This window comes from Diadema antillarum, unplaced genomic scaffold (assembly GCF_040938485.1).
Source record: "Diadema antillarum isolate AM-2024a unplaced genomic scaffold, OU_Dant_1.0 seq00000947_RagTag, whole genome shotgun sequence".
Lineage (NCBI taxonomy): Eukaryota > Metazoa > Echinodermata > Echinoidea > Diadematoida > Diadematidae > Diadema > Diadema antillarum.
Window position 1 is genome coordinate 198,348 of NW_027271796.1, and position 243,793 is coordinate 442,140.

General features: G+C 38.3%; 2 protein-coding genes, 1 long non-coding RNA gene and 1 pseudogene across 3 annotated transcripts; 3 read left to right on the plus strand and 1 right to left on the minus strand.

Moving 5' to 3' along the window:
• The first annotated feature begins 44,537 nt into the window (after positions 1-44,537).
• Positions 44,538-46,821, plus strand: LOC139741725 (muscarinic acetylcholine receptor M1-like). Its single transcript, XM_071652311.1, has one exon. The coding sequence runs from the start codon at positions 44,538-44,540 to the stop codon at positions 46,299-46,301; it is 1,764 nt and encodes a 587-aa protein (XP_071508412.1). The 3' UTR covers positions 46,302-46,821.
• A 67,948-nt stretch (positions 46,822-114,769) lies between these two features.
• On the plus strand, positions 114,770-179,347 carry LOC139741726 (uncharacterized; annotated as a pseudogene).
• An 8,898-nt stretch (positions 179,348-188,245) lies between these two features.
• LOC139741730 (GTP-binding protein 2-like) lies at positions 188,246-243,100 on the plus strand. The gene is made up of 12 exons (XM_071652314.1): positions 188,246-188,411; positions 192,463-192,489; positions 228,383-228,567; positions 228,880-228,991; positions 230,533-230,730; positions 232,576-232,762; positions 233,255-233,471; positions 234,403-234,538; positions 237,200-237,258; positions 238,165-238,333; positions 239,482-239,643; positions 241,704-243,100. Exons 1-12 carry the CDS (start codon positions 188,322-188,324, stop codon positions 241,860-241,862), a joined length of 1,701 nt encoding a protein of 566 aa, XP_071508415.1. The 5' UTR covers positions 188,246-188,321; the 3' UTR covers positions 241,863-243,100.
• On the minus strand, positions 222,974-224,692 carry LOC139741729 (uncharacterized). The gene is made up of 3 exons (XR_011711639.1): positions 224,425-224,692; positions 223,838-223,991; positions 222,974-223,251 (listed from the first exon to the last, which is right to left on the minus strand). It is a non-coding gene; the product is annotated as an uncharacterized lncRNA (long non-coding RNA).
• Positions 243,101-243,793: the final 693 nt, after the last annotated feature.

Sequence of the window (243,793 nt, forward strand, 5' to 3'; positions counted from 1 at the left end):
CTACTAACTTGGCGCGTGCACACTTTTTTTGTCATGCCACTCGGTCGGCCATCAGTCGTGCCTTGGTTGAGAGAACAAAATTAAATCACCGTATATCAGAATTTCGGCCTGACTGATGATGCTAATTGCCACGGACATCGCTTATTGGAGTCCTCTTGTCTTCCTTCTTCACGCTTCACATGAAGCCAAAGTGTCCGTAGTTAAGAAGGTTGAGGCTTGTCGCGTTTCGTCGGGATTGCTGTAGGATCTGTTCGAGCCTAAGAGCAGCTTGCTCATGGCTCTTTCCCCGAACGTCGTTTTCGATAATTGCCCGCTCGTTTGACCCTTTATAGGCACACCACAATGCGTTTTTCGAACATTATGGCGAAGGTGGTGCGTAAGTTTCCAGTTCGACAACATGCCTCGGCATAAACAAGATTCACGATGGTTTTCTCCCCTCTCTGTCTCTGTCTGTCTGTCTGCCTGTCTGCCTGTCTCTCTTTCTTTCTCATTCAATCCGGGTAGCAATTCTGAGATATGGTCCATTAGACAAACGAAAGAATAAACTGCACGGAAACAGTGACGATATATAGGCCATATAATGTATATAAACGATAGACAATATAAACAATAGAATGATATAAATGCAGATAATGTTAATGTCCTGTTTAGAAGCGAAAGAGCCTGAACTCACTTTAAAACCAACTAATCTATAGTATTAATTTCAGTTTCAGTTCAATGGCCCGTATTTCGACCGTACAATATACATATTATACAAATGCGATTATTCTGAACCTCTATAAATATCTTATACGATCTTTTTCTTTTTAGTCGAGGATCAATAATTTCATCTGTATTGTTCAACGTCTTATATTTTATATAAGTACGTGGACATATCAAAAACATTGCCTTCTACCGATCTCAGACTTGGAAACCAGTCACCAGTACACAAGTATCCTTTCCATTCGTTCGAGATCGTCACCCACTGTTATCAACCAAGGCAACTGCTATAGCCAGAGATTCTGCTAAAACGACCATAATATTTTCCAAACATCCATATTGCCGTAACTATGGTCTAAGAGATGGGCTGTGAGCGACGGGTTAATGGCATGGAACAGAAAGTCGTTTGGTTTACCAGTGTGTCAGCCTCGGGGCTGGATACCATTTATCACCTGTGTTCTTGCCATAAAATGTGACTTCCCTAGCTGTATATCATAGCTTTCTTCAATAAAACATTGGTTATGAAAAGACAGTCGTGAACTGCAACTACAATTCCCACTATAATAATGTGGTACTGGTGTAATAAACAAGGGTAACAAATTACGGAATTTCCGACAAAGTTTGACCATCAACCCTAATGCATCGGAGGCCTAATTGTTTATGGTGCTAACCTATGAAGTGCGGCGTTTAGAACCTTTTTTTTTTCATCTTAATCTAAGGACTGCTTATGAGGAAACATACGACAAATATTGTAAGCGTTGCAGCACAAGCGCACGAAAACATCTTATATCGTTAAACTGGCCCTTGTTAAGAGGTATTCAGCAGTGATTTAAGGTGAAATGTTATGTTCAAATTTACTTTTGGAGAGTACAATCAAATACACGGAAATTTAGAATAAGCCAGTTCGTAATTAGCTAATGTACTAATGTACACATTGGTACAAATTACCTTTCTTTTTTCTCAGTTGGTTAGGCACTTCACTTGTTTATTTTTAAGCGGCATAATGCATAAGCTTGCCTTTCGCGTTCAAAAGAATGAAATTGCGTTGAGATCAGGTGATCAGAATACTCCACCAGTTGACAAGTTAGCAGGCATCCATTCCATTGTTTTGTGTTGAATGCGGTAACAGCTTATTTCCTTTTATATTGCGAAATACCATTCTTGCTGTCAGGTGGATGTGCTGGCAAGCACCATTTAGATAAGGATTACATGAATAATCATCGCATCACAGATGCTTATCTCAGTGAATTTACAAAACAAAATGCCTGTTGGTACAAATTACCTTTTTCTACTCACGCGCAAAGTGGAACTACAAACCAGGGATTGTGGTAACAGACACATTACTATGCGCATTATTGAGGCGTTAATATCATTATTGCATAAGCTTCCTACTTGATTTGTATCAAACAAGAACATTATAAAATCTGTGAAAAATTATATAAATAGATAAAATAGTAACTTTTATGAAGGTATCCATCTGTCGCAGTCAAAAGACTGAATTGCAGAAGGAATTACATTGAAGAAGAGACTATGAACGCATGAATAGATGCTTATCAATACAAACAATTGATTTTAAAAGATGAGTGATGCACACATACATTATATGAATAGAGCTATGTTTGATTAAGCCACTGTCAACAATAACTTGATGCACAGTCTGCATTTTTTTCCGTTTGGATTTCATCTATGAAGAAAATTTAGTAAAGGTTTGTTTGCATGTCATTTTGTTTATAGTGGGTCAAACCGATGTTCAGCTTAATGAAATCATTGGAAAATTGAGAATCCCAAGACACTGTTGCGTCATTTTGTCTGTTTGACATATATATATATATATATAGTAATATATGATATATATATATAATATTAGGAACGATCTCTCGCACTATATTATATATATATATATATATATAATATATATATATATATATATATACATATATATATATATATATATATATATATACCGATGTGTTGGCCTCATAATCGGGAGGTCGTGGGTTCAAACCCCGGCCGCGTCACACCAAAAGACGTTAAAAGATGGGAGTTGCTGCTACCTTGTTTGTATAATTATTATTATTATTATTATTATTATTATTATTATTATTATTATTATCATCATCATTATTATAATTATATATATGTAATATATATATACATATCTTATCATGTATTGGTCTGCTGATGTCAACTTCACCATGGAGTGAGAAGGAACATGATTGCACAAAGTGTACAATGTACTAGTAGCTTTGCCTATGTACATGATCTTATTATATTAATGTATATGATTACATAATATTAGATTCATTTTAACTAGCGTGTTGTTATCGACCTCTATTCAATCAAATCAGATCTGTATTAAGTACTGTTTAAACGGGGTCATCCAACGAGACCGATACCCACGAGTCATACAGCCCACGAGTTCGACGTAGAAAACAGAAGGTCCATTAGTAATCTATACAGCCAACGAGTCATAAAGCCCATGAGTTCGACACTCGGAAAATAAGGCCGAGTTCGACACACGGTAAAAACAGTCCACAGTTTCGACCACAATACGGAGCTTAATGTGTTGGTGTCGTGGGCCTTGTTTGCTAAGTGTCAACTCATCGGCTGCATGACTCATGGGCTGTATAACTCTTTGGGCTGTATGACTCGTCGTGGGTGTCGGTCTCGTGACGTGCACCCGTTTAAACAGAGCCTCTCAGACCAGAATTATACCACGACAACGTCTGGGATTTTTTTTTTTTTTTTTACCCTGCCTGTTAAAAACGGTTCAAGCAAAATGTTGCTTGGTCATTGTCGCGGAAACCGTTTGCCAAATTCTACCCTGGCCAGCTAGGGTAATTATCTCGACATTGCCCGACAACCCCTTTGTTAAAACGCTCTCGTGGTAACATTTCTTTGATACACTCAACAAGCATGCAGAATGACACACCGCTCGCCGATCACGTGCATTGGACGGATAGGTTGTTATGGAAACCTACCCTGAGAAGTTTCCGGTGTATGTCTGTTAAAACGGTACCCCTTTGTTCTCCGGACGTTGTCCCGACGTTGTCGGGGTAAGGTCTCTTAAGACATGGCTTTATACGGTTTTTACCATTTCAGTATGAAATTAACAAAATCGAAGTCAGGGTTTACAGCATGCGAAGTTATGTCCAACTTTTGTTAACTCTGTGAGATCGAATATCAATGCTATGATACAATCAAGCAAAATACGTTTTGGTGAGAAATTAAGATTTTAGGCCATTTAAGACAGGCTGCTTCGTTTCCTTGTCGTTCATTCATAACTACTTAAATGACAGACATTGTGCACAGCAGCGAGTTGTGGGTTTTTTTTCCCCGTGGTTCTGGAGACATGCAATATGAATGAACCGCAAGGCTGCGTTACATATTTCATTCACATGTTTGACCCAATTCAATTTGAAACGTACTAGCGTTCAAACGCTCTTTCCAGTGCCCGCTCGCATTCATTTTCATGCCGAAAGCATTTATCTCAATTGGAACCGCAGCTGTATCAATGGCAGGGTAATGTAATGAGCCAAATAGAAAGGTCTGCACATCGGGGGCTGGTGCTCCAAGGTGAAGATTAAGATGAAGAATTTCTACCTGGAATGTGCATTGCAAGTTTTCTCAGGGTCTACGAAAAGAATGTGTTTTTACATTCACAGACACTGCTGCCAAAATTTAATTTCGTCCATCTTCTTCCTCTTCCTCCTCTATTTCTTCTTTTTCTACATTACCCCCCCCCCCCCCTACCATGCCAACAGCACTGGGAAGAGTGGGACCCGGTGCATTCCAATCTAGATATTAGAAATTACGCATAGAGTTACACTGAGGCATCACATGAACGCAGTACAAACAAATTATATCTCGGGTGATGCACGCGACACTCAGCACGCTTTTGCCAGCTTGAGAATAAAAAAAAAAAGAGGAAACAAAATGGAGACAGAAAACGTCTAGATTTTTTCGTCAGCGCTCTGTCGTGGACTCGGGCTATAATTAAGTCGTCTTCCTTAAAGGAAATGTATGTAAATTACATGTTCTCTGCAAGTACCGAATGACAACGATGGCAACCTCTCAGTAGCCAAATAGAAATTCTAGAACGACAATGTCTGCCGGCCAAAATAGATCCAATTAGTGAGGGAAGGAAATTGCGCAGCACCTTATGTCGCATAAGTTGCGCAAAATTCTTGAAATTGCCCTGTCGAATTGTCCACTTGTTGAGAATAGAGTGAGGTTTCAGTACCGTGTAATATCAAGCAGCTTACAGTTACGTTAACATACCATGCGCAACATTTGAAGTGTGTCAGTTTATGTTAATTTGTTACAGTGAAGACCATCGTTTCAATAATATTATTTTTACTCAAAACATGAGAGTGGGAAGCTCTTCACGAGTAGAAATAATGAAAAGAAAAATATTCTCAATTCCACTAAGTGAATGCTTTTTGAATGCGTCAGTTGACAGGCAATATCGACATGCGTCGATCGCACGGATTGGATATTTTCGTGTGGATCTTTGTGTGAAGACAAAGAGATCTCTTTGGTAGAATTAAGTATAAATGTACGCAATGGCTTGGCTAGCCCGGCCAGCAGCTGTAGCCAAGAGCACACTCGCGCGATTGGCCGAGTGTGGGAGTTACATATTATTTTTATTTGCTCCAGCGACATTATTACTCCCATGAAATATCAGCAAGTCAGGCCAAAACATAAATTCTACCCACAAACATATTTCTAACCCTAATACATGTACTCACATCAAACTAGACCTTAAACCCTATCACAAGCCTAACCCTAAGTCCATGGAGAAAATAAGACCGGAGCAATTGTCGCAAGAGCACTGTCGTGTAACCGAGTCTGGGTGGAGGCTCGAGAAGCACTACGGGCTGCCTAGCGTTTTCTTACGCATGTACGAGTTGGTATAAGACTTCGAAACTTTATAACATGGCGCCGGCACAATCAGAGCTTGATGCACGACCAAATATCTACACTATGTCATTATGTTGCCCATATATGCCACGCATGCGATCAGTTCTATTATAATGCATATACCAGTATTGCATAGGCATACCGGTGTGTATGTCTACAAAGGTGCGAAATCTGACGGGATGTTGAAAACACCATGAGATGTGTTACACATGCCGTTATAATAATTCCTCGTAATCATTGGTACTTAGGACGTGATGTACGCGGGCGTACGATACGTAGCAAGCATGTCACGATTGCACAGCTTCGATAATTTTGTAACGTGTACGTAAAGGGCGTTTACGGAGTTCATTTGGGAATGAATTCCTTGAGCGCCGGGTATAAAATTAAGTTGAATTAATCAAAGAGGAAATTCACAACCAATAAGGAGTACATTTTGTTATACCTCTTAGGTGCTCTTCCGTGTAATTATTAAGTTAGTTTGTTGGGGTGTATTGACAAATCAGGGTCTTAATGCACTTGAAGTGTGTGCGTGTGTCTGTGTAGGCCCTATATGCAAACAAGTGCAGCTGCAGGAGTACATTGCAAGTGCAGGTGTTGTACGTCGTATTTAACCTCATTATCTGTTCCTGTCACGTCAGTACCCATGTTCGTGTGATGTCCGAATGATGAAGACCAACGTACTGTGAGTGTGTGTGAGAGTTTTAGTGTGCGCGCAGTGGTGTGTAGTATGTTATGTGTGTGATATTGTGCATGTTACATATCTTTGTTGTAGCCAAATAAAGTGGCAAGACATTTTGACCCATCATAATATTATCCGGCGGAATAAACTGCAGAATTATTATCTTGTCTCCCTTAAATCTGCTGAAATCGGACAAAGATTAGATGAATCAGTTTCAATTCATTAAATCTGAACAGAATCAGGAAGAATAATCGAGAATTTGCCAATTTCATTCATTTCGACATATTTCCATACCTCTCAATGAAGAATACACCAGATAAAACAAAACAGAAGATGCGTGATATCTAGCTTGGGGTGCGCAATAAAGTATTAATAGAATGAAACATGGCAGTAAATCTATGAACATTTGTATCTGAATAATTTTCTATTAGAGGAAATACCACATATAACCTACTTCAAAGCAAGCTTGCTAAGCGTACGTTCTAGTAGAAACCGAGTGTGAGGAACAAAATATGGAGCATGGATACAACTTAGGACCGAACTAATAGAAAAAAAGACAATGATACCCGGGGATATAGCAAATTCTTCTCAAATACTTTTCGATTGTAGGAAAATAAGATAACCACAGTCATGCTGCAGCTTAACAGTTGTTATGATATATTGACAGTACAGCAGTGTAATAATACCATTGAGACAGTCATAAAACTAAGCATTTGGGTCCTCAGAAGATACGGGGAAGTATTAGGAAAAGAAGAACATGTACCAACAATTCAAGAGTAATTGTTGTAATGAGGAGAACAAGACGATGCCAGCTGTTGCCGAAGTCTTTAGAGTAGGAAGAAGAACACTGGTTGTGGAATTGGAAAGCGCAAACAACTAGGCTCAAGTCTGATTTTCATGACAACAACAGATCAGCATGGTAGGGACAGCACAACATCCATGAACATGATAGAAAAGAAGTGTCAGTTAACTATCGCGGCGCAACTATTCAATTATTTTTTTTTTGAGAGGGCGAAAATAGATTGTTCAAGCGCGTGCTATAAAGCGTCACATTGGAGGGTTGGATAGTTATAGACAGAGAAGTAGTATAGTGACTTTTAAAACTTGGTAGAAAAACACCAGGAAGATCATTAGAGGAAAATTTATATATGAAAATGCCTATACTGCAATTAAGAAAAAAGAATAGATTTCAGGATTCTGTTTTATGGAAAAATTGACTATTCTGAAGCGCGTTTGAGAAAGTAGTATACCGGAATTTTATTTTCTACAATGTGTGGTCAATTAATAATTCAGTCATAGTATTAGCAAATAGAGGCTTTTGAGAATCTGCAATGGACACTAGACAGTATCATTTGCTGTAGGCCTATATGAACAAACAGAGGTTTAAAAAAATGAAAGGATTTTTTTTTTTACTCTACCTTAAAAAAAAATATATAGTAAAGGAAATACAGCACAAAGTGTCAAAACTGTTGTTTCTGAGGCTGCGAATCAATTCAAATCAAATTTGATTTCCAATACCACGTTTTGTTTTCGATACAATTTCATACAAAGCAAGCGAACAATATATTAAATGTATAACAATGTATATAAAAAAATAAACATGCATGTATAAAAAAAAATCAAAGTAATTGTATTTTTTAGAAAAGAGAGGCCCACGTAAAAGGCTTGTAGAGATGTGGGCCACTCAATGAATTGAACTTACGATAGAAAAAAAAGTAAAGGGACGGAAGCACGCACATGGCACTTTCCTCTGTCTTCCTGTGTCTTTCTGTCCCCTTCTGGCCTTTGACCTCCTGTTTATTCTTTCCACGCTCATGTAAGAGAGCAGCTTTTTTTTTCTGTCTGTGTGTGCGTTTTGTATGCGTACTCGTTTTATGTTCTGTTTCCCGAGGACTATGTCAAATTGTCTTGTTGCATTATTACTATAGTTTTCACGACTCACGAGGGGACTGCATTCTACAAGCTTGGCTTTTTAGCAGTCCCCTCCATTTCCGACCTTTTCTTTCTTATGATTCGCTCACATTTTTGCCCATGTATTTCTTCAACGAGTATGTTTATTGATTCATGTAAACAATTGACGTGTATCTAAATTTCATTTGGAAATGTAAAAGTTACATTGTACTTAATTTGTTTATACGAAATTGTCATATTATATGCTTTGGCCGGAAATGAAATAAAATGAAATGAAATGAAATGAAATGATGGGTTAGACCTGCTCCTTTAATATGAACTGCGGCCACTGTCACATCACAAGATTATCTTTAAAAGAAGAAACGATATACTAAACCATCTATTCATTTCCTTTTATTCGAAATTCAACTTTCATTGCCTTTTTTTCTAACTGCGTTTCCAATTACATGGTATCGCGATTTGTGGACTGCTGACTATTCATTGTATGCTAATGCCATTTTTTTTAATCATATTGTTTATTCCACTCATCCTTTGTCGACGGTCACTGAACACGCAGTTCCTTAGGTAGGTGTTGAATTTGTCGCATTAAACGGTTGGAACTTCGATTACAAGGAGATTTAAGAAAGGTTGTGTCTCCTCCAGAGTAAAATGGAGATGGAATGCAAAGTGCTTCACTTGTCTATTTGCCTACGCTTCACAGGACTCCTCCTCGCCTTTTCACGCTTCTTTTCACTCACGGATGTCTGAATAAAGGATTTGCAACCGATTCAGACGTGAAGCAGTTTCTTTTCATGTTGGTACCCTTTCCATTCCATAGCAAGTTACGTCTGGGTCATGTGACGAGTATAAAAAAGAAAATAAAAGAAAGCTGCCTCACGAGAGCCATGCTTGGATCACTGAGTATGCGCATCTGGTACAGGTTGCTTTGAATGAAAGTGAATTTTTCAGTGTGTACGGGCGACTGAACTTATGCGTAAATTTAACCGTTGTACACACACTGATGCACACGAGCCCCGTGTCATTACTTCATTCAAAATCATTTGTATTATGAAGAGTAGAATAGAGAAATTTCCTGAGCAGTACATAACACCAGTATACCTGCTAGGGAAGTGGATATGCCACGAGACATTCACATTGTTGTCATCTAAAATTTACGCACACTCAAAATCACTCTGAAGCAATAAAGTTCCATGCCTGCACATTCGTACCATTCAAGATTAACCGTCGTGGAAAATGCATGAAGATGAATATCTATGTTCCATGACCCAATACCTGAGATGCTTTTTCTTTTGTCTCATTTTTTTTTTCATTAGGCGTTTTCACATCAGCCCGATAAAAATCCAAGCTCGAGATATTTTCCTCTTTCCCCAAGTCAGAAAATAGCGCGCTATTTCGAAACATCGGGCTGATGTGAAAACGCCTAATTCACATCAGCCCGATGTTTCGAAATAGAGCGCTATTTTCTGACTTGGGAAATTAACCCGATCACGAAATAGCGCGCTATTTGATAATGTGAATACAAATTAGCGCGCTAATTTTATTGCTCTGATCGAGAAAATTTCTCGAGTCCAACTCGGGAAATTTCCGAATTAGCGGGATAATTTGCGAACTAGCGCGCTATTTGATAATGTGAAATCGCCTCAAGAAATTAGCGCGATGCATCCCATCATGCCTAGCGTGTGTGACCCGCTAAAGCGCACGCTCTACTGGTATACCCGACACTGTTTGCGCATGCTCAGCTGTCGAATTAGCTCTAAACATTTCCGGCTTCGTGCTGATGTGAATAGGAAATGAAATAGCGCGCTAATTTGCGATCGCGAAAAATATCTCGAGCTTGGATTTTTATCGGGCTGATATGAAAACGCCTTATTTAGACCCCAAAAAATGAAGTGAAGCTGTCGACCTATGTGGCTGTGAGTTGTCTGTCATACCTGAGAGGATCAGTCCATGTAGCTCCTATCTCCAAACCGGCAGTTAGTTGAAAAAGTCCATTTTTAAAAGTTCACCAAAAAAACACACGATTTGAACAAGGAAAGGCTATCTATTCTGCTTTTTCACTTTTTTCGCATTTCAGCACCAGGACCACTTTCAAAGGGGAAAGGGTTATTTGTATTCGGAGTTGCGACTGCATATCAAGTGTATTATTCCACGATTTACATCCTAGTTGTAGGGCCTACATAGATAAACCCACCTTGGAGGCGGGAAGGAATCTGTTTCCATAAACAACATCTCGGTAGAGCACTGTTTAAATGTCTGTTTGTCATCTATAGATGTGCAGAAAGATTAAAGAATCGTGAAACGTGTTTACACCAGCTTTGACGGGATTTCTAGTTACAAAGCACCGCACTTGTGGTGGGCAATTCGTTGGAATTCGGGCGGACTCTCGTCTAAGAGTTTCACAAGGAAATCTGAATGGACAACGGAGACAGACAGGTGTTACGTGGCGCTCGTTCGTAATAATGAAGAAAATAAGGAGATAGATAGTAATTTATATAAAGCAAAACATGTTAATGAAAAACGCCTGGACACCATGTGTAATGTGCTGTGACTATGCCCGGGAACTGTACACATTCATCGACGTACATTCCTCACTTGTGTAGGTTCTACCAAAATAATAATCTTTAGACGGATTGAATGTTATGCTCATGTAAGCACAAAGCTGCCCGCTTCAGTGAGGTCAAACATCTTAATTTTGAAACTATTTAAATCTATAATGCTTTGATAGACAAAGCAATCATCTGCAGTTTGAGATCACAATCATAACGAAGTTTTGTAAATGTCATCAGAACAGGTTTCTGCTCTGATTTCAATGTTCATATTCAGTTTTCAAATCGCAATTCAATTCTGTATGCAATTCCGCTCCATGATACGTTGAGTAAATTCCATCAAAGTAATGGAAGAAAAAACGCAATATAATTAAGATTTGAAATGCTAAAGTTTCATCTCTTTTCACAAATAATTGCGGCAATCATTTTTTATGACTCTTTACAACTCTATAATTTTTGGGGAAACAAAACATCCCCTATAGATGGTAATCTTAAAGGATATTTTCATCTAATACTGGTGTACATTTTAATGAATTCGTCATTTTGTGGTTTTCTTATCTTCCCTCTTAAGTCAACTCGAGATTCTAAATTGCATTGTGACACTATGAAGAATATACTCAAGAACGCCGATACTGGATCATTTCAGGTAAAACACGTGACAGTTGGTTCCAGGAGAGCACCTTCTTTACCTGAGGGAGGTGCACAATACCTCTAGACCACAGGAGGTCATCAATCCCTGACGAGCAGGTACCTTATTAAAGACAGTCAAATATTCCATCGGGAAGCGTCTTCTATCAGGTTGTAACTTTCTAAAAGTATAACCCCGAGTTCAATTCTGCTTAATTTCGAGATGCGATATGCAAAGCGTCACCTTAACTGACGTCCACTGGCCCGAGGCGCCTCAAGATTCTCTCGGCAATGAAAGGTTACAAAACCCTAAGACTATTACTCTGACACACTGGAATTTCTGTCCACGGAACCGCTTTCACACAAAAGGAAGCACAAAACACACACACACACACACACACACACACACACACACACACACATTTGGGTCGTCAGATGTCCTCTCTTTTGCCTTCGGCAAAAAGTTAATGTTTATGTAACACGTTAGTTACGATTTTCCTTCGATGATGATTATTTGAGATTTTTTCTGCGGTAATATACATATATATATATATGTTTTTTTTCTTTTTTTTTTAAATCAGAAGTATACCGATGTCCGTGGTTCTGCAAAATGTCAGGCGAGCTTGGAGAGCGCCATGTCTGACATATTCGTATTGATATTGAAAGTGATATTGAAAGTGATACGTACCCGACTGTGACAAAGGCTGTCGACTTGCTGAGTGTATTAGCAAGGTGCCTTTGACTTCTCCTACTGACTGTCGGTCTGTGTTTTGTTTGGTTCCTGTGCTTTCACGGGATCACCAGATTTTGTCTTCTTCTACTCCTACTACTTCTTTTTCGTCTTCTTTTTCTTTTTCTGTTTGTTCTACGAATCCGAATTGAAGCAGACCGTCTGTAAGCATGTAACGACATTGTGTCTGCGTGGTGGTTGATTGGTCGATGTAGGATGTGTTGGACTATACCAACTTCAAAGAGCCTTGGCAGTGAAGCCTTTGCACAGAGGTATTTAAACAAGAAAAACGAACAACTAGAAAAGCTAAAGTCACGCGATACTTGACCTATTTTAGTCTCAAGAAACAATTTTTCATGAGAGCCATGGTAAGTACCATCATTAAAATCAGGGTTACTCAAGCACAAAATCGTATAGCTGCATGTAAATACTGAAATCCCAACAGACTTAGTACACAGGCCACCAGGTTCCTGTATGGAACGGATTAAATTGTAATTACAGAGGCTTGACTTCGTGTATCGTGCAATGATACACACATAAGAAATACGAGTTCAAATTTGAACCCCAAAATTGTCGCTACACAACCACCCTATAGGGTGCAACTTTGCACCCCAATAAGCAATTTGCACCCTTAGAGGTGCAATACACTGAATTTTGAACCTGCAGGGGTGCGAATTTCCACCCTCAGTTTTGTGCTACTCAAGGGTGCAAACATGCACCATAAACATTAATAATACATTGTGAATTGAAAATTTGGACCACGAGTACCAAGGTTTTACTCGTAAGATCAAACTTACACTCTGATGGATATGTCTGCATCTTTGTTAGGTACGAATATAAACATTAAGAGATTTGATTTTCTCCTTCCATAGTAAAAGATGCAATTGTGCACACCAGGGTGCTGCTATCGGGACAAATAGGGTGCAAATTTGAACCTTTATTTTTTAGTGTGTAGTTATTGCTGTTGTCATTTTTCATGTTTTCCCAAACACGTCTGCTTAAATACTGTTACAATATTGCTGTCATTTCAAGCACTTAAATTTTGTCAATATTGTGTGAATAATCACTACAGGTAAAGCAATCCCACGTTGATATCATGCCTTATGATAAAGTGCGTCGATGACGACAATAATGAGGACACTTTCCCCGCAATTAAGGGGGTTGTCGTCTTTGCGGAAAGTCGTCAAACCTCTTTTCTCTAAGATTATAGAGACATCATTTATTGCACGCATAATGTATGCCAAAGACCCGGGTTCGATTCCCGGCGGAGACCAATTTTTTTAAATCGTGCTCTCTTTCCAAAATGGAGGAATAGTAAGAGGAATAATAATTCCAAGCTGCGCACCGTTTTTCCTTTCTTCATTTCTCATATTGTATGTATATGTATGAACAAAGAGAGAGAGAGAGAGAGAGAGAGAGGGATAGAATAGGAAGGGAAGCTTCAATGGACGTAACTAGTTCAACGTGCTAGATTGCCAAGCTTTCGGTCATTCATTTTTAGAGCTTCATTGGGACTGTAGACAAGCAATACATTTGATGGCTCACTGGTACACTAGAATGCACAAATGGCTTGCACTCGTTGAAGTTGTTATTCCAACATAGCGCGCGGGATTGGTACGTCTACTACACTAATGGATTCATAGGGGTTGTAGCAAAAATGGAAAACTGAATATCCTAGTGTTATTTGCCACATGACAGGAAATAATCTATTACATTGATTAATAGTGTATGTATATAGGACTAAACATTGTTGTATTACCAGAATAATATATATATATATATATATATATATATATATATATATATATACATACATATGTGTGTGTGTGTGTGTGTGTGTGTATGAACTATCTTTGCAGTCACCCTTGGCGACGCGACATGACGACCACTTGAGTTATACTTGAATGCGTATGTATGATTTTGGATTCTACGTTGTAAGGTTATATCCATATATCCACTCTGCAATCACAGAAGGAATTGCAGATATATTAAGTTCATTCTGAGAGAGGGGGAGACTGTATGTACAGCCATCTCTTGTTTCGTAGGAACTTCTGTACTACTCGGGGAAGCTTGACCTTTCTATTCACGTTTATGGGACTGTTGGAAATTAGATGTAACGAAATAAGGTCACGTCTCAAATTGTCACGGTTGACACAGCCGTCGCGGAGACTGCTAGGCCTGTTCGTTGTATACAACGCCTGAAATAGAGTAATGGCTCCAGCAAGTCGTAGTTGCATTTTTTTGTTATTCTTAATTGTAAAGTGTTGAATACCAATGTACTATCATCAAATACTTCAGCGGCTAATGCCATTAAGCAATCAGTGTCTTAAATACCACTCTCCTTCAGTAACGAGTATTTGCTAAATTTCTTTGTTCTGCTGACATTTTCTGTTGATATTCTTCACCACTTTGTAGGACTCGCACAACAGACCTTTCCTTCAAGGTTGAAATAAGGAAAATGTTAATTTCATTCAGACAATTAAGATACCATTGTCACCTATATTGGCATTGTCTCTATTTGTAATTTCGTCCATAAGCTCGACCAGGTGATTTAAATTTCCTGTCGGCAAAAAAAGGTCTTCATTTCTTCAAACAATATTTTGTAAAAAAATTGTAAATACCTTTTAAAGACATTATTCGTGGTTATGTGTATTTGTGTGAGCATGTGTGTACTTTCACATTATACACCATAACATACGGGGCGACGAATAGATGACCGTATAATATTTTGCTTCAGCCATTAGCCAGTCTCAATATTCGGGATCTGTTCAAGTGTTTCCGCCGCCCCCTTGCTTGCATTTCTTTTTTGGTTTGAAAATGCTTCAAAATATCAAAATTAATATTAACTGGCACTGAAAATATAATGCAAGATATCCCCTGTTTAGTACATCATAACTGATTTGTCATACAATCGTGATAATCGATCTTATACAGTTACGAATTCAAAGATATAGTTAGTAGAGATACGAGTAACTTCTCTGGGGTTTTTCACCCTTTCATATCACGTCAGCAGGTAAAACGAGATAGGGGCCTCTGAATACAACGTGTGAGTGCTGTCCACGGAGAAGGCGTTTGCTACCTTATCCAGCATGGCGTGCAGCCAAACGCACAATCGCGCAGCGGGGGGCTGCATACATTAAGAATCAACGTACAATTCATCACATACTCTCCTTATATTTTGTTGATTTCGCACGGCGTCGGTGCTTGTCGTTTGACTTGGGGGCGAATCTGAGTCTCGGTTATTTTTTTTTTTCATTAGCGGAGAAATTATTTAATAATCCCTTGTATGTTTAAAATGAGAAAAAGCTGGATGAGCTGGATCTGAAAATGGAGATTGTTGCACTCAGAAGTAAAGAAGCAAAGCTGATTCGAGTAATCAAACGACAGTACATTTTCGGTTATGTCCTACTATAATGAGCGTGTTGAAAGTACCATAGTAGATATAACACACGTTTTAAAATCTTTGTCAGAGATTGGCGCAAAAGACATCTATGATAACAGGGAATGAGAAATACAATCCGTATCTTTGTGGCATATTTCTTCTTTTTCACTCAAACTTAATTTGTGCGAAATAGGAGATCGGTTACTATATGCAATCTCATATCAGGCAAATGTACAGGCCGACAGAATAAGCACATAATTATTAATACATTAATGTACACATGTGTACTTTCAAACATACATATTATATTTAGATTCATTAGTTTTGATTCATGCCAGGTGTGAATTCTGTATACGATTTCTGTATAGGTATATGACACATTATTCGGCACACCATGTACATTAATACTGTATGTGTCTTGATTGTAAGGTGATCAAGACTGCCATTATGTTGCAAATTTTCTTGGTGAAAACATCTCCTTGGGTCCGGTGGGGTTCAGTTCTTTTGATCATTTCTGTTGCTACCTTCATGTTAAACTTGCACGAATTATATTGTATATTGCACGTACTCCACACGTGCAATATGTCACGCATTATGTGCCAATGAAATACAATAATGTGGTCATACATAACAACATACAGCTATACTTACGAATTTATGTATAATTATGTTACATATATGATCATAATATGCTAGTACTCAACACGCTTTAGGAACACGTCTTTGCACAATTTGATTCATTACTATATGACAACAGCAGTAATAATGCAGGTGATAATCACAGAAACGCTGAAATAGCTCTATATCAGTATCAGCAACTTGTGAAGACATGCGATACCATTGTTACTGCTGTCACATGAGACTTAGGACGTAGCTATACATATGTCCCCAAAAAAATTACAATCAAATTTTTGCATTGATAACACCCAATATGATTAAACTGTCTAAATGCTACTTCAGGGTCTTAAAATATAACATCTTAGCTCTATTTTGCAGAAAACCCCATTCAATTTGGTTAAGCGGTCACAGAGAAATGTGGAATGTTGTAAAGCATGTCATGAGTCTGATTCTTCCAAGTTTAGCACTTCGATGCTTTTGTGTGTGAATACAATAGACAGAACCTGGAGGGAAGAGATTCTTGACATCCTCTACAAAATTCCTCATTTCTCTTCGACCACTGAAGCAAATCGTATGGGATTTTCTGTAAGATGTGGGCAATGAGTTAGAGTTTCATACCCTGAATTTGTATTTGTATTATTTTACTATTCTTAAAGATATCATTGCGGAGGGTCCCGTTGTATATTTTTTTTTTTTGGGGGGGGGGGGACATACGGTACATGTACACACTTTCGCTGGGAATGTCTTCTTCTTTTCTTTTCTTTTTAGTTTGATGGTAGATCTGCAGATACGCAGATTTGATTTAATTTGATTTGATTTATTTTCTGTATGACATTTCTCTACAAGAGCATCAATTCTTAGCACTTTCATTATCATTGTACAAATTATAGCACTGCACATTAAAATGACCATTTTCAACAATTGATAATATGATAATATAATCACATGCGTAATATTTTAATTTCCATACAGAACGATTGTCAAGAATGAGCACAAAATTTGACTGCATGACAACCGATAGTGAAAGATAACAAGATAAAAAGATATGAAGGATAAAAAGATATAACAAAATAACTTTTCAATTGATGACGCAACATCAAAAGCAAAAATTTTCAGTCAGCATTTATCGCTAATATCAAACTATCTTGCTCAAAATATTCCACAGACCCGTAAGAAATGTTTTTGTCCGCTGGTATACATGTGTTTAATTGATCTCTGAGAGATGGTGTTGTCCCTGAGGGGTATGACAATTTCCAAGGTAATTCCAGTAAATCTAGTGTAAAGTACTTGAAAAAGTTGTTTACTTGAGACTGTTGAAGTTCCTATATATTTGTAAAATTTTTATTATCTATTTGTTATCGGCAAAAACAACAACAACAACAGCAACACATCTCAAGCAATCCTTACCTTCCTTGATAAGGTCTTAAAAGCTATTGATAGATTTTATCATACTATTCGTGTCTTCCTGGACTTCTCCAAGGTCTTTGACACCATCGACCACATAAACTTCTTCCTAAAATTTTCCGTTATGGTATCCGAGGAAGGGCCTTGGAGTGGTTCAGGAGTTACATCATATCTAGGCCTAATAGTATTCATTCTTTTTTATTATTTGCTGACGATTCTAATGTGCTTCTCTCTCATTCTGATAGTAATATATTGATTGATACTTTAAACTACTTCAGTGGATAAGAGCGAATAAGCTGTCAATATATCTTCAAAACCAAATGAATGTTTTTAGTAACTCCCAGGAAAAACTACCCAGGAATATTTCCTGGATGATACAGTCAAAGAAGTTCCTGTAAACAAATTCTTAGATGCATTCTTGATGATAAACCACGTGGCGTTTACAAATTGATTCTGTTTGTCGAACTATTTCCGGTAATATATAGGTATCATGAATAAAGTCAAATTTTGTCTTCCCACAAACGCTATTTCGATGTTATATTCAACTTTTGTATTACCTTACTTAAACTATGGCACACTCTCCTGCAATGGGGAAACACATATCCCTAGTATATAAAAATAACAATATTATTGCAGAGAACAAAAAAAAAACGCTCTTTGTATCATTAAATTGGAATGTTAAATGGAGATGCCATACTGATGTTTTACTTTATGAAAATGTTTGTTTATACCCAGATTTTGGAATAGCATAGATAATAATTTAAAAGAATCTGTTAAGTAAATCACATTTAAATATTTCCACATTCACCAGTTAATTGCATTTATGAAAAATCCTCCATATTTTTACTTGTCCTTGAGACTGTGTTGCGTGTCCACAGACCTTTTCCATTCCTTTCCTCTTCCTTTTTTTCCCTCCATTCTTCCCTGCTCCTCTTTCCTCGTTCTTCATTGTCCAGTAATTGTGTGTGTGCATTTTCCTTCATTTCGATTATTTCTGTGTTTTGTTGTTGTTGTTATTGTTGATATTGTTGTTGTTATTGTTTTGTGTGGCCGCGTGTATATCTCTCTTTTGGTCACATTTTCCTGGTATACACGGCCAAATAGTGTCTGTGCCAAATTTTGCTATGTTATGATATATCTTATACACATGTATTTATGCATTCTAAAATTATAGCAAATATTGTTTATAGTATGTTTGTATTATCAGGAGCATATGATTTTGGTATGTTGTTGCTGTCATTGTTTTCATTCCAGTGTTCCATGTATTACAAGCTCGGCTTTTCAGTAGAACACTCTTTTCCGTCGTTATGATTACTTTTTTGTTACCATGACAAAGTGTGCATTGTTTCTTTTCTTTTATATCATCCGTGCATATACTTTACATTGTATTCGACAAACTGTATTATCAGATGAATGAAAGTCAAATTGACAATTTGTACCGCTTTGAATCATGTTTTCTTATTCTTCTATGATGGAAATAAATTATCAGTTAAATTGAATTGAATTGAATTGAATTGAATTGAAAATAACATTCTAAAGATCAGTGATTTGTACCTTTGGTTTTTAGGAAAAATCATGTACAAGCTTACTAACCATTTTCTTCCTCTGTGTTCGATTCCATGTTCGTTAAAAACAAAATTGTTCATTCATATCCTACCCAGCAATCCAATGAATTCGACTTGCCATTAACAAGGACCATTTTTGCCAGATCTATATTCTCTTTTTTTCTGGTCCTAAATGTTGAAATTTTATACATAACAGAATGAATTTGAATCGTTTCGTCATCAAAATCGTTTATCGTGCATATGCAATTAAATTTGTGCACTTTACTATTCATGCGTTTACACTGAGTTTGAATGGATATAATTTGGAACTATTGCGGTTAATTCCAGTGCTGCTATCAGGCTAAAAAAAAATATGAGATGACTTGTTAAATTGTGTTGTATACGCAAAAATGGGAAAAAACGGTATTGCATGACACAAAACTCAAATGCCAAAGTCAGGTCTGTATCTGTGGAGGAAAGATACGATTATAGGGGGAGCGAGTCTTCAAAGATATCATTAAATCCACAGGGGACAGAAACAACCGCTGTTTAATCAAACAGAATAAAGCATTTCGGCAATGCATGCAACGCTCTGTCGACCACAGATAGGTGGAACTGGGAAGCCGTGATTAACGCAATATATAAGGGGTGGGGACCCTTGACGCTGCGTAACAGTGGTGCTCTCGTGACCACTGTTAGCTTGTAATTGGTGTGGCGTGAAGTCCCTATTGTCTACTTTTACCTGTTAACAAGTAAGTAAACACACTCGACACTAAAGTGCTCACCTGGTACTGCATTGATGTGATATTGTCCTCGTGGGGAAAATGTGTTCGCTGGAAGGACAAAGTGCCCAAGTAGATAGATAGGGGTGAAATCATTTGACTAAGAGCACAGTTTAACATACAGGTTGAAATAGTTCACTACAGTACACGTCCTAAGTTTGATGCGAATGACAACACTGCAAAAAGTCCGGTGTTAAATAGTGAACACCGAGCTGGTGTTAAATTTTCGGTGCTCATTTATGGTGTTAAATTAACACCTCCGGGTGTCATTTCCAAATATAAAACTGTTTTTTGAAGAGTTTCTTAGTAACTGCACTTCTTGTTGATTTTTAATTTGAACAAGACGATCAAAAATTTTACATTAAAATACTAGATTTTTGAAAAAATGTGAAAATAAATTTACACCACAGTAACACCAGCTGGTGTGGTCTCTTATTGAAGCTGGACGGGTGTTAAACCATTGATATTAACACCAACAAATATCAAATCAACGCCATGTGGTGTCATTTTTGAATTAACACCAGTACAGTGTCAAAATAACACCAGGTACAGTGTCAAATTAACACCACGAAGTGTCAGGTGAACACTTTTCAACACCATCACAGTGCATTTTCTACACCTGTGGGTGTGGTCCTCTATTGAAGTTTGATCGGTGTTAGATTTAACACCCATGGTGTTAAATCTAACACAGATGTTTTTACAGTGAATATTCTTGTTTGCTTGCATCTGCTCCTTCCAGATTTCAAATGGAATAGTATACAAATGTCTAATGTTTATGAGTTCTGAATATTACATGAAAGTAAAAGTTTAATCGTTCTATTCAATGACGAGAGTGGAGTTGAATAGAACGGTTAACTTGCACCGAATGTAATATTCGAACCGTCGTGACAGTTTGAATATTCACACACGATATAGGCCTGGACGACACCAAAAGTAGATTTAACGTTAAGCCTGTCTAGGAGGAGGACTAACAGTTAAGCCTAGATCTAAATCTGCTTCATGCGCGTAGGCATCAATGCTTTACGATACACAAGTTCAGTGTGTCATATAACAAATAATCATAAAGATACTCGCAATTATATCTTTTTTATTTCATTCTTTGATAGGAGCGCATATCTCAAGAGGTGCTGAGCTTAACACTACAAATGCTGTCATTCAATTCAGTTGAATTCAATTTGAATTGAAGTGAATGCTTCCATAAAATAAAAACCAAAAACAAAGTAAAAACGGTCTGGAATCGCCATTCAAAGACTCTAGATTCTGACTGGTTGACAGACCAAACGTTGTCTTGTTGCGTCAACCAGGTAGCGTTTTTATGACCACCGGTTCGAAAGATGAGGACCTGACTCTTTCCTGATGCTTGTCTAATCATGATAATGGGAAATCTCGAAGGATGGACTTGGACACGAGTCGCTACTCAGCCAGGTGTCTCAGTCATATAACACCATGGAGCTACCAGGATTTAGCTCCATGATAACACCATGTGCTGCTGCGACGTGAGTTCTCCTGGAACTCAAGAATGGCCAAACCATTCGGATAGGATCGTTTTCATTGCCTGTCGAGAGAATAATGTTTGCGAGAATACATGTATATTCAAGAACGGCATCAGAATAATGTAGCATCTGATATTTCATTCTGGACATAGTAAGACTAGTTTTAATCCCAGCTAGATGTGTGAGTAAATGATGGTTTCTTACTGAATCTACTAGAAACTATGAGAATCCCAATCCGATATTCATTTTGCGTGTATGGATCATTTTTCCCGTTTCTTTCATTTTGTTTCTTTCTTTGTTTGTTTTGCTTCTAAATTGAATAGCTACTACGGATTGTGATATGGACAGTAATGTGATAAATGGTAACGCTTTTACGAGAAGGTGACAAATTGTCAACCAATATATCAGTTTACTATACGTGGTATACCCAGCAGATATATTCTACGGATTATTCAACAGCTGATGAGGGAAGTCTTTTTTTTTGGGGGGGGGGGGGATTGAAATGACAGAAGCAGGTATTTGGATGGGTCACGTCTAGGTTGAAATAATCAAAAGTTTGTGCTTCGAAATTCATAATTAACTGCGATTCTTTGTTAAGTTTGTCGTTATAATCTTGTTAGATTAAGAAATTATCAATTTTCAACTTTTTTTTTCTTTACGAGATTATAATGGCCAATATTTATATAGCGTCATTTCAAAATAGATACAAAACGCTCACCCACAGTTAAAACAAAGTATAAGAAATCAGAAATATACTTATTGAACTAAAACAAAATCATAAACTTTATTTGATTATTTTAGCATTGATATCAATCACAACTAGAAGTTTTGTTTTGAACAAATGACTACTGTCAGCAGAGGTTGACGCCCATCCACAGCTGTGTAAGGATTAGATAAGGGAAATGTTTAGGAATTTAAAAAAAACGTGCCATAGAAACCCAGATTCCCCAGGTATTTCAGTAATTGAGAATAGGTTTATTAGGACTGATCGATAGAAAATAGTCGTCCTCGATGCTTGATGGTGTCTGTCTGTCTGCCATCTGTGCGTGTCAGTCTCACGTCGGGGAAATGATGCTAAATAACATGTCTTGTCCGTTAAGTGACATAATCATCAGCTGCCATCCAGTCTGGTTGCAGTACAATGAGATATCACGCTCGCGAAATCGATGTCCAAAATATGTTTAATCAGAGGCATATTTCGGAGTTCGCTCGGGACAGTAAAACCGCATATTATGAGATAGTAGTAAACGTATAAAAAGTTATAGGGTCTTCATGCTGACTATCTCACTGTCAATGGAATTATACATCTACAAAAAACAGCTTTCTGATGACATTTCTTCGCTTGGACCAAAGGTAGGGAATCGCATTTTTTCCATGCGAGCTCTGGGCATCCATCCTTTCGTATCATCGACGTTATCAATGTTGTTTTTCTTGTTTGTTTCCCTGCATTACGATGTAAGACGACAATGACCACGTTGATAGTGAATCAGATTACTGGTATATACATAGGCCTAGTAGCAATCGCTCGCATGCACTGTGGATGACAACGAGTTTAGGCAAGGGAACTTTAATTGTTATGTCAAAAAAAAAATGGTTGTCGGCAAGGTATAGTCAGCGTGAAACACCCGTTAACATCGGATGTATAGCAAGTATCTTTAATGCCTAAAGAATCTACACATTATGCGAATGTTTATCTGTGGGGGATTTATTGTCATTATGGCGCTGGTTGAAATGCAGAAGACTCATACCAGCATAAAACCACTTCCATTGCAACAACCGCATTGCTTTATACTCGCTGCATTGTCATCATTTCATCTACTCTTCGTTAAAAGGTTTTCAAGGAGAATTCCCGTCCTCCAACGCAAGTTGATCCGAAAAAAAAACTCGTTCGTTAGTGTTTCCGGAGTCGAGCACAGTGACCGCAATGGATACGACACTGTCACTAAGGTCATTGTGGTCGGACGGGAATCTAATGAGAGTTTCGGTGAATGCCATGTATACAGGCGGACTATAAGGAGCTGTACAGAAAACAATTGAGATGGTGTGCTTGTCCCACAGACAACGAATAATTTGGTGACGATTACTACCACTCTTCAGCATGCATGCAGGCACATGGGAACTGAGTGCCTCACGTATAGCTTTGCTTCGTTTCAGAATATTACACTTAAGATAGACATGAAGTTTACGATTTATTCTGTTCGCTTGTTTGTTCGTTCATTTATCTTCAGGTATGTTTAAACAATTTGATTTAATCCAAGCATACAGGTTACTAGCAATTGCAAGTTACTATAAGATAATAGTAGGGCCTAGTACTGATATGAAAAAGAACTAGTGTTCGTATATTCCTCCGCCATAATCACCCTGCCGATGATCGGGCCGAAAACAAGGCGTCTGTTTGGGACACAGAAGCAGACACAGAAGAAATACAGTGTAACCCTATTGCATATGAGAAACAGATCTGCCATGTATAGAATCGTTCTGAGGGAGCTGGTTAATTGACTTGATGATGTATTTGAAAGCCATATCATTAAACAGCAAATTTACTGTACACAATGCTGTAGGCTAATGCGGGCACGAAAAAAAAAATCACGTCGCAATACCGCATGCAGTACAATGCCATTGCAGTACATGCAGTTCAATGTCAATCTCGGTTATACTATACACATTTCTATTTCTATTTCATATTTCTTTATCCACACCCAATGTTGATTCCGAAATATAAAAAAATGGACCTAAATTTGGTGTCAATTCACTGCTTGTTTTTCCCCCATCATTCAATCGACGATGGCTCTTTTAGCGATGTTTAGCAGTGATAGCAGCGATCTGTAAAACTGAGTGACATATCGTCCGTTTTCATCTAAGATCTTTCCTTCTAGCACGAGAGCTATTCACCGGCCATAGGCATGCCATCGAATTTTACAATAACAACTCGTTTGACAATAACATCAAAACCTTTTACGCCTAGAAAATGTATTTCGCCACGTGCAGGACATAAAAAGGCCGATCCCTCAAAAGGATTATTTTGATTTGAACAGTGTATTGTTGTCCTTTGAATATAGTTCTTAGGTTATCACTGTCTGCCTGTGGGTAAGTCATTCACACTTGCCGTCCTTGAATATACGCTCAAAGTCTCTTTCCACCTCCCTGCGCTAAGTTATTCCCTGGTGATAACTTTGCTTTCTCTCTTCCTTGTTTTCTCCCTTCCTTTTCACTTTGTATGTTTTGAGGTGGAGGGACGTCAGACGTCATAAGCGCGGTTTACCTTATACTTGTTGCTTATGCAAAATTAGGTCGTATCCTTAAAGGACAAGTTCACCTTCATAAACATAAGGATTGAGAGAATGTAGCAATATTAGTAGAACACATCATTGAAAGTTTGAGGAAAATCGGACAATCCGTTCAAAAGTTATGAATTTTTGAAGTTTTTGTGCAGTAACCGCTGGATGAGAAGACTACTGCAGTGTGTGAATAACTTAGATGTCACATGCGTACAACAATATAAAGAAAATATAAAGAGAATTTCACAAAATTTCATCTTATGAAAAAAGTTCACATTCCCCCGACTCGTTACCGACAAATGTTATGGGTAATATTATTCCCCCTGCCTTTAGAAAGAGCAAAGTCAAGTGCTCTTTTGTTATGTGAAAAAAGTGAAAATATGTTGAATTTTCTTTATATTTTCTTTATACTGTTGTACGCATATGACTCACAAGCTGTAGTAGTCTCCTCATCCAGCGGTTCCAACACAAAAATTTTAAAAATTCATAACTTTTGCATCGATTGTCCAATTTTCCTCAAACTTTCACTGATGTGTTCTACTAACATTGTTGCATTCTCTCAATCCTTATGTGTATAGAGGTGAACTTGTCCTTTAAATGCATTGTTGTCTCAAGATTCCTGCCCGTAACGGGGGGGGGGGGGGGGGTTCGCCGGACAGGGGGGCTCGAATCCCCCCCCCCCCCCCTCCCGCTGACGAGCAGGGTCCGCTTGAACAAAATCGATAAAAGGAAACCAAAGCCCAAACATCAATGTGGGTTGAGTGAAAGCAGCAATATCAGTAGAACATTTAACTGAAAGTTTCAGGAAAATCGGACAATCGATTAAAAATGTTGATATTTTTTAGGTTTCGGCGCCGTCATTGCTGGATAAGAAGACAACAATAATCATAGTAATCCACAAAATTTCATTTTTTAAAATCAAAATTCATATTCCTTCACTTGCCACTGACATATGAGTTGAGGGTGATATCATTCGCCGTGGATAAGTGGACTACTGCAGTTCATGTCGTCATTTTGGACAATATGAAGAAAATATAGTTACAATCCCATAAAATCTTATTTTTCATGAAAAGCACACATTCCATGGACTTGTTACTGACATATGTTAATGTTGATATTATTCCCCCTGCTTTCTGAAAGAGGTAAGTCGAGTACCGTCTTCTTACATTATGCTAAAAAATTAGAAATATGTTGAATTGAAAGATGATTACGTCAGTTCAAAATGGTTTGCCAACACTCAGATTCTTTTATCTTTGTAGATGATTCGGCACCGATATAATCTGCAAAAAGGGATGTATATATATATATATATATATATATATATATATATATATATATATATATTTATATATATATTTATATATTCATACAAGATATCGCAATCTGTTGTCGACCAAAATTGTCTTGATCTTTATTTCGTCCGGCCTTTCTCTGGAAAATCAAATCCACTATTAGTAACACATTATTCTCTTCCTCAGGGGATTCAGAGGCAATAAGTCGAGAAACTTGAATTAGTATGCAGAGTAGGGAAACTTCAAGGAAATGGGGGGCATTAGAAACGAAGGGATGATGCCGGCATTTTAAGCCTGTGTCATGCATTTGACAATGGACGTTAAGGTGACCCAGTTTTTAAATTTAATTTTTCCACTTTCGCGGACGGTAATTCAACGTGCAATTTACCGCGTATCATTTTTCTTAGTCGAAGGAGAATGCATATTTACACTGAATTCTCCGTCGCTGGTCCCCCCCCCCCTCTCTCTCTCTCTCGCTCTCCTCTCTCTCGCTCTCTCCTCTCTGCATGGGCATCATGTCTTCACTCTCGTGATATCATGAAAACAAGTGTATTATGTGGTGCACATTATATGTCCGCGCATTCATTACTAATTTTGTAATGTATTTTGGGGAATCCATACACATTGTGTGTCTGCGAGTGCATGGAATAATCGTTAATGTAATATAACCTGTATGCAATGCGTGAGTACGTAGTACTAACGTCCAGTATAATCGCATATTCGTTGATCTTTTATACATTACTTCCACATTTTTTCTTCAAATACTATTCATTACACTCAGTCTATCTACCTTAATGTTAAAATCTACGTGATCCTCATTCCAATTCTGTTCACTTGAATTGTCTCTCCGCCCTTCAGTTTATTCCCCGTATTTATCGTTCCTTCTCCTTCTCCTATTTCTTCCTTTCTGTAACCAACGCCGCGCCTCTTAAGTCATTCCGTGCAGGGCATTTTCGCTTGCTTGCAGTACATCGGCTCTAGATAGTTTCGGCTCCTGTCGCATAGCCGTTTCGATGGCGTAATTTCCCATCCTTGCGTGTTCTTTGTGACACAAAGAAATGGTTAGCCTTTCAGTGACAACTGAAAAACCATTTCCAAGACGGTGTAATGCCAACAAATACGAAAGAATTATAACCAACCACCATGTAAGTTACATGGAAAGAAAGACGCGGCGATGCGGGCGTGGGGATGTACAGCTCTCCATTCCTAATATGCTTGTTTGCAGTCTTTAATAAAAGGTCTGTATTTGCATTTCAATGCGTGTTTCTTCAACGTGGAATGTAAGTATGGTTTGTTGTTTGCTATAAAATGATATGATGATGGACAACCGTTCTCTGTGCTCATGCAGACGTGCGAGTGAGCTTATGAGTGTGTTTGAGTGAGGACACATAACCATGGTTACTTGGCCACTCTATTTGATCAAAATAACATTCGGTCTGTGAGAGCGGTAAATCTGCTGAAGAATGAAAAATTCAAAACAAGGCGAGACGATGCAGAGGTACGATATTAATGGCAACACCCATTATGAATGATCCATCATTATATTGCCTTTTTGTCATATGCTTTTAGTGACATTTGCAGCAAAGTATGGGAATATAAAAGGTAACTTTGAAAATTGACCTATTCTCCTTGAAATCTTGTTTGGGTCTCAAATTGTGATATCAAATAAATGGACAACACTCTCCCCTTGATCAATAATTTGCTCTCATGTGCCTAAACATCATATTTATTTTGTATAAGAAATAAGAGAGTGTCAATAATGTATTCGTCAATATAAATGCTTCTGTGACGCTGTTTGCGTGTATTAACGTGCGCGTAGGTGGATAGTGGTGTGTTTCTGGTGTATGTGCGTGTGTGTGTGTGTGTGTGTGTGTGTGTGTGTGTGTATGAGGAAGAGTGAGAAAAGGTCTAAGGACCATAATAATTATGTGAGTGTATGGCCAAGGGGAGAGTGGAGTATCTTCTAGCAATATTACCATCAATGTAAAGGCATATTGTAATTTATACGACGTCGGTGTAAACCACGCTGCATAAATCACGATACTATTCCATTCCCACCTTGTGATAAATCACAGAAACCAATGTGTTGACAGAGAGGCTTACAAGAAAGCGGTTGATGGGAGCCTCCAGCGCAATGTTCGTGGGATGTTCTCCATGTTGCGCATTATAATTCTTGAAATAACTCCATGGCAGGCGCATTCTGGCATTCGCTGGACTCGCGGCTCGCCTCGACACCGCCATACATGGTTGGCCTGGTCTGGAAGGGAGAGTGGGAGACACGCGTTTTATACCCACCCATGTTTTCATCGATTGCTATTGATTCCCAAGAAGGGCCTGACTGACATGTGGTCAGATCAGGTAAACCTTTCCTCCCTCCACACCTGAATAATTTTATGTATAAAAGCTGCAGTCCCCGTGATGTTCCTTTCGTTTGAATATGGGTGAAGTCCGACAAGTTCAAAGGTTAAACGGTTAATGAATTTCATTTTAAAAGCTCTGCATATGTCGTATTGTACTGTACTCTCTACAATTTTCCTGTTTTGAGCTATGATCACTTAATTCATAACATGTTTATCACCGAAAGTTTAAACTTTTAAATTTTAAGTTTGCATAATAAGTTTACATAATAAAATGCCTGTGATAATGTTGAAGCTAAGATCTGTTTAAATTAATGATTATTGTATTACAGGTCAATATATATATATATATATATATATATATATATATATATATGATATATATATATATATATGTTGTATTCATTTTCAATTATAATTATAATAGAATTGCATTTGTAGAGTAAATGTACCAAGGCCCGTGGTTCTCTTTTATGAAGAATCATTGTTTTGTTTGTACATTAACATCAATGGCACGCATGCAATACAGCCTATATGGACTGTTATGTACCATTCTTGTTTTGACGAAATCAACCAATATCTATCTATCTCTCTATCTATCTACCACGACGCATGCATAGTGGACTGATGCTAAAACTGATCCATATCGTTCAATTCCTCATTATTCATATGGAGAAATCAACAGATCATTAATAAACTTAACCCCGTTAATAAGTTGTGGTAATTAACAAACAAGAAAAGAAATTTGATAAATCAGAATTCTCTCTGAGGCAAAAAAAAAATACAATGAACACGGTGAAAGATGTGTCTTGGTTTCATGATAATTTTTTTTTTTCACTTTACTCTCCAGCTGATTATAAGCATAATGAACACAACCTTTCTTTAATCGAATACATTAAGTTTCATTAATGACATTGTCCAATAAAATGCTAAAATACCTAGTTTGGATATCATCTAACATCTTGCAATGGAGAAATTTTTAAAGCATTAAGGTATAGAGTAAAGGAAGCTTAGCTTAACAATCGGTGAAATTGCGTTCCTTAAAGGTTACTTTGAAATTATCCTATTAGAAGGAAAGTATACTTTCCGGTCACATGCTGTTTTTTTGTTTTTTTTTGTTTTTTTTTTTTTTGTATTCCAAGTATTACTCTTGAATTTGCTTCAGCTCTTCCAAGCAGCTCGTCGGGATTCAAACTCGAGCATCGAGAGAGTAAACTCGAGCACTATATGCTCTGGGCAACCAATAACAATAGCAATAACTCCGAGAAGTATAGGCCCTATATACACGGGTGCTATACAATAAGTCATACGAGTAGAATTAAGTACTTCTGCTGTGATGAGCTGTGCTATAGTGAGGCAATAAGAAGTCTTAATTTTCCTCGTTGATACTAATTTCCAGTATAAGAATGTTTCGCTATTACAATCAGATTTAGGTTATGAATTGACATTTTTCATGAAATGCGAAGTTACTCCCAATAGACATCATGTTCAGAAAATATTTTTGTTGAGATGGCTGTAAGTTGCCTATAAGCATATACATGCAATGACATCCAGCGTTCCGAGATGACACAAGTGTTCGCATTCATAAAGGAAGTCTAAATCAAATTAATGGCTTAAATCTAGTCCGTGGATGAAAGCAAGCTCGTAATAAGCGCACCTCGCAAATGGGCATGTCAGCGAGCAAAATCCAATTTGCGTATGCAATCCAAATTTGCTTAATTCATGGTTTGGGTTTAAAATACCTTTGTGACTTCCGGTTTATAGGTTTATGTCTTTTTGAGCCGGTATGGAAATACACCGTAAAGATAGGGGTCTAACTAAAGTAGATTATATAACTTTACATTGAATATATAGTTTTACAGAATTCTAGTGAACCAAAAAAATCAATATAAAGATAAAATATGGTTAGTGCATGTAACAATGCAGGACAGACAGACAAGGATCTCTACTCTAGATATCATTCAAGCGAGGATATATATTTCACATGAACTGGAAATCTTGTACTTGACTGTATAGACATAAACTATAAGACTAATCAAGGGCATTGGTTGTAAAGGGCTTGAGGAAAAGCTATCAAATAGAGCGGAAGATAGCATTTATTGTACAAACAATAAAAATTGAGGTGAAAGAGACAAAAAGAAAGGCATTGTCATATTTCATAGATATTGTTACCCCTGATGTTATCATTGCCAACTATAACGTGATAAATACTGTCATGATAAATACTGTCATAATTAGTACCATTAGTGACAGCACTACATAAATTACTGTCACAATCTTTGTTTTCTTTGGTGATAATTATGATCTACAAACAAAATTTGTCAATTAGTCATGAATGTCTGATTTGAGATCTACTCTATACAACTTAACACTTTGTTGTTACTGTGCTCACGAAAATACACACACACACACACACACACATACACACACACAAACAAACCATGAATGAGAGTATTTGGCGGATTTTATAAGTCATCGCCTCTCAGAGAGGTCTATCGGTCGTTTTGCGTCAGACGTCAAGCTACCTCCCAATGTAATGTAATGTTGGCCCAAGCATTGGTGTACTGAAATACTTGATCTTCAGTCCGTAATATTGTCGAATTCCTATCTGTCAACGCTAATCTATGATGGGATACTGGACTGATCATTCGGCTCTTCTCGTCTGGAGAGAGTCCAAATTAACACAGAGGTATTTCCGGTCCCAATCATCTCCAAGTGTTTGGGCATGCGGTGAAGTACTGGCCTGGCGTGTGCAGAGTGGTTAGGGATTAAACACAATTACAAATGTAATTCGGCCGATCTTACCTTGCATCACCATTGGGGTTTCGAGGGAAATTCGAGACGTTGATCGAACGAGTGGTTTCCTGCTATGTGGCAACTACATTGTACGTGGCAGTGCTCTTGAGAAGAACTAGCTCTAGGCAACAATCAGTTTGTACTACTCATAGACAACACAACAACCATCGAGCAGCCTACAGGAGAACATTATAAGTACCATGATTCTATAGCATTTCGATTGGACGTTACTTGAAAGAAGGGTAAAATGGGCGCGCTAGAGATAGCAATATAAAGTTTCATATCGTACCTCGGTATGTGTCACCCGAGAAACCTGAACAGTCTGACAGTATGGTTTGCATAACTATCATTTCGATACTTGATAAGGACTGTAATACTTACACTTTCTCGGTTACAAAACTACAATTTCATATCATATTATGACTCTGAAAAGTTCACGAGTCTCTTGTGAATGTGATGTGAAGAAAGTTAATACCCCTGACCCAAGAGTATGTATACAAGACACCCAGCTTTTGAAATGAAACTCCTATGTAGAACTGTGGACGGAATAAAGAGGACAAAGTGAATTAGTTGGATGAAGGGAAATGTGGCCTTTCACAAGGGAATCAAAATGAAGACCCAATAAAAACAAATATGATAACAAGCACAACAAATAATGCCAAAGATTCAAGATGGTGCAGCATGTATTATGGCAACTAGCCCTATGCATTGTTCTATACAGAGTCTGTGCATTATTATATTTTGTGACACTGTAAACGAAAGAACAACTCAAAGATGTGCCAATCAACGTTTTCATTTTAATCTTTCACCGACATAAAGCAGGGACTGCGGAAGCGGGGGGGGGGGGGACTGTAGCCCCCTCCCGCACTTTTGGCTTTTACACCGCCCCCCCCCCCCCAAAAAAAAAAAAAAAAAAGAAAGAAAGAAAAAACTTCAAGAACATGCCTCGAAAAGAATAATGAAAAACGCTACAGACACCATGACTTTCCGAGGGACGGGGACGGGGATATCATTGACTTTTTTCCCCTGATATTTATTGATTTCATTCAGATCATTCATTAATCAACCCATTCTGGGTGTAACATGGACAAAAAAAAAACACGGTACAAATGCAATTCAAAACACAAACATATCCATTTGTCAATTTATACTGCAAATAATCTCTCTTCAACATAGATAACTCGGTTATAAATCAACCGTACTAACAATTTCTTCACGAGAAAGTTTTGACATGTACCAAACCTATATCCCTTGAATATATTGAATCATATAACTCCTTCTCACTTACTGGGGCATGACAAAAAACAAATACATTATACAATGTAGAAATCTAGAATGAAATCATTCATAAGAAAAAAAAACCCGACCAACCCTTCCCCTCCCAACCGAAACAAATCTACATCTATCCTAAATATTAAATCCTACCAATATCTATAATACCATTTATAACTACTAATATCCTTCTTCAAATCAAATCCCCATCCCATCAACCCCCGATTAACCAAAACTTAAACCACCCCACACCCACATTCACCAACCACACACATACACACACATACACACACACACACACACTCACACACACACACATTCTCAAAAAACGTTCAGCGGCCCCTGTGAAAGAAAACATCATGGCGCAACGTGTTTATTTTTTTTTTTCATCTCTCTGTCTAAACTGAAAAATGCAATGTAATCCTGAACACCTAATACAATGTACAGGAGCTACAGCAAATGTGTGTATACGTGTGTGTGCGCTCGTCTATGACAAATCAATATGCTGACATGTTTTTTTTTTCATGTCTTTAAAAACTGGAAAAAATGCAATGCAATCCTGAACAACTTATACATGTACAGGAGAACAGAAAATGTGTGTGTGTGTGTGATTTTTTTTTTTAAATCAAGCATACTGCTGATGTATATTGTGTTTACACATTTAAGATGAATTTTTTTGTGTCATGTGAAATTACAGAGATAAAATAAAGATTACTGAAAAAAAACACCCAAAATAATGTGTATAGCCCCTGTTCTACCGTATGCCGTTCTCGCCACGATTTTCTCAGATCGGGAAGGATCGGGTAAAACATCAGCCGATCTGGACACAGTACGATGTTAGAACGCTCTAAGGACGCTGTATTTACGACTAACACGTGCTTGCTACGCTCTTACTACGATGATCGGGAATGAGAATTTGCAATCTCTGTCGCTGCAAATACGCTTTAGAACGATGTGACTACGCTGTTCTAGCGATGTTGCCGATGCTATCCGATCTATGCACACTGTATTTATGCGCTCTGAACGATTTATACCATCTTATCACGCTGTTCTCCCGTCCGGAGAGCTGAAAAATGCCCTAAGTGCCCCGATATACCCCAATTCGACTGTCGATCCTCAGTCAGTCAACTTATTACCGTGAAAAATCATTATACTTTGGACCTTGGAGAGGCTTCTCAACTCACGGTTCTTCTGCAGCAATTCATTATTAATCAAAGACGTGCTGATCTTTTCCAAGGCTTTTTCTTGATGCCCTTGCTTTTATAGCCCGTCTTCTTCCTGTTGTAGATGATTTCATATTCTTCCAAATTCTACAATGTCCTCTTCTTCCTCCTCTGTTAGCATCACATGCAGTCTATCTTTCTCCGCCTTGTGGGTAGCTGGCTGCTTTCTTCTCTTCTTTGTCTTCATCTCTTCTTCTTCTTCTTCTTCTTCGAAGATTTGCGCTCCTTCTTCATATTCTGCCTCGACAGGTGCAGCGACAACGTCCTCCTCCTCCTCCTCCTCAACAGTTTTGCCTCTCGATCTCTTTGATCTTCTGGCAGACATTTTGGCTGCGAATTTTCCAGCGTATCGGCTGCGTCTCTTTTAGAGCGGCGAGAGCGAAAGACATGCGTAATTGAGTCTGGGAAAGCGTTGGAACAGCGTAGCTAAAGCGGAAACAGCGTAACCAAAGCGGGAATGAAAAGTACTGAGAGCGTTGTAGGAACGGACCTTGATTTTACACGAGAGTAGAGAACGTAGTGAGAGCGGCGTTAGAGCGGGAAGGTCGTGCTTAGGGAAGAGCGGCGCAGCAGCGGGACCACGTCGGCGTCTAGTTTACTTCCCGTTCTTGTGCCGATGTTACTACGATCATAAGACCTTGTTACGCTCATCCCGTGTGTTTACACTGTCACTACGCTCTCCCCACTTGCCTTACGATTCAAAATAGGTCAATTTTGATCGGGGAGATCGGGAAGAAATTTTGAACAGGTTCAAAATTTCTTCCCGATCTGAAAAAATGCCCGCCCAACCCCGTCCTCCGGACACTGCTGCGATGCTTCCGATCCCTGCACTTTCGCAGATCCCTCCCGATCTACTAGATCGGGATAGATCGGGGGTCCAGATCGTGATAGTGGAACGGGAGCTTAAGAATGTAAAGCCCCGTTCCACTATCACGATCTGGACCCCGATCTGTCGCGATCTAGCAGATCGGGAGAGAGCGGCAAACCCCGCGTTCACATTGGTCCCCGCGACGCGGGGAAAGTCCCGAGCTGTGGGACTTTCTCCTCCAAAACCATAATGTGAACGCTCACTGGGACTTGTCCCCCCGTCCCCGTCAAGCAAGTCGGGTACGGGGACAAGATATGGAGGGAAGAGTGACCTTGGGACGAAATTGATAGCGTCCAGCTGTGGTCATCAAATGTGCGCATGCGCTATGCCTGGCAGAGCTCGCCCCAGCCCCAATTGCCCCCACAGCTCGGGGACAGATGAGATACCAATGTGAACGGTCAGTCGTAAAAAAGATAAGATCTCTTGTGGCTGTCCCCGCGTCGCGGGGACCAATGTGAACTCAGGGAAAAGCGTACGGGGATCGGAAGCATCGTAGCAGCAGCATGTGGAGGTCGGGGTTGGAGCGGGCATTTTTTCAGATCGGGAAGAAATTTTGAACCTGTTCAAAATTTCTTCCCGATCTCCCCGATCAAAATTGACCTATTTTTTATCGTACGGCAAGCGGGGAGAGCGTAGTGACAGCGTAAACACAGCGGGATGAGCGTAACAAGGTCTTTCTGAGCGTAGTAACATCGGCACAAGAACGGGAAGAAAACTACACAAAAATGTCTGTCAGAAGAAGATCAAGGAGATCGAGAGGCAGAAGTGTTGAGGAGGAGGAGGGCATTGTTGCTGCACCTGTCAGGGCAGAACATGAAGAAGAAGGAGCTCAAATTTTCGAAGAAGGAGAAGAGATGAAGAAAAAGAAGAGAAGAAAGCAGCAAAGCAGCTACGCAAAAAGCGAAGAAAGAGAGACTGCACGTGATGCTTAAAGAGGAGGAAGAGGATATAGCAGAATTTTGAAGCACGTCTTTGTTTATAACAATGCATTGCTGCAAAAGAACCGTGAGTTGAAGAGCCTCTTCGAGGTCCACAGTATAATTCTTCGGTTCTGCGTGCTAATAAGTTGACTGACTGCAGATCGACAGTCGGAATCGGGGTACATCGGGACACATCGGGCACTTTTCAGCTCTCTGAACGGGGTGACAGCGTGATAAAATCGTATAGATCGTTCAGAGCGTAGATACAGCGTGCATCGATCGGATAACATCGACAACATCGCACTGACAGCGTAGCTACATCGTTCTAAAGCGTAGCTGCAGCGGCAGAGATCGTGATGCCTCATTCCCGATCATCGTAGTAAGAGCGTAGAAAGCACATGGTAGTCGCAACTGCGGCGAACTTAGAGCGTCCTAACATCGTACTGTGTCCAGATCGGCTCAGGTTTTACCCGATCCTTCCCGATCTGAGAAAATTGTCAAATCGTAGCGAGAACGGCATAGTGGAACAGGGGCTTAAATGTGCGTAAGTTTCTCACATTTTAATACTGCTGAGATCACCACGATCAATACTGAAACTCCTGAAACTAAACATTTAAAACAAAACGAACACTAATGTGACCATTGATGCCTTTCGTATTATTTCGTATTGTAGCGTTGGTTTCTTTTTTCCCCTCTCCTTAGGCCACGGACAAAATACCTTTTCTTAGTTATAATCATTTCAAACATTAATTTTACTTGAAATGTTGCATATTTAAATGATCTGGTTGCACTCGATTAAAAATATGATTGTCGGTATAAAATAGCGTTGCATCGTATAAGCGTGATATATGAGACCTTTTTTTTGAGCTGAAAGCTCTGTTAAGGCCGATACGTCGTGTATTGTCAAAGGCATGTTCCTGAATGGTTTTGACTGTTACAAAAGGGTATACTGCTGCCCTTTGGGGATGAATTGATTTGTTTGTTTCCACTGGGTTAATTATATTTGTCAGACATGGAAGCATTACTTAAACAGACTATAATATTTCAAGAACAGCTCGGAGTATCGTGATCAGCTCTGGTGAAAATCTTGTTTGATGCGTAAGAAAGTGAGACACTCCCTCCCTTAAACTTTTAACATGATATAAGTAGTTTAAATCTGAGAGTGCTTCTTCGTTTTGTTTTGATTTGTTTTGTTTTTCCACTAGAGGAATCCCTGCCAGGTTCGATATCTGCAAGTTCTTTGTAATCGTCTTGCTGTATGCAGTACTTTTTTCACACTTGATGAATTTGCTGCTTGCATCATGTCCTTGTCACCTTGACTATCCCATGCATGAATAATCTTATCGGATGATCACTTTCACTTATTCTTTCCCTGGAATGCGTCGAATTGAGCGAGTTGATGTGGCCTTGCATCAATGTAGCCTTGATATTATGGGTATGAGAGTTGTTTCCTACTTGCTGTGCCAAGCATTGCAACATAAAGTGCAGCGAGCTATCTCCGTTTTACTTCCAGCTACCTATGATAACATCGTATTTACATCTAGAAGCAAGTACGATTGTTACCAGCATGAGACCAATTTAGAGCAGAGCGCGGGCGAAAAGCCAGATGGGGTAGTCCATATTCCTGTTATGATCCTTGTCAATAAAAAAGAATGCATTCGACGGTTTCCATCAAATATGGGTCCCCCTTGCAGTATGTGTGCCTGACGTCATAGACTGATGCTATATTTTTCCCCCACTCGTGTGTCTACGTCACAGTAGTCATAGAACCCTTCTCTTTCGATGTCTCTCCGTCTCGGTTGGCATATGGGATTCAAAAATGTTCTGGCGGTTTAAAGGAGATAGAAATAGATTGGCTAGGGTAAAAGTCAGCATTTTTTGTCTGTCTTTTCAATCGAATACTTTCAATGCCATAAAATATGACGGCCAATATAATATTGAAAGAAGAGAAATTTTGGTACTCGTACTATTCTTTTGTAAAGTCCAACGGACTTTCATGCTGTGTAAACAGTGCCAACAACATTTTGTTTCCATTTATCTCTACTTTTTCTATTCCCCACCCAGTCTAAGTAGCTTTCTACGTCATCCGCAACTATATTTGCTTTATGACATGTCTACCTTCTAAATGTAATCAAATGCTAATGCTAATGTTTATGTGACAATTAATGAAGAAAATGAAATCAAGTTCCGCCACTTTGATAATAAACACCACGAGTTGTCACTCGTTGATGTATGTCGATGATTTTCGTATACGCCTACATGCAGTGTGCCATCTTGACCTCGGAATTATACGTTTAAAGATATGTTTATAATATTAAGTATCATTCAAGTCAATGTTTCGTCGTCAACCAGATCAACAATTTCGAAATAATTATCCAGTAACGTCTTCGATGATCTAAAGCATGTGTTTCACCAAATGTGGTATAGTGAATTACAAAATTATGACGAAATGATATGACAAGTTGCAATCATCGCAATCAGGCGCTTGTGTTGCAAGAATTCAATGAAACAAACTATTTCGTCCATATTGCTTGAATTCTTAATGAGCGATCAAAATATTTGTTGTACTCGTGCAATTGTTTATATAAAGAACATAACTGAAGTCTCATATACATACGATCATGCTACACAGGATTAAATGCTGCATTGTCACACCTAAACATTTCAAGCCTTGCGTATAAAACAGTCGAACATTCACTATCTGGGTTGCTTGTACTTTACGGAGCATAGCTCAACGTAAAAATGTAAATAAGATCAAGATACGGAAAGAAAAGGAATCAAGCAAAGTAAATAAAGGGGACTAGTATTCTATAGATATCACAATTTTTTTGTTGTTGAATAAAAAGAAGATGAACGTAAATTGTGTCATCATTGTGAAAAGAAACGTGTAGTCAGTAGCTTCGGTTTTTTAGGCGAAATAAGGTTCGTAATTTCTAAGGTTTGTTAGCATATACGCACCTTATTCTTATTCCTTTTTTACATTTTTTTTTTTGTCTATCGTATCAACGAACCTCCGGAATAATGAACCCGATTTCATTTTCGGATTAACGAATTTCGGAATAACGCACCTATTTCACGTTCGGACCAACGAATGACGCCAGTGTTAAGATTAACGAAGCCTATTTCATGAGCTGATTAACAAACTTCTGGTTATACGGACTTTGTGAGCTTTGGAATAACGAACCTTCGGAATAACGATCATCACCAAAATTTCCGTGTGTTATTATTCTACTCTTTAAAGGGCGTGTTGTGACACGGATTGTCGGCTCCTGCCCGGGGCGACAATCCGTGACGGGCGTTGGCGGCACGGATTGTCGCCCCCGTCACGGATTGTCGTCTGGCGACAATCCGTGACGAGGGCTGGCGGCACGGATTGTCGCCCGCCCTCGAAGCACATTTTGCTGGGTAATATCGTTCTGGACATAGTCATTGAAATACTAACACATAACTTACATGGCTACATCCATGCAAACATGCCATGTAAAAAGTCATGGTGAGGTTTCAAGGAAGTGTGTATGTGCGCGTGCACATGATAATTTAGTGTCCGTTTGTGTGTGTGTGTGTGTGTGTGTGTATGATGGAAGAATGTGTTTATTATGTCAGCTTTTTGCGTATGTGTTTTTTAGCTGCGCGTGGGGAGGGATACCTAGTAAGCTGTTGCTGGCATAAACGTTGATATTGATTTCATCAGCAGCTTTGACTTTGATGAGTTTGTTTGGCGGATTTGTATATGAATTCGGAGTGGAGCTTGCGTGCGGGCGGATGCTGCTTTTCTGCATACGGTCCATTATGTCTTATTTATCAACATTGGGAAGTCGTTTCATCAGGAAGGAATGTGGTATCGGTTCGGGTGTGCGTGTGTATGTGAGGAGGGGGTTACATTTCGTTATTGCAAAAGTTCGTTATTCTGAAGGCTCCTTAGTCCGAAGGTTCTTTATTCATTTTTGGATCAACGAACCTCTAGGTATAGGGAATTGTGTGTTTCGGATAAATGAAGCCTCGGAAAAAACGAAACTTCGGAATAACGAACCTTCGTGTGTGTGTGTGTGTGTGTGTGTGTGTGTGTGTGTGTGTGTGATGGAGCGCTGCGCGTGTTGTGGGAATTGTGTCACTTGAATGTTTCGTTCCTATTATCTCCTGCGTGCTAATGCAACAGTCACACAGTGCTTTACGATGGGTTACGTACGCCGCGGATAGATGCGGATGAGTGGACGCAGGGGGACGCAGCGTGGACGCAGGCATCCGCAGGGACGTATGTAGACGTAACTGTCCGTAACTCGTCTGTAAAGAAACGTAAAATGAAGGCGGCAAACCTGCGAAATTTTGAAATGTTCAAATTTCGCAGAGGGACTCCACGGACGCAGACTTACGTAAGGTAACCGTAACCAAACGTAACTACCCGTAACTGAACGTAACTCTCCATAGCTTGAACGCAGACCATCGGCAAAACATTTTACCTCCCGTCCGTTTGCGTTCGTTTACGTCCACCGTAAGTATTCGAAATCAACCGCAAGTTAACGTATCACAACACTTTCGTCCGCTTACGGATATTTGCGGAGAGTTACGGATGCTGTACACGATTACGTCCTTCGACGTTTTCTGTTTTCCACTCGCATGGGAGCACAGAGACGCGTGGGAAGCCACAAAACTCGTGTTGCCAAGCTGCAGCGCATTTACCTGAAGGAATGCTACAACACACTCGGAGCGGTGGAGAGGCAGAACCGCAAATCAAGTTACTAAATTTCTCCCACATATGGTCATTTTAGGTGGCACCCATATACGCATGACATCGCTTGACCATTGGTGCTGAACATTTTTTCCTTGTACTATTTGAATGTATATTTTTCGAAACTCGGAAAGCAATTTTTTGGTTGGGGATGAGGTGACAGCATTTTTTTTTCACTTTTCTGGCCGGGAAGGTGTGGGACAGCGATAAACGATATAAAATGAGAACGAATTTAGTATTTCCCTGTAGCCTTACCCACTTTACGCTCCATGGATATTACATTTTTTTATATGTGACCCTGCACCTCAAAACAAACTAAAAGTCGCCAGACATGAATTTTTAGTTAAGACCATATTCTGAAAGAGCAGACTTTAAGCTTTAAAATGATGTATAACTCAAATCGAATGGACTCTCCTAACCTATCTAAATATTGGAAAGAAAGCACAAACTCAGGAAAAGTGTGAACTGAGAAAAGAGGCTCTGAAGTACAGTGTCTATTCAAGCGCTTAATCTTTCCCAAACCGTGCTGGCTGTGCGATGAATGGGACAAAAAACAGGAAGTAAACCACCAGATTAACAGCAATGAAGGGATTATCAAATTAAACTGAAATTAAGCATGCCTCATTAACACATTCTGTCCAAAATTAATGCCAACTTTCAAAGCAGTAGCACTATCCTTTCAAAAGTTATTAGAGTTGAAAGTGAAGAGTGTGGACAAGGTTTTTCAGAAATGAAAAAGGGATTCTAAAGACACACCTAATCACACTATCCTACCAAAAATGTTGGAGATAAACTGCTAAAAAATCACACTTTCCTGCCTGTTTTATGATACCAAATTTTAGCATAATGTAAAAGAAGACCCGCTCTTTCAGAAAGTATGAAAAAGTCAAGTTCGGCTAGGTTGACCCATTTCACTTATTTTCAGTCCTCACGCAAAATCAGTGTGTGCAACTTTATGTTCGTTTTGAGGTGCACGGTCACATATTGTATTTGGGTTTGGGAGGGGTGTCCGAATGTCCTAATGTTTTGTTTTTTTCTGGAAATGTAATAGGCTTTGCTTTATTATAACAATCTCCTTAACATAATCCAGAAAGTCATGAATATCGCTGCACAATGACAGCGTAACCACAGTTTGTCTATTCCATGACTGTAAGTAATATTTTCTTACTCTGTTTAACTTATCGATCTAGATAGTATTCTATTTGTGGTATAATTATGTTATGTAGTCTTTACATTTATGATGTTTATCCATAATTGAGATGCACAAATAAAATTCAAACTTCAAGTTCAAAATTTCATATATCTTTCATTACTGTAAAGCAAATTGAAGAAATGCGAAAACTTTTCACAACTTGTACGTAAATTCAATTTCAGTTTTCCCCAGTGTTCAATGTAAGACAGTCCAATATGTGATAAATTTACTGTCATAATACATTGACTTGGCAGGGATCGTCATGTTGTACATAATTATTTATAACAATCTGTAACTATCCGAAAATATCCACAACTCTCCGTAAATAGTCGCAACTCTCCAATATTCATCTTATAAATCCCAGAACTTGTTTAGCTAAAAAATCAATTCGGCACACTGGCCCAGACGTATGGAATTCTTTACCATCTCAGTCCCGTGCAATTCGCACGATTGGTTCCTTTAAAAGATTTGTTAAACATATGCTTGTTGCTAAATATCAGTGACTTAATTAGCATTATCCAGAACATGCATTTCTTTTGTTACTTGAAGCATCTTCATTCTATGTTGTACTCTGCCTTCTGTTGTAGGCATGCCATGGAATGTTTCTCTATTTTTATATACAGATGTAAGTAACTGGTCCGTACGTTGCTACACCCAGCCGTTACCTGGCAACAGGGTGAATGCACCTGCAATAGTGTTGTATTTGCACAGTATGTTATTGTACAGTGAACGAGGAGTCTTTCTATTTCTCTCTCTCCTGTTCTTTCTCACCACCTTTCATTATCGCTGTCCCCTTCTCCTTGGTTTTTTTTTTTTTAGCATCACCTGCGTACATGTCCGTGTATGTTTTGTTGTGTAACTGTTTTTGTTGTGTAAAACTAGTTTGTCTTGTTGTAGTTAAGTAAACCGACAGTTGGTTGAAACTGTTTATGTATTTATCCGTGTACGAGGCCCCAATATCAAGCTCGGCTTACTGGGGATCCTTCTGTATGGTACCTTGACGTTTTGTTTGTTATCATTATGTCTTCGTTCTTTGTCACAATGATTTGATTACCTGTCATGTGCAAAATCAGCCATGAATTATTATGAATCCTGTGTTTATTTTTGAACGTGATCAGAGTTGATTATATTGTACCATACAGAAACAATAAAATGAACTGAAAAAATGAAAAGTGTTCCGAACTATTCGGAAGTTTATGCAAGTTGAAAGAACAAATTTACGTGCCAATTCGTAAGAATATCCGCAAGTGGACGCAAGTATTCGCATTTGGTCGCATCTCTCCGTATCGCCCGCATATTTTTTCCCGTATGTTTTGTAAAAATGCTCTGGTGACAGCAAGAGATCTCCGGGTGTCCGCAGAAAAAAAAGAGAGACTTATTTGGACGTAACGCCGGACGCAGAGCATTATGTGACTGGGGCCTTACGTAGACACACGAACGCTCACACACAACACACATACGTAGGGCCTACGTAGCCCACAAACACCAAACCCCTAAGATACTCATGCAGGCACAAAACTGCGCCCACAAACACGCACCATCACATACCCTTTAATATACACATACGCCACTATATACCACATACACACGTACGCATACAGGCACACGTATACACACAAACAAAACACTACCACTATTTAACCACCACACATGCACAGTTTCTACATATTGTATTATTATACTCCAAACACACACACACACACACACACACACACACAACAACAACAACAACAACAACAACAACAATAATACGGAAACTCATACACAAGTCACTTATTGTACGCACCTACAAATCATACACAGCACATATCATGCAGCTCACAACAAACACACATACACACTTGACACACACACACACACACACACACACATACGCATAACTTACCAATCATACCCATCCCACCAAAGCTTAACACCGGAGGAACCACCCCGAGCCCGGGGCGACAATCCTTGAAGGGGCGACAATCCGTGTCGCAACAAATTTTTTGCCATCATGGATTGTCGCCTTCGAGGTCAAAAACTGGGAACTGCACAAGCGTCACGGATTGTCGCCAGACGACAATCCGTGACGGGGGCGACAATCCGTGCCGCCAACTCCGTCACGGATTGTCGCCCAGAGCCGTGGGCGACAATCCGTGTAGGGGCGACAATTCGTGTCGCAACAGGGCGCTATAGCTCCATTAAACGCTAGCTGCATTTTGTTTCTGCAAGGATTTCACGAAACAAAACTGATGGAAACCCGGTACTCACTTTAAAACCAAGCCTGATATTGTAGGACTTGTTTGCACACAGCTTTCCGAAAATAGGGATTTCAATTTAAATGTTCGATGCTTATGTTACTTGCTGAGCAAGGTGTGACTGGGCACTCTCTTTTAGCTGGGTGCCCATAATGTCTTGGTCAGTACTCGGAGAGGTTCTAGACTTTCCTTCTAAATGGCCACTCAGTCAAAGAAAAAAAAAAGACAAACATGCGTTTTTATACATTTCCTTCACTTCTACATTATAAGTCTTCATTCTACTGGACTGACTCTCCATGTGTCCAATACCCGCCTAAAAGTGTACGGAGATAGAGCCTTCTGTTCTGTTGCGCCAAGTCTCTGGAACTCTCTACCAGTCCCTCTTCGGAATTGTAACAACCTCAATACCTTCAAATCTGAACTGAAGACTTATACCTTTTTCAGTAACTTTGTGAATGATACGGGACACATTGTGGGATCCGGGCACCTTTGAATGTTGCTACAGATAAATGGCGCTATATAAATGCTGTTTCATCAGCATTATCTCCTTCTTGTTCTTTTCACTTGAATATAGACTGGGTACATGCTCTCAGTTGATTATCAAACACAGTTATTTGACAAACATCAGATAGCAATGGGTTTTCACTCGTGAAAGCAGTCTTCCATGACTGTAGATTGAAGTACCATGTCAACAGCTTGCTTCTACGTTGACGACTGAATATTCATGTTTATCAATGTGTAGACTTTTCGACATCCTTAAATGCAGAATATTAGTCATCTGATGCATGGTTTCTTTTGACATCAAGTTTCACTAGGTGTCTCTTTTTTCCCCAAATGAAATCGTCTTCTATTACTTTGCAATTCAAGACCTTTACATATATCTTTATACATGGTAATAATGATACTAATTGATCTTTCCTTTTCTCTTTATTTTGTCTCCTCTCCTCTCCCTCAATTTTTATGCCTACCTCTTTCCCGTGCCACCCATGATATTTTCACTTCTGCCTGAATCCTCTTCTACACCTAAACACCATCCCCATGTACCACAGTGATCTCTGCGTAGCGGTGTTCGAGCCATCGTGTGCTATGCCCCTCTTATCAAGTAGTGTTCCAGCCATCATTACGGCTGCCTTTAGCCCCGACTATCCCGTCAACGACACAAGCAATGCTACGGAGACGGTTCTGGCACCTTTCGGTGATCACGAGTTGTGGGAAGCTCTCCTTATCATCATCGCCAGCGCCATCGTCGCCGTCTTCACCGTCAGCGCGAACGTCATGGTCTGGCTATCTTTCTACATGGACAAGCAACTCCAGGTTGTCAATAATTACTTCATTTTGAGTCTTGCGACGGCCGACATCATTATAGGCGCCATGTCCATACCCATCTTCACCTTGTACATTGTGCAAGATGGATGGCGACTAGGAAGCATATTCTGTGATATTTGGCTCTCCATCGATTATGTTGCTTCTAATGCATCCGTGATGAATTTATGCATTATCTGTTTTGATCGATATTTGTCGGTCACTCGCCCATTAACCTATCGAGCTAATCGAACTCCACAAAAAGCGAAAATAATGATTGCACTGGCATGGGTTGTTTCCATTATCGTATGGGTGCCTCTTATTGTGGGTTGGCAGTACTTTGTTCCACAGGGGAGGACGGTTAAAGAAAACGAGTGCCACATTCAATTTCTGGCCGAAATCATTTCAGTGAATATTATCACTATTATGATCGCGTTTTATATACCAGTCGCACTCATGGGTACTCTGTATTATAAGATCTGGAGAGAGACAGAAAAGAGATCGCTGGAGCTGGAAAAGCTGCAAGAGGGGGGTGGCCAATCAAACGCTCCTGCTCGCCGCCTGCTTTCCAACGAGGATACAGACGATGACGTCAGTGTGCGTATGAGAAGCCAGTCGCGATGCATGCGATGTCCGTGTTGTGTAATGGCTGATCTTGGTGATGAGGACGACGACAGTAGCGACCTCACAATCCATCACAACTCGCCATCGACGATGTCGTACTCTACCAGCCTCAAGTCCAGGAGGGGCTCTCGGGTGCAGGCCACGCTTCAACAGGATTCGCCGCGCCACAACCCCATTCGCGAATCACCGCGTAAGTCGTCCCATTTGAATGGGAGTATCGCAGAGGCAGACAACAGCACTTCTGACAACAAAAGTTTTGCTGCGTCGCTTTACACTATTCTCATCAAGTTGCCGGATGAAAGTCCAAGCGCAAGAAATGAAGACAAACTGCCACGAATAACAATGGTGGAAGATTCGCCACAGAGAGAACAGAGCCTGATACAGGACCAAGAGGGCGCACGATTAATGCCCCCTGACACACCCGGAAATGAAAAATCAAGGTCAAACTCGGTAGCAAGTAACAACAAGGCACCAGCAGCTAGTCAGTCTAATCTCAGCATAAGTACAATTTCAATGGTGAATAAAATGGCGAGTCGCGCAAAAACTAATGTGAACCGGAAAAGAAAGTCTCAGTTGATTCGTGAAAAAAAAGCTGCGCGGACTTTATGTGCAATACTTCTCGCGTTTATCATCACCTGGACTCCATACAGCATACTGGTGCTTATAAACTATGGGATGTCTAACGAAACAATTATCAAAAGCTTTGAAGTTGCGTATTATCTTTGTTATCTCAATAGCACGTTGAATCCCATCTGTTACGCTTTGTGCAATGCGACATTTCGAAGGGCCTTCAAGAGGATTCTTACATGCCAATGGACAGCGCGACACAGACGTCAACATAAACAACGCCTTCATGCAAAGAGACACGAACGATGAAGCGATTTCTACGAATCCCCTTATCGCAAGACAAATGCAGAGTAGACTAGGACGCAGTGAACACATGATGTTACTCTGTTTGTCCATGACCAAACTCCAAATGATCGGCAGCTCCAAGCTTCGTAATATGCAGTTCGGCTATTTTTTTCAAGAGGAAGTCAGTAAAAAGTGTAACGATGTGAGATATACAGTTGCAATTGTGTGGTCGGTCATAAAGAAAACATAACGTCGGTGAATTTACTCGCAGCCAATATGAGTCGGAAAATGACCGTTATAATTTTTCAACATGCTAATCTCATATACATGACTTTGAAAGACCTATGCAGTCTTCCTTGTATGTTCGATATTTTCATCTTCAGCATGCAATATGGCAAGTTGTCGTGTTTTTTAATACTGTTCACCGTCATCGAGACAACATAGTAGCGCATCGTTTGGTGTGTTTACACTGAGTGTTGAGTATCGTATTTAGTGTTCACCTGTACAATCACACGGACGGAGTTCATAGAACTGCAAGAAGTATTCGCCATGTAATTTCATTGTGATTGAATCAGTAAGAATAAGAGTTCTTAGCAGACATTCTTTTCTGCATAATCAGCTTATTACAATAATTACATCATTGCTCACTACGTTCCCGCTCTTCAGTTCAAAGGATGTTCTGATCTCTATTCACAGGTAATAATGTCCATTGGAATGGAGAGTGTGCAATGCAATAAAGACAAGCTACTTTTATCGTCTCATGTGCTTAAGAATTGTCAGATCTATTGCGACGTTGTTACATCCTTTCCTTGGTTGCAGCAATCTATGCGATAACAATGATGTGGTAATCCATATCGCGAGATATGGTAATGAAAAGCACATTTAAACTACATTACAGTAGGAATCAACATCACCTGAATTACAAGTGATTTAAATCACGAAAATTCGTGTGTTTGATATTTTGTACACTGACAGAATTGTAAATGTAACCCATTTCAAATACCATAATGTAAACCATGTGAACAGAAATGAGCACTTTACTGCCTGCGATTCTAAACTAACTAATCCAGAAACTTAGTACATATTGTTGTTAGTGAAGACAGTACTGTGTATCAGATGACAATGACTGCATAGAAACTACAATACAGTTTAGGAATCTACATCAGTTTTACCGCTATTGATTTTTAGTGTTTGATATTTTGTAGACTGGCAGAATAACTGAGATACCATATGGATACCATCATGCACGAAAATAAGCATAGTTGATGTAGGTCTCGAGATCAAAGACATCTCCTTTCGAAATAACAAGCAAGGTTTCAGTAATTTGATTGTCCACACATTTGTCTTGAAGTCGCTATTCTGCTGAAAACTTGTATTCGTATCATCTCGTGTTCTATGGTTTCGTTCTTTCATGGTAAAAGATAAGCAACATTTTCTCGTGGCTTTGCCAATATGTATATTCATATCAATAGCAGGAGAACAAAAGAAATCCTTCGAAAACTTATCATAATGTACACTAAGCAAGAAAAGAAAGTAAACACTTTTCGAGTTCATATTTTATAGAAGATTTTGATTAAAGTCATTGTGTCATAATTACCACATCAACAGGTTATTCAGTTAGCTGTCAACCTAGTAGGTTTATAAAAAGGGAAACTTTATGCATGAGTGAACACATTCGTTTACAATAGGAAACATTGCAGAAATTGACATTTTGTCAATCATTAGCAAATACCCTTCATGATTGTAATGATAACAAAAGACCAATCTACAAAGTGTGAAAATTAGGGGGAAAATAAGAATTTTCTATTAACTCAAACTTCAAATAACAGGGGGTAAGTCGCAATAGACAGAATTCTTTATTTCATTATTTTAATCTAGAAATTTAAGAATTCATGAGAGATATTCAAGAACCAAATACTACTTTCAATTTTTCTAATCTAAAAAAAAAAAAAAATCTCAATTTTTTTACGTTGCTTCTTCTCTAATGTCATTTTGATTCGGATTTGTCAGAGATTCTTCATGTTCCTTCATTTTTAAAGACTTTCTTTATCTTTGGGGGCTACAAAGACATAATATATACCATAAGTTTATTTTTGCAAATCAATTTGTGTTTCTTATTGTGTTGAATTTGTCTTTCGTTCTCATGGTCATATGGAAGAGCACTGACAACTTGTTCATTTCCGCAATTTTTACTTTTGTGCCTTTGAAGAGAAAAATGGATGTGTTCACTCATGCGTTAGGTTTCCTTTTCTATTGACCTACCAGGTTGATAGCCAATTGAATAACCTTTAATATGGTCTATAAAGCATTGATATGAAGCCAAATGTTTTATGAGAAATATGAACATCAAAATGTGTTTACTTTTTTTGTACACTAACATTTTATTGTCAACACAAACATTTACAGACTGTAATTAAATCGTTTGACAAAGGGCAAGATGCGCAGAAATTTGTGTGTTGAAAATAAACTGATCATGTAGAGCATGATAATCATGATAATTTTTCGGAGGATTTTTTCTGTTCCCCTGCTGCAGATATTGTTTGACAAACAGTAAACATACACACACACACACACGCACGCACACATACACACACACACACACATAGGCCTATATATGTGACTGTGCATCAAAAAACAAACAAAAAGTCGCACCCCATGATTGTACTTGAGGACTAAAAAAAAGGGTGAAATGGTTCAACCGAGTCAATCTTGAGTTTTTCATATTTTCTGAAAGAGCTATCCTTCTTCTACATTATTCTTTAGTTTGAGATCTTAACAGGAATGGGAAAGTGTGCTTTCAGCAGTTTTTCTACAACTCTCTTTGGGGGAGAGTAGAATGATCAGGTATGTCTTAGAGGCCGCTTTTCATTTCTTGAAATCCTGTGCACACTCTTCACTTTCAAGTCTAATAACTTATGAAAGAATAAAGCTACTGCTTTGAAAGTTACCACTAATCATGGACAAAATGTGTTAATAAAGCATGCTTAATTTCAGCTTAATCTGATAATCTCTTCATTGTTGTTGCTCCGGTCGTTTACATCCTGTGCTTTGTCCCTTTCATGGCACAGCTAGCACGGCTTGGTAAGCTCTTGAATAGACCCTGTACTTCAGAGCCTCTTTTCTCAGTTCACACTTTTCCAGAGTGTGTGCTTTCTTTCCAGTATTTAGGTAGGTTATAGGGAAGTTCATTTGAATTGAGTTATACATCATTTTAAAGCTCACAGTCTGCTATTTCACACTCTGCCCTTAAATAAAAATCCATGTCTGCCGACTTTTTGTTGGTTTTGTGATGCAGGGTCACATTATGATCTCGGACTTGAAACCATGTGAACAAGATTATGCATTCTACACTTGTTCCATTGCCTGCGATTCCAAACCTGCCAGTTTAGAAAGTTACTACATTGCTACAAAATCAAGACACTAATGTGTCAGAATGTGTAATCAGATAACAATTACTCCCCCCCCCCCCCCTCCCCGTCTGAATATAATCCCCTAAGAAAAGTGTTTGTTAATGAATCATAATGGTTTATACTGTCTTACTTCGGGAATGTGCATGTTGTTTCGCTACGGGTAAAATACAGCATGCACTGTTATAAAATGGGCTTTAGAATCTCTGCAATTTGATTGCTCAATCACTATGCATTTATATTTTTGTCTTGTCTTGTTTGTTTGTTTGTTTTGTTGTTGTTGTTGTTGTTTTTTTTTTGTTTTTTTGTTTTTTTTTTTTTTTACTGATCTACAGTGAGCCACGCGTCCGGTAAAATCCGAACGCATGGCTCAAGCCTTGTATAATATTGTAGACGTATCGGACGCATGATGGGGAAAAGGGTTGAATTTAATGAATTTACGGGCCCATTTTATTAAATCGAATGATGCACAGACCTATTTCATGGATCAGTCAAATTGAATGCTCTCGTTTAACTTTGGAAACAGTCTAAAACCCACTCTCTGCACTCGTGGGTTTAAACAGTTCCAAAGTTAAACTCTCGCATCCAGTTCTCACCGATCCACTCTGTCCTGTCCATCATTGTATACTGACATTCAGCTGTTATCATAGTCGTAATTCTGATGAAAACAGCAGGATTAACATAAATCCAATGACTTTGTACCTCTCTACCACTTTGACAGTCACATTTTACTTAGCACTATAAAAAAAAAAGCATTTTCTTCGTAATTTAATCCTTGGGTGGAGTGATCTCTCCATTTTGAATATTACAGGTATATTGCTCTTATCCGGACAACTACCCATCCCCTTTGACAACTACCCTCTTAGGACAACTGTTACCAGGACAATTATCCCCAGGACAACTACATCCTCTTCCCACATCTACGCTGAGGACCACTATCCCCTATGACAACTACTAGTACCCCAGGACAATTTACCCTAAGGACCACAACCCAGGGGATAATTACCGCCAAGGACGATTACCTCCTCCTCCCCCGAACAAGTACTCGTATACCCCAGAGGACAACTATCGCTACGACATTTCCCCCCAGAACGATCGCCCCTCTCGACATCTCTAGGTCACCGCTGGACAGTTATCCCCGAGAAAAACCCTCGGAAATTTTTAGCTCCTGGGATAATTACCCCTATAGGTTGTGTTCATGCACTTTCTTAGCTGGAGTCATGAATCACGATTCTATTATCTCTTTTAAAGCAGCGTTCCGGGGCAGATCCAGGAATTCCGCGAAGGGGGTGGGGGGGGGGCGCAAACTCTCCTCAGAGAGTATTTCTGGTGCCACTTCCGGGTTTATTCAGCTGACAAGCCGAAAAAAGGGGCTCCCGTGCAATTTTTGTGTTTCTCGTACCACTTCCGGATTTCAGCAAGCAAAAAGAAAAAAAAAAGCGCACTACAATCGTTCGCAATTTTACGTTTCCATCTACACTGCACAGTTTGACCCACAGAGGAAAAGTCAGCTTCTGCGTGTATTTCGTTAGTTTGCCCTGTTTTATCCTGTATTTTAATGTTATTCTTGGTTTTAAATCTTTTGTCATCTTCATTTTTCTATCATTCTCCTTCTGTAGTCATATTTCTGTTCTCCTTGAATATACTGTCCTTATATATTCTTTTATTTCCTCTTATCTTATCTTGCTTAGGAACCTACTTTCTTCACCATATTGTTTGTTTTTTCCTCTATCATAATTCCTTGTATATCATGCATATCTTTAACCTTTCATCTTTTCTTCTGTAGTAAACTTCACATTGCATTATTTTCCCCATCTTTCCTTACGTTATTCTCTGCTTTTATCCTTCTATCTTTTCTTTACATTTCTTCTTCATTATTTCTCTCATCTTTTCTGTTATAATTCTTATACCAGCGTGTCCCAGAAAAAAACGAAACCGAGTTTCATTGCATTTCTTTGCGATCAAAATCATATATTTGCTTTATGAGATGTACATGGATTGAAAGATACACTTCTCTTCTTTCATTTGATGTACAAGTTGTTCATAATCCATGCATGACTGAGTTAGAACAATAGACAGTGGTGCTACTAAAATTTCATTTGCACAAGCAAATGGTAACTTTGAATGAAGTTTTCAGACTTTTTCAGCAATCTTTTGCAAAAAAAAAATGAAATCATAGCTTTAATATCCATTCTTTTTCCTTTCATATGATATCCCATGCGTAAAAAATGATCAACGCCTGCTCGAGAAAACTTAATTTTAACATATCCTTACTGTTTACCCAGTAAAGGAGCAGTTAGCTTTCCCGACGCCTGCCCGACTTGGCAGATAACAATGGTCTTCAGCTTCATGCTTCAATGAATTTACACAAACATGAAGGGAGGGATAAAAAAGGAATGTCGGTTGTGAATAGGGTCGTAAATTAGCACGTGATCATGAGCTTGCCTGACCATGCAGCTAACTACAGAGCAAAGGATGTTCATCAGCGGAAATAGTCCAGGCGCAGGGACCCAGAAAAAATGACTTCGATCAACCCACCCGGCAGAAAAGGTTTGACTGCATAGGGTGGTCGGTTGGACTCTCTGGAACACCCCTAGGTAGTATGTGATTCGAAATTATGGTATCAATAAAATTTTACAGGCCATTTTAGTTGCGACAAGACCTTATTGTTCGAAAAAGAGTCTGCGCACGCCAAGACTACTACACGCACCACTAGCACTGCTACAGGCGCCAGTGCCAGTGGTGCGTGTAGTAGTCTTAGCGCACGCAGACTTTTTCCTCGGCAAACAAGGGTTTTTGCCAGCAAACTCACTAGCTGAGGTCAGTGTAGTTTAGTTTCTAGCCGTTTTTATTTCGTGTATATTTTTTCCGAGTTGCAGCAAGCCGAGTGAGGTTGCATACCCAGTGATTGTGACCCCAAACCGTTCGGGCGTCGCAATCACTTGGTATGCGCCTTCGCTCGGCTTAGCACAATAAAGTGGGCTTCTACACATGCGCAAGCTGCAACTCGGAGAGATGAAAACGAAATAAAAACGACTAGAAACTAGACTGGGGTCGGTTACGGCTGGCACTGAAAATTACAACATAATCACAGTTTTTTGCAGTTATTTCATGAATAATTCCTCAAAACACCGTAAAACCATATATATATATATATGTTGCTAGAGATGTCAGCAAAACAATAGGATACATTGTAAGTTCAAATATTGTGCATGGTTACCATGGTAACCAGATGTATACAGGTGATTGATAATCCAAAAAATGCCTCCAACTGCTGCAAACTTTGGTATTTTTTGTTCAGTTTTTTTTTGTAGATAGGTGAATTAAAAACAAACATTTCTATTGATTATTGTTCAAAAAAGTTTTTTTCCTGTTGCCATGGCAACCAGTAATATCCAATCAGGATTCAGCTGTCAATACTTAAGAACTAATGCCCATATTTTCAAAAAGCTCAATAAGCATGTCATTCTGTATAATTGTACCATTTACCGTACTTTTAACACATATTTGACTTCAAATTACAGGCAAATGTTGTTTCCAGCAATGTATGGACACAAAATTCCCTTCAAAATCTATGTTAATACAGAGAGCAAAGCCGACGATATTCTGATATTAGCTTTTTAGAGTATATATTTACAGAGAAATGGTTATTCGAAACAACCTTGGAAAAGAGCAGAAGAAAGCAATTGATTGTTCTTGTTCTTAAAGGAAATTTATTCAAGAATGCAGATAAATTCCTTTCTAAAGAAGGAATATACACGTACACTGCATTATCCATCAATGCAATTAAAAGCGTACTTTTCGTTGGTAAGCTATATATATTTGGACAACTTGTGGTGATATTTCATAATCAAGTTCGAATTACCAATTCTTTGTTAAATATGAATTCAATTTTTCATTTCTTGTTAAGCCTGTTACTAGAGCTCACAGTGTGATGGATTGACTTTCAGTACTTCGTTATATATATATATATATATATATATATATATATATATACAAGTATTTTAGCTTTATTTTCAACAAGTTTATTTGTGGATCGAGGTATTTGTGAATCAGGGTATTTTAAGGACGTCTCAGGGTCAGACAATTCAGACAATCAGACAACTTTCTGTCTCAAATATATCATCAGCATTTATGTTTGTACCACACCAGCGTGCGATAAAAGTGAAAAAAAAATATCTCGAGTGTAAATACTTTTTCGTGCTTTTCGTGGACTGTAAGTGCACGAAATTTGAATCATTCTGTTTGTTATAGGCTATATCTAAAGTGTAGATACATTTTTTGTGCTTTTCGTGGACTGTAAGTGCACGAAATTTGATTCATTCTGTCGATATAGGGTATCATTATTTGGACAACTTATGGTGATATTTCATAACCAAGTTCGAATCGTCAGTTCTTTGTTAGATATGAATTTCTTGTTATGTCTGTTACTAGAGCTCACAGTGTGACTGACTTTCAGTACTTTGTTATACATTACAGTACAAGTTTTGTAACTTTTTTGCTCAACAATTTTATTTGTGGATCAGGGTATTTTAAGGACATTTCGGGCTCAGATAACTTTTTATTTTCCACAGTCATTTATAAGTTTGCCACAACAAAGTAGGATAAAGTGAAAAAAAATATCTGGAATCCGGACACGTTTGTTTATTTTGCCTTACGTACTCATGATCACCCATTGTAGGTCGGGTCTTAACCCTATAAAGCCCAAGCTATTTTGACCCCTTCCAGGCCCAAGGGGGGGGGGGGGGGGGGGGGGGGGGGGCGCGGCACATTGTGCCCCCTACTTAACTGCTTTATTATATGATGTATGACCGTCATATTTGGCACATGGGTAGAGCAACTCATGCTCTACATGACCCAACATTTCTCAAGGTTACCCACTGAGGGCACTATTTCCCAAAATATAAAAAATACATAGAAAATATGCTAAAATCATGTTTTTTCTTTCTATTTCTTTATCCCCAGTAAATATGTTATTTTATATTAATCATTTTCATATTTTCTACAAAAGGAAGAGCAAGTCAACGTTCACTATTTGTTATGGTTGAAATTTCTCAAGGTCAACATGTGGGGGCGTAATTCATTACAATATAAAGAAATATATGAAACCTATTACGTATTGCTTGGAATGGGTGCATATATTTGTATCACATTTCATATTTCCAAAATACTGAAATTTTAAGTTTACAGATTGATATTATGATAAACAAATGATATTCCAGGCAAAGCTTGTGTGAAGATAACACAAAATAAAAAGGTAATCTTTGAAAAATGCTGTATTTTCGATTATTTCTATTATATCTATTGTTTGATGCCTATGTTATATAGAAAATAACGCAAATAATAAGAAGACCATTTCAGGGTAATTCTCAACCATAATTACTTCACATTTCTTTCCTTTAGCAAACTATAGCCAAGAAAACCCCAATTTCAGGAATATCGGACATACCTAAATTATATATCAAAATGTTTGTAATAAGATTTTAGGAAAAGCCACCAAATTTGGTTGAAATCGGGTAAAGGGTTTAGGAGCGGCAAATGAAGATATGGTATGGGGCACAATGTGCCCCCCCCCCCCCTTGGGCTTTATAGGGTTAAACTACCCACCTCAACACTACAAAGTTAACCTGGATAAAACGGATAGGACCCCTAAGATTTTCCCTCATTCTCTCCTTAATAGCATTAATTCATTACTGCACGTTTTAATACAAATTTACATGTCATGACTTTTCATTTTATTTTTTTATTTTTAACCCTAGCTTACCAACGAAAAAGTACGCTTTTAATTCCATTGATGGATAATGCAGTGTACGTGTATATTCCTTCTTTAGAAAGGAATTTATCTGCATTCTTGAATAAATTTCCTTTAAGAACAAGAACAATCAATTGCTTTCTTCTGCTCTTTTCCAAGGTTGTTTCGAATAACCATTTCTCTGTAAATATATACTCTAAAAAGCTAATATCAGAATATCGTCGGCTTTGCTCTCTGTATTAACATAGATTTTGAAGGGAATTTTGTGTCCATACATTGCTGGAAACAACATTTGCCTGTAATTTGAAGTCAAATATGTGTTAAAAGTACGGTAAATGGTACAATTATACAGAATGACATGCTTATTGAGCTTTTTGAAAATATGGGCATTAGTTCTTAAGTATTGACAGCTGAATCCTGATTGGATATTACTGGTTGCCATGGCAACAGGAAAAAAACTTTTTTGAACAATAATCAATAGAAATGTTTGTTTTTAATTCACCTATCTAAAAAAAAAAAAAAAACTGAACAAAAAATACCAAAGTTTGCAGCAGTTGGAGGCATTTTTTGGATTATCAATCACCGGTATACATCTGGTTACCATGGTAACCATGCACAATATTTGAACTTACAATGTATCCCATTGTTTTGCTGACATCTCTAGCAACATATATATATATATATATGGTTTTACGGTGTTTTGAGGAATTATTCATGAAATAACTGCAAAAAACTGTGATTATGTTGTAATTTTCAGTGCCAGCCGTAACCGACCCCAGTCTAGTTTCTAGTCGTTTTTATTTCGTTTTCATCTCTCCGAGTTGCAGCTTGCGCATGTGTAGAAGCCCACTTTATTGTGCTAAGCCGAGCGAAGGCGCATACCAAGTGATTGCGACGCCCGAACGGTTTGGGGTCACAATCACTGGGTATGCAACCTCACTCGGCTTGCTGCATCTCGGAAAAAATATACACGAAATAAAAACGGCTAGAAACTAAACTACACTGACCTCAGCTAGTGAGTTTGCTGGCAAAAACCCTTGTTTGCCGAGGAAAAAGTCTGCGTGCGCTAAGACTACTACACGCACCACTGGCACTGGCGCCTGTAGCAGTGCTAGTGGTGCGTGTAGTAGTCTTAGCGTGCGCAGACTCTTTTTCGAACAATAAGGTCTTGTCGCAACTAAAATGGCCTGTAAAATTTTATTGATACCACAATTTCGACTCACATACTACCTGGGGGGTGTTCCTGGAGTTCCCATCTACCACTCTGTGTGGTCAAACCTTTTCTGCGGGGTGGGTTGAACGAACTCCTTAATTAAGGCCCGTACAGGAATTAGCGCCTTGACTAAAAGTTTGGGAAGGTATAGGGTGGGAGTAACGGACCGAAAAAAGCCTTCCGAACCCCCCACCCCCGCACCAAAAAGACGACTTTCTGCCCTGCATTTGCACCTTTGTAATGTTAGAAGCGCAAGTTCAGTAATAAATAAAGTGCCTGGTACCCTCTCTTTCTGCTTCGCCTCCCCCTTCAAAAACGTCAAATCCCTGTCAGTGATGAAAGACTAACCACGCGTGAGGGAAATGTAGAGAGGAATGAAAACAGTGAAATCAGTTTGAGGTATGAAATCATAAAAATGTGTATCATTGTTATAATGTTGATTTCCCGTAGCCATCGAACTGTGTGTATCCTGAGAATACTCACGATATTAGTCTTCAATTATTGGTTATGTCTCATAGCGTATTCTCAATAAATGACAACAAAGGGCTGTCCGTCTCATACAGCATCCTCTGTAAATACCCCCCCCCCCCCCACACGCACACACACAATATTCACTGCAGCACTGCGGCTGTTTTGTGTGAATGAGCCCATTGTCTAATGCTAAGTCGGGAGAGCTAAATGCTTGCTTTCTTCGACTACTCGTAGAATTGGCAGAAATGAAGCACGCATTCATACAGATTTTTCTCAAGCATGCGTTATTCATATTTGACGCGTAAGGTCTCATATGAAAGAAGAAAATATGAATATTTGGGTTATGAACTTTGTTTTTCGAAAACGTAACGTTAAAACTCTTAAAAATTCACTTAAAGTCACCGTTTGCGCGTGCAAATGAAAATTTGGTAGCATCACTTTTCATTGTTCTAACTCAGTCATGCATGAAAAATGAACATTAAGTTGTACATCAAATGAAAGAAGAAAAATTTATCTTTCCTTTGATGTATATCTCACATAAAAAATGTATGATTTCGATAGTAAAAAGTTGCATGGAAACCCGGTTTCGTTTTTTCTGGGACACGCTGTATATCTCTGTGTTTTCTTTTTTTCTTTTTTCTCTCCTCCTCCTTCTCTCTTTGATTATATTTGCTTATGAGGGTAATTGTCCTTGGCGTAATTATCCTGGTGGGCAATAATTGTTCCATGGGATAGTTGTCCTGGTGGTAGTTATCTAGAGGGTAGTTGTTCAGGGGTAGTTGTCCTAGAATTTCATTCATCTTTGGGTATGCATTCTCTGGCTCACTTGTCCTCATTTGTTAATCTTTGTGGAGTTTTTGCAAGCAACTGGTGTTTCACGGCTGCAAGTAACGAACTTACGTGGTAAGTCGCTTGTAACATGTCGATGTATTCCGTCACTGATCGTTAAGTATTGAAAGTTCATAGAATTCATTAAATTCTGATGATTCCTGAACGTCTTGCCAATAGGGATTGGAAAATTCTATCTTGAATTTAACACAACCAAATTAAAGAAATCAAGCAGGCTGTGGAAATATAGAAAATCAATACGAATTGCATAGACCTATCCAGCAGGCCATCGTTAATACCCAACCAAGATGAGCTCATTAATGACATGAAATCAAGAATCCTCACACAAAACTTGAAAAACCCCTCATCTTGACGTTCGTGCATTAAATGAGGACAGATGATTGTAGATGTGTTACTTATTTGTGTTCCTTTTATAAAGAGTACCACTAAATCGAAATGTCATTTGTAAACTAAAAGAATAGATCTGTACGACTAGCAAGATCTCTGCATTCTATTCTTTAGTACATTTCAGGGACATCTCATTGTGTTCGTTTGTTACACAAAGTATAGATATGATGTAAATTGTGTTTAACGGTCTTGAATTAATTTGCTCTATTTGCTGTTGTTTGTTCAAGCAAGTATGTTTTTGCATAATTTTAGCTCCTTATTTTCCCGGGGAAACACCTCTTTTTGCGCAGTATTGTGATGTAGTTTTTGTAATCATATTTTCTCCTCAAATGGTAAGAATCTCTTTCAAAACTTAAATTTTCTACTAAGAATAAACAATAAATCGTTGTTATTTGATTCGTATCATGAAGACGTAGCTGTTACAAAGCACTCCAATGTTAAGCCCCGGTCGCACAGCACTCCACGTCTAAATCACGTACATGAAGTTATGAAAATCTGGTGGACGTGGTCGTAAGTGGTAATTTTTGGTCAATTTTGGTTTGGCCGTGCTTTGTACGGGGTATGGCCGTTGGCAGTTGTTCCACTACTGAAGCACTGCCTAAGCACGGCTAACCACGTCCAGCCACGTGTATGTACACGGAAAAATCCATTTGTCAGTGATAAGCCGCTAAACACACGCTATTTCCCGTGATACCAACGCGTAACACGCGTCAGATGACCGTGCTCTGCCCGTGACAGACCGCTAAAATTTCGCGTCTTACCGCGTCTCCCCAAGTTTTAATCACTGCCGGAACACGGATTATCACATGTGTTTCACGAGTGTTGCACGTCTTTGCCACGTGTGCCGCCCGTGGTTGTCCGCGGAATAAATTTTTGAGCAGTTCAAAACTTTTTACCGCGTCCGACGCCGTTCCGATTTTTCCAGGCGTCCTGCCACGTCTATAAATCGACCGTAGCTCGTCTTTAACTCGACATCAACGCGGACAACATTGTCTGCTTCACGGGAGACCACTAACAATTTGACTTGGTTTGGCCGTGATTAAGCCGTAAAGCGCTGTGTGACCGGGCTTTAAGTCACGAAATGATCCATTGTGTCGTGTATATAGAGGATGATGGCTTGGACCATTGTTTTAACATGAATCTTCTAAAGTAGAACATAGACCTATAAACAGGAAATAGTCAGGTTCTCTGAGGTACAGCAGTCTAATGCAATATCCGTTGATAATTCTTCTTACCGCTTGCTACCTTGCACTCATCTAACAATGGATTGATCCGTCTTCATCCCCTCCTGTTTTCTCTATCTGTAAACTGTATAACTATTCCTCTATCTATCTATTCATCAATTTATCTATCTATCTGTCTGTCTGCCTACTGGCCTGTATATCCTATTTTTTTTTCATGAGTTGAAAAACATCAAATTTGCTTGAACAGTGTACCAGCAAATGCAATTGTTATCATGTTAGAAATACAGTCATGTGTCCTAGTGTTTCTTTGTCGTCGGAGGCATAGGCTAAGCGCAAAAATCCTCTCTTAGACGAGAGCTAATCAGAAACGCTCTTCTTCAGAATTATCAGTTGTTATTGCCACTTTTTATTTTCTTGCAATCACACGTCGATATGTAGATCACCTATATCTTCTCATTCGTAGTGATTTGAATGAAATAAAGTATAAGTACTGAACTACAATTAAGTTTTGCATGTGACTTCCATTGTCCAGAGTTGTTTTCACAAGCGTGCTCACACCATAGAGAATAGACTGCGCGCTGAAGCTCAGTCAGCCAATATGTAATATAGCAACACCGCTGAACTTAAATCAAATGAATTTTTGGTGGAACATGGCTGAAAAAAAAAATGGTACATTTCACTACTAATCTATACAAACGTTTATATTGCCAAGTATCAGGGCTTCTCTTCCGGTCACATTTTCTCATTTGCAGTGGAGATCGTCAATATTTATTAAGCTGATAGTACTCAAATCGGTTTCTTATAAAAAACGTGAGTTAAAACAAATAACTTTTTTCTCCAATGCCAACAATTACAAGATGGCGATGAGCGCATTGAGTTTTCTTCCCGCCATATTGGATGTATTAGAGTACGTATTGACAGTCTCCCGTTCCTTTGAAGAGAGCAAGACAAAAATGTAAACCCACGAAGGGATAAAAGGCCCTCCAGAAGAGCTATGGCAAAATGCCCGCCAGCCTCTGTCCGTGTCATCGAAAACTGGCCCGGATACTGTATGGCTCTCGTAGCATGGGTGTATGAGATTTAAGATGGATAGATGTGTTTGCTGGCGCTGCCTCCGTAAAGTGTCCACACTACGGTTTTTTTTTTCTACCCTTTAGACCGAGCGTAAGTATTCAATTAACATTCTGTCACGACAAGCAGAAAAGCGTGTGTGGTCACATTATAATGTACCTGGCAAGGGCTTTTCATGTCGTGCCGCATGTCAGTTGCAGTAATTGAAAAAAAAATGTCATGATAGCTCAATCTTCTCTCCTGCATGTAAAGAGGGAAAATAACATAAGGTATAAGAGGCAAGAAGGGCTGAATTGTGTATGTGTGTGTGTTTGTGTGTGTTTGTGTGCGTGTGGGTGTTCGTGTTTGTGTGTGTGTGTGTAAGAGAGAGTGAGCGCAAACGTTTCACAGGTTACTCACACTTCAGCTTAATATTTGGTTAAATGAAAAACAAAATAAAATACGGTAACGTAATGTTCATTTTGAAAAAAAAAATCTTTACCGTATTAAATAATTATGCTGGTGTCAAAAAAGTATTAAGTTACGGCTGCGATAGACTTTTGCATTTGCACTCTACACAACAAAAGAAAATTAAACTGATCTAAAAATGGAAAATGTATAAACCATTTCCTTTAAAAAAAAATCTTGCTTGCATTGCTTTATTATGCCTATAAACCCTTTATTTTAGTATAATGGACCGCCAATGTTATGTCGACGCGAACAACACGACTATAATTTTCATGGTAAATGCATCGAGCACAATTTCTTCAATTTTTCTGTTTTAGGAATTAAGAAAATCGTGTTTTATTACGGAACAAACAGTGAATTCAGTTGTTAATACAGGTACAAACATTGGGCAGCAAAAACCAAACGCGTATGCGTGGGGAGTGACTGTCATGAATGCAGACCTACAGCATGCATTGCACGTTTTCATCTATGCTCACCTCCTGGAGAAGAAATATGAAAGCGACGTCACTGATAACCATGGAAACGGAACTTGCTACAAAAAAGAAAGAAGTCCTTTGGTTACTCAAGAATTAAGGCGCATGTGCATCACTGATTAAGTAACTTCATAAGCCAGGACACCTATACTGCATCAACACCTTATGGTACATCCTGTTGCATGATATGCTGCCGTTGCGATAGAAGGTAGCGGACTTAACCTGCAAATTCACTTGAGGTAAGCCTTTGTGATAATTTTAGTAAAGGTCTTGTTTTCGTCATCTGCTAATCGATATCTTTAAAAATAAAATGCTTATAGAATTCTCGGAGACGTGATTTATTGACGCTCTTTTGATGTATCATTCATATTTCGAGAACAAAAATCAATCATATACAGTGTAAACAGAAAGAGATCATGGTTGACAAGGATAGCACTCAGGATAAATCATAGTACACCCTAAAAGTAACTTGAATTACCGCTTTCTGACAGCAATAGTAAAAGTTCATGTTAACAGTGATAAAGAACACAAATAACTTTTCCTGATGTGGCGACCCTGGGTTCAAGGCCTTCCTGATACTTACATTTTTAATTGGCTAGGATGCTTTGTCGACAGTTTCAGTCTAAGCCTTTGTAAATTTAGGAATGTTTTATAACTTCATACAATTTTGGTAACTGTAGGAATATGTCCGTTGTATAAACAGTTAATTTGATTATGTGTGTAGATTATTGGTATTGTAATATAATTTTACGTGACAGGGCCTCATCCACGTCTAGCTCTGCTTATGATGATGGTCTCCTGTTTTGATTTATCCTTTTTTTCACATACAACTACAGTGTGCATTTTTGGCTTTGAATTTGTATGTATTACGGACGATGTTGTTAAGAAATTAACAATTTTCCTGGATTGATTGGTATGTTTTTACATTTTTGACATACTCTGAATCAATTTGTATTGATTTGTCATTGTACTTAGAGAAAAAAATAATAATGCAGAAATAAACCAAACTAAACTGAACTATAAATAAGAACTTGTGTTTACCCCCACGACTTTAACCATAAAGTCATTCCCCTCTTTTACTGTTTTTCTCTGAAAACAAATTCGAATGCTTCTCTATACATATATTTACAGCTGGATTCAGTATTGATATTACAAATTGTTTAAAGGACAAGTCCACCTTCATATACATTACTCTCTAAAAAAAAATCGAGTGAAAATATTCACTCTTAAAAGAGTGAATACAAAAAAGAGTGAATTTCGAGTGAAATTGGAGTGAATTTTGAGTGAAAATGTTCATTTTCACTCATTTTGGAGTGACGTCAGGGATCACTCCAAAATCTTCGAGTGATCCCTGACGTCACTCCAAAATGAGTGAAAATGAGCATTTTCACTCAAAATTCACTCCAATTTCACTCGAAATTCACTCTTTTTTGTATTCACTCTTTTTAGAGTGAAAATTTTCACTCGATTTTTTTAGAGAGTAGGATTGAGAGAATAAGCAGAAACTTAAAAAATTCATAACTTTTGAACGGATTGTCCGATTTTCCTCAAACTCTCACTGATGTGTTCTACTAATATTGCTGCATTCACTCAACCCACATGTCTATGAAGGTGAACTTGTCCTTTAAGGTTAATTTGTTAATGTACCCGTATGCACTTAAGGGGTTGAATGATAACCTATGGATCCAGGTCATCAGAATTTCACTGGCAGCAGCAACGATGAGTAAACCCTGTATATACATAATTAATATGTGCGAGATACAGAATGGCGGGGGGGGGGGGGGGGGGGGGGGGGGTTAGGTGAAGTACCAGTAGCCGACGCCTACGCTTCCACATTTCACGTGTCACATAATATTGAGAACTCGACAATAAGTGAAAATTAACAAGTTTTGAACAAAATACAAATCAAAAGTACAGAGTACCAGTCGAAAAGTTAGAGAATACACAAAGTACCCTCTGAATATACAGTTGGGAAGGTGAATGACGTTTAAGTAACGTAAGTCGAAGAGAGAGAGGAAAAAAAAAGATAATCATGATTATTTAACTATCTATGCAGTTTGATAAAACTGAAAAAAGGAAAGGAAGGACTGTTTTAACGCGAAGCAGTTTAACAAACATACGGATCGTACAATGAATCAGTAGATAAAGATGAACATTATGGATTTAAATGAAGCGTGCCGCCTAAAAAGAACTTCATGTCATTGCCACGAGTGTCAAAACAAAACAAACACAGCAACCCAAGAGAGAGAGAGAGAGAGAGAGAGAGAGAGAGAGAAAGAGAGAGAGGGTTATTGCGAGTTGCCACAAACTGCAGTGAAGCCCGCGACTGAAGCATGTAAATGTCCTGTCTCATTACTACATACCATAAATTCAAACTTTGCCAGCAATTATGGAAGACGTGTGAAAGACATCTCACGACTGGGTGACCACGCAGCACTCAGCGAGTGATAAAGCCGCGCGCAATAAATGCTAGTTTGCTTCTGATCGACTTGCCAATCAACATTCACGCGTTATCTACAGAGCGGAATGCTTAAAGTGAAGTCAAAATGCAAATTCTCCGTGATGGAAGAGCTTACAAATTTCTTTACATTTACAATGCAGCCGACGTTGTCAGAAACAGTGAAAATTTTCACAGATTATTGGATTTCGACACGCGTTGATGGAGTGCCTGCACAATTACGAACCCCAGGGACTGAATGGTTAGATCGTGTGGTGATTTCCCATGGCGATCATTCCTCATGAATATACTCTCACCAAATTGCGCGGTCGATTTCATTTGAATCTTCTTACCGGCACAACTGTTGATTGATATCATTTTCAAAAATCAGGTAAAGGAACGAGGTTTGTTTGTTTTTTTTAAATAGTATACATTATTCTTTTCATCTGATCCAATAATATAGCAAAGAAAAACCATACATTATGAATTCATTGACTTTATTATACAACTTGACCTTTATAGTCGGTGCAGTGTTGTGCTTGTCTTTGAAGACTCGAGTGGTCAACTCATATTGCCTTTAATTAGTGAATATTTCAGACCCTTCTTTGGTATGATTTAGACTCATCAAAAATTGAGCCATTTTCGAAAAGGGTCACCTCAACTCATGGCAAGTTACACAAAGCACGCTCATATGAATCATTAGATAGATAGGCATAGGTAGATGTATACATAGGGCCTATAATAGATAAGTATAAGATTTAAGTGTGTACACTCAGCAAAAAAAAAAGAGAGAAAGTAAACAATTTTTCGAGTTTATAATTTTCGTAGAAGATTTTGATGAAAATCAATGTATTATATACCATAAAGGTAATCTAACTGGCTATCAACCTACAGTAGGTCAATATAGAGCGAAAGTTTATGCATGAGTGAACACATTTGTTTTTGTCCTCCAAAGCACAAAACTAAAAATTGCACAAATTGACATATTGTCTTTCATTTGCAAATGCTCTTTAAGATAACAATGATAACAAAAGACCAATTTAATGCAATGAGAGACAATAATGAATGAAATAGCAAAAATTAGTTTTCGTTCTCTTTATCTTTTTATAACCTCAAACAAAATCAAAGTGGGAAAACGTAAGGGGGAATATAAGAATTTTCTGTCAACTCAAACTTCAAATGATATAGGGAGTAAGGGCACAGAGATGATAAAATGAACAGATAATCTTTATTTCTTTCATTCAATTTAGTAGTTTAAGAATTCATGAGACAAATTCAAGAACCGAATATAATTTACCATTTTCCTAAAATATGACAAATCAATTCAAAATCTTACCATTTTTGTTAATATTGCTTCTTGTCTTATTTCATTTGAATTTGGATTTGACAGAAAATGTTTCATTTTCCTCCATTATTTTTTACATTTATTTGATCTTTTTGGCATCAAAGATTTATAAAGATCATAGGTATATTTTTGCAACTGAATTCATGGTTTTTATTGTGTTATATTTGTCTTTTGTTCTTATTGGAAGAGCATTTACGCATGAATGACAACTTGTTCATTTTTGCCATTTTTACTTTTGAGCCTTGGAAGAGGAAAACAAAGGTATTCACTCATGCGTAAAGTTTCCCTCTTTATCGACTTACCAAGTTGATAGCCAATTGAATTACCTTTCATGTGGTGTATAATACATTAACATTTGGCCAAAAATTCTATAAGAAATATATACTTGAAAAAGCATTTCCTTTTTTTTTTGCTGAGTGTATATATTTTTCCAAAAATGTGTGTGTATGTATGTTATCATTATCATTATCATAATAAGCATCATTTTCATTCCGCAACGTATGTTAATTAATGTACAACACAGCAACAATATATTGTATTGAATCCCAAATTGAAATATGCAAGCAAAGGCTACCATGAAAGGAAACGTTGAATGACTCTGACCAGCAGGTTTTCATTCGCAACAAAAAGGATCAGTCTTTTGAGTACATTTTGTCCTAAATTACAAAAAATAAGAAAGGTATAAAATAGAAAGAAATGCAAACGGAGGTCGAGAAAGAATGCTTCAACTGAGATAATCATATCAAACAATGGTGCTAATATAATACGTGTCAGGTATTATTAGTGTACTGCACGTACTGTCATAAAATAGATAAAATACAATCGAATTAGTATATAAGAGGTATAGGTACTATGCTGTATCGTTGTATCATATTATTACATCATACATTATGATGATCATAACCCATGTCATGCCTAAAACACCATCTCAGTTAATGTACGCATTCATTCATTTATTATTGCTGTGTTTGTGTGTGTATGTGTGTGTGTGTGTCTGTGTGTGTGTGTCTGTGTGTCTGTGCGTGTGTGTGCGTGTGTCAGACGCAGTGTGTACATTCTTGATACAACGCATGAACTGTTGGTATGTTTCCCTGAATTTGAGAGTGAGGGATGCACAATAAGCATGTTTCCATGGCGACTTCATCCGGTGAACACGTGAACGTGCTTACTTGGATGACTCGGAGTTTCAAGGCTAAAGAGGTGAATATTACTATATTGATGCTCGTCACCGAGCCACTGAGCGAGTGCGTTTGCATTTTTATTTTCTATGCCACCAGATTCTGTCTCCCTAGTTGATCCCCTTCAACATCATGTTCGTGGCGGTATAAGAGACACGCATGCAATACGCCAGGTTATGAATTGCCACGAAGTGTACAATAAAAATGATATACTAGTACATTTCAGACTCGCTTTTCACCAGGTCAACATAACAGATGATGTACAATCGTTCCTCAAACACTTTTGTATAACTTGAAACAGTAGGAACTACTTATTAGTCTATATGCATCATACCGTCAGACAGGATTTTTTTTTTCTGTGAAATGTCACGCTTCTTGTGTTTACACGCACTGTCTCTACATAATAATACATAATGTATGTATGTATGTATGTACAAAAAATATTAATCAATTTTATTCCCACTTGCAATTCCGAGGATTATGCGAGCGTAGCAACTGTTCGAGAGTGCTTTCTTATCTGCAGTCACAGTGTTCCCTATAGAACCTTACTTGCGAGACACGGAGAAAGACCAACCTGGGCGTAAAGCATTCCACTGTTTCACCTCTCAGTTTAGTGCATAGACTATATAATGATGAACTGTATGTTACATTAGCGGTCTTATTTTCGTCGCAGCACTCCAGGAAACCAAGAATCGCTTTGATTGGAGAAATTTCCGTTAAGATTATTTCTCAATTATCACGCCACCTTTGAAATGATGAAGTTTCAGCTTAAACTGTGTTTGGCTATTCATTTTTGTCAGGGGATGATACATAAAATTCCATCGCCGGTGGTTATTTCTTGCAATAAATTGTTTTGGAAGGCTTTTATTTTCCTTTGAAACATGCAATGACTTGGTACACAAAACTAACAACAACAACAAGACACAAAACAAACATAATTAGCGTATGAGAATTTCAGCACAGTTACAATGTATATGATGGTCGTAACATTGGAAAACTACGGATAGTCTGTAATGGTCCTAAAAAGACGAGTAGATTTCTGTCCTGATCACAATATTTGTGCGCATGTATATAGAAACGTCCCCTTTCCATCTACATATTTTTGCACATCTGTCGTTCATGCGAATCCAATTAAGAAATTACCCTATAATACACATCCCACAGTGGTGCTGCACTTTTAGCAACAGGTTATCATAAGGAGTATCTGGTCATGCTAAACAGACAATGAAGCATTGCAACTGAAGTAAAAGAGGAACTATAAGATTATGATACATGATATTTATTTTGGTCAGTAACACAGCTATACACCGAATTAGGTGCTTGTTAACTAATGATTTTACCGTCTTAACAATGTGCTAGGTTTTATTTACTTGTGTTTTGTCTTGTTCTGGAAAAAAACAAAAACAAAAACAAAAAAACCAACGATGTGGCTGTGGACCCGTATGTGGATAGGGTCACAATGAAGATTATTTTGATATACAACACTTGACATGTAATATCACCGCTTCACTGACGATAATATTATCTGACATTGAGTGCTAACTCAAATAAATAGACGCATACGAGTAAATGCAGTGCCGCGCCCATGTGGCTTGCGGTCGTAGACCACTTGCTTGATGTTGAGCACCATCCCGGTACAGGTACTTTGTTATTTGTTACTTAAATAAGAAATGTTATCGATGTAAGGATTCGCATCATGTCAGAACATGGTGAAGCAGATCCTAATCAAATAAATAGTTGAGAGCGGAGGCATGTGACCGGGCATTTTTGCCTAACACGTAACTTTGTTTATGACCGGTCATTAGTATACAAATAATGACTGCTGTGAGGGGCACAGTTAAAATTATGGGCCCAAGGTGATGTGAAAACCGTAACTATGCCCGAAGCGAAGCTGAGGGCATGGTTGATGGTTTTCACATCACCGAGGGCCTACCTAATTTTAACTGTGCCCCGAATATCAAGCAGTCATTATTTGTTTTATATACCGAAAATATTGATTCCGAAATATAGATACCGAAAATATAGATTCTAGTTTCTTTTACAGAAATTGTAATCAATGCTGATCGACAGCGCGGCGGTCGTATCAATCGTGCGTACATGAGTGATCATCTAGCTATGACAGTGTACAGTATAATCATGTACGGGGTTGCGACTGTACGTCTTCAAACCAGTCCTCTATCAATGATGCACTCTATCCTGTGCATCATTTGTTTTATAAAATGGGTCGAAAATTCGAAAACTAACAGCATTTTTCAGCGTTTTTCACGTACCTTTGTGGGTCAAGACGTCCGAAGATGTTCGTCCCAAACATTTACGCACGTCGCACTCGGAAATCCCGCACATATAAGTATGATGGGGGGTTGGGTTTCCAGACACTTAAGTTCCCGCATGAAAACTTACTTATTTTACATAGAATATGCACCCTTTACCTTAAAGACTTGGATAGACTCCTCATATAGGCCTACTAGACAACATACTTTGAAAACGGCGTGAGAATTAACCTGCTAAATCGTTGGATTTGCCCTTCAAAGTGACTCCATGTACGCGTCCGGCCCCACAACGCTTGGTCTACTGTACTGTACGTATAAGAGTATATACGTACGCCACACATGTTATGCATTAAAGGTGCATGGTCCCCGTGTTTTAGTCAAATGCGTACGCGGGCGCACGGCGCAAGTTTCCTATAGAGACCTACGCTATCGACTTCTCTTTGGCGCTTACGCTTTGGCCCACTTTCCCGAGTCCGAAGAAGTCCGATTCACTGTGGTCAGTGGTCCGATCACAGTTCGGCTCATGATTCGGCTGAGGGGGATGACAGCTTTAGCAAACTTCTTTTGTGATGTCATAATAACAAGCACATATGCACGCACCCTGGCATTACTACAGACTGCGCGATGCGCAGAGAAGACAACAAATGCAACGTTACTTAGCAACACCTACGCACTTTACTTTTGATGACAGCTCTACTTCGGTAATCTTCGTATCAATGCTAACGGTGATCGGCAGTATCATCAACAGCGCCATCTACACTACCGGGACTACGCCCCTTTAAGGGAAGAAAGGCCGGCGGCCGGCAGCCCGAACTAGAAGTTGTTTACAGGATTGACAGCGCGTATGCATGCAATTCAAAGGCCACAAGGAGCCGCCGCGCGCACAGACGATCGGCAATAGGATTTAACACGCAGTGCAATGGGACTGAGTAACCAAAGCACACGTCACTCATTTCAGCGCTTCCTATTGGCTACATTCTTGAACCCATTTTATAATCTCTTTTACAGCACGCTGATCGAATGCGCGGCGGTCGTATCATTGGTGCGTACATAATGAGCGATTTATGTGTACGGCGGTCGCGACTGTCTCCAAACCTATTTACTAACTGTGCCCGGGCCCCGGTCGCGCCCCGGTCACAGTAACTCAAAAGTAGGGCACAGCTATTTTCATGACTCCCCTTTTAACCAATCAGATGAGAGGATTCTAGAAATGAGGTATATAATAAAGTATAATGACCCGTCATTAGCACTTTCACGTCCCGATGGTGACAGAGCGAGATATCATTGTTTATTTACTCGAGAAACTGGCTGCCGCGGAATTAAAACGCCTACATTTGAAATCCTTTCGACAACAGGGATCTGATTCATCATTAAAGAAAATGATAATAATGCACATCATTTTGCTCGGCATTAGTATTCTCTCACTCGGTACCTTCTAAACGATCTAAAGGAAATTCGCCTTGGGCGTGTTACACTGTTCCAGCCATGCAAAAGTGCCTTGTGCACTAAAATTAATGCCCTCACTGATGTGTTGTATATTATTCAGTGCCTGATGATTCAACAATTTCTGCATACGACTTAGTACTTTATAATCTATATTCAAAATAGCAATTTCGACACTAGCTGACTGCGTGGGTAGAATCTGGATACCTCTGTGACGTTGATGTTGGCGAGCGTTGCCCCTATATCCAAAGGATTTTTTAACATCACGTGTTTGACATTCAACAGTGTCGGTTGAACAACGCATTATAGACTTTATCATGACGGATCACAACGTCATATGAAGTCATATAACATGAAGGCACGCACTGGAAAGGCAAAACAGTCGAACAGTGGGTCTATGTCTCATTCTTAGAGCGAAATGCCATCTGTAAACGATGGTAATATAGATTGAGTTAGAGATTGATAGATTGTCTGAGTCAACCATACACGGGGAACATGGCGCAGTTTGGGAAACAAGAGGGAGAAAGGAGGAAGAAAGCTGTGAAGGCAGAGCGTGAGGAGAGACAAGAGGCATGGAGAGAGGAAGGAGAGGGAGAGAGAGGAAAGAGAGGGAGAGTGAGAGAGGAGAGCCGGTGAATGTAGTGATGATATACAACCAAAAATATTCCGTGAAATACACGGATTCCATGCATAAAGCTTGGAGATATCATGATAGTACCACACCCAAAGAATAATTGGAATCTTGCATAAAATGAGTGCTATCGTACATTATGTGTTAGTGTGGTACATTTTGTAGTACAAGTACCATGAAAGTACCATGCAGACATGGTACCAATACCACATTAATACCATGCAAATGAAGAAGCTCCTACTATTACGGAGTACCATGGAAGTACTCTACGTTGGGGGTACTTTTCACTCAGTACCTCATCGGACACATGGTATATTATGTGGTACTTTCATGGTAGTACCATATCACGCATGGTACATTACAGTATAGCTTGTACATGTTAATGGATGTTGAAAATATTACATTGTACATGGTACTGCCCCGTGATATGTGACGCTTCCATTGTAGTAGTAGTAATAATAATTATGGTAGTACCATGGTACAAATACGTATACCATGGTGACTGTGGTATTACCATCATGTGTACCGTAATTATCTTGTGATACTTGTTGTTGTTGTTTTTTTTTTGGGGGGGGTTATAAGGGAGAGCTGGCGTGAAAGAAGGCAGTGCACGGGTGGAGTTGGAGAGAGGAGGGGAAGAGGCGGAGGGAGAGCAAAAAGGAAGGATACTATTGAGGCCTGAGTTGACGCGGTAACTCCGACCCCCCCCCCCCCCCCGAATATTTCGAATGATGTGTGCACGGATTTTTGAGGTGGCTGTGGTGTGTTGTTCGGAGTGAGGTGGTGTGGTAACCCAAAGCAATACCATTGCCCTCCCCTCCCTCCGCCCCCCCCCCCCCCCCAAAAAAACAAAAAAAACAAAAAAAGAGCAATTATAATAACGTGTGGCTAAGGAAAATGCATGGTCGCATGTGGCCTCTGCTGCTGCGTACGGAGACAATTTCATGAGGGTTTCAACACACTTCTGGCTGTCTTTAGCCAGTTAAATGTGTGTATACACGCCCGAGGAGAGCTACATAGCAGGGCCTGCTGAACGTTAAGTGACACCGTTATTTTCTTCCAGAATCGCATCGTCAATGCATACATTCCCCGCTCTGTATCGATCATTTTAAATTGACCCAGTTCAACACACATTTTCTTCCCCTTGAAACCGTCGGCTTAGGGAAGATGCCCGCTGACAGGCTGATGCTATTTGCCCAAGACGGAACAGAAGGGAAGAGAATTCGAAAATCACGAGGTCCTCAGATCGAGTTTTGAATTCGATGGCGCTGCACGGGGTTGTTGTCCGAATTGAATTTCAAGTGATAACACACAGAAATGGATTGCAAAATATGAAATGACGGAAATATTCTGCACTTAATCTGCCCAAATCATCTCGAAGTTCCCCTGTGATAGTGATTTCGGAGAAAGGTGAGAGTAGAGGAGTGACAGCTAGTGACATTTTGATGAAGTCAGGCAGAAAGAAGAAGAAGAAGAAGAAGAGACAGTAACGAGTTTTCCCTTGATCATCATAAATCACGGGTGTTTAGTCTTGAATAATCAGAAAATATTCTGGCGGGTTATTCCTGTAAGGAGAATAATATTCTTTGACCTATGTTAAATTTAGAGTTAATCATTCTTTCTTATTCAATCAAATGTTATTTTACATTCGAGTTCAGCAAATTCTGATCAATTGTGATAAACGTTAATGGGCAAAAGTTTGACAGCCGTTCTCATTACTCCACCTGAGAGCAGATGGCAAGATACCGGGTAATGGGAGTTTACATATTCAAATATTAGTCTAGTGGGATTTCTGAAAAAGGGCTCTCTAAAATGGTGTTAGAGGCATTTTTGAGTAAAAGTTGGGAACCGGTCTCTTTTACCTAATTTGAGTATGCTGAATCTGAAAAATCCGGTTCCCAAGCGAAATTCACAGATCTTGACTATCTAATTTGCATAAACAAAATGGCTGCCAAGCCACAGAAATTATTAGTTTCAGTCACGCATTTTCTAGAAATTCTTTGCAAACGAGCTGGAAAAAAAGTGATTTGAAATGTTTGTACAGAGAATAGAATTACCAATTTAAGGGACAAACGTTTCTCAGGTATTAAATAGTATATTTTATTCATAATTATGCAAATTAGGACTGAAATGTGCAGATGAATATTATATACATTAACACTGGAAGAGTAATTTTTAAATTTTTGTTTTCTTGAGAGGCAAATTGAACACTAAATATGTAGACTTTAAGGTTTTAAGGGTTGGGAAAACTCCGGTTCCAAAGCGAATTCACACCAATCTTGACCATCTAATTTGCATAAACAAAATGGCTGCCAAGCCACAGAAATTATCACTTTCAGACACGCATTTTCTAGAAATTCTTTGCAAACGAGCTGGAAAAAAGTGATTTGAAATATTAGAATACAAGTAGCAATTTGAGGGATAAACGTTTCTCAGATGGTAAATAGTATATTCTATTCATAATTATGCAAATTAGTACTGAAATATGGAGATAAATATATATTAAACACTGAAGAGTAATTGTTACACATTTTTTCTTGAGAGGCAATTTAAACACTAAACTATGTAGACTTAAAGGTTTTGAGGGTTAGGAAAACTCTGGTTCCCAAGCGAGATTCACCGATCTTGACCATCTAATTTGCATAAACAAAACTGGCTACCCAGGCACAGAAATTGTGAGTTTCAGACACGCATTTTCTATAATCTTTTATTTTTTTTATCGACCTGAAAAAGTGATTTGAAATCTATGTACATGGAATTAGCAACTTAAGGGATAAACGTTTCTCAGGTGGTAAATAGTATATTTCTTTCATAATTATGCAAATTAGTACTGAAATATGCAGATAAATATATATTAACGCTGGAAGGTTTTTTTTTTTTTTCGCTAAGGGGAAGTTAAAAACACAAGATATAGACTTTAAGGTTTTGAGGGTTAGATAAAAACCAGAATCCCTTCTCAGTGGTATCAAAATAAATGCAAATATTGTAATTGGTTTAAGGAGTCATGAGTTTTCTGTGCATGCAGTTCATTCAATAGCCTATATACCCTGGTAAAATTGTATTTTTTCAAACCCTCTATAAAGGTCCTTTTGGATTTTTTTTTTTTAAGAATTCAAGATAGGAACCTGATTCTTAACCAACAATGATTGCGCTAGGGCAAAAATCAAAACAAAACAAAACAAAAACAAAAACAAAAACAAAACAAAAAACCGGGTCTTCTTCAAGCGAATGAACTTTATAACATCTAATTTGCATAATACATACAAAATAGGTGCAAAAATTGCCATAAAATTGTTAATTCCATGAAAAATATTTTTAGTACATCGATAATCGCAAAACGAATTGATGAAAACTCTCTCTACGCGGATCATGAGCTCAACTTTTTATGGGTGGGGGGGGGGGATGTTATCGATCAATGACATTTTGTTCATATGCACCATCCATTATTGTATTGTTTCCAATATGCAAACTTGTAGCATCCCAGTTAACCAGACCATGGTAATCATATATATATATATATATATATATATATATATATACATATATATATACTATTTATATATATATGTATATACATACATATAAATGATTACATATGATTATATATACCAAACATTCGTCTATAGGTTAAAATGGGATAGGTGGTTTTATTCTATTTTCTCTAGAAGCATTTTTTTCTTGCAAGTCGACGAAAAATACCTTTAATGTCACAACAAACATTACTGATGCCCTAATGAATAAACAAAATTATGTTGTTAGTCCGTCAGATGAATTTATATATATATATATAGATATATATATGTTTATATTTAAGACTGGAGAAGGATCCATTGGAAAGTTAAGCTTGTAGAATAGCCGCGATCACACACTGACAAAAGATCAGGAGTTTAAGATCGCGATCTCCAAGATCTCAAAAGGCGTGGCTAATTTGGCAAATTATCGAAAAGTTTAATATCGCAATCTTTAAGATCTTGAAGTTTTTCAAGTGCGTGTGACTGCAAACTTTCCGCGAACTTCCCTCTGCATCAGCTAGGGATATTCATTTAAAATGCTGTCCCCGCCAAACTTTTCGAATCTCTTGCCAGTGTGACCGGACAACAAAAAGATCGTAAAGACTTCGCGATCTTAAACTTAGCGATCTTTTGCCACTCTGACCGCGCCTTATCATGATAAACTTAAATAGAGATGTTAGAATAGCAGTGAGGGAGAAGAAATGGAAATAAAAGACGTGTGGCCCGCATCTACCTATATTTGATCCTTCTTCATCTGTTATAAGATTGTAACTTAGTCAACTTCCAAGACAGTTCGAACTCTGAAATTGCCCTCTTCCAGTGCAATCTGCGAAATAAGGGGTTTACACCTTCCTGTTACTTTTAGTTTTTGTTTTCAAAATACGTGGATAACATACCGCCAGTGATAACCACCAGGTATGATGCATTTCAATTTATTCTTAACTTGACGACGCCACGCTCCCTCGTCTGGCTGACTTAAGATATATCTCGCCAGGTGTGATTCAGACCATAGAAATGACATTCTTAGCAAACAGGCCTCCAGCTTTAAAGGCCAGTGGGTTGTAAGAACTAAGGAATAATGAATACTCATTAAAACCCCTGTTACATACAAAAGATTCCACTTTATATCAGACGTAAATGGTCGCCATTTTCCCTCTCATTATTTGCTTTGATCATTGTATAGTTTTTGATTATCCATGTTGTCACTTGAATTTATGGATCTTTTAATGGAGGACCTGAGTTTTCCACTACATTGCGAACATGAGGTTACTTTTGTTCCCTTGAGAGATAACATCAATCCGATAGCTACCTTAAAGAGGCCTTCTTCTGTAGATACTGGAGTTGTGCTTTTTCTGCCAGACTGATACTGACAGTAGCACTCTTATTAAAGCAGGTGATCAATGACCCACAATCATCAAGGATGCTGCTTGTACGAGAAGAAAACTAAAGGGTTCCAAGAACATGGTTGTTATCATTCGTCTTCATCATGTTTATAAGAATGAACTTATATTCGATTCAAAAGATGCATCACACAAGCTCGTTTGGCGCAAAATATGTTCCGCCAGTTTACCGACAAAAGTATACTGAACGCTCGCGGAAGCAGTTCAGCGACAATACTCCTGTATTAAAAAGAGATAAAGAAAGAAGAAAATCCTGCTCACTGTGCCAGACCTGATCTTTCTTCACCAGTAGACAATGGGTGGGAATGTTTTGATCTGGACTACAGCCTGTACAACTGATATGTCTAGCTCCAATCCTGCAAAGTTGCCTTGAGATGATTTAATGTGCATGCGAAAGCAATGCACAACATTTCCATGCAAATGTTACAAATCAGGCCTACGATGTACAGCAGTGTGTGCATTTTAGCAACAATGTGATGATGCAAACCTTGCATGAATGTAGATTAATTCAGCTCGATTGAGAAATTTTCGACTCAGATTATATCTACGTTTCTTTTCAGCCAAAATATAAAGGTGTTGATGACTACAATTCATCCTTCGTTTCTGTTTCCGACACTCTCCGAGATACCAGGATTTTTCTTACGTTTTTTTTTTTTTGACTTGAGCCTGCAGAGTGGGTGAAGAGATAGATTAAAAAAAAAAACATAAATTATGTTCGCAGACGAGATTTATGAAAGTTGCCACTTGATTTTAATCTATCTAATGAAAACGACAAAGTATATACAGGAAGGATAAAGTAACCTTGCACTAATCCATAGAGTACTGTAATAGTGATTTGATTTCCCGATAACTTTGATGGCAAGACCTTGTTTTGGTGGTAAATATGCATAGAAAATGGGTGAATATTTGCATAATTTATAATGCAAATGAGATCAATAGATGTGTGTTGTTTAGTAGTTGCAGTTAATTTTTGCATAGGGTATTTCTAATCGCTGTTTTTTTTTTCTTGTATCTCTTTATCACAAAAGAATCATCAACTTATGTCTTGATATTATAACTATAATGATTCGGATTCATATATCGCGGCAATGTGTTGTAGAATCTCGAAGCCTGTCGTGGTATAGCCTCTTGCATACCAATTTCCATACGTTATTGCAAATTGGGATTATTGTTATTCATTCTTTTTATTCTGAATTGGTTGATTCCAGTACTTGATTATCCTCGGACTCAGAGGACACCATGTACAATTATTTATTTGACCGATAGCATATCTATTTTTCACTACGCCAAGGTACATTCTAATCATGTTAATAGCAAAACTTTGTTTTTTGGGAAATATCTTGAGAAAATGGAAAAATATTTACAGCATAATTTATTATGCAAATGAGATGCATGTTTTATTTTGATATTTAAAATTGGTTCTTGTATCTCTTTATCACACTAGGAATCGTGAACCGGTCTTGATACAATGATAACTATCATCAAAATTATGATTCAGATCCATATATTGCGGCAATGCGTTGAAGAATCTAGAATCCTGCCAGTGTATCCTCTTGCATACAATTTCCATATGTTATTGCAAATATTGTTATTCATTTTTTAATTCTGAATTGGTTTGATTCCAGTACTTGATTATCTCGGACTCAGAGGACACCATGTACAATTTGTTTGACCGATAGCACATCTATTTTTCATTACGCCAAGGTACATTTTAATAGCAAAAACTTTGTTTTAGGGGAAAATATCTTGAGAAACTGGAAAAATATTTACCGCTGTAATGTATTATGCAAATGAGATGCATGTTTTATTTTGATACTTAAAATTGGTTCTTGTATCTCTTATCACACTAGGAATCGTGAACCGGTCTTGATACAAGATAACTATCATCAGAATTGATAGATTCGATCCATATATTACGGCAATGCGTTGTAGAATCTAGAATCCTGCCACGTTATGTATCCTCTATGTATACCAATTTGCATAGATATTTGCAATAAGTGTAATTCATTTCTTTTTAATTGATTGAATTGTTTTGAACTGATTGATTTTGATTCGACTCTGGCGACACCAAGTACTTTTTGTTTGCCCGATAACTTGAAATGATTAAAAACAGCAAGTTAACACGTACGTACTACATACATGTTGCATATACAATGTATATGCGGTAATGCATTCTGCTGTATCAGCGACAGCTCCTAATTTGCATATTTCACTTCTTAATTTGCATATATAAGTGAAAGTTATGAACAATTGATGACCTAGCTATTGTCTTTGCACCTTAATTTCTGAAATATTACTATTTCTGCATGTCTAGGGAGATTTTATGAAAATTAGATCATCAAAAAACCTTAAAAGCAATCATGGCGGCCATTTTGTTTATGCAAATTAGATGCTCTATAGACTCAAAATTCCTCTTGGGAACCGGAATTTTTGGATTCAGCGTACTTAAATTATACAAAAATAGACCAGTTCCCGACTTTTACTAAAAAATGCCTCTAACAGTCATATTTTCACCCAAATCCCACTAGACTATATAGACAGACATAATATTTTAAACCGTACTTTTGCAGGTGTCCTACAGGAAGGGCTAATACTTTCTTAATGTAATACGTACATAATCATAATAGCACATTTTGTCAGTCGTCCGTGAGAATGATCCAAACTTGTCGAATATCAACTTATAGGATATCGGCGTTGGCACTGATACCGTTGTCAATAGTAATAGTAATAGTGATAATCATAGCTATCTCCTATGATAACAATGGTAATCATGATGAACATAAACGGTTTTTATACCACAAATTTGATATTTGTCCTTATTCACATTAAATTAAAAGTTGGTCACAAATGCCTTTACGAACTACTACGAAAGTCGTAAGAACGATGTTTAAACTGTTTCGTAAGATCTTAAGAAGGCAGTACGAAACCAGCATTTCCTTTCGTAACTGGTTGATGATCTTGTCCAAGATTTTTTCCCATATCGTACGAAACCCCCTTTTCGTAAGGCAGCCAAGATACGAACGTCGTAAGAACAGCGTAAGAAACACGCAAGATTTTTGTAGATTTCGTATAGGGTGGCGAGAAAAAAGAAGAGAAGGAGATGAGGAAGATGGAGAGAGAATTGGACAGCTGCAGCTACAGTTGTAGTCTCCTTGGCACTAATTTTATTTTGACACTTTCAACTTTTCAACAGTCATAGAATTTTCGACATGCAGTACACGGCAGCGCTTTTTTTTTCAACCTGACAAAACATACAAAAATTCGTAAGATCTTGTTACGAATGAGTTGAATGCCGTTAACTGCACGTGCGACTACCGTGCGACAACAAAATCGTAAGATGCCCGTAAGTATGACATAATAAGGGCCGTAAGTATGACATGATAAAAATTCAAGGCATTCTTGCAAAAAACGTATGAACTCCAAAGTCCATCTGTATAACCGAAAATCACGTCGTTTCTCGAGGAGGTCATAAGTAACTGTTCTTCCGAATGAAACGGCGTTTGTATGAACTTCGTAAGAAGGTCGGAAAGTGAGCAATGACCCACCTAAGAATCTCTACAAATTCCTTAATTGAGATTCATACGAATGCATCGTTCGTACGAAGTGTAAAAATACCCTGGAAATCAAATTTGTATACAGCTAGAATAAACAAAAATAAAAGCCATAATTCATCTGCGATAGCCCAGAAAGTATGCATATTTCGAAAAATCAGATCATGTGTGATTTCTATATCAATTTGGCACTTGTGCTTTAAGATAGTACAGTATTGGTGGAGATGAGAATTGGGCCTTTTAAATTTTTGCCGAAATACCAAGAAAACACTTATGATATAGCACAGAGCATACCATTTTAAGAGGAATTCAAAGTTTATTTGATGAAAATCGGGTTTGGAATGACTGAAACATCCAAAAACAAAGTAAAACAAAGCGATCGTTACAAAGTGTGGGTCCCACACTTTATTAGAATCGCTCTTTTTTGGATATCTCAGCCATTTCAAAACCAATTTCTATCAAATAATAGTTTGAATTCCTCATAGAATTACATGCTATTTCATATTTCATAAGAGATTTCTCATTAGCTCACCTAAAAATGTTAGAAACGTGAAATTAGGTCTCAACCAGAACTGTACGATCCCTTTAAGTTCTGCTCCGTAAAGGGGGTATCTCACTGAGCGGCGAACGTTTGCGAACGTAGCGAATTTGGGATTTCGCCAGAGTTCGTAAAGGGTTGCAAAAGGTTCGTTAACAGTCGCAAGAAAGTTCGCAAACGGTTTTTATTGTCGCTAACAGTTTTTCTTGTCGCAAAGAAATTTTGAACTATGTTCAAAATTTCTTTGCGAACCTTTGCGAATTTGTATTTTCGCTAACAGTTGCAAACGGTCGTAATACGGTGTCGCTAACATTTTATTTGATTCGCCATAATAGGTTCCTATACAGTAATATAAAAGCTTCTGAAACAGACAAGGTTCCACTCTAAGAAAGTTCTTGAAGCTCTTGACATCTCCATCATGTAATTGCTGCAAGTCTGTCCTCTTCAACCAATCTCTGACCCAAACAGTATTTCTTTTCTTCTTCCTTTCTTGTTTTTCTTTATTTTATTTCTCTTATGCTGCACAATAGCTGTAGCAGCAGCCTGACAAAGCAGCTCTTCAAGGATAGCAACACCTTGAGCCTCTTCTTGGCAGAAATTTATTTCCATATACTGGAAATCCATCTTGAACGGTTGTCACAAGAGATCTGAATTCAGTGGAAGGTTTTACGTTCGTTTTATGGGTCTGACTATACATAATCTCCTGGTACTTCTCTAGGTCCAAGAACTTTCGCAAAATTGTCGCAAAGGATTTGCAAACAGTTGCTAATATTTGCAAAACTGTCGCTAACATTTGCAAAATTGTCGCTAACATTTGCTAACATTCGCTAATAGTCGCCACCTGTGTTTCGCAAACACTTTCGCAAACATTCGCTGAAGTGTTGCTAATTGTCGCTAAACATCGCTAAAAGTCGCTAACTGTCGCTAATGGCAGAAGCGAACTTTGATTTTTTCGCAAACATTCGTCAGAAAAGTTGGCGAAGTCTCAAATTCGCTACGTTCGCAAACGTTCGCCGCTCAGTGAGATACCAGCTTCGAAGGATTGCAAAAAGGTTCGTTAACAGTTTCACGAAAATTCGCAAACGGTTTTTATTGTCGCAAGCAGTTTTTCTTGTCGCAAAGAAATTCTGAACATGTTCAAAATGTCTTTGCGAATTTGTATTTTCGCAAACAGTTGCAAACATTCGCAAAACAATCGTAAGAATTCGCAAACGGTCGTAATACGGTGTCGCTAACATTTTTATTTGATTCGCCATTGCTAGCGAACAAGTAACCATAATCGTTACTGTGTAAAAGCTCCTGAAACAGGCAAGGTTCCACTCTAAGGAAGTTCTTGAAGCTCTTGACATCTCCATCATGACATCTCTTCACATCTCCGAATTCGCTACGTTCACAAACGTTCGCGCTCAGTGAGATACCCCCTTATATAACAGTCGCTAATAGTCGCTATCTGTGATTCGCAAACACTTTCGCAAACATTCGCTATAAAGTGTTGCTAATCGTCGCTAAGCATCGCTAAAAGTCGCTAACATTCGCTAATGGCAGAAGAGAACCTTGATTTTTCGCAAACATTCGTCAGAAAAGTTGGCGAATCTCAAATTCGCTATGTTCGCAAACGTTCGCCGCTCAGTGAGATACCAGCTAAGTACTTATCGTGTGCGCGTTCTACCTATATGTGTACGTTTTTACAAATAATATCGAGATTCAATGTCGATCGGTTAACTGATCGCGGGCACGCATTCCATATCACTTTCGTTCAACACGTATTTGGAAAAAAAAAGCGAAAAATATATCGATAGCGCGATCGTTCAATTGAAAAAATTGGGTGATCGACTAATCTATTTCAAGTCGTTTTTGCTTTTTTATACTCTTTAAAATCTACATCTAAACCCCAAGAAACCAAAATCGGAGTGACAAAAATTGCAATATTTTGGAGAGTGCATGTCTCAAGCATATTCTACAAATGATATATAATACTCAGGGTATTTGTACACTTTAAAGAAGTAAAGAAAAAAAATTAACCTAACTACGAGAGAAGCAGAGACAAGGTCATATGGAAAGTGTCAATAATTTGCCATACAGCGTAAAATCTAATCCATTAATAAATTAATTCATTGCGCTGATGACGTTAGTAAGAAAAAGTCATACAATGCATCAGCCATATTCAAATAACACCAACATTGGACATATATATATATATATATATATGCATACAATGTCTCACATTTAACTTGTATGTTTTATTACGAGTACGGTTGAATGTGTGTGTGAACCTGTGTCATTAACCCAGTGTTAATTGTGTCTCCGAGCAGTGCAGTGCAAACCCCTGTAACTATAAGTGTTGTTGGCTGCTCAACAAGTAGCGTTATTTAGAACCAGGAGGGCCGTATAGTTTTGTTTGATAACTAACTTCAGGTTTCTAACATTTTCGACGAGATAATGAGAAACTTTTCTTTGAAATATGAAAGAGCATGTAATTTTAGGAGGAATTCAACGTTTATTTGATGATAATTGGTTTTTAAATGGCTGAGATATCCAAAATATAGTGATCTTAACAAAAAAAAAAGAAAAAAAGGTGGAACCCACCTTTTATTACGATCGCTTTGTTTTACTTTGTTTTTGGATGTCTCAGCCATTCCAAAACCGATTTCCCTCAAATAGAATTTGAATTCATAAATGGTTTCTTAGTATCTAGCAAAAAGTTAAAAGCCCAATTTTCATCTCTACCAATGCTATACCATCCCTTTAAGAAAGGAACACCCACAGATACATATATACACATAGTACTGTGGATAAAAATATGCATTTTGTACACATAATCATATACGTAACTTAGGGGCTGTGCCTGTCTTTGTGACACGATCCGTGACATGCCATCTTGTGGTTGTTGTCGGATCCATCGCTTTTCGTAACAACTTATTTTGATATTTGATTATTAAAACTACATCGATCATACAATCGAGACACGATGGACAGTTCAACACTTTTATTGTCATTTTTCACTTTACATTAATGTCATACATACTAAAAAATGACAAACAAACAAGATACAAATATAATATACCGTACAGTGGATCATGACCAGAAAGTGTGTCAGCGCAGAGATATCTACATTATTATAAGAAGTGAAATATGGAGGAACCGCAAAGGCAAAGTTGTAGCTGGGGGTTCCAGGAAACAAAATACCAATTGCAATGGAGATAGGACACAAAGTACTGATGACATAACTATAAGAAAACGAAAATAGAAAGGAACAAAGGAAAGAGGAAGTAATAGAGAGAGAAAGAAAGAAAATGAAGAGAAGGAAGAGAATAAGGATTCAGTGATTAAAGGACAAGTTCACCTTCATAAACATAAGGATTGAGAGAATGCAACAATCTTAGTAGAACACATAAGTGAAAGTTTGAGGAAAATTGGACAATCGATGCAAAAGTTATGAATTTTTTAAATTTTTGTGTTGGAACCGCTGGATGAGGAGACTACTACAGCTTGTGAGTCATATGCGTACAACAGTATAAAGAAAATGTAAAAGAAAATTCAACATATTTTCACTTTTTTCGCATAATAAAAGAGCTCTTGACTTGCCTCTTTCTAAAGGCAGGGGGAATAATATTACCCATAACATTTGTCGGTAACGAGTCAGGGGAATGTGTACTTTTTTCAAAAGATGGCATTTTGTGAAATTCTCTTTATATTTTCCTTATATTGTTGTACGCATGTGACATCTAAGTTATTCATACACTGCAGTAGTCTTCTCATCCAGCGGTTACTGCACAAAAACTTCAAAAATTCATAACTTTTGAACGGATTGTCTGATTTTCCTAAAACTTTCAATGATGTGTTCTACTAATATTGCTACATTCTCTCAACCCTTATGTTTATGAAGGTGAACTTGTCCTTTAAAAAGCTGACAGATGAGTACACAAGTATACGAGCATAAAAATTATCTACCATCATTTCATAACGAATTCAAAGTATGAGAACTAGTGTAATGATTATATGACAGCATAAACGCTGAAATCAGAAGTAAAGGTACACTTAAAATTCGTCAGCCATGTATGAAGAGAGGATAAAATAAAATAACTGGTTTCTAGTCAGGCAACTTATAATGATTGAGTAGCATTGATTTGAGTTTTTGTTATGAAATGACTAGAGAAGAACATTGGTTTAAATCTCTGGGAAGATCATTCCAGAATATGGATCCGGTGAAAACAATTGTTTTCTGTGGGGTAAGCGTGGACTACATAGCTTTTCTGAAGCATATGCTTAAATGCATTAGGCAGGTTGTTGGCAGATTGATAGGCTACATAATCGTGCGTAAGTTATCTAAAAACATATCAGCAACTTTAAGTTTTCAACAATATGTTTTCGAAGAAGAAATCATTAGTGTGAGAATAAAATCCAGCTAGGTTGACTGAACGAACAACCCATTTTTTTTTCTCGATGTGTGATTTTGCACAATACCTCTGGCTATAGTATACCGTAATTCAGATACGGTAAGCATGGAATGCCATTTTTTTTTTCAGAATTACTTGGGAAAATTGTAAGTTTGTTTGAAATTCAAGTATTTCTTGAAAACATGTTACACAAGTAATCTATGTGATATTTCCATGATAAATCATGGTCAATACAAAGACCTAAAACAATTGGACGATTCAATTTTAACTAAACAATAATTATTCACCTTTATATCGCCCGGCAAATGAGTGAAAGAATACTAAATAATACATGATTAGTTTATTTTACATTGAAAAATAACTTGTTTGCTTGAATCCACTTTTGAACTGATTTTGATTATCTGTTCCGTATATAATATAAAAGGATTGTTGGGTTTCGATGTGAAAAGAAGATGTAAGAATCATCGGCAAACAGAAGGAAGGATAAAACGAAGGATTAATTTTTAAAATCATTTATATAAGGAATAACAACAGCGGGCTTAAAGGAGATCCTTGAGGGCCCCCGCAAGATAATGTTTCAAGCTAGAACTAAAGACGTTAATATCAACAAACTGTTTCCTGTCGGTTAGATAGCCTCTGAACCAGTCCAATGCCTTTCCACGTATTACGGGCAAATATTTACTTTCAGCTTCCACTCACGAAAGACAGTTTTCTCCTCTAATTAGATATCGAGTAAGAATCTTTGTCATGTAATCAAAGACGTCTTTTGTCTTTGAATTTGTTCTCTGAAGGAAATGTATTCATATAGACATAAAAGAAAATAGAGGGAAATGCCGCGGATGACATTAAGTATTCATCTAAAAGTAATTTCTGGTGCCTCTGAGCCTATGCTCTACCATCGCTTTAATGATTGTAAAGCTACTTTCACAAATTCAAGGAACACAGAACAACACAGATCAATACGGACCATGATCCGGGATGTGGTAGGTCCTTGTCCCACACGACCAGTCGCCGAACATTCTACGACCTCTGATATCACTGGTCGGCAGTTGATTGTCACTGGTCGTTAAGAAGAGGTTTTCTGGAAGTCGTGAAATGGTTAGCGGCGTTGGGCGACCGGTCACAGACCGGTTTAAGGTTTTCGATGCTGCACCATAAACCTTTGCCGGTCAAACTGGTCGGCAAAAGGATTTTCTGGTCTTAAATTGGTCGTGGAAAGGTCGACAACCGGTCGCCGTCTGGTCACCAACCTCTTCAGGACTGGTCTTCAGTGATTTCTGGTCTTTGGCATGAAATTTTTTGGTTGGCAACCAGATACCGACCAATTGCCTGCCGCCCATATTATATTACTTCTAAACGTATCAGGGCAATTAACCCCCGAGGGCAATTAATTACCCCCCCCCCCCCCGGTTAAATACTGGTTAGTGATAAGGCCAGAGTTAAGATTAGGGTAGGGGTTAGGTTTAGGGTTTGGGTTTGAGTTAGAGTTATGATTAGGTTCAGGATTAGGTTTAGGGTTAGGGTCAGGGGGAGGGGGAGGGTCCGGGGTAATTGCCCATGGGGTAATTGCCCTAGACCCCTTCTAAAAAGCTTGTTCTAGATTGCTTTTGTGATGAGTACTGTAAATGTTAATAGACTTTGATGCAGTCAACCTGACCTCACACAGCGATCCTCACAATACTTAGGACATGCCTAAGGGACTGTAAAGGTAAAGGAAAGAGACGAGGAAGATCACAGTATATGGCAGCCGTATTCACATGACCAAGCGATCTTACATGCTTCTGAGACTGGATGGGAGAGAGAGAGAGAGCAATCATTAACTTTTTGCTGACCGCTAAACGAACATCAGCAACCAATCGGCTAGTGGTCTTCATTATTAATCAGTTACAGACCAGTTGCAAACCTTTTTTTTTTTTCGAGAAGTGGCATATTCATCATCAGTTGTTTGTTTGTGTTTTTGGAGAGATGTTTTATGTTTGTTCGTTTATTTGTTTGTTTGTTTGTTTGTTTGTTTGTTTGTTTGTTTGTTTTTTGTTAGCAAAACGTTCGCCACCCTATCTCCAAATGGTTTGAAAACAGTCGGCAAGTGGTCGGCAAGCGGTCGGTAACCGGTCTTGAACCAGTCGCCGGTCAAACATTTTGGGGTTTGGTCCCCGATTGATTGTCGATAGTCTCCAGCAATTTTTGGTTGCTGGAGTTGGGCGACCAGTTTTCGCAGTGTGACCAGGCACCAAGACAATCCTCGAGGTGACAATGCAGTATCATTTTGCATATCTCTTTTTTCCTGTAATCATTCGCTTTCATAACAATATGTCCAGTTCATCATCTTCGTCAATGTTTTCACTAGCCCTCTAAGGGAATCAAATGATTAAACTGGCAACTGCAAAAATTTACTTTAGCCACATCCCCCCCCCCCCCACAAAAAAGTTCGTTTATGTTAAACTTTTTTTTCCATGTTTCCCTTGATTAAAGTAATAATGCTTTGATCTTTGCTCATCTCCTCTTCTGGTTTACATGCACAGAACCGTCATTTAGTATCATTAGATGAGGTTGACTCGTTTTTCTTTTCAATTGTTTGTCATGAGCAAGTCAGTTTAAAAACAGAATACTTACACAAGTCAAGCTAGTCTTTTTCTTTCATGAAGATTTTGTGCCGTCAAAAGCTCAGCAGTAGCACCGCAGAGAGACGTTTAATTTGTTTCAAATTCATACACACCATTGCCTGGATCTCTCAGACAACGCCGAACATTCATAGCAGAAATTTAAGAACTATCATCCATTATACGCATGTACGTTCATCGCTCGTTAATTCATGCACCTGTTTATGTCAAAAGTGTCACAAAAACTTTTGAAACATGCTTTCCTGCTTTGATCTCATCACCTCCGAGGTAGGCCCTACTGCCGCTAAGGGCCTCCTACTGGTGTTCTGCGTGTATCCCTGTGGGCAAACCCCCGCGACTCACCCGGAACAAGTTTTGAGCATGCTCAAGGCCTTGTCGCACCGTGTCGATGGGGAAGCCTTGCGGGTTGATTTGCGAGGATTTTTTTTTCTACCCGGAGCTCCCCGAAGTTGGCCCGTACCTTACTGTAGGGCCTACCTAGCACATAATGATCTCGCCCTTAGTTGCCCGGAAGTGCGCACGCAAGTCCGATTTACCCGCAGCCAAGTTTTGAGCATGGCCAAAACTTTTCCGGATGAGTCGCGGGGATAGCCCGCAGAAGTCCACGCAGAACAAGCAGTCAAGGCAGTAACTGACCCTCAGCATGCACGCAATTTGCTCGTATAGACCGCTCCTCACCCGCAGAAGTGACCAGCTACAAGGATATTGGCAGTTTCGTCACTGTTCCTTGCCAGTAAAACACCCGTATTATGCTCGTAGAATGCCCGCAGATGATACGCACTTCCGGCGCATAGGCATACTCGTTATATATAGATCCACGGGCAACTTACGTACTTCAAGCGGGTCAACTGCCTGCGACTTGCGGCAGCTTCGGGCCTCCTACTGGTGTTCTGCGTGGACCTCTGCGGGCAAGTCCCGCGACTCACCCGGAAAAAGTTTTGGTCATGCTCATAACTTGGCTGCGGGTAAATCGGACTTGCGTGCGTACTTCCGGGCAACTAAGGGCGAGATACGTGCTAGGTACTGTCAGGTGCGGGCCAACTGCGGGTAATTCTGACGCGTTGTGACATTTGTTGGTAATTCTGGGATCAACCTCCATTCACCCACCAAGTTTCATCCCAATAGACAGAAAGACAGACAAACAAACGTTGATCAATAAAATTGTCGTCTGACTCGCTATTTTTCATTAGTGCAAGCAATGAGTTTTGACATTGTGGTTGACGCGTTATGACATTTGCAGTAAGAATGGAAATTCCGACATTGTGGTCGACGTGTTATGACATTTGTGGTTAATCAGATTTTGACATTTGTGGTCGACTTGTTATGACATTAATGTGGTTGCCGTGTTACGACATTTGTGGTAATTTTGACATTAGTAGGCGATTTTTGACATTTGCGGGTTCTACAGCACCTCAGCCAAATAAGACCGAAATGAGGGAAACGGTTCTTTTGTCAGTGATGATGCACGATTATACAACCGTCATTGTCTTGAATGTACTTGTTAAGATGTACATAATCAGGTGGAGGTAGTGATGATGGAATCAAAGAAAGGCCTTCTTTGAAAGCAAGAGAATATCAGGCAGAGGAGTGAAGGTTGAGGTATGAATTTTCTTCACTATTATTTGTCTCCCTCTAGAAATGAAATTTGTAAGATCGCAACTACTGATCTGTAATTTAACAAACATGTCTGGAAAACAAGGAACCACGGGACTCGAACCTGCATGTCATCTACTGCTTTCCGGGCAGATCAGCAGTTGCGATCTTACAAATTTCGTTTGTAGAGAGGGACTTCAATGAAATTCACACCTAAAGGCCTTCGTTATTAGTCCATGTGTATAGAAGGTTCATGGTTGATCCGTCGCTTGGTCTGCATATTGTGACCGGATATTCTCGTACTATAAAATGCTTGCACACATACATTACAAAACATATAGCTACACTGTGGTATATGGGAATTCAATAAGGATTGCCTATTACCGGGTATGCATGCAGTATGTTTCAAATTATTGTTTTCTTCCTTTAGGTGTTGCTCTCTTCGTTGTCATTCGAGCAGGGGATAAGAGAAGCATTCAATTGACAAAGCCAAGGTTTGGCCTCCAGTGCTAATGAAGTTCCCCCATTTCAGCTGCTCCGAACCATTTTTAAACGCCGGCTCGTACTTGCAGCACTGACGGAAATACGTACTCAGATCGATAATCATCTTATCTCCGAAAAACAATCAGAATACGATGTTCACATTTTGTTTCTATCCAGTCAATTGAGTTGGGTTTTTTTTCGTTATTGATGTTGCTGAAGTTTTCAAAAGGATATACTGATTACCTTCAAAGAACTGAATCCCCCCCCCCCCCCCCCCCCCACCAACTCCAGGGTCGGAAGGTTCCCGTGTTCCCTAAATCTCCGGTAAATGGGTGGGGCCAATCATCGCTCGACGAAATCCGACCCGTGAATTGTGAACAAAACAGAAAGGGGTTACATTTGACTTTCACCCGGATATATTTCTGTTCAAAAGGGTTGTTCTTTTTTCCCCTCTCTCTCTCTCTTTCTTTCTGGACTTCCGAGAAATTTAAAAAGGGGATTATAAGATATTTTGAAAATCAAAGAAACATTGGTCAAATCCTGAGATCACATTCCTGAAATTCCTGTTAGTTTTGAAAGCTCATTCCCCATTCAGGACCTAAAGTAAGTTTCCCATTATGTAATACGCGTTTCCCAGACTCAACCTTTTCATCCTTTCATTTCATCTCGTTTGAACGAATATGACAATCAGAGAAATAGTGTAGACACAACTAATCTTCGGTCCGTTGGACGTATGGCCTAACGGGCTGTATAGGCGGTGTTGTCCTGTCTGACTTGAATAAATTTGATTATGTTATTCATGAAACATTATCTGTCACTATTGATATTCTTTTGTCTTTATTTATTGAAAATTTAAATCCCTGGCAGTAAAAATGTAACGGCTGGCGTCATCTACAGGCCTTCAAACGCAAATACTAAAGTCTTTCTTAAGTCAATTTCTGACTTTAACTTCATGATTCAGAGACTTCAATAAAAACACTAGTTATGTGTCGCAGGAGTTTTTTGAATCTTACATTCTTCTTCTTTCTTGCAACTCATTTCTAAACCGACTATAGTCACTGCGAAAAGTTTGCTATACCTTAATTGATAACATGATTATCCTCTAACATTATTAACTAACATGACTCTTATGTTATTCTTTCTGATATGCCAGATCACTGTCCTATGACTCACTATACAAGACTTAGTATCGAAGGCAAATGTTAAAATTGGTTCCCGTCCATTGAAAAGAAACGATATTCAACATGCATCACCAACCAAACATATTATTGAATGCCTCACCCGACTCCCCGCAGCACGAATGTCATTGTTTTCCTCTAAAGCTAACACAAGGGATTATATTCTAACACAATACACTCTGAAAAATACATCTGCATAATTTACAAAACCCTGTCTCGATTCTAATCTCATTCCTTTTGTATTATTCTAATGATATCATATTGATAAATATTGATATGGTACCAGCACAAACAATACGTAATGTACATGGGGTATTCCCCTCCAATGATGGAGCTTTTGCTGTCTTAGAATTAAAACTCAACGATATTGTACACACTTTCTCTTAAAAAAGAAAAAGGTAGAAGATAGAATGTGCAGGGATAATAAAAATGTCTAATTATTCAAATTTCAATTCGATTCAATTCAACTGAATTCATTGGGATTTTTCTGCATTGAATAAATGAAATACAGTCGTTTCTTTTCATATTCAAGACAATAAAACATACAGTGTGTACATCCGAACATAACTGAGATATACGTGTACAGATTGAAGAAAAGAATAAGAGTACACGTCGATTGGGGACCACTCGGGATATAGTGAATAAAAATCTGACTGAATTATGGCGCATGGTATTGGGAGTGTGAATGCAGAAGACTGTCGTCAAAATAAGCATATAGCTTGAAGATGCGAGAGCCTTGAAAGAGAAGAAGAAGAAAAAAAAAAGAAAATGGGCAAAACATACATCATGACATTGTATCAGTTAATCCCCATAATTTGATATAATGTGTTTTTTCATGTTTGCTTTAAAAGAAAAAAAAAGTGATGTGCATGCTTTAATTCGTTCGGGAAGAGAATTCCACAATTATTATATCCGGTCCGTGGTGTCAAATAGATCTATGAACGACGTAAGCAGCTTCGGGTTATTTAAATGAATGCCATTGCAATGACGAGTGAGATATAAAAGAGAGTACTTTACTATTTGAGATGAAAGTATCATGGAAGAACGGTAGTAAATTAAGTTGATGTATTTGAACGTAAAAAATTGCGGATTGATGAATATGAAAATCATTCACTTTTAATATTTTCAGTTATTTAAATAGAGGATCGGTATGGGCTAAATAAAGTGAATGTATACAAATTCTGACGGCTTTTTTTCTGCAAATGAAATGACAAATAACAGTCAATGTTGGATTTATTATACAGTTGCCCCATACATAATATTACAATAATTGATATGCGGTAAAACGAAAGAATTGTACAAAATTAAAAGAACGTTCATTGTCAAAATTGGTTCCAACCTATAAAGTATAATATACCAATCGCCTATGAAATCGAAGTACATATTTTTTGAATATGTTCATTCCAAGTCAAAGTTGAATCCAGAATAACACCTAAGAACTAGGTGGATTTCTTTTCACTAATAAGTACACTTTCAATTAAAAAAAAAAAATCTTGTGATTGGTACGGGATTGAGGGCTCTTAAAGTGCATAAAACAGGTATTCTTATAGTTAAGTCATGGTACACTTTTCACCTTTTGATCCGCGTTTGAGTCTTGACGGTGTTAACTATGGGGGTTTATAGTGCTCAACGGCATTGGAACGGCAGTGATCAGAGTGGTGACAAGTATCACGATGATGACATTCATGATCTATGTGTCTTCTTATGCGACAAACTATTAGCGACTAAGCACAAGAGAAAAAACCAAAAACAAATCAGAGTCTTTGTAGTCCGTTGTGGCGTGATTGTTCATTCACTGTTTCTCGGTTTTGTATTTCTATAATATGATACTACATATTTTGGAATGAAATACTAGTACTAATTTATGTTAAATGCACACTCGTCACAAGTTTTTTTTGTAATAGAGATGTGCCCCAAACATATTAACCTCATGTTACTTGTAAGCCTACTTATTATACAGTGGATTTGCTAAAAGTAAATGCCATTTAACGTGAACCTGAAAAAAAAAAAGTGTTTTTTTTTTTTTTCAGATACACTTGCAGGGCCGCCCCCAATATCGCCACTACATACACATGCACATCCGGGCACCTCTCCTTTACAGCCCATCTTGACGGGTACAGAAAGACATAAAAACGATGGCCTATCGAGGTGATATGCTCCTTTTCAATACCTCTTTGTATTCTCTGGAACGAAATATAGGAGTCCATGTAGCATTCGAGGCTTTTTTTATTAGGCCTACATTATGATTACATTCCTTTAGTTGTATACAGTCATGTTCATACCTCTCGATCCTTAAAGGGAAGCAGTCCTGAGATTTTCACTGTACTGATAATTAAGAAGAGTAAAAAATATAAACTTTCACCAATTTATACGCTTGGACATCAAAAATTGTCTCCGTACGCGATTTTTGAAAAATAATTCCTGCAAGCGATCGTGAAAGAGCCGGCAAAAAGATGCTACGTAGTGCATGCCCACGTATTCAGCGTGCGCGCATATACGTACGTCGCCATATTAATTATGACGTAATCGAACTTGACAACATGAACAATTCGTCGCTGATGAGCTCTGCATTTTTAATTACCCCTGTATTGAATTGCAACTGGAAAAATAAAAACAAAATGAGGGTGGAAAGTACAGGTCTCCTCACTTCATGCATATTCATATGTTCAAAACACTACATTCATAGTTGCAAGATCTTGATAAAATTTCCATATAAGTGTACATTTTCGTAACCCTAATTTTATGCATTAAATGTGACTTTATGCAAATTATTTATAGCCTATCAATAACATGTCAATAATAATTTTTAAACAATTTTTTGTATCTATTCCTTTTAAATTTGAATGAAAGAGGTCACGTCTACCTGTTTCATGCAGTCGGCTTCCATCCTACAGTTTTTTGCTCATTGATCCATAGGCCCGATTAACGGGTATAATAAGGTTTCGTGAACCCTGTAGTCTACTGAAATATGACCTGTTGCGTTGCTAGCGTCAGATTTTTATTATATTGAGGTGATATATTTATGATCTCGTGTCAAGTTATTGTTTCTGTTATAAAGATCAAGTAGACTGCCCTTGGTATTGCATTTTTTCTCTGTAGCGGGAAAAATATTACATTCTTTCCTGACAAAATAGCCGCAGAATTTTATTTCTATCGGTGTGGCGCTCGCGCTTCCCCCTTGTGCGTAGGCGCAGCGATTTGGTCCCACGTCGTCCATTGTTCGGTGCGTGAACGTGCATTTTGGGAGTTGGCGCATGCCTGTGGCCGCTGCATTATGTCGTGCTATTTTGCTGGTTTATAGCTAGGCTAGTTTGCATGCAGAATGCATGTTGTACCGCATGGTTCATTGGCCAATATGTTTTTGTTATTAAAGATAGACCAGAAAGGACTAGGTTCCTATGTGTAGCCAGCTAGAGTGCTAACAATTAGCTACATTAGCAGTGTGATTACTCAGACAGCAGTCTGTCGTTGTTAAGGTCTAGACGTAATTTCAAATCAGATCATCAGTAATAAAATAGTGGGCCTACATATCAAACCTAAGGTATTAATTCGTGCATTTACACATTGGCTTTGCAATATCTTGTATTGAGTGTAGCCTGTAGTATATAAACTAGTCTAGTAATAGTATTTATTTTAATATTATCAAATTATATCTACTAGACCCTAACAACACTGATAGTAGATCTACGTGTAGGTTGCTACGGGCAATTTGCAACACATGCCTAATAATATACTTGCCATACATAGTGCATATCATGTGCCAAAAAAGAAATTAAAAAAAAAGTACCTGGTACATATTAATTTCTATATCAAATATACATGATACGTTACGTGATATATGAGTCTATAAAAGTGACAGTGCATGCGGAGGTTGTTTACTTTGTATCTTTGTTGATGAATTTGACAAAATGCACAATAATAATGTGACGAGACCTGAAAAAGTACCGGTATTAGCTACTGCTATAGTGATATTTTTTTTAACAGTGTCGCACAGAGAGATGTAATTTCCTGGTTCTTTGTTGAAGGTACAGATTTTCGCGCTGCAAAACAATACAGTTGATGCAATGAAAGTTGGTCAATTTTTTTTTTCTTTTTATTCAGTGACCAAAGTAATGAAAGGTGATGGTGTCACTATAATATAGGGGTAGGAAAATAGTGGAGTACCGGTACCGGTACCCAGTGTTGAACAAAAGTTTCTTCTAGCAAGCTACTACCACAAACAATCACAGTCGATGGGTTCAAATGATATTTGTAGCATAGTCAACTGTTCATAAGTTGTTGAGATACTACTACCACACACAAACAATCATGGAATCAATTGGTTCAAATAACATATTCATGATATTTGTAGCATAGTCCTCTGTTCATATGTTGTTGAGATACTTCTGCCACACAATCATAGAATCAATGGGATCAAATGACATGACATCTGTAGCATACTCAACTGTTCATAGTTCTTGAGATGTACCGGGTACGTACAATATAATGTGCAGCAACAAACAAATAATTTGAACTAGGTATAATCGTATGCCAGATGAAATTATATTGCACTGTATCTATTTATAAACAAATTAATCAAATTACAGCTACCAGTATTTTCTGCTTTCCTGTAAATTGTACTCTGCAGTCTCAATTTGGTAGTGGTACCTACCAGGTACATATCACTTGTATTGTGATGACAATGTGAATGATAACAGCATGGCAATAATGAAGTTATGATTTCAAAGTACATTTCACTTGCATACAGAGTTGTGCAGTCTTGTATAGTGCCATGTGCAATCCAGTCTTTTTTAATTGAAGGAAGTTTGATTGATTGTAAGCTTATGACAGCAGCAACACAATACAGGAAGTAGTGTAATGAACATTGACACACTCCTTTGATCCATCCCCCCTCTGCCTACCCGCGCCCGGCCCGGCCCGGCCCGGCCCGGCCGCGCCCAGCCCCGCTCCGCTACCCCGCGGGCCCGCATGATATCTGCACAACCCGTGTGTCGGGCGTGTGAAGCAGAGCCCGCGCGCGTTGACCATCTATTTGATTTGCCGTAAGCGTGAATCGAATAGCCTTGAGCAGTAACAAAAGGTCAAATGCAAGGGGCATAAATGATTCACAAAAAAACTGTAGGATGAACAGAAACCACAGATAATTGTCAGAAATGTCCTAAATGATGTCAAAAAGACTATCACATTTCACAGAAAATTGCGACTTAAGATATGAAAAAGTCAAGAAAATGTGTTGAAATCTGATGCTAATTACGATCCTGTCTGTGCGTCCCATGGGACCGACTCATGCATGATAGCGACACATGGTTGATATATCGCGCATTGTGAAGTGAATGTCCAGCTAGGAACGTTCTGATTTTTTGTGAGAGATTGCGTATGTGTTGCTCCTTTGGATTTTAGTTTTAATATGTTTGGTAACCACTCTGAACTTTTTTTAATGACGTCAGATATTGAGTCATCATCTTCCGATAGTGAGTAGTTTCGAACGGAGACCGAATCGAAGTATTTTTAATGTAAATGGTGAAGTGAGCCCTCTCTCGACGGATTGCACAATGGCCGCGCTCTCCGTACGGTGATGAAGCGCCTATGACGACCCCACATACGTGTGCCCTACTCACCAAGTTGACAGCCGTGCCTCTAAAACCAATTTAAGTGTTCAAATGATTAGTTGCAATTTCATCATATAATGTGAAAGTTTGTGGTTTTATAATTTCAAACAAAATATTTCAAGCGTAGATATATATAATTTACGAAAAATTAATATTGTAAACATAAATTTATATGTATTTTTAAACCAAATATACCATGAACTTGACATCAAATAGGCACGGTCGTTTTCTAGCTTCCGTCCGTGTTGCATACTTCTTAGCGTAGAAACCACTCTCGCGCGCAAATCCTTACCATACCAATGTATACATACACAGTACACTCGATCGACTCCGTCCAGTCGATTTTGGCATTCAAACCGAAGATAACCTGTGCATGAGAGAGTCGAATTCTTCAAAGAAAATATTGTTTGTATCTCAATATTTCTGTAAGTAGTCAGATAATCGCCTTTCCTCGAAAAAAAAAATATATGACGTGAGCCGGGAAGGGTAAACACAGGGGGTCGTAGGGATATGATTTCGCTCCACTTTGCCGTGCATGTCCAGTCGGCACTGGCAGCAGCTAGCTCAGTGGCACTGTACTGCATGCGCAGTCCAACCCCGGCTGCAGGCCCACGGTAAATTAAACATAGCTAGCCACTTTCCTTACCTCTCTACGCTTTTTTCCCTCGGTTCTCTTCGAAGTCGATGCTCGAGGTATTTCTGTTTTATAACTCATGTGAGCAAATGGTCAGGATTGCATCTGGTTTCAGGAGTTTTCTCGGTTTATAACCGAGGGCCACAGCCTGCCGGTCCACGTAAAAACATCGCTTCACAAATTGTCCACGCACAGGTAGGTCACAACACGATTTCGAGATTTTGTAGGCCCTAAGTTTCTTATGTTCGGCATCGTTGTACCGATATTTCCCAGCCACACAGCTCACCTTTCACGATACTTTTGTTGGTCTGGGACGGAAAAAAGGATTTTCCTGGGAAATTTTCTGCACGATTCGAGCAAAACTACTGATGTAAGATAGCCTGACCAGACGACGCTGAATGCGGTCGCCCCTGTAGTGTACTAGCAGGCCTGTGTAGAATCGTTTCTATCTACAAATATGTACACTCTGTACGTATACTATATGCATGAGCGCCGACAGGTAGGGCTGCAGCTGCGCTTGAGACTGGAAAAGTGCGAAGGGCAAACCGCGTACGGGGTGCGTACGCGTATCTACCGTAGATCTATCATCTAGTTGTACCGTCCACACGTGCGAATATAATACACAATACATACACACACACACAAACACACACACACACACACACACAACGTAAAAACAATGTCAAATACGAGTCGGAGTAGCCACCGACGTCTTCATGCATCCGGGTAAACTAGGGAGCGTACGGATAACGAGCAGAACACGGCTGGGAAGAGTTGTGCATCGACGACGTATGACTCTCCGCCAAGACTTGCTCATTAGCATATTCACCATGCAGAGTCACACTTTTTCAACCAAAATGTACGAGCTTATTTGGTGATTTTAAAGTTTGTTTTTGGTGAAAGTAGTTCATTGGAGGTACCAACAACAACATATTTTTTTAAATTTCGTGAGGACTGTGTCCCTTTAATTTGCTCGTTCGATCTGCAACAGCACAGTTCGAGTTACATCGGGAACTTTCTTCTTCTTCTCCCCCCCCCCTTTTTTTTATTTTTTTAATTTTTTTTAAGGCATAGGTGCTCAAGGGTCAATGGTAACCCCCTTCGACGGGAAACGATGTAGTTTTCGTTTTTTTTTTCAAGAGCCAGAAGCGGCCCCTTGTGTTGTATAAAGTAGGCCTAACACTTGCCATCTTCGTATAAGGGAAGGATAATACATGTACTGTCGCTACCGAGTCCGGTGGTACTACTAGTAATCTACTGAGGAAGGAAGTAAGAAAAGAAAAAAAAAAAGGAAGAGACTGATATGATTAAAACATATCAGCTGCAAACTTAGCTCTTAGTTATAGGCCTACTGATCATTAACTCTAACCTTCAACAAGCTACTAGTATGTTGTGTAGTAGGCCGGACCCCCATACATTGTACCCCCATTCACATTAAGATTCCATTCACTGAATGGCGATGCATGGATCAACAACAGCCATTTGAGCCAATCACGTTTCAGCTCTCAGAATGGAATTCACAAATGACCGGTAAAAGCGGCCGATTTGAGTAGTGTCTTGCGGCTCGGTAGGGAGGGATGATCGGAGGGACGCACCTGACGCCTGACTGATCCAGCAGAAATCTGGGTGGTGGAAGCACTTTTCACTTACTCATCCTGAGAAACTGTGCCAGGTACCGGATTCAGTCATTCACAAAGAACGAGTGTCAAGGAGATGAGCTGCCTATCAAGGTGATAGCATTTCATTTAACCGTGTTTGTTTGTTGTTTTACGTTCTCTGCAACGATTTAAAATGTCCACAGGCACAGCCTGTTGACAGTGTTGTTAGCCGTCGCCGTCCGTCCGTAGCATGGCGATTTGTTTTTTACGGTCCCACCTACTACTATTCGCGTGTTTTCGAACGAGGACTGGCTTTCTCTGTTCATACAATCTAGTAAGGTGTTGTATTGCAGAATTGTGCAATTTACTGCGACCAGCATGACCAGATTTTCTCCTTACAGATAAGATAGACTCGTCTAGATAAGGACTAGATCTATACTGTCTAGAATCTAGAGCCAATTAAACTCTGTGAGGTCTAGCACTAGACTCTGTATCTAACGGCGTAACGACATGTAACGTTAGGTCCAGTCCTGTTGTTGAACATTTACACCGTTATTTACAGAGCAGAGCTAATGCTCTATATTCTAGATCTAGCACTGTTTTACCAATAGTGTTTAGAAATCAAGCTATTCCCTAAAGGCTAAGGGTGTCCCAGGGTTAGCTATTCCCTAACAATACATTACTAGATCTATAGACATAGTCTCTAAAGTACTCTAACGTTAGACTCAGTACAATTGTAAGTTAGAGTATAAAAGACTAATGCCTTTTTAAATTTAGAGTTAACTGTTAGAGATCTAACATTTAGGCAGCCTAGGCCTACATAGAGCTAGATCTACTGACTGGTTGCTGGCACTGGTCTAGATGATTAGGCAATTATGATTTTTTTTTTTTTAATGCGGTTTTAAACTTTTGTTGGGGCCTAAATGATTGAAATTGAAGTCAAGATACTACCCTTATCAAGCAGTGCATGTGATTTTGAGTGCTGTACAAGCAAATTGTATCAGGGACCTCAGCAGGTTTGGTAGCATGTGTTCAAGTATTGTGTTGTGTGCATGGTGAATGTGGGATTTTGTGTTGGGATACAGTGATCAGTGTGTGTACGTGTGTGTGTGTGTGTGTGTGTGTGTGTGTGTGTGTGTGTGTACATGTGTGTGTCTGTGTGTATACAATATCAAAGTGTGTGTAGGGCCTGTGTAACGAAAGCACTTACGGAACACTGCACTGTTTGCTCTAAGAGTGCGTTTATCTAAAAGATTTCTGAAGCAGAATCATGATCTTAAACGTGTTGGAGGCATTTTCGGGCAATAGATAAATACAACCATGTTTTCAAATGCATTTAGAAATGCCGATTTGAAACGCCATTCAAAGGACATAATTTGAAACACGTTTGAGACCAAGATTGCCTTTCTGAAAGTAGATAAACGCAATGCTGTTTTGAAATGCATTTACATTTAAGGTCAACTTCTATGCAGTATACAACCCGCATGTGACAACGTGTGTAGGCCTCAGTTGACCTCTTCTTCCCCGGTTGAACTGCGCAAAGCAGCTGCGCAGTGACAACACCTGAATCACAATTTGATGATGGTTAGATACACGTGGCACCCCGAGAATCACGTTTCAAACCATGTTCGCAAATGACATTTTACAGTACTCTTGCCTAGACGAGAACCTCGAACTGTAGAATATGTTTCTATTGATATCGTTTTGCTGGTCTCCACAAAAACCCGAAATAGACAAATGTGTTCTTACTTTCTAACTTTGAAGTTGGAACTCTCGAGCTGTTCAGATGGACTACATTATGTACTGTAATACTTACTCCTTGGGTACTGTACATGAGATAAATTTTCAGTTCTGACATTCATTCATTGTTGGCTTGTATGTTTATTTGTTCGGTGTTTTTTTTTTTTGTGAAGGGAGGGGCCTATTCTGAGATAAGGTCCAAACAGATTACACGCCTTTCAACGAATCCATACCACGAGTTCAGCAGTACAAATACCTTGGCGTCATCATAACTGCTAACTTAAAATGGAATGTCCACTGCCAGCAAATAATACACAAAGCCAACAAAACCCTTGGTCTTCTGCGCAGAACACTGACACCCTGCTCCAAAGACATCAAGCGTCAAGCCTACCAAGCACTGATTCGTCCCCAACTAGAGTATGGGCGAGATGGCTCAGAAGCTTGGAACCCCAACACTGCAGGAGCAGTGGAAGGCTTGGAGAAAGTGCAGAAAGCTGCAGCCAGATTTGTCCACCATGACTATCGCAGAAACACCTCTGCTACAGAACTTGTGAAAATGCTGGGATGGGACACTTTACACACCCGCAGACTTCTTGTACAGTGCACCATGTTCTTCAAGATTTACTACCATCATGTCAATATCCCACTTCCAGTGTACATACATTGTAACCCCGGCTAAATATCTCAGCAGACACAGTCACCTTCTGAAGTACGAAGTTCCTGCAGCAACCATTGATGCTTACAAATACTCTTTCTACCCCTGCACAACCAGGATCTGGAATCACCTACCTCTTCTTGCAGTCACAGCACCATCAATTGCTGCTTTCCAGGAGGCCGCCCTACCTGTCATCGGAGGGATGCAGCCTCCTGTGGGCTCCAGGCTACTCTAAACCCAGCCCTGGATTTTACTTGCACAGTCACCCTTTTATTGTACATACAACTTTTTCACTGTCACTTACTCTTCTTACACTGTCACCTACTGTCGCACACCCATCCCAGTTTAGCTTTATGGACAAGCTGCCATCGGGATTATATCTTCAAGGTTCAAGGTTCAAGAACTGTTTAATGTGTTGTACTTTTTTTTAAGGAATCCTATAAGTCTATCTTATGTCTAATTTTTATTTGCCCTGCGTGGTCATGTACACGTTTTCGATCTTGTCCTGGGCAACATACATTCAAAGTTGATGTACTGTACTGCAATGTTTCTGTTACAATGTATGTTTATTATGTTGTTACCTCTTTAAATTTTTTTGCTTTGTTTTTTATTAACTTCAATAAAATGATGATGATAAATACACAGATATGCCCCTCTTTACCTTCAAGATACCTTCATTCCCCACTAAAACTCCACTAAAATCTCCACGTATCTAATTCACAAATTTCACCTCAGATACTGTACACTGTACATCAGATCAATTAGGGTATCATGTTTTTTCGTATTTGATGGGCCCGAAACTTTGGAATACCGCCTACCCTTGCTATATTATTATGACACACACCCTCCATTCATTTCAAATTAAACCTTAAGACATACCAGAATGCTTTACCATCAAATTAAGATCAACCTCTGGCATGTTTTTCGACTACTGTGTAATGTACATTGGAGGGTGGTGCTAATTTACTTCCATATCCTGCCATATCCTTATCTCAAATTTCACAAAACCAAAGTGCACCAGAATCACTGGAAATACAGCTTCCCGTGGCCAAGCATGTGTCCTCGGGGTGTTGTACATGGCCTTTTTTACGATCAGTGGTGTAACTTTTGTACTCGGAGGGTCAAAATTTCAAACAAAATATTTTTTCATTATTCTGTTTGATTCCTGTTTGAAAGTATTCAAATTTTTGAAAAAATAACATTTCAGACCTTAAAGCTGAAGGGTTATTGGTGTAATTTAAGGAAAACCCTGGCACCTGAAGTAAATTTAAGCAAAATTTTGCTTTCATGAATTGCACCATATTGACAAAACTCTGTAGTCAAACTTCACCATGCAAAGTTTATATGGTTAACAACAATATATAGTTTGTGAATCAAAACTATTTGGGGGTTGAATATAAAGTGAATTTTTAAAAAAATACATGAGATTTATAAATTTTTGCTAAAAATACCAATTGACATGCAATTTTTAAGATTTTAACTATTTATTGGAGGGCAGGCCAGGTCAAACTCTTACTATAACAAGTCTTTAAGAAGGGCTACCTTCCTATGTAGGTTAAATAAAATTCCAATCATTTCTTTAAAACTTGGATTTTTCACACATGGATGTTTCGGAGGTGACAGTTAACATATTAGAATGTTTCGGAGGTGACATTAATATTAACACTCACTTTTTTTTAGAATAAGTGACAATAACACAAAAACTTCTTCTTTTTATCAATGTTTTTAATAATTATAACTCGAGAACAAGAAATTAACTCCTGTTTCAAGCAGATAAACCACACAGAACAAGTGTTTTGTTACACTTCATTAATTAGCATGGGTACCGGTAGTGTGCCTTCCATTTGGGTGAAGGATGTAAGCTAAATATTGTAATCTGAAGAAACATGGCATTTCATTTTCTACCTTAACTTGAGATGAGGGTGTGAGATCATTTTAGTAATGTTTCTTTGCTCTCTGAACATTTTATTCCACAACACCAGGGAAGAATCACTTCGTTTCGGAGGTGACATTCAATGTTAACTTTGTGTTAGAATATTAATTTACAGTAAGAGACATAAGCTAGATATTGTAACCTGAAGAAACATGGCATTCCATGTTCTACCTTAAATTGAAATGAGGGTGTAAGATCATTTCAGTAATGTTTCTTTACTCTCAGAATATTTTATTCCACAACACCAGGGAAGAATAACTTTGTTTCGGAGGTGACATTCAATGTTAACATTGTGTTCATGTATTCATATACTATGTCCCCCCCAAAAAATTTACAATTAGACTTTTGCATTGATAGCACCCAATATGATTAAATCAACTACATTCTACTTTGGGGTCTTAAATTATAACATCTTAGCTCTATTTTGCAGAAAGCCCCAGTCAATTTGGTTAAGTGATCTCAAAGAAATGTGGATTGTTATAAAGGATGTCAGGAGTCTGATTCTTCCAAGTTCAGCACTTGGATGCTCTTGGAACTGCATATTAATGTGTAAGCACAATATACAGAACTTGGAGGGAAGGGAATCCTCACATGCTCTACAAAAATCCTCAATTCTCTTTGACCTCTGAAGCAAAGTGAATGGGGTTTTCTGTAAGGCATGGGCAATGAGTTATAGTTTCAATCCCTTACATTGCATTTTAGATTGATTCACTGAGTTATAGTTTCAATCCCTTACATTGCATTTTAGATTGATTCACTATCTTTAAAGTTATCGTTGCGGAGGGTACCACTGTAATTTTTTGGCGGGGACATACGGTATGAATACCAAAGGCAAAAATTCTTATTTGACTTGTGTACGTTTTTGTTTGCAGGTAGTTTTATAAATACATTAATTCAAGGATGTTCATGAATTCTTCATCATCCTTGATAGCCACCATACCAATGTTATGATACTGGTGAAAGGTGTTTGGTTCATCTGGGATAAATTTTCTATACACCAGATTCATTTAAACTGTTGACATTACTAAAATATATTTTACATTTTTTGAATTGATTGAAAATTACCTGCAAATCATGCACATTTAACAGTCACTTTTGAGAGTAAAAAGTATATGATAAGAAAAAACATTTTATTGTTTTTGAGGTGACACAACACAGAGACAACCCAACTTCTCAGGTGTTAAATATTTAGTGAACATTCATGTCTTTCCTCATAGCTTTAATTTTCAAATATAAGCTCTTTCTTTCAGTTTTTACTTGTTATTTTGTTTGGTTATTCTCTTTCATGATAATGGATACCAGCTCATATTTTGTTTGAGATTGTAATTCATACTAATCTTTAACAGGTTTTTACAGTTTGGTTAAGACAGCAGTTTGTGTTTCCCAGCTGAAGAGAGCAGCATAATGCTTTTCTGTGAACTTGAGGGGAAAATTTGTTTTTGTTCAGTTATTTTCCCCATCAACTTCACAGAAGGTCCCGGACACAAACTGGTCTCAAATAAACCTATAAGGGACCGAAACTGGAAAAGGACAAGTTCACCTCAATAGACATAAGGGTTGAGTAAATATAGCAATATTAGTAAAACACATCAGTGAGAGTTTGAGGAAAGTAAGGCAATCCGTTCCAGAGTTATGGATTTTTGAAGTAACTGCTCAGTCAAAGCTGAATGAGAAGACTTCTATAGCTTGTGATGTCACATGTGCACAAGGATATAGAGAAAGTATCAAGAAAATTCAACATTCTGTATTTTCATTTTTCTTGCACAACAAAAGAACACATGACTTCTCTCTTTTGGAAGGCAGGGTGAATAATATTGCCCTAAAATACATCAGAAGCAAGTTCAAGAAATATGCACTTTTTTTCAAAAAGTAAAGTTTTGTGAAATTCACTTATATTTTCCTTATATCGTTGTATGCATGTGACATCATACACTGTCGTAGTCGTCTCATCCAGCAGTGATTGCGCAGATACATAAAAACCCATAACTTTTGAATGGATTGTCCAATTTCCCCCAAACTTTCAATGATATGTTTTACTGTTGAACATTTGCATTCACTCAATCCACATGTATATGAAAGTGGACTTGTCCTTTAAGAAACTATTTTCTTTTCCTTGAAATTCCAGTACTTAAAGCCAAATTCTAAGATAAAACATAATAACAAAACAAGGTAAACACCTCATCAAAAGTACTGAAATAGAACTACAATTTTTTTTTTTTTTTTAATCTTTCCCTTTCCAGTCCTGGGGACTTGTTCCTCTGTTCACTTTAGTTGTCACATAACTTCAATAATCTTAAAAAATACAATGTCATAAACAGTTGGTTCAACTTGGAAAATGTAATAATTATTGTCATATTAAAAAAAAAATCACATAATTTTGTTTATGATTACCACATTGTACATGGAAAAACAACAATTCAAGAACAAGTTGTGCACCAGCTATAGGCATGTGGCCTTTTTGTGGAGTTTGATGATTTGATGATTTTTTTTTTTTAACATTCTTTTTTTTTAAAGATTGTGGACTAGGGCATGCATGAACTGCCACATGTATTACTTTGGTATCAAGGGAATTCTGGTGAGCTATGTATACAAAAGTCACTTCTGTTGTGATAATTTTGTAGTATATTAAATGTATTAGAAAATGTTAATAGATAGTGAAAAGGAACTGAAGTCTTGCCTTTCACTATCACATAACAATATGGTGTTAACAAACAATGTCACCTCCGAAACACAAGAAAAAGCAACCTACAAGGAAAGCTGTGATTGGTAAATCTTCACAACTAAATTGCTTGTTGGAAATCAAGCTTCTAAGATGAAAGCATCTATATGCTTACTTAACTAAAGCAGGAGAAATGATCTTGATTACAATATTATATATACAACAGATGGGTGTATTTTGTGCATTCTCATTGTTAAAAAAAGTGAAAAAATGTAAATTTGCCCTAAAACGTACAGTCTAGTAATAAAAAAAAGAGTGAGAGTGTGGTAGTTGATTTCTCCACTTTCAGACTTATGTTACTAAAATAAATGAAACCATTGGAGTACATGATATGGTTTCTCTTCAACAGAAATGAACAAAAAATCTTGTTAACAGTGTTTTGTCACCTCCGAAACAGTAATTTTTAGTTTTTATTGAATCTTTTATTAATCCCTAGAAAATTCTCACTTCCTGTTGCCATATTACTATTGTCATCCAAAAGAGATTCCTGTCAATTGGACAGAATCAAACAAAATTGCTTTGTCTTCGAGAAATTATCAAATATAATATGCCTGTTGTTTCGGAGGTGACAATTGTTTCGGAGGTGACAAGTGTTAACGGAAAATTGTAAATTGCTCCGAAATGAAAACAACAAGCTATATTTCTACTACCTTCCTTCAGAGATAATGTGAGGGGATATGTTACATTTTTGCAAATGTAATGTATAACTGATGTCAAGAATAAAAAAATTAAATACATAAATCTGTTGTCTCGGAGGTGACAGAAATGTTAACGGAAAAGTTACATAAATTTATAAACGCTCACCAAAAAATGATAAGTTATTTGAATTAAATAATCTTTGGATCAAAGTTAACTCAAATTGATTACTATTCTGTTTTGATGGAAATTAGCAAAGTTGAATTTCAGAATTGTGAACAAGAGCTAACTCAAAAGAGGGGTTAATTGTTAACGGAAAATGTCACCTCCGAAACATAAAGTTTGGACAATTTCAGTATTTAAAGAAGACAAAGCAGAACCTGGTAAACATAATAGGTCTTAATGTTGGATACCTGTCTATCACAACAGCAACAAAAATAATGAAAAGGAATAAACAATTTAATATGCTAGCTCTGACAAAAATAGTATGTCAGAGTGAGTACACCAAAAGTGTTGGATTTCAAGCATGTAAGTGCCTGCCACATCTGAAAGAAAAAGAGAGGAAAGTTCATTAAGGTACCCAAGGTAGACACTGTGGGTGGTAAGTTTATGAGAAAAAATAATGCATATCTGTCAGTGTATAAGAAAGTTATACACCAATTAGTGTCAATACTGCATTTTACACCACTGATTGTAAAAATGGCCACATGTAAAAAGTGCACTGCTGCAACAAATGATCTGTTGCCATGCTATTTTTCTGACATGGGCAAAGTTCTGATGACCAATCTTGAATTTGGTGGACATGTGATGATTTAATTAGTTGTAACCTGTTTGCAGAGCCTCTGTATTTTTTTTTTTAATTGGATATTACATGGTGAGATGATCATGCCGTCACCTCACAATTTACCCATCAATGTGAGCACAAATCTCTGCCAAGTTTCTTTTTTTAATATTAAATTGAAAAAAAAAAAAGATATGCAGTCTATTTAAAGATGGAGGGGATGGATAATTTTGGTAAATTGTACACCAAAATTTTATTATATATGTTGATTTTATGTTCAAATTGGTCACCAGATTATGATAATATCACTGTGTGTAATTGGGTAAAGTGCATAACTGGTGCGCGAAACTTACATGTAAGATTCAATTACTAGTACTGTATTACTGTAAAAGTGGTTTCTTTCGCGGTGGTTTTATTTTCACGCTTTTCGCGCTTTGAGGTTGAACCGCGAATTTAACATCACGCGAAAATGTTTTGAACTCGTTGCTTCTTACAACGCTATCATTACCGACTGCGAATTTAAACACACGCGAAAAAGTCGGCACCGATGGAAACCGCGAAAGTTTCTGTACGCGAAAGAAACCACTTTTACAGTATTGTAAATTCAATTTTGAAGAAAGATCTAACAGTCTGTACAGTTTGATAAAAGATTTATCATTTACAGCTGTACTGGATTGTGAAGTGGGGATACACTTTATTAGGGTAACACCTGGCAAGGATATTGTTTTGCTACGTGATATATCGCCACTCCTACAAATGTAATTAAATATTACAACTATTTTCAAGGAAAAAATTCCTACCACCTCCACTAAAGGGCAATATTTGTACAATGTCTTTGCCAGGTTGAAGCCCTGTAATGCTACATCATTTAACACAATCATGCCACAAACAGATCAATTTATCGCTGGCCCCTGCATGCACCAAGTACCAGCTACATGTATGTACATTGTACCTTGCATTGATGCATAAAAAGTACTTCCAAGATAGTCTATACATTTACTGTATTCATGTAAGTGGCCAATGCTTTGAAGCACTAATTGTAATGTCACTAGATGAAGGCGAATCCAAAGTGATCATATCAACTCAAATAACACTTGAGTGATGATTTTTGCAAACACTACAGTGCGTATAAAAAAAAAGGTAATCCAACTTTGGAGGCCTACCATTTTATAATTGTCGACTATGGAGAGCCCAATCGTGGCTGTGAGGAAAGGGGAATTCTTCCTCTTTCCATTGATACAATGTACCTAATTGTGTTGAAAAATGTCATGCATGACTGAGCACATTAATTTTAAAGTCAGCAATGACAAATTGCCCTTTTTCCAAGTTTGAGCGCTATCATATGGGAACATTCAGTGTCTCACTGAAATGCATGAGACATGTCAATGAAAGTGGTCAAATAAACCGGCCAGCTTGCACGACAGCAGGTTTGAGTTGAGGGTTTCCTCTTACTTTTATGGTCCATACCCTTCCACATGGCCGCCTTCCACATGGCCACCTTCCCTTTCTACACATAGCTCGCAGCGACGGACCATGTCTTGAACGGATCTCCTCACCATATGCGGGGTGTTGTGTAAAGCAGTAACTTCGTCGCGAATGCATCTTTGCAGTTCCTGGAGATTACACCTTGTTCTTTAAGTGGCTCCAGAGGAAACAATCACAAGATAATGAGGTCTGGTGATCTCGGTGGCCATTCAGGTTCACGGTTGAGGGTGATAACTCTTTCTCCAAAGAGTTCCCTTCGACGATTGTGGACTGCAACAAGACGATGAGCCGGTGCGCCATCCTGAACCCACCAGAGTCTTCTGAATGTGCTGTGAACCTGTCACTCAAAGTGTTCCTCCAGTTGCAGTACCATGTCTTCATTGAGCATTTGAAGGTACATGTTACCATTCACGTTCCTTTGGAAGAAAAACGGTCCGATAACCTGGCCGCTCCCACAAAGACCAACCCACGCAGTTGATTTTGATCTGTTCATATTCACATCGAAGTTTCCCTCTGGGGGGTGTCATGCAGGGGTATATTCAATGACATTATGTGAGTTTACCTGTACCTTGCCATCCATTCCAAAGCCAGCCTCATCACTGATTATAAGATTTCGCCAGAAATTTGCATTTCCGTCTGTGCAAGCTATGATCGAACCATCTGCAGAAATCAAGTCTTCTGGGGAAGTCACATTCAGTCAGTTGATGTCTGATGTGTACCTTATAAGGGTGCATAATGCAAGTCCAGTCTTGCAATGCGATTGAAAGTTGCCGAAGGTAATCCCAGTCCATTTCTCCTCGAACTTGTTCCCCTTGGATGTTGCTGGAGCTGCTGCCTCACTGCTTCAATGTTCTGTTCAGACCTTCCAGTCGGTTTTCTCCCAGAATTCTCCTTGTTGCGATTCAGGCTAGTATCACGCTCTTCGTTCTTTCTAACAATTGCCCAGATTGTCTTTAACAATGGTGGTTCTCGATCGGGAAAGCGTTCCCTGAAAGCCTCACGAGTCTGTTGCAGACTCCCAGTCTCATAAAACTTAGTTACAACAAAAACTCTCTGCTCTGTTGTAAGCTGAACCATTTTGTGATTTTTGCATGTAAGCACATGTCCATGTGCTTTAATGCACCCATTCACAACATGAAAACATGTGACATGCATTTCAGAGTGGTCATGTTGGTCACCTTAGTAACAATCAGTCTGGTATGTAAGGCATCTAATGAATAATTCATTTGACTGAAGAAAAAAAAGCAAATGAATAGGGAATATTCCACAGATATCTCACATACTCCAGGTGCTATGCATAAAATTTGGTGAAAAGACCTCTGTTGACAGCATGAACTTGGGTTGGTGTCTTTGTACAAGATCTGGAAATTGGAAAAAGTGTATTTTTGCATTGTCTTATTCAAGAACAATTTTCTCATCAATGAGTGTGATCTGACAAATAAAATTGGTATCAGTGGAAAGAAAAAAAGGTTGCTCTTTCATTATATGCTAGCTATAACTTTTTAAATTCTGGTGTTTTTGAAGAATAGTGCCTGAAAGTTGGATTACCTTTTTTTTTTTAATACGCACTGTAGAATAGCCGCAATGATGGTAGACTGTACATGCGTACACCTACATTGTACCGGTATCTTAATCAGTTTTGAATATATACCAGTATTTAAGCGCAGATGAAATTCTGAGGCAGGACAAACAAGGGGAAGATGCAAACATTTGTTGTTGTTGTTGTGTTTCATTTCTTTTGTCAGTACAAAAGCGCTAAGTGATGAGATGATCTAGTCTTGTCGTATGAGCATTCTTGCTAAACTTCCCTTTACAGTATTGGTACAGTCATGAGTGGACCCGATTCATAAGAAGCAATAAGCATCAAACGTACGTGCATCAGTAATGCACAACAGACAAAATTTGCATCCAAAATTTATACAAACAATAAATTCTGTTGACTCAATCTATTTTTTATGCCTCCGCCGCGAAGTGTCGCTGGAGGCATTATGTTTGTCTGTCTTTCTGTCCATCCTTCCATCCTGCTGTCCATATTCTAATCGATTTTAAGGACAACCTTTTGAGGTATCCGAATGAAACTTGCCAAATGTTGTATGTATGAGTGGACGAAGCTGTGCCTATCATATTTTGGGCATACATGCTCAAAGTCAAAGGTCAAGGTCAAATTCGTTTAATTTTGCTATTTTCCCCATATCTCTGCAATCTCTGATGGTATTTTGATGAAATGTAGCGTATACACATTACCAGGTAAAGATTCTCTATGGAAGGTTTTGGGCCAAAGATCAAAAGTCCAGTGAAAATGCTAAAATTTCACTTTTTCTCCAACAATTATATCTTGGAAATGGCACAAGTTATCTTCAGGAATATGCATGTACTGCCTGAAGGATGATTCTCTTAAGAACTTTGAGGTCATAGGTCAAAGATCAAGGGTGAAAAGTCAGGTTAGAATTTTAAAAAGTCAGCCATTTAATGCTGAAATTACTTTATTTTCTCCATACATGTACAATGTACATTACCTGAAAATCACTCAGTGCATACACACATTTTTGTAGGTATTGAATGCATTACTGCACTAGGATTCTGTAAGGAAAGATTTGGGTCATCGGGTCAAATGTTGAGTGATAAAGTTAAAATGTCACTATATTCCCCATATTTTGAAAAAAAGTGCAAGTGGAATTACCATTTAGTGATTATTTGAGAGAAAAAAAAATGTGGGCCATGATGCCAAATGAAAGTTCAAGTGAAAATGCTCAAATTCCTGAATACTTGTTCCCTGAAACAATTCAGCCATCCATATGAAATGTCGTTCAAGGAATGTACACTTTTTATAAACACTAAACTTATCTGGGGTTGTGCAATCAAACCTTCCAGCCACCATAGCAATATTTCTAGTGATTTTTTTTTTTTTTTTTTTTTTTTGAGGCAGGGGTGGGGGGGAGTTCTTCACAGAAATCAAAACCATAGATGAATTTGTTATATCAAATTATGTTTTTAGCTGTTATAACAGTGCTCTACAAACAGTATTAAGTGCGATGCATCTCCAATTGACGTGGATTGTTACAAGAGGAAAATCATTTCCGTGTGTAAGTATCCCCCCCCCACTCTCTAGAATTAAGTGAAATACACTTTCATTAATTTTCACACAGCCTAGTGCAGCTACAATTTGTATTACATAAAGTGCACTTTTCCCTGATTGTTCATGCATCACTTAAGCAAATATTAAGGCAAACTGATAGTACAGCACTTGTAACTGCATTTTTTTTTTCTTTTGGAAAGGGCTCTGGCTGTGAATTTCAGTGTCATCTAAAATAATGTGAGCTTATCCCAGTATCGGTCTGTTAACCTGCTGCAGTCAAGGTCTTTGTTTTCATGGCATTCAAGTGTTGCGGGCTTCAGATAGAAAATTTAGTATGTGCAGGGAAGTGAGACGACTCACCTCCCTGCTATGTGTAACACCAGGCAGCAGTTTGTAGTATCATCATGAATAGAGTTGAATATAACTGAAGGTACATGCTTAAATGTCTGAATTGATTATTGGTTACTGACCAGGCCTGCTAACAAGCAGTCATCAAAAGATGTGGCATTCGCAGTTGTTGATCAATGTCATTTCTCTTCTCTTGTAGTTGCATGCACAATTCTGTGGTAGCAATTGTACCTTTTAAGCCAGAATTTCACTTACAGATTTCAGATTGTAAAATTGTAATCTCACACCATTGTTAATGATATGAATTTAACGGATAAATCATAATTTGTGAAGCACTGTGTCCACATTAAATGGGCCCTCAAAGTGAAGTGCTGTAAAAAGTCCAACCTCAATTATCCGGGACGATGTCAGGACTGATGGCCATCTGGATTATTATGGCAGTGATTTGATTTATAAACAAAATACAGGACTGTATGCTCAAACATGACACTCTAGGTTGTTGCGCTGGAGTATCTTCAAAGACAAAACCTTATCAATTTACTGTTACCATAATTATTAACATGGTAGAATTAAGTTTATTTGCATTGCTCATAATTAACATGATGTAGAAATAAACTGAAAGATGGTCATGTGTGTCTTTGTTTTGTTGAGATTGCAGGCAAGGTGAAGAAAACCTTGGAGGTCTCTTTTTTCCCGACCATTCTTCCGGATTAGACAATCAGACAAGAGGCATACTTTTCCTTGTAGTGGCAGCAGTATGGCTGTTATAAATGAACAATTCTACATCAAATAATTGTGCTTGACATTGTGTATTGGAACTTTTTTATTGCCTTGTATTTGCAGGATATTATTGTTTTGTGTTTGATCTCACACTGAAGGAAGGAAATCCTGTGCCAGCCTATGTCTAGATATTTAGAGAGATCAGGAAAAGTGATAGCCAATAGCCAATAAAAGGTGGGACCCACCTTTTATTACGATCGCTTTGTTTTACTTTGTTTTTGGATACATGTGTATCTCATCATACCAAAGCCAATTTTCATCAAATAAACTTTGAATTCCTCTTTGAATAGTATGCTCTGTACTATTTCACAAGTGTTTTCTTGATATTTTGTTGTTGTTGTTGTTGTTGTTTTTAAAGCTTTGTGTGTATTCGTATTACTTAATAAAGATTTATTTTGGGGGGGGGCATGAGGTCAAAGGTCAAACATCAAGTGAAAATGTTAAAATCCCATTTTTTTATATCTTGGAAATGGTTCAAGACTGTACATTCATGGAACTTAGTGAATGTGCATGTACTGATTTGCAATGATTGTTTTGGAATTTTAGAGTCAAGGGTCAAGGTCAATTGCTCAATATTCCACTGTTTCTCCCATGTCTTCTCTTAAGAGATTGATTGGCAGAGATTGTTTTGGAAATTTTAGGGTTAAAGGTCAAATATCAAGTGAAAATGTTAAAATTCCAATTTTTTTTTTCCTCATATCTTGGAAATGGTTCAAGGTACACTGTACATTCATGGAACTTAGTGAATATTCATGTACTGATTGGCAGTGATTGTTTTGGAAACTTTAGGGTCAGAGGTCCACGTCAATTCAAACTTTCAGTATTTTCTTATGTATGCAGTGCCTGAGGGTTTTCTTTTTTTGTTGAATTGTTCTTGGTTTGTATGAGCCTGCGTGTTATTTTGATTTTGTAATTTTACATTTGTATACAGCTGTATGTTTATGTACATTGTATACTATGTTTATGTGTATTTTTCCCTTTTGTAAAATCATTTGTAATTCAGCCTCTGGCTGCGATCAATGAATTGTTGAATAAAGATACTATAATAATTAATGATAATAGTATCTCGCAAAAAAGTTAAAAGCCCAATCCTCATCTCCACCAGTACTACAGTATACCATCCCTTGTATGTAGTCCCTTCCAAATGTATGGCCCAGCATGTGCAAAAGACCAGCACCCTCCCCCCCCCCCCCCCCCCCCCCCCCCCCGCGGTACTTTTGCTGTTTTGATAAGAGTAATGTAGGCTTTGATAGATAGAATATTTAAATTCAAAGGAGCAGAATAAAATAGTAGCACCTTTGTCAACGTATTGTGACTGTATGAAAGATTTAAGCTGTTGACACCTGTATACAAACATGACAAAGTAAAATTTCACATTCTGTTACAAAACAGTGATATTTTGAGAAACTGCATTGGCAAATTGCATGCAAGGAGGTGATGATTTTGTAGCCTCACAAGTCTCCCATTGAGCTACACATTGTGAATCTTCGACACCTGATATTTGTTCTTTTTTATAAGGTGAAGGTGTGTGCGTTCATCATAGCAAATAAATGCAGTCTTGTAATAACCTAATCTTCTATTGTAGTTCCTAATTATTAACACAAAAACATAATTAATGTAATATCTTTGTGTGCAGAACAATGATAGTGTAGGTAATGACATCGCCACCTCTATTGAGTGTGTGTGTGTGTGTGTGTATGTGTGTGTGTATGTGTATGCTACTAATTTCAGTACTTGGTCATGTGTTATGCATTTATAAGATAATTCTTTCCCAATTTTGATGAAACTTCCACCATTTACAATGTAGTTTGTCAAATGCAGCTTTTTTTTTTCTTTAGTAGGCAACTTCAATATCAAGTGGAAATGCACTTTATGAAAGAATACTTCAGGACATACTCTATTAGATATTTTGAGCTCTTATAGTGGGTGTACCCTGTACACGACATCCATTTTTTTTTCTGACGTTGTCAGTAACAGTACCTGGTACTTTTATCCAGTGCCTGAATCCATCAATATGGGTTCACCCAAATCAGGCATTTTGATGATGCTTCTCTTACAAATGATGTATGTGCAGCATATATTGTTTTTGGGTTTTTTTTAATGATGATATGACATGTTACACTGTACTGTATGTGCTGTTTTTCCCTCCATGAACAATCCACTGAAATGAGGTACTGTAGATGGTAAATCATGTACAATATTTAGTATCCAAGCAGTAGAGAGCAACTTGTGCAACAGTGAGCAGTAACCCAGGGCTGCACACCAGAGCCTAATTTTTCTACTGGTCCGACAGACAGGTTGTACTGGTCTGTCGGACCGGTAGGTATTCAGTTTTTTCCAGTTTTTACTGGTCCATTCCTGAAAAAGTTACTGGTCCAACGGTGATTTTTACTGGGCAGGGAATGTCGGACTAGTGCCAGTGTGCAGCGTTGAGTAACCTAGCTCACTTGTACTGAGTGATAAATGAGTGTCACAGCATGTGTATCATTAAATATCTGGACCTTGTGCTAACACAGAATATTTTATGATACTCGATAGCAACCTCATATTTGCAATTACCATGCAGCATCAAGTAGTCAAGCAGCTCTCATGATAGCACTTCGATGCAATATTAATGTTGGCTACTCTCACTTTAAGCCTTTGATGAAGTTAAAGTATAGACTGCGATGTAAAAACAGTCATATGCTATCGTTTTCCAGGCATCGCTATACAAAATGTCAACAGAAAGTGATGGATATGGAGAGTCCGAAACAGGAAGTGTTATGAGTGGGCGACAAAGGGTCCAGCTATCTCAGCGGGGAAGATCCAGGTCCTCATCTAGATCTGATGTTCCAAACAGGCTGGACTCTTTGACATCATCGCTCAGGGTAAGGGTAAAATAAATTTTCTGGGATTTATTCTGTATACAGTCATCTAGCTACAGTATCTGTGTGGAAGTACAATGCTTCATAGTCTCCCCCAAAACTTAAATTTCTCTTCATGTCTTGACATCAGAAATAAAAGCCTCCCTGATGTAGATATTATTTTGCCCTGCCTTTCTGATTGCTCTTTGGATTCTTCCTGATTTCAATGTGGAACTGTTGGCAGCCCTGCAAGCATGTACAACTGTATACAGTGTGTACATACAAGTATCAAGACATAAATTACAACTCTATCTCTTTCATTCACAGGCACTTACAATATGTGATCATGCATACAGTAATGCACAAATGTACATATGATATCTCTCCATTTATTTCCGCATTTCTCCATTTATTCAATTATCACATATGTGAAGGACACAAACATTTATCAAATTTTACATGCAAGATAGGGTTACAGCCCTGTTTTGAAATTTAAAAAGAGATACACTGTATTTGTTTGCAGCATTCTCATCCGCTTGCAAAATAGAAATTGGTTATAAAATTTCTTCTTGAATGTCAAATGCATAAAATATCCTCGTATTGCACTTAGACAATTTTAAATGATTGCAAGAGTTTGTTGTTTTGCATCGTCCAACCTCAGTCTCTTTCATTCAGTATCAATTTTCTGTTCTGATTGTGTCATAAGGGTGCTGGAAGGACATCTCTTGGGCACCTCTCTGGTGATATACAGTGGAAATTACACATACATGTGTATTAATGCTACGTACCTGTACCCATATCTGCCACACTAATTGGTGTAATTTTTGTGTGTTCCAAAATTTCTATCTGTTGGATAATTCTTACCAGCACCCTGTGTAGTTTGCCTTATAATTTGTTCACTAATGCTCTGACAATCATTCTGTAAAAATATTTACATTGTTCAATTTGTGTAAAGACATTTTTAATGCAGAGCGCTCTGTGGTGTATCCAATCCTTTGTGAGCGGAGTTGAAATGAAAGGGAAATTTGGTTTTAAAATTCCAGTGGGCAATACCAACAACACAGCTTACATTGTTTGTCTGTACCAATGCTGCAAGTTATACTCGATAAGGTATTTCCAATGATATTAAGTGTATAAAGGTACACTGTCCATCATACCAGTCTTAATGCTCACATTCTTTGCCACAGGTGCATACTCTACATCTGTATATTGTCTCTTTTTCTCTGTCTGTCTGTCTATCTATCTCTCTAGTTATATACATATTTGTGTATATTGTGTGTGTTTGTTACATGCTTTTCCCAATACTGATGTGTGTAATTTTGCAAGGAGTTCACTCCCAATTCCATTTTTGTGAAAAGGGAGAGAGAGAGAAAAAACAAATCTAGTCAATCAATACATTCCGGGAATGTGAGAATGATTTCTGTGTGTCACTGCCACAATCTGAGAGAGCGAGTCGGTGGTGCTGAATTGTAGCCAGCCAAGATGAAAGAAATATCGAATCCCTGCCATTGAACAAAGAAAACATGCAGGCGTGCCCCAGGGCAAAATATTGATAAATAGAATTAGTAATGGCACCAGGATGTGCTGCCATTGGTCAGCATATATAACAATTATTTTCGGGGGGGGGGGGGGGTTTCAGCAACCTCTGCTGTTTAAAAACGCTAGAACTGTGTACATTGTGTGTGCAGAAGCTTTCCAAGTGTGTTTGAAGTGTCTGCTTGCGTGTCACATGCATGCATGCTGAAAAAGGGTTGAGGATCCTCTGTAACTATGCCCTGCCAAGACACATTTCTTCATTCCACATGTCTGGTACTTAAGCGTGGTTACTTTACCACTGAAATCAACAATAAAAACACAGAAATTTTGGAGCAGGGTTGAGCTCTTCAAAATTTGAAAAAAAAAATCAATAGGTACAGTGTAGTACATGTATGTATCATGCAGTTAAATGGTATTTGTGAAGGCTATTATAGGGTTTTTCCTCCCAATTTCATCTTATTTGCATTTGAATTTAATGAAAATGCATTCAAATTCAGTGGATATTCATCAATGCTCCGCCCTCATGGTTCATTTTAATTCTTGGATCATTCAAAATATATTTATGTATCATGCAGTTGAATGGTATTTGTGAAGGCTATTATAGGTTTTTTCCTCCCAATTTCATCTTATTTGCATTTGATAAAATGCATTTAACCGGGGGGCCAAAAGCTAAAAACAGAGTTCGAGTTCCACTCTCTCTACAAACTAAGTAGACCATGCTTATTTTCAAGTTTTTATTGTAACAAACAACATTCCACTGGTCTACCTCAAAAAATTTGTTGCGAAAGCCTCCAAATCCAAGATGGCGTCCAAGATGGCCGCCATATTTACTGAATTTGTTACTTAAACAATAGAATTCGATAGAAACATCAGATTTCAACAAATGTGATGTCATATGAAAGAGTATTAGATTTTCTACAAGTTGATACAATTTTTGTGTGTTATTGTGATAAATGGATTGAGATTTTAAGGAAAAAACACTCATTTTTTGATATTTTTCTGAAAAAATGAAAATCATGAAAATGCTTGATTCAGCATAAATCAGAGAAAGACTACAGGATTATCTTGAAACGCTTCAAGAATTTTGTTTGACATATAATTGATATTTGGAGAAAATTAGTGGTCAGTACCATTTTTGGTTCAGGAGTTATAATGTCTCAAACTTGAAAACTCACTAAGTAAAAATGGCCACTTTAGTTGTGACAAGACCTTGTTGGTTGTAAAGAGAGTCTGCGCACACCAAGACTACTACAGCACCACTGGCATAAATGGCACTGACTGTTTTAGCAGTGAGAGTGGTGCGTGTAGTACATGTAGTCTTGGTGCGCGCAGACTTTTTCTTTGACAAACAAGAGTTTGTGCCTGCAAACTAACTTTTCATACCAAGTGGTAGCTCAGGTGACGCTGATCGCTATTATTTCAAAGTACATGTAGATTGTTCTGAAGCAGATGAGATGAAGCAAAAAATATCTTTCAAATAGAGGTAGAAGCTTGAAACAGCCTTGCTATAGAAAGTTTAAAACAAAATTTGGATCAATCACTCAAAAAATTCAAGATTGCAGGCCATCAAAGCTGACGTAGTGTATTGCGCCAAAGTAAATGTATCATTTCGATTTTGATACAATTTTGTCTGTTGTGCTATCTATTCATATGTTATATTCTGAACATTGTAGTGCTATTTCAAACCGTCTTAGCTTTTTATGGAGACATTTTTAAGACCAATGATATTCTACTCCGAAAAAGAAAAAAAAAGAAGTGGAAGTTTTCATTTTTGAAGGAGTGAATAACGGAAAACTGTGAATTTAGAGTGAAATTGGAGTGAATTTTGAGTGAAAATGTTCATTTTCACTCATTTTAGAGAGACCTGATAGGGATCACTCATCACTCTTGGAGTGATCCCTGAGGTCTGTTTTGTTTGTCTGTTTTGCTCTCTATTTATATGGTTTTTATATATTCTGAATATTGCTATTTCAAACCATCTTAGGTTTTTATGTAGACATTTTTCAAAATGCACCATGAATATTTCTCTAAAAAGTAAAAAAAAAAAATCAAATCTAAAAATGTTTATGAAAACCATGTAGAAATTAACATCTTTCCCATATACTGTAAAACATGATATATTCGCAGCATGAAATTTTTGCAAATTGGAGCCGACAGCCTTTTTCGTGGCATGAAATTTTCGCGAATTGCTACTGTCATTCAATGCATGTAGTGTAGACAAAAGCTTTCGTGTGCATTTTAATTTCGCGAATTTTGGCGCTTGCGAAATTCGCGAAATTAAAGTGCACGCGAAAATTTCTTGTTTTACAGTAATCAATACTTGGAGAAAATTAGAGGTCAGTACTTGTATTTCGTTCAGGAGTTATAATGTCTTAAACTTGAAATCTCATTTTACATAATATCATGTATTTACACGCATCTGTTCCCAAAGACGTCACCGAGGGTCAAATCCAAGATCGTGCTTACTTTTCGAGTTCCACTCTCTCTACAAGCAAGACCATACATAATATTAAACATAATAAGCAATGTTCCATAAGCACACCTCAGTACATTTGTTCCAAAAACCTCCAAAGTACAGATGCGGTCCAATAGGCCACCATTTTTATTGAATTTAACATTTCAAATATAAAATTTGATAGAGACGTTGGATTGCAACAAATTTGATGTCATACGAAGGAGAGTAAAACTTCCTAAAAGTTGATACCCCCTTACCCTAGCTGTGTATTGTGATAAATGGGGGGGGGGGGGTTGTTTGCTTCTCTTTTTTTGGGGGGGGGGGGGGAGGAAATCCATATTTTATATTGTTTTGAAAAAAGGAAGAAATGTAAAAATGCATGATTTAGTATTTATCAAAGAAGAACTGAAGAATTATTTTGAAACCTGCCATTGAGATTGAGATTTACTGAGATTGATACATAATTCATATTCATGGAATTACAGGCAATATCACACACTGTTGACAAGTTAACATCTAAAACTTGAAAAAATTATATTTATGCGTTATAAATTTTGCATGCAATGTGTTTACATGGTCACATGTAATACTGTAATGGTCTCGTGACTTGCAAGTGCCTGCAAACTAACTTTTCATGCCAAGTGGTAGGTGACGCTGGTCGCTATTACTGTAGCATTTCATAGTAGATTGTTCTGAGGCAGATAAGATTGAACAAAAAGTATTTTCCACAAAGAGATAGGAGCTTGGAATTTGGCACAAATTTTGCCAATTTGTCATATTTAGCGACAAAAATAGTATCGACACAAATTTCAAGATGGCGGTAATTAATCGAGGTTGTCGTTCAAGGCATTATTTACCATTAGTGGAAACAAAAACCCAGCTTCAGTTAATCCCTCGAACTAGTTCTGAACTGTGAGTTAGGGATAGAACAACTAATGTACAAATTTAAATCAGTATAGTTGATGCTAAGTAATGTTAGATATTACTAAGTAGATCTGATAAGAATAATTTTTTTTTATACTAAACTGTCAACAGTTTATCATGGTTATGGTTTCTTGAAAAAGAAATGGTGATATCTCCGTATGTGTTAGGCTTTATGATATATTCTTTTTTACATGGTAGAATGTTTTGTGATAAAACTAACCTGCACATATAAATCAAATGTGATATCTCCCCCAATGGTGAACAATATATACCTTTAGTGTGTTGCGTCAAAGTTGAATCTCAACTTACAATTTGATATATTTTTTTAATCTTCTTATATTGCTGTCTATTATATGTTTCTTTTTTTTATTCTTTTTTTACTTTTTAGAGAAATATTCATGGTGCATTCTGAAAATGTCTACATAAAAACCTAAGATGGTTTGAAATAGCATTACAATATTCAGAATATATAAAAACCATATAAATAGACAGCAAAACAGACAAACAAAACAGACCTCAGGGATCACTCCAGAGTGACGAGTGATCCCTATCAGGTCTCTCTAAAATGAGTGAAAATGAACATTTTCACTCAAAATTCACTCCAATTTCACTCTAAATTCACAGTTTTCTGTTATTCACTCCTTCAAAAATGAAAACTTCCACTCGTTCTTTTTTTTCTTTTTCGGAGTAGAATATCATTGGTCTTAAAGAGTAGTCTCCATGAAAAGCTAAGACGGTTTGAAATAGCACTACAATGTTCAGAATATAACATATGAATAGATAGCACAACAGACAAAATTGTATCAAAATCGAAATGATACATTTACTTTGGCGCAATACACTACCTTGTATGTCAGCTTTGATGGCCTGCAATAACTTGACTTTTTTGAGTGATTGATCCAAATTTTGTTTTAAACTTTCTATAGCAAGGCTGTTTCAAGCTTCTACCTCTATTTGAAAGATATTTTTTGCTTCATCTCATCTGCTTCAGAACAATCTATATACATGTACTTTGAAATAATAGCGATCAGCGTCACCTGAGCTACCACTTGGTATGAAAAGTTAGTTTGCAGGCACAAACTCTTGTTTGTCAAAGAAAAAGTCTGCGCGCACCAAGACTACATGTACTACACGCACCACTCTCACTGCTAAAACCGTAAGTGCCATATGCCAGTGGTGCGTGTAATAGTCTTGGTGTGCGCAGACTCTCTTTACAACCAACAAGGTCTTGTCACAACTAAAGTGGCCATTTTTACATAGTGAGTTTTCAAGTTTGAGACATTATAACTCCTGAACCAAAAATGGTACTGACCCCTAATTTTCTCCAAATATCAATTATATGTCAAAATAAATTCTTGAAACGTTTCAAGATAATCCTGTAGTCTTTCTTTGATTTATGCTGAATCAAGCATTTTCATGATTTTCCTTTTTTCAGAAAAATATCAAAAAATGAGTGTTTTTTCCTTAAAATCTCAATCCATTTATCACAATAACCCGTAAAAATTGTATCAACTTGTAGAAAATTTAATTCTCATTCATATGACATCACATTTGTTGAAATCTGATGTTTCTATTGAATTCTATAGTTCAAGTAACAAATTCAGTAAATACGGCTGCCATCTTGGACGCCATCTTGGATTTGGAGGCTTTCGCAACAAATTTTTTGAGGTAGACCAGTGGAATGTTGTTTGTTACAATAAAAACTTGAAAATAGGCATGGTCTACTTAGTTTGTAGAGAGAGTGGAACTCACTCGTTAAGTAAGCGAGTTTTTGGGATTTGGCCCTCCGGTTAATTCGAATTCAATGGATTTTCATCAATGCTCTGCCCTCATGGTTCATTTTAATTCTTGGATCATTCAAAATATATTTCATGTCAATAACTCATTCCTTTTAGATTGTAATTCAATTTAGAGAGAAATCCATTTAAAACTTAAAAAGTTTTTTCAATTTTGTGTCAGCTGAATAGACGTTAGATTTCATCCCAAGTACCAATTTCAATTTCATTTATACAATGTAGGCACACAGCTTTAAACTTTAAACATTCAAGTTCAATCAACATAAACAAGCTCTGTTATATATGTGATTCATGCCACATATAATACACATCAAATTTCCATTTTCACTCTTAGATAATATAATTTCATCTTTATTTCAAAGTTTTATTCAATCAGTTAGTTTCAGTCATATTTTCTGTATTACTCTTTTTCCTAATCTTTCTTCCAGTTTTACTTTATTCATTATACAATATGGATGTAAACACATTTACAGAATGGTCATATCTCTCAATTTTTTACACATCCAGTATCCGTATCAACCCATTGAGGATGAGTCCCAAGTATACTCAGGCAGGTGTCAATGGGAAATGCATGTTGTAGCAAAATCAAACCATCCTCAACGGGTTAACATTTTAAATTCCTCCCCTCCGTCAATTGTTTACCTTTCTTATACATTGTGCATGTACCTTGCTTGACCCAGCTGTAGACCTGTGTTTGTTTGTTTTTTTCCAAGAGTATATCAACAATTTGATATAAAATCTTGCTGTTGCTGTTATCAAATGCTTCAGCTACTACTATTCTGTCCATTTTCAAGATATACATAATCTGATCCACCAAATCTGAGCTCAGCCACCAAAGTCATGCATACATGTATACATGTAAGGGAATGTAGGATGCATGCATGTTACAATGTATGTGTATGAAAGTTGTCACTGATGGTTTGTTGGAGGAATGAGAAATTTCAGTATATGGTCCCAATTCACAGTACATAAGTTTGCATTATTTGTTCAGACAGATGAGTTACTTTGGAAGGTACCACAAAGAATATTGTACACAGCAGTTACAAAAAACAATGCCCAAATGCTGTAAATGCTTGCCTTTTTGTTAATTTGAATTCCTTAACATTCATCACAGCAGTGCTGATGTGAATTTGAAAGCATTTTGCATGCAATTTGAATTTGTGTGTGCTTTTTACACATTCATGTGAGAAAATCATGATAAAAATGCTGGTGAATTTAAATTGAATGAACTGGTTAAATTTTTGAATGTTGGTCTCGGTGATCATTCAAATTTGGTTGAAATTCTTATTCTTAAATTGAGTGCAAATCTGATGAAATTGGGCGGGAAAACGTATATGTTACCAATGCGCCATTCTTGTGGCTGTATGTGACTTTAGAAATGGAAGAGTACTTTTCTGTTGTTGTTTTTTATTGGCTGTTTTATTACGGACTCAATTTATGCAAAGTGCAGAAATGAATGAAATGACAGTAATACACACAGCTGATTCTAAATTGTTCAGGTGAGGGCAAAAAAAACAAGAATGCATCCTACATTGTATATTTGGCTCACCAAATATGCTATGAATGATATCCAGTTATGTGTATACATACAGTGTAACTATGCTCTTATAGCTTAAAATACAAATATGTATAATATATATACAATGTAAGTCCTACATTCATTGACAGCTGGGGATAATAGGAATTAACTTTTCCCCAGAATGTGTACATGTACGTGTATAATGAATAACCTGAAACAGTACAATACATGTACAGATGTGTATGTCAGCCAGTATTTTTCTGAAGGCTGACCTGCTCACAGGTGTCACATGCATCCAGATCATATGGGATACATTGTATGCAATCATGGCATTTATGATTTAACATATGTACGGAGAGATCACAATTTTTCATCGAGGCTTAGATAAAATACACTGTGGATCTGTTTCAATTGGTGCAGTCCCTGATAAAAAAAGGGGAAAAAAATCTAGTAGACTTACTGTGCATAATTTATTTTTGTCCCTTTACAAAATATGCTACTGGTCAGTATGTCTAGTTTCAGTGTAAAGTCATAAAAGCAAGGTACAAAACTACCTATATGTGTATCTATTTTGTGTGTGTGTGTGTGTGTGTGTGTGTGTGTGTGTGTGTGTGAAAGAGGCAACAAACATGGTCACTGCTTAGCATGGGCTTTGTCGTTGCCACAATATATCAAGCAACAAACACTTAAGGGGGTATCTCACTGAGCGGCGAATGTTTGCGAACGTAGCGAGTTCAGGATTTCACCAGGGTTCGTAAAGGGTTGCAAAAGGTTCGTTAACAGTTGCAAGAAAGTTCGCAAACTGTTTTTATTGTCGCAAACAGTTTTTCTTGTCGCAAAGAAATTTTGAACATGTTCAAAATTTCTTTGTGAACATTTGCGAATTTGTATTTTTGCTAACAGTTGCAAACATTCGCAAAACACCCGTAAGAATTCGCAAACGGTTGTAATACGGTGTCGCTAACATTTTTATTTGATTCGCCACTGCAAGCGAACAAGTAAACAAGTGGATCCTATATAAAAGCTCCTGAAACAGGCAAGGTTCCACTCTAAGGAAGTTCTTGAAGCTCTTGACATCTCCATCATGTAATTGCTGCAAAAGCTTTTCATATTGACCAAAGTCTGTCCTCTGCGACAACCACTCTTTGACCCAAACAGTCATTCTTTTCTTCTTCCTTTCTTGTTTTTCTTTATCTTCTTTCTCTCATGCTGCACGATAGCTGTAGCAGCAGCCTGGCAAAGTAGCTCTTTAAGGATAGCAGCATGTCGAGCCTCTTCTTGGCAGATATCTATTTCCATATACTGGAAATCCATTTTGAATGGTTGTCACAAGAGATCTGAATTCAGTGGAAGGTTGTACGTTCTTTTTATGGGTCTCACTATACACAATCGCCTGGTACTTTTGTAGGTGCCAGCTCATACGCAAATTTTCGCAAAGGATTTGCAAACTGTTGCTAATATTCGCAAAACTGTCGCTAACATTTGCAAAATTGTCGCTAACATTTGCTAACAGTCGCTAACATTTGCTAACAGTCGCTAATAGTCGCCACCTGTGTTTCGCAAACATTAGCTGAAGTGTTGCTAATTGTCACTAAACATCGCTAAAAGTCGCTAACTGTCGCTAATGGCAGAAGCAAACCTTGATTTTTCGCAAACATTCATCAGAAAAGTTGGCGAATCTCAAATTCGCTACGTTCGCAAACATTGGCCGCTCAGTGAGATACCAGCTTTAGGAAGGTGTAGTGTACAGCTTATTGTGTGTACAAAGGTTTGTAGGAGCGTACTGGAAACATTTTAGAGACCTAGAGGTAAGGAGGGAATGATTCATTATAGCTCACAGTCATTGTGCAATTACACCCCACAGCTTGTTGGAAATGCAAATGTTCCTGATGGTGGAGTAGAGACTATTCCCGGGAGAAAAGACAAACCTACAAAGGCAGCAAATGAAGGTCCAGGGCAATTTGATTACATTATTCACCTGTACACTTATAGGAATGCAACAGTTTGATTAACACACATGCTGAGATCAATGCTTAAATGCCTAGGTCAGTTTACATTGGGCAGGTATTTCATGTATTGACTTGCAAACTGTTATTTTTGTACAACATCGATTTAGAGAGAAGAAATCATGTTTTCACATTTATTGTACATCAGTGCAGTATTGAAAATAATGATGATAACAGTAATGATAGAAGATAACACATATAGCGCTTAATACTGGCATTTCTAAGGGCATTGATATAGAAAAAAATATTAGATTACAGCATATGATATGTATGTACACTATTGGTGCCAATAGTGTACATGACAACAACAAAAATACTGATGTAGTAATGATGTCCTTCATCATTGCAATAGCTAATTCATCAATAAGGACTGTGTTTTACCATAATGTTTCTGTTCAATTGAGTTGGATTCAATTCAGTTCTTTATACATAAGGCACTTAAAGCCAACAAGAAGTTCCAGAGTGAAACCATGATTCAAAGTATCTTAATATAACTACTAGTCAGTATGATGCTTAGAGAGCATTATAACTCATGTCTGATCATTAGAACGTCAACTTAGATGAGAACTGCAGTGATGACTGTTGCAAAATAACGGCTGGTTTTCTAATGGAAGAATTTCATACAGACAGATAATGTACAAATTTTAGTGGAGTAATCACAAACAACACAAAGCAAGGATTTTGTGATCCCTTGGTAACAATGTACTGAAGTAATGAAGGTTTGATTGACAAAGTAGCATCAGCAATCAAAATCATACTTTAACTTATGACAAGAAGAAATTTTGATTATAAATCACAAGAATTACTGTACACTGAGTCTTCGGGTCTATGACAGGATTATAATTCATGAAGTCTTTTGAATTGATTAAAAGTCTTACTCACTGAATCAAATTTGGCAGATTCCAGGGTTTTGAACTGTCAAAATATACTGATGTTGAATTGAAGGGCAATGAATGGCAGTTTATAATCTTTTTTTGTTTTCCAGTATTAAACTAGTCAGAAATTGCATTATTTCTTTTTTCTTGGCAAGGGATGAAAAAAGATTGGGATATGGAGGGCTAGATATCAATTCTCAGGGTCATTTGTAAAATCAGTAGACTTTATTCAAATATACAGTACACAATGGTACATTATGATAGGCCATACTCTTGGCAGATAACAGTGATTTTGTAAAGAGCCATACACTAGGCTACCCAGTTGAATGCATGCTGCAATGAAATTATTGCTGAAGTGTTTCTCCCATAAAAGTCACTCTGGTCATTTCATTATGTATTTTGACATTTGATCAGTGAAACTCTACCTTTAATATCTACAGTTCTATTTTGCTCCATTGCATCATGAAATAGTGCAATATGCCATATTTTGATGCTGGCATCCAAAGACTATCACAAGCTATCAATGTTATTTAATAGCAAAATTTAAAATCAGCATTCCAATTCTTAGGTCTGTAGAATGGAATATAGAATGATAACAAAGGATTTCAAAATGAAATGAGATAAGGATCAATATAAGTGTCATGAAATCAATGTGAACCAGTGGGTTAGATATAATTTCCTTTTTTTTTTTTTTGGTTAAGTATTCCAAGCAGTTCATAATTTTCTTCAGATGACCTCGTGAAAATCAAGCAAAATTGGATTCTTTCCTGCCATCCAATAATGTTCATATTATGGTATCTTAAACTGCCCATTTAAGGATATTAAACATGAATCATATTTCATGAAATGGCAATTAGAGTTTCTGCCAGCCTTAAATGTTACAATTCCCGATCTCACAGAAAATATTTGTGCAACATAAAGTGAGGAAAATACCATTCTTGTTTCTATTTCTAAAACCTACTGAAACTCGCCAAGCATGCCTGATACTTGTGACATCATTGAATGGAATTAGCAAGCAAAAGTAGACTGCAAAGCAAACATTGCCAAAATATCAGGAAATGATAGAAAAAGACAGCTACCCTCTCAGCAATTACACTTAGACAATTACTTCTTCAAAGATGATTTCTTGGGAATCAATAATGTACACTTGTTACTATATATATGTATTTGGCCTGTGGAGATTAGCAATGGCATAGTAAGGAGAAGAGGATAAATGCCCCCCCCCCCCCCCCCCCCCCTTAATTTGAGAGGAGTTTGGAGACAAGCCTTTTCTCTTATTCTGGACCAGTTCAGATGTAGTCTGATAAGAAATAATAAATGTTTATAAGCACGCAATGAAAATTTGATTCAAAATTGATCAGATAAAAGTTAAGCAAGTCATGAGATTATGAAGTTTTGCTCATTTTCACAAAACAGTTCTTTAACAGTCCATATAAATTGTAATTGATTGAAAAATTGCCCTTCACTGATATTGATAAGCTGTGTTTTAGTAATAGTCATAATCAAAAAATCATGGGCATATTCTGCACATACGCGGGTTGGTATTGTGTGTTGGTCAATATGAGTATATACATGCAAAAGAGTGAGTTAGATGATGTCATCTCACATCTTGCCATATGGTTTGCACACAAAATTTTTAGTTGTTTTCTTCCAATGCAATTATGCCCCAGACTAAAATCCTCATACTGTATATCTGATGTATCAATTACTTTGAAGCAATTCAGCCATACACTTGTATCTAACAGCAGAAATTTTGAATTTTTGTCATTTTTTTGTTTGTTGTACAATGTACATGATCTAGCAGTGAAAAATTGTGAGGTGATGACATCATCACCTCATTCATTTGCATATTCATATCAACTGTTCAAGAACTGTTTTGCAAAAATTTTTTATATCTTGCTATTTCATAACTTCTGTACATTTTATCTGACTTTGATCAAGTTTGTCATTGTTGTGCTTATAAAATTTTGCTCTTTCTTAAGACTTACCTTTAACTGGTTCAGATTTTCCCTTTAACCCTAGAAGTTGCTGTGCTTTATTCACCATATTCACCAGACATATTATGTTATGAAACTGATTGTCATTATAGAGATTACCAAATCCCCATGACTCCTATTGTGTCACCAGGGCCTTCCTGTTAGACTGGGGCACATTGCTTCTCCAGGATGGCCTTGTTAACTTTAGGTTGGAATCGATTTTGGAATGCTGATTTAGAAGCTTGCAAGTTTTCATAAGTGTTTGATCACATGAAAGGTTAAGCAAGGATCCCGCTTAAGTGGTGGCTGGTTTTAGCCCATGCAAATCACCCAGCATAACCCAATAATACATGAGCATTTTTACTGAACCATGCGCAGATATTTTACTTTTTAGTATCCATGAGTGACAATGACACAAAAATGACACAGAGGTCTCGTACACATAGTATGTGGGTGATGCATCAGTGAAACAAACCTTTATAATCCACTATGTTTGTTCCCAAAATAATCCTCTCCAGAGTTAACAACACAAGTCAGGATGCCTACATGTACTACCCTGCTGATGCCTAGAAATGATATTACCCTTTTAACTTACGTGTTACACCATTCAAGAGAACAACATGTGCAACATGAAATTTAGGGACGGACACATTCTCCTTTTTAATTTTCTATTTGTGATCATCCCTCTTTCTCTGTCTGTCACACACACAGACACACACACATATATAAACATACACAAACACATCCATACACAGAAGCACAGCAGAACAGTGTGCACTGCATGTGGGGAAGGTGACTCTCCATGCGCAAATGTACCTGCACTGAAGTGTATGTATGAGTAGAAGCAGATGGCACTCAAAAAGACCGTCAGCACCATTCCACCCTTCTGTGTAGTTGACTCCCACAACCTACAGTGTACGTCCTACTGACCCACAGCAAATGTTTAGACCTTGCAATCAACACTGTCTGGTAATGGTTAGAAAATAACTTCTGGTAAGGGAATGAAATCCCTGCAATAGTTTTTGTGGATTTACTAATAGTCAGCAGTTATACTTAAGTACAATAGACATTAACAAGAGACAATGGACATGTTTTTAGCCAAAATATGTTCCGATGAAGTGGTAGAAATAACATGTTAAAAGTTTGTTACATTGAATTTTATTGCGCTTGATTGGTTCTCCCACTATTAGTTCCCAATTATCATGTGAGCACTGTAATTGCATACATCTTTAGAGACAATGAAATGATAGGGCACATGACACTAATTTGGACATACACTTTGTATGTCATTCAGGTGTGGTTATCCATAAAAAGATTGATTATGTACTGAAATCTTCCAAATCGCTACAGGACACTAACAAGAATCTCCTGGAGGTTGGTGACCTGCTAAATCAATACAGAGATGCTAACAGCAGGCAAACAGATGCAATAGAAAGGGTAAAACTCTTTTTACAAATACAAATTTAGTTGCCTTACTGGAAAAACTGTATAAAGACTATAGTTGTTGAAAAGTTAATTCCTACAGGATCTGTGTCAGAAAATGTCAGGTTCATGCATTACCCTTTATGCAATATTGTAATCAAATTTGTATAGTTACTTTAAATCAAGTCATGCATTGTATGTATTGGCATTGCTATATTTGTACATCAGTTAGTATGATATTTCATAAACATTTGCTAATGTTCTGAAAATATTGAATTGAATGCATATTTTACTTTGTGAATGTTTCAAGAAGAGCTTATTCTGTAGATTAATGTAGAGCATTAATTACAAAATGTAGAAATAGATTATAAAGATATGAAGGTGCTTAGCAAACTGTACATTTTGGTTTGCAGATAACAGTATCTTATTGATGTATGGATGCAGTATTCTTTCATTCTTTGACATATATAGCTTCGAGAAAACCTTAGTAGTGCCAATCAGCAACGTGACCGCAATCACACTGAGAGGCTGTCAAGGTATGAGTCAGACACAATGTCAGCAAGTGAGCTACGGAGTGGAAGAGAACCCCGACGCAGGAGGACTGCATCTGAAATATATACTGTGAGAAACTGTTTTTTCTCCATTTCACAACATACTGTATATTGAATATTTGCATAGTATTATATGTTGATTTTTGTATCATTTTTTGATTGTGCATTTTGGTGTGGCTTGCTATCACACATGTACATTTTGCCAACAGGAAATTACTTACTATCATGACTCTCATGAAATCTTGCAAAAAATTACACTTCAGTATTATCCCCCACAACAAATTGTGCTATAAATTCACTTATTAAATAATTGCTATTACATGAGTGTGTGTGTTGTTGTTTTTATTAAATACGCATAACATGAAGATGACCATAGATCAACCTCAAATACTGAGTCATATGAAGTGAATACTGTATCAATTTTCTGATTCAAATGAAAAGTGCCGTCTGAATTGTCTTATTTTGTGTGTTTTTCTCACAGAGAAGACTGCGACCATCAGTTAGATTCAGCCGTGATGTTGATGAGGTGAGGCTGGCTCATTTGTTACCATGGCAATGCATTAAGATTTCATGGCATAATTTCCCTTTCTACATACAGTACATATAAAATGTATAATACATTGTATTTCATATTTCTGTCTCAACAAGGTTGAATAGCAATCAATATCATTTGATTTCTGTGTCTATTTCTACTTCTTTACAAGAACCCCTGTTTCTATTTCTTTGCAAGTTTTTGTTTAGCTCACCTGAGCCAAAGGCTCAAGTGAGCTATTACTATCATTCATCGTGTGGTGCACATCATGCTTTTTACACATCCAGCTTCTTCTTGAAGAGCCCATGACAGATTTTCACTAAACTTGGCAGTAGCATCCCAGGGGTAATGGGATCTCAACTTGTTCAAACGAGCACCATGCCTCTTCCCTTTGGGCTTCCCAATGCCTGGAAATTAAGGAATCTTTAAAAGATTTTCTTCTCTGTGAATAAGTACATTGATGGTTGTAGTTTCATGTTTGTTCATGGCAGATACTGGGTACCCACTTGAGGCCTTGTCGGGGGAGGGGGACCAGTTTGAGGCGCAATTTTCTCATTTTCATTTTATTGAAAAGACATGGTCAAATTTTCACCAAACTTGGCAAGTTCAATGTATTGTTTTGCTAGGGTGATAGCTTATATTTTTACAAATGGCACCATGCCCCACCTAGGCACCCAGGAGTCCTAGAATCCAAAATAGAGAATCTTTCAAAATCTTCTTCTATTAAACCAGAAATTAATATGGAGCCGAAATGCTATGAGTATTTGAGTACAGCTTAAGCTGCATTTATCTTCTTTAAAACAAGAAATGCTCTGCTTAAAGATGCATGCAGTGAGTGTACTTTCAAGCTTGTGTATGCCAGATTCAGGGGTGGCCACCCTCGGGCCAAATTGTGGACCAGTTTTCACATTTTGATTTTATTTTTTTAGAAATGCATGATCATTTTTTTTTCAAAACTTGGCAAGTATTATAGCCAGTGTGATAGAGTATACAAGTGTACGCCATGTCCCCAAAGTTTGATATGTTCTTCAGAGGTAATAGCTGCAAGGGTGCCTGCAAGACTCCTGAAGAAGGTGTGGGACACCAAAAATTTTAGTCAAATAAACATACAAGTTAATGCTATGAGTTTAGAATGGTACGTTAATGACTGTAGTTTCAAGTTTCATGTTCAAGATATGTTGGGGCCAACACATTTCCTAAATCTTCTTGAAAACACATACTGTAAAAGTGGTTTCTTTCGCGTACAGCTACTTTCGCAGTTTCCATCGGTGTCGACTTTTTCGTGTGTGTTTGAATTCACGGTCGGCAAAATTTGTGAATTCACAGTTGGCAAAACTGTTTTTATTTTGCACATGAAAACCAAAACTTTCATCCAATTATTCTTTTATCTATTAAATAGAAATTAGAATTAGATGTAGGCTTACCTGAAATCCCGTCTCTCGAGTACTTTATAACATGCTTGTAGTTGTACCTACATTGTGCGGTATCGCTGTGTGTGTTAATCATCAATACACTCAATGCGCAGAATCTTGCACATGAAAACCAAAACTTTCATCCAATTATTCTTTTATCTATTGAATAGAAATTAAAATTAGATGTAGGCTTACCTGAAATCCCGTCTCTCGAGTACTTTATAACATGCTTGTAGTTGTACCTACATTGTGCGGTATCGCTGTGTGTGTTAATCATCAATACACTCAATGCGCAGAATCTTCGTGTGTGCATGTGCGCAATAGCGTTGTAACAAGCGGCGAGTTCAAAACATTTCGCGTGATGTTCAATTTGCGGTTCAACCTCAAAGCACGAAAATAAAACCGCCGCAAAAGAAACTACTTTTACAGTTGTCAAATTTGTCACCAAACCCATGGCATTATCACTAGGGTGACAATTTAATGCAAGGACCCCAGAACCCCCTATTTCAAAAAAAAAAAGAGAGACCAAACAATAACAACAACAAACAAAAACAAGACAAAAACAAAATATTGTATAAAACTGGAAAACTCTGAGTAAATACATTAATGAGTGCACTTTCAAGGTTATAGTAGATCCAGGTGTTAGGCTGGGATCAAATGGGGGGTAGGGGAGGGCAATTCGTACATGTAAGTCTTTTTGTTTTTAATGGCATAGTCAAATTTTCTTAATACAGTGTACTTGGCAGGTATTTTTACCAGTGTGATGGAATATGCAGATGGACACCATGCCCTTGTAGAAGCCCTCAAAGCTGCTCACCCCGCCCCCCAAGTTTTCACTGTTCTCAGGTTGTAGTTTGCAAGAATGCGTGGAAGATGAACTTGCGATATCCAGGCGAGCACGAGACCCGCAGGTCTCTTGTTAAATCATATACCTACAATGTATGTGTATACACTACATATGTGCTTGCGTGTGTGCAAGTTCAGTTTCACATGAATGCTCTCACAAGTTGTTTATTTTGTTTTGTTTTGTTTTGCTTTGTTTTGTTTTTATGTACCCTGATGATTGTGACAGATCCATGATATCCACCGGGACCTGCGGGATCTGAGCAGAGACCAGACCAAGCTTGCAGCAGAGCTCCAACAGGAGCGTAGACAGAGGACCCAGCTGGACACAGACAACCACAGGATCCTCCTAGATCTCTCTGACTCCATGAAACGCAGCCAACGAGAAGAAAGCAGGGTAATAGAGATAAAGAGATAGATACATCGGATAGATAAAAAGATAGATAGATAGATAGAGAAGTAAATAAAAAGATTGAAATACATCGCCCATCAACCTGATGAAGTCATATACACTAAAGTTTAGAAAAATGTCAAATAAGTAGATAAGTGAATAAGTGAATATAAACATACATTTTTTTTGCTCTAAAGCATGTTGCTTTAGAGTTTTAAATTGACCCATTGTATCTGAATGCCTTATGTCCTGTGTATTTTTGTACATTCTTTTCCACAACACTATTTATCTGGCAGAAGATTTTCATACTATTTTGTTGTTGGTTTTTTATGCCTCCGCCACGAAGTGGTGCCGGAGGCATTATGTTTTCGGGTTGTCCGTCCGTCAGTCCGTCCTTCCGTCCGTCCGTCTGTCTGTCCGTCCGTCTTCCGTCCGTCCGTCCTTCCGTCCGTCCGTCCTTCCGTCCGTCCGTAATGAATTTTGTGGACAGGGTAACTATCAAAACCTTTTGAGGTAGACTAATTAAACTTGGCATGTATGTGTATTAGGGGGTGAAGTTGTGCCTATCAACTTTTGGGTGCACATGCTCAAGGTCAAAGGTCAAAAGGTCAAGGTCAAATGCTTAAAATTGCACTATTTCCCCCATATCTATGCAATGCCTGAAGATATTTTCTTGAAACTTAGTGTATACATGTATTACCCAATTAAGATTCTTTGGTGAAAGTTTGGGGTCATAAGGTCAAAAGGTCAAAGGTCAAAAGGTCAAGTAAAATGTTAAAATTTCACTTTTTTCTCTGTATCTTGGAAATTGTTCAAAGTATCTTTATGGAACAAAGTATACATGCATGTACTGACTGTCAGTAGTTAGCTAGGGAATTTGGGGTTTATGGGTCAAAGGTCAGGGGTTTATGGGTCAAAGGTCAGGGGTCAAAGGTCAAGGGCAATATTTTGAAATTTTACTATTTTCCTTATATTTATGCAATGCCAGCAGGATTATTTTTTTTTAACTTAATGTATGCATGTATATTACCCACTAGAGATTCTCTGGGATTTTTTTTTTTTTTTTGCCAAGAAGGTCAAAGGTCAAAGGTCAAAGATCAAGTGAAAGTGCTGAACTTACTACTTTTTCCATATCTCGGAAGCGGCTCAAGTAATCTTTAAACTTAGTACATATTTATGTATGTTCTGCCTGACAGTGATTCTCTTGTGAATCAAAGGCCAGATGAAAATGATAACAATTTACTGTTCAATACAGAAATTGCACTTTTTCTCCATACCTTGAAAATTACTCAAGTGCGTAAACTTATGAAAGGGTCAAAGTCGAAGTTAAAGTACATGCTCTCCTATTCATCCAATTAAACATAGGTCAAGGAAGGTAAACATTTGATGCATTTGTGACAAACATGTCATTTTGATATTTTGCCAGTTTTGTGAAAATGTAATCACACATTGTCCACATGTACTATAGACCTGTTAGGAGAATCGTGCATTATGGCGGAGGCATACCAGTCGCCATAGCGACATTTCTAGTTGGTAATTAAGTGGGACGAATTATACTTGAGTGGAAGTCCACGTTTTGGAGAATTCTAAAGTGCCAAAATCAGGTATCAATATTCATCAGCTTTATCAGACTTTCATGGTGACTGGTCATGCAATGTGACAACAAAGCTCATTGACCACCATCCACTGATGAATACTTCAAATCTTGATACCTGAAAGCATACCAGAAGAAAGGAAAATCTAGTGTCTAAGGCTATGGTCACAACCAAAAAATCAGCGTACTCTGTGGCCAGCCGGCAAGTTTTTAGCCAATTTCACCGAGGCACCACCATTTTTTAGGGCATCACCCGGATGCTGCAGTTTTACTGCAGTTAAAATTCCATCTATGCCTGCCCACTCGCTGGCCAAAATATAATTTGTGCCTTGGTGGTGACTGCCTCATTACCAACCTAATCGAGTGGTCGCTGTTGAGCGATTTGGGCAAGAAAATTAAGTTGCTAGATAAACGACTGCCAAGCAGTCGCCACTTGGTCGCTGCTGGCAGATCAGTTGGTCACTGGTTGGTTGGAGTTCAAAACAGACCGGTGTCTGGGCGGCGCCTGCTTGATTTCTAGCAATGTCTGCCTGACCATGTATGAAGCACTGCTTAGTGCATACCACAAGAAAAAACAGCTACGTTTCTACTGAAATTGGTGTTAAACTTTTGATCTCAATACAAGATATTTACCTCCGGAGGAAAATACAGAGGTAAATATCTTGCATTGAGATTAAGTTTAACACCAGTTTCAGTTGAATTTCCAATACAGATGAGCTTCTACTTTAATAAGCTACGTTTCTAAATGAAGTTGTCGGGTAGACCCTGGTTTTATGCCTCCGCCACGAAGTGCTGCCTGAGGCATTATGTTTTCGGGTTGTCCGTCTGTCTGTCCGTCCGTCAGTCCGTAATCAATTTTGTGGACAGCGTATCTAAAAAAACGTTTGAGGTATCCTAATAACACTTGGCATGTATATATGTATGAGTAGGCGAAGTTGTGCTTATCAACTTTTGGGCACACATGCTCAAGGTCAAAGGTCAAAATGTCAAGGTCAAATGCACAAAATTTCTTTATTTCCCCCATAACTATGCAGTGCTTGAAGGTATGTTCTTGAAACATGTACAGTCAAACCTGCCTTAGCGGTCACCTGTCTATAGCGACCACCTGTCTACAGCGGCCACTGAAAAATCCCCCTGAGAGAAAAGCCCTGTTGAAGACCCTGTGTATAGCGGCCACCTGTCTAACGCAGCCAGCGGCCACAAATTTTGTTTCCCGCGGTAGATTTTAACCTGTCTATAGCGGCCAAAAACCCAATGGAGCCGTAGCCGAGCCAATAATTGAGCGTGCTTTTCTGCTTTGTAGCCGTGTGGGCAACGTTCAGTGATGGCACCGCTGCATTCATCCCTCATTCGGTCATAATAATGCACTGCTTTCTTCATAACAATACACATACTACTGTGCAACAATTTCAGATACACCGGCATGGTTAAATGCATGAAACACACGGTGTGTGCATACGAACACACATACATATATGCATGTAAGGATACAAGTACATATGTAAGCAATGCACACAAAAAGGATTACCTGTCTATAGCAGCCACCTGTCTATAACGGCCACTTTTCCCGTCTCCCTTGGGTGGCCGCTATAGACAGGTTTGACTGTACTACCAAATAAAGATTCTCCAGAGAGATTTGTGTCGTGAGGTCAAAGGTCAAGTGAAAATGTTAACATTTCACTTTTTTTCTTCATATCTCACAAATGGTTCAAGGTATCTTCATGGAAGTTACTAAATATGCATGCACTGACTGGCAGTGATTATGTAGGGAATGTAGGGGGTCATGGGTCAAAGGTCATGGGGTCAAATGTCAAGGTCAACTCAAAATTTCTTATATTCCTCTTATCTGTGCAATGCCTGCAGGATTTTTCTTGAAACTTAGTGTATGCAAGTATTACCTAATAGAGATTCTTTTAGAAGTACCTTGCCATAAGGTCAATGGTCAAAAGGTCAAAGGTCAAGTGAAAGTGCTAAGTTTTCCTTCTTCCTTAAACTTATGAAAGGGTAAAAAGTCAAATAAGAATCTTCAAATCCCCATATACCTGCACTCTTAGACGATATAGCCATTCTTCCAATTACACCTTGTTCAAGGAAAGTGAACATTCAACACATTTGTGACAAACTTGTCATTTTGATATTTTGCCGATAGGTATTATGTGAAACTGTCATTACACATTGTCAAGACATTTTACTATAGACCTATTAGGAGAACCATGCATTATGGCGGAGGCATACCAGTCCCCATAGCGACATTTCTAGTTTCCCTGTGGTTTTCATTGAATAAAAATGACAAAAGCCCCAAAGAATACCAAGTGACTAGAGGGGGAAGGGGAGCCAGAACAAAAATACAATGACAACAAGCTTAAACACTCCTTCAACCAAGCAAAGAGCTGGGCTTGTGGGTCTCACTGTTGTAGTCATTGAGATAGAATCAATGTCATTGTAGACCTTGTTGACCTGTCAAATGTAGAGCAATAGCATTGATATTAATGACCAAGGGGCAGTCATACCCAGGTTGCTCATGAGAAATTTCAGGCAGAGACCGGCAAGTTGCCGCTGGTATGTGTATGGGACACTGCCGATCACCAGCTGGTCGCCGAGCAATATGTCTTAAAAATTGGCCAATGGCCAGATGGAAATCGTCCGGTTGTCTGTGGGTCACTGCCTGAATGACGCATGGAGAAGATCCCCCAATTTTGCCAGATTTTGACGTAAAATCAACCGGCAGGAAGTCAACAGGGCATCGCTTAGGCATTGCTGGCACTTTACAGCCTGCTCAACTTCTCCAGAATCATTTAGCGATGCCTAAACTCCAGCAGCACCCAGTTTTATGACTGTATGATTGAGTTTATGAAAAGGATATTAGTTTATTGTTTCAACTATGGCCAAAAACAATGTTTCAATGCAGAAATTGATTTGAATTTGGTTCACCTTGGTGCGGCATACTTTAGGAGGTATGCCAAGTTCCATGTTGATCATCAAGGTTTCGTGGCTAGTAACTGATCAGTGGGAATCAGTGCGAATGCTGGGGGATGATTGTTCCAACTCTTGTGGGATTCATTTAAGAGTACATTATATACATGTATCTATTGTTGTGTGAAAATTATTTGCTTCAGAACGGTCTCATATTCAAGTAACGTGCAGCTTTATGCCCTGTCACTGACCAGGCATGCTAACCTGGAAACATTAAACTGCACATTACTTGAATATGAGACCATTCTGAAGCAAATAATTTTCACACAACAATAGATATATAATGTACTCTTGAATGAATCCCATAAGGATTGGAACAATCATCTCCCAGCATTTCCACTGATTGAAGTGATTCCCACTGATCAGTTACTAGCCATCCCCTTTAACCATGGAGCTACTTCGTTTGTAGCTCCATGACTTAACCCACTTTAATACAGACAGACAGACCACCAGCAACAAAGTTTTTTGATACGTGCACTAACCAATGGAAGCTTGAATATACTGAAAGTACTGTTTATTTTTGCAGTGTGAACCTATGACCTGATTGCGGGGTTAATTTACACGTGCGAGAGATAGATAACTCAATTCATGCTGACTGACACTTTGTCTCCCAGCTCACCCAACTCCCCTTCCCATTTCCCATGTAAACGGCATCTATCATGTTTTGAGTACCTACTCTTATCTTCTATACATCTTGTCTAGCCGTCGGACCGTGTGGAAAGGAGACTGAGGGACATTCAGGAGGAGCTACGTGCCCAGCGGGAGTCCTCCAGCAGGAAGTATGAGAGGCGTGACAGAGACCAGATCAGAGCAGAAATACGAGAGGTGATCACTATAGAGGAGCATCACTATAGGAGATTCCAGTCAGATGCATGACCAAATAGGCACTTTGTACTAGGAAAATCCTTTTTTATGATGAGCCAATTTGATTGGAGAATTTAAAGGAACTATATATAATACAAATGCATGTTGACTTAGTATTCATTCATGATACTCTCAACATCACTTATATAGCCAAATGATTATCGATGTGTGCCGTATATTTTCTGATAATTGTATCCCCCGAACAGAGTTCGGAGGATACTATGGATTTGGCCTTGTTGCGCCGCCGTTGCGTCTGCCGCAGAGATTTTCTCGTGAGCGCTCTACTGGGTGCAGTTCTTCTTAGGTCATCTTCAAATTTGGCATGAAGGTGTATTATGGTAAAACGAAGACGCCTATTGTTTTTGGTGATGGTGCCCTCGCTTGTTCCGTCTTTGTACATGAAAAGGTAAATCTAACAGGGTCTGCTTGTGTGTGCGACGCTGGCCTTGTTTCTTGACCGATTTTTTTCAAATTTGGTATGTAAATGTGTCATAGTATACAAATGATGCACAGGATAGAGTGCGTTAGTGTAGGCGTATAGTGCACTCGAGGGTATTTACAATTGTGAAACATGCACGAGGCGAAGCCGAGTGCATGTTGCACTACATTGTAAATACCCGAGAGTGAGCTACGCCTCCACTAATGCCACGAAATAATCCTGTGCATCATTTGTTTTATAAAATGGGTCGAAAATTTGAAAACTAACAGCATTTGTCAGCGTTTTTCATGTACCTTTGTGGGTCAAGACGTCCGAGGATGTTCGTCCCAAACATTTACGCACGTCGCACTCGGAAATCCCGCACATGTAAGTAATGTACGTATAAGCGTATACGTACGCCACATGATTGTTGTGCACAAGAAAGGCCGGCTGGCAGCCCGAACGAGAAGTTGTTTACAGGATTGACAGCGTGTATGGTAGCGCGCGACGCACTTGTAACAACTGATTAAGTGCGCACTGCTAGTGTAAACATTGTGACGTCAGTGACTTTACGCTTTTTTACAAGGCCGTGCATGATAATAAAAATTAATGCATGCACACGTGACTCATTTCAGCGCTTCCAGTTGGCTACATTCTTGAACCCATTTTATAATCAAGTCTATACACCTATACCTATTGATAATGCTGCCCTCACTGTTCCACCTTTTACAGGGTCAAAGGTCACCCTGATCATGTCAAAATTTGCAAAAGTGCTTATTTATGCAATAACTTGATTGTTACTCGACGGATTTTATTGTATCCCCCGAACAGAGTTCGGAGGATACTATGGATTTGGCCTTGTCGCGCCATGTCCGCGGCTGCCGCCACTGCTGCTGCCTCAGAGATTTCCTTGTGAGCGCTCTACCAGCTGTGTTTCTTCTCTGATCATCTTCAAATTGGGCATGAAGGTGTATTATGGTTAGACGAAGATGCCTATTGTTTTTGGTGATGGCGCCCTCGCTTGTTCCGTCTTTATACATGAAAAGGTAAATTCAATAGGGTCTGCTTGTGAGCGCTCTACTGGCTGCAGTTCTTCTCCGATCATCTTCAAATTTGGCATGAAGGTGTATTATGGTTAGACGAAGACGCCTATTGTTTTTGGTGATGGCGCCCTCACTTGTTCCGTCTATACATGAAAAGGTAAATTCACTTGGGTCTGCTTGTGAGCACTCTACTGGCTGCAGTTCTTCGATCATCTTCAAATTTGGCATGAAGGTGTATTATGATAAGACAAAGACGCTTATTGTTTTTGGTGATGGCGCCCTCGCTTGTTCCATCTTTATACATGAAAAGGTAAATTCAATAGGGTCTGCTTGTGAGCACTCTACTGGCTGCAGTTTTCCTTCGATCATCTTCAAATTAGGCATGAAGGTGTATTATGGTAAGACGAAGACGCCTATTGTTTTTGGTGATGGCGCCCTCGCTTGTTCCGTCTGTATACATGAAAAGGTAAATTCAGTAGGGTCTGCTTGTGAGCACTCTGCTGGCTGCAGTTCTTCGATCATCTTCAAATTTGGCATGAAGGTGTATTATGATAAGACAAAGACGCTTATTGTTTTTGGTGATTGCGCCCTCGCTTGTTCCATCTTTATACATGAAAAGGTAAATTCAATAGGGTCTGCTTGTGAGCACTCTACTGGCTGCAGTTTTCCTTCGATCATCTTCAAATTAGGCATGAAGGTGTATTATGGTAAGACGAAGATGCCTATTGTTTTTGGTGATGGCGCCCTCGCTTGTTCCGTCTTTATACATGAAAAGGTAAATTCAGTAGGGTCTGCTTGTGAGCACTCTACTGGCTGCAGTTCTTCTTCGATCATCTTCAAATTTGGCATGAAGGTGTATTATGATAAGACAAAGACGCTTATTGTTTTTGGTGATGGCGCCCTCGCTTGTTCCATCTTTATACATGAAAAGGTAAATTCAATAGGGTCTGCTTGTGAGCACTCTACTGGCTGCAGTTTTCCTTCGATCATCTTCAAGTTAGGCATGAAGGTGTATTATGGTAAGACAAAGACGCCTATTGTTTTTGGTGATGGCGCCCTCGCTTGTTCCGTCTTTATACATGAAAAGGTAAATTTTCAAGGGTCTGCTACTGTGTGTGACGCTGGTCTTGTTTCTTGACCAATGTTTTTCAAATTTGGTATGTAAATATATCAAAGTCAGATCTATACATCTATACCTATTGATAATGCTGCCCTCACTGTTCCACCTTTTACAGCGTCAAAGGTCACCTTGATCATGTCCAAATTTGTAAAAGTGCTTATCTATGCAATAACTTGATTGTTTATTACTCAACAGATTTTATTCAGACTTGCTAGGGAAGAGTATGGGTGATCATTCTACATGAAGGACCCAACAGTTTGTGGTGACGGCGCCCTCAGTTTTCCGAATTTGGATGCCAATGCACATTTCTTGTGTGTGCTCTATCAGCCACTTTTCTTATAAGATTTTCTTCAAATTTGGCAAAAAGGTGCATTATAGTGAAATGAAGATGCCCATATTGTTTTTGGTGGTGGCGCCCTCGCTTGTTCCGTCTTTATACATGAAAAGGTAAGTTTTACAGGGTCTGCTCGTGTGTGCGACGCTGCCTTGTTTCTTGACCGATTTTTTTCAAATTTGGTATGTAAATGTATCATAGTCAAATCTATACACCTACACCTATTTGGATTTTATTGGGATGCCATGTCACATTTCTTGTGTGCGCTCTATCAGCCACATTTCTTATCAGATTTTCTTCAAATTTGGCAAAAAGGTGCATTATAGGGAAATGAATATGCCTATTGTTTTTTGGTGGTGGCGCCCTCGCTTGTTCTGTCTTTATACTTGAAGCGGTAAATATTTCAGGGTCTGCTTGTGTGTATACGATCCTGGCTGTGTTTCTTGACTGATTTTTTTTTTCCAAATTTGGTATGTAAGCATATTATAGTCAAATCTAGACACCTTTACATATTGATACTGCTGCCCCCACTGTTCCACCTTTTACAGGATCAACGGTCACCCTGATCAGGAAAAAATTTGCAAAAATGCTTATTTACAGTTAATCACAGATATCACATACTATGTAGGAAGCGGGTCCGGCAGCCTCCTAGACCACATATACACCAGAGACTGTGTTGTACTACAATCAGGGGTACTACACACCTACTACAGTGATCACTACCCAGTGTATTTGAAGAAATGGGGTATGGGGGGGAGGGGGGGGAGCGGATTCGGTGGGTACATGTGCTCGATTGGGTTCCCCCGGCCGAGTGCTCTAGTTTCTCTGTTATTTTTCTTTAGATTACTAAGATATGCTCACAAAAAGAAAAAAAAAAAACCCTGACAAACCAAGATTCTGTCTGTGGCATCATCTGTCAGTCATTGCTAATAAGTACTAATATGCTTTACAAAAGACATTTGAATGCACTGTTCCCTAGACTGAGCACAACTTGCATGTTTCCATGTTGCTATCATGATTTACAAACGACATTGCAGAGAAACATGCCAACTTCATTTAATTTTCACTTTTCTTCACTCCAGTCCTTTCTCACACCTCATTTGGGAAGATTTCTGTATATGTATATCACTCCGCCCTTTCCTTTTACATTTCGAGGTACAGCTATTCTTACAAGAGTGTCATGTAAACTTTTTGTATCAGTGATTTGTCTATTTAGGTGCTGTTTTTTCAAGGAAGTTTTGCTCTTTCTCTGTGTGCAATTTGTAGTAGCATTTTTGTCTCCCAACCATAGAATTTTGGTACTTTCTTTTATTTCTTTGCTGAGGTGTTTAGCTTGAGTGGTAATGATAATGAATAACACTTACCTACTGTAAAGTACGCGAAAGAAACCACTTTTACAGTAGCGCTTACTGCTGACGTTTCTAAGCGCGTGGTGATGATGATAGCAGTTTTGAATTTTCAGCAAAGGTCCAAATGATTTGATTTGCGATAGCAATGATGATTACTGACGCTGATGTTAAAGACAGCCTGGTAAGCAGTTGATTTCTTCTTTTGATTTCCCTTCTAACCTGTCACTGTCTTTTTCCTCCCCATGAATGATGAACAAAAAGACCCATTCACTGACACAGACAAGAACCATGTGCTGACTACCAATATATTTACATCTCTTGAAGTTTAATAATGATGAATTAGGGGGAAAAATAATGACATGAATATAGTGAACACAAATTTGATTTAAAAAAAGAGAGAAAACAAAGATACTACTAGGTATTGCACACTTGTTTGCACAAGTAAATCACATAATTCATGTAGTTGTGGCTAACAAAATAAGAGCCAGTCAGCACCACTAAGAATATCTGCATCTTGCTGTGGTAGATGCTATGACTGCCAGATATGTTGCCTTTATGGCATCTGTGATGAAGTGTAGCTCAAGAATTCTGGATGTTTTTTACCACCATCTCCATGTCACAGTTGCTGACCTTCATCGTATGACTCAAATGTGATAGAAAATAGAATTTTATTCTAATATTGGTCCCTTGGATTCTTTAAGTAATCTGTAATAATTGTCAGTATTGTGCATGCAGCTGAAGTGAAAAGTGAAATATATATGTGGAATATGTCTCTGGCACACACTTAAACCCCTTTTTTTTTCTTCTACATGTTTTGTGGCCATGGCAGACTGTTCTGAATGCAAGTCACGAGGAGGATCGTCAGCTCAGGTCCAGGTTCCTGGAAGTAGAGACGCAGCGGCAGAAACTGGCATCTGATCTGGAGAGGACCAGGGCAAAGTTGGATCGATCCGAGGGAAGTACGGCAGCTTTGCAGCAGCAGGTATGCAAACGTTAGAACCAATTCCAGCATCAGAAAGTAAAGCTGCACCATACCCTCTACATTGCCATACATGCTGCGTCTCTTTCTATTCCTAATATACAGTCAACTCTGCATAAGTGGATTGCACATACTATGTCAAAAAGTCAGTTAAGTCTATGAAAATAATAAATCCCAATTCGTATCCATAGCCTTACATGTGCTTTTCCTCTGTAAAAAGTCGATTTTTGTTTGCTAACTTAGTCAATGGAAATCCACTTTGGAGTCTCCAGAAGGTGCTTGAGCCCGATGTGCAGTCTTGGCGAAAGCTTCCCTGCAGGACCTAATGACTAAGACTGTCCCTGATGGCTGTCACCTCAGGCCAATAGAGAGGAACCCTACATGCATTGTGTGCAGTACTGTGCCATGTTCGTTGAGAATGCATGGAGGTGCGACTGATTCGGAGGCCGGGCTTTATTGAGAAAAAAATTTCAGAGAACCGCATCTATTAACCCTAAAAAGACTGGGCTATTTTGGTAGCTCGAAAGACTGGGGGGGGCCTAAAGGGCCCCCCCCCCCTTAAGATCTCGGCCGTGGATCGCGCGATCGCCGCGGAAATTTGCACAATGGTAGTGTGCGATGTAATCTACAAGATCGTATATTTAAATTTTCCAAAATAGTCTTCTTTTATTTTATTTTGATTAACTATGCTAATTTATGCGAGAAATCAGACCTTTTTGATCTAAATCAGTAAATAAAGCTCCAAAAGTGCTCATTTTTGGTCTGGATATTCTTTGTGGCATTCTTAGCAAATGTACTTGAAAAAAAATTTGGTATCAAAATTAATTTCTTATTCATTTTATTGTTTTATGAATTTCTTATGTATTTCTCTGTTTTTTCGACCTTTTGTTTTTGTTGTTTTTTTCAGCAAAATTTGTGGCAGACCCTTTTTGAAGCATAATACTACTAAAACAGATTGATTTTAGCCATTGAGAGTAAAAATAAGCATATTTATATGAACCATGTGATAAAACTTAATTTGTATTGACTTTGTACACAAAATCACATTTTTGAGCCATTTTCGGTCTCATGTGCATGTACAAAAAGTTATGTAACTTCAGAATCGTACCCCCGGGCGTCACAAATTTGGTGTCAAAATGTGCGGGAAACTCGAAAGAAAAAAGTCATAGAGCATCGCGGCGAGAGCATTGCGTATTGCTGAGTAATCGCGCGAAATGTCGAGGGGGGGGCCTTTTAGGCCCCCCCCCCCCCAGTCTTTTTAGGGTTAAGGCAATAGAGATTTTCCACCAACTACTAGCAAACCACTGAGCCATGAATGAGGACACGGTCTGGTGCCTGGTGTGTGCACTTACATGTAAACCTCAATGCTTTTTATCTCTGTCAAATTTGGTATGTTTACACAGAAAATTTCACACCTAGATATCCCCATTGTGGGCTATTAATTGCAATCCTGAGTGAGAAATTTTGAACAAGATTCAACAAAACTGTGAATCCTCGAATGACTTGCTTTTACCAGAAATGCTGGCCAGATTTCAATGATATGACACAAGTGGCCTAAGCTCTCTGCCAGCCAAAGGCTAGTGCGCACCTTGCTTCCTACACAGTTTGTGCAATGTAAACTGTAGCTCGACCCTAAACTATTATTTTAAGGAGAATGGTAGACAATGTTCTTGATCTGAGTTTCTAAGTGGAACCAAAGTTGAGGAGGCAGGAAGAAGGAGACGATATTGACTCATGATCCTCGAATCCATACAGTAATGACGGATATTTAGATGATTTCAAACTGAAGCAGAAGGTAAACAGCCGAAATTCGACTTGCTCATGCTGTTGCTGCGGCTGAAGTGCCGTCTGCATAGTTACATGAACAGGGCTGGGCTGAGACAGCTGGATGATGGCAATATAATGCCGCAGTAGGCTTGCAAAAGTACAATATTCATGTTTTGTATATATTCTCAGCTATTACTAGAGGTACCAGTATTATTAGCTGCTTTCAGGATTCTCGAAGTTCCAGTTTAAGTAATCAGCAATAAATGTTGTAAACGCAGTACCAGCATGAAGAGGAACAGTTTTTCATCGCAGCTAGGGAACTCTTTGCTCCTGCCTCAATAGACATGATTTCAAATTGGATTGTGGTCATGATAAAGATAGTTAAACCCGCCATGCTGTCACCAGGGGCAACGCAGCGTGCCCTGACACACAGGCTTTGTTCGCTTGTCTTTGGGGCTGTTCAATGGAATGCCCACGGAAGAGACATAGGAGGCTGCATATTGGCAAACCACTAAAGGCAGTGTCACGCCTTTCCGGGGAAGCCTTGCGTTCGACTTGCGAAGAACAATTTTTACTACCCGGAGGTCCCCGCAGATCACCCGCACAGGACAGTACCTAGCACGTATCTCACCCGTAGTCGCCCGGAGTTGCGCACGCAAATCTTTTTACCCGCAAGCATGTTTATGCCCTGTCACACCTTTCCGGGCAAGCTACGCAGGCTTGTTGCGTGTAGGGATTTTCCAGCATACCGGACAATTTCTGAGGGCGGACAAGGATTTGGGCACTCGTAACAGAAAACGGATCGGTTTCAAAGCTCTCACGCAGGTCACATGGAATGTACGCAAGTAGAAGGTAAGTAGCACGCGTCTAGTAGGTAAGAAACGAGTGCGAAACTCGCATACATTCTTGTCCGCCCGCGGAAAATTCTCCTGCGTGCTGGAAAATCCCTCCTTGCAACAAGCCCGTGTAGCTTGCCCGGAAAGGTGTGACACGGCCTTAACTTCTTTATCTCACTTTACTTAAAGGATGTGTCCTAGCTGGAGAGGCCTCCTCACGGGTAGCCCTTTTGGCTGTGACATCGCGCCGCACATGCACTGCCTAGTAAATTAGAAAGTCATGCCTCCCAACATCTATACTGGTGTAGCATACTTTAGACAGACAGGTGGCCTGTTGTATCAATAGTAGATCGTGAGAATCATGTGTGAATCTCCTATCTGCAAGATACTACTGGCCATGTATCTGGCTACCCTCCCACCATCCCTGTACCTTGCTCTGCCACATTGTTATCATCCTGGTTAGGGGCTCAGAAATCAGTGGGAAAGTGCAACTGAGTAAGATACAAGCAAGAACAGGGTTCACTTCAGGATGGGTGTGTGTGGCAGGGCGGCTGCATCGATAGTGGTTTTATCTCTGTTCTATACAGGCTCTGGATTCAAGCATAGTCAGGTGTAGAAGCATATTTTAGACAGACAGGTGACTGGTTGTATCTCATAGATAAGAGACTCACTCTTGATTCTCATGATATCAGTAGATAGAATGTTCTCCACTGATGTCTGAAGAGCTGAAAACAGCTGAACATGATTTCTGAATGAAATTTTAAAGGAAGATGAGCAGTAACATGTAAAAAGGTAGCTTTGAATATGACACCTTGCTGGTTGCTTCTATCTGTTGGATGATGCATCCCTAGTGTAGTGTAGATGATCAATGCTTATTCACAGCTATTGTGCTTTTGGTTTATTTAACTTATGTGTCAGTAAAGATAACTTTGAAAAAATCACTATTCATGGACAAAGTTATAAATGTAATTTTTTTTGCTGCCGTTTTGCTGCTACATTTTTAAAGATAAAACAGAGTTTCCATATGCCTGCAAAAGCTGTTTATATTTGCTCTGAAATGACACATATGTATGCCATGAGAATTGTGTGAAATGATGCTGTGATAACACAATTTCAGTTGGGAAGCATCGAAAATGCAAAATATTAATCAACAAGATATGTCAACAGTGTTTCAATCTGAGAACATATCTGATCATGGTTACTACATACTGTTCTATAATTGATGACGATAATTGACAAACTGGGCCATAACAGTATCCATCAATCTTCTTCATGAGAGTGAATCGCACGCAGCTTGTTGAGAAATACAATTGCCAGGGCACGATTGATCATCATGTAATGTTCTACCTATCCACTTCTGAATGGAAAGGGCTCTTCGGGAATAAAAGTTGGATATTCCGACTGTTTTTGTTTGTTGCTTAGTTTGGGTTTGTTTGTTTTTTGAGAAACAGACAAACCTGTATCATCTATCGTGATCTATTCACAGGTGGATTCTTTAAGAAGGGACCTGAGCAGATCTAATGACGACAGGCATCAGCTGAAAACCCAACTGACAAGTCTGAAGGACTCTTTCATTGAGGATGAAGTTCCTCCTTCAAGGCACGAGAGACAGAGAAGAGCAATACAAGGTACCTCTGCATGCCCCTTTCATGATATACACTGACTATTTTGGCATAAATCGCCAACATTAGAATGGTGTTGTTTTCTTTTCATCCTTATCATATATCCCAGCATACACCTGTGTTGAAGATTCATGATTGCCTATTGGCTGTTAATAGGAGTTCCTCCATAAATTGAGGTTGAGGTGCAATGGCAAAAGGCCCGTGGTAGGCTGGTTCTGTCTCAGATTTTACTGATGGTAATCAAGACCTGTGTCCACACCTACAACACTGCAACATGTCAAGGCAACATTTATGACTTAATTCTTTTTATTGAGCACAAGCTATGTCAATGCCTTAGGAAGGAATATGCTGTGAAAAAGGTCAAAAAGATACTTTGGAGAAACGTATGTTCTTTGCCAAGTGTCACTCTCTCACCAGTTTGACTTAAGGAAATGTTACATGCAAATCGAACAAAGCGTAACCCTGGCTTCAGAGGACCTTTAGGGAATGAGAGAGCACTAGCAAAATGGTTGAATTGTTTCACTCACTTGATTTTAAAATAATGCTAACCTGTCATGGGTTGAAAGGTTTGTTCTCTTTTCCTTATGATAAGACACCAAACATTGTTTTATAAATCTGTGGTTGCCAAGTGCATCCCTCAACGCAAATTGATATCTGATAGGAAGTGTCATAAGCCATATCACAAAGAAGGTTTTACTTCAAATGTCTTGCGAACAAGAATGTTATGCAATTAGTGTCTTTTGTTCGTGCTCTCCTGCTGCTTAAATGTATGAGATGCAAGCTATATTTTTTCCATCTACATGTATAAAAGATGTTGAACACAGTGGCCTGTAACTTCCCTTTCCCCCAACCAGCAGCTGAAGCAGAGAATCAGAGAGAGACAGGCAAGCTGGAGCAAGAGATCCAGAATCTGCGAGCCCAGCTGAACCAGGCTAGCAGCTTGAGGGAGTTTGAGGGCCAGCGTAGGGAGCTTGAGCAAAGCCACCGTCAGAGGGAACAGCTATCCCAGCACATAGATGTGAGCATTTCCTTCATGCATCAGTTTGATTTGGTCCAATGAACACTAATCTTCAGATTCTGTAACACAGGAACTATATTTGTATGTTGAAACTCCACTTCTTGTCCAAGTTGACTAATTCACTGAATAGAGTATATTACCCAGGGAATCTCCTCCTCACTTGCTTGCTACTCATTACCAGATTTCTCTTTCCTGTTTTTTTTTTCAATATGAAGCAAGGAGAAGAAAAGAAGTGATGTCATCTGCATCAAAGCAATGTAGAGTTACAATAACTTAGCAATGGGGATTTCTTTTGTGAGAGATGTCACTGTTTCTTGACAACCTACAAAAATTCAGAATGGTATACCTTAGTTTTACTTTTGTTTTTTTTTCCAGTTCCATTAATCTTTCACAGTTCTGCATGCTTGACTTTGCTATAGGTGGATATGCAGTGGGGTTTCCATTAAGGACAGGGCAGATTCATGAGACAAACATTTGCCTTTAATAGAATGAGTTCAATGTTTTATGTTAATTTTTCTACATTCACTCCTGTCTGCAGACTTTGAACAAGGAACTTGATGGCAAGGACAAAAGCCAGGCAAAGTTGCTCTCCCAGCTGAGGGATGCCACTGATGATCTGGCGGAGAGTGAAAGGCAGCGGAAGCTGGCACTGTCACAGCTGGAGGATCTGCAGGCACATCTTCAGCAGAAGACCTCTGAGAGCAAGACCTTTCATGAGCAGGCCAAAGAGAGTGAGAGACTGCTGCTGGAGAGCCAGACAAGGAAGGAAGAGAAGCAAAGGAAGGTCTACAATATGGCTAAACAGTGAGTATGTGCTTGGTGTGTTATGGCCATGAATTACAAATACGGAGGTACCTCTTTCCATACCTTCGTATTTGTTGATATAAATTTGCTAATGTATGTAAATGTCATGCTAAGGCTTAGCATAAAGGTTATGGTGTGTACAATTAGATTAATATAAGAAACCCAAACTGAAGGATGAAAGAAGATTAAATTTGGCATGCATATCAAGTAACTCAAGCTGAATCAGCACATGGAATTTCATAATCATACATGCATATGTTTTTTAATCAATTATCAGGGGCAGATCTATCTTTTTGCTGAGGGGTTTGACCTGATGACAGTTCTCTCACCAAATCGGCTGACAAGGGAAAAAAAAAAAAAAAAAAAGGTCTTTTGCTGCCGATTCTAGTGACAAATCGGCTGACATGCAACAACAAAAAAAAGAGAAAAAAGACTCGTGATGGTGGGTATAAACCCCCCGACATACATCAGTTAGGCATGTTAGGACACAATTAAGAAGGCCACTTTTTGAAAGAAAGTATGAAATTTTTGATGCACGTCTTCTGCATCAAAAAAGGGAAATTGACCAGAAATGAAAATATAATTTATTAGTGAAAAGTTGAGCAAAGAAAGTGGGATTCCATTGGGATTTGAATGCGAAACCTCTGGATTGCTAGACTGGTGCTCTACAGACTGAGGTACAGAAAGCCCTGGTGCAATGTTTGTTCCAGAAACCCTTAATTCTTAGTGCTCGTGTGGTCAGAAGCTATTGTAGTGTGTGTGTGTGTGTGTGTGTGTGTGTGTGTGTGTGCGCGTGTGCGTGTTTGTGTGTGTGTCACACACTACCCTGACATAAACCTGAAGGATGTAAATCAACTTGGGATTAAATGCGAGGGAGCACCGAAGTGATGCAGCTTTTGGGATATGTAATAAATGCAAACAAAAGGCAAACTGACCAAAATGAACATTATTTTTTATTGAAAAATTGAGCGTAGAAAATGGGATTCCATTTTCTTTGCTCAATATTTCATTTAAAAAATGGTGACAGAAGAACTTGATTGTGATTTCTCTACAGTGGTGTGAGATCGTTGTAGGGGGAGTGGTATAATGTACAGTGGGGTGGTGCATACAATGTATACATGTATGAGCACTTGAGTAGTATGTATTGTTGATGCCTTGAGTGTATTGTGTATGTCCTCGCAAATCGGGCACCCCACTTGGAGGGACCATTTTTGCTACTCCCAGCCTTCCCAATTTCTTTGAGCATTCAGCACCAACAAGTCATGAAATCTCAGCACAAAAAAAAGCAATGAAATGGCTACAAGATTTTTAAAAAAAAATATGCGGACAGACTTTTGATTATATGCCAGTGTGAGGGTTATAAGGTTGCAGCCCAAACAGGTGCAGAATCAAGATAGTTGCGTGATGATAGTGGTAACAGATAGCACAAGGTCAATGTTTCTCCTATATGATTGACTGTCTGACAGCTGTGAGAGCTAGTGTAAGCAGACTGAGCAATCACATTGAATCCGATCATTGGCAACCCAGAGTGATAAAGTGTAAAATGGACTTTGCTTCTCTGTTAGCGTGCATGTTGTCGTTGTTGTTTCGGTAGGTTGGCTGGCATGCTGTGCACTGTCTTCAACCAGCTTCAGAGATGATGATGGCAGCCATCTATTGATTTTTTATTTTCTTTAGGTTAAAGACAAAATGCAAGAGTCTGGAGCAAGATCTGGAGGCCAGCAGGCAGGCTTCTTCTCAGCAAGGGAACAGGATAGAGGAGCTCCTGAGGGAGAATGAGGCACTTCACTCACAGAAGACCAACACTGCTTACAAGATGGACACTCTCCAGCGGGAATTGTCTGATATCCTGGTAGGCATTCTTACAACTACAAGTGTAGTTCATCCTTCTTTTGAGATGTTGATTTTAGGGGCCCTGTGATGTGTTAACACCATATTTTAGTATCATATTTTTTATACCTCCGCCACGAACTGTCGCAGGAGGCATTTTGTTTTCAGGTTGCCCGTCCATCCTTCCGTCCATCCATCTGTAATCAATTTTGTGGACAGTGCAACTTAAAAACCATTGAGGGTATCCAAATGAAACTTAGCACATGCAGGGTGGTCCACAACTTGAAATTTGAGCATGTTGCAAGCTCAGAATCTGACAATATTGCAAAAATTGTATGTGCGTCACGTGCCCGTACATGTTTAGTACACAATATTTCCCAGCTTATCTCTCTTTGTACTGCTTACATTCAATGTTCTCTCTCATGTTTTGCACACAAATATCTTAAAGTACCAGGTAGTTTGATGTGTCTTATATTTTGCACAGGTTTTTCACATAATTCAGTACATTTTACTTAGAGCTTGTTGCAAATTCTTGAGGATGTTGCACAACATGTTGCTAGCTTTTGAGGATGTTGCATAAGAATTTGAGCATGTTGCAGCGACATGCTGAAACCCCTTGTGGACCACCATGCACATGTATGTATGAGTGATTAGATTCAATTTAAGCTAAGCTTCGTGGTATATTCCGACTGTGATTCTGACGCCTTCGCGTCGCGTGGCATCCTGGTCAAGAGCTTCGAGGTATATTCATATTTGTTGATTTGCAGTTCTTGAATGTTCAGAGACAATACAGTCTTTGCAACAGTGTCATTCTTCATTAGTTTGAAATTCACACCTTTAGTTACCCATGCACTCTATGCTTAGTAGATTATCTTTCAGAATACTTCCCTTACCTAAGATCAGTAAAAAATCAAGTGTTATAGATTTGGATGTGCTAATAATTGTGAGTCCTTGTTATGCCAGGCAATTGTCAGGCAAATATATTATGAATTTACTATGTGATCAAATATTTTATTTTCTTGACAAATGGAACATATACAAATTAAAGAAATTCCACATGCAGTATACTGTATGTTCACTGCACAGGTATGAAAAATCTGACAAAGAAAGCACCAAATTTCACTCTTGGTCAATTTCTAAATCAACATAAGACAACACTGAGAAAGTGACATCTGCATCCACTTCTAAAAAGATATTTTGCCGATTACATCAGAATAGAGTCTTACGAGGATTTCATCGCACAATTTCACTAAGGCTTCTGTGCAACATTCAGGTGAAAAGTCAACACTATCAGCCCACCTGCTGGGGTGCAAAGAAAATCAGACAAAGTTTGATGAATTCATTAAATTTCTTGTAGTCAGAGGCAGTGTGATGTAACCTGTCGAAAAGAATTCTATAAATGCAAGACGACAGATCTGATCTGTTAGTGTATTGGTAACTACATTTGATCATCAATCTATTTCATTTCCTTTTACCCATCAGGAGCGCTTTGCTCAACAAGATGAGCAGCTGCGACTGAGAGATATTGAGGTCAATGAGCTGAAATCAACATGTTTGAGGCTGGAGCAGGAGCTAAAAGATACCAGGAATCTCACAGACAGGGTATGAGGGCTCTGTGTTGTACAGAAAATTCACAGATATCTGTGTGATAGCTATCTCCTATTCCACAAAAATAGGTTATGCCATGAGGCTAACATACTGTACATAGATCAATAATCAATGCTTTCACAATTTCTGTTTGGTGTTAATCTTAATAATAATGATAACTAGAAAAGCACTCTGAGAGCGCAGACCTCCGCCAAGTAGCTACTTTCCACCGATGATCTTGCTCTTCTCAAAGAGATTTTTCTCCTCTCCACCACTAGGGAAAAGCTCTTTGGGCTCTTCCATAGGGATCGATTTCCACCCATAGGTATACATGCTGAAAAATCACCCGATTTCCCAATATAGAAGCCTTTGTTACGTCATAAACCATCAGCTGCACGGAACACCTCGCCCTAGCAGAAAGTGGAGCACGCATTATTAAGATTAACACCAAACAAAGTGCGCGTATGTTTACCTCAATAATGCGCAGCATGAACTCCCAAGTTCATTGACCCTACCTGCCAAAATATCAAAACTCCTTCATAAATTCCCAAAAAAGTCTCGAATCACTACCAAAATTTAATCATCTGTTACTTGTGTCATTCTTAACCTTCCCTGTAAGTTTTATCCAAATCCGTTATCTACTTTTTGAGTTATTTTGCACACAGACAAACAAATTAACAAACCAACGGTAATGAAAACATAACCTCCTCCCTTAGCGGAGGTAATTAACATTATTTATATAGTGCATTATCACATGAAATGTCTTTTAGTGCTAGAAAAAAAAAATTTGCACTTCTCGTAGTAAGAGCTGCCTACTAAGTCATTGCAAGTCTGAGATAATATCTTTGATTGTTTCTGACATAACTTTCCTGTGGAGATTTTAAATGGAAAAGGAAAAGAAAAATACAAATATGTGTATTTAAAGTATTAAACAACTAAAATATTTGCATCAACAAATTCAGTTTGACTGACAAGAGTCATTCGTCTATTAAACACTTGACACCAAATATTAAACAGGTGCAATAATCAGAAAGCCAGCTGATTTTTCCTTGTAATGCTAGGTAACATAGTGCATGAGTTTTGTCTTTTAAGGATCACATAAAGATACACTTGATGACCAGCATTCTTCATTTGTATGTGTGCAGCTGAATGGAGACATGGCTAATGAACAAGCACGGCATCGGGTGATGTGTGAAGACAAGATCAAACTGGAGCAGGAGCTGGACTCGTGCCGGAGATCACTCCAGCAGGCTGAGGAGTGCAGCCAGAGAGCCCAGGTGAGTCCCACCCACATTCACGCTTTACTCATGAACCCCTACTCATCCTGTCATTTGTGATGGTACCCTGTCCAATACCCCACTCACTGCACTTCCCCAGACTTTGTAGTAAATCATTCCTGTCTCCATATACACCATGAAGCTGCCTTGACACAGTTTTGGCAGCACATAAGACCTGTTAATCATTTTCTACAGTTGCTGCAAACCATTGTCATGCCATCTTCAGATTTCAAGAGAATTTTGCCGGGGGTTGTGGTGTGCACCTGTAATCCAGCTACATTAGAGGCAGGGGCGGTGATATGGCTCAGTCAGTAGTGTGTCTGCCCTCATATCTAAGGATCCGAAATCCTACTGAGCAATGTTTTGTGTAAGCATACCGTTTACTGTCCCCTCTAGTAAGAGGCAAAACACTCTGTCCCTCGGATAGGACATTAAGTGGAGGTCCTGTGTGTGTGTTACCCACGACTCACGCATGTAAAAGATTCCACTTCATTCATTCAGCGCAAAGAGCAGGGTGGCAATCCGATGAAGTGGACCCCCTATCCACCCACACAAGAAAACAGGCGAATGATGCCGACCCATTGTGGTTCATCTCAGGTGACTAGCAATAGTCAGCAAATGGTATCAACCAGGCACATTGTGCCATACAGAAGAAGAAGAAGAGAATGTTAAAAAAACACTAAGAAAGAGAAAATTATGCTTCATGTGGTAGATTCTGTATTTGCGGTCTTCTTTGGTGCATTTATTTATGGTACAATTGTTTTATAGTAGTATAGAAATGGATATCTCCAACCATAAATCAGTTAGCAGGATAGCATGGTGTGCAGAAACTGCAGACGAAAATGAGGTTGAAAGTTTTCTGAAATTTATTCTTTGATATGTTATTTCTAATTCATTATTTTTTTTTTGCGGGGGAGGGGCGGGGCAGGGCAGGACAAGGAAATAAGCATTTGAGGACAAGATGCTCAAGTAGAACTCACTTATTTGCATTCCCACAAACATAACACTTGAGTCATGACTTGAGGATATTTTGGCAGGCATAGCTCTCTTTGTATATATCACAAGAGACGATCGAGCGAAGCTATCAGGAAACGAACACCGGCATTTCTTTAAACCATATCAGAGCTGCCGTGTCCCTCCTCCTGTGCAGCATTCAGCTATCTCTTCAATTCACAGAACCTGCATAGTGGTAGATATTCAATATGATAAAGGATGAATGACCTGTAACCTTGCCTCTCTTCTCAAAGGTAGAATCTTGTATTGGCACAACAACATCACCACTTTTGAGGGAGTTATGTGCTAGTTGAGCTTGAAGGGGAAGTTTTACCAAACATGTAGAGTCAGTGAATGCAAGAAAAACAAAAGTGGAAACTTTAAAAGTATGAGTAAACTCGGACCAGCTGTTCAAAAAGTTATGAATTTTTAAGATGTTGGTGTGTGTTGTCCTCTTCAGATGTGAAATCTGCAACAGTTGTGATGTTGGACTATTACAGCAATATTTATAAGTGACCAGCTATTGAAATGATGAAGGCAAACATTGATTTTGATACCTTCCACTAGAAATAGGTCAGGTGCTCTCATGATCCTAGAAATATGATATTGCAGCTATTGAGTATGAAAAGTGACAAATGCTATTTGAAAAGCAAATGCAGCCTTTTATGAAGTGAGTGTACATGAGGAGACCTTGTGAAAATGCCTTGTATCAATTGTATGAAAGCTTGTATGAAATATTTGGAAATATTCATTACATAATTTTATGCAGCTTCAACTTTTGTTCACAGTTGTTGAAATTTGATGTTGGAAATGTGGTAATAACATTCATTATGAGAGGTTGAGCCACATTACAAAATTACATCCATTAAGAGAGAAAACACATTCCATTAAGCAGTAATAGCTGTCACAATCACATACACAAATTAGCTACAGTGGTGAAATCTCAAGAGTGCACTTAACAAAACAAGAACACCGTGTCAATAATTTTGCAATGTAGCTCAAGCCATCACTACTAACTTATAAACTCTAGAATGATTTGAAGAGAATGATGTAATTTCTTGTAGTATGTAGCCACTCATTTCTTTGAGAGGTCTGTAATCCATTGCCAACTGCACTATCATAATCACGAGCATTATGCAATGAATAGCCTAATCTGATGCACACATGACCTTTGGCATAATGAGGAGGTTGCTGATTGATGCTTCATGTCCTAATCTTTCATCCACCTGCCAGAGGGAGCTACGTGATACATCAAAGCAGAATGCTGACCTGTCGGCTCGGTTATCAGAGTTAGCCATGGAGAGGAAGGAGGCAAGCAGGCAGTTAGCAGTTGCTGAGGAGGAGAAACAGAACGTGAAGCAGGACCTAGCCAGACTGGATGCAAAGTTCAAAGAGGTACTGGCAAGTTGTGGATTTGGGCTACCCGATCTGTTTGACCAATGATGTACTCATTGCAACATGCAGCAGCGAGCAGAAATTTGCCTTCCCTCGTCAGAATCAATGTCTTTCTTTTGTTTATCCAGCTTTATTTGACATGGGGCTGATCTACTCCGAGGTTGTGGAAGTCATCTGTAGGTCTCTAAAATGTCAGCAGTAATGTGCCAGTGAAGAATGGAAACTTCCTTTTTTTTTTCAGAAATGAGGATATGATATTCCTTCCCATGTAATGAGGATTGTATTAATGACTGTGATGAAATAACAACTATTTTTTTTTTTTTTAACGAATGACAATGATAATAAGTTCCAACAGTGACTATAGCAATCATCATCTTTATTGTCATAATCACTGTAGTAGAGATGATAATGATATTGCTGGTAACAGTGATAATAATTATATGATCAGGAATAGGATTATGCATAAAGAGAAGATTACTGGTAAATATTTTGAACAGAGAGTAACACCTATCTGTTTAATTGTTTTAGAAGATATCCTGGAAACAAATTCAATATTCACACACATAGCATCAAAAGTATAACACAGAAAAGAAAGGTTCACAGTATACCGATGCATTTTGAAACATATCTTAACATTCATGCAAAGTACAATTAAGCAGCTGATATCTAGGGTGAGTATGCTTTTAAATAGTCTGTTGCTCTGAAAGTAATCTTGTACTGTTTCATCAGTGTCGTGAGAACTTTGCCTCTTCTCCTATACATGTAGGTCCAAGATTTCAATGCTGCGCTGACAGAAAAACTTCACACTGAGATAGAGAATGCCAAGGTATGATACCTTAGATAACAAGAAGTATTGACCTTGATTTGTTGTAAATCTACTTCAGTAATATGTACTTTATCATGTCACTGGAAATAAGATATTCTACTCGGCACTCCAGAAATAGTAAATGATAAATAAAAGAAATAGTCAAATCTCCTGAAGATGCATTTTATGTAAGAGGCACAACAAGTATGCTCACATTTCACACAATAACTATAAACCTTTGCTGATTGTAATTTTTGTGTGGGTTACAATGTTCACCATGGTTGCTGATGTCATGAAATTATCTATTCCTCGATCAGCTTGTGATTCTTTCACTGTGTTTGTAGTTTCTCTGTGACTGTAACAGGAGTAAACTAGTGCAGAATTCAGAAAGCAGAAAGCCTAAAAACTATGAACTAAGTTGGAGGTGCAGATGGCAAAGGCAATGCAATATCTACGCCCAAATAACAGTAACATTATTTTTCAGATATGCTTGCAGACATCAAATAAGAACAAAACAATATTTGCCCTGATAGGTAGCCAGGTTTTGCCGCACGCCATTTTCATTATTGTATCTGCAACTTTGCCAACACATGCAGAATTACAAGTATAGGCATTGTGAATGTGGGCATTACAAACAAAGTCTATGTTTGAATTGTACTTGCACAGGCCAACGAGAAGAAAACAATTCAGGACGTAGTGCTGAAGCAGAAACGTGAGAGAGCTGAATTAGAGGCAGAGATTCAAGCACTGAAGGTAGACTGTGAAAGCTTCATGCTTACAAAGAAAAAATTCCCTGTGAAAACATCTGTATTCTTTATTTAGTGTCTTGTTTGTTTCCATTATATTCTTGTCGACATTGATCCACCAGCCTATCACTTTTATGTGTGATAGAGGGCAATGATAAGGATTGTGTCATTTCCAGTTGCTGATTCAAAGTTTGCCCCTTTGACTATGGCACCATCATAGCATTACAAGGGCATTGTGGCAGCCTTACCAGAAGTTGGAATAACTTTAGATTTAAAGGTTTACTGCATTTTGCACTCTTAAAAGGTGAGGCTATTCTGCATGAAAACAAAGAATATGGAAATACAGCAGCAATTACACAGTAATGGTCTGAACATTTTAGGGCAGGTCCAAGGTATTTGAAATGTGAGATATGGAATATTCCGAGACTTTACACAAGCATTCCATGTAGGTGATAAGCACAATCAGGGTATGCAATCATGACTTTCTCACTTTAAAAAATTGTAACTTCTAAAAGAATGCTCCAACTGACTTAAAAATTCACATGCAGCATGCTAAGACATCAGTAATCACATGTGGTAAGACAATAGCTAATTTCTTCTCATTTACTGTTAATTATTAAAGATTGATTACCAAAAAGTCCCCAAAAACCCATGTAATGCGTCAAAAAAAGCGTTTTACAACTTACGTAAAATCAAGATTTGAGGTCCATATTTTAAGTCTACATCTATGTGTTTGGTATCAAATTAATGGATTTTTTCCTGGCATTGCTTGCCTGCAATAAAAACAGTGGTTCTTTCAGCTGGAGAAAGTTATGAGGTCTGAAGTCCCATCCTGGTAGGAGTGTAATGCTGGCTTATTTTTGTGACATTGTGACCTTTTAACCCATGCTGTACATCTATACATGGAGAAACAGCTTATTTTTCTGCTTTTCCTTAAAGTACTGAAGACACACTACAATATGGTGTGCTGTTTACCAATAAATGTTCAGCCAGTTTTGAGTTTTGAGCCATTTTCAAATGCTGAGGAAAATAAGTGCAGCCGTTTTTCAGTATTTTCAGTGAGGTATATCCTAATTTGACTACTAAAAAGAATCTTTTCCCTTTATTGAATATCCCTGTTTTTTTAGCCATGAATTGTACATATATAGAAATCTATTGTGTGAAAATTTTAGCAAATTTGAGCAATGAGAACTTATTTTTTTATATTTTAACAAATTGCTGAGGAAAAAAAAGACCGATCCACGCCCATGTTATACTGCATGAAGGTCATGATAAGTGTTCAGTGTTCATATTTCAATGCTTGTTCAATTTCTAAAGATATCATAAGCAAAAACATAGTATTTTGGCTTAATATGTCATTGTTTGAGTGTCACAGCTGGGATATCAACTCAAGTCATCATAAATCTCACATTCATTCTTCTATCTGTGTTTACAAATATGAGAATGGATCCAAACACTGTGCGCACATTCAAGGTCAAACTGTACAGATATTTTTTTGATGAAAAATATCATATCTTCCAAAGTACCAGCCCCAATTTCATAAAACTTTGTAATTATGGCCACTATATGTCTGTTACCTATTCCTGAAAGTTTCACCTCTTCACTCTTTGGCAAAAGTGAAATATGATAAAATATGTAAAAGTGGTTTTATTTGAATTCAAAATAATGCCTACAAAATTGATCATCCATTTCAAGAAGTGAAAATATGACATTTATTCATATTTTGTGATGTCATGGCTATGTGCTGGTGGTGAATGAAAGGGATATTTATCAGGAATGTCTAACAGCAATATCAGATGAAAAAAACATTCTCTTTTTTTTAAATGTATTTTTCCAATATATTAGTCATTTCAATGTAATTCCACACCCCTAATTAAAATGCTAATTTATACGCAGTTTAATGCAAAATTTTGACTCTTTCTTTACATGAAATGAAAATTTGAATACTCAGGTACAACAAACAGCAAAAAAAGCATTTTCACCAAGTTTTTTCATTTTTCCCCTGTTACACAATTGCATACCCTGATTGTGCTATTGACCTCTAGACATATAAATGTTTATGGGGGTTTGTTTTGATAGTTAGTAGCTAGTTGGGGCCAGCCCATGTAGAGATGTTATCAATTATGAACACTGCTTTAATTAGGAAATATTGCAATTATGTACTCTGTGATGTATGAGACCAGAAAATACCACATTTTAAAAAAACTAAGTTCGTCCTCAAAACTCTCTGAATTTGAAAGGATGTGAGAGTATTAGTACCTATACTTTGATTCACTATAGAAACAACTTTGAACTATGTAATAATGGCCATTTTTTATGCCTCCGCCACGAAGTGGTGCCGGAGGCATTATGTTTTCGGGTTGTCCGTCCGTCCGTCGTAGCGTCCATCCGTCCGTCCGTCCGTCCGTCCGTCCTTCCGTCCGTCCGTAATGAATTTTGTGGACAGGGTAACTATCAAAACCTTTTGAGGTATCCTAATGAAACTTGGCATGTATGTGTATTAGGGGGTGAAGTTGTGCCTATCAACTTTTGAGTGCACATGCTCAAGGTCAAAGGTCAAAAGGTCAAGGTCAAATGTTTAAATTGCACTATTTCCCCCATATCTATGCAATGCCTGAAGATATTTTCTTGAAACTTAGTGTATACATGTATTACCCAATTAAGATTCTTTGGAGAAAGTTTGGGGTCATGAGGTCAAAAGATCAAAGGTCAAAAGGTCAAGTAACGCCATTATGATTATAATTATAGTTAGGTTGTATCAAGTGGCGTTCCATACTGTGATCGGTTTCCACGTGTTGTGCATGCAACGTGTTACACCCGACGTGTGTACCTGTACCGTACCGCTGACTCGGTCACGGCCAATAAACTCTTGAACATCATATACCAAGATCGTCTGATGTTTCTCCTTATTTACTGGCGTGGTGACAGCGCTGATTCGAATCCATGAATCATCAATAGACGCTACCAGGATCCTAGATTAAGGTGAATCCAGCCCAATCAATAGGGGTCAGGACGCTCACCAAATGATTTGGTGTGACAATTGAGGTTAAAGACACTAGAGTTCGAGTTTATTGAGTTGCCGCAGCTTTACACACTGCAATGCCCGCAGCATCGTCGACGCAGCGATGCGCGGCTGTGGCCGAGCCCACTCGTAGCGGCACGGCATCCGAGCGCGAGCGGCGTTGCGCTGCTGCCTCCGCAAAGCCGGAGGTGGAGAAAGCCCATCCCTGGCGCCCGGTTGGCAATGCCGCTTCGGACTTCGAAGCGACACGCAAGCCTGACGATTAGGTCCCTCATTTCCCTGCTACCCTTCGGGGAGGTTATGAAGAGATTTTACAGGTTGAATTGCATTCTGGTTCTCCCTTTAATTTGGTGAGTGAATCGACTGCTGAAGCGTGTGGTTTGGATATCGTCGTTGACGATTTTGGCTATGACGACTACATTGATTGTGATGAATCGTTTACCCTCCCATCATGCATTGTAGGTCTCGCTTCTTTCCGACTGGTCCACAGTGCTAGTGGTTATGAGATGTGGTTTGACGGCTTTGTGGTTGAGAATGGGTATATGAATGCTGCAGTCGCAGCAGGTGCGCCATTCATGGAACACAACGATTTGTCCATTAGACCCTCAAAACATAAGATCATGTTTGGTGACGAGCTCGTGTTCACATACACTGATTTGACATTAGACGTAGGTTGTGTTGATCCGCCTGTGCACACAGTGATGAGTGATGATGTCCATGTAGTGAAGATGGAGACAAAGTGTGTGTGTGAGCCTACATTTGGACATACAGTTTATGGGCAGTGTGATATCCCTGTGCAGATGAATGAGACTCCAACTAGCATCGCTAGTGCATGTGAATGTAAGCATACACATGAGCCTGAGTCGATGGAGTCTGACCGTAACAGCAATCAGATCAGTAAGCCTACAGTGTCTGCACAGAAGTGCAAAGAGTATGAGACACAACATGATGAATGTGTTGGGGATCAGCTCGATGATGATTGTAAGTGGCTTCTGGAGAATGAGAGGGAGGAAGAAAGTGACACGGGTGGTCAGTCGGACGTATGTCAGTCTGCTAAATGTGAATGCTTTCCTGAGAATGAGAGGGAAGGTGAATGTGGCATTAGTACCCAGACTAAAGAGTATCTAGGTGACAATCTTAGCTTTGACCATGCTGATAAGGATGATTGGTTCGGTGATTTCCCCATTACACATATGAGTAAATCCTCTAGTATTTTGACCACTTCATGTAGTGGATCTGAGGTTGACTGTCCCACTGCTACTACTGTCACCGAGCCCAGCTCTGCTTTTGCCTGTACAGAGGTCAGTAGTGTTGCCATGGTTACTGAGCATAGCTCTGAGTGTGACTCCTGCGGAAGTGGTGCTGCTCCCCCTTCTAGTGAACTTAGCATGTGCTCCCTAGTCTCCATGGATAGCTCTGGGTCCTCTTTAGATGAGTGTCCACACACTACATGTAAATCCCCAGTCGTTGATCTCACTTGTGATACTTCTATCACTGAGCCTAGCTCTGATTCCCCTGCGTGTACTTCTGAGAATAGTTCTGATACGCTTGTGTTCATCACTGAGCCTCGCTTTGGAAATCCCATAGGTCATGCACTGATGGGACCCCACCCACATCCTGAGAGTGTTGGTCTTCTCATTGCTGGTGAGACATTTCCCTCCTTGTATCCCGAGTACACCACCCCACCTGATGATCATCAGAAGTGGCCCATGATCAGCTCTGATGGAGAGACGCCAGGTGTCCCCCACGACAGTGATGGTGTGGCTGTCTCGCCTCCGCTACATCACAACACCAATTGTGACATGGCAGCATTTAGCTACCAGTGTCGGTCTGCCCTTGACCGGAGTGACCAGCTGTCATCCCTGGTTGCTGCTGGAGAGCCTCGTGATCCTGTCCATCAGCTGGATTGCCATACTCCATCACCAGACGTGTGTCCATCAACCAGTCAGACTGCGGTTTCTGTCCTTGCTGCTGACCAGTCACGAACCCCCAATGCCGATGATGACACCCTGGGCCTCCACCTGTCCTTGGATAGTGCTGACCCTGCCTGCTTTGACGCTAGCCCAACCTGGAGTTCATTCCCCTGGACCTTTGGCCACCGCCTGCCTTCAATCCCTGTTGAAGGAGGTCCTTCCCGTCACCCCTTGATTGTGCTCTGCATCTTGCCAGCTGGATGATGACCACCAAGCGCCATTCTGTTCACCAACCTCCTACCAGTGACATCACCGACTGGTTAACCGTGGATGTCAACTGCTCCCCTGTGCCTTGGATCGCGCATCCCCCAGTACCCCCAGCCTTTACTGGCCTCGCAGTGCCGTCCCACCCTCCCTTGTCCCCAGTAACTCCAGGTTGAAGGACTTAATGTGGGTATTTTACCCCCTTGTCATGTTCTACTGCTTTATGCAGTGTATTACCCTGTAAGTAGTTTTGTTTTTGATTTTTCCCTTACACAATGATTAGTAGACATAATTCCCTATGGTGGATTATTACTTCATATCCTCTACATTGCAGGATATTTTGTTTCTCCAAGTTTCTCACAAAAGTTATGTTAATTATGTTGCGCTCATTTTTGTCACAAGTGTGCCTTTTTTAAAATTAAAATCTACGAGTTTTCTCTTTTTAAAAGATAAAGGGAATATGTTAAGTTACATTTTTTTTGTCAGCTCCTTGCAGCATATGTAATGTCCGCATGTTTAATATTGAAGAGTCCAATACTTCCCATATGTATTTTCATACTTACCTAAGTGTCAAGTCCACAGGGAGTGTTTGTCCTTCAGATGTGACGGACAGTTATAGTCTTTTGTTTTCCACAAGGGACTGCACATTCGCCTATTTGTATTGTGTGATGAAGTACTTCATGTGCTGGTTATTTGATATGTACTAGGTTACCTATTGGTACTCACTGCTGGTTAATTCACATTGTGATGTCGGTTTTACTTTATTTTTGGAGTAAAATGCCTAAAAAGTTGTATACCAGCTTCTCCTATGGTGGCGTCTGTACATATTGAATTTTCATACATCTCCCACATTTTTTATATACAGTGTAAGTTGTGAGTTGTATCATTTCTAGGCACTGTTGCCATATTGCATGCCGGATCATTGCTTTTTATACCAGTCATTCATTTTCATAATATGATATACATATTTGATATACATGTATTCTTATTTCACTTACGAACACAGATTTTCTGTGGGGCAGGTACATGTACCCATTCTCTAGACCTGACCCGCTGTCCACCTTTTGTAGTATCCTATTCGGATATCTGTAACATACTGTTTCATGAATGTGAATACAGTACATGTCATTTTTGGTATATATCATAACAGTTTGCTTGTACATTCGTACTTCAGGACAATTTTTATATTTAGATACATGTATTCCACACTTGACAGCCAGTATTGGTAGATATTGGATAGTGTTTTCCCTTTTTTGTGGGCATTTGTACTAAATACATGTACGGTTATATTTATTGTTCATTGTAGTCTTGGGCTACTGCAGGTGTTTGTTTTTTTTTTTTTTCACACTTCTCCCATCTACACACATACATGCATATATGTATGGCCCTTTTTTTCAGTATTTTACACCCTGTGTAAGTAATCGTTGTTAAGATGATATTATCAATTTTTGGCTGTTATATTAATACATGTACACATTATTCTTCTTATTGCAAGGCTGATTCATTGGATGTGTTTGGCGTAAGGAGTAAAGAGGAAGTGAGGTGTGACGTAAGTGTTTTTGAGTATTTTTGATAGGGGTACATATTGAGGTACACTATAACTATGTATGTAGGTACAGTTTGTAGTTGTATGTACTTTCATTGCTTGCTGTGTACAGTCCCGTACATAACATTTTGTGATTGATTTCACTCTGTCAAAGTTTGGAGTTTAGTGTAACTTAATTATGAGTTACTGTGTGTGCTCAAGCAATTATAGATGTGTTAAGCAGTTTGATGGTGGTAAAGAGTATTTTGATTAATGGAGGTGTTTTAATCAAAATAGTTTCAGTATGATAATTGTGTTTTGAGTGATGTTATGCTCACTCACTGTGTCAGTAAGGTAGGCCTGATTATATGTGTTTGTGATAGTGCAGTTATGTACTAGTTGCATAATCAACCTAAATCGTTCTAATGTTATGTTAGAGATTGTTTTTGTTTTATACATGTATGTGATCAACATTTATTTTAAGAGTAGGCTGCTATAGATAACAGTCATGCAACAGCCCTAGGTTAGTCAGCGAGAAGGAAGTTAATACTATGTAGTTGTTTTGTTTATACATTGCTACATTGTTCAGAGTTGGGCCCTATGTGATGTGAAGGATAGTGTGTATGATTGTCGTTTTGCTCATGCATATAGCCTGACACCATGTTGTTGATCAAGGTTATCTCAGAAACAGCAGTTTCGAGTAGATGCCTACAGTGTGTTGTTGATCAAGGTTATTTCAGAAAAAGTAGTTTTGAGTAGATTGTATGTATAGGGTAGTACCATCATTTTAATAGTAAGAGGAATGAAGAAAGGGATCACGCCATTATGATTATAATTATAGTTAGGTTGTATCAAGTGGCATTCCATACTGTGATCGCTTTCCACGTGTTGTGCATGCAACGTGTTACACCCGACGTGTGTACCTGTACCGTACCGCTGACTCGGTCACGGCCAATAAACTCTTGAACATCATATACCAAGATCATCTGATGTTTCTCCTTATTTACTGGCGTAAAATGTTAAAATTTCACTTTTTTCTCTGCATCTTGGAAATTGTTCAAAGTATCTTTATGGAACAAAGTATACATGCATGTACTGACTGGCAGTAGTCAGCTAGGGAATTTGGGGTTCATGGGGTCAAAGGTCAGGGGTCAAAGGTCAAGGGCAATACTTCGAAATTTTAGTATTTTCCTTATATTTATGCAATGCCAGCAGGATTATTTTTTTTAAACTTAATGTATGCATGTATATTACCCACTGGAGATTCTCTGGGATTTTTTTTTTTTTGCCAAGAAGGTCAAAGGTCAAAAGGTCAAAGATCAAGTGAAAGTGCTGAACTTACTACTTTCTCCATATCTCAGAAGCGGCTCAAGTAATCTTTAAACTTAGTACATATTTATGTATGTTCTGCCTGACAGTGATTCTCTTATGAATCAAAGGCCAGATGAAAATGATAACAATTTACTGTTCAATACAGAAATTGCACTTTTTCTCCATACCTTGAAAATTACTCAAGTGCGTAAACTTATGAAAGGGTCAAAGTCGAAGTTAAAGTACATGCTCTCCTATTCATCCAATTAAACATAGGTCAAGGAAGGTAAACATTCGATACATTTGTGACAAACATGTCATTTTAATATTTTGCCAATTTTGTGAAAATGTAATCACACATTGTCCACATGTACTATAGACCTGTTAGGAGAATTGTGCATTATGGCGGAGGCATACCAGTCGCCATAATTTCTAGTCTTCTCCTGATTTTGTTGGTCTTGTGGTACTTAAAAATTTTGAGTCCAAATGGGCCTAAGCTTTCAATCCTAAGAGAGTCTTTGCCAGGGGCAAAATGACAAACATGTTTTCAGGTGTGGATTCACTTTGTCATTCCTCCCTATTCATTTTTATGCCTCCGCCACGAAGTGGTGCCGGAGGCATTATGTTTTCGGGTTGTCCGTCCGTCCGTCCTTCCGTCCATCCGTCTTTCCGTCCGTCCGTAATGAATTTTGTGGACAAGGTAACTATCAAAACCTGTTGAGGTATCCTAATGAAACTTCGCATGTATGTGTATTAGGGGGTGAAGTTGTGCCTATCAACTTTTGGGTGCACGTGCTCAAGGTCAAAGGTCAAAAGGTCAAGGTCAAATACATAAAATTTCACTATTTCCACCATATCTATGCAATGCCTGAAGATATTTTCTTGAAACTTAGTGTATACATGTATTACCCAATTTAGATTCTCTGGTGAAAGTTTGGGTCATGAGGTCAAAGGTCAAAGGTCAAAAGGTCGAGTAAAAGTATTAAAACGTCTTTTTTCTCTCTGTAAATTGGAAAATTGTTCAAGGTATCTTCATGGAACATAGTATATACATGTACTGACTGGCAGTGATTATCTAGAGAATGTAGGGTTCATGGGGTCAAAGGTCAGGGGTCAAAGGTCAAGTGCAACACTTCAAAATTTTACTATTTCCCTCATGTTCATGCAATGCCAGCAGGATTATTTTTTTTTTTACACTTGGTGTATGCATGTGTAACCTAATAGAAATTCTCTGGAGAGTTTTCTTTTTTTTTTCTTTTTCTTTTTTTGCCTCAAAGGTCAAAAGGTCAAAGATCAAGTGAAAGTGCTGAACTAACTTTTTCCTCCATATCTCGGAAGTGGCTCAATTTATCGTGAAACTTACTGCATATTTATGCATGTTCTCCCTGAAAGTGATTTGCAGTACAGAAATTGCACTTTTTCTCCATACCTGTACCATGAAAATTACTCAATGCATAAATGTATGAATGCGTCAAAGTCAAGTTAAAGTCCTTAAATCCCCAAATACATGCTCTCCTATTCATCCAATTAAACCAAGGTCAAGGAAGGTGAACATTCAACACATTTGTGACAAACTTGTCATTTCAATATTTTGCCAGTTTTGTGAAAATGTAATCACACATTGTCCACATGTACTATCTAGACCTATTAGGAGAATCATGCATTATGGCGGAGGCATACCAGTCGCCATAGCGACATTTCTAGTTCTGTTTAGCATAGGTTGACCTGTACATTTAACTACTGTACCAACTTTTTGCCTTTGTTTTATTTCCTTAAAAGGTCCATTCCTTTCACTCTTTTTGATTTATTCCTCAATTCTGTCTGGTTGTGTACAACTGTACCTTAGCTTAGAACTTTCAATAATATCAAATCTATCAATTATTTCCTCATTAAATCATAAAAAAGATTAAAGGATTAAAAAAGAATCATTTGAACCTTAAAGTTTTGAGTTTTGGCTTGAAAATGGTAGACATATTGCCATTAGTAGTTGATGATGAATTTTTGTGCCTTGATGGGACACTAGCTTGGACCTGCCCTTAATCAACAATCTAAGACATTAATTGAAAAGTACACTTTTTATGAAATTGAAGAGGATACTAGAATTGATTTTTGTTAGTAGTTCTCTTTCTAATTGTTTGGAGATTCAGTTGAGAAGCTGAGATGAGAAGCTATGAATTACCATCATTTTTCCACCTGTCTTTGTTTGCTTCAATCCATAAAGCCATAACCATCCCCCTGAAAGAGCGTAAAATAACCTGTACAGACTTTCTTAACACATATACTTTAATTGCTCCCTTTGTCCACTGTCTGCATGTTTATTTCATTCCATCAGATTGAGTTAGCCGAGTCCAGGTCATCTGCAAAATCTTTGCGACGTCAAATAGACCGAACTAAAAGTGAAGCAGAAAAAGTGAGGGAGGAACTTCGCTTCCTGGATGACGAAAACATCAAACTAAAAAGGAACTATGACCGAATGCGGGCAGGGTTTGAGGAGCAGACACAACTTGTGGAAGTTGGTGATAACAGGTCAGCCACTGACACTTCCATGCAGAAAACAGGTTCACTACGACTGAAAACGTTTTTTTTTTTTAAAATATATTTAGGGTTTGAAATTAAGAGCATTGAACAGGTAGGTGAGTTCTGAATATCTAGTTTCTCCAGACATATGATGTTCTTTGCAGAACTTAGTTCTAGGACATCGTATAGCAGGTGTGTTAAATGCCATCACAGATGGAAGACAACAAGAAACATTAGGATAGTTTCACCCAGGTATGAAGATGACAGTATACTATGGTAATGCATTAGACTTTAATTTACATTGCAAGATGGTCTTCAGATTTAAGTACTAGTACAATGTATAGTCTTAATGTGCAAGATGGTCTGCAGGTATAAGTACTAGTACAATGTATGGTCTTAATGTGCAAGATGGTCTTAAGGTTTAAGTACTAGTATAGTCTTAATGTGAATATTTGTCTGTTAGTGGTTATATGTAATCCATGTGTATGTACCTGGACTGTGTATAAGCTCTGAGCTAATTGTCGATCATGTGTTTGTTTGGGGTTTTTTTTGTGTGTGTAATTCAGTCTTTATTTATGGAATAATTATATGTCACCAATCAAAACAATTGTATATATATATCAAAATTGTTGATCATGTTTGTGCTGTACATGTCATATTTAATGAATCATGATTGTTTTGATATGAATCTTCTCAGAGTAGTTACAACTATCTCAAAATATGTAATTGTGGAGAAAAAAAATTCTTGTAGAAGTGTATGTTCTGTATGTATGTCATAGCTGTAATTCCAGTCTTCATTAAGAGTTCAGCGGTTCTTAGCCACGAAACCGTGCATTTCTAGTGTGTTTAATGACTTTTGCTTGTTCAATCATTTCCCCAGAGCCTCAGCCATGGAAAAGCACCTGCAGAGGGCAGAGCTAACCATCCAAGACCTGAGATTGGACCATGAGGATGCCCTGAGAGCACTGGTCAGAGAGGTGGACATCCTGGTTGGCTTGGTCAGCGAAAGTAGCCTGGACAGTGAGACCCTGCAACCATTCTCTCGCACCCATGAATCCCATGAGACAATGCTGCCTGATCTCAAGGTGAGCATACAATAAGGAGGTGACTGCTGTTGGAATAGCATAGATGTCAGGTTGAGCCCTTTCCCATGGCATACCGTTTTTTGTTTTTGTTTTTGTTTTTGTTTTGTTTTTGTTCGCCTGCATAGCAGAAGCGAAACATAGGCTTTGCTTTTCCTTCATTGCTGTTGTCAGCATCGGCATCATCAACAATTTGGTGTGCTCTCTCTAACTTTCCATAAATTTGAGCTATGACCAACAAACTCACAACACAGGTACATAACCTAAAGATGCTGGTCACGTTTGTATATGGGTGAAGTCCATCCCACAAGTTCAAAAGTCAAAATGTCAATAGACTTTCCCCGATAAGCACTACACACACACACACAGTATAGTGGCATACTCTCAATAACTTTCCACAGCTTTGAGCTATGACCACCAAACTCACACCACAATTACATAACCTAAAGATGTCAATCAAGTTAAAGTGTAGGTGAAGTCCGACAAGTTCAAAGGTCATATGGCCAATGAATTTTACCTGATAAGCACTGTAAACATAGTATTGTGGTGTACTCACAATTACTTTCTGCAGATTTGAGCTATGACCACCAAGTTCACACCACATTTACATCACCTAAAGATGCTGATCAAGTTCGAATATTGGTGAATCCTGACAAGGTCAAAGGTCAAAATGTCAATGAACTTTCCCTGGTAGAAGTGTCATACAGAGTGTGTTCTCAATAACTTTCCACAGCTTTGTGTTATGTCCACAAAACTCACACCACAGGTACATCACCTAGAGATGCTGGTTGAGTTTGAATATTTGTTTAGTTGGATAAGGTCATAAAATTTAATGAGCATACATCGAAAAACACTATAATCGCAAATTGCGATATGTGATCAAGGAATCGCTTGGCAGTTGCCTCGTTTTTGTTTGTGCTTTTAAACCAGATTTTGCATCTCACAAATGGCCTTTCTAGGGTCTACCAAATTGCAATACCAATTGAGAGTTAGAGAACTGAAGTCATTACTGTTTTCTTTTTATACCCCCGCCAAACGAAGTTTGAAGGGGGTATATAGGAATCAGCGGACGGTCGGTCCGTTGCAAATCTTGCGTCGCGAACTACTTCCTCAGTTTTCAACCGATTCCCATAAAACTTGGCACAGATGTGTGCCTTGGGTTGTAGATGTGCAAGACGTATTTTTTGACAGTACCCAAAAGTACGTTGCCATGGTAACGGCATATTATGGGCAAAAATGGGTACAAATCTTGCGTCGCGAACTCCTCCCACAGTTTTTGATCAATTTTTATGAAATTAGGTACAGATGTTCATCTGAATATGTTAATGTGCAAGACACATATTTCCGCAGTGGCAAAAAGTGCGTTGCCATGGTAACGGCATGTTATTGGTAAAATATAGGGCAAAATGCTTCATGGCAAAACTGCTTCATCAGTGTTCTTCCAATTCTCATAGAATTCATATTGAATGTTTGTCTTAGGATATAGGTCAGCATGACACATTTCTTGACAGTGACAAAAAGTATGTTGCCATGGTAACAGCTCACATATTATGAGCCAAAATGATGGAAAATTTTGTGTTGCAAACTACTTCCTCAGTTTTTGCCCAATTTCCATGAAACTTGGTACAGATGTGTGCCTTTGGTTGTAGATGTGCAAGACGCATTTTTTGACAGTACCCGAAAGTACGTTGCCATGGTAACGGCATATTAATGGCAGAAGATCAAGGAAAGATCTTGCGGATTTAACTACTTCCTCAGTTTTTTGACCAAAGCTTATGAAATGTGGCACACACCTTGATCTTGGTGGGAAGATGTGGAAGACATATTTTTCGGACGTGTCGGAAGCTGCGTTGCCATGGTAACGGCATATAAATGGCAGAAGATCAAGGAAAGATCTTGCGGATTGAACTACTTCATCTGTATTCGACTGAAGCTCATGAAATGTGGCACACACATTGGTCTTGGTGGGAAGATGTGCGAGACATTTTTTTGGACATGTCGGAAGCTGCGTTGCCATGGTAACAGCATATTAATGGTGGAAGATCAAGGAAAGATCTTGTGGATTGAACTACTTCCTCAGTTTTTGACAAAAGCTTATGAAATGTGGCACACACAATAGTCTTGGTGGGAAGATGTGCAAGACATATTTTTCGGACGTGTCGGAAGCTGCGTTGCCATGGTAACGGCATTTAAATGGCAGAAGATCAAGGAAAGATCATTCCTTGGGTAAGACTGTCGTCACGGGGCGGGGGTATTAATCACCTTAAGCGATATTTCTAGTTTCCCCTGTACTAGTCTTAACTTGCTTTTCACTGATGCTTATTCCTTAACCCTAATCAGGCCGGGCTATTTTGGTTATGCTAAAACCGGAGAGGGGGTGGATTCCGCCCCCCACCCCCACCCCGACCCGTTTAGGGTTAACTTGCTCCTGGTGGCTTATAATTTGCTTCAATGTAAATTTTACTAAGTGACTCATATTGTGGTCAAATCTAAGCAAATGATGGAAATTGCTGAATTGTGTGTAGTGTAGACGATTTTATATTCCACATACTAAGAAACTTGCTATAGGATTGGTCAAGAGCTGATCACGTGATAAAGCGTAGTTTTGCCCATCACATCACCTGAGAAGAACTAGGTCACTTGATAGTACATAGTGCAACGCACTTTCCCTTCAGTGTCACACGGTGCGCGCAGCAAATTCATTGTTTTGTCATCTATAAAGACAGCTGTTTGTTTTGCTGATCTCTGGCAGTCCATACAGTCTTAACGCGAAATGAGCACGCATTCTCTTCTCTCTTTCTTTCTTTTGTCACCTCAGAGACTGTACTGTCCCCTCTCTCCCATCTTTTTATTATCGTTATTATCAATTCTTTGGCAATCTCCTAGTCTGCCAGGGCAGCAAAAATGTCAGCTTAATGACTTGTGACACACAGGCCTCACCACATTACTTTATCATCTGGTTTTTGTCCCCGCCGAACGAGTTCGAGCAGGGGACTATGAAACGGGCTCCGTACGTGTGTGTGTCCATGTGTCCGTCCGTCCGTGCGTCCGTCCGTGTGTCCGTCCGTGTGTCCGTGTGTGCGTCCGTGTGTGATCAAAATCTTCAATTTGCTACTTCTCTGTCATTTATGAGCCAATTTTGATTCTGTTTGCTTTATATGATAGCACTACATGGGAGCTTTGAAACTTCTACACAGAATTTCAGTCGTGACCTTTGACCTTGACCGTTGACCTATATTGTACATTTTGCTACAAAATGCTACTCCTTCGCCATTTCTAACCCGATTTCGATTCCGTTTGCTTTATATGATGGCACTAGGTGAGGGCTTCAAAACTTCTACCCAGAATTTTGACCTTTGACTTCTTTGACCTTTGACCTTGATTTTTGACCTATATTGTACATTTTGCTACAAAATGCTACTCCTTCGCCATTTCTAACCCGATTTCGATTCCGTTTGCTTTATGTGATGGCACTAGGTGAGGGCTTCAAAACTTCTACACAGAATTTTGACCTTTGCCTTCTTTGACCTTTGACCTTGATTTTTGACCTATATTCTACATTTTGCTACAAAATGCTACTCCTTCGCCATTTCTAACCCGATTTCGATTCCGTTTGCTTTATGTGATGGCACTAGGTGAGGGCTTCAAAACTTTTACACAGAATTTTGACCTTTGACTTCTTTGACCTTTGACCTTGATTTTTTACCTATATTGCACATTTTGCTACAAAATGCTACTTCCGGCGGGGACATATATTACGCACCGCATAATTTCTACTTTTCCTTGTTGTGTGTTTGACCACTACATTGGGATTTTTCCATGAGAGAAGTGAAGTGGGTTCTTTTGCTTCCATAGGGTCTGACTTTCCTTCACACATGACCAACAGCTTTAATTCTCCTTGGATATGCTAGACAATGAGGATATATTGCCTTGTCAAAGCTTACTACTGGACAAGGACTCATACTTCAAGATTTCAGATTCAAAAGAGACTTTAGTTCAAATTATTCAAATTTCAGTTTTCACTACAGTGTGTTATTTAATAGCAGTCTCAAAATGGAATAAACCAAACTTTCTCATCCCTTCTCTAGAGCAAACTGTACTGGCTCCAAGAGGAAGTCCGCAGACAGGCCGACAAGCGACTCAGGCTTGCTGAGAACTTGAACCGCAGCCGATCTGAGGTTGACGACATAAAGAGACAGCAACTTGCCAATAGAGTGGCATACGAAACCAAGCTAGATGTAACAGAAGACATCTTACGAGGTCTCCAGAGAGAGAAGGAAGGTAAAGAAGATGTTTCACAGAATCAGAGCAAGTATGTTAACTCCTTCCTTATTGGAACCTGGTATACCAGGTTCTCATGGCGTCAACTGATATACCAGAACCTGGTACACCAGGTTCCCAAAATGTGGACAAGAGTGGCTGCATTTGTGGCCTAAATTCATGTTTATTCGTGGTATGCTGCCCAGTAAAATGGCCTTGATAGAAAGATTAGAGTTTTTTATCTCAATATCAGTTTTCTTTCAGTATGAAAACCATGTGTATCACAGTATTATTTGCCTTTTTTCCAATGTAGTGTGAGCGTGTTTTGATGTAGAACTCGTATGAAGATGTACATAGCAATCACGGCTGAGCTCAGTAGAAATTCGTTTTCGCTGACCCCATTCAGGTGCCTACTTTGTGTAGAACAAAAGAGTTTTTGAGCCCGTCAGTGCACGCTCTATTCATATCTAGTGATCGATCAATATTTTCATTGTTCGATGGCACATGTAGTTGACTGTGCAAAGGGGATACATGTACCACTTGACTGCTTTCACTCAGGCGGATTACCAACCTGTCCATTCTCCGTCGACCTGCGAAGAAAATCTTGTTTTAGGGAATTGAAGGCTGTCTGAGAATTGCGGGAGGAATGGGTTAACAAAGTATGACAGATCTGCTGGCACTGGCATAGTGTTCACTCATCTTGTGGTGCAAGAGCATTGCTGTACGTGCCCCATATCTATGGAGCTCATTGAAACCCATATGCATTATGTGGAATGCATTTTCCCAAAATATTTGAGTCCTGTCTTGAAACATTTTTGTTCCAAGGTTACTTTTCTGGATATTTTTTTTTTTTTTTTTTTTTTTGGGGGGGGGTATATTACTCTGTGGCACTCAATAGTTTCATAGAATGGTACCGTGAGACTATCTTCCATCAGGCATGAACTAACCAGTGTAATCAACTCTTCCTAAAGTGAGCCAATTTCTTGCAGTAAAAAAAGGACACTTAAGGAGGTACTTTGGTATATGTCAACAGCTTAGAATAAGAAAGATGTAGTGAAACTGCATTTCATATTTCTTTGGCTAAGATTTCATGAAGATGTATAGTGGAATTGGTGAAACAGAGTATATATTTCCACCGTTCTATACCATGAGGTGTGAATTACTCAATTTTGCAATGTAAAATTTCACCCCACTTCTACCCGTTATTTCCAATGACATTTGCATAATGTTCAGTGGTTGGCAACATATGTTATCACTTTTTCCTTCATCACCTCCTTTTAGTTCACATCACCTTTTACATTTCCAGCTGCAGCATTGTACAAATAGGCAGCTGCACTCTGGCCAAATGTTCTACTTAACCCAGGCACTTGGTTATGATTTACTTTTTCCTTTATCAGTATATACTTCATCCCCTAATGTTGACATTACGTAAATTAGATAGATAGTTCATTCTAGGAAAACAATGACTTAGTCTAACAGGACGATCATAATGATAGAATAGGGATTTGGAGTGTAGGTAACCCTTATTTGGCCATCTCTTTCAAGATGTCCATGCCAATCAGCAAATAGAGCACAAAATTCAGAGACTCCAACTCTCCCGTTCTCGACGGGAGATCTCCGCCGAAAGCCCATTTTTGCAAAATCTCCCGTTCTCCCGCCTGAGATTTGATTTCTCCCGCCCTGGCTCTGTGTCTCCCGGTGGAAAGGATTTCTTACTTATTGCTATCGTATGTTGAAAAAATAAGCCTTAGATAGCACCAGGGAACATCTAGAACCCTAGGAACTTTGTGCTTCGCACACATCAACTTGGAGTCTCCCGTTTGGTAGGGGTTTCAGGCGGGAGAATCTCCAGATCAGAAGGTGCTTCGGGTTGGAGTCTCTGAAAATGTGTAATAAATTGAATCACACAGACATCTTTGCTAGATTTGCATTGTGATGGGATACATTGAATAGAAATTATTGTTTCCATGGAGATTATGATAACACTTCTGCATACTATCTCCTCTGCTGTTATTATTTTTTATTTTAGATTTACATCTGCAAAACCTGGAACGGGCTCACACAGTGAAGTCATTGGAGAAGCAAGTAGAAAACATGGAAGACCACATCAGAGCAGTGAGTATATGATTATACATGGGGACATTTTTTTTTTTTTTTTTCTCCTGCCAGAAGATAGAAGTTTCATTACTAAAAGGGTTATGGCACACAACAACCATACACCATGGAAACACCTCAGAGACTATAATCAAACTTTCCCCAGGTGTACGTATGTGATTATGTGTATATAAAGAGAAGTAAATGCAAAATTAGAATCATAGCTTCCCGGTATCTCTCCTTTTGTAGATACTGTTGTAACAAATTTAATAAGCATTCAATATGACCTGGGTGTCAAGAGCATGAATATTTTATGTGATCTTGGTCTCTGCACAGGGTACAAGGATAGTGGAGAGCTCATTTGAGGCACTGAGAGAACCTGATCGGCTTCCCCCTCCATCACCACCATCACCCAAAGCACCCTTTGACAGGCTTAAGGTATGCCTTGTTATGTATTCGTACCTAATGGAGAGTTGATATTCATCAGATGTCTGCCATGAATGTGTGACATGTGTTACTCCAATAGACTGATCAAATTACTTTGATTTCATTGGATTTTGATATATTTGATTCCAATTTAACAGATTCAATGAAATTTGGAGCATATTTGAAAGGATGAGCCAAAGGCGGCAGGCCATCATATGCTATCAATTGCTTATTGTCATAATCATTGTCAGACTTTCAGCTGTAATCTCAGATAATTCTTGTGTGATTTTTCCAGTTAACATATATGACTGAGGATATATTTGTCATCAGAAGATGATACATAACAGTCTGTCTTGCCTGGAGATATCATGTAGAGGGAATGAGTAAATCTGCAAAATTTAGATCATGGTTCCCTGAACTCTGTGTTGTTTGTTCCATTTTCATTCTTCCCATTTTGTTTTGTTTTGTTTTGTTTTGTTTTTTAAAGACAGAAGCAAGAAGATGCAATAAGTAGGTGATCTGTATTAAAAAGTTTGTAGTTATTGCTCTTTCACTGACTGTCACTCTATCCTAGAGTATAGTTTGTTATGTTACTGGTCATAAAGCACCACACTTTGAGCATTTGGGGATGTAGATCAAGTATGAGATTTGTTTATGTTCACAGGAGCTGGAGAGAGAACGCCAGCGCATTGAAGAAAAAGTACAACAGGTAATCCCAAATAACGTAGTCGAGACATGCTTGGAACTTACTAAGATCTATTAGCACTTGCTTTCAGGTATTCCTGCTGTACATTTTAGGTTCCACTTCTGACATTGTCACATAGGAAACTTGCCCCATTTCATGATTTTATGCTTTGAGTCCAATAACAATTCTTGTATGGCAGATAAGGAAATGTATGTTTGCTTCTTCTTGAATATCATAGAGTTATTAATTTTCTAAATGATTGATATGTTACACAGTGCTATCTTAGTTATTGGTTCATCAATTATGAAGTTGGGTAGTTACCTTTTTGGATGCATTACAGTGTGAAGATGCATAAGTTGCTATGAAAATATTTGTGAATTGTGCATCAACTAACTTGTACAATACATGTGCTACAATACTATGGAGGGATACTTAGATACATCTCACAAATTACAAACTTTTTTTGTTTGTAGTTTTTCTTCTTTGAGAGAGGTCAAGTATCTCATACAGATGAGATTCTGTGATGTCCAAAGATGCATTGCCTGAGGGGCAAAAACAAATCACGTCTGTATTAACCCTAACTTACTTGGGGGGGGGGGGGGGCATAATGGCCCCCCCCCCCCCTCGACGAATTCCGCAACCATTCCGGCGCGCAAAATTTTTTGACCGCGCCTCTCACTGACTTTTCACTTTCAAGTCTCGCGCAACTTTGGAGACCAAATTTGTCGCGCCCGGGCATACCGTTCCGAAGCCACGGCCCTTCAAAAAATTTTCGTCAACCCCAAAATTGCTCAAAAACGTGATTTTGTGTACAAAGTCAATACAAATTGTGTTTTTTCGATTAGTTCATACAAAGATTCATCTTTTTTATTCTAATGGCTGAAATCAATTTATTTTAGTATAATTATGCTTCAAAAAATGTGTATGACAAATTCTGCTGAAAAAAACAACAAAAACAAATGTTCGAAAAAATTATGAAATACATAAAAAATTGATAAAACAATAAAAAACATAAGAAATTAATTTTGATACTGATTTTTTTTTACGCACAAATGTTTGGAATGTCACTAGGAATATTTACACCAAAAATCAGCATTCCATAAGCTTTTATAAGCCAATTACAGACAAAAATTTAACTTAACAGTCTTGTAGATTACATCCGGCTTTATGTTCATGCAAAATTTTGTGGCGATCGCACGATCAACGGCCGAGATCTGGAGGGGGGCCATAATGCCCCCCCCCCCCCCCCCAGGAATTCAAGCTCGCTAAATAGCCCAGGTAAGTTAGGGTTAAGCGCAAAGCTCCTGTGCGTGTACATGTACAACATACTCGGTTGCCTGGCTGGCCTGATAAAATCGCACACAATGATGAGACGTGGGATGTAACCCGTACACGCTTGCCCATGTGTATTGGGCCCCCCATATGCAGTTTTTGCCCATCAGCAATTTGAGCTGTGGTTTTATGACATTCTTGGAACCTCATCTATAGAACTTCAGTGGGAGCTACTCTGTACTTTTACCTCTCGTCATTCTGCCATGAATATTTTGGCATTATTACTACACTTCCACTCACCATTCCCTTTCCTGATCACAGGTACCAGAGTACTGTGGCCCACCTACACCAACAGCTGAATGATTCAAAAACTCTCTACAGTTCTCCTCCAAGGAGAGATCGCAACATGACTTCAGCTAGAGGAGATAATCATTTATGATGACATAGATCAGTAACTCCCTCGTGCTTATCTTGATACTGGTGTGTGATTCTATCTCTTCAAGTGGCAGGTCCTAGTGACCACCAGCGTTCCAAGACATCTTGTCTCTGAATCACTCCATGAATGATTCCTCACTGAGCACTTTACATGTTACAGGACCTGCATGTTACAAGTGCCTACCGGTACCTCTACAGGCCACCTCTGTGTTATTTTTGTGTTGGATTTCAAGTGCCTACCAGTACCTCTACAAGCCACTTTTGTGTTATTTTTGTGTTGAATTTATATAGACAATTATAATTCCGATTCTGATGAGTGCATCTCATGTTACCATACAGCAGTTCTAGCGTCCTTATAATAGTCTTCCACAATTCCTCAGGATTGATTTCTCCCCTTGTTCTGGCATTGCTCTATTGTTCCGTTGTCTCCTACCCATTGTCACTTTTGAATGTTTGCCTTGTGCATGACTCCCATTTAAGGAGTCTGCTCTGCACTTTCAGTTTTAAACCTGTCAAAGTCAATGTCTGTCCCATTGATTTCATGTCGGCCTCTTCCAGCATTGATTCTGGTCATGCCATTTACTAATAGCCGTTGTCGTTACTTTTGACTTGCTCAAGATTTCCATATGCTCAACACATCAGTATTACAGAAATGCCATAACTCAAGTACCTCAAGCGCAAATTTTTAGCACCAATTGCATTCAAAATCAAATTGATGATCTGTCTGAATATCTATTTTAATTTGTAAACATAGATTGTTGTTTAGGTTCATACTTTAAAAAATACATGTATTCCTATTCTCTTACCTTTCTCTATATTTCCAAGAAAGCTGATTTCAGACGTAACAATGATAATAGGTTTCGAACGTAATATACATGCGAACATATTCAGTAGTATGTCATTTTATGCACAATCAAATCTCTTTACTTTTCAGCTTGTGTGAATAAAGTGTGTTCTTCCATTTGTGTAAGAGAAAGAGGCTGAGACTTGCACACAATAATCATCATACTAGCTTTATTGCTAACAGATCAACCTATGTCTAGTGAAGTTCATGTATTTGTTTTCTGTCTGTATTTCCCACTATGATGTGTAGTAGTACAGATCCTCGGACACAGCTGTGAGTTGGACAGTTGTTTGTAGTTTGAGAATGCCTGCAGCATTTAATTCTAATAATTTATTTTGGTATACTTTGTGCATGACTGTAGACACTTTTAATGAGGAAAGTATTTACTGACATATAGATACTTTTTTTTTAAAGCATTGACAGCTTATCATTGATATAATCATAGAATATAGACATTTCTGCTTGACAAGCCTGCAGTACAAAAGGTCTAGCAGACTCTGTCTCTCTGATTCAGAGATGATGTAAACTTTGTGCACTGGCTGTTTTTGTTTTTGTTGTTGTTTTTAATGATAATGGCAGCATGAAAGGTGCTGGGATTTGAAACCTGTCTGTATTCTTTGCTGTTGTAAAGCTTTATAAACTACAGCCCACATTGTCACAAACTTGAAGAATAACTCTCTGAAGTCTTGTATGGATGCCCTTTTTTTTTGGGGGGGGGGGGGGGGGGACTTGTTATTGTCCAGTGGAAGAGGCACTAAATGAATATTAGCTGTTATCATTATTATTGTGTGTTGACCTTTTCTTTATCTTTTTGTAGGTTTTTTTACCTTGTTTAATGGGAAAGCTATGTGTTATTGCAACCTATCAGAACAGACCTTTGTAGACTTTCCACATATGCAACATTTCATTGAAAGATTCATCCAGCAAATCAAAAGTAAAAGCCAATTAGAGAATCTGAATTATTCATGCACCTTTATATTATTTGTATGGATGTTTCCAAAATTGATTGAAAGAAAGGAAAACAATATGATTGGGAACACTCCTGGCCAAGAAAAAAAAATGGAATGATATCACCTCACGCACAAAAAGTGTCCACATCTTTCATTTCTCTGGTGAATGCTCATGACAAATTAGCGCTTCTATCTTTATTCATTGTCACCAGTGTGTGTAATGCAGAAACAGTAAATAGAATTACAATGTACATTCAAGAAAATGAGCTATATAAGATATGAAGTTATTTTTGCTGTGTAATCAGAGGTCAGATACGATGAAATTGACACCTTATTTTTTTTCTTTTTCGTAAGATATAATTTTGGTTGTAAAGGGTCAAAAGTCAGGTTAAAGTGCTAAAATTCTACTTTTAATGCTGAAACTTCCCTTTTTCTCCATACCTATGAGATTACTCAATGCATGAATTCAATGAAACTAGATATACATATAAATGTATAACTGCACAATGATTTGGTAGGAAAAAATTTGGGCCATAGGGTTAGAGGGTTTGTGAAAAGTTTACAGCTGCTAATTTATTATCTTGTTCTGTCTTCCAATGCAATTATTTGCAAATGTATGTGGATTTCATATATGGGAAGAAGATCAAATGTCATCATCTGCCTTGCTCCTTTGTACAAAATGCAAAATGCATTTCATTCCACAATTGAAAATATGTTGGAACATTTATTTAACACATTAGGGTTGTTTTTCTTGTTTAGTTTTGTTTTTGACATGTGGCAGGCAGAAATCCATTGTCTGACATGCCACATCATTTGATTGAAGTATCTGTTCTTTTTCTCATTAAGTATTCATCTTCATACTTGAAACATTCCATACTTGTGGTATATATTTGAATTGTTAATGTAACATCGGAAAACTTAATGCAATGCTACAAAATTGTGCAGTCTGTAGCTTTTGCGCGAGTTCAGTGTCATGATTATTAACATCTTTTCTAATTAAATTCATAGTCACAGTGTCATGAAATAGTATTACTGTGAATTGAAGTACATGGCCATGCACTGAAACCTAAATTGCATGTTTGCAAAATTTAGATTGCGATAAATTCATATTTTGTATTGTGCAATCTGTTTTGTGCATTCTAATTTAGTCTCATAATGCATTAAGCATTCCATCCTGTAAATTAGCCTCCCCATAATCTACATGAGCAATGTGCTGAGATCGACTGTTTGACTGTGTAAAAATGCAGACTTTGTTCTGGAACCATAATATGTGAAAAAATACTGTGCTGTTCTCAGGGTGTGTTTAAATAGAGCAGAAACTATAGAGAACACCGTCTGTTTTTATGCTGTATGTTTCACTGGGAACTACAATTACACGTATACAAAGAAAAAGTGGTCCATGTACATCGGAGCCATGTATGCATATATGTTCGAGGGGTTTGACTCTTGCCATTATCACTGGCAAGTACATTGTACATTGTTTAATATGTAAAATGGAATTTTGAACCAATGATCTCAGAAGGGTTTAGGAGGCTGATGATTGGCATCCTAGGAACACTTGAGTATACAAAGAGATTGTATCAGTTTTTGAGCATCTTTCCTTTCTCTTTTACAGATCATACACAATATGAAGTGGCAATGACTGAAAAAGTTCCATCAGAATATGTCATGGTTCAACGATTGGGGGGGGGGGGGGGGGGGACGTACCAGGTATATTATCTCTTAATTCACACAATGTTTGTAAAAGCAAAGCAACTATTTTTACATCTTTACTTATGATAGTCCACTGATGCCTTTCAATCAAGGTATTTTATACATCTGACTTTGATGTAGTTAAAATGATGGACCAATGAATTCATAGATCAGGAGTTTGTGATGGGTGAAGTGATAACTTACCCACGAGTAAATTTGATAAATAGAAATATAGCCACACATTTCAAGTAGGCATTTATATTTGACATACTGGTATATATGAGCTTTAATACATTAATCAATCTTCCATGTGTACAAATGTGTATCTTTAAATATTTTATTCAGTATTTTGTACATATCACATGCAAATGATGTTGATAACTTGTGAATATATTTATTGCCTGAAGTATTATAAACAAGAGTTTCAAAACCAATAATTGTCTTATTGATGCAGTATATTTTAGCTAGTACAAAACTTTTCATTGTGCTTTATGTCGATGTTTGTAAGTATTTGATATCTGTGTTGTCTGTGGTAACCCCTTTTCCTGGTTCTCAACATGCACTCCATTTAAAACACACACACACACACATACATAGAATTTTACCACATAACCGTGGACCTGTGTGTCAGTAGGACTGAACATATATTACCATCCAACCGAGGACTTATTACAATAATGCTAATCGAGGACCTACAAACATGTACCCCTACATGCAAAAGCATGCAAAAGCAGACCGTTTGGAATGGTCTGCGTACCAAGGATGTCCTCGGTTCTCTGTGTGTCCTGGGTTTAAATGTAAAGTTCGTATGTGTGTCCTCGTTTTCCACCATGGGTAAGTACACACGCACACACACACACACACACACACACACACACACATGTTGTATCAAAACAAGCTATGTCAGATGTTTGGTCAATTACCAGTTTTGATAGTTACTGGAAGTGAAGACATGTTAAGTACCCATAACATAAAGGCCAATCTCTATTTGAGACCACCCGTCATCTCAATTGCTACTCCCTATCCAATTGTTATGCAAATAATGGCTGTCATACTGCTTTTGTAATCTGCTTCCCTATAGATATGAAAAGACAACCCAGAGTGTAGGATAATTAGTATTATAGAATGATGAAAGCAGATCCTAATCAAATGGTTGGTTGAGAGCGTACATGTGACCAGGCATTTATTTTGCCCAACGCATAATTTTGCTTTTGACCAGTTTAGTGACCAGTCATTAGCACTTTCACATTGTGATGGTGACTGGGTGAAATTTCATTGTTTTATTTACTTGTGATGAGGGTGATTTTTCCAACAACAAAGATCTGCTTCATTGTTTTATAAATTACCATAAACTAAAATAATACACATCACTTCATTTGGACATTAGTATACTTGCTTGCACTCGGCACCTTTGAAACAGTCCAAACACCCACGGCTATAATTCACCTTGGGAGTGATAAGACTGTTCCAGATGTACCCTGTGTGGGAAACTATTCCTAATGCCCTCACTGATGTATATTATTTATACGGTACATCATTCCAGTGGCAGTAAGTTATTCTTGTGGATCGCAAAGTTTTCACATATCTAACATTACCTGATGCATCAGTTACATTGTATGTAGGCCTACTCCTTATGGATTCTACTGTCCCGAACTCAGGTGAGTCATATTCCAATCTAAGTGTAATCTTTCTTCTTCTCTTTTTTTTTATTTGTTTGTTCTTAGTCACAATCTCAACTGCCTTTCCCAGTTTTGATGCTTCTTTCTCTTTAAACCATAACTTTGTCAGAATGTTGGGTTGCCAAATGACACAAGGTCAGTTGTAAGCCAGTTTGATACAATGCTGCAACAGATAAACTCCCTTTTCAATGCATCTGAGCATGTTTTTGTTTTTCCTTCTTTCTTTCTTTTCAAGTGCTTATTTGCCTTGCCTGTTGTTGGTGTTTATGTCTACATACATTTGTGCATATGTGTCTGTGTGATCTTGTAAATGGCTTCAATCGGGGATATTGGTGAGTTTTTCTCAAGGCAACTTGGGATACATTTCACACCAGGTATCATTATGCTATAGGGCTCACACCTGTAAATATAATGGACTGTTCCTGACTGCTTCACAAAATCGTACCAAAGATACTCAAATAAATGAAGAAAAAAAATTAATTAAAAATCAGAAATGCAGTTTGGCAAAAAACTGAAGAGCTGCAGATATTGAGTATAAATTTCTCTACAAACTGCATTTTGGTTGGAAGATGAAAGCTTTTCTCATGGAATTTGAAGGGACTATATTTGATTGGGTGCATGTACAGAAAATGGGTGATTTTTTGAGTGAAAAGAACTCATAGTATGGCTTTGCGAACCCTTGGACAGAGTTTGAGCTGAAGAACCCCAAAAGAGATTGTTTATTCAGTCCACGATGAGTTACATTTTCATATTTTGCCCTAATTACCACATGGACTTCCGAGTTTCAGCTTCAGCTTCAGAGAATTGTTATACAAAATGATAAGCAGGACAGAGTGAATCGGTGAAAATTGGATGCATGAGTTTAAAGGCATTATTTATCATTTACAGATGAAACAAAAACCCACCTCGAGTGCTTCAAAATAGTTCTATAATGTGAGTTAGGGAGAAAAACAACCAATGTAAAAATGTCAATCAGTATAATTGATGTTAAGTATTGTTGAATATACAATATGTGAACAATTGTTATGATAAAATTGCTTAAAGATGAACCATCTACAGTTGTGGTTTATTGAGAAAAATAGTACTATCTCCCTATATTCTAGGCTTTAATTATTGCCAAGTTCTTATATGGTAGGATGTTTTGTGATACAACTGACCTGATATGCGTCAAATGTGATACACTGTAACATTTTTTAAATCACTGCTCCCAATGGTAAACAGTAGGCCCTATACCTTTACCTTCGGAACTGTTTAAACCCACTCGCTACGCTCGTGGGTTTTAGACTTGTTTCCAAAGTAAAACGAGAGCATCCAATTCCTACAATCTGTCGGAAGGGATCCTCCCCTCCCACACGCTCTCCCTTTGGTCAATCTCCATTGACTTATTAGTTCACAGTGAAGACACACATACGGAAAAAAGAGAGGTGACAAATACAGTGTACTGCATTATAGCCATTCGCATTGCCCTGAACATCAATTTTGCTATTGACAATTTTCCTGTCCCCCAGAAGTGTTCACCAGATCGTTGAATTCCAATTCTTAAACTGCAAAAGCTCCCTTATTGTCGGAGCTGACCCTCTCCCACATCGAGTTCCCTTTCTGTCCATCTCAACGAAGACGCAGACATGAAAAAAGAGGTGATAGATTCTAAAAAAAAATAGCTGCTTGCATTGTCCTTCCATGTTAATTTTTCTTACCAGTTTTTGTGTTTGTTTTTTGTTAACACCTTTCCAAATCGTTCTACCAAAAATTAGGTCCTATGCACCAAATCTTTGGATTTCATTTCTAAAAATACAAAGTCTCCCCAGTGTCGGGTGGGGAGGAGTTATCCCCCTCCCACTTAGTTATACATCCTCCCCCTTCTGTCCATCTCTGTATTGACAACTTTCAATTTTTTTTTTTCCACAGGAAAAAAAAAAAAAGATTAAAAATGCAAAATCGCGTCGGAGGGGGGTTTCCCCCTCCCATGCACACCCTTCCCTGCTCGGTCTCATCGCTCCCTAGCATGCTCACCTCCTTGCCCCGGGCCCTATGATAGAAAATGTCCCACTCCCACCCATCTTGAAAATGAATCGACGTCTTTGTTCTCAATGTTTAGTTCTGGACCCTTTAAATTGATTTTTTTGTTTTTGTTTTGTTTTTGTATTTTGTTTTGTCTTGTTTTGTCTTGTCTTGTTTTGTCTCTTTTTTTGCCGACCCTCCGTTTTGCCATAAAGGCATAGTATAGGCCCTACCAGGGGCCCGTTGCGTAAAAGTTATTATATTTTGGATCAAAAATTTATCCTCTGATGATTGGTTGAAAGAGTTTCACGTGATTAAAGGTGTTTTCAGCTATTTCAGAAAGTTGACAGTCCATAAAGTACTATTTGCAAAATGATGTCACATAGCAATTCTGAAATTGTGCGCAGCTTTGAACTATCCGTTTGTGAAATATAACGATTTCTAAAGAAACAATTGTGACGCTACAACTAAAAATGTATCAATTTCCATGCGCACTGCTCGTACAGTCACTCCGAAAATGTACCACTTCCTATAACAAAGCAATTAGTGACGTCATAAAGACAGTTACATTGCGCAAATTGCTTCGCACCGTACCGTGCATTGCGTCGCGCTTATGGTCAGTGTAGGATCCCTTCAAAACATCGCATCCGCGTCTACGACTTCTGGCTTTGCATTTCCCTCATTTTCCTTTTTTTTTTTTTTTGAATTTTTGAATTTTTGATCTAAAATATAAAACAAATATACTTTGCCTAATTTCGAGTTTGTTGTTAAAACTTAGGCCTCGGCGCCTCCAAAAGAACTATTCACTTCGGGGCTGCGCCCCTCAGTGAATAGTTCTTCTGGGGGGCATTTCATGAAGCAGTTTGGTCAGATATTTTTTGGTCAAACTGTTAGAAGCTACTGAAATCCTTGCATCTGATTGGCTGAGCGCAGATTTGTCCGACAACTTTGTCGGACAAAATGCTTCATGAAATGCCCCCCTCTGCCCATAGTTTTAAAAAGAAACTCTCACGTCCAAGTATATTTGTATACTATTGTGATTACTTTGCCATCCAATGGTAACTACCATGGCAACAATACTCAACAGCCAATCAAAATCAAGAATTTCATGGAAGTTACCATTGGATGGCAAAGTTACCATAATTGTAACTTTCATACAACGGGGCCCCAGGTGTTATCGTTATGTCATGTTGCGTTTGGAACCTCGCAATTTATAAGCCTGATGCAAATAATTGCAAGAACACTGTGAACCGTAACATGTAGAACTAGAATTTAGTATAATCCCATTATTGCGCCACAGACAGAAAGTTGATGCTACCATGATACTATACCTACAGCTGCTCTGACAAGGGCAGTGCCAGTAGTTTACGAATTCGATCAATCACAGATAATGAGTAGAATGATGAAATCGCCAGTCAATAACACCACTGAGCTAGCCAAAGCCCCGCCTCCTGCCTCCTGTCGGCGAATCGCACCAGTCATTCTGCTGTTTATTGTTGTGTTCTGTTGAGTGGAGTCCTCGCAAACCCCGTTTAGCCAGCTCGTAGTGTACCCGCTTGTTCGGCGGCCGCGACAAACACGAAGACCCTGCTGCTGCTTATGCGTGCGTGCATGCTGTACTAGTGTGTACGTGTGTAGGTACAGGTGTGTGAACATACATCTAGCCAGCCAAACTCCAGCCCGCGAAGACGAGAAACCCCAGTTGGACAGCTGAATTTCTGGCTCCGGGGTTCTCCAGCTCCACTTTATGGGCGAAGGCCCACGTAGTCAAAGTTCTGCATTTCATGTGATTGAGCTGTTTATTGTAGAACTATGGACATCAGCTGGAATTTATCGGACTTCATGTGCAGTCAGGATAAAGTAGAAGTCTCAGCCTGCTCCATGAGCAATCTGCCGCCCGAAGTAAGCCAGTTCGTTTCATTCACGTAGACTATCGACTACTGAGTATAGGCTCCATATAGACACTGAGACAGACTGCACCGGTGGTGGTAACAGAGATCAATCTAACAATCATGACAATGTAACAATAGTAATGAGATTGAATATATTGGTAACTCTATCAATATACAAATTACAATAGTCTGTCTAACGTTGGATTTCTACTAGATCTAGACCTGCAAATTTATAGGGCTGGTCTGGGAAGCACAGCCTACCGTAAAACCATGAGAAACGTCAGGGCATTTCAAGCGATAAATGTTTGGTTATCATCAGTTATAATTAAAACTAGACCTATAGAACCTATTGAGTATTGTATTCGCCGCAAAAGCAAACGAGGGATAGAATCTATTTATTATCAAATTACCAGTGCAGTGGCACTGCAGTGACCTCACATAGATCTACCAACCTGAGCTGTGCTAGTCTAGTAGTAGTAGAAGTGTAAATTAATTCTATGTCGTAATGTTAGATTGAGATGGGGAAAGAGAAGCAAAAGCGTACAGGAATTGCTTTAAATCAGAAGCATCCCAACAACATCCTTGCCTTGTGAAGATTAAGCAAAATTAAAGTGACAGACTGGGGTAGGGGATGAGTGGAAGATATGGGAGGGGGAGTACCCCCTCTCATTCAAAGGACTTTAAAAACTCATGTTCAAAATTTGCATTTTACATTTGGAGCACTCTTAGAGGAAAAACACTAACTTAAACATTATTAGGCCCCATATTTTAATCATATAAAAAGACCAGGATTGTTTGTTTGTTAAACTTAAATACTAAAAGGAAAAGGAAATACCTTTCATATTTGAGTTACAGTGCTATATAGAAATACCAACTTTGAATGATGAACTTCGGCCCCTATTCCACTATCATGATCTGGACCTGTCCCTATCTATCCCAGACTATGCAGATCGCGGAAGAGTGACAAAAGTTTCCAGGGATCAGTTGAAATTGGAAGCATCCTACACTGTTGTAGCAGCATCCCTGTGACAACAAAGAAAAAAAAAGTGACCGAACACAGGAAGGGGGGGGGGGGGATACCCCCTTACGATTTGGTCTTTTAAAAAAAATCATGTTCAAAGTTGCATTTGAGAGCACTTTTTAGAAGAAAAACACAAACTTAAACATTGTTATATTTAATCAAAGGCCTGGATTGTTTGTAAAAAAAGGAAACAAATACAGTAGCATTTATTTTTTAGTAACAATACATATGTACGTGTAGAAATACAAACTTTGAATGATGAACTTCAGCCCCCATTTCACTAATACCTGCCGATCGTCCTGGTCAGAATTTCCCCAGTTTGGATTGTAAGGCAAAGATTAAGGACATAATGGCAATATGTGAATGTGTGGGGATGAACATTAGTAAGGTCTCTTTAAGGGAAGTAAGATCAGCAGCAACAAAAGCCGTACGTAAATTAGACAACGATGTGGTCCTGCTTTTGCGCCACTCTACCCTGATCAAACTTTCCTGCTGTAACACCGTTTTTACTCAGCTAGGCGCTCCACCCTTGATGGCAATTGGGCCGATTCTTACAACGCTCACAGCACCCTGCATTCTCTCACTCTAGTTAATGTTGTTTCGGTGTCAGTAACGCTGCTTCAATTTCAACTATGCTGTTCCTGTACTTATACAGACTTACATGTACTTGTTCCGGAATACCACTCTCACCACTAAAATTTAGTGATCACCTTCACTGATGCAGCCATTAAAATACCCTTGTTTCACTGCCGACCAAACATGTCTGCCAAGAGGCAGTTCAAGAGAGGCGAATGTCGACTAATAGGATGGAAAAGTTCTTGCGACACCTGTGAGCCTGAAAAAGTAGCAGATGGAATGTTCAGAAACAGGGTATCAAGTAAGACACTACCGAGGGGATGAGAAAACCAAAGCAGATCGCCAAGAAAGCCACTTAACTACAATAGAGTCTATAACAAATAGTTGTCTTATTAAACAGAACAAGAAGAAGAGAACTTGGTCGAGTTCTTTCAAGCAAATTATAGACAGAAAGAAGACAAGGTACAAAAGGAAGGATATCAAAAACAAATTTTGAGATAATAAGTCAAAGTTTGCAATTTATCCATTTATGGAACAAAGACTCGTTATGATTCCTTTGTACCAGATTACACCGTCTTTGATTGGCAGTCCAATTGGGGTTTTTGTGGGCACATTGGGCACTTTTCAGCTCTCTTGACGGGGAAACAGCATGATTATACGGCAGAGGTCGTATCCAACATAGGGCCTCAACGTTCATAGATTAGATAACATCGGCCAGATTGCACTTACACCGTAGTTTTATCATTGTAGAGGGTATAGAGCTCTTTTGGCGTATAACAACATTGTAATGTCCGATGATCGTAGTAAGAGCATACCAAGCACGTATTGGTCGTACAATGTGTAAATACATCGTTCTCACACTGTTCTAATATTGCTTGGGTCCAGAAGAGTTCAGGTTGTACACAATACATGTGTAATACGCAATCAGAAAAAAGGAAAAGAAAAGCTAAATCATGGCAAGGGCGGCAAAGTGCCCCTGCAGAAAATGTATGAAAACCTGTGCTATATCAAAGGCAATATGACAAGTAAAAACAGAATGATGATAAAATCATTAATTTGAAAGATTAAAGAGGGGTGGGCGCCCCTTGCATCCCTGCCTACCTGCACTACATGAAAGGAAATTTGAGGAGTAAAAAACAAAACAAAAGAGAATGATAGTAAAGACATGAATTTAAATTAAAAAAAACAAATTGAAGGGGGGGGGGGGCACATGCCCCTTGCACCCTTGCTTGGATCCGCCACTGCTAATATGCACTTCAAAGCAGGTCTTATGGTCTACAAGCAGCAATCTTGATGCTTTTGAAAACTAATTTGAAAGTAACATAGAGAGAACATGAAAAATATGAAACAGTCATAGAATTTAGCATAAATATGTGTGCAGAGTTAAGTGCAAGTCGTGTGCACATTTTTGAAGTGCGATAACTGCTGTATAGACATGAGGGATAGATGATTACTTTATTGTGATGATGCATGATCCAAAGGAGCCTTAATTAGCATACTTTTAAACAACAATTTTAGATAAAACTCATGCTGAAGTTGTGTAAAGTTGTGATATGTACATATGGGTAATCAGGGGCAGGGGCAGATCCAGGGATTCTGTAAAGGGGAGGCTTCTTTGCAAAATTAAAGGGGGTGCACGTGCCCCCCCATTGTTCATTTTATTTCCTTTGTTTTAAATTTAAAAAAATAAAGAGGGGGTGCGCGCCTGGTGCGCCCCCGCTGGATCCGCCACTGGATAATGTAACTTGTGAATAGAATGTGGAAATTGAGTTATCATCAGAAAAAGAAAACATAGTTTGAAAATTGTAAATTAAAACAGGGAAAATCGTACTGTGTGCATTTGATAAAGATATTGTATGGATATGTAACCTGTACCATGATTTTATTAGTTTATCCCATCAAATTTGTTGGTAGTGTTAACTTAATGTTTCGGGCATAAGTATTGGCGACACACCCTTAACCCTAGGCTTTCTGTGCCACAGACTTTGGACAGTGTATACAATGCTCTGGAGTTTTCTGGCCCAATCACCAATCAAAGCACACAAAGAGTTAAAGAGCTCTGGAGAGAAAATGGTATAAAAGGTTACAAGCTTTGATGCTCAAACATTGTACAATATGTATATCACAAGCTAATTATTTGTTTACAAATGATGTTTGTTTCAAGCACATTATTTAAAAACTTTCAAATGTAGGCAATGATAAATTGCTTTAACATTGGATTTTGAGGTACCCGGTACTTGTCCAACTTCAGCCATATATTTAGACAAGCAACAACAATCTGTCTTTTATTACTTTTCTCCCTAAATGTTCAAGTTATTCTTTGATGATTCAAATAATTCGAAATAGGCCTTTCACAGAAGAAATCAGCTTTACATTGTTGATGTCACCTGTTTTTCATTTTTACTTTAGTAGGGAGTTACCCATGTGATTCATAACATTACTCTGTTTTCTTTATTTTTAACAGGCTGCAGAAGGAAACATTGAGTACAAGGTAAGATCTGAATTAGACACAGTTTATTTCCTTGAATTGACAACACAACCACTTGTTCATAGTCTTAGAGGTTAAAAGTGGCTGAATGATTTTGATTGATATTTCAAATGCTTTTTTTTTTCTTATACCATTTGATACAGGAACTAGACAAAATTAAGGAAGTGAAATACAAAAATACAAATGTAATTGCAAACGATAGTTGCAACAGAATTGGGTGATTAAACAAAGTGCTTCTTTTCTCATGAACATACCTTGCTCTGATATTTATAGCACCCATACTTAGTTTGAGATAGTCGCTATGATGAATCACCTTGTGCCTAGACCGAGTCATGCTGCCAGTGGCAAATCATGTGAACTTCTAGTCCATAATTACAGATAATTTTGTACGATGTCCTGATTTTCAGAGTTAGTAATGAAAACTCTCTAAGACTGCATTTTACTGAAATGTCGATTCCTTTTTTTTTTAGTGACAATTTTAAACACGTAGTATCTACATGCATAGATGGAGCTGAAAGAAGATGCTTTAATTCTCCCCATTTGCATATTGAACTGTATAAACTCAAATGGCGGCGGCATTATTTGATCCCCTAACAACATGTTGACCACACTGTGCCAGTGCACAGCGTGCAAGCTGTTATGAAATACATGGAGCACTCTCTCTATCTCCAAACTACGTGTGTACCATAGTTTTGTAGATGTTCTCAGCAATTGTTATGTGTTGGGAAAAGAGCTATCCAGTTATAAGCTCTGAAAATAACATTTCTATTGTGAAGTGACAGTGTCCCAAGTCATGATAAAAAGCAGAAAATTAAATGGGTTCATAAGATCATGTCACCTTTAATATTCATTTTCATGTACCCAATGGTAGTGTACGGCCAGCCTACAGACCATACATGTGTACCTCTAGTTGGACTGCTTTTCGGGGCATTGTTGATATCAGTTTCCCCGAGGGATATCACCTCCATGAGGGACAATACATGTATATCAACAATGCCCCAAGTAAAAGCAGTCTATCATACATTGTATCTGTTCTATACACCGAATAATATTATAAGAAACTTTACGTGGTCGATTATGATCGCATGAGCCAATTTACCCACTCAGGCGCTGCTATGAACTATTAAAAGCATACAAGTGTAGGTCCCTATCTCATCTAGAAGTGTGCACACTGTAGATCGATAGCAATCGCATCTCAATCAGACAACGTTCACCTCTTGCCCTATGGAAGCTAAGCACATTTAGTGAAGGCTTAGAACCTCTATATCTGTTTCATAAATTGAGTAAAATTTATTTGAATTGTACTAACTGATTCCCTAATATCATGTTGCAAATCCAAGGGGCACTATTCAAACTTCCAATTTCAAGTTCCAATTGCAATGATGTAGAAAATAGTTCAGAAATGTATTGTTCCAAATTGAAAAAAGTTCAAATGTTGAAGTTCAAGATAGTTCAACAATTGCAGACTAATTACAATTATCTGACCATAAGAAGCAACATGCTTATACACTTATGTAAAGGTTCTTCGTGTCTCTAGGCTTGTGTTTCTCGAAGGGCCTTTTAATTATTCAAGATATATGACAGTTCTTGAAGGTTGATTTTGCTGGTTATACCCCCACCCACACATAGTGTGTAGGGGGGTATATAGGAATCACTCTGAGGTCGGGTGGCCGGTCGGTCCGTTGCAAAATCTTGTGGGTCGAACTCCTCTCTCATTTTTTGAGCAATTGACCCCAAATTTGGCATGTGTGACCACTATCAAAGGTAGATGTGCAAGACACCTTTTTCGTTAGTATCGCATATTGCATTGCCATGGCAACGGCATATTTTCGTAAAAACTTGTGGATCAAAGTACTCTCTCATTTTTTGAGCAATTAACCCCCAATTTAGCATGTGTAACCGCTATCAAAGGTAGATGTGCAAGACACCTTTTTCATTAGTATTGCAAAATGAGTTGCCATGGCAACGGCAAATTTTTTAAAAATCTTAGAAAATCTTGTGGGTCGAACTCCTCTCTCATTTTTTGAGCAATTGACCCCAAATTTGGCATGTGTGACCACTATCAAAGTTAGATGTGCAAGACACCTTTTTCGTTAGTATCGCATAATGCGTTGCCATGGCAATGGCATATTTTCGTAAAAACTTGTGGATCAAACTACTCTCTCATTTTTTGAGCAATTAACCCCCAATTTTAGGATGTGTAACTGCTATCAAAGGTAGATGTGCAAGACACCTTTTTCATTAGTATTGCAAAATGAGTTGCCATGGCAACGGCAAATTTTTTAAAAATCTTAGAAAATGTTGTGGATCAAACTCCTCATTCATTTTTTGAGCAATTGACCCCAAAATTGGCATGTGTGACTACTATCAAAGGAAGATGTGCAAGACACCTTTTTCGTTAGTATTGCATAATGCGTTGCCATGGCAACGGCATATTTTCAAAAAAACTTGTGGATCGAACTACTTTCTCATTTTTTGAGCAATTAACTTCAAATTTGGCATGTGTGACCGCTATCACAGGCAGATGTAAAAAGACACCTTTTTCATGAGTATTTCATAATGCATTGCCATGGCAACGGGAGATTTTCATAAAAATCTTACAAAATGTTGTGGATTGCACTACTCTCTCAGTTTTGTAGAAATTCAGTTTGAATTTTGGATATGCGATCAATGTAATGTATATTTGTGCAAAACACCTTTGATGTATGTGTTAGTAAATCTGTTGCCATGGCAACAGTAGTTTTTTTTTTACCAATCATACAAAAATGTGTGGATTAGCCTAACTCCTTCAGTTTTCAAGCATTTGGCTTGAAAATTGGCACATGTGACCACTATGGTACGGAGATGTGCATACTGGCTCTTTCGTCAGTGTTGATCAATGTGTTGCCATGGTAACAGCATAGTTTGAATGAAAATCATACGAAAATATTGTGGATTCAGTTAACTCCATCAGTCTTAATGCATTTGACTTGAAATTTGGCACACATGACCACTTATATAGTATATAGATGTGCAAACTTAATCTTTCATCAGTGGTGAGCAATGTGTTGCCATGGTAACAGCTTTTTTTAAACAAAAAAAACATACAAAAATATTGTGGATTCAGCTAACTTCAACAGTCTTCAAGCATTTAGCTAGAAATTTGGCACACATGACCACTGTGGTACTTAGATGTGTAAACGTAATCTTTCGTCAGTGGTGATCAATGTGTTGCCATGGTAACGGCATATTTTGAATGAAAATCATACAAAAATATCGTGGATCCAGTTAACTCCTCACTCTTTGAGCATTTGGCTTGAAATTTGGCACATGCTACCACTTTAGCATATAGATGTGCAAACTTAATCTTTCGTCAGTGATGAACAATGCGTTGCCATGGTAACAGCATCTTTTCACTTAAATGCATACAAAAATATTGTGGATTCAGGTAACTACCTCAGTCTTTGAGCATAAGCTTGAAATTTGGCACATGTGACCACTATAGTACGTAGATGAGCATATATAGTCTTTTGTCATTGTTGATCAATGTGTTGCCACGGTAACAGTATATTTTGAATGAAAATCATGCAGAAATATTTTGGATTCAGTTAAATCCCTCAGTCTTTGAGCATTTGGCTTGAAATTTGGCACATGTGAGCACTATATGATGTTCAAACTTAATCTGTCATTATTGTTGAGCAATATGTTGCCATGGTAACAACATTTTTTCACCAAAAAGCATGTGGATTCAGCCATTGTCAGTCTTTGAGCATTTCGCTTGAAATTTGGCACACCTGACCACTATGGTATGTAAATGTGCAAAAGTAACCTTTCATCATTGTTGATCATTGTGTTGTCATGGCAACAGCATAGTTTGAATGAAAATCATACAAAAATATTGTGGATACAGGTAACTCCCTCAGTCTTTGAGCATTTGGCTTGAAAAATGGCACATGCAACCATTACAGTACAGAAATATATAGTATTTCATCATTGTTGAACAATGTGTTGCCATGGTAATAGTGCATTTTGAATGAAAATCATGCAAACATTTTGATTCTCCTAACTCTCTCTGTTTAGAGCGTTTTGGCTTCAAATTTGGCACATGTTACCTCTACATTACCTAGATGTGCAAGAAATCTTTTGTCAGTGTGGAAAATATGTTGTCATGGTAACAGTATATTTTGAATGAAAATAATACACTAATATTGTGAATTCAACTAAGCCCCTCATCCTTTTAGCATTTGGCTTGAAATTTGGCACATGTGACGGCTATGATATAAAGTTGTGCAAACTTCATTTTTTTCTTAATGTCCAACATTGTGTTGCCATGGTTACACAATCTTTAATAAAAACCATAGAAATCTCAGTTTATTTTTCTTGCTCACTCAAACTTTTAGCACTTGACTTGAGATGTGGGACATGTGACTAACAGTGAGCAATATACATTTATTCACTGTTGAACAGTGCATTGCCATGGTAATTTTTTTTTTTATTAAAAAGTTCAAAAAAAATGTATATCTGGTTGAGCTAATTCCCTCAGTTGTGGGTGGGGAGATATTAATCACAATGAGTGATAGTTCTAGTTTGTTTGTGGTGCTGTTAGAGACAATATTTACTGGAAGTGAAACAGCATGGAGGACAAACTCCAGTGGGTTTGTGAGATTTTGATTATACATGTACAGCTGTATGTTTATTGACAGTGATAGAGGTGTTATGCTGACTTCTTGGTTGCTCCAGCTATCATGGAGCTCATCTGCTCTGTTGTTTCTTGAGAAGGTCAGTTTGAGCGAAGTGCTTCAGGCCTGATTCTGACTTTACAATTGTATGTCACAGTCTTCAAATCCAGCATTTTGCAGCACTGTTATTAATGTCGCTCTCATGCAGTGGTTGGTTGTATGATCTGGGTTCTGCCCTTGATGAAATGGATTTCATTGTTTTCACCATTTGTATTTTTTCCAAGGAGTATAAACACAATACCATGAACCAGATTGGAGTGATTTTTTTCTTCACAGGCCTTTGCCAGAACCATTGACATTTAATAATGTACGAGAGAAGCAGCAAGGCAATTGTGGTACATCTGTTGCATTCATTATACCACCTTGGCTTTTTTCTGAGTCATCTTTATGGTTGTTGTTGCTGTTGTTGTTATTATTAAGTGTATCTTTTAGAGTAATGTATTTTTCCCTTTACCTTCCTCGTGAATTTCAAAGTTTCACTCCTCATACTGCACAAATTTTCTCTGCCTCGATTGCAAAAGAACAACATCACATCAAGAAATACTTTATCTTGAAGATTTTATAGATTGTCCTAGTCAAGAGAGTCTTAGATAGTTTTGACATCTTCTGGTGCTATGCCTTTACCCTCTTGTTGTTTCCTCATTGCTGAAACGGCCTTAAACACCCTTGACAACCATCCGAAGTCAAAATAATGTACAATGTCTATCTTCATAGTATTCAGAAAATGGCACTGGAGTCCAAATCTGATGGCCAGCATGGACCTTTTGATGTAAAGAGATCCATTGCTCTGCCTAATACCACAGTTTAACTTCCCGAGAAAATTGTCCACCTCAGTATTCGACAGTGCAGCAACACTATCCAAGTCTGCATTGGCTTCACGGCCGTAATCTTGGGAGATTTTTACAGCATATTTCACGGTATCTTTTTTTTTTTTTTTTTTGCTGTCAGCTGCTCAAATTAGGTCTACTAGTTTGCTGTCATCTAAAACCTGAAATCTTACATTCTCTCTCTCTGTCATTATTGATAATGCTAATGAGTTTCAAGGCAAAGTTGTGGCCAAAAATAATGCTTCATGTCATGAGTTTGCTGTACTGATGCTGGCCATTCAGTATGGACAGACTCCTATACTGTGATACAATTCACACATACATATCAATACAAGCAGATTGTGAACAAATTGTCATCTGCAATGGTCAGGCCATTTTCATTGTGATTGCAATGCACAGGGGACCATCAAGCACCTCTCGCTGATTTAAGACCAAGCATTTACATTATAAGTCATGCACATGTCCACATACATCCGGGTACATACAAAAAAGGGATGTCACAATGCAGTTTCACTGAGGCACAAATATATCCACGTTGTGTATACATCCCTTCATACAGTAAGGATGTTATTTCTAATGACTTGCTGAAAATAGAAAAATGGTCAACAAACCTGTTGACATGACAAAATTTGGATCTTGTGATTAGTCATAGACGATGGATGAATTTAGATGTTACAAGAAAACTATATTTGTTTAATGTGAACTCATGGTATGGTTTACCACTGAGTATTCTTTAGCAGTGCTTTACCATAGTGAGTAAGAGGTCTACATACATTGTATAATTAGCCTTCTGTAATCTGTAAAGTTTTGTAGAGCAATGGCAATTTGTTGTTTTGTGTCTTATTTCACCCTTTGTTGCAAATGATAGAACATGACAATGCTTTACTGTCTTGCCTAGGAATGGGTGATCTTGTTAGCTCATACCAGAGTGACACTACTGTTGAATATATGCCATATTGTATAGACCTACTGATTACACATAAATACCAGGTGATGTTCAGCATGACACCATTAGCAATACTTTCTCTTGTAGGATTTACCATTTGATGTTTTCAGTACATACAATGTACTGTGTGATGGTGTGCACTGCACCACTCTTCTAAGTCATTTGTTTTGGTGTAACCAGATATTGTGCTGAACTGTGTGAGATGTATGTGATGCATGACCTTTGATGATACAGAACGTAATGCCATCAATACACTGTACAGTACAGATCAAGTGATAAGCCATAGATCTGACAGCAGTGGACAGGATGCCTCTCCAAAACAATAGCACTGCACAAGTATCAGCTGTATAGCACATGTCATAACAAATATATATCAGCTGGCAGGAAGCTGAGGTTGTCCCAGCAGGCAAGCCAAGGGAGAAAAATATGTTTCTCTTGATAGCACTCAGAAGTGTACATGGAGAGGCCAGTCCACTCCAACACAAGATTAAAGATGCCAGTGAGTTGTTTTTTGAAGATTCTTGCATCTTTTTGTTTTACTCCTTTCTTTTTTATCTTTATGCCTCCACACTGAAGGGAGACAGAAACAATATGGTTTTGTTTGTGTGTTTGTCCGTAGCACAGCTCATTATCATAATATAAGGAAATGAGCTCAATCAATTTTCTAAGTGCTTGACCCAGGTATGCTACTGTTGGAAGGTACAAGCTGAGGCCTCGGAACGTGTTAAATGTGGCAAGATATTATTATCGTTATGTAACAAAACTACACACCAAACACACTCTCACCATACAGCCATATTCCAACATCCTGAGTTATGACTCCACTCGATTTACTGATTATAATAACAGTCGTTGACAACAGAATATTATGTTCAATTATTAGTATACACGCTTTATTGTCGTGTACATTATTATATCACACGCAGGTGATAATTATCTAAGGGTATTTTCCACAGAATTATGGATTAATCAGTGAATTGATTATACGACTCTCCATGAGCAGTTACACTAAATTATATCTGCTCAAACGTTTTAAACGGAGGTCTTAACTTGAGGGGACATAATACATGTGGTTATACTAGGAGCGGTAATACAAATCAAAGGGTGCATGAGGTACGAACCACCGCGACAGTCCGAACAGAGTCCCAAGTCGCTTCCAGGGTGAAATAGTGGCCACGTCACTCTCCAAGGGGACCTCGATCGCGATCGCGAACTGCAGTGCGCACTGCCACGACGAGCTCCGGGTCGAGATGCTGACGTGTACACTGTCTGGAATGGGACCGGTGTTCGCCGCCTCGTCGTCGCCCGGCACTCACATCACTTAGCGTTGACACTAATGCGATTGTTAAGGATGCGATCCCAGCTTGGAGATTCACATTTTCGCTAATTCGTCGTGAGCTGGAAATGGATAAAGTTTATCCTCAGTCATTGACGACGGGGTTGACGATGAGAGGAGATGCGTGATGATGAGCTCTGATGCACTAGCCTCATGCAGCGTCCGCGAGTGTGACAGGAAGGCAACTCCTCTTCCGTAATAATTGTTCCACAACTATTTGGAATTAATGTTGCTGGAACCAAGCACCTCACCGATGTGGTGTAAAATAGACATGTATGAACTCCAAGAATTATAGTACAATGTAAAACCGCCTCAATAAGGAATGGACTTGACTCTGGAAAGTAATATTGCATCTCCCTTTTGTATTGGACGCAGGAGAGCGATGGTCTATGTCCATCTCCTTTGGAGGTTGAGGAGCCAGAGAGAGAGAGAAAAAGCTACGTGTATGTCCAAGGTTAATGTTAGGGAAAGGGGGCTACGTGGCAAGTATTATGGGATAAGCCTACGTGTACCTTTTTACATAACCGTGGTCAAAGGACTGGTCAGCAAAAATTAGCTCTTTTGTTTCTTTTTGCCATCGGGGAGCATCCGGAGAGAGATTTTTGTAACATGATTATACCGATTAAAATAGCACCCTCTCTCGGCCGGTGACTTATTGTGAAATTAACAGGGTACACGTGCTGCTACACTACATTGTACTTGAGGTATAGATGGCCTGATTAGATTTTGGACAAAATCCCTCAAGGTTACATGTCAAAGGTCATTGAACTTTGGCTGATGCTGACATTTTTAGCTGATAACTTCACTTAGAAATGTCTTGAATGGTTGTGCAATTTAGTTATAGGAAGGATATGAGTGAAGGGAGTTATTTGCGTGAAATGATATGGTGGGATTTCATGGTCAAAGATCACTGTACTCCCCCCCCCCCAAAAAAAAAAACAAAAAAACAAACAAACAAACAAACCTCAAATAACAAACTAAACAAACAAAACAAACAAAAAACAAAAACAGCTGTTGTTCCATGCAGTCTGTATGTCAGCTAGGAATGTTCAGTAGTGCTGTTACACATGAAAGCGCCAGGGCCCGAGGCCTGTTTTTCATGGCCGGCCTAAGGCTACTTTGTGGACCATTTACATATGAACCTCGGGCTGGCTCAAGTAACGATGCTCCTCATGGACCCTGTTTACACATGGGCCAGCCTCACATCGCCTTCCCCTACTCTGCCGTAGGAGTGCCCTTTTAGTAAATATTTAGTAAACATTCCACGCGGTATATTTGTTATTGCTACTCTACCATGCACAAAAGGTTATGTGACCAGTCAGTCGCAGCTCCAAAAGCCGCTTCAGGCTGGTACTGTTTATACATAGCCAGAAGTCGGCCTGAGGCCAGACAGAGTTTTGTGTGACCGTTTACACAAACGAGAAGGCCGGCCTGCCTCACGTCGGCTTTCTCATTATATGTGTAGCAGGGGTCTAAGTTGGTTGATAGAGAAAAAAGAAATTGTCATTACCACCATGATCATGACAGTGGTGAAAGATCAGGGTCAAAGTTCACCAGCCTTTTAAAAAAAAAATTGTCATTTGTAGACGTTAACTTCAGCTTTTGTAGACATGCAATGTAAATACATCTACTCTAGGGTGCTACAAGCCTACAAACTTTCTTGCCATGTGCAGCCAAATCTTGGTATTTTTTAAAGTAAATTTTAATGGGCACTTGCTTGGTATAAATTGGATACTCATGTTTCCTCGCTTGCTGTCTGTAGATCTTCAAGGAAAAAAAGACGGAAGAAAGCAAGCTGTGATACCTACTCTTGTATTGTGCATTGTATCTGTACATTCTTTATTGAGGGACTTCTCTTACATACAACGTACATACATACCAATAGTTACTCTTTTTATGCCTCCGCCACGAAGTGGTGCCGGAGGCATTATGTTTTCGGGTTGTCCGTCCGTACGTCCGCCCGTCCGCTTTCGTTTACGCAATAACTTGAGTAATATTTACTGGAATTTTACCAAACTTGGTCCAAGTATGGAGTATGATGGGGCAATGATTTGATTAGATTTTGGGTGAAATCGGCTAAAGGTCAAGGTCAAGGTCAAATCATGAAATTGTATCCGTTTACGCGATTTAAACTCAAGACTGTATGGAGCAAATTTCACCAAACTTTTTTGGAGGATGACGTATGATGGGACAATTACTTAATTAGTTTTTCAGTGAAATCAGACAGAGGTCAAAGGTCAAAGATCAAGGTCAAATCCTAAAATTTATCTGTTTACGTGATAACTCAAAACTGGATGAAGCAGCTTTCACCAAACTTGGTCCAAGGATGATGTATGATGGGACAATTAGTTGAGTAGATTCTAGTGACATTGACAAGAGGTCAAAGGTCAAAAGGTCAAGGTCAAATGCTAAAAATGTTGCTATTTTCCCCATATCTATGCAATGCCCGCAGTTATTTTCTTGAAACTTAGTGTAGATATGTACTACTGCGTAAAGATTCTCCAGAGAGAGTTTCATGTCAAAAGGTCAAAGGTTAGGTGAAAATGTTGCAATATCACTTTTCTCGCAAATGGTTCAATGTATCTTCATGGAACTTGATACATATGCATGTACTGACTGGCAGGGATTATCTAGGGAATTTAGGGGACATGGGTCAATAGTCAGGGGGTCAAAGGTCAAGGTCAACTCCTCAAAATGTTACTATTTCCCTCATATACTAGTATATGCAATGATTGCATTATTAGTTTTAAAATTTGATATATGTACATGTATTACTTAATGGAGATTCTCTTGGAAATTTCCAGCCAGAAGGTCAGAGGTCAAAGGTTAAGGGTCAAAGGTCAGGTTTAAATGAAAAAAAAAAAATATTTTGTACTGTAATTACACTCTTTCTTCATACCTTGAAAATTATACTCAATGCATAGACTTGTAATAAGGTCGGTCAAAAGTCCAGTAAAAATTTTCAATTCCCCAAATATGTGTACCTGCACTCTTTAATAGACAATTATAGCAAACCCAGTTCGTGGAAAGTGAACATTCAAGATATTTCTGACAAACCTGTTATTTCGATATTTTGCCAGTTATGTGAAACTGTCATCACACATTGTGAAGACATTGTGCTATACACCTATTGGGAGAATCATGCATTATGGCGGAGGCATCAGTCGCAGTAGCGACATTTCTAGTTTCTTTTTTTTTGGTCAAACTTCTTAAATGCTGAATTCCAGACATGTTTGGAATTGCAGTGTTTTCAGAAAATGAAATGAGTCTTTACTGATCATCGTTCTGCAAGTATGATGTTCCAACAGCTGTATCACAAATTTCATTCCATGACCTGTCAATCAAACACAACTGTCGATGCACTTGCATGATTCATGGGAAAACACTAATAGGGCAATTCCACATTACTCTCGTTACACATTTTAGGCGTCTCTACATATTTGTAATGGTCATATTTTTTGTCCTGGAAGGTTTGACAGACTCTCTGTTCTACATTAGATGCACAAGTCCTTAGTCTACCATGCAATATTAATAAAACTTTACTAACCACATCTATTAGGAAATAAAGACAAAATATTTTCGTTACTCACGTTACATTTTTTAGAACGACATAAAAAACCAACATGCCTTTATTCAAAAAGTGTCCTCATACTGGGTAGTATTTCAAACAACTGTTGTATGATTTTAATAACTTATATTGTGGTACACAAATATAGGGGGTCAAAATTTTGAGAGCATTGGAAATATTTGACAGCAGTAGCAAAATCGTAATTACTCACGTTACACGTTACTCACGTTACGTATCAAGCTCATAATCACCACCACATAACTGACCATGAGAAATAGCTGGAAACTAAATGTTTTTGATGTAGTTAACCTTTATTGATATTTTTTCCCTAAAATAAAACAATATTGGCACTCTTTCATACTTTTCCCACTGTCATAAGGTCATATACAAATGTATGGCACATACATGTATTTTACTTTTCAGAATCCAAGTAACCACTATAAACCGAATGCAAGAAAATACTGTATAAAGTAGTAGACACAAGTTCATGCAGTGTAATAAAATATTCTCCTTCTATTCCCTGTCACAGGAACTTAAATGTAAGTAGTTTTAATCATGAGTGAAACACTTGATTTCATAAATTGTAAACTATATTATAATACATTATACAGTACATGTCTACAAATTACAGGCAGCTACTGTTACCAGTGTGGACTTTCCACTCTATGTCAAGGCTGCCAACTCTCGCGCAATTAGCATGAGACTCACGCAATTCACCAAATTTTAACTAACTCTGATAAAAGAATTCTCACACTGAACCCCCAAAACAGTATGTAAAAAAAGAAGAAGAAAAGAAATGTCCCTACAATCCCAGATTATCTGAACTTGCAATATGCCCAAGCCCAAACTTCTGAGATTTTCGCACAGGCACACTTTCTCTATGGCATGTGTTGAAAACACTACTAAAGTACAGTTGTATGCACCAAATGCACCAATTAAAATGCAAAATTGATGAACTTCCCTCCAGTGGAAAGGGGGGATGGGAAGACACTCCCCTTCCACACCATCCCCAATCCCCTGTCCACCACAGTCGCTTCGATCAGTCACTTGCTCCCTGACACTTCACTCCAAACTCTCACTCTAGTTTGGCAGCCGTGCTACACTGTATGTACAGATATATACAGTGATCCCCCTCGTAACCTAATTTGACTTATTCTTGTATCTTCTGATAATAGTGAATTTTAACTTGAGTAAGCTTAAATTGTAGTTTTAAAAGCAATTGTCATTATTTTGGGTCATTAATCCTAAAGAATAATGTATAAAGAACTGTAACACTTTCAATTCTTGTAAATGTCGTAAACACACTTGTATACGTGTGTATTTACCAGCTGACAGGAAATGATTACTGATAACCCCTCCCCCCCCCCCAAAAAAAAAGGCATTGCAAAAAGAGAATGCCAACTCCTGCTCAAACTTACATCAGATATGTACAGATTTCTTTTTTCATTTATTATGCTTACAATTCATTTGTAAATTGTATTGAGATGCAACTTTACATTTCCATCTGTCTTATGATTGCTCCACAACCAATTACCAAAATTGTACAAGTTACAACCTTAAGCATTAAAAAAAGAAAAAGATCAAGCTGGCTATAAAAAGGATTTAAAGTTATCCATAGCTGATATCTTAAAAGATATGTAATGTAAGGCTTAGAACTTAACCGATTATTGGCCACATCTGGTTTTTCTAGTTTGCCAATCAAGCTTTTCTTTGAATAGCAAATGTGTTTTTAGCCTATTAGATAACAACCAATTCAAGCAAGGTCATGTAAGGTTATTTAAAAGACCATACTCTCTTTATGTTCCCTCAGTTTACTCAAGTCACACAAAAAAAATATTTGCTCTCATTGCTTTGAAATATGTTTGTATTTTGTGATTTTTTCGTCGTTACTCACGTTACACCCTTGTTACTCACGTTACATTGTTACTCATGTTACAATTTTTGAACCTCTGTCATTATAATACAATTGCATATACACAACTCTTTCGCCATTTTTTATATAGGTAGAGGCAGTATGAAGAGAATTTCCAATGGCACATTTCAAATCCAAGGGAATATCAAGATATGAAACTATTTCAGTATTTTCGTTACTCATGTTACATTAGTTTAAGCAGTTTGGCAGTATGCTTTCTACCAATTCATGGGAATACACATCATTTTCTTTTTACATGCAACTAGTAACTAATACCCAGTACATCATAAAAATCAACAAATCAATTACTTACCATTCTTTTATATTCTATGGATTCATCTCAAAAATTCAAGTACATTTTCAATGTAGTTCTCAATGAAAATGTCTTAGCTTCAAAGTGGAATATCTGCTATTCAGGAGGATGGTATCTCAATGGAAAAAATGGCTGTTCCACATGCCCAGAAGTATACAATTGTATTGAACAAAATAAAAAAAGGGGACAAGTTTCAACTTAACAATTTATGTTTTCACCCCATGACACCCATCTCATGGAATTGCCCAATAGGTTTTCCAATCCAATATTGTACTTGCCTCTGACCAAGATTCTGCAAGGCTCAGGCCCCTTTTTACTCAAGTTTGCATGTGGTAAATGCATAATTATAGACAGGTCATTCAATGTTGCAAACAGTGTATGAAAAAGTATGAATATATGTTGTTCAATTTCACGGATAAGGCAGCTAAAATTGCTAATCACCATTCACATTCACCATAGTGCCGCCAAAATCACCAATTGCCATTCAAATTCACTTTTAGCAACCACATTCACCAATCAATAGATGAATATTGCTCCATGCCAGTTTCATATGTTGTTGGCAGATAACTAGGAACATGGAGAAAAAATCAGACGTGTTTTGGCTGACTTTTTTTTCCAATGCCACCACAACTTGATGAGCGTGGCCGGGTTTGTTTCATGCGGAGTGCCACTGCAGGTCTGATTTTAATCTTTAACACCAAACATTTGAGTTGTGGTGTCACTGGAAAAAAAAAAGTGTCAGCCAAAGCACGTCTGAATTCTTTTTCTTGTTCCTAGTTTATCTGCCAAAAACATATGAGCCTGGCATGGAGGGACAGTGTGCCTTTCCAAAACTATAATTTCCTAAACCAACCTGTAGAAATCTGAACATACAAATTGCACTAAAACTGCATTAATTTGCAAAAATTAATTCTTCCAGTAACATCTTTCATGTGCGATTTCACAAGGATATATATAGCTGTACACATTTAGCTTAGTCGATGCATGTTAGCTGTCCTGTTTCCTAGTTACGACGTCTGCATATCATTATCATATTAGGTCGGAAGCAATTTTGGCCAGGAAATTCTGTCAAACTGCTATGTTTGTCATGTTATTTCATCATAACTATGTATATATAGTGGAAGACAAATGTTTTATACTAGAGGGTAAGAGTTTATCTTTTGAAAAATTGAAACTGTGAAATTTTATTTGTGCTTACAATCCCTCTTTAAAGCCAACTTAAACATGGTGTTTAATTGTTCTGATAACCCACTGAAGACTAGTCCCGAGTATACTTGGGCAGGCATCTATGGGAAATGTGTGTTGTAGCAAAATCAGTCCATCCTCAATGAGTTAATGCTAGCTGCAGACATTGTCAGATAATTTTTGTTCCCCTGTAAGGGCGGACTCACACTGTGCGATTTTTACTGCGATGCGCTGCGCTGCGACAATGTGCGATATCGCAGCCTGTTGCACTCTGTCGCAGGTGCTGCGATGTATACCGCACACTGTGCGATTTGTGGCCTACGATTTACACCGTGCGCATGCGTACATCGTACATTATGGCACCTGTTCATTATAAAGAACGGTCACCATGAATGAAGTCACTCGTTACTTTTTTTTTTTTTTTTGGCGACGTTGTTTTGAAAAGTACATGTATGTTCAAGCTTGCTTTTTTTTAATTCTAAAGTAACTACAGAAATTACTAAATATGAATCGCATAACACTGTATATTCTAAGAAATAAAGTTAATAATGATAGAAAAAAGAAATGCCATATTTTGGTATTGTATTAATTTGGATCACTGCCTGGATCAAAGTCCCCCCCCCCCTTTTTTTTTTGGGGGGGGGGGAGGGGGGGTTACGTGGTTGTAGGATTCTTGATCATCGGAAATAGTCATTTACAGCATATTACGCATATTTATGTAATTATTACAATGGGTAGAAATCACAGTAAGGGTGAAAAAGTACTGCTTGGTGGAGGTCTGTATTCTCCGAGTGCTTTTCTAAGGCTTTGATAGTGGAATTCTAGCATTGTGGTTTCTCAAACACATAAAATATTGTGCTGACATATTTTTCTGGTTGGCCCTTGAAAAATTCACTCTTGTTTTGTGTACGGTATGTAATTACCATCCAGATGTAAGGGAATCACACTTATTTACAATATTGATTCACAAATAAAAACGTGACAAGAATAAAGGTAATGATATATTCAAGTCATTAAATTAAATCTAAAATATAGACACATTGATCACAATTAAAGTCAATTCAATAGTTTATTTATTTCCATCATCAAAAAAGAAAAAGATAAGATGGTACAATGCAGTTCAAGTTGTCGATTTGTCTTTCTATATCATAACTACAGCTGTATGCTTCAATTAGTTCAATACAATTGTACTGTCAAAAAAAATGCAAAAAAAAAAGCAAAACTAGTAGGAAAAGCAATATCATAATTGTGCTGTACAATTCATATATACATACTGCAGTATGGATGTCATAGTTCTTAAAAGTATCACACAAAGTGACAAAAAACATCAACTTTTCCACGTAAACAATTTCTTTTCCACGTAAACAATGAATAAATTCAGTCAACTTGAACATCTACAATAAGTTCAGGTCAACGAGTTACCATTACAATTTGCATGAGACAACTACCTATGCCACTACAATTTCCCCAAAAAAATGTTGCAAAAACAAACAAACAAACCTCAGAGAGGAAATTGCTGCAATCTAACATACTCTACAAGCAATGTTTACAGTTAGAGTTTGTGTACAAAGGTACATAAACACTTACTGTAAACATACAGTGTATTTTGAAAAATGCCAAATTGAAATGATCATACCAGCATCCGAAGGGGTGCTTTGAGATGCACTAAATGTGCTACTGGTCGTAATCCAGATTAATCAGACATTGCATACACTGCAAAATACTGTGGCAAAGCAGTCATTTGAATTGAAATTCCAACTGTGTGTGAACCTTGTCAATTGTATACCTTAAAAATGTAATATCATTACAGGAGATCTCATCTTCAACATTGTCCATTTTCTGTCCATCCCAGATTATGTTGGTGTCTACCTTAGGCATTCTTTACAAGAAGAAGATGTGCTGGTTAAAATGTGCGGAAGAAAAAAAATAAAAGGTTCAAGGCTAGAGTACATGTAATTTTGGTTACACATATTACTTTCCAGAATTGACTTATAAGCAACAAATATACAATTGTGTTACCAATAAATCAGGAAGATACAAATGAATGAACATTGAATTGCTTTGACTGATAAGGGTAAGTGGCAAATTGTAGCCTACAATGTAGCAAATACAACTATAACAATTTGCTGACTCAAACTCTCAGATGTTGAGTCCAGTAATAAATGTTATCCATCGATACAGATAGAGGTATGATAAAAAACAAGCAAACAAACAAACATAATTTTGTGCAGAGGGGGGAGATCAGCAGTTAAAATATGTATGATTAAAATACCATGCAGCACTTATACGGTAGCATATATACGACTGCATAGGAAAAAAATAGCTATCTCAGAACGCTGACTGCTGCATTCACATTGCTCTAAATTCAGAATTGCACAGTAACATGATTTCTTGTTTGCAGCTATAGTACAACTTATTGCAATGATACATGTGCCATTCTCCATTTTTCTAGCTCAAACATTTCTGGCAATACATGTATCATTGTCAGACTCACATTTCAATACGCTTAGACAAGGGTGATGAAAACACACTGAGCAATTCCATCATTGTGCAATGATTATTAAAGATAAAATGGAGTTCCTGTTAAGGTGCATTTCACCGAGTGAAACCATGATTCAAAGTATCAGGATATAACTGCTAGTCAGTATGATGCTTAGGGAGCATTATAACTCATGTTTGATTCCTAGAACGTCAATTTAGATGAGAACTGCAGTAGTGACTCTCGCAAAATAACGGCTCGTTTAAAACGGAAGGATTTGGTCTCGAGCGCATGATTCACAACGCCCCCTTGCGGTCCCGAGAAGAAAGTCGGTTTTCGGATACTACTGATACTATACTACCATGGACCTAGCTAGGTCCATGATACTACTTACAGAAGTCTTGAGAGAGCTCTGTGATATACTACTGAAGTGTACTGTACACAAGCGCGACCGCATCCCAGAGGCTACGATCCGCGATCCGTTTATAGCAGAGCAAGCTGTCGACAACTGCGTACATTGTGTGTATAGCCACTGTGTGCGTTTTATGTCCGACGTCCAGTAGTGTACGATCGAACGATACCCCTGTGCGGTGTATGTTGTGTGTACGTATCATGGGGGCATGGATGGGCCAACCGTATACTGTGCACGTGGGTGGCCATGAGCATGCTATAGTACCCATATTGTACACATGCCCCACGCGCTTTCCCCACTCTTTGCCTTCCACCAGGGAGGTGAGACCTCCCTGCTTCCACCAAAAAGTCGATACTCTTTGCTAGTCATGCTTCCACCAAAGAGTGGATTCAGTCCACTGAACAATGTAGTCCGTGGCGATATCGTACTGGCTTCCGTTCGCTATGACAATGCCAATCACTGTACTAGTGGATGGTACATGCGTGGCCATGGCAAGCGAGCTGGCTTCGTTCGTTCGCCCCGTTGCAAGCTACTAACGTATTACACGTATTATGTACTTGGGTACTGTTAGTATTCATACGACCAGCTGCGAGCTGCGTGTTAGTGGACTGTTCTGCAGATCTATATATATAGAGGCGGTCCGAAATGCATGTTCAATTGCCATGTTTTCATGCTATAATAAACAATAAGATTCTCTCGCCATATTATGTGTTGAAAAGAACAGATAAAATAACTGAAACAAACAATCAAAGGTAGCCCTCCCATTTTTCTTGTTTTTGTTATTCTGTCGATAAATGAGCTTCCAAGTAAAAAAAAAAAAAGAGTAAACAATAGTGGGCCTGTACGTTTTGTGAAGGACATGTTTGTTGTTCGTCGGGTGATTTGTTGACAGGCCATGGACCTAATATAGGCCTACTAGTACAAGGACATTCATAGTACACATTTTTGCACACGCATAATACCTTCCCTACAGGATATACCTGTCCTCTACGAATACCGATCCCTTTTTTTTCTTCTTTTTTTTTGTGCTCTGGAATATGCTACGGAAAAGTGAAATATTGAGATCACAAGTGACAATCATTCTTCCATCATTTCTTTTAAAAACTGCCTGCTTTTCCCTAGCGAAAGTGTTTGCTTTGAGGTATGATTTCCTAACATACACCTCAAGACTGCACATTCATTTCATTTGATTTTTCTGCGTTATTTTCTTCTGCGCATATAGTTTTAGATTTATCGAATCTCCATCTTGTTCTTCTCCCGGCTTGCTTGCGGTGACAATCATGGGATCAAAGCAGTACCCTAAAGCATGCTAAAACTGTCTTTGAGACGCTTTTGAGATGTAGGCCTACAGGTGGCCGTGCATGATTGACACAAAATTTCTCATGATCTCAGGTATTGCTGCTCCTCATCATCTGTATCTATTCAAAGACATTTCTGTCTGAAAAAGGCACATCTGCAAAACAAGACTGAAATGAGGGAAACAATCCTTTTGTTAGTGACGATACATGATCACACAATCAAGTAAAGAAAAAATGCCAAGTAAACCTAAGAAAGAACAACAGCTCTCATGTATTTATTACTGATGATCATCTACACAGCCAAAGTTGCCATGCAGTCGGTAGATGTTGACGCTTCCGCACGTACCACATGCTGTTCATTTCTAATCTTAATTTTTTTATTTAATTTTTTAGTTGCATAGGCCTGATTGTCAGAGAAAGACATAATCCGAAATCGAAAGGATTTTTGTTTTGCTTTTTTTCTGTTTGTTTTTTTTTTTACTGATTGTTTGTAATTTTCAAATTAGTGGGGCCTATTGAGATACGTTTTGCGATTGTAGGACATGTTTGTTGTTGGTCAGGTGATTTGTCGAGAGAACTGACAACCAAATTTGCTAATCCTGTTTGTGTTATTGTCGTTTTAGGGTTTTTTTTTTTTTTTTTTTATTTGTTTGTCCAGCATGGTAGGGCCTACCTGTGTTCTGTGCGTAGTTACTGCGGCCGGCGTGTAATGGCGACAGGGTCTTGTTCAATTTGCCATGGTTTTTACACTATATCATTTATGATGAAAGAAAAGCAATTCTCTCGCCGTAAGTGCTGACAAGCCAAATCAAAAAATCAATAACAATCTTTGCATCGTTTTTGCCAACTCTGTCCATAGCCTAAATGAGCAGTCCAATAAAAAAAAAAATGCACTAAATATCGTCAACTAAACCTACAGAAGTAAAAACAGCTTGATGATCTACACACGGTCAACGTTGCCATAGTTGACGCTTAAGCCTGTATATGCTGAGCATTTCTTTCTTAATTTCATTCCTTTTCTTCTTCTTTTTTTCTCAGCGTACTTTTACTGATTGTTTTTCAAATTAGTTGGGCCTATATGCGTTTTATGGAAGACGTGTTTAATTGTGTTTTCGTTTTGTTTTGTTTTGTTTTGTCAGGCGATCTGTTGACAGAATAATATTGATGACCACTAATCCTGTTTTGATTACTGTTAATATTATTTTGGGTTTTGTTGTTTGAAATCAAAAATTGTCTGCACTTTTTTTTCCTTTTTTTGGCCGATTATGTCGATAAATCAGCTGTCAAGTAAAAAAAGAAAACAATCGCCGACTAAACCTAACTAAAACATCAACAACAAACCAACAACAACAAAAACAAACCCAGCTCGGTTGTTTGATGATCGTCTATACACTATACGTTGCCAGAGTTGGTGCAGTACATGACGCTTGGCACGAAGCATTGATTTTATTCAAATTCATGAAATTCTTCCGTCGAGATGTTTTCATTGCAGCTGATTGACAAATTGCCCTACATCGACGTATATCAGTTGCAACGTAGCATTTATGCTTGACATTTTTCCATTTGTCCATTTTTTCTTAGCGTAAATAGCATAGGTCTGAGTGTCAAAGAATTATATGGATTCCGAAAGGTTCGGGTTATTTATTTTGTTGTTGTTGTTTTACAGATTTAGTAGGGCCTATATGCGTTTTGTGCAGAACGCGACAATGTTTTTTGTTTGAGCAGATGATTTGTCGACAGATTGTACAGAAATGCTAATCCTGTTTAGATTATTATTGTTTTCGGGTTTTTGTTTTCGTTTTTGTTTGTTTTTGCTTCATTGCTCCATTCACGTGGTACCTGTGTACTGTGTGCAGTCAAAGAGTGTGTGACGGAACTGTGCTGCAAGATGGTATACATGTAGCGTTCTTCTAGAATAATGTTCAATTGCCATGTTTATATGCTTATCGAAGAAAAACACTTCTCTCGACATATGTGCTGTCAGGTCAAGATTTAAAAAAAAAATGAAAGAAATTATTTTTTAAAAAAGTCTTCACAGCCTTTTTTTTTCTTTTGCTCATTCTGACAATGAATGGGCTGTCTAGTCAAAAAGAAAAAAAAAATCGCTAACTAACATAATATAGAAAATCCGATTGTTAATGACGATTATCTACATGGTCAACGTTGCCATCAGAGTAGGCATAGGCCTATCATGGATATTGACGCTTGGCATGTAGCATTTTATGCCGGACATTTTTTTCTTATTTTTTTTTTTCGTAGCGTAGTATGCGCAGGCCTGATTGACCAAGAAAGACGTATTCCGAAATGTTATGTTTTCTAGTTGTTTTACTGACTGTTTGTTTTTACAATTAGTAGGGCCTAATATGCGTTTTTATGTATAACATGTTTGCTGGTTGTTTGGGCAGGTGATTTGATGGAATTGATTACCACAGTCATGTGCTGGTTCTGTTTGTATTATTTTTTGTTGTTGTTGTTTTTGCTTAGCGGCCAATTTTGTGGAGAGAATTGGCAGAAAAAAATTAATGTGAAGAGGACTGGTTTGTTTGCTTATCAGGTGATTCTGTGAGACAATTTTGTCAACAACAACAACAACAAAGCAAATCAAAGACCTCTTCCATCTGTGATTGTGCGACCGTCTTTTCCCTTTTTTCATGATGACAAATGTCATGACAAGAGCATAATCTTATGCAATCTCTTTCACATAACACAATCCCAATGGAGATCGAGGGGGCTTCGTGTTATAGTAAGCTATAATCAGTAGTGATCGAGGTGGCTTCGTGTTCGACCGGTATAACAAGCAACGGTGGACAGCTCTACACGTATGCCATCAGGTATGTATCACACGTATATATATATATATATATATATATATATATATATAAGATAAGATATATATATAAGATATATATATTGCATCCTTTCTTTTTTATTTCTTTCTGGTGCCCCACTCGGGATTAATCGGCTGAATAGGAAAAAAAGGCTCCCCCATGCATTTTTTCCCCTTCAGTTTCTCGTGCCACCAATGCCCCCTCGTTACGGGGTTGTTTCCTTCCTAAAAACAAATATCAAAAAATAATATACCCGTGGTCACTGCAGAACCTTGATGATATACATTTTAAAAGAAAAGAGAACTAACTATACCCTATAGGGGGCATGGGGGCAGTTTTCTTTCGTTGTAACGAAGTTTCGTTATAACCGAACAAATACAATATTACACGAAAACAAGGAAACCACGCATATAAATTATGATGTTCTGTTTGCTGAATACACTGGAAAGCTATGTAAAATGGAATGGGACCTTTTAAATTTCGTTTGAATATTACAATTAAAAGAGAGCATAAAGTTGTTTGTAATGTCCGAAGGTTCGTCGATCGGAAATTAAAATGATCAGGTTCGTCATTCCAAAGGTTTGTAATTTACTAACTGAGAAAGGATCACTATTCCGAAGGTTCGTTGTTGCGAAGGTTTTTTAATCCGAAAATGTAATAAAGTTTGTCATTCCGTGGAAGGTTTGTTAATTAAAAAAAAAAAAAACGACACAGGTTACGTATTTCGAAGGTTCAGTTTTCTTATAAGACGATTATAAGGTTTGCAATTCCTAAGATTTGTTAGTGGACTTACCTTTTCTTTTCTGGATTAACGAAACGTTTTTTGTTTGTTTGTTTGTTTTGGGTTTTTTTTTTGTTTTGTTGTTGTTTTAGGTTGTTGTTTTTTTAATGTTCCAATTAATGAATGTTTGGAATTCCTATCATTTTCGGACAAACGCACCGTCGTAATAATAACCATATTTTTATTTTTTTTTTTCGGAATAACGAATCTTTGGAATAACGCCAAAATGTTCGTGAACAAACACTGTTTCATTTCCGAACTAACGGACATTTAGGTGTATCAGAATCTTTGTGTTTTGTAATAAGGAACCTTACTCAATTTCAGATTATTGTCAGATTGTTTAACAATAATGCAAGTTCTCCTCGAAAACTTGTGCGTGACACACGGATCGAAAACGCAGTATTGTGAAGCATTCGCCCACGCAGAGACGCTATAAATGCTTGTTCCGCTACGTATTTTCGGAAGCGATCCGCATTTCGTTATAACAGAGCACATTTCTTTTGTTTTTCTTTGTCAGTGGCGCTCGGAAAAGACTTCGTTATAACGAAAATTTCGCTATAAACGTGTTCGTTATAAGCGAATTTTTTTAACACAGACTTTAATGGCGAACATTTTGGGAACAGAAGTTTTGCTTCGTTATTACCGTGTTCGTTGTAACGGGAGTGTAATGTATTGCAAATAAGCCATAAACATCACATCTCATTATTATTGTCATAAATTATCAGAGGATTGTAATTTCCTGTGCACATATCGTTATGTATGTTTTTCATATTGTTTTTAACAGATTGAACAACGCTCCGTAAAAACATGACATGCTGTCCCTATATAGCACCAGTAAATGAACGTCACTGGAAACACGTCCTGATGAACTTCAAGATGATGTCAAGTCAAGTCGCATCAATGATCATTGATGTACCGCAAAAAATATGAATAACACATTATCCCTTCCCACACATTGTCATAATAGGAAATTAATCATGGTGACGTTATTTTGTTTTTCTTTAATCCGGAACAACAGAGAAAACGTAAACTTTTCACCTTTGTCACGCTGAGTGAAATAGGTCAGCTTCTAATTATTTTCAGCATCTAGAAATGTACGGTATGACATTAATTTTGGTGAATGTATGTTACTAAAATTTGTAGATTCTTTGCAAAATGGTAACATCAAGGCGATGGAAATGTCCGACCACTATACCCTTTATACCATTGGCTAATGTTTCTTTTGTGTCCATGAGTATACGTATGTATCAAAGAGAGGTCAGTCTTTATGCTCCACTGACATTAATTCGCTCCGCGAGAATGTGCTCCACAACATCACCCCAACGACATCTGCTCCGTCGACAATGATTGCTCCGCCGACGACTGAACCACCAACACTTGCTCCGGTGATGTTTCCTTCGAAGACACCACAATGAATTGTCCCGCGCCCCGGCGACATTTTACTCCAAGGATACGGCAATAACATTGATCTACCATTAGTTCCAGTGGAAATGGCTGCATTTCATTTACCCAAATTCTGCTGGCATGTCCTCATGAACGAGATCCGAAGATATTTTATGACATCTGCTGAACTCAGCTCAATATTGAAATTGTTCTTATAACTCACAATCTCATGTTCGCATTATATCTTGCCACATTCAAAAAATATGCAGGAATTGTTTTGCACAAGACATATAGTTGTTTCTTGAAATACTTGAGGGGTGCTGCCGATTATTTATAGGCAATTATTAATTCGTTTAAATGTTTTATTGGTTATTTAGAAGGCCTAGCTAGTATACATATGCTACGATTGTTTTGGTTTATAGGTAATGTTTAGGCACTAATCTTCAACATATATCCGAAGAGTGTTCTTCGTAAAATAGCATTGCGTAAGCTTGTGATTCTAATTCATCGGAGTATCAAGCCTTTGTACTTCATTGTCGGATATCACCTTCGGAATAAACATTCTACATCCGGCACTGGTGGATGTTTCAGAAAATTATTGTCAGACGGGAGGGGAAATCTTAAAAGCAAAAATGAATGTCATTCTTAGTTTGATATGTTTCCCCTTGGGCAGTGGGAGATATTTGATTGTCTGTTAATAAATGATTCACCGTAAAGTCCCAAGGTAACAATGATACATTTCAACTATAATAACATGGTATTATAACCAAAGGTAAACGTATGGATTGCCCTGCTCGCAACTCGGCATTCATGGTCGTGATGGTCTTCCGAGGAATCCAATTTGACATGAATAATAAAATTGATTGAAACTCCATTTAAAATGAAACTCTTATTATACGCACATAATCTACACATAACGAAATCATAATTATACAAAACAGTATTCGAATACCACCCACGAACAGCCCTCTTCATGTAACATAATCATTTACATTACGTCGGGATACCAGATCACATACATTTTCATAACATCCAGTGCAAAACATAATTATTAATTGCTTTCTTATATAGGAATTACACGATGGTGAGGGTGAGGATATCATCCAAGGTAACAGTATTGCATAGATGCCCCACGATAGGCGAACATGCGTTTATTCTGTTCTTGTTTATTTTGACGTTGTTCATTTCTTTTTCTTTTTCTTTATCGAGCAACGAGAGACAGACCTATACTTCCGAAGTAGGAGCCTTAGTATTGACGGAAGGGGGAATTGGCGGGAAACTAATCTCCCTTTTTGACATCGTTAATTTCTTTGCACGGTATCCATTACTTTGGGGGATAAGTACACGTCATGTATAAGGTTCGTCAATCCGGGTCCCCAAATTCCTGTTCCAGATCCATTTGTTGCTCCGAATATGAAGGCGTTAGTTATAATCCGAACATTTTTATTCTGAAAACGAATTAGGTCCTATACGTGGTACGAAATTTATTTCGTTTCAGGATGAACGAACACCCGTGTTCGAATCAAGGAACCATAAAAATAACGAAAGTGTTTCTCTCTCAGAACAACGAACTTGCAGAGTGACGAACAGTAACATGATTTTCCCTTTTTATAATCAAGCACCTCTGAGTCACCGTCAGAAAAGAAAGAATAATGATAGAGAATCTTCCCCCTTTGGAGGGCAGTGGGATATATTTCAGGAAAGATATAAAGAAAATAGAAAAAATGACATTATTTTACGTCAATTGATTGAAAGAAATGTAGAATCAGGTAACGATTGCAATCCTGCCAGTGGTCTTCCCCGGAGTCTTCGACTTGAGCTCGCTTCGAAACATCCTTTTCATTCCCGCAGGCCCCAGACTGTTTATGACCTCAGCAGGAATGCGCCACCGCGCGGATTTGTGGTTTACCCCCCGCCCTCCCCCCTCCCCCTCCCCCTCCCCCTCCCCCTCCCCCTCCCCCCCCCCCCCCCCCCTCTTTGCCAAGTCTGTGGCACCTTGCTATCGTGGGATTTTGCTCTTTTCTCTTTTCTCCGCCAACGAAGTGGCCGGAGGCATTGTTTTCGGGGCGTCCGTCCGTCCGTACGTCCGTCCGTACGTCCGTCCCGTTTTGTTTTTGTCAATATCTCAAGAACCGTGAGGTGGTTTTGCATCAAACTTGGTATGAGGGTATATCCTGGGGGATAATACTTTGTTTGGATTTTAGGGTCACGGGGTCAAAGGTCAAAGGTCACAGGTTATTTTGTGAAAAAAGGTTGAAATTTCATGTTTTTCTCCATATCTCGCAAATGGTTCAAGGTATCTTCATGGAACTTAGTATATATATGAACCGATGGGCAGTGATTATCTAGGGAAGTTGGGGGTCATGGGTCAAAGGTCAGGGGTCAAAGTTCAAGGTCAACTCCTCAAAATATCACTACTTTTCTTATATTTATGCAATGCCTGGAGGATTTTTTTAACTTGATGTATGCATGTATAACCCAATATATATTCTGCGGGAAGTTTCGTGCCAAAAGGTCAAAGGTCAAGTGAAAGTGCTAAATTGCACTTCTTCCTCCATATCTCAAAAGTAACTCAAGGTATTATCATGAAACTTACATATTTATGCATGTTCTACCTAACAGTGATTCTCTTTGGAACTGTGAGGTCAAAGGTCAAAGGCCAGGTTTAGATAATAATATTTTACCATTTGATACTGAATTTATATTTTTTCTCAATACCTTGAAAATTACTCAATGCATAAACTTATAAAAGGGTCAAAAGTCCAGTAAAAATCATCAGTTCCCCCAAATACCTGCACTCTGACGTTTTAATCATTCATCCAATTGATAGTTCTAGGAAAGTGAACATTCAGCACATTTGTGGCAAACCTGTCATTTTAATATCTTGCCAATTGTGTGAAACTGTCATCACACATGGTCAAGACATTGTACTATAGACCTGCATTATTGCGGAGGCATACACCTGTCGCCGTAGCGACATTTTTTATTTTTATTTTTTTTATTTTTTTTTTAATGAAGATGTTCGCACGCAGTGTCTTTTCCCCGTACCACTGCGCGTTCTGTTTCAATTCGTTTGGGTTGTAGGTTTTTTTTTTCCTTGAATTTTCACTATGCCCTATAAACACGTGGAACACGCACCAGCCATACACCACAGGTAGCTCACCGCAATTTTTGCAGCCAAATACTCGACTTTGTCAACACGAAACCCCCTAAAACAATAAAGAGATGATGGAGTACCTTGTATCGATGCATAAACGAAATACCATTGATGGAGAATAAAATATTCTTTAAAAAAAAAATGAAATAGAGTTCAGCCAACATATGAGTTTGTCGTCCCACAAGTTTTACACGTGTTTTTCACAAATTTGATAACACTTATATAGTTAGAACATGCATGTCGCCAATTCTCGAGGATGTCGCACACAATGTTGCAGGCTTCTGTTGTGTCGCACAATATTATTACAGCGACATGCTCATACCCGTGGCTACACTGGCGTCGTAAATAGGTAGTTCATAACTACAATCAAACTGAAGCTTACTAAAGTACTAGTATACCACCCACAAGATCTTGCGATATTCCTCTGAAACTCACAGAACTTGGATTTACTTATGTTACCTCAACCTCGGTATGCGCAGCTTGATTTTCCTCCCTTTGGAGTTGAATGTGGAGGTTTTGTGTTTCTCTGAAGGAAGAAGAGCGTGTTCGAAAGAAAAAAATAATCCGGTAAGTCCATTTTCCTTGAAAATCAATCGATTAATGATTTACACTGTCAATCTGAATATAATCTGTATGTAAAAATAAAAAATAAAAAAACAAACACGTAACTCGGATTATTTTCAGTCTAAAATCATGTTTTGGGGCCAATAGGCCACTTATCATAGGCCTACTATAATGCACCATCTGCATAATGAAAACACCAACGTAACTTTGAAATACAAAAAAAAAAAATAAAATAAAATAAATAAATGAATAAATTAGTGCAGGCCGAACTAAAGGCCAAAGAGTGACCTACATATCCTAAGCCCGCCGCACACTATTGGAATACGACTCACGACTATGACTGACCGACTTTGGATTTGAAAAAACAAAACAAAACAAAAAACAACTCGTTTATGCTGAAGCTGCTGTGACTTGTTCAGGATCCAAACTCTGTCAGTCCTATAGTCGTGAGTATGGGATGGGCTTTATTCCATCAAGGAGCTTCAAGCTCTGATTCCATCCTCGACTGTATCATGGAGCTACTGGCACTGTTCTCCACGATTGCGTCATAACGAGGCAGGTTTGTGAAAATGTGTCTTTCCCTCTTCCTCTCTCTCTCTCTCTCTCTCTCTCCCTGCAATCTGATCACTCCATCTCTGGCGTGGTTTCTTCTTCCTCTTTTTTTGTGAGTCTGACCCGACTCAAGGTCAATAAACGTTCGATCTATTTCTGTACCCGTGTCAAGACAGGTGGACTGGAACACTCCCTGGTGTCAGTGTGCTTGTGAGTATGTGTGTGTGTGTGTGTGTGTGTACTGTGTGTGTATGTGAGTGTGTGTATGTGAGTGTGTGTATGTGAGTGTGTGTGTGTGTGTGTGTGTGTGTGTGTGTGTGTGTTGCTGTTCCAAACGTAAACCAGCGCGAGCTGGTATTGCATTCATGCATGCATCTGGTCGGGCTGGGAGCTGGTTGAGGTAATGTCTTCCTTCATGTACAGTACTGAATGAATAGAGAGTTCCCGTCTCCCCGGTAAACCACCTCCCTGGTAAAACGATCGACTGCTGAACAGGGCATGCTAAGGCTGCTTACAAGGTAGATGTCATCTATCTCATAGCAAGTCCGCGTGATAGTCTAGCACTGTGGTGGAGCCTCTAAAATCACGAGAGTTTACCAACATATGAATTCAGACAATATTAAAAATATCTAACTACATTAAAATATCATGTAGGAACTATACTGTCTTATTTGGCAGCACAGCAAGTCACTTCTCACCACCGCAGTGTTGTCAAGTTGTGTGCGCGTACAATCTGTATGTATAATCCGTGCTTCGCTGCATAACGAGCCTCGATCTAACCAGGGTGGCCGGTGGTGAGTATAACGCAGCGCCTAGTAGTATACAAAGTATACTGATGCATATCTGATCGCCTCAAAGTTGCCGCAGCTATACTCGTCTTTTTTTCCCCTCCGGCAGGATTGACCACTGTTTATGGTCTTCGTATTTGTTTTTGTTTCCCTCCTGCAATGGCTGCTCTATGTCAAACCCGTCTTCGTGTACCATACTACTAGTCCTAGTCGTACATCCTCGCCTCATGTACCATAATCTGTGATCACGCATTGTCGGCACTGTACATACCGCTCGCATGCATGCACGCATTACCGCATCGCACAAACAGCTTCAGAGGAGTGTTAGCGCTGCGGCACTGCCCGGATAACTGGCGGTCACAGAACTCTACACAAGTTCTGTGCTGGCGATCCGGTTCTCACGAGTTACACGCAGAATGATCGTTGAGGGAGCTATATAAAGATTCGAACGATTCGAACGAGCCGTTAGTATTTATTGACGTTGTACAGCGTCGATAATATCCGAAACCATTATTGCATGATTACTAAGATATGAGAGCACTTTGGGGCGAGTAAGTCTCACTGTGTTGGTTATATGAAAGGTACTTTAACCTGAAACACACACTAAGACAAGGCAATCTCAGGGAAACTTTGTAAAGGTACCAAAACTTCATATTATCTTTAAAAGCCTTGTTGATGTAGACTGGCATTATTACGGTGATTAATAAGTTTACAAAACTAACTTGTTCAATGGTCAAGTTAAACTAATATTAGACAACTTGTAATAAGCTCTCACTTCCACAAAGGCCTAAGGTGTTTTTACTCTGTGCAGTCCTGTGAGTGACGAAGAAATATGTCATGTCACTACCACTTTTGCAACAGTGCAAGTCATATACAACAACTTCAAGGTAAAACATCTCTGAACTTCTGAAGTTTTCCATCGATTCAAAAGAAGTTTTGCTTACATGTTCAGCTCACTGCAAAGTGTGTTGCCGTGGTAACAGCACTAATTGCCCTCAAAGTTATGTAACGGCTTTAAGAACAGCTTTCTTCCCCAGTTTTCGAGCCATTAAAACAATGTTTGGCCCACATGTTGAGTTTAATGTAAAGTTGCACAAAACATACATTTCTAAACAGTAGTGGAAAGAGTGTTGCTATTGTCTCTGAACATTGTAATGGCCCTCACAAATCAAACAAAAGCTTGTGGAATTTTTCCCTCTCCAGTTTTCCAGTGATACAAACAAAACATGGTACATTTGTTGTACATGATTTAAAGTTGCAGGATACATTTTAAAGAGAAAGGGAAAGTGCATTGTCGGAGTAACAGTGCACAATTGCCTGAAAATCATGACAAAACCTTGCACATTGAAATTCTTCAGCTGTTTGATGGTATTTGAGAAAAAAAAATGACTCACGGTGATTGCACGTATATTTGAGTTTTTCGAGAGTAGCTGTGTTTGTAGTTGATGGGAAAACAGAAATCAAACCATTGTAAGTTAACATCAAATGCATGTAAAGTTCATGGAAACTTGCACTGGTCCAACATAAATGAAAGAAACAAGTCAATATGTCAGTTTCTTCAAGTTCCACCTTCACGACTGCCTGCTGTAGTAGCTACCACTTTCCTGCTTTGAAAAGTCACATTTTGTTTCCAGTAAGTCCCAGAGAGACAGCAATGTCATCCCACACCGATCTTGCAGTTACAGGTGTAAGTGTTGAGGTGAACTACATGACAAGGGCTAAACAAACACAAAAAAGAGAGCAAAAGGGAGAAAATAGGGGAATATTAATTGTTACAAAAATGCATAAGGTTCCCTGTGAAGCAAATGTCTGTAGTTTAGGATGCCTCCAACTTTCTGCCCATTTGCTTACAGTGTTTACAGCACTTGAACTACACACATTAGCAACTGACAACCACAGTTGAGTTATCGAGTTGAGTTTTTATGAAGTTCCTCGACCATGGAATTGACTGTGGAATTTTATTTTCTTGAAAAAGTAAAAGAACAATGTGGCATGTTTTTATTTTATACTTAGAGAACTTACGCCTGAATAATCCTTTCGACAGTGATCATAGATCTGAACGCCCTGACAAAAAGAAGTATCCCTGGATGATAATTCTTTGAATAAAGTCTACTCAACAATGTTCTTTGAAGCATGTAAATCAAATTTGGGATTTTCAGGTACACCCCAAATACATAAATATGTTGCACTTGTCTGTAGAGAGAGAGGAAAAAAACAACAACAAGCATGTTTTTGTTTTTCTTTCTCTCTCTATTTTAGAGGTAAAGCAAACATTTTCCATTAGTGCATCAGCAGGGTACCTACTGCTGATAAAATTTTGGTTTCCTTTGCTTCTTGACTCCTCCTTATCTTCTTAGGTTTTGCTTTGACAGGTCCTGCTTCTCCTTCTCCTGCTCCTTATGTGTAGCATTTCAGCCTTTGACGCCTTGCTGGTAGAGTCTTTATCATCTTGTAATTCCTAGTAAATAGGAGAAAAAGAAAAAGAAAAAAACACACAAACATGATTACATATTGTATTGAATTAGAATGATGAAGAGGGATGCATTCCCCCTATGTCTTACAATGGATTCATTCTTTCAAAGAAATGTTTTCATTTATTTCTAGAAATTGCTTACAATGACTGTATTTGAAGTTCTATGAATAAACTATTCATCACTTTTAGGGTAGCATGAATGAAATTTTTATTTTCTTCAAAATACTGTAAAAGACAATTAAATTACACTTTTTGAAATAATATCTTTCTTGCTCTCAACTTAATGTGTTTTTTTTTTAATTGTCAAGCCACCATAAAAAGAAAAAGAAACTGATGTATTCACACATGCAGTCACATAAACATTTTGGAAAGTATGAAAAAGTGTTTATTTTATCTTCTAACATTGTATATCCTGTACCTCAGTCTCCAAAATTGGTTAGGTATCCTCATGGCATGTTTGTCCTCAGAAATTGCAGGTAAGAGAGGGATTCATGTACTTCTGCAGGACAACCAGTTGCCAGCTGCTCCTTTTCTGCTCTTCCTTTTCAACATTGAGACAAGCCTCCAGTATGAATTCCTTAGAGATTTCATTTTTATTCAGACCTGTTTAGGGTGACACAAAGGGACAACTATTTTCAGGCATTTATGATAATTACAGTAGACTCTAAATTTACCATTTGGGTAAAAAGGACAACATTTGGGAACAAATCTAGAGTTAACAAACACATATAGTGATAAACAAATTTATTCAACTATTCACCATTGTTGATCATTGGACAGGCCTGTACATAAGTGCTTCATAAATTCATATATCATAATCATAATTATTTCAGTCATTCACTAAGGTCTAAGGGCTCGAAAGCTTAACTAAATTACACTATGCATTACATATAGTGTATGTTTAGTACAAGTATGTCAATATACATACATGTGTAACACATGACGCACACAGCATTGTTTCCTACAGTCTGCAATTTTGGATAATTCATGATTGCCCTTGAATGATGTTTTACATTCTGCAATCAAACTGCAAGTACAGTTTGTACACCCTACAGATTGGGGCAGGGTCTTTGATGATTTCAGACTGAGAGTTCATTTTGATATACTTTGTTATGAAATTAAAGGGCAATTAAAGTTAACAGAGAGTATGACATGTACACCGGTACAGATAGCCTTACCAAGTGCTGTGCACAGCACATTTGTGACTTGCTGAGGCAGCAACGACAAGGCTGTGTTTATTATCGACACAGATTAACAAATGACGCACTGCCGGATACAGTAATCAAATACCAGTACTCTGTAGCACTAGTCTGCAGACCTGAGCATGAACATGTTACAGCCTCATACAGTAACAACTTTCAGTTTGGAGTGCATGATCGATCATCACATAAAAACTCGGACAAACATGGATAAAATGTTAATCACCTAGTAACCTACATGTAGAGAGGGTCATTTCAATGCATTGCATTTGTTTTGTGTGTGTGTGTGTGTTTCTAGACTACAATTTCTGTACAAATCTCCAAGAACAACTGATCAATCTAAGTTACCTCAGCTCCACTTAGGCCTTATTGTTAAAAATCTAGAGTGCTATACTCCTGGCTTAGTTAGGTAATTTCCATGAGACTAGACACTCTACTCTAAAAAAAGTTTGGGAACAGTTTGTTTATTTTTTGTCTAGGATCTGGATTCATACTGCTTGTAACTATAGCAATGGATCTCAATTACAGTGTAGGTCTAACTCCAACGGTTAGAGTTCTAATTCCTCTAACGTTTAATACAAAATAGGTCTAAGCCTACGGTTCTAGCATTAGACCACAGTCAAGGGCAGGAAAGGCTAGCACAGCTACTGACTATCTAGATCCAGCAGTAGGTGCCTAGGCCTAAGTAATAATCGACACTGCATTTCTGTAGCCATCACTAGCTTAACCAGAGTAGGCCTACCGTATGATTTTGAAATCCATGAGCACATTTTGGCAAAAAAAAAAAAAAAAATGTAGACCCATCTGACGTTAGTACCCTTACGTTAGATCACCGTAAGGGACTAACATTACTATCGTTTAATGTTGTAGAACGGGTCTAAAACTAAGAAGAAGCCTGCTGACTGCGAGTAGTGCTAACGTTAGTGCATGCTACGACTGCTAGTGCTAGACTAATTAACTGTAATAGATCTACAGTTGTAGTGCTTAGGGTCTAGACAGACTAGTTTAGTTAATCTATATAAGACTTTAATAAGAAAATGTAGATTTCTAGAGATCTTATCACTAATAATATCAGTTACATCTTGATGGGCTAGACTTTCAATTATCAATATCCTTTCCTATCAACGTGTAAAAAATATCTGGATCTGTTCTGTTTCTGTTCCGGTTCCGTCGGTATAGAGGTCTACCGGTATTCAGAACTGTACTCCACCATGTTTTGTATTGTGTTAGTATGGTCGTGTGTGCAGGGCAGGAAGAATGTTTCACATTTGAAGCCTCTAGACTAGACTAGATCTCTAGTCTAACTGTTGGTTACTCTCTTTCAACGTTAATGTCGTTAGACAGAAACCACGTCTAACGTTGATAGGCCTTAACGTTATGTGTTTACTGTTACTGTTAGTGTTCACGTCCACGTCAGTCGATCCAGTAGCAGTGCAATACTAAGCCATTATGGTCTAGGTAATAGATCTAACCGTTAGGGCCTGTCCAGACCAGGGGCCTAGCCCTAGAACTGTAGTAGTTTATACAACGTGTATGTTTATTTAATTTATAAAATTCGACTGGAACACGTACATTGTATGTACATAGATCTAGGGCAGACTAGGCCTAGAACCACTTCTAGGCCCACACACGTATTTAGGCCTAAGCTAGATATGGGTCTAGTTTATAGCATACTCAGTAGGGCCTAGGCTTAGTATAATTTAAACATTAGATCTAACACTTAACAAGTTAATAGTCCAGGGCTACATGCATACATTACCGGTCCGGCGGTACGCAAACAAAATTTTAACCAACCCACAGACTGTTTAATCTGCCCTCGTTCAAACTCTATACATGGGACTACGTATGGACAAAACGGCTGCAATGGACGCGAGAAGCCCATATTCATGGTAGAATTACTCACGATTGCACTCTAAGTCGTTGTAAAACTCCCTCCCCATCTCATCTTCGTCATTATGTCGAGATAGATCAGTAAGCAATTGTGGAATAAAGGAAGCATATCCAGCCAAATCTTGATTAGTACTTCTTCTACCACCTTGCTTCACTGAAAGTTTTCGATCATCGTCGCAAGCGATTGTCGCAGAATTTTGAACATGTTCAAAGTTCTGCGATGGGGCTGCGATCCCTGCGATATCCCCAAATCGCCGGTTGTCGTATCGCAGACATCCTCACACTGTGCGATTTCTCGTCGTGCGACATCGCAAAGGGTAAATCGCAGTAAAAATCGCACAGTGTGAGTCCGCCCTAAGACATTTTCCTTGAGACAGAGCTAATTATTATCAGAACTTTATGTTCTCATGCCACAAACTGTGAGCAATAATTGATGGTTTAGATACCACAATTGCATTTTTCCCCAATTGGACAGAATCACTATTATTGTACTTTATCTTCCTAAAATGTATATCTTAGTAAATCTAACTTCTGCATGAATAATGAGCTCTGATTGATACACAATAAACAGAAGATTATCCTTTGTGTAGGTTTGACCCTTTATAAAAAGAAAAACAGGAACAAATCCTCCACCCCCCTCCATTCCTGAAGAGCTTAGGGCTAAAAAAAAAAAAAAAAAAAAAGTTGAAAATTTAATGTAGTACATTGGCTGTCCCTCATAATGTTGGTATGTGGTCAGTCTTTTTTCTGCTCACAAACCTATTGAATTATAACACCAATTATTTGATGTTATAAAAATTTAGTGACTGGGCACTAATATAGCAGATAAGCGTAATGTTTATTCTAAATGACAGATTCATGGACTGCTGCTCACCAATAATGCAAAAGATACATAGTGGTAACAGTTACAATGTTATGAACTCACTGAACTGTGTCCGTACATATACACAAAGTAAAAGTATGCAACAAATGCACTTCAAAGAAGATGGAGTAATGTTTCATAATTGTATACAACAAAACTGAAGTTACTTTTTGCCATGTCTAAAAGATTCAAGAGCTTTCAGTTTGTGAGACCTTGGGTTTTGTTGTTTGGCTTTGTTTGGCTTTAGTTGGAAGGGTTATGATGTAGGTGTAGGGAGTTCTCCCTTTTTTTTTTTTCTTCTTTTTTTCTTTTTTCTTTGGACTGACAAGTAGTAGAGTACTACCTTTAACAGGTAAGATCAGAGTTGATTGTTGTCTTCATCACTTGAGTGGAGCTCACTTTACTCTCACCTGTCTTGTTCCTAGCTTAAGTTGGTGAACCCCTCTAAAACCCGCTTTGAGCACCTAGTGACCCAGATGAAATGGAGGTTACGTGAAGGACAAGGAGAGGCCATCTATGAGATTGGAGTAGAGGACAATGGGATGTTGGCAGGCCTCACTCATGAGGAGCTGGAAGCATCTCTGGACACCCTCAACAGGATGGCTAACCGGTAGGAAAAGAGTTAAAAAATTATTACATGCTAAAAATAATCCAGTGTATTTAAATGCGTGTTACAAACTGATAGACAGTGCTGTGGGTGCTCTTCCTATTAAAGGCAATCTCATATGAGTTCACACTCTTCACCAGTCATTCAAAACAGTTAGGATTTTGCATTGAAAGTCTTTAATGAGTGTCGTAAAGCAAACATAGAAATGATGTGGTTACACTGTTTTCCCCCGGCATAGAGGAACATGCATGAGAGATAGATGTGCTGACAGTTTGGCTTAGTTTTTTTTGTTTTTTTGACTGTGATCTACTTCAGGCTGGGTGCTACCACGACCATTCTGAGGGAACGATGTGTTGACTGTGAGGAAGCAGAGGTGGAGAAGAAAGCTTGTGAAGTCCTCGTCAGACGAGTTCCCGATGACCAGCAGGTGACATTTTCTTTGGCTTTTTCCTTTTTCCTTTCTCCCTCTACCTGTCCTTCTTCCTTTTTCTCCTTTTAATTTCTCCTTTTCTTTTCCATCTTTATCTATTTCTCTTTTCATTTCCTTTGTCTTTCCTTATCCTTACTAAAGCTTCTTGTTTATCCTATATTTATACCCCCACCAAACGAAGTTTGAAGGGGGTATATAGGAATCAGCGGACGGTCGGGCGGTCGGGCAGTCGGTCCGTTGCAAATCTTGCGTCGCGAACTACTTCCTCAGTTTTCAACCGATTCCCATAAAACTTGGCACAGATGTGTGCCTTGGGTTGTAGATGTGCAAGACGTATTTTTTGACAGTACCCAAAAGTATGTTGCCATGGTAACGGCATATTATGGGCAAAAATGGGTAATAATCTTGCGTCGCGAACTCCTCCCACAGTTTTTGATCAATTTTTATGAAATTAGGTACAGATGTTCCTCTGAATATGTTAATGTGCAAGACACATATTTCCGCAGTGGCAAAAAGTGCGTTGCCATGGTAGCGGCATGTTATTGGTAAAATATAGGGCAAAATGCTTCATGGCAAAACTGCTTCATCAGTGTTCTTCCAATTCTCATGGAACTCATATTGAATGTTTGTCTTAGGATATAGGTCAGCATGACACATTTCTTGACAGTGACAAAAAGTATGTTGCCATGGTAACAGCTCACATATTATGAGCCAAAATGATGGAAAATTTTGTGTTGCAAACTACTTCCTCAGTTTTTGCCCAATTTCCATGAAACTTGGTACAGATGTGTGCCTTTGGTTGTAGATGTGCAAGACGCATTTTTCGACAGTACCCGAAAGTACGTTGCCATGGTAACGGCATATTAATGGCAGAAGATCAAGGAAAGATCTTGCGGATTTAACTACTTCCTCAGTTTTTTGACCAAAGCTTATGAAATGTTGTTTGGCGGGGGTATAACCAGTCGCTGTAGCGACATTTCTAGTTCTTGTTGTTTTTCATTATTGCTCTTGTCATCTTCTTTCCTTCTAACTCCTATACATATCCATGTTTCTCATATGCTCATTCTCTTGCTGGATCAGTTATCTGTAACACTCTGCCACAACAACTCATGTCTATGTGATACAGAAGAAACTTTCAAAAAAAAAAAAATCAAAGCCAAACTGTACCCATCATGGTTACGATAAATGTTTGTTGTTTTTGTTCGAACAGAGCTCTGACCAGTTTGCTGTAATAAGTGCATAAGAAGAAATAGTTACATTGTACTATAGTTATTATCTTCATCCTCTGTGAAACCTCCATGTGTCCTTCGTCTTCTTCTATTAAACTTTTGTACATGACATGGTTCTACCTAGTGCTGTCTGAAACTTCATTCTGGTATTCTTTTTGTTTTTTCATGTTTAGTTGCTCGTGGTTCAAAATAAACAGTTTCAGATATGTACAGCTCTGTCTTGTTGTTTGAAGGAGTAGTAGAAAGTGTTCTTTATGTACAAAGCTCCCCAAATTGAATTAACTTTCTTCCCTCTGTATATACTTGTAGTTCATAGACCTTCGGATAGCAGTACTAGGTAATGTTGAGGCAGGCAAGAGTACCCTGCTTGGAGTTCTGACCCAGGGAGAGCTGGACAACGGCAGGGGAAGGGCAAGACTCAACTTGTTTCGCCATTTACATGAGATACAGACGGGGAGGACCTCTAGCATAAGTCATGAAATGCTTGGATTCAACAGCAGGGGGAAGGTATGACTGCATCCTACAAAACTGCAGCACATCTCATATCAGTACAACTTTTCAATCACTAACATTAGTCATTGCTTTGATCAAACTTTTGGTGTATACAGGGTGTCTCTAAAAAAAGTAAACCCAACTTCAACCGCAAATTTTCAGAAAACTATAAAATATTTACACATTATTTTTTCATGGTTAGATAGTCCAAGAAGTCCTCTGTCCAATGATACCACGTAGGTTATGTAACTCTCATGCATGACTGAGCATGATTCAACTTAGTGAATGGATGTGAAATCATCACTGTGGCAAGTTAGAATTGCACTTTGATTGCAAGTTCATCAATCAAATGACAAATGACTGGTGCTTTTGCGTGGATTGGCTTGGATGGCCTCTCTCACCACCACTTGGATGTTTTCAGCAGACCTCCCAGTTCGTCTGTGGCCAGAGTGTTTTTTATTCCTGTTCAAACTGGTTCCGTGATCAGCATACTTTCTCACATTGTACCAGATGGCTCTTTTTGCTTGGAGGCTGCCTGTTGGGGGAACTGCACCCGAAAAGCCTCTTTAACTTCCACAAAACTTCTTATTTCCTGGTATCGAGTTACCAGGAATACTCTCTGCTCAATTGTCAACTGTACCATGTTTGGAAAGCAGGTGAAGTGTGCCTGTGTGAGGAACAACCTTTGCTGAAGTTGTTATGTAATCATAGGCCTAACATGTGACAAAAATTGAACTTCAAATATGCCCTGAATGCATGACAATAGCAAGAAATAACTTGCCACAGTGATGATTTCACACCCATTCACTAAGTTGAATCATGCTCAATTATGCACGAGATTTACATAATCTATGTGGTATCATTGAATAGAGGACTTATTGGACTATTTTACCATGAAAAAATAATGTGCAAATCTTTAATAGTTTTCTGAAAATTTGCTGTTGAAGTTGGGTTTACTTTTTTTAGAGACACACTGTATAGAATATTATTGTTTTCAAAAATGTTGATCCCCTCAAGACAGCTATTCTTCTGTAAAGTCTGATGGTGTAGAATGCATTATGACAGCTCATTTGTTTTGGATTTAGATGAGAAATACTTCTTTGTATTGGAGATAAGTGAGAATAAGTATATTTTGGAAGGAGAGGACAGCTTGTTGTTGAAAGCAGAGACTTGTATCATTGTTCCAACAAAGTGTAAAACTAACAAATTTTGCCATGGAATATCACTTAGGTGTAGTGTTTCTTGGTTTGTGTAATCTGCTTGTGCCATGTTTTTTGGAAGATTGGAAAACAGTGATATTGTTTAGAGTAGGCACACAGTTCTGCTGTGCTTACCACTCACCAATTCAGTTTGTGCAGATGTCAGTGTGGATAGTGATGCAAGAAGAAGGCAGAATTGAATAGTGGACATTTCTATACAAACAATGCAGTCATCCATTGGTGGGTAAAAGGTCACAAAGAAAACTTCTATTGTTGCTAGCGATCAATAATCAAGGATTTCTAAGGCCATCCACGTCCTTCCCTCAAATGTGTAGGGGTTGATGAGGGGGACGATGGGTGAACAAAGAATATAATCATCTGAAGAAAGAGGCAGTTTGTGTGTGTGTGTGTTCCCTACATTTCAGTGTAACCTGCATGATGTGGACCAAAGAAATTTAGAAAAATAGATAAGTATAAACAGAGGTAAAATTATTAGTGTCCTGTAGATGGACAAAAATGAAAAAAGATTAAGGGGACAGGGATAGGTATTGGTATCTCTTGACATACTAAATTTGATAATCATTAGAAGATGTTTTGATATGGCATGAACTAACTTTCATGTTAGTGTTGCTTTACTTGGGCAAAACCACGATCAATGCAGGTAATAAACTACTGTGATGCTCAACAAGGGTGTTTAACAGCAGAGGAGATTTGTGAGAATGCATCCAAACTTATCACTCTTCTTGACCTGGCTGGACATCAGAAATACATCAAGACCACCATCTTTGGCCTTATGGGTTACTCTCCAGACTTTGCCATGCTAGTGGTCAGCGCCAATACAGGAATAGGTGAATGTTTTGCATGTGTTTCCAAAATCTTAGAACAGTCAAATCATTGACTGCCTGTAATATTTATATAGTTTATAACCTGATGTTGGTTGTACTGCACTATTTTACATGTGAAAAAAAAGTGTTCTGCATAGATGATAATTCTTTATCTAACTCCTCCCATTTTAAACCAGATGAATGTGTTTCAAATATCAAGTAATATTGTCTTTTCAATCAAGCAAAAAATCAGACAAAAAAAAAAAAAATGAAAATAGCAGATAGAACTAAAAAAAAAAAAAAAAAAAAAAAAAAAAAAGCTTGTAAGAATTGTTTGTATTTCAGTTGTTTTCTTTGAATGCTGTATACAATGTATATTTCTGGCAGCTGAATGTTTACCAGCATCACTGAATGTATGGCCATTTCAATTGCTGTTGTGCAAACCAGATTTCCAAGTTTTGTAACTGTCTAAAATTAGTATACTGAATCAAGTATGATGTGGATTTACCGTTTCAGCTGGAACAACCAGGGAACACCTAGGTCTAGCAATGGCCCTACAGGTGCCCATCTTTCTGGTGGTCAGCAAGATGGACATCTGTCCTCCAGCCGTCTGCCAGCGCACTATCTCGCAGCTGAACAGGCTACTGACTGGTCCCGGCTGCAGTAAGGTCCCCTTCCAGGTCATGACAGAGGATGATGCTGTCACAGCAGCCATAAACTTCAACAGTTCCAAGTTAGTAGCTGCTGGAACTGCTGTTCGGGAGATCTCTCTTATCTGTCTTCTTAGGTCAATTTTAGGAAACAGCTAAAGAGAATCATTCAATCTTGCTGCCATTATAATTTATGAAGAGTTTATTGTTGTGATCTTGGATCATAGCAGTTGAAGGTCAGATGAATAAGACACATCTAGACTTTGACAATTTTTTAATGAGTTTAAAGAATACATGACAAAATGATTAAATTGATCTAAAATATTTGAGATTTGGAGTCCAAAGTTAAAGACAAATTCTGAAGATAAGTTGTAGTTGAGAAAACTCTTGGAATAATTGAAAAAAAAACTTCAGACTTGGAACAAGGAGTGACAGGAAACCTTACTGCTGTAGATTTTTCAAAGAACATAGATGATAAAGATGAAGCATTTGACCAAAAAAAAAAAAAGCATTGGCATAGTGGAAGTAAAAACTTATTTCACGCAGGAGAAAATTAATTAATAAATGTGAAGAAGGTCATATCAATTTGCCACAGACTTTACTTCAGTATTGAAGCCGTAAGAAAACCAGAACTTACAATGTAATCTTGAAAGACTTAATTTTTCCACAAGGGGACTGTGCAAATTGTAATTTTCAGACAAATAGTGATCTATTACATCAAGATATATTTCTTGAGTCAGTGATTGTATTATCTTTTTATGTCTCACTTGATAATGAATCAAAGAATGACTTTATGCCCATTTGAGTGTAAGACAATATAAAACAAAATTTGTGCTTAAGCTATTTGTCGTTATACAAGATTGTGTGCACCATCATCAAAAGTGATGGTCATGCTGTTTCAAGTAATGCATACAGGAATTACTTTGTGTGTATGTGTGTAATTGGTGTGTTTTACAAGATGAAGCAATGTCACCTTTGACCTTATTTTCCTTTCTGTATGTCTGTCCACTTCAGCATTTGCCCAATCTTCACCGTGTCCAGTGTCACTGGGGTCAACATGGATACCCTTAAGAAGTTTCTCTATGTCCTCTCCCCAGCCCACACATCAGCTGAGCAAGAAAAGCTTACTCAGGAACTGACAGAGTATCAGGTAAGACCTTTTTGCTGTTGATATCTGTAGCAGCCATCAGAGAATCAAGAGCGTTCTCAAGTACCATCACAGAAAGTTACCTATGATTTTAGGTTACAAATAATAGCTCTCGCTTGTAAACTCCCCATCCCTTTAAATTTATTTTTCAATATAATATTCAAAGTCAGAATGCCACAGTGACACATGTCAGGGGCTGGTTCCGACTGCCTCATAGATTTGTGTTATTAGTATGATTGTACTCTTTATTCGCTTCATAAAAAGCACATATTATATACAATAATATATTTCATAAGAACATGCAGTTACACAAGTACAAACATAATGTATAAAAAACACACACACACACACACACACACACATACATTAAAAATACCTTCAGGGAGCTCCAACAGACATCCACATTATTTTTGTTATTTACAGTTCTAAAATAAACAGAGTTCAGTATTTCAGTATTTTAAACCTGCCATCCCCCACCCCCTCCCTATCCATGCCCACTCTTCTGACTGTTCAGGGAAGAGGCGCACACATCCATACCACAGCCGGGCACTCCAACATCTACTGTATAGCCATGTACCACGCCAACATCAGCTAACATGATATACCATACAAATACATACATAAATTCTTATACATACACAGTTGCGCTCACAAACACAGACACACCCACAAACACACGCGCCTATCATTACAATGTACACGTACATGTATAAATACACACAGCATGACATGGGCATAAAATTCCACATCTGTCTGAATAGTCCTGATATTGTAAAGTAAGATTGCAGCTACAGCTGTACGTGCTGTATAATAATGTGACCAGTAAAATGTGACCGCCTTCTCCCTGACAGTAATCCATTCCAGTTATGCCAAATTAATGCAGACGTAGATAAGAAATCAACTCATTACATTCTTGAGAACTTAACAAAGAGACTTCTTTGTAGTCCTTGATATGTATCAATTCCCTTATCAATCCTTTTGGCATCATCCATTTCACCACGTGATATATTCCATCTTTACTTTTATCTTCATCTTGTCTGTAGATCACTTGTGCATGAATGATCTAGCTCTCTGTTCATGATGACTTATTCTAAAATTGTTCCAATTACACTAAAAGTTATTGCACAAATATTACAAGAGTTTCCAAGATTTGCCCATCTTCCCTTTGGAATAGGGACCATTGTGTTTCTAACCATGTTTTCAGGAACATATCCATGTCTAATCATAGCAGTTAACAACAAAGCAACATTTCCACTTCCAGCATTGTTACCGTAAATAAAATGATCTGACATGACTCCAGTGATATCATTCTTTTGAGACTCATTAAGGTTTTTTTTTTTTAAGCATTGAACCAGAGACTCCAGCTCTCCCGTTTTCGATGGGAGATCTCCCGCCGAAAACCCATTTTTGCAAAATCTCCCGTTCTCCCGTTTGAGATTTAATTTCTCCCGCCCTGGCTCTTTGTCTCCTGTTGGAAAGGATTTCTTATATATTTCTATCGTATGTTGAAAAAATAAGCCTTAGATAGCACCAGAGAGCATCTAGAACCCAGGGAATTTCGCGCTTCGCACACATCAACTTTGAGTCTCCCGTTTGCTAAGGGTTTCAGGCGGGAGAATCTCCAGATCAGAAGGTACTTTGGGTTGGAGTCTCTTCAACTGCTGATATAACATGATCACCATTAATACATGAGTAACATCTATATTTGTCATTAAATGATGATAATAATGAATAACACTTATATAGCACTCAATACTGATGTTTCTAAGCGCATTAATATGGAGGAAATATTAAATGAAAATATAGCATTATGTGCATATAATATAACAACAACAACGGTAAACTGTCAGTGTTGTCTTTGAAAATAGACATTTCCCTTTCATCAAAAGAAACACAATTGTACAGATTGTCAGATTTATGTGCAAACATTGCAGCAAAATATCCTCCTTCCCCTGTTTTAACTGTTACATTTTTTTACCTCTTTCCACAAATTTTTCAAATTACCTGTTGCAATAGCCACAGCAATTTAATCACTTTTTATTGATTCAGAATCTTTCAGTATTCTTTTCAGGGCTTTATGATAATAAACCCTTGATTTCTTATTAATCTCAAACAAGTGACCCTCATGTGGACGTCCATTTTCAACCCACATCTTATGCAAAAAAAAAATGCATTTTAAAAAAAATGATGACAGCCTCTTCACCATTTGTTGTAGCTGAGCCATGGCATGAGACCTCAAACATAAGTCAATGTACGTGGGGCAAACAGTTTGTCACACTCTACAAAACTCCGATATAGTACTCACTTTACCATGACACTCCTCCTGTCTTTCAGTCTTTGAACTCCAGTCGTAAGTCACCTTGGAGATTTGGGGATTTAAATAGTTGATACATGAACAGATCAATTCTCGTAGAATGTCCAAATAACTGAATTTTCTGTAGATTTTATTGCCGAGCAGATAGATATCAACTTTCCAACAATGAGGGTGCTATAATTGTTTATTCTTTCAATTGCCTTGTCTATGATTACCCCTCTGTATTGTATGTTCAAGGACATTCTCTTTCATTTGACAGTTGATGAGAAAGTTGAAAGCAGGACCGCTATCATGGTATTGAAACATGTTGATTATGCTTAACATTGTTTTTAATCCCTTTATCTTCTCAGGTTGATGAAGTCTATAGTGTTCCTAATGTTGGACGAGTGGTTGGAGGCACTTTGTACAGGTACCCAAGACTAAAATTTTTCTCACCAATATTGACTTGCAGTGACATGTTAAGCGCAAGCTCACACCATGTTCAAGTTAGTGTTTATTGTTAAGGAGAAACCTCAGGTGAACAGAATGGCAAAACTGTCATCAAAGTTGGACACTCTGGAAATTTTGAAGTTTCCCACATCACAAATCAATGATATTGGTTGCAAACACATATTCAAAATATATGACTTTGATGATACTTTTTTATACTAGCCAATGGGAGATTTGTGAGGTAATGACATCACCTTTCCAACCTGTATGTTAGCTGTGAAACTTTCAAATTTCTAAGCCTTTACCCCCCCTCGGGTTTAATGTTGATGGAAAGTCTATTATTTTATGTGTCCTATTTTACTCCACTTGTTAAGTCAACTTAAAAATGTGGATAAAGGCTTAACATTTTGACCAAACTGCTTATATATCTGCATGCAATCTTTCTTAAATTGTTTTTCAGAAATTGTTCTTTTCATGTAATGCTCTTTTATTGTATTATTTTTCTTTTGTGACGTCTCTTGTGTTGCCTCTTGTATGCAGTGTAACTACTTTTTAAAAAAAAATCTACAGTACAAGTGGTTTTCTTTTTGGGATGTATGTCCTATGCTCTTGTCACTTTATGTGACTCTTCATGTGAGATACCCTTTGGAGAATTATGAAACAGATTTTAAGCATACTTAGCATGTGGTGTTTAGTTATTATGTCAACTTCAAATTTTGTCCAATATTAAGTTTGATTGTAGTCTCTGACTACATCATATTATGTATGTACAAATAAAGATTTCAGCTACGTATGCAATGTAGTATACAAAGTACACAAGCATTGCCTTATTTCTGTTGTGTTTTATATATTATGTATATTTTTCTTATACATCACATTTTTGCAGAGGAATCATCAAAGAACAGGACTCCCTGCTGTTGGGACCAAATGAAGAAGGAACATTCAGCAAAGTGACCATCCAGAGCATCCACAGGAATAGGTCAGCAAGCAGAGTGGTCAGAGCTGGACAGGCAGCCACCCTTGCCCTGGGCGAAATTGACATACCCATGAGAAAGGTGCAGTTTAACATCCAGTTCTTGCAAAATGTGTGGAGTCTATATATTATGTCATAGGCACCGCATTGTTGGTACTGTAAACACAGAAATTTCCGCGGTACATTAATTTTTGCGCATTTCGCGCTACTTTTGGCTAGCGCAAATTCTCAAACCCGCAAAAATATCTTCACAATTTTCTCTATACATTTTGACATTTTGAATGGGTTGACAATTGCGCAGCGCGAATTCAAGAACCCGCAAATATATTTTTGAGACGTGAGCGCAAAAAATTAATCATGCGAAAATACTGATGTTCACAGTAATATTGTAGTATAGGCTCATGTTGCACTCTGTGAGAGTATTTCCTGTGAAATTTTGCTATTGCCACTGGATCATTCATTTTGTGCTATGCTGTCTATTGCCCATGCGTGTTTACAACAAATTTTGACAGAATTTCATCACTACTTTGTCCCTCTTCACCCAGGTGTTTGTGTGTGTATCTATGTACACACTTATATACAATCTAACCTGTCTATAGCAGCCACCAGCCATATGCGGCCATTGAAATATCCCCCTGAGAGAAACACCCTGTGTATAGCGGCCACCAGTTTTGTCTCCTGCAGTGAATTTTAACCTGTTTATAGCAGGCAAAGACCCATATTGGATCCGCAGCCAAGCCGTATTGTGCTTTTCTGCTTTGCAACCGTGCTGGTCATTCATGGCTAACGTTCACTGCTGCATTCACCCGCCATTCAGTCATAGTGTATGCACTAGTGAAAAGCTTGCTTGCTGTACACTTGCTACTGTGCAACAAGTCAATCAATACCAACATTGTTCAATGCATGAAACACACGTGTGCATACTATACCCATACATGTACATGTTAGTACATATAGATGTTTACTACAATGATGTATGTACATGTAGGCAATGCACACAAAAAGTTTGATAATTTGTCTACAGAGGCAACCTGTCTATAATGGTCACTCTCTTCATCTTCCTTAGGTGGCTGCTATAGACAGGTTTGACTGTATATAGCAATGCATTCTAAAGCAAGTTGACCTCAGAGCCTTCTTGTAGTGGGATGTTTACAGCACTGGGGGACGGTTACAGGTCTAGAACCTCTATGTATCATTACGTGTATTTTTTGTCTGTTGTTTTTTCACCAGGGAATGGTCCTAGTTAGCGAAAAGCTAAAACCATCCCCATGCCTGGAGTTTGAAGCTGATATATGCATCTTATATCACACTGCCTCAGTGAGCCGAGGTTATCAGGCAACGGTCCATATAGGCAACGTCTGTCAGAATGCAATTATATGTGATATGGATAAGGTAAGTGTCACGTATGTGACTACATATCGTCACTTTCCAATAAGTTTATACACACAACAAAAAGTAACTCCCCCTGAATCAAAATACGGTAACCTTTGAACAAAAATGTTTTGAGAAATTCCTGCATTTGTTGACTAACTCTTTGTGTGAAAATGAGAGTGATCTGTCCTGTCATGTGTGAATGAGCACACATATGTGGCAAAATGCTCACTTTTCAAAAGTTGCAAGATTTATCTTTAGGGGTCCATAAAAGATTCAGATTCTGGTGAATGTTTAAGCGCTGGTGTTTTATCATACATCCTTTGACCCTCTCATACCTATCCCGGCACTTTCATGTTTTATACTTTATTTTATAAATTTCATTTTTTGATGGTCAATAGAGCGCAGTTAAAGGGGGAAATGGCTCTATTCAACCCTCCTATGACTGCAGAATTCATTCAGTTTGATGAAGGAATTGACACCAAATATTGTTAAAAGCATTGACACCAAATGTTGTTAAAAGCATGTAGCAGCATATGTCTGAACACAAAAGGGAGTCATATTGTGGTTGAGTAAGCACACTGTTAAAAGATGGAGCAAGAAATGCAAAAATCTGCTGTTTATATGACACAAAGGGGTCAAACAACAGACGATGAAACAACAGCCCTTGAACATTCACCAAAAACAGAACGTTTCACAGACCCCCAAAATGACTTTTTGACTTTTGAAAAGTGTCCATTTTGTCTTTAATGAGTGCCTGACTTAACAGAAGTTGGTCAATAAGTTTAGAAATACCCGTTCCAAATTATTTTGTGCCAAGCTTTTTTATTCCACAGTCATGGCATTTTGGTTATCAACCTGTTAAGGATCAGTCCCAATTTTACTCGGGCAAGTGTCCGTTGGAAATGCATGTTGTAGCAAAGTCAGCATGTCCTCAATGGGTTAAAAGGAGGAGTTATTTTTCTAGTTGCTTGTAGAATATTCTGGTATGACTGGTCTTCGTCTGTGAAAGTTTAATTTCTCCATATTATGTTTTGTAATAATATGTCTGTACACCAAACTACTAGTTTTTTCTTGAGTGAACTCATTGCAATTACCTTTCCAAGTAAGATGTTGTACTGAGAAAAAATGGTAAGCATCATAATTCCAAATATGAAAAGAAAACGACTATTATTGAAAATTTTGACTATTTTGTAGTTTGCACACTTCATCCACATAGGAGGAATAGTAGATGACTATGAGACAAAAAAAATACACAATCCAAGAAGATATGGCACTCCTTACTTTCCTGCACAAATAAGAGTACAGCTAAAAAGAATACAAGTGTATGGTACTTGGTTAGGTCCATGTAGGTGTCGATAAGATTCTGGAAAAGGATATTCATGATACTTTTGTAAAAATATTGCTTATATACAAGAGATTAATCATTAACTGCAGTTGAAGATCTAGTGAAATCAACAAAAATGTACGGAGATCACAATGTGAGGGCAAATGGGTCCTTTCAGTATCTTAACCAATACATGTAATGCTTATATGTATGCAAAGTTTGTGTAAATTTGAGATGAGTTATTTTCCTTATGCAATTAAAATTCATTCATATCAAAATTTTGGCTTATATTTTAAACTCAATTATCAACACATGATTGTTATACCAGAAAAAAATCAAATACAAACATAATGGATCAAGTGGGTTGTCACTTTGCAAATGTTCAATATGGCAGATTCAATTCAGGTTCATGCAGAGACTCCATCTCTCCCGTTTTCGACGGGAGATCTCCCGTCGAAAACCCATTTTTGCAAAATCTCCCGTTCTCCCGCTTGAGATTTAATTTCTCCCGCCCTGGCTCTGTGTCTCCCGTTGGAAAGGATTTCTTACTTATTGCTATCGTTTGTTGAAAAAATAAGCCGTAGATAGCACCAAAGAGCATCTAGAACCCTAGGAATTTGGCACTTTGCACACATCAACTTGGAGCCTCCCGTTTGGTAGGGGTTTCAGGCAGGAGAATCTCCAGATCAGAAGGTGCTTGGGGTTGGAGTCTCTGTTCATGTCTGTATGTGTTGGTCATTTCCCATTTACGCAGACATCTGTGAAGACAAATGAGCAGGCTCTTGTCAAGTTCCGCTTCGTGAAGCAGCCAGAGTACATCAGGGAAGGAGCCAGGATCCTGTTCAGGGAAGGCAGTGCGAAAGGGTTGGGTCAGGTGACCAGAGTGTTCTCAGTAGCAGCAATAGAACGGTGATGACTGGCAGGAAGGTAGAAATCTGGTCGTGCCACATTTTAGAATTGCCGTAGATGTTGAAAGAAAGCATTAAAAAAAAGAACGTCCTTCCAATATGGTAACACAATGTGTACCAGTCAATGATAATGTGAGCAAGGATGATGAATTTTACTATTTAAAGTAGTATATCTATCAACATGACTTGTGTTTTGTTGATTTTGCACCACATGACATGCATAATTAGAGTGCATGGTTGTGTGCCATAACTGTGAAATCGTACACAGAGAATCAACATTATCAATACATTTCAGTGTGCCCCCACAATGTGTAATAGAAGATACTTTGGATTCAGCAGTGTTATGCTGCCAATGCTGCCACTGCTTTACATTTATGTGTGCGATGCTAGCCACGTTTTCTTGACAGAATTTTGTTAAAATTCTGGATAGAGGTGCATCATTATAAAATCTAGCCACCTATCTCCTGGTGATAGGGCCCTTTGCTTGCTCCATTTTTATAGCACAAGAAAAAAAAAGAATGTTTTTTTTTGTTTTCAGGGTCTGCTTGTGTGCGCTTTACTTGCCACATTGTTGATGGATTCTTTTCAAATTTTGTACAAAGGTTTTTGTCAAATTTGATATGGTGGCGTATCATTAAAAAATCTAGCCATCTATAACTTGGTGTTGGTGCCCTCACTTGTCCCATCTTGATACACAAAATTTTTTATATCCTGGGTCTCCTTGTCTGCACTTTGCTGGCCATATTTCTTGACAGAATTGATCAAGAATTCTGTGCAGAGGTGTAACATCGTCAAATCTTGACCTGAACTAGTTTTGGTTATACTCCCCCAAGTCTCTGCCTTTTAATAGGTCAAAGGCTGCCACCTATATGTGTTTCTTGTATGCGCTGTACCTTCCACATTTCCTGATAGTTTTTCTTCAAAACTCATATGGACTAGTATCATGACGAAACTAAACCCCTATTGTTTTTGGTAATGGTGCTCTCAGTGTTCCACCTTTTCTAGGGTCAAAGGTCATATATTTTGGTGGGTGCCTATAGTGTAGGTGGCGTTTCGTGACAGATTTTGCTTAAATGTTGTACCTGGGTGTATCATGGTAAAACTTGAACTCCTGTAGTTTTGTGATGATGCTACGGTCAGTGTTCCATCTTTTATATGGTCAAAGGTAATACTGTTCGACCAGAAATTTCATGTGATGAAACTATGGCAAATTTTGCGAGAGCCAAGATTTGTGAAGTTAAGTGTGCCCAAAAGGTATTGTCTACAGACTGCATTGAAGACCAATCATATGACAATTAGTGACAGTTTTATACCGCGAATGTTTCTGGTTTTACAGTTCTTGATTTGCTGACTCATATATATATATATATATATATATATATATATATATATATATATATATATATATATATATATATATATTTATATATATAGGTCCATCATAGTATATTCTTAGAACCCCTTTGGAATGACCCAAGAAATGTACTTCCATTGTGTGGCTTTGCATTTTTCTAGTTGTAAGAAATGGGGCATGCTCTTTAAGGCATTATTCTAAACTGTTTACTCTTTCATTCCATTAATCCTCATGATAGTATTTTAGCTCAGTCTTTTGTCTTGGTAAAGTTGATTTGCTCTGGGGCTGATTATGTGTTTTTTCTTATGCATGTAATCCAGTACTGTGCATTTGAAATTATGCACCATTTATATTGTGGCTCATTTTCACTATGACATGTAGACAGCCTTGCCTATTAGTCAAAATACTCAATAGGTAGATGACCCATACAGCATAAGCCTTGATACATTCACAAGATTTCCTTTGTGCATCTTCCACAAGCAGGGATGTCAATCCTCTGCTGAATGGGTAGATTTTTTGCTTCATATGTGTTCAATGAATGCAAGGTTTCAGTATTTTATATCTTTGTGCCAAGAGATGTTG

Bases quoted from the DNA above. Each gene is read 5' to 3' on its own strand.
- LOC139741730 (XM_071652314.1), top strand. From the start codon at position 188,322: ATGGACATCAGCTGGAATTTATCGGACTTCATGTGCAGTCAGGATAAA. The intron at 232,763-233,254 runs GTGAATGTTTTG...TTACCGTTTCAG, and splicing joins CAGCGCCAATACAGGAATAG to CTGGAACAACCAGGGAACAC. The intron at 234,539-237,199 runs GTAAGACCTTTT...TTATCTTCTCAG, and splicing joins AGGAACTGACAGAGTATCAG to GTTGATGAAGTCTATAGTGT.
- LOC139741725 (XM_071652311.1), top strand. From the start codon at position 44,538: ATGTACCACAGTGATCTCTGCGTAGCGGTGTTCGAGCCATCGTGTGCT.